The 271,289-nt window shown below is 30.6% G+C and overlaps 14 protein-coding genes and 1 long non-coding RNA gene across 46 annotated transcripts; 8 read left to right on the top strand and 7 right to left on the bottom strand.

The window, feature by feature from the left end:
* Positions 1-7,166: 7,166 nt before the first annotated feature.
* LOC126845652 (uncharacterized) lies at positions 7,167-22,138 on the bottom strand. 2 transcript variants are annotated; one of them, XM_050584444.1, is made up of 19 exons: positions 21,634-22,138; positions 21,451-21,536; positions 19,628-19,889; positions 16,226-16,507; positions 16,011-16,143; positions 15,792-15,934; positions 15,380-15,679; positions 15,004-15,108; positions 14,512-14,930; positions 13,629-13,753; positions 13,259-13,419; positions 12,415-12,593; positions 11,460-11,599; positions 11,164-11,400; positions 10,944-11,094; positions 10,303-10,452; positions 10,067-10,233; positions 9,483-9,653; positions 7,167-7,722 (listed from the first exon to the last, which is right to left on the bottom strand). In XM_050584444.1, the coding sequence occupies exons 1-19, from the start codon at positions 21,722-21,724 to the stop codon at positions 7,524-7,526; spliced, it is 3,501 nt and encodes a 1,166-aa protein (XP_050440401.1). In that variant the 5' UTR covers positions 21,725-22,138; the 3' UTR covers positions 7,167-7,523. The 2 variants fall into 2 exon arrangements, with proteins under 2 accessions (XP_050440401.1, XP_050440400.1); XM_050584443.1 differs by having other exon boundaries at positions 15,380-15,697.
* Positions 22,139-25,128: 2,990 nt separating this feature from the next.
* LOC126845827 (protein zyg-11 homolog B-like) lies at positions 25,129-31,952 on the top strand. Its single transcript, XM_050584759.1, has 13 exons — positions 25,129-25,785; positions 27,524-27,718; positions 28,690-28,909; positions 28,998-29,178; positions 29,390-29,535; positions 29,627-29,767; positions 29,824-30,048; positions 30,310-30,418; positions 30,483-30,632; positions 30,720-30,906; positions 30,977-31,254; positions 31,345-31,477; positions 31,550-31,952. Exons 1-13 carry the CDS (start codon positions 25,535-25,537, stop codon positions 31,593-31,595), a joined length of 2,262 nt encoding a protein of 753 aa, XP_050440716.1. The 5' UTR covers positions 25,129-25,534; the 3' UTR covers positions 31,596-31,952.
* A 1,920-nt stretch (positions 31,953-33,872) lies between these two features.
* On the top strand, positions 33,873-37,432 carry LOC126845744 (uncharacterized). Its single transcript, XM_050584617.1, has 11 exons — positions 33,873-34,034; positions 34,254-34,280; positions 34,525-34,578; positions 34,701-34,727; positions 34,822-34,854; positions 35,178-35,249; positions 35,797-35,844; positions 36,134-36,159; positions 36,647-36,673; positions 37,064-37,089; positions 37,182-37,432. Exons 1-10 carry the CDS (start codon positions 33,977-33,979, stop codon positions 37,082-37,084), a joined length of 393 nt encoding a protein of 130 aa, XP_050440574.1. The 5' UTR covers positions 33,873-33,976; the 3' UTR covers positions 37,085-37,089; positions 37,182-37,432.
* A 3,257-nt stretch (positions 37,433-40,689) lies between these two features.
* LOC126845817 (uncharacterized) lies at positions 40,690-70,866 on the top strand. 4 transcript variants are annotated; one of them, XM_050584741.1, is made up of 12 exons: positions 40,690-40,860; positions 48,129-48,312; positions 67,935-68,087; positions 68,166-68,310; positions 68,392-68,490; positions 68,635-68,711; positions 68,773-68,944; positions 69,018-69,073; positions 69,154-69,322; positions 69,393-69,463; positions 70,301-70,469; positions 70,771-70,866. In XM_050584741.1, exons 3-12 carry the CDS (start codon positions 68,031-68,033, stop codon positions 70,830-70,832), a joined length of 1,077 nt encoding a protein of 358 aa, XP_050440698.1. In that variant the 5' UTR covers positions 40,690-40,860; positions 48,129-48,312; positions 67,935-68,030; the 3' UTR covers positions 70,833-70,866. The 4 variants fall into 4 exon arrangements, with proteins under 4 accessions (XP_050440698.1, XP_050440697.1, XP_050440702.1 ...); XM_050584740.1 differs by lacking the exon at positions 40,690-40,860 and having other exon boundaries at positions 47,888-48,312; XM_050584745.1 differs by lacking the exons at positions 40,690-40,860; positions 70,301-70,469; positions 70,771-70,866 and adding an exon at positions 70,074-70,149 and having other exon boundaries at positions 47,888-48,312.
* LOC126845880 (arrestin domain-containing protein 17-like) lies at positions 44,688-45,978 on the bottom strand (the record flags this gene model as incomplete). Its single annotated transcript, XM_050584869.1, is given in 5 exon segments — positions 44,688-45,136; positions 45,216-45,416; positions 45,496-45,681; positions 45,749-45,810; positions 45,813-45,978. Coding segments are annotated over 5 exon segments (957 nt in total), but the record flags the coding sequence as incomplete, so codon positions are not given.
* Positions 70,867-84,159: 13,293 nt separating the features above from the next.
* LOC126845753 (uncharacterized) lies at positions 84,160-108,534 on the bottom strand. Of its 3 annotated transcripts, none has more exons than XM_050584628.1 (7): positions 108,212-108,534; positions 94,859-95,075; positions 93,986-94,199; positions 93,583-93,734; positions 91,039-91,634; positions 88,507-88,996; positions 84,160-84,998 (listed from the first exon to the last, which is right to left on the bottom strand). In XM_050584628.1, exons 2-7 carry the CDS (start codon positions 95,012-95,014, stop codon positions 84,936-84,938), a joined length of 1,671 nt encoding a protein of 556 aa, XP_050440585.1. In that variant the 5' UTR covers positions 95,015-95,075; positions 108,212-108,534; the 3' UTR covers positions 84,160-84,935. The 3 variants fall into 3 exon arrangements, with proteins under 3 accessions (XP_050440585.1, XP_050440587.1, XP_050440586.1); XM_050584630.1 differs by lacking the exon at positions 108,212-108,534 and adding an exon at positions 99,624-99,675; XM_050584629.1 differs by lacking the exon at positions 108,212-108,534 and adding an exon at positions 99,339-99,602.
* A 910-nt stretch (positions 108,535-109,444) lies between these two features.
* On the bottom strand, positions 109,445-118,579 carry LOC126845713 (ABC transporter G family member 23-like). The gene is made up of 15 exons (XM_050584556.1): positions 118,408-118,579; positions 114,923-115,055; positions 114,283-114,440; positions 113,884-113,991; positions 113,716-113,809; positions 113,392-113,517; positions 112,977-113,116; positions 112,683-112,905; positions 112,433-112,601; positions 111,609-111,721; positions 111,404-111,474; positions 111,013-111,101; positions 110,733-110,915; positions 110,271-110,357; positions 109,445-109,979 (listed from the first exon to the last, which is right to left on the bottom strand). Exons 1-15 carry the CDS (start codon positions 118,521-118,523, stop codon positions 109,747-109,749), a joined length of 2,043 nt encoding a protein of 680 aa, XP_050440513.1. The 5' UTR covers positions 118,524-118,579; the 3' UTR covers positions 109,445-109,746.
* A 3,570-nt stretch (positions 118,580-122,149) lies between these two features.
* Positions 122,150-175,454, top strand: LOC126845549 (F-actin-monooxygenase MICAL3). Of its 13 annotated transcripts, none has more exons than XR_007686795.1 (19): positions 122,150-122,449; positions 144,721-145,523; positions 149,872-150,024; positions 152,237-152,362; positions 157,313-157,402; positions 159,574-159,639; positions 162,034-162,123; positions 163,788-163,927; positions 164,020-164,117; positions 165,180-165,251; positions 166,696-166,855; positions 166,951-167,209; positions 167,315-167,540; positions 167,630-167,742; positions 168,747-168,929; positions 170,174-170,506; positions 170,928-171,131; positions 173,285-173,407; positions 173,826-174,208. XR_007686795.1 is itself a non-coding variant. In XM_050584232.1 (19 exons), exons 2-19 carry the CDS (start codon positions 144,765-144,767, stop codon positions 174,924-174,926), a joined length of 3,381 nt encoding a protein of 1,126 aa, XP_050440189.1. In that variant the 5' UTR covers positions 122,151-122,449; positions 144,721-144,764; the 3' UTR covers positions 174,927-175,454. The 13 variants fall into 13 exon arrangements, 11 of the variants coding, with proteins under 11 accessions (XP_050440194.1, XP_050440189.1, XP_050440192.1 ...); XR_007686794.1 differs by lacking the exon at positions 173,285-173,407 and adding an exon at positions 171,302-171,422 and having other exon boundaries at positions 122,151-122,449; positions 173,826-174,205; XM_050584232.1 differs by lacking the exons at positions 173,285-173,407; positions 173,826-174,208 and adding exons at positions 174,542-174,672; positions 174,749-175,454 and having other exon boundaries at positions 122,151-122,449.
* Positions 175,455-182,219: 6,765 nt separating this feature from the next.
* On the top strand, positions 182,220-191,521 carry LOC126845556 (uncharacterized). 7 transcript variants are annotated; one of them, XR_007686797.1, is made up of 7 exons: positions 182,220-182,334; positions 183,168-183,334; positions 183,730-183,978; positions 184,145-184,328; positions 184,414-184,586; positions 185,302-187,225; positions 188,558-188,671. XR_007686797.1 is itself a non-coding variant. In XM_050584259.1 (7 exons), the coding sequence occupies exons 1-7, from the start codon at positions 182,292-182,294 to the stop codon at positions 191,352-191,354; spliced, it is 849 nt and encodes a 282-aa protein (XP_050440216.1). In that variant the 5' UTR covers positions 182,220-182,291; the 3' UTR covers positions 191,355-191,521. The 7 variants fall into 7 exon arrangements, 5 of the variants coding, with proteins under 5 accessions (XP_050440216.1, XP_050440214.1, XP_050440212.1 ...); XR_007686798.1 differs by having other exon boundaries at positions 185,302-186,378; positions 188,558-188,643; XM_050584259.1 differs by lacking the exons at positions 183,730-183,978; positions 184,145-184,328; positions 184,414-184,586; positions 185,302-187,225 and adding exons at positions 189,715-189,963; positions 190,756-190,939; positions 191,025-191,197; positions 191,322-191,521 and having other exon boundaries at positions 183,168-183,253; positions 188,644-188,724.
* A 4,616-nt stretch (positions 191,522-196,137) lies between these two features.
* Positions 196,138-201,628, bottom strand: LOC126845559 (uncharacterized). 4 transcript variants are annotated; one of them, XM_050584262.1, is made up of 13 exons: positions 201,555-201,628; positions 201,426-201,498; positions 201,304-201,321; positions 200,361-200,390; positions 200,166-200,183; positions 199,816-199,836; positions 199,645-199,662; positions 199,138-199,176; positions 198,546-198,581; positions 198,111-198,191; positions 197,725-197,789; positions 197,047-197,073; positions 196,138-196,388 (listed from the first exon to the last, which is right to left on the bottom strand). In XM_050584262.1, exons 2-11 carry the CDS (start codon positions 201,487-201,489, stop codon positions 197,767-197,769), a joined length of 348 nt encoding a protein of 115 aa, XP_050440219.1. In that variant the 5' UTR covers positions 201,490-201,498; positions 201,555-201,628; the 3' UTR covers positions 196,138-196,388; positions 197,047-197,073; positions 197,725-197,766. The 4 variants fall into 4 exon arrangements, with proteins under 4 accessions (XP_050440219.1, XP_050440221.1, XP_050440220.1 ...); XM_050584264.1 differs by lacking the exon at positions 201,304-201,321 and having other exon boundaries at positions 201,555-201,624; XM_050584263.1 differs by lacking the exon at positions 199,645-199,662 and having other exon boundaries at positions 201,426-201,616.
* A 2,902-nt stretch (positions 201,629-204,530) lies between these two features.
* Positions 204,531-212,302, bottom strand: LOC126845558 (uncharacterized). The gene is made up of 13 exons (XM_050584260.1): positions 212,131-212,302; positions 212,008-212,025; positions 210,391-210,420; positions 210,220-210,237; positions 208,767-208,787; positions 208,605-208,622; positions 207,585-207,632; positions 207,352-207,408; positions 206,543-206,626; positions 205,880-205,939; positions 205,470-205,490; positions 204,734-204,773; positions 204,531-204,641 (listed from the first exon to the last, which is right to left on the bottom strand). The coding sequence occupies exons 1-12, from the start codon at positions 212,192-212,194 to the stop codon at positions 204,754-204,756; spliced, it is 459 nt and encodes a 152-aa protein (XP_050440217.1). The 5' UTR covers positions 212,195-212,302; the 3' UTR covers positions 204,531-204,641; positions 204,734-204,753.
* A 10,995-nt stretch (positions 212,303-223,297) lies between these two features.
* Positions 223,298-224,198, top strand: LOC126845560 (uncharacterized). Its single transcript, XR_007686799.1, has 3 exons — positions 223,298-223,453; positions 223,715-223,779; positions 224,062-224,198. It is a non-coding gene; the product is annotated as an uncharacterized LOC126845560 (long non-coding RNA).
* A 6,954-nt stretch (positions 224,199-231,152) lies between these two features.
* LOC126845554 (nose resistant to fluoxetine protein 6-like) lies at positions 231,153-239,831 on the bottom strand. Its single transcript, XM_050584252.1, has 13 exons — positions 239,446-239,831; positions 236,707-236,918; positions 236,152-236,369; positions 235,774-235,862; positions 235,072-235,262; positions 234,769-234,935; positions 234,522-234,690; positions 234,247-234,440; positions 233,223-233,379; positions 232,969-233,158; positions 231,967-232,109; positions 231,627-231,736; positions 231,153-231,541 (listed from the first exon to the last, which is right to left on the bottom strand). The coding sequence occupies exons 1-13, from the start codon at positions 239,753-239,755 to the stop codon at positions 231,511-231,513; spliced, it is 2,181 nt and encodes a 726-aa protein (XP_050440209.1). The 5' UTR covers positions 239,756-239,831; the 3' UTR covers positions 231,153-231,510.
* A 6,315-nt stretch (positions 239,832-246,146) lies between these two features.
* LOC126845552 (nose resistant to fluoxetine protein 6-like) lies at positions 246,147-257,263 on the top strand. Of its 4 annotated transcripts, none has more exons than XR_007686796.1 (13): positions 246,147-246,493; positions 251,244-251,458; positions 251,854-252,071; positions 252,366-252,454; positions 252,996-253,201; positions 253,388-253,554; positions 253,621-253,789; positions 253,867-254,060; positions 254,671-254,827; positions 254,894-255,083; positions 255,699-255,841; positions 256,365-256,434; positions 256,521-256,573. XR_007686796.1 is itself a non-coding variant. In XM_050584246.1 (13 exons), exons 1-13 carry the CDS (start codon positions 246,184-246,186, stop codon positions 256,549-256,551), a joined length of 2,199 nt encoding a protein of 732 aa, XP_050440203.1. In that variant the 5' UTR covers positions 246,147-246,183; the 3' UTR covers positions 256,552-257,263. The 4 variants fall into 4 exon arrangements, 3 of the variants coding, with proteins under 3 accessions (XP_050440203.1, XP_050440204.1, XP_050440205.1); XM_050584246.1 differs by having other exon boundaries at positions 256,325-256,434; positions 256,521-257,263; XM_050584247.1 differs by having other exon boundaries at positions 253,011-253,201; positions 256,325-256,434; positions 256,521-257,262.
* Positions 257,264-260,801: 3,538 nt separating this feature from the next.
* On the top strand, positions 260,802-268,868 carry LOC126845550 (nose resistant to fluoxetine protein 6-like). Of its 2 annotated transcripts, none has more exons than XM_050584244.1 (14): positions 260,802-260,820; positions 261,421-261,784; positions 263,232-263,446; positions 263,842-264,059; positions 264,354-264,442; positions 264,984-265,189; positions 265,377-265,543; positions 265,610-265,778; positions 265,856-266,049; positions 266,660-266,816; positions 266,883-267,072; positions 267,677-267,819; positions 268,049-268,158; positions 268,247-268,868. In XM_050584244.1, the coding sequence occupies exons 2-14, from the start codon at positions 261,475-261,477 to the stop codon at positions 268,272-268,274; spliced, it is 2,196 nt and encodes a 731-aa protein (XP_050440201.1). In that variant the 5' UTR covers positions 260,802-260,820; positions 261,421-261,474; the 3' UTR covers positions 268,275-268,868. The 2 variants fall into 2 exon arrangements, with proteins under 2 accessions (XP_050440201.1, XP_050440202.1); XM_050584245.1 differs by having other exon boundaries at positions 260,803-260,820; positions 264,999-265,189.
* Positions 268,869-271,289: the final 2,421 nt, after the last annotated feature.

Raw genomic sequence — 271,289 nt, forward strand, 5'->3', positions numbered from 1 at the left:
AACTGAAATTTATCATAAAATACCAAATCAAAAACTATCATTACTTTAATACCAGTATTAAAACACTTTTATAATTACAAACCGAGATACCTAAAGGCAAATGCAAACGGGAAATGTCCTTATAACCTAATAATGCTAATAAAATTGCGACCCATAAGATTTTCTTAATTTAAGGTTTTAAACATAGAAAAATAACATCACACACAATATTATTACCGACAAAATGTCGGGATATAGCATCAATACTAATTACAACATTAAATATACTACCAATAATTAATATAAGCATTATATCGCAAAGTTAATTTACATAAGAATAATATTAATAATCCTTGTATAATAAGTGATATTAATAATGATAATATTAAAAAATATATACATAAAATATGCTAATAAATATTACATAAATAATACAGACCAAATACCAAATATATAATAAAAAAAAATTTTTTTTTTTAAAAAAAACACAGGCTATTTTCATAAAGAATGTTAATATAGGCTACATACATAATAAGAAAGCCAAATAAACAATAAAAAATATTGAATAATGATACAAGAAATGCTATTGATCATTTATTTACAATACAAATATAAACATACATAAATGAGATATCATATATAAAGTCTAAACATATAAACAAGATGCTGATAAATACTCTATTACACAAATAATAAAAATACACACAGGCCAAAAAAATACATAAATGATGCCAAGTAGGACCAATTGCATAACGCTAAGATCAGACAAAACATACATACTGGGAAAAATATATAAAAAAATTCTAATTTGGTATAAAAGTATGATATTTTTCATACAACTCATACATTACACATATAATTAATATATTCACAATAGATTATAAAACTACTTTTAATGTTATGCATTGAGTCAAATGCGTTACAGCAAAATTAAAACACAATTTTGATACATAAATCATCTAAAAGGGAGATAGATAACACAAATTAACAAGAATATAAATACTTTATTAAGATAAATTACCACTTATATTAAACAAAACTAAATCATTTCAATAAAATTGCCCATCACAATAAAATTCATTTAAGCCAAGAATAAATTACACTATACAATTTTCTTATAATTATCATATAACTTTAATGACACAAAATACAAATTTAATCAACTTTTCTTAAATCTAGAATAACGTAATAAAAACATATATACAACAAAAATTCTTTTATACATATTATCATTAAGCATACACGAGTATATCTACTCAATGAAATCATCCTTAGTTATATTAGATCTAATCTAAGTAATAAAAAAAAAAACAAATTTAAAGTTTTCTAAAATATTTCAAAACCTTTTTTACAAAAAACTATATTTTCAAGAAACAAAAAATACATTAGTTAAATTAACACATACATTTCTATTTCAATCACACAATGTGATGACATTTATTCCATAGTTAATATTTCTACACCACTATGACCACTTTGTTCATAATTTTATATAACAAATGCATCAATAAATATGCAATAATCAACGCTTTTATACTTTATATACATCACATATACAATAATATATACTAATCTAGAATAAGGCTTATTACTAAACATAATATAATTCACTAACACAATTTTAAAACAAAAATATATATAACTTATATAAAAAAAACAAAAAATATTACATAATTAATACTATCATAAATCATGTATTTAGCATTTAAATATTAGATCTTAATAAATATCACTTAACTCAAAATATTCTCTAAATTATATATTATAATCATTAATTTATGTAAAAAAAAAAACATAAAATATAAAAGTATAAAAAAAAAAAAAAAAACCTTTTTATTATATACAATCTCATATATCCCCAATTATTAAATAATATTATTATCAAATGTAATCATGTCATAATTGTTATTATGTGTCTAAAACATTTGTATTTCAATATAACCTAGCACTTAAGTCATTATCACATTATATACAACTTAAACATATATATATAATGAATCATTACATATATAAAATCGATACATGCCTCATTTTCACCAAAACCATTTATTGTATAAAAAACACAACACTAATTTGTAAACAAACATACACACCTATGCTCACACATAATCGATCCTTCTTTATCTACAATCTATCAATGTGTACAACAACAGGATCTATTCCATTACATACAGTCATCGGCAACCAATCATCGGACCGCCCACATCTATACGGAAACGAATCACGAAGGACACGCAAACCAAACCGGATTGTCAAATCCTCAATACAGCCTGGTAATAGAAGGGATGACCATACTATTGTCACCCCAACAATACAATCCTGAAATCCTATTACAAACAGTAATTCGTTCGACCTTCGCAACGGTTCACGTGTTTAACTTCAGTAGTTCAACCAATCTTACTGTCATGTCGACATTTTCTAAAAGAAATGCTTGGTATTCAAACTTCATTATTGACGACTACATGAGACTTCTCGTGAATTATTCCAAGTCAAACGTTTATGCATTTAATACGGATTTCATTAATCAACTCCTCACACATGGCTTTGAAAACGTCAAGAAAAATTTAATCGAACACAACATATTTTCTAAACAATATTTGTTTTTACCAACAATTGTGAGCGGTTGCCATTGGATTCTAAACACAGTACACATCCCATCACATACTATAACACAGTATGATAGCTTATACACATATTTTCCGCAAGTAACCAATACCATTGCAACCATGTTGAAACAATACACAGATCTTATGAACATTGATCCAATTAATTGGACAATCGTTCAAGGTGATTCTCCCTATCAAGAAAACGGGTATGACTGTGGAGCTTTTGTTCTCGAAATGACCAAACATATCACTATGGAAACACCATTCAATTTCAATCAGAAACATATGTCTCTTATTCGTATTCGACATGAGAAGGAATTACGACTTCAAACAATACTACCAATACTTTTACGACATGGCATGGATGGTAGCAATAATCAATCATCTCAAACTTCTAAAAATACAACATTATCACCCAACTCAGTATCAGGTGAGTCCACTGAGTTAATAAACTATAAAGCCATAAAGAACAAGCGTAGACTCAAACGTATGGGTTATAAAAGACCACAAAATCACAAGAAAAAGAACAAAGCAAAACACATGATCACACATTATCACAATAATACACACACCTAAATTTTTTAGACAAAAAATATAATATATTCATAATAAAAAAAAGGGGAAACAACATGTATCACATTTCATTATATTCTCATAGTTTAAGATAACTAACCATTATTATTATCATAATTACTATTATTATTTTATCCATTATTATACACCTTATCATGTTACGAGGGCGTAACATAAAAAAATTAGCCCGCACTTTGTAGTAACATAAAGCATATGTCTAAGTTTTAACTATATTTATTAAACTATCATTTTGTAATAACATATTATATATTCAAATTTATACTATATGTGACATTTTTATATAACTATCATGTTATTATTATTCAATATACAACGCGCGTAGTGTGATATAGAACCTCTTTGAATAATTTCAATAAACTTAAAATACTCTAATAGATAGCGTACATACTCATTTTAGGCGTAACATTTACATAACAATAGGTTCATTAAAGAAGGAGTTAAACACACGACTCGACACGAACTTATCCGAGACGAACTTAACCAACACAGAAACGCACTATTTAACCCAGCCCACAGCGCAGCGAAGCGCAGTTGCTCTCTCACATCTCTCATACAACCTTCTTCTCCTTATTGTGTGGACGCCAAAGTCGGGTAGCTGTTATCAGTCCGCCGCGGCCACCAATGTCCTTCCTTTCCTTATTGTGTGGACGCCAAAGTCGGGTAGCTGTTATCAGTCCGCCGCGGCCACCAATATCCTTTCTTTCCTTATTGTGTGGACGCCAAAGTCGGGTAGCTGTTATCAGTCCGCCGCGGCCACCAATATCTTTCCTTTCCTTATTGTGTGGACGCCAAAGTCGGGTAGCTGTTATCAGTCCGCCGCGGCCACCAATAACATAATCCTTCCTTATTATCCTTACACATACATACGCCGAGTCCGTAGCGATATATAAAAATACTATATTCATTACAGTTCAATTACTTAAATACTTTAAACCGTACGAGTTTCTTATCACACACGTGTCATTATTAACCAACAAAAAAACACTGTTGTTCTTTCGTTCATTATATACATATACCTATACCTAATTACTTTCCTCTTAAAGGTATCGTTAAAGGACATTAATTCTAGCGGTCGAACAATCCTATTACACCCATGTGACTATTTTTGGTCAGCAAGGAATGTAGTCGGCTTATAATAACTCAGTAGACGTGGTTATTTCTGACAAGCGCACTGATTATTATAATATCATTGGTAGACCGTGTACTGAATTACACTTTAACGAGAAACAGATGGTCATAAGATAACGTTAAAACGCCAGTGTTTGAAATATTTTATGAATGAAAACATTCGTGTTAAAACAACGTTCACTTCGGCATATCAAGATCACATACTCAAGGAATATCGACAAGGTCATAAAGCTTCGAGTGACTCCACGACAAGGTATGTACTGCATACAATATTATAACACTGTGTAATAATAAGTCTAGAGGCAGGAAGTGAGCCCTTGTAGTAAACATACACATATGCACACCCCGATTAAGAGTCGTTTTCATACTTATTTAAAATATCCATTCACCGCCGCTTCCCCGTCCTTTTCTTTTATTACAATATCACTTATTGATATTTTGAGTTATTCTTGTCACAATTATTATATTATAAATTGTTTATTTAGTAGTGAAAATTATATTTGTATTTTTTTTCTATGATTTTTTGTAGGTAACGTTATTGTTTATTAAGTTCATATTTGTTATTAATGAAGTATAATCAAAATTATATAATTTGTTATTTATGATAAACATTTTATTATATATGACATAAAAGCTGGAATTTTGTAATTATTTACTCAGGTTTTTTTACTGAAATTAAAATGATATTGAATGATTAAATTATGTTATATAATATAAGTATTATTTACAGTTTAATTTTTATAGACTCACACTTTATTCAAAAAAATTAGTTAAAAAATAAGACCCTGTAAATTATAAAAAAAATATATACATAATACATATGTATTTAATAAGGCTAAATCAAAGACAACCTACATATATAATCAATTCTATATTAAATAAGTGTACTCGGAATTTATAAAACAATAATAAGTAAATGGCGATTAAGTTACAAATATACAATTACACGAATATACTAACACACTAATATACGAAAACACGAATATACGAATGTACAAATACACGAATACACGAAAACACGAAAACACGAATATACGAAAACGCGAATGTACATATACACGAATACACGAAAACACGAAAACACGAATACACGAACTATATGAACTTAAACACGAACTATTCAAAAGTTCGAATACACGTATTTTCGTGTACACGTGAAATAAGAAGCTCTAGTATAGAGTCACACTCAAGAGTTGTGCAAATTCTTATTCGAATAAAACGTTATTTAAAAATAATTATTCGAATGAATAATAATAACTATACGTACATAATATATAATATATTTATACTAAATTGTGTTAAAATAAAAATTGTTTGAATAATGTGTTTTACATAGATGTTTATTTAGAAAACGTTTAATTCGAATACAGGGAATACTGCACTTGTCACACTAGACTTAAGTTTTGTTCAATTTTCACTTTTTAAGTCCAAAAACTACACCTAAATAGGAGGAATAAAGAAAAAAATATTCTTTTCCTTCTGTGTACGATTTCTGATCCATACACTTGCTATATGATGTGGGGGAAAACATTAAAATCTCCACAGCTTCAAGTTGAAGCTAAAAATATATATATAAATTGTAGGTAGTATGTATTGACTAATATTTTATTGATAACTCTGTGACTATACAACAATATATTATATTATTATAAATAATTTTGTCCGGTAGATATATAATACTATATTGAATAGGTAATAGGTTATAGGTTATATTTTTCACAATACGTTTATAATTATAAAAACACAATAATTAAATAATTCGGGTGTCCTGGGGAAAAATGCAGATCGTGATTTGTATACAAATATTGTAGTCCAGTAAATCTAAAAAATTCAATAAAAAACAAAAAATAACAACAAAAAGTATCTTTTTTTACGACGCTCTTATTTTCTAATCGCCCAACTATATTATTTTGACAGTGTTAATAATTTGTATTCTTTGTAAATGAAAACATATAATTTTTGTAAAACTGTGTAGAAATCAATAAAAAATAGTTTACAAGATACATGCATAAATGGGCTTAAGTATGTTTTACGACACAATCCGTTTTTGACCGGGACACCCGACGCCGTTAACGGCCTAAAATATAAAATATGTTAATACTTAAACCGATATTTAAAAATTACTATATTCAACGTGAGTAGTAAAAAATCATCGACAAAAATAAAATAAAAAAACTCTAGGTATATAATTTCTAAATTAGGTACGTGTCAAGACATAAATAAGTAGGTACCGACCATATAGTATAAATAGTAACGTTTAAGTAAGATATGGTGCCCCGTCGAATGGAATATTATCGCTTTACGGTTTTCTAAAATAAGTTGAATCGTTTATAAAACTGTATAAAAAATTCTAGAGAAAAAATATAATAATCAAGTAAACCGTTTAAACTATACAATATAATAATAATAGTAATAATATAAGAGATAGTCGAAGAAGATTAAATAATATGGTATTGCATGTTTATTAGTAAATGGCCCATAACTATAGTCTACAATTATTGGACTAAAATTTTCACTGTAATAATGATTATAATTGAGTAGCTAATACTTCCAAAACTAATAAGCTGCCGACCAATATAGTATACATAATATATACATATATATATTATAATAAATAAAAAAATATATTTTATACGTATGTTGCATTTGTTGTCTTGATGTGAAAATTTCCTAGCCTTAAATCCAAAAGTTATGATAAAAAAAAAGGTATTTTTTTATATATTAAGTAAGGTAAGGTAACCCAATTATAAATTAAATGTTATTGTAAAAGAGAAAAAAATAAGAACACAAATTTGTTACGAATAAAATCGTTAACATTAAAAAAAAAAAACTTTTTCAAAACTAAAATTGTCCCAAATCATTTTTCTTAAATATTTCCCTTAGGTTTAACCGTATTGACGTAGGGAAAAAAATTCAAAATATAGAGCAATTAAAATTAAAACCGTTTGTAATATATTGTATAGTTGTTTTAAACTGTTCAGACAATTTTGTTGATTTCCTTATTTTTCCTAACATTTTCTCAAAATATAGTCTAGACAATTAGTTTTGGAAATATGCTACTCGATTGTCGCGCAATAAAAAAAAAATTTATATTATGTATTTTGTGTACCAAAACGGTTATTGCATGCAATTATATAGACAGCATGTAACCCGTATGCCATGGAAACCATGTAGTTTTTTAACTTTTGTGTCGCACACCTAACCTAACCACGTGTGTCAGTGGTACAGAGCTTCGTTATTGTAAACGTTATCGGTCGAATAAACTATGCTTCGCAGACTTCGGGATCGTTCGAAAAGCGACGGGTCGGTGTAAATCGGTTCGCTTGGGTCTCCGAAACGTTTCGTCTTCGGTCCTTCCATTATCAAAGTCGTGTCATTGTTTGTCGTCGGTTCGGCCATTGTTTCGGCGGGAGGTCTAAATCAAAATTGTCGTTATAGCACAGACACGGATAAAAGCCGTGGGGGTCACTTTCAATGTAGACAAAAAAGTGACGACCGTTTTGTTGAGACCTATTTATGCCGGGTTGCGCCAAATATTTACACTTGTTTAACTGGAATTAAAAAATCCATTCTGTCGCGGAAACCATGTTTTTAAATTGTATCTGTTGTTAAAAAATATGTACTCAATCACGAGTTAAATTACAGGGTCATCTATTGAAAATATTAATTTATAGTTAAATTTTGTTATCAATGTTTTATCATTGATTAGACCTTGTATGATAATAATATTAACTTCTACTGCTGATCCCATTTATTCGATAACTAGTATACTGGTAATAACTGGTAAAACTTGTAATTACCTCAACAGAAAACAACGATTGAGCAACATTCGTAAATTTAACACATGTTAATTTAACAAAAGACAAAGTTTAACAAAAGTTAGTGTTTATTACGGTGGTAAATAATTTACCAATAGATAAGTTTGGTGCAACCGGGCATTAGTATTATATATTTATATGTGTTATAACTATACACAAAACTAAAAACATCAACACAGAATAAATAGAAAAGAAACTATAACATATTTACATGGGCTCTTATAGGACGAGATAAAAATATCATTTCCGACATCTTGAAAATGATCGAAAAATAGACAGTGCCGGTAGGTGTAGGGAATTCTCTTTTTCGTTCATTACGGTTGAACTGTTTACTCGACAAACGTTGAAAATGGCGACGACATTCTGTTGTCGGCGTACGACATTTAACAAATGAACAGTGTAGCCACGAATCACAGAAAAATTAAAAAAAAAGGAAATATCTGAGTTCTGGCGTCACTGGCTAAATCTCAATATGTCTGATCGTTTTTTAATAAACTAAAGATTCCCTTTTATTTATTCTGTGATAATAATGTATAGATATAACATTACAATTGTTTAGTAAATTTTATTTGTTAACTTTGTTATTATATGCAATTGTTGAGCCGTCATATTGTTTAATAAAAGCTAATAAAAAAAAAAACATTACATATTTTTAAAATATAAAGCTGTGTACATAAGTAAAATATTTTTGATAAATATGTAATGTGAAAACACATTGCCAAAAAAATAAATTTCTTTGGGATTTCGGATTTGTTGAAACTCCTCCTAACCGAAAGCAATTTATAAGGAAAGTTAAGCGTTTATATAAAAATTGTCATCAAAACATTCTACTTAAGTACACAGCTTTATATTGTAATAATATTTAACACTTAAAAGATTTTCATATGGTTTAAATAGAGTTTTTTTTTAAAAATTCCTACTATGCACACCCAGTAAAGTCCTAACCAGGTACAGTATAATTTTGTATAGCGAGAAATTAGCAACTAGTGGAGTAAAAGCAATTATTAAATCACAAAAGCGATTCTACGACGGTCAAACGCTTTGATGTGAATCTGCAAATTATAAGAATCAAGCACAGTCTAAACCAGCAGAAATTCCCAAAGCGCAGTAACGTATCAATATATTCGCATCTAAGCGTTTTCTTGAATGTGATTTTATTACTACTTCCAAATAACTGGTCTAGGAGAAATATGCACGAATAAAAACGTGAATTTATTGAACGCCAGGAAAAATGTGTCGAGGACGTATTTGGACGTAACTGAAACTGATGTGAGCATAGTCCATGCGTGCGAAAGGTGTGACAGGTATCATAATAACATATTATTGATCTATACAAGTGACGAAAACTAACACCAACCGGATGTTCAGGAACGGTCTGCGGTTGCTGAACGACATGTTTGAGAAGAAGCTGCGCCCGGAAAACGACCTTAACTGATTCGTTGATTTATTGCTGCGCTTGGAACAAACGTCGCCCAGCCCGGAATTGCTATTGGCCATCTCTTCTTTAGCAATTAAAAGCCAGTAACGCCTGTGACAATATTTACTTATTCAAATTCCGTACGCCATAACGACAATTGCGTTGTATAAATAAAATAACAATAGCTCATGGCAAAAAAGTGACTACAAAATGATGCCAAACCGATTAACTCCATAAAATGAAATTTTTCAGGACAGGCGGTTAAAGTTATTTGAAACAATGTAAGTACAATTACCAATATTCTTAGCGCACTCTAGTGGTGAAAAATTCAACTACAGAGTTATTTATCTTGGCCACTGAAAATTATACACTTTTTTAATCTAACCAGGCTGTTATTCGCAATTTGAAAAAAAGTTAAGTTAATCGGTTTGGCATCGAATAGACTCTACGCGAAAATAAGTCTCTACTGATTTGCGAATACCGCGTGTAACTAATTTCTATCGATTCGAATGGGTTTAACGTACTTGTAGTAGATGCCGGCAGACATGGAAGCCGTTATCAGTAACGTCAAGAACATGAAGAGCGAGAAAATCATGCTATAATATTCCCTGCTCGTCAAACACACACTCTCTGGAGCTGGTTCGGACGTCATGGTTTGTTCCAGAGGCATGTCGTACCGGCTTTCGTACACCTACGAAGCAGTAACAATATCGATTACATCATATTTCATTTTTCCTCCACCAAATATTATGGCACTTACTTCAATGACTTGTCTGACTTTCTCTTCTTCCGTTAGAACGGCTCCATTGGGTTCTTCCACAGTCGTTTCGTTTTGATCTTGATCGTCCACATTTCTACGTCTTCTGCCCAATGACGGTTCCGTTCTTCCGGCTTGTAGGGTACAGTAAGCCTGTGTCACAGTAAAACAAATGTTATTTATACTCATTCCTATTTTTGTCTACATTCTCATCTCGGCTACATCAGTTTTAAAAAACACCTGTAAATAGCAAATTTATATTACAATACACCAACCCCCGTTGTCCCTCTTTATCTCACTCAAACAAACTCGTTTTTCTAAGCTTAGACTTCAGTTTAACACCAATCCTCAATAGATCTTATAAAATGCATTGCTCACCTTCGATGAACTCCTATCACTGAACATATCGTACTACAGTAAAATCTATTTTGTTCTGACTTTAAACCTTATCGAAATCCCTTTCCAATCCTCACCCCATTCACACCTGATCACTATCCCATTCCATCGCCTCATCATCCTTTCCTCGTACTCTCTCCATCTTCTCCTCAAGATGATGTTACCGAAATACTTTTTCGATTGGACACATTTTACCAGTTTACACCCTCCGAAGTAACCGGTTTCAGGTTAATATTTATTTTAATTACCGGTTGACATCCATCTCGACAAGTCTTCACAGTAGCTTCGAACACCAAGAAATTGGACTCTGGTATTTTGAACGCGTTGAATCTGGCTTCAAGGCCGTCTCCTTCTCGAGACTTGTCCAAACTGGGAAATACATAATTGTCTACGGGACATCTATAAACGACGACCAAGTTAGAACGCGTGGTAGCTATGCCACATAGCACCTCCGCTAAACGGTCTTACCCGTAACGGTCAATCAATTGTACACTTCTGCCACTGTATGGATCTCTAGCTATAACGTTGGTCGCGAAAATGTCGCTGGCATAGCTGTGCCCGTCTTGAGCGTCCAAACGGAACGTCAGCGGATCTCCAACAGCGATTGTCTGCGTGGGACGACCTTGGAACAAAATGCTCAGACGAACGCGTGAGCTCAATGAATTCTCGGCCGGCAAATATTCAATAGGCATTGGACTTCCGGAACTGAAAAAGATGATTTCAATAAAAAAAAAATGTATCCACATTTGTTAAAAAAAACCCACTTTGCAGTCATGTAACTCGATGTGACGACAGCCTCACCTGGGCCTCGAAATAAACAAGTCAAATTGTACCGTTTGTCTCGGTTGGTCTGCACGTAATCGCTGAACTGCACCACAACTATATTAGTCATGGTGTCCCCGTACTGGCCATACAAAATAACACATTTTTAATAATATATTATGTACAAATTATTTGTGAAAAACGGTACTATTGTCGGTTAACAACACTACTAGAAAGGACTGACGATAGGACAGGTTAGATCAGGTCAGTGAACAGGTCAATGAGTCCCAAAAAATAATTTAACAAAGTCATGACTCAGATTTGGCCAGCAGATTTAGAGTTAAATTTGGCAAAACATATACGAGGTCATCTTTTTCAAAAGGATGTCCTTTTTCCAAAGCTGTACAACGCACTATAACAAACCTAATAGATTTTATAAAGCTGGATAGAATCCGAGATTACTATAGGAATGAAAAATTACAAAGAGGTAGCTTTAAATAGAAATAATAAGGAAAAAGAGATTTGGTCTTGAATAGCCTTTGAAGCTGAATGAAGATTTAAAAAAACAAATCAGAAAAATTATACTTAATCGTTTTGATTGCTTTATAGTACACTTTTAAACAAATATAATCAAATTATAGCTGTTATTCTGTTTGCGCGAAATTGAAACGAATAATATTCAGATTATAGGGTGCATATTTAAGCAGGTTTTTACTACTATCATATTCGCTACAATTCTGTTAGATTAAAATAAAAAATACGGAAAATATTACATATTATAATAACTGCCGGGTTCATTGTAACGTGGAAATTGGAATTCGTGTGACCACCGGTCGTTTTACATTATCCGGCGACCGACATGGTTGCCGATTTTGCATTCATTTATATAAATATTATGGTAAATGCGTATATTTGAAAATGTTATTTAACAAAATAATTTTATTTAATGATTCGTACCCGCAATGTTCCGCAGTCCGGATATCCCTGAGCGCCACTGATCCGCAAAACATTCACCGTACCACCGTTGCCCCTATAGAAACATCTGTCATAGAATCCATGAGTGTATATGCGTCCCAAAAAACCTTCGGGAGTGCGTAAAGTGAATTCCATTCCATCTTCGTTGCACACTTGAGTAACTACAATAATATCGATTAGACGTTGAAAATCCGTAACTAGTGTATTGTTTCAGATCCGAACAATGTTGGGTTTGATCCAATATCGGTCACCTATCTTATTTTCTATTTTTAGTGTTCATAAATGATCTAAATACAAGCATTAAGCAGTGGAAAAACGTTTATTATTTTTTGATGACCTCAAGATGTTTATTACAATTAACCATGTGGACGATAGTCTAAAATTACAACAAGATATAAACAGATTTTCGCCTTGACACTCAGTTAATGGAACACAAACGTTCGCCCATTTCCTATCACCATAAACTTAATGATTCTGATGTCACTGTTCTTAATGGAGCCGAATTTATTCTTTAATCGTCGTCTAGAAATGTCCCGTGTAAAATCTTCGAGCAAATTAAGTTTTAATAACCGTAACTTTACAGTTATCAGTATACGTATCTCGAAACTCTTTTTATTTGGCAAAATTGACAAAGTTCGAAGAGAATTAATTATTAGGACGATAACTTTCAAACTCAACTTGTCTAACCCTACCTATTGTTGACATAGAGTGTCATTGTAAATTATCAACCCCTGTGTAGGAAACTTGAAAATACTTTAGACTCCCAATTTTGATTTAACCTATTTAACGGAACATTGTCAGCTATTGTTATTGTTATTATTGTTACCATCCAGACACTCCTGACTGATTCGACTTCCCATGGCGGCCTTTTCGTAGAAATCGTAATCCGGAGCGTTCTCGAAAAATGCCGGGTTGCCCATGTCAACTAATCGAGATTCCTGGTCACTTAATTCACAGTTTTCCCTCTGGGCTCCGTACGGTGCCGTCCTGTTAACAAAATTACTATATCAATAAATCCCTGTCGCGGGCGACGCCTATATTTGTCGCGGTCCAATGATTTCCGTGAATAGAATTTATGATTCGTAAATTAATTAGCAAATATACGTACGTCTCGTAATGATAAAAAAAAAATTTATATATATATATATATATATATATTAAAAACCAATTGAAATAAAAAAATGAACGTTACTGACCTGTAATTGAACGACCGACAGTTGATGTCTCTCGCCATAGAACATTCCCGTTCACAATGCGATAGCGTAGGCGCGGTAATGAAACGCTTGATCAGTCCTCTCGTCATCCGCATCCGTACACCCATCTATTGCAATAGTTACATGTATGTTATATTAATTTTGGTATTAATAGTACCTATGTGTGGCAATTATTATTAGATTTAAAAAGCGTTATGATCTACAGAGAGAGCCTCTATAGCATAATGTTTGAATTTCGATTTTCGACGAAATTAATTGCGCTAAAAAAAATGAACTTAAAAGACACGAACATTCAGAGTGAGAATAAAAAATGTAACGACCGGTACAAAAAGTAGTAGAGCAGTAAATCGTTGAAAATCAATCAATCCGAAGACCATACGGCTTCTAGTTAGACATCGCTAATGCGTTCTGAGTGTTGGAAGAAGCAGCGAAGAAAATAGGGTTAAAAATCAATACTGATAAAACGAAAAGGATGAATCTCTGCGCTAGTCACAAGCTTCATTATGAGGCAAACTATACAATGGTTAGGTCTCATAGTAATGAGAGGAGTAAATTGAATAGCAATGGCTAATGTAATGGAACTCTCAAGGTAGAAGTCCTCGGGCAGACCTAGGAAAAGATGGATGGACGTGGTGGAAGAAGATTTAGGACTGAAGAGAGATAGTTCAGGATAGTAACAGGAAACGAAGTGATGTTATGCAGTTATACAAAAACTCTTGGTGAGTACCTTTACCAACGGAATAAGAAGAAGATAATACATTATATATTATGTCTTACATACGTGGTCTGTATTTAATTAAAAAAGTATCAAATAAATTTGCACATTTAATATTTTGTTCTCTGGACTTGAAAAATGTCATAATACCTGTTTGAAGCCGTCGTCGTCACATCTTATGTTGAATGGTCTATTCCCGTCTACTCCACCGCCGATACCGTTGCCTCCGCCAAAATATCCAGGTATTCCCAACGGTGGGCCTATAGAAGGTGCTCCCCCGAAAGGTGGTAATCCACTGGGAATAGCCGAAGGGGCATACGGCGGTATTGCGGATCCCAGAATGGCAGGTGTCGATCCGTATCCGTAACTACCACCGCTCAACCCGCCACCACCGCCTTGTCCCAAAAATCCAGGCGCATCGCCCGTTCCGTGACCCCAATATCCCGCAGGACTATCACTCGGGTACTGTTGTGGTCCGATACCCGCGTTTAAGCCTCCCAACGGTAGTCCACCGCCACTCGCGTATCCCGGATACGATCCTCCTCCGTAAATGCCGCCAAATCCAGTGCCTATATTTTATTAAACGCCTGGTGTTAGACGATTCATTTGACAATAATATTAGCGTTTCAATGTCGAAATTACCAATTGGTTTTCCCGGTGTAGGATACGGTGGTTTACCACTGCCCAGGAAGTTTGAACCCGATCCTACGGTGTCGGGTTTGACAAATGGCTGCGATCCAACACCGTCTAAAAACGGTTAAAATTACTACCGACGTTATTAATTTAACATGGATAATATATGTTATTGGGTTGGATACAACAAAATTTCATGTCGCCATTTTCGCGTTACACTTTCACTTTCAGTCAGTGATAAGATATCGGTGATAAAATATAAGAGCAAAATACAAGTGATAAGGAATTAGAGATAAGAAACAAATGAAAAGAGATAACACATCCATGATTTAATGTTTTTCCGCGGAGAGCAAAAAATAAATAATTTTTTCGTTTTTTATCTTACTTATCAGATTTTCATAATAATCGTAGTCAGCGTCGTAGATCACTCTGTGCCCGTCTCTCTGATTGAAACGGCTGAGCCTGCATATTCGAAATCGATCGCTGTACACGGCCGACCGACACTGGAAGCTCACCTGTCGCAGACATTCGTCCAGACACTCGCTCAACGATCGTCCCGTGATTTCCGAATGGAATTCCCCGCCGAGCCTGCTGTTCCTGTAGCGCTGAAACGCCGTGTCCGGTCTACGGCCGTCGGCAAACAGATGCGAAGTGACCGCGTTGTCCGAGAACTCGTTGCCCTTTGCTATAAGCGAATCACCACCTGATTTTTCGTTAGAGATTTGCAAACACACGTTGGGCAGGTGATGGTTGTGAAGGGCGGGGGAAAAAATTAAAAAAACACCCGTGGTACTTACGGTTGTCTAAACAGACCAAGTCGTAGAGGTCGTGCGTCGGACTGCTGCTCACTCTCAGGTCGTCCTTCTGAGACATAGAGTCTTCTTCGAATATTATACATCTACGGATTTGTTCGTCGTACTCGATTGCGCGGCAAAAGTATCTGAAATAAAATCACGGTCAGTCAACGTAGTATTGGCCAGATATATGTCAATTTTTTTAGTGTAATTGGTACTGACTTTTCGGCCCTCAAGCACTGGGCTTGGCACTCGATCAACGATAGGTTAGCGTAAATGTCCACTTCGAAAGGTCCGCCCAATCTCTTGTTTTCTTCTTTGATGAAGATGACCGAGCCGTCACAACGTCTCTCCACTAAAAAAAAAAAAACACCACAGAAATTATTCAAAATACCGGTACGAAATTATCTTCGGTAAATAATTAGTGTTGTACTCACTGTTTAAGCAAGTATTTTCTAAGTAATCCGAATTCGGATCATCTTCGAGCATCTCCGGATGAGATCTCCTTGTAAATCTGGATAACCAACACGTTTTGGCTACCGAGTCATACGTAGCCGAACGGCAGACAAACGTGAATTCGTTCAAGCATTTATCTTCACAATCGGTTCGGTTGGCCGCTATCATCTCCTTGTAGTCTGTGTTTGGCAACTTAAGTTTTTTTCTGGTGTGTCTTTCAAAAACATAGTGCCTACTGACGCACTCTCTTTCAATTCGGCTAGCTAAAAATGTAGTAATGCCATTATTTTTTTACGGATTATAATTATTTTGCAGACAGACGACCACTACGTTGTATTATTATTATTTAGCTTCATCCAAAAATACGTGCAATTTATTTCATTGTTGTAGAGGTAAATTTTAATAACAATACATATTATAAGTCAACAATAATATTACAGTGTTCATTATTTAATTGGACACACTCGGGCTATGATTAATTACGATTAACCGTAAAGTTGACAAACATAATACACTCGCGAAAAATGTCGACAGAACCAGATGAACCAAAATTTGAATAAAATCTAACTAATATACCAAAATATTAATCAAACATATGTTTTACAGCGAACACTTTAAAAGAATTATTCAAAGAGTTCAGAAAATATGGTGAAATATATTGTATTAACCGATTGCTATAAAAACCATTTAAGGTCAACTAAAAATAATTACATTTTTCAATTTTAAAAGTATATTAGTGTCAAGTTTCAACGCCAAGCTTATTAAAGTCTAAAATATTTTGAATTTATGGCTTTTGATTAAATGTTGTTAAATTTTCTGAGAGTATCAGCCGTGTTGTATTAAACGATTTGCAATGTTATTAGTGAAAATCACTAACCTTATACCTTACTGCATATAAAAGAAATCCACTACATGATCATTTTTTTTTTATCAAGTATACCAAAATGCAAGTTTACCATCATAATAATGATGTTATTCGCGTCGTATTGGTACTTTTTTCTAATGCATACACGATTTCAGGCTCTAATTATTAGTTGGACCTTTTTATTCGTATATGATATTATAATTGTGCGGTTTTGATATTTGTCGAAATCATAATAGTTATAATATAGTTTAGGGACATTGGTCTCGGCGTATTTTTTGATGGTATGATGGTTTTTTATAATGTCAGAGTGATTCAAACAATACGGTAGAGGAGAGGATGGGTCGAGTAGATTTTTGTTTCGTCGAAATTATGAACGTATGGAAAATAATATTGGAATGAGCCAAATTGGATTCAATTTTAATCACGTGTTCACAACTACATTTGCGATAGTTATCGCAAAAGGTTGTTCACCTGTATGTCGATCGCATTTCGTAGTACGGTCGGTTGCACACTGTGTGTTTGTTTCCGGAAGTCCGGAAATGATTATCAACCTAACCGAACAAAGATAGCCGGCACAGTAATCGAGGACGGATGAGGAGACAAATTTTTTATAGAACTTTCCATATTAAAAATTGAATTTGCACGATTAGTATTCATTTTTTGCACGCCATCTGCTTTGTCGAACAACAACAAAAAAAAAAAAAATCATATTTTAAAAAGCCAGCACAGTGGGGTCGGAGAGGTCAATTAATGTGTTTAGGAATTATTATCATAAAAAGAAAATACAAAATCTATAATGATTAATAATCATTTGGTTTTTGTTATACAACCTTTTTATACTCGCCAAACTTATATTACATGTTATAGTAATACCTCGCATACTTGACACCATGTTATCACCTATAGGAAATCTATTGAATTAACAAAAGCAGCTTTAGTTTTAAAGTACATTGAAGTGTTCATATTTATCGTTAAGACGTTATTACAAGTATAGATCTCCAACAAAGTAATAGCAATAAACAATAAAAACTTGGCTTCCCGCGATTAGCACGATTGCTTAGCAGTATGATAAAGCAGTGATATATTTACCAAAATTATCAATATAATAATACCGAATATTATTACATAAAAAAAAATAATCTTACAATAGTCGATAAACTTATTAATACGGTCAAAGCGAAAAATAATAATTATCTTTGCATCAACAACTCATTAGTTGTTATAAATTATATGTATACAATACTCAATAGTCAATATATACATAATATAAAAAAAAATCACCGTTTAGTCTCGTTAGGTAATAGCACACATTCTAGTTTTTAATCTATATTATTAATAATTAACTCTTGGGTACCTTTTAGAAACATTAGTTGTTCAAATACTTCATCGCATAATTTAGATCTGGTAGGAATCTGTACAAAACAAGCAAATGAAAAAAGTCCTTCAGCAGAAGCGGACAATGTACAATCTATTTTGTGTCTTAAAATTAAGATGAAAAATACAAGATACTTGCATCTTGAAAATCATAATACATGATACAAAATACAAAAAGTATTTTAAATACCTGTTTTTTAGTTATTGTCCCTCCCTGGTTGTGCTATTAGTGTAGGACTCACAACCCCAATTATCATTTTAGTACTTAAGGTACATACGATTAGGGTCTGTATTTTCTGATAATCCGTATGGAAGAATGCTGTAAAACTAATCTTAGGGTTGATTACAAGAGAAGAAGAAGGGAAGTTTTTAAGGAATTATTTGTTTAAAAGAATTTTAATGGCAACATACACACTTTGGTTACCTATTAAAAGCAAAATATTGTGACGAAAATAATGATAGGTTGATAACCAGTTTCACAAACTAAAAAAAAACTTTAATGTCTTAACTCAAGTGGATTCTACTATCATAAATCTTCAACTAAAAACTTAATCAACTTTAAAGAATATAATATTTTAAACTCCTTCTTCGGTGGTGATCAAACTGATGTATGTGTATTAGCAGATTTCTAGACCATAATTTACTAATTCAAATTTTTTTTTAAAATAATGGTCTTAGAAATGTTTATCTTAATAGAATTAATTAAAGCCACCATAGTCGGATTTTGAAAGTTTTTCGGTTTCTTAGACATCAAACCATGTATAACATTTACCTGGGGATTACCAAAAAAAAAACCCACATAACCAAATGACTGTGAACATAGATGGCGCAGAAATGGAATCAACCAACAGCCAGACATATCGTCGGCTATAACAGATAGACAGACTCGAAGGAACACGCAGACATCACAGTGGCGAAAGCTAGCACAGTTAAAAAGGCACTATCAAGATTTGTGCTCAACCTAAGAGTATATAGACCGCAAACATGGAAGGTTAGGTTGGGTTAGGTCACTGGACTGTTAGGTTCAGACAGTCTGGCGACATCGCCAGATTCATCAGACTCTATTGGTAATTGTCATTCATAATAAACTCGACGAAAGACTTAATCTTTAAGATTGCGATAAGTACAAAAAATTGCTACTTACACGATAAGCAAACTTCGGTGTAGTGGACACTATTGGGGACCAGGACCAGCACACCAATACCTTCTGGGTGCGCTTGTTCTCTTGTCAGGTAACAAGTCGATTCTTCATATTCCACGGTACCGCTAAACGACGCTATACGACTTCCCGGTTGGAAGTCAAAAGAAGTGCAAGTCCGCACAAGATTGTTAGTGGCCGTTCGGTCGCGCAAACACAGCTCTTGACATTTTTCCAGTACTCGAAATGGCGGTGCCGTGTCTCTTACCTACACAAAAGAGAGTACTGTTAATAATAATGAATTCAATGGCCAACATATGTTTAATATGTTTCTGATATATACGAATTAATGTGGTCATTGTTTTGGGCGGAATTTCATTTTGGAACGACCCCTAAATTAATTATTCTAAATGGATATATAAAGGCATCTAAAAATGGCAGACCTTAATTTTGATGTTAACACGTGCCCATTCGTTTATTAAAAAATAAAAATGTTCTATCTCAAAATTGTTCGTTTTTTTTTTTATTTAGGGTAAATAAAAAATATATTGCTTACACGATATTTACTGCTGCTAAGTTCTCTAACAAATTTATATGTGACTAAAAATGTTAAAAAATATAATTTTTCCAAAAAAAGTTTGCGTTATTAAAAATTTGAATAAAACATTAAGTTATAAGAGAACTTTCCAGGACATTTTGTAAAAAAGTTTTATTTTTGTTAACATTATTATGAAGAAAAAAAAATTGTTAAACACAATTTTGATTAGACAAGTGCCGTTAGCACGTGTTTACGTTGAAATGAAGATCTGAAAAATTAGGTGCTTTTTTAAAATTCATTTTTATAACCAATAATTGGTATTGAAGTTTCACCAAAACTAAAATAAGAACCACCCTAATACGCATACATAATAATGAAATTACACTTTGGAGGTAAATTTTAATTAATTTTTTTTAATCATCTCCAAAGTTGTAAAAACACTGTTTTGTGTCATCTTCAGTGTGCTCTGTACGTTTTATATATTTTTAAATGGATTTTATTTGTTGAACTCAAAACTAATCTCAAAAGTCGTGTAGCAAAAGAAAATGCTAATTTTTTTGTTTTTTTTTTAACTCTCTTTACTTTTCTATTACTAGTTTAAAAAATAACCATAAATGATAGAAAAACTTTTGAAGCTAAAAAAAATGTAATTTTTGCGTATAGTATATTTTAAGTATTAATACAAATTTAATAACTCTGTACAATACAGTTTTACATCGTGCTTAGATGTAAAATAGAATAAAAACAAAAGATACATTTTATATGTAGGCTTTTTGCTAAATTTTAATCTGGTCTGAGACTTTGTCCAACACGTCTGGAATCGCCACCAAAGTTGTGAAAAATTTACAAAATAAAAATCAGAATTTTCGCATTTTCTTTGACATTAGCGAGATTTTAAACGAATTTAATTTGTAATTACTTGTAAATGAATTATGTAACTTTTAACACATTACATAAGATCCTCATCTTTGCCGACAAGCCAAATCTACCCCACGAACCTTCAAGTATTTTTTATAATTCCTTTTTTCTTGGGTCCACCTCTACCTTTTAATCTCACTTGGCCTTCTCCGGTTTCTTCATTTTCTTCCTTTCTATTAACTATGTTCTATCAACATGGCCAACCCGTCTCAATCTGTCATCCATTTTCTTGTTTGCATTTGGCACAACTTTCAAACAGAACTACTATTTCACTAATCTTTCTTACACTCCATTTCCATACATCTTTGTCGTCTGAGTTAGTGAGAATATTGTGTTGTACATAAACTAGTTTTATGGTTTCAATAAATCTCACCACATCGTCGTCGAATCCTTGTAACTGATGGTCTGGAAGTCTTTCGTACACAATTCGACCGTTTCCTTGATTGCAAGTGGTTTGTGCTGGAACCGGACAAGAAAATTAGACAATTCAAGTTTATAAAAAATGCAATATCGAACAGAACAAAATATGGAAAACGCTTAAAGTGCCGATACTCACCGACGGAAGGCAATGGGATTGCCAGTAAACTAGCCAATGCAACTAGTAGAAACGAATCGAAAAACGATTTTTTTGTTTCTGCGACACTCATGGTGTACAATATATAATATTGTGAGTATTAATTTTCAATATATTTTTAATGCGATCCGACTGAATGTTGTACGCAACGCGCACGAATGGATGGAAAACGAATAGAATTATTCGCAGAACGTTGTGTTGTAATTTTTATTTACATTTCCACACAAGCTCTGCAGTGGACTATCATAATGGATGTGAAAAAATGTATAGTTTAATTTGATTACAAGTCGTCCGTCGGGCACGATGTTACCTTTAATAATCGAAAACAGAAATAATACATTTAAAACTAGTTAGTTATCCACGGACGGCAGCAACGGTGATGGCAGGATTAATGTTTCACATGAACTAGTTATGGTTTAACGTGTGTATGGACAGGATGCCACCTACCCTTCCACCAGGCGTGCTAAAGCGAATCATCCATATTGGTTATGGTACAGGATTTTCAAAAAGTGGAGGGGAATTAATTTGTGTCAAGTACATTTTCCCATTGTGATTTTCCCGTAGACTTTACAAACAAAGGTTGATTAACGAATACAACTGTACAATTTATCACGAGTTATGACTTGGAGGTTTGTGTTCTAGTTTTATTGGTTTTGGTTAATCGCCACCGGTGATAATAGGTATTTTGTATTTCCAATATACGTACCTATAAAAAATAACCATTAACTGCAATTACTGGTGTCGCTTTGAAATACATTAAAATATAATATTTCCTGACTGACCGAGCTTTGCGAAAAATAGTACAACATATTATATTACCCATGAGACATTTTAAAGGAGGCTATTTAATTCACATCATACTCGAATAAAAAGGCCATGTTAAATAAAAACTATAGCCAATTATGTTGGTACATCAGTATAATAGTTTAAAGCTGGGCCACATAAAACTTTATTGATTCCATTAACACGGTTTGGATCAGTTACAATATAACAAAAAGGTTTATCCATCCAAAAGTTGCAAAAATATATATTTTATACTAGTGAAGGGATGTAGAGTTTAAATACTCTGGATTCGAATGGTATACCTGTATACAGTCTGCTTTTAAGGAGTTTTGTTTAAGGAATGTTTAAGAAAAAAGTGGTTTTAATAAATTTCGACCATGTCAATTAATTATCCGGTTAATTTATTATTTTTCTTTCTATTTGTTTTTTTTTCCTGTATTAAAATTATTGTAGAAGGTGTCTGGGCCATCTTCTTTTTAGCTTTCTGGGAACAACGATTTTTTTTACATAAGCAGAAAATCAATAATTCCTACTTAACCTAATAAAGTAGTCAAAGTACTCGTATATCTTTACAGAATTGAAATCTAAGTACTCGAAATGTTGTCTGGCTTTCTGGTATTAACATAAACAAAACAGACCGCTTTCAATCCTCTTATTATTGTATTTTATAGTTTTATACATTAATAATGTATAAAATATATATATGGAGGTAGATTTGAATGCGGTGTACATTTGAATAATGCTGATAGAATTGTTTTCACTGTGCTGAAAATATAAAAAAAATAATAAAATAGCTAAAGGTTTTGATAATATATTGTGTTCTGTTATCTATGGATTCTGACTATTTATGTGATAAAGAAAATATATAAACATATCATAGACTTAAGTTTTTTTGTTTTATTTTCCTAGGAATTATTTTACTTGCAACTTCATTATTGATAATTCGTAAGTAGAAAATAATAATTTATACAGATCCAAAATGTTGTTTTCTATAATTCCATCAACGTATTAACCTATCTAACGTTGGTTTATTAGAATTATTTTATCTGATTTAATAGTAAATAATATTAACATTTATGCAATAGGTTAGATATGAATTTCAGTAATAAATTACTTTGTTCTTAACTGTTATGTAAAGTTAAGGTTGTATAATAGTTTGAGTTAAGAACCACAACAAAATTAATGTAATATAATGTACATAACTAAGTTGAGTGTTAAAAATTGCTTAAATTTTAAGAAAAATTAGTTAATAACCAAATAGGTAACCATTATATAATATTGTAGGTAATAGGTATATTATATTTTTAAGTTTTATATTTACTTATAAAAAAAAATAGTTTTTTATAACATAAATCAGTTGTATTGTACATATTAATTAGATACATTAAAATCTGTCCCTTTTAGATTCAAATGTTGCCCATAGTTGGGGTAGATTTGAACTAAAACGAAGTTTTATTTAAAAATTGATAGATTATATAAAATTACTTAATTGGCGAGGTTTAATTATAGGTTGTAACTCTTGAACTTGAAATTTGCAATAATATAAAACTGTGGAATATAATAGGTAATATGATTTTCATTTAAATGCTTAATTTCATATCAAATAAATATCACTTACTGCTGACTTTATATCACTTATTCCATAAAAAAAACTAAATCTAATTTAACTAAATTCGCAACAGACATTATAGTATTTACAGGGGAGGCCAAAGCATATAGTTAGTACCTTATTATCAAAGCAAATATAATAATAAAGCTACTTATATCATCTGAAAGTGAAGAACTTTATCTGTGTCGCCTCGACGAGTGTTTTTTAGTAGGTAATAGTTTTTTATTAAAACAAAGGTAAAAAGAGTTTTAAAAAAAAAATTGTTAAGAACTCATTTTTGGTTTTTTGTAATCAAGAAGTTATTATAAAAATTCCGTCGAGGCGACACACATAAAGTTCTTAATTTTCAGACGATTTAAGTAACTTTATTGTAAGACAATTTTTGGAAAATCTGTACCAAGGAAACCGTTTTTTCTCAACTTTTTTTTCAGATCTCTGTCGAGGTTGCTGCGATAATCATGAAAAGAGTCCTGACTTCTGAATTAACTAAATAACACATCACAGTTAAACGTTTAAGGTAAGATTTTGTAAAAAATTGCCTATACTTTACTCCTTAAAAATGGGCGGAGTGAAGTAAGAATATTAAAAAATCCCGATACCACCTACTCCTTGGCAATCGGAATGAGAAATTCTTTTGTCTCTGCATAATATTAAAAAAAAAATGAAACGCTGAGAGGAGTTTTGAATCGAATCAAGAGTTCGGTTCGGAAGTGAGGAATTTGCAGAGCAAATAAGTAAACAGCATATTATTATTATTATTATTTGGTCTGTGATCGAACAATAGAAAAATAGACTTTGTGAAGTGATAAAACTGCGGAGGGGGGAAGGGCGAAGGCTTATGAGGAAAATAGTAGCTCCCCCCCTATAATTTTCAATAGATTTCCGCTTATGAGTGTACCTACATACTATTATATATTATTATATATACCTACACGGAAAAAAAACTGAAAAAAGGTAGGCATAAAATATATGGTTTAGTAAAATAAACACACACAAAACGGGAAAATTGTGCGCGCCAACGACTTTTACGTTTTGGACTCACTGCGGGTCGTTATCTTCTAATATTATGGCATTGTGTTATCAGTAGTGAGTTGCGACACAAGTGAGAAAAATTGTCAATAAATGCAGTAAATAAAAATAAAAATAAAACGCCGTAAAAAAATAATAATATTATTGCAGTTGTTGTTCCGCTTCGTATCTACGAAAAATCAGCTGACCTCTCTCGCTCGAGAGAATAATAATAAAGTGACTTTAGCTTTCCAATACACAGGACGAGACGCGCTGTTGAACTTTATTTGTATTTCAATTGAAAATCGAGAATCGACCATTTTTGTTTTGTTTTTTCCGTCCAACTTTTTTCAATAAACGATATAGTAGCAGCTATTTGCTTTTTTTTTTTGGTCCGCGTTGGTTGTACGGTTTTTATTCTTTTTGAAAAGCATTCCCAAATTGTTCAGACAACAGTGTAAGTACATACTCCACTCGACCACCATGTACGACAACCCGGGGACGCTCAGAGACCTGTGCATCGACTATGTGTGCGACAACATCGAAAAACTCTACATGGCCGAACAGATTAGCGTGACCGACTCTCAGCCGTCCGAATTGGAATACATGTTTATCGACAGTAACGTGTATCTGCCGATGGAAATATCCGAGGTCCTATTGACCAAACTCAGCGAACGCAATAAACTCAACGACGAGACGTTGTCTCTGTTCAGCCATAAAAACGTTTATCTAAGGTTGGTTCAATTTGTTTTTTGATCGAAACAACTCTTTACTTACTTATTTTAATCTACTTGAATAGCAGAGATGGACACTAAAAGTTATTGTATTTTTGTTACAATGTATTTGTAATGGAGAAATACAAAACAGTTATTACATAACCATTGATTACATTCGTGGTCAAACTTGCATACATAACTTAATAAGTAAGTATGTATGCAGTACGGTTTTACTTGTTCCACAATAGATTTGAACCAAAAACACCTGTGTTAAAATCAAAAGTTGATGACATTTCGGAAGGAATGTTGTGAACTTTTTTCAAAATATTCCCTAGGTAAAAAAGTTATGACCATGATAAAAAAAAAAAAATGTAGGATATTTCTTTTTTAAACCGTACACAACATTACTAAGCCAAAAATAAGTATAAGGAAACCCAATATAACAATTAATAATGGGTTTACAACTGTTTGTCACTTTTATTTTTGACACTAGGTATCTTTACTTTTTTATTATATTGTACATTATTGTACACTTAATCCTCTAAAAAAAAAAAATTCAAAACAATTATCATATCTGCCCTTTTGATTTTAGCGTCAATGAGTTATCAAAAAAGTATTGATAGACAGGAAACTTTTATTTCTTTAATCAACAGACCGATTTCTTCATAAAGTTAGTCCTTTAAAATAAAAAAAATATATAAAAAACATACATTTTTTAAATGTATATATATATATTTATTTTTCACAGCCTTATCAGCTTAATATATTGACTAATCAACATTTTCAGTATATTAGTCATAACTTAAGTGGCTAGCGCTCTAGAAAATATGAAAAATACCATTTTTTTTTTTTTTAATTTAATAGCATTTTAATAATAAAATGTTCTTTGATTCAAATTTTCTTACACTGAACAGATTTCCTCCCAGATTAGCATCGAAGAGATTTCAATTTTAAGTAATTAAATAAAAGTAAAATTTGTACATTTTCAACCAGGGATTAAAGGAATTTTGCCCAATTCAACATTTACATTATTTGTTATTACTATCACAAAATGATTATTATTTTTTTTTTAATTAATCTATTTAAAATAGTAAATTGCTTATCATAATAGTATAATATCTTCTAAAAATTAAACAAATTTAGAATTTCATAGATTTTTATTAAAATATTATACTATTATTCATTTTGATTAACATTGGTTTTAAATAAAACAAATTATGTAAATTTTGACTTGGTAACATTTTTAATAAACAGTTGCCCAAGAAGGTATACATTTTTTTTTTTTTGGCGCTTATACATTAAATAAAGTCACATTATTAAAAAACAAATTGTCACTTTAATTTATTTTTTTAGTGGCAGCCATATAATAACCATATTAGTTAATAGCCACTTAATTATACCATTTATTTTTTAATAAGAGGATCACCTTTTTTACGATGATAAAGTCGTTTTTTCTGTATTCATATTTAATTATAAAAAATTTCAAATGCCAGATATTAAAACAGTTTAGCCCTATGTATTTGACTTACATTTATTTAAGATAAATGTATTGTATTTTTCTAAAAACCATCATATGATGACAGCGTTTAGCCATCAAGGGCCATTAAGCTACGTGATATGGTAAATGTGTTTTAAATTTGGCCATCTCTGTCGAGTAGTTTAGAGTGAATAATCATATTTAAACAGCACGTCAGTTTTTTTCTGACTTTTTTAGTTAAAAAAGTTATGTGTTTAAATTGTGTCATGTTTTTTTCAGGAACGTCGTTTTACCAAAAACCAAAAATTTGACCACTAAAGGCTTGAGGACGTTGAAAAAGCATAAAATCAAAAAGCTTAAAGCGCGTGGATTAAAGTGTACCGTCAATGAGCTGGTCGGTTCATTGGGCGAATGGACGACACATAATTTGGAAATGCTTTGTGTGTCCAACAGTTCGTTTCTTAGTGATTCATAGTAAGTTTATATAATGTTCGACTAACAACCATACTAGGTTGGTAAATAATTCGACGAACCTTAAAGAGTATGTTGATTAAGGTTATTTAACACGGTGTACTTGCCTTTTGTTTTTCAAACAGTCTGTATTTTTGTGTTACTATTCTTATCATAAATTAAACGTTGTGATTATTCAAAGGCAATTAATACCTAGATACCAATTTCCTATAGGTTGCTTAAAAATTAAAACACTTTTTGAAATGATAGTTCAGTGTACATTTTTATGTATTATTATTATGATTGCTGGAGAGTGCAATGAAACTAACATCAAAATAAACAATTAGTAAATAATTAAACATTTTTTGTTTTGAATTCAGATAAAAGTAAACAGTCAAAACTCTATAACAAACAGATTTCCTTGTTATATGATTTTTATTATTTTTGTGAAATGTCATTTGTGTTATTAATTATTACGACAAAATATGAGTATTTATAATTCTTATGATTACATTTTAACTGCTCGTTTAAAGGTCAGGGAGGTTACAGATTTTTAGAAATTTTTACTATAGTGTTATTATGGATTTTCCTCGATGAAAAACACAATTTACTACAAATTATTGACTTATTGATTAAATGTTTTATTTGTTTGACTACAGATCCATATTTTTTGGAAATTTTTAAAAACTTGTAAATTTGTATTACTATTCGAAACATTAAGATGAACTATTTAAATTTTGATCTTACGAAATATCCTTGACGTATGCGTTTTTCTATCCTGTAAACTAACTACTAAAGCAATCGGTCTTGTATTTAAAAAAATTTCGTTAGTCCAGATGAAATTTTTTTTTAAAAAACCTTGTTGTAAAACCAATACTTGACACAAAACTTGGCTCAAAAAATGAAATCTGTTTATTAATATGTTGTATGGTAAAACAAAATTATTTGTATTAACGTGCGTCGTGTTAACAACATTACTTATTTTTTTGTTCTAGTGAAATGAAATTTTGTGTCACCGTATCGTTATCGAAATTAAAAAATTTGCGCTCTTTGGACGTGAGCAACACGGAATTCAGTACAAACAATTTGATAGCCGTGGTCGAAGATCTCCCACACTTGGAGTCGTTGGATATTTCCAACACCAAAGTGGACACACTATTGCCGTTGGGAAAGAGAAAAAATCAACTAAAAAAATTAAGCGTTTACAACTTGAAGGTACGGACGGAAATCATATAATCATACCGACATTTACTGTGTTATTTTATTTTTGCAATTTATATAAAATTACCGTTATAATTTTCAGGAAGCTACAATGCATCTTATTGCTTTTAGCCCGCTAAAATGTATGACATCGTTGACACATTTGGACTTGTCCAGCGAAAAATATTCTAATCCCTTCGAACCGTTCACTTGTGACACGCCTTGGATTCAATTTCTTACCGATCCCGATTGGTTACCCAATTTAGTTTCACTAGACATTTCAGGTAAAACAATCAATGTCCATTATTTTTTTTTATAAGGGTATTAATACCTAGTTAAATTTTAAGTGTTGAGGACATTCACATCAATCATCATCATTCATCATTGTCTAATCGTCTTTGGCCTTGACAATAAAAAAAACATAATTAAATTAAAAAATAAAGTTTATAACTTTTCATAATAAAACTATACTGAATACCGTTTTTTTTTTTGCAGGAAGTAACAACGTCGGACCTAAAATTATGCAAGACTTTCTCGCTACTCACCAAAAGTTACGATTTTTAGGATTAATGCACATGGACGACTGCGGGTTGGCCATGTTCACGATGCCTACTCATCCGTTTTACAATTCAGACTTAGTGGTAAAATTTAAAAAATTATTTTCAATCTAATTGTATTCTGAGTTTGCGTAATAGTATTACTCAATATTTAATTTTAACAAAAACAAAATAGGTCACCGGCGTCGTTACGCAAGAACAATTGTTGGCGGGTTTGAGACGCTACACGAAGAGACAGACTTACATACAAAAGTGTTTATATCACTTGTTCAAATGGACAGAAAAATACGACTCTCCTAAAGTGGAAATAATCGAAGTAATTCAATTTTTATTTGCCAATTATTCAACTCTCATTTTATCATTTTTTTCCAGTTGATTTTAAACGCAATGAACAGTTTGTACGATCATTTTTCCGTCCAAATGGCAGCTACCGCTTGTTTGTATAATTTGACAAAAAGCGATCTAGCTTCAAAAATACATCCCAGTGTTTTGGCAAAAGTCGTAGAAGCCACTTTGGACGCTATGGAACGCTTTCCGAATCATAATCAGTTACAAAAAAATACTTTGTTAACATTATGTAGCGATCGCATATTACAGGTAAAAAAAAAAATTATTGTCGTTTTATTGTTTTGATAAATGCAGATTTTTCATTTCGAGAACCACTCAAATTTTATGAACTGAATAAAACAGAAAACTACAAAACTAAAATTTTATACAACTAACTAAGACTTAAAAACATACAACGGACCACAATTTATACAATACATTTTGCGACAAATTGTAGAATTTAAAATTTCTTCATGAATATTATTTTCAAACCAAACTATTTAATAGCTGTTTTTTTAAAATATTTTTCAGGATGTGAAAATGGATAAATTCAGATGTGCAAAGTTGGTGTTGGACTCGTTGCATACGTTCAACGATGTCGTCATGAACCGCATGAGTGTCGCTATATGCAGTATACTCGGTAATATTTCATTGACAATATTTCAATGTCGACTTGCAATTTTAATGACCGTCCTCTGTTTTAGCCGCAAAGATATCGACGTCCGAAACGTCCCAGTTGGGATCCAACCCAAGATATATGTCTAAACTATTGTTGATAGTGCGTGAAAAATTGTCCACCAAAACTGTAGACGTGACCATGAAATTCACATTAAGCGCACTATGGAATTTGACTGGTAAACGTTCTACCTTTAGAAAAAAAAAAAAGTTATTAACTTGTAATAAGCCTAACATATTTTTTTGTCTAAAAAATATGTTTACAGATGAATCACCGACAACGTGCAAAGTATTCATCAACGAAGGTGGCTTGCAACTGTATATGGAAATATTAAATACATTTATCGATGACAGTACCGTAGAAACAAAAGTACTCGGCTTAGTAAATAACATTGCCGAAGTGCCACACTTGCGACCTAATCTATTTAGTAACGATATTATTCCCACATTAAGGTACGCGGTGCATTAGAGACGAATAATTAGAAACACTAAAAAAATAAACGATGTATTAATTATTTTACAGACGTTTGCTCATGTCTCAACAAATCGATGTAAGCTACTTTGCGGCCGGAATCATTGCACATTTAGCTTGTGAAGACGGTTGGGAGACGTACAGTATGAACGGTAAAACCAGAGTGTTGGAAGAACTCCGATTTGCTGTAAAGCAATGGGTACCGCCCGAAGGTGAAATGGTCGCTTATAGGTCGTTTCAACCTTTTATCGGTCTGCTCAACTCCAACGACATGCCGCAAGTCCAACTGTGGGCCGCGTGGGCTATACTCCACGTCTGCACTAAAAACGGTAAGTCTTGTAGCCGACGTAACAATAAAGGTGTTGTTCTGAATAATTATTGCGCATTGATGATTTGATTATTGTTGTCTTATGTTTCAGGCAAGAAATACTGTGCGATGTTGGAAAAAGAAAATGGAATTGTGATACTTCAAAACATAGCGTGTAACAAGTCTGTCGACGCCGAGGTGTGCGAGTTGTGCTACCGAATATTACAATTGATGTTTGAATACAGGTAATGTCTGTAAAAGGTCGATATGTCCAACGCCCTACGCGAGTGTGATTGTATACCGATATTGTGTTATAGGAACGTGACTAATCCGGTTGTACACGTCGTAAACGCGGTTTACTAGTATATGTAATACATACAGTCTTCTTATTTCTTTAAACTCGAGTTAAACTATTATTTTTCTACTAAACTTAATTTAATTTTGTAAGCCAAAATGTTAAAAATCTACGTAATATTGGTTTCCAGTATCGTTTGTTTATTCTTGTAAATATTGTATATTAAAAAACAATTAAAATAATTATGTCGACCGTTGATGAGATTCAAAATAGTTTTTAACTTTTAAGTGTATTTTATGTTTTTAGTTTTAGAATGTATTATTATTAAACTTATTTATTACTCATCAAATATACCTATTCGACAATATTGTTATTTTTAATAAAATATTTCCGTGTTTCTAAAAAGTTATTTTAGAAATTAGACTATTGAAAAATGTTTTATTAAAAATAATTAATATAATAATATACACACTGAACTTGTATAAATAACAACATTAATTTTAAAGAAACATACAACACATTAGTTAATTTAATCAAATTAAATCTTTATTTCATTTTTATCATTGTTCTATGCTAAAATACAATTTTACCCAATTGTATTCAATTTATCCATCAATAAATTTAAATCTGTACTAATCGTAGACCTTAACTTACTCTTGCACTAGCTTTTATCTTATTCATTAATACAATTTTATAGGGAAAAAAACATGGTTTTAACTATAAAAAATATCAATGTACATTTAATAAAAAAAAAAAAGTTTTACAAAATTTGACTACAGTAAATAAAATAATGGATTTTTTAGTAGAATATATTATATTTGTTCAAATAACCGTGATCTCTATAATTTAATATTTTATTTATGTACAAAATGTAATTCACATCAGTATTTATTGTTAATAATTAGTTATTTTATTGTGTATTATACAAAAATACAATTATTACGATATAATCATGCCGACTGGCCGGCTCTTTTCATCAGTGTTGTGATAATTAACGCGGATAAAATTCTGTAATCGTTTTAGCTTTACTAATTTTAATTATTTTACTATATTCTACCATTGCCGTGTATAAAAAAAAAGCTACGGCTATCCGATAACTGTTTCTATAATCGAGCACTGCTATTTAATTATTACTGTCGATTACGACATTACTGCGCTATATCGATATGTTCGCCAGCATACCTTATGTTTATCGCTTTTACTACTTACATATAATTATGTGTGTATAATTTAATCAAATGATTGACGTCAATGTCGATTCGTGTTTTAACTTTTATCGTTGTAATTAAGTGCTCAATATTGATAACGTATACTTCTTGTTGCTGTTTTTTTTTATTATTTAGTTTAATATATTTTTTGCGTACTTAATACAATGGTTATTTTTTAATAACACTACGATGTATAGAAAATAGTACGTCGATAAAAAAAATAATTTTTAAAAAATACTACCTATTAAATATAATAATATATCTAGCCCGTTTAAATATAATATGTTTGTAAATATTTTATGTTTTTTCAACGTACTTTTAGTGGTTTTTTTTTTTAAATGTAAAATATTATACTGTTTGTATAGAGTTTTCGTTGATGTTCAGTTAATTCAATTTTCAGTTAATCTTAAGCATAACATATAATACAATAGTGTTGCGCCAATGTTGTACCTAACTGATATAGTCGTCTGTGAACGATATTGTGCTGGTCATGTTTGGAATAATAAAGAAGCTTATTGTTATTTCGACGTCGAACATTGTGTGTATTATTTGAAATTATACTATTAACAATGCAGTTATTGCAGTTACTATTGTTACCTTGTGGTTACTGGTTTTGGATAGCCTGAGTGGTTTACGAAGGAACGCAAACAGCCGATGTTGCTTCAACGCAGTGATAATTCGTAAGTTTACAACTACCTCTTGCGTGGCCTCAGCAGCTCATAGGGTTTAATAAGAAATACAATTTTTATGAAATATATATATATAGTTTTCACAATTTTTTTTTGTTTTTTCCCCCCACCTAACTTAGTTTTTTTGATAGCAACTTTTGAAACTTAAATGGTAACGCATGCATTTCATAAACTTTTAAAAATTATGAATAATGTACTAAAAATCCTAACTTTTAAACTATTATTTTCAATGTTGACCAAAAATTGTTTATTGCAAATGAATAATGTGTTATATTTCACAGGTTTTTTTTAGAAACATGAACCTCTTTGTTATTTTACAAATAACATACATATACCTAGTCATACTTGCGTCACATTTTAATAAAAAAACTGTTAGTACACAGCCGGTAAAACACTTGCTAATTAATAATCTAAGTCATTGTGTTTATTTCAATTTTGCTAAATAATCTAAGTCATTGTATTTATTTCAATTTTGCACTGTACATTTTAAAATTGCCTATCGTAAAATTTACTGTGTTTTTCAGAATAAAAAAAAATTTATACTCATAAATTATGCGAAAAATCACCATTTTTTTTATAGCTGTCATTGTCGTCGAAACGTCGTCTTTGGGTAATTTTTATTTGTATTTTTTTTGTCTCAGAATGACTATCCGAAATGAATCGAACGTTATAATTATTATTATGGTTTTATGAAAATATCGTTTCGAATAAATATAGTATATTCTACATTAAAAAAAATAAATAAATCCAGTAAATATAGGAGGACAATTTTTATACACGCGAGTATGAATTTATATTGATACCGAATTTCGTTGTTTACATATTTTAGTCACACAAGGTCTGCCACATCCACCGGGTAAGTACCTCACAAATAAATTAACGGCACGTTATAATATATTTTAATATCCGTTTTATCTAATTATCTTGCACATATTTTGTACTTATTTATTGTATAATATTATCGTGAAATAATATAGGCCTGAAAGTAGCTATAGTAGTACAGAAACTAATAAAAAACAAGAAATGTGATAAAAACAATGATTTATTTATTTTTCAATTTAAAGTTGGCAAACATTAATTTGATTTTTAATAATCTGTAGGACTAGGCGACGATAATGTGGATAAGACGCCGCCACGGAACGCAGAAGGAGTTGGTAAGTATTCGATGAAGACTCGAATAAATTATTATAAGTTTAAAATTTCATTCTTTTTTACTTGCCATTATGTAAGATTTTTTAGCAAACATTAATTTGATCTGGATGATTTGTTGGATTAGGTAAAACGGTATCATGGGACGCAGAAGGTCAGTATGTAGACAATAGACCAGACCCACTCACTAAAAAGTCAGCAAAATAAGTAACCACTAATGAAATACATATTTGTATATTTTTTTTTAGCAACACCACCAACCACTCCTAAATCAATAAAAGGTATGACCGCTTTTTACCAGTACAACGTGGATTGTAGACTGTTGACTATTATTATTACACTATTAATTTACAAGTACAATGACATAACCTAGAAGGTAGAGCGTTTAAACAATTTTTTTTAGAAATTAACGATAATTATTTGGTCGAACCGTACTGTGGATTCTTACCATTTCCAGATTCACGTTCAGATTTAATAATAATTGCTTTGACCCGATTTTGGTTGCTTTATCTATACCGATTTGTACTGTACTCGGTTTAGACTATGCTGGTTTTTAATTTTATTACTTTTTAACAAAACACGGCAGTTAATTAATTTTATCTAGAAAGTTTGATCAGTCTTTTCGAAGAGAGGCAAATTCCAAAAGATTTAACAGATATAATCATCCGTGCATCAGGTAAGTGTTGGTATAGATTTGTAATGGTTTTTTGAACTTTTTGAAATATTTTACAGGGGTGGCTACAGTAGTTATAATGTGTTGCAAAAAGTAGGACTAAAGTCAGTCTGCCAAGAAAGGAAAAAATAATTATCGTTCAATATATTGTGGTGATAAGATATCAATGATAACAGTATTATGAAAAAATATTGTTTTTAAATTCGATAAAATATATTAAATTTATTATTATTAATTTGTATATAAGTTTTAGCTATTTATTTTTATTAATTAACAACAATGCCTAGTTGTTTTATTTGTTCAACAATAAAGAATTTTTTTTCCTTTATGTGGTCATACTGGTTTTAGTCCTACTTTTTACTTCGCTCTTGCATACAAGCTAGTATATGTTAGTTCATCTCTTTATATTATTACTCTATGATATTTTATACTTTACGAAAAAAACGGAGTAGTTATATCTATTTTGATCGTGATAAATTATAATAAATTTATAAAGTTTTAAGAAAAGTTAAAAAAAAAACCAGAATATTATATTTTTTTGTTTTTTTAGAAATCGAGGAACCCGTTTGTCCTCCAGCTCCATCTAAGCCTAAGCGAGGTATGAGCGTACAAATTTTGTAGAATATTATTACACTGTTCATTTTCAAATACAACGCATAACTAAATAGCATTTATCCAAATATTTCAGAGTTGAACAATGCTATTAATATTACTTTTAATAACATATATAATTGGAATCACATTAGCCAAAAATAGTACACATCTTAATTATTGTGTACTATAATAATATAATGGTTGAATATTTGTAAACAGATATCCTACATAATAAGTATATAATAGCACATAGTTAATGTGACACAAGTAATATTTTGCTTATGATATTTCAGTCTACAAAGAAACTAAGCCGCGGCGTGTGAGTTATTTTTTGAATAAACATTATATAAAGTGGGGATTATATTTTTGTTTTAATGAAAAAAAATATCAGAGTCTTAATTCTTTTTATATTAACTACCTAAGTGATAAACATGCATTCAAGGGGGGTTGAACGCGAGTTAAACCTCAAAGTATAATTAAAGTTTGACACTAGATTGATAATTAGTTAACTTTAAACTTAGTTGCAGTGTTAAAACTTAATACAGTGTACAAAACTTAAGTTATTTAAATTTGAGTTAGACAGTTTTAGAACAACACTGACTATACTAACTTTTGTGAAATCTTAATAATACCTATTCGTTTGGGGTCGTGTGTTTAAAATATAATATCATACTTCTGTGGGTTATAATGGTTTCCGTTTAACTGTAATTTCTTGATTTATTATAAAATCAAGAAATTTTATATTTATATAAAAAACAAGACTGTAAAAATATAACAAAAGTCATTTGTTTTTTACTATATTTCAGACAAAAAAAAGTAAAACCCTGCAGATAGTGAGTTATTTATTTAGTAATAATCATTACATTAAGTTGGTACTATTTTTGTTTATTGATAAAAAATATCAAAGTCTTATCTCTATATTAGAGATAATAATTTAAATCTGCGAAATATGCAGATTCATGAAAAAGAATATCATCAATATTACTGAGATTAATCGATATGTTCTCTGAGAATATTATTTATGTACATTATTGTTTAAAAAACATGAATATACTGAAAGTGTTAAACTCTTAGCTACAATTTGTATGTATGTGTAAACTAATATTTTAATACGACGGTACCTAGTTTTTTGCAATACCTCAAGTAAGGTATTATTTATTTAGGCTTTTCCATATTAATCTAGAACAGGTCATATTAAAGCTGATTAAATTTTACGTTTATAGGATTTTGATTTATGTTGGTAAAAAACGTAAGTAACATTATTAGTAATTGTGACATGTTGATAAGTTAACATATTATATTTTTTATATCATACTATTCTGTTGAATTTTTAAATCGCAGATCCAAAGAATATTTTCAATCACAGCTAAAAACACTTCGAACTACAATTCTGAATTTTCATAACTCGATGTTTTATTCTTAAAATTCTCATATTTTGTGTATTCTTGGTTTTTTTTTTATGTTTAATTTAATATTATGTTTCTTCACCATTGTGTTTGTATGTTTAGATTTTCCCTAACTAACTTATTTCACATAACAATATGTTTTACCAATTATATTGTATAGCATGCTGGTTTGAAATTTATTTTTATCTGAACTTTATTTTTATTTGTAAATATATTTAATAATCGTTATTAATAATAATTAGTTATTAACCATTGACAACAACCAATTACAAGTACAAATAACTGGTACAGTTTAAACAAGCTCAACTGTAAATTAGCATAGTCGTTCAAGAGGGGTATATATAATTTGAAAGTGATTGAATCACTTTCGAAAGCTTCGATACGAAGCAGTATGCGTATCTGAATAGTATAACATAGTACAGTCTAAACCAGTACAGTACAAACCAATATTAAAACAAAAAATTAACTTATTGGTAATCTTAAAAATTGTCCATATATTTTCCATATAATATTGTCTATGATTATCAATTTCCACTGGTATTCGTATGCCATTAAACATCTTTGGCGACGCCAACAGACAAAAGGTTATTATAATTATTCTGGCGAAAACGCTCATACTGAAAAACACAAAAAAATCCCTCAATACAGTTATAATTGTTATTCTGCGGTGATGGTTTTACTAGTCGCAATAAGTAATTTTTTTATACCGTTACAATATCGACACTGCGCTTGGCTATAGTCGATGAGATATCCAATTGAAACTTCAGAACATCATACATTTAAGTGTGTATAAATATATATATATATATAACACACATTTTCTATAATAAATGTTGACATTATTACGTTTACACAGTTCTATACAGTGTTGTAATTGTTAAAAGAAAAAGAAAAAAAAGAGTTAGTAATTGTGTAATAAAACATAAATGACATACAATTTATTCAAAATTATTGAAACGTTGTTTACACCGATGGTTAAATTTAATTTTTCATAAACAAAATAATATTTTAATATTTTCTACGTTTTTTTTTGAGGTCAAACATATTGTAAAACGTTAAACTTTATAAATTCCCATTAAATCTTTAATAAAATACATAATAATGAGCGAAAAAATAAATTGTAATTAATTAATTCTAATATAATGTGAAATTATGATAAATCCTTGGAGGATGTAGCTATTGTTCTTGATGTGTCGCCCAAAGTGATAGGAATAAAATAATTATCGACGTTCGTCTTTATGAATGTTAATTGAACCTTCAAATACTCTTCTATAGTGTTAGTTATTGGGTTAAAAACGGCCAGGTCAATGTTTCCTATGTCCACGAAGCCAATTAAGTAACTATACGTGTCCATAAATCGAATACACTCGTTTCCGAAATTTGCCACGTCTGCGGATGTAATAGCAACTGCATAGGTGTATGGCTGAACGATCCGTCTTAGGTGTTCGACCGGCGTACAAGGTATGGAAAGCTGATAGAATTTGTCGGAGATTTTATCCAAATAGGGTATTAGCATGGTTTTGAACAGCATCTGGGGTTCTTGCTGCAAGCCCACGACGAAATGGGCGAGCATAATTATTTTGACAAGCAGGAACACGCCAACGCTCTCCACGACATTTATTGTTCTTAACGATATTTCCGTTGACACAGGTCCAACCGGCGTGTCGTTCCATAATTCGAACACAGACTTATCTGCAACCGGCAGGTTGTATTTAATGAACTTGGCAGTGCCTTTGTAGAGTATGTTCGCACCTGACTTGCTGTTCGTCTCGTCTCGGTGTAGATAGTTGTATCGGTCATTTTTAAATCCACAAAATTACAGCATAGCAAGAGTAACTCCATCACGTCACGTGCATCGTGTAGGTTTTTGATTTGCACCGGTATTTCTATATTGCTATAGAATCAGCTTTGGCGACGCACACAGACAAAACGTTATCATAATGATTTCGGTGAAAACACTCCTCATATTGAAAACTAACAAAGTTAGCCGACGGCCGATAGACAAAAAGCGTTGAAAACGAAACAATATCACAATACAGTTATAATTGTCTTCTGCGCAGATGGTTTACCTGGTCGCAATAAGTATGCTTTTATACCGTTATAATATCGACACTGTTGCGATTGGGTAGTCGATGGGATTTTCAATCAAAATTTCACAATATTATAATGTTGTAATAAAAAAAAAAATGTATTTTAAAAATAGTAACAAGCCGTATCAAAAAAAACCAATCCGCTTATACATCTCTGTGTCTGTGTTTACAGACACTAAAATAATAACAAAAACAACATCATTGAAAACCAACACGGTCTCGCCGTTGCATCGAAGCTAAAATATTTTTTAAACGCGTATTTGACATCAGTTTCAGATTTTAACCTTTACTTTTGGGAGTGGGTAGGTCAATTAATTGGCTAAACAACGGGAAAAAGCCAGTAAAGTTTGGTGGGGGTGGGGCACAGTGGTTTCGGGAAGGTCACAGGTTTACACTGTAATTAATTGTAAAATCACTTTTTAAAAATTTTAACAAGCTGCACAAAAAAAAAAAACCAATCACTTTCAAACGCTTCGATGCGAATCGGTATGTAATAGTATGAATAGTATGTGTATACCAATACAGTCCAAAACAAGCACAGTAAAAACCAGCACACAGTAAACCTTTGTGATCTAAACATAATGTAGGTACCTACTATCTTAACAGTCAACTACTATTTTGAGTTTCAAACAACTGAAATGATACAACAAGTAAAATATCTGAATTTCATATCTTATACCTTATGGTTACTAAATTTGTTGAAAAATCTTATTATATCAAGATTGGAATTTCGATAGAAAAAAACTGACACTTGATTACCTACATTTGTTGACTATTAGCAGAAATCTTAGAGTGTTGTTACATTTAATCTAAATTTTTTATTGCATACTTTCTAGAAATATTGTAAAAGCATCGAGTGAAAAGAGTCATGATAATTTATACAATATAAACGTATAGCGACGTCAGCCGTGTAAAATTTTACCTAAGTTCTTCAATTTGTTCGTCAATACGACTAAAATATGTTCAATTGCAAAGCACATTGCAATGTATTAAGTATTATTTACTCAGTGCACATTTTGTAATAATATGTAATGGATACATATTATAGTTCTAACTCTTGATAAAATGTTCAACTTTAATAGGCCAACAAATGCTATAACAGCAAAAAATATAAAGAGCTAGTAAAGCCTATGTGGAAACATTCGAAATCCCAAATTGCTAATGGCCAACAAAATGCAAAAGCAGATAATATTTCTAAAGTGTCTACCGAACCGATTTCAAAAAAAAAAAACACTTGACACGACTGATCATGTGCTTAGCAACGGATAGAAGCAAAATCGCCAAGTCGATAAATAAACAATAATCATCGTTGTAAAATGGTGCTTTACTTTTATTCCAGCAATTTTTTTCGTGATCAAATTCAGTGATTTCTTCAGCAACGTTCTTTTGTCGTTGGTTTTCTGTGACTCTTTAAATGGATCTTTAACAGTGATCGAATGGATCGCTTCCAAACCGAGACGACAGAATTTTTGAAACCGGTACGGCGGCTGTTGGAAAACCTGTTGTCGCCCAATTTCATTACAGGTATGTTTATATTAGTACCTATTAGCAATACTATTTTTTTAGATAGTATTTAAATAATAATATTTGTAACACTACAAAAATGTTCTTTTATTTGTCCATCTTACCATTAATTTCATAACGGAACATTAATGCTAATTGAAATTTGTTAAAGATATCAACTATTTTTTTTATAAAAATCTATAATTTATGAAAAAATGTACACATGAATTTTTAAGTTTTCGACGTGTAGTTACCTAACTACTTACATTTTAACTTAGACTCTTATTTCATATATATAAAAAAAAAAAAAATTGGAAAAATAATTAAACGATAAATAGTAACTCTTTTGTTATCATTTTATGAATTAGGTTGTTATACTGAAAATAAGTAACATCTTTATTGCGCATAAAAAAACGACGTACAATTTATTCAAAACTATTGTAACAGTAGCTTACACGTATGGTTAAATGTAATTTGTAATAAACAAAACATTAAAATACAAATTTACTTATTGCATATTTTCAAAAGTTTACTATATAATATCTTCTATGGTTTTTTGGCGGTCAAACGTATTGAAGAACATTTACTTTTATGAAATCACGTTAAATCTTTAATAAAATACATAATAATAAGCGAAAAAATAAATTGTAATTAATTGATTCTAATATAATATGAAATTTATGATAAATCCTTGGAGAATAGAGCTATTGCTCTTGAAATGTCGTCCAAAGTAATAGGAATGAAATAGCTATCGACGTTCGTCTTTATGAATTTTAGTTGAACCTTCAGATACTCTTCTATAGTGTAAGTTTTTGGGTTAAAAACGGCCATGTCAATGTTTCCTATGTCCACGAAGCCAATTAAGTAACTATACGTGTCCATAAATCGAATACACTCGTTTCCGAAATTTGCCACGTCTGCGGATGTAATAGCAACTGCATAGGTGTATGGCTGAACGATCCGTCTTAGGTGTTCGACCGGCGTACAAGGTATGGAAAGCTGATAGAATTTGTCGGAGATTTTATCCAAATAGGGTATTAGCATGGTTTTGAACAGCATCTGGGGTTCTTGCTGCAAGCCCACGACGAAATGGGCGAGCATAATTATTTTGACAAGCAGGAACACGCCAACGCTCTCCACGACATTTATTGTTCTTAACGATATTTCCGTTGACACAGGTCCAACCGGCGTGTCGTTCCATAATTCGAACACAGACTTATCTGCAACCGGCAGGTTGTATTTAATGAACTTGGCAGTGCCTTTGTAGAGTATGTTCGCACTGACTTGCTGTTCGTCTGTCTCGGTGTAGATAGTTGTATCGGTCATTTTTAAATCCACAAAATTACAGCATAGCAAGAGTAACTCCATCACGTCACGTGCATCGTGTAGGTTTTTGATTTGCACCGGTATTTCTATATTGCTATAAATCAGCTTTGGCGACGCACACAGACAAAACGTTATCATAATGATTTCGGTGAAAACACTCCTCATATTGAAAACTAACAAAGTTAGCCGACGGCCGATAGACAAAAAGCGTTGAAAACGAAACAATATCACAATACAGTTATAGTTTTATTGTGCGGTTAGGTTAGTCGATGGGATTTTTAATCAAACTTTCAGAACATTAGTTATTTTTAGTTTGCTTAAACCAAAATCAGTGATAAACACATTTTCTTTTTTAAATTTTGGACGTTATTATAACCATCGAGTTTTCGTTGTATTAAAAGAAATTGTATTTAAAAAAATTGTAACGAGCCGCGCATGAAAAAAAAAAATACCAATCACTTTCGGATAAACGCTTCGATACACACAATTTACTAACAGTCTAAAACAGGCACAGTACAAGTTAGAAATAATGCGTGGTAAGAAGTATTACAATTTGTAAAATATGTAAATTTATCGGGCGTTTTTCTAGATTTCAAAAATCGAGGTATAACATATTTTGTGTGTACAAGTGTCCCGCAATCTATTATGTTCTGAATGGTAACTCATACCAACTATGAGCACCTGTCCTATTTTAAAACACTCCGTCAGAGAAAGTAATCTCAACGGGAAGTTTATTTAACAAAGTTTGCAGTGGTTTAAATACTTTTGGAAATAGCTAAATATCATTAATCATTTTGTACCCCGGTCAAAGATACAAAATAATTAATGTGGTAAAACTATTATCGAATATGTGTAATAGTTTTTTTTTTAAGCTATAGAAACATTTAGGCTAAGTGACTTTAAAACGTTTGCAGCACATTTAAGTTATTTTTTAATTCAATTTTTAAATATTTTAAACATTACACTAAACATTTGAACCAGATCGACAGCCAGACAATACTAAATCATAATTAGATCGTCGACGGTTCTACATTTCTGTAGTAATTAGATATTCTTAGGATCATTCTTTAATGTTGGTTGACACTCGGTTTGCTTTACTTGGTCCCTTGACAAACAGCAAATTGTGCTGAAAACAATAATTGTGTACATTTTATACATATGATTATTTTGGCGAAAACACTCATATTGAAAACTAATAAAATTGGCCGACGACTGATGGCCAAAAAGCGTTGAAAACAAAAAAAATTAACTGGTCGCAATAAGTGTTATTTTATACAGTTATAATTTTATTGTGCGGTTAGGTTAGTCGATGGGATTAATAATTACATTTTCTGATCATCATAAATTTAAGTTTGTTTAAACGAAAATACATATTCTAAAACAAAGATAGACGTTATTATGTTTACCCAGTTTTAGACAGTGTTGAAATTGTTTCAAAAAATTAAATGTAAAGGAAATCTCAACCAAAAGTTTTGTTAAATGAAATCATTCCTTATTAGTAGTATGTTTGTTGTTTCTGTATTTTAGAATGTATTAGTATTAATACACGCCAAGATGTTTTTTATATCTTTCATAAACGATACATTTATTTTCACTTTGTGTACAACATAAAAACAAAAATAAACTGCAAATAACTGAACATTTAGGCGTTGAATCGTATTTATATCTACTGTGTAAGTACAGATAAATGTTAACTAATTAATTAGAAATATAAAAACAAAATTTACAAACTATAAAGTGACTGTTTGTAATTGAACATGTTTCATTACAATATAACATTTAAACCTGAGGATAACTTTATATAAAAGTTAATCGTTAACATTATTAATATCTATATACATAAGCACGACATTTTTGAAGTAATATTCTTAAAAATGTAAAATATGTATATATATATTTTTTGTACAAACAGTGTACAAATAATATTTTAAAAAACCTAAGTTCAAACAATGCATATTCAGCAAAGTAAAAAATTGCCAAACTGGGGTCCAGTATAAATTTTTTTAATTTTGTATAGGTTCTTTTATAGTATTCATATAATAGACTGTATACTAAATTTATTATAAACGTTTATAAGCCCAAAATAGTCTTCAAAATCCACATTTTAATAGTTTTTGAGTTTTTTCATAATTATATTTTTTTTACCTATCTTAGTCTAATTTAAATTTTTTTGAACTTAAAATTGTGCTGTAATAAATATGTTACAATAAGTATGTTGGAAAATACGTCCCATACAGTGTCTTGCCATCCTCAATAATGCCAATACTGCCCTTGAAATGCCACTAGATTACTTAACTACACGGCTCCAATCAAGATTCCTTGGCGAGCCATGGTAATCTTTGTAAGAAATAAAATAAAATAATCAAACCACATATTTTTATTTTTATTCTTATGAATTAAATAAACCTATTTATATCAAGCAGTTGAAAATATATAAAAATAATATAATTTATTATAGTTAAAATAATTAATAATCAAAGTAATTAATTTTAACAAACCTATATAACTAAATTAACGACGTTAATGTATTAAAAATACATTTTATACAGTTATCTAAAGTACAATAGAAATAAATAATCGCAGAAAACCTTAACGGACTTGGTAATAACCAGAATTGTTTTAGTAATAACTAGGCTATTGTGGAAAAGACTGTGAATTCAATCACAAAATGCTTCTCCATTTGAACCACGTGCAGTTGGCATGATGTGGATGTGGCTATTGAAAAGTTGGAATGATCGGTGGCTGTTGCATGTTTACGTTTGGATAAGGCGGTTGAGTTTGATGGTATGCAGACGGTGGATGAACCAATTGTATGAGTTGGATCAGGCTGATATCGATCAAGCGGCACTGTTCCTTGACCGGGATGATTGGACTGAGGTGCATCTTGAGCTGTTGTTAACGGAACGTTGCCCATTGTGATATTTACATACAATCTAGTGTTTTCGTGCATGCCACCAACACAAGATTCAATCTGTAATTAAAGATGTCGTTACACAAAGTACATATATACCCATCATAAAACAAAAAATATATTTTAAATTCGGAATTACTTTTAAAAAATATTTTTCTTTTATAATGTCACAATATTTTAGATTTGACAAAATCAACGAATTAGGAATTGACAATTGTTCCGTCCAAGTTTTAGAACCCCGTTTTTCTACACCATCTAAACTTAATTTTGTCAGCTCAACCGTTTCATATTTTGTTTTCTCCATTGATCCGTACGGACGGGTTGGTATAAAAGCTATTTCCTAACAAAATAACACATCAATATATTTTTTTTAATCAGATTACGAACAGATTAAATACGTATAAAGTCGACATTTTTACTTTTTCTAATTTCACTTTAACAGTTTCGACTCTAACATTGCTATTGTTATCCAACTCTATAGTGATTGGTATATTCTGTCCAGGCACATAACCGGAATAGGGCAAACAAACAGCAAGAGTCATTGGACCAGACTTGCAACAACAACAATAAGAATAGTAATTTTTTTTTTCTTCTTTAATTGGTTCCTAAAATATTGAGCAAATACCCTTATTATTTATCTATACAAAATATTTCTGCTAACAAATTTTTTACCGATACATTTGGTTCTTCATTTAAATTAACAGGGGAAATCACTTGAAATGCGCTTTTTGTTTTTTATCTATTCCCCGTGGTATATGAATTGTAACTTTGGCTTCATAGTATATATTGCCATGTTCACCATTGTAGGTAGAAGGCAATTGACGTGGTAACGTGATATTAAACGGATAAACGTGTTCACCTTTTTCTAAATGTGATTCTTCTAAATGTATTACATTTACAATTCAAAATTTGTATATTTCAAGTGATAATTTATTTTTAAATAGTTTCAGTAATGTTACATACAATAGTAGTTAAAAAAGTAATACATTTATTGGTTAATTTCAATTTTTAAATAGTTTAATTTATGTTTATGACTGAGCATAGTTATTATAATAGTATGTTAACAGTATTTTCGAATCCAAAATAATAGATGACGACCGTAACAAAAAAATAATGTTGAAATTGTTTACAAAAATTGTACAAAACGAGTTTTAATTTTTTTTTAAATCCCATTAACATCAACATCACCTTGAATCAAATTATATTTTTTTTTTGTAAATTTTATCTGTTTTTTGGATAACTTTTAGCTGTTGCTTTTTTAATTAATATATTTTATTATAATCTATAATATATCAAAACAGGTTAGTTAAAGGTTCAAACTTCAAATCGCTTTTAAATTTATACCTATTTTATTATTAAGAGGACGCCACACCGGCCATTTCTAAGGAGTAAAGTATAGGCAATTTTTCGAAAAATCTTAATTTAGAGTTTGAACTATAATGTATACTTATTAATACAGTAATGAGGATACTTTATTAGTTGCCATTTTTTTTGTCAGACTACCACAGTCATTTTTATAGGACTAAATACAATTTGTTTGCCATCAAAACTGCTTAGCGCGGATTAATTTTTCTCAGGCTTCATACATAGTTAAGGAAAGAAATTCATACAAATTATTTATGACAAAATTATCTGTGTTCCATCATCCGTATTTGATTTCTTAGTTTTGATTATAGCTTTTGTAAAATTAATCCGCGCAAGGTGGGATTTTTGAAAAAAAATAACGGGAGTGTCACACCCTCTTAAGTAATTTTTTTTTTTGAATGCAAATAATAAACTTAAATTCTAGTTTGAAAAAGTTACATATCTATCCCGTAGAAAACTAAATCCCAACAACAACACAAAAAAAAGTTAATAAAAACAAGATTGACTTCAGTGCTCTACTTGTCATGTACATAAAAAGTAATTATTGTAGTAAAAATAAGTCATTATGGCGCACGTACCTCCTGTTAATGTAAATTTATTTTCAAAATATTCTTCTTCCGAGTGATGACGTTCTTAGTAATTTTCAGTTTTACCATTGATTTTTCTGCGAGACTTTTGTTTGACCCAATTTACATGAGCTTTGCCGTTTATTTTCATCTTTATGCCTTAAACAGTAAAAAGACGAACAAATGGAATTTTTAGAAAATTGTCGATGACAATCAAAAACATCAATAAGTAGAAAATAATTGTTATTATTAATGGTTGGTACTTACTACTGATTTTTACAGACTCGTCAGTTACAACAGCTAAAACTCTACCACTAACGGCTTGTCCGGGCATGAACACAGTAGTTGGGTTATCATAAATAATTTCTAAAGTTTTCACACCCATACCTATTTGTTTAAATACCGTTAAACACGTATAAGTTGTTAAATAATATTGTAAAAGCGAAATAGTTTAACTTCCCGAAGAGACACACCGAAACGATGCCAACCAAATAATATTCACAACTTTAATGGTGATCAGTTTATCAACAAATTCGCACTGTCTGTCTTTACGGTCTACACTACATAGAATAGAGGCACTCTACGATTTTTAAAAAAAATTAAGTGGGTTCCGGCACGCATTAGATAAAAGTTTTATCTAATCTGTGCTTCAGCGTTGAGTCACGGTTGTAAACGCTTTCTTAACCACTTAACAGATACACTACAAATATATCTAGATACTACAAAATTACAATTTATATTCGACATAGTGTTGCAAGTTTATATAATTGTCGAATGCCAATTTAGCTCTCCCCCCCTCACTTATTTTGAAAAATGTTTGTTCGAGTTGAGCACCATGGGCTTTGGTAATGCATTTCACAATGTCCTGTCTATCCTTTACTCTTAATAAATAGCGCTTTCCGTGGCCCTCGACCGACTCTTTTTAGTTTTAGTGTTTTTTTTTCAACTGAAATAGTTATCACGTTTAATTATTTGTGTTGGCCAAAAACAGTTATAATGTGCTAATAATGTATCAATACTTGACACGACTGATGTGCTTAGCAACGGATAAAAGCAAAATCGCCAAGTCAATAAATAAACAATACTCATCATAGTAAAATAGTATTTTACTTTTATTCCAGCAATTTTCTTCCTGATCAAATTCAGTGATTTCTTTAGAAAATGTATTTTTGTCGTTTGGTTTCTGTGACTCTTTAAATGAATCTTTAACGGTGATCATGGATCGCTTTCAAACAGAGACGACAGAATTTTTGAAAACGGCACGGCGGCTGTTGGAAAACCATTTGTCGACCAATTACAATACAGGTATGTTTATATTATTATTAGTATTTACCATTTAGTGTAAATTAGGAAAATATTCAAACGGACATACATACAACTTTCTTTTATTATTTTATAATAATTAACAGCTCTAATAGTTATATTATGAACATTAAGAACAATTTTTAAACAATTTTGTTATGTTGCGTTCATTTATATATACTGTTTTATTTGTATTAAATTTCATAATTAATTTTTATACTGGATAAATAAATCAATCATACACACGAATAGATTATTTATGTAATATAATAGTTAGCATAATTTTCAAAACCTTTTTAAAGTTACATATTTTGTTACCTATTTCGTTTACCGGCTGTACGGAATTAGTGAAAGTCTGTTTGTGGGTTGGATTTGTATATAAAAGGTAATTATTTATTAACAATAAAACAATCACAAAAATAATTTGAAAAAATCAAACGAATGTGTGACTCGAAGGGTTAAATTTAAAACTAGTCGAATTAGTTCCAAAATGGGTAACGATAAAAAAAAACAATCGACATGCCTTCTGCTGCTGTAATTATTAGCTCATTTTTTATCAATCTCTCGGCCGAAATTATTGGATCAAAAAAGTTTGAGAGGCCATCGCTTTATTTCAAGACGGTCAAGCAAGCACACACTATTATTGTCGGCTAATATTGATCATTTAATTTTCTCATTAGGAATAACATATGTGTTTTTTTTAATTCAATTAATGACAGTCGAAACATACAATAACATAAATAGTTTGAAAATATATTGCTCGATAGATCAAAATCGTTGCCCTTAAATTATATGTTTTTTGAATTTTTATGAGCTGAACTCGTTATTATAATTGACATATTAAAGTTGGAAAGTTATAATAAATCATAGTTTGACAATATCCTCGCATCAGGCATACTATTTTAGGATTTTGTCCACGAATATTTTAATATATATTTTTTGCAAATTCCGTTTTGAATATTTATAAGACATAATATATTGTATTAATTTTATAAAATAACGTGGAAAAAATGTTCGGTGATTTTTAACGTGCACCGGTGTCTAATTTGTACACGTTGTCCTTTTATTTGAATATATTTTGTTTTATGTGAGTATTAAAACTTAAACTTTGGTAGCTGAATGCGCGTTTAAAAGGTTTTAAAACTAAAATAAAATTAGAAAAGCCAGTATAGACTGTAGTATGAACGGGGCAGAGTGGTGGCGGATCATATTAGGGAGGGGAATTACAGGTCTATAAGAATATCATTACAAAATGAAAAATGTGTAAATTTATCGGTTGTTTTTCTCGATTTCAAAAATCAAGGTATATCGTTTTTCGTGTATACAAGTGTCCCACAATCTATGAACTTTTAAAATGTAACGACTTAAGTTGAAATTTTCAAGAAAATCAAAAACCGTCGTGCTTACAAAAAATAGAAAAACACGTTTGCACTAAATAGAAATATTAAAAATAATTGCTAGAATCTCCTTAACGGAATTTATTAGTACTATGACTAAATGTGAAAATTCCAAAAGAAATTTGGAACTAACTCGACTATATGAAAAATTGTATAGAGCGTTGTTATGTTTAAGTTGTATATAAAAGATATTTATGTTGGTGTATACAACCTATATACATACATTTTATAAATTCACATTAAATCTTTAATCAAATATATGATAAATGCGAAAAAATAATTTCTGATTAATGAATACTTTTATAACATTAAAATTATAATAAATCCTTGGACGATGTAGCTATTGCATTTTATTGGCGGCGAGGCTATTCAATAGGCATAAAATAATTATAAACGTTTGTTTGTATGAATTCCGTTTGGGCATTTATAAGCTCTTCTATAGTGTTAGTATTTAAGTAAAAGCTGTCCAGGTCAATGTTTCTCCTATGTTTACAAACCCAATACAATACGAATTCAATTAGCTTTTTTATTTTAGGTTGAATGCTTTTTTTCCGAAAATCTTTTATCATTTAAAAACCAATGTTATCATGTCAGAAATATCAATGGCGTTGAGAATGAGCTATACCAATTACTATGGCAATGTCTTTCCAATTGGACCCAAAACTTTACAATTATATATTAAGGTGTAAATTATAAGTATAAAACATTTATTTCTAATGTGACATTTTTTCATGTGAATGTATAATATAAATACTAAGCAATTTGAACGAAAAGTGTGTTGTGTTGTGATTGACTTAAAATAATTATTAATGCATGTATTTGTGTATGTGGGTTGATAATACTCACATGCCTGTTTCATTTATTTTTAAAAATATCAGTAATAAATTTATGAATTTCATATTACTACATACAAGGAATCACTTCTTGATAATACCAATATCGTTTTTTATTTTATTTTAAGCCTATGTAAGTATATTATTTTTATTTGATTAAACTTATCTAAGGTAGTTTAGTTATTTCTTACAATGATTTAACCCATATATTGTGTGTCTTACATATATTACGGATATTTGATCATACAATTTTAGCTATAACTGACACAGGTATTTGGCTAGCAAAGTTAAATCTTATATCAAATTTATTAACATACAATAATTCTCTCTTTGAAAAGTTGTAATTCACTTTATTGCATTATTTTATTAATAAAGTTGTTTATATAAAAAAAAAAGTTAGTCATAAATGTAAAATAGGCAACACTTTAAATATTTACTGTAGAATTAAAATAGTAAGCAATTTAATCCAAAATTCCTTATTTAGTGTAAATTGTTTAAAAAAATTATTTGAGCACAGAACATATTTTGAATTAATTGAACATAACTAAACAAATAATAGTAACGCTTCGCGACGCTTGTTCATTCAATGTAGGTATGCACTTATGAGGTTGTAAGCCAAATTTTAAAGCTATTGTTTACTACCTATAAAAACTATGAAAATTATATCTTTCTTAATAGCATAATATTAATCTGTTGTACTGGGTTGTACGAGTGAGAAGTTAGCCATAAACGAGCCAGTAATATTTAAACAGAAAGTGTCATGGCGTTGGTGTATGCTGTGTTGCCTATACTCTAATTATTCTAAGGGGCCGTCCATATATCCCCATACACCGACGATTATTATTATACGAAATCGACTTAATTAATCGACACTAATTATCGACAAAACAGTAAGAGTATATTATTAAACTTAAAAAAAAATGGCCCTTGGGGTTTTGCGGCCATCAGGAGCCGCCAAACCCGTGCACAAAAATATAGCCAACCGACCGAAACCGACAGCAGTTATGTCAATTTTTGACAATGTTCCGGAAGAGGTCCCCTCAATTTGATTAAACCAATCGAAAGCTTACTAAAATGTCTAAAAATTCGTCTCTGTGAAAACAGTTGGCACCGGGGGTCTTGCGCCCAACAGGAGCCGCCGAACCCGAACCAACGGGTCGGCTTTTTGAAACAATAAACGACGATTACAGTAGATACACGATTTAGCAGTCTGTGATATCATCTAATAAACACAATATTATGATACTTACCGTTTCGGTTCGATTAAAATTTATCTTACACACCACACACGGGTCTACGTTACCAACCGGTAGTTATTAGCGTCTTTTCGTTTCGACATCTGGTTGAAAATGGGTATAACTTGAATTTGAGGCTATTAACGTATAAGGGCATACAAAATAAATATTCCTTATAAATTTCAACTCGATTCGACTCATTTTCTCGAAATTACAGTCAATAAAAGTTCTAACTTGAAAATTCGTATGGTTTTTTTTTGTTTTTTCAAATTTTAATTGGGTTGTAACAAATTGTAACAATTCTTACACGGATGGTTAAATATAATTTGTAATAATCAAAACAATTTTAAAACTTTACTTATAATATTTACTGTATAATAATATTTTCTACGGTGTTTTACGACGCCAAACATATTGACGAACGTTAAATTATATAAATTCACATTAAATCTTTGATTAAATACATAATAATAAGCTACAAAATAATTTGTATTTAAATAATACTATTATAAAAAACCCTCGGAGAATCTATCAATTCCATTTCATGGGCAGGGGGCAATGTACTAGTTTTAAAATAATTACGGACGTTCGTGTCTATGAAATCCAGTTGACTATTCAAAAACCTATTTAAAGTGTTTGGGTTAATGTTGGTCAAGTCAACATTTCCTATGTCTACGAACCTATCCAAGTGTCTATACATATCCACAAATATAATACACAAGTTGTCCAAGTATGCGACAAATATAGGAGTAAAATCAGTTGTGTAGGTGCATGGTTGAATGATTTCTCTTAGGTCTTCGGCCGGCGTACGAGGAATGGATAATTCAAAGAATTTTTCATCGATTTTTTCCAAAAAGTATAGTAGACTGGTCGCATACAGCCTACGGAGTATTTGAGGTAAGTTCACAATGTCTCGGACTATTGTACTTATTTTAATAAGGAGGTATACGCCAACACTCTCCACAACATTTATTATTCTTAACGACAATTCCGGTAACAGATGTGGTAACCGTCATGTCTTCGAATATTTCCAACAAAGTCCTATCTACAACCTGTAGTCTGTAGTCAATAAAAATCGCAGTATCTTTATGGAACCTACCCGTACGCAGTTGGCTTTGGGCTGTCTCGGTGTAAACAGTTCCACGGCGCATTTTCAAATCCATAAACTTGCAGCATAGCATGAGCAAATCCGACACGTCACGTACGTCATGTAAGTTATCAATTTCCACTGGTATCGTTATACTATCAAACAGCTTTGGCGACACACATAGACAAAACGTTATTATAATTATTCTGATGGAAATACACATGTTGAGAACTAACAAAAATGGGTCGACAACTAATGGACTAAAAACGGTCAAGTAAAAAGGTTTTTAAAAATCTTACAATAAATTATAGTTTTCTTCTGCGGTGGTGGTGTAGTTTAAATTGTAGTTTAAAAAAAAAAATGAAACAAAATCACTTTATTTCGTGTTTTTTAGTTATGATCCTAACTTTAAGGGTAACAGCTATTAAAGTCTGATAAAAAAATACTAACCGAAAAAGTATTATCATTATATAATGACATAAAATTATTTGTCGTTTTATTGAAAGAACTCGATAAAGAGTACCCATTTTTCTTGTGGAGGCGAAAAACAAAATAATAATGTATTCATGTCAATCGATAAACCGATATTTATTACTGTAGTTATTTTCTGGAAAGGAATTTACTTTAATTAACGTTAACTCGAAAACACAATTAAACACTAGCGTGAGTTGATGTGCGTTTTTGTCATACAATGATGTTTTATGGGCATTGCAATTTTTTAGTTAGATAAATTGGTTTATTATTGTTATTTTTTTTTTAAATAAATATCTACGTTTGAATTAATAGGTTTTAGTAAATGTTGAGTTTGTTGATATCTCTAATAGCTTTTAGATTTTATGAACTGTTATAAATTTCTGTTTTTATTTATTTTAATAGAAAACGTAATTAGCTAAAGTAGAAAAAAAACCCGAAAATGTAAATTGTATAATAATTGTTTTTCATTCCATCGAACGGCAGTGTCCAATTTAGACATAAATACTGTATAATATTATATTGTTTTTTATATTTAATTTGTAAACTTTCATTTTATTTTAAATTAACCATGAAGTTTATAGAAAATACGGTACATTTTTTTATATTGCCTTTGAGCTATTCTAGATACTAAAGGTGCTAAGCCCTCTTGCCCAAGCTACGCCTATGGATTTGTATAGAAAATATCGCCTCCGATGATGTGCCTAACTTATATTTTAGGCTTTTGAATTTTCAAACGTGGTTTTGAACCGAATTTAAACTTGAGTATCGGTTGAAGTTTTCAAAACTCTTAAAATATTTTCTATGAAGTATAAACAGATATTTTATCGGCGCGTAGGTTTGAACTAAAAATCTATTCATATACCGTTAAAACGAAATTGTTTTTGTGTTTTAATGTTTTAAAACGTGTTTTCAATACGTTTTCCCGTTTAAGAAAGTGAATATACAAATATTTAGAAAAGTAATGATAAAGGTTTTAAATTTTGAATGTAAAAATAATATTATAGTTTTATTATTTATGACCGGATGTAGTCAATTTTAGGTGTTCTAAGACCAATTGTAGGAATATGGATAAAAATAAAATACAATACAATACAAAAAATGTATGTATTCATGATAATTTATAGTTTTTTTTAATATTATATAAATAATAATATATTATAAATATATTTACAATTTTCTCATTTCTGTAAATTCTACCCAAAGGTATATAACACATTTGTGTCTATATCGAATAAGTTTAACATAATAAAACTCCAAGGCCTTTTATATAGTGACGCATTTAATAGTACGAAAAATCTGAGTACATCTACCACTAAGAAGTTTTTTTATATGTATTATTATGACTCGTATGTTTTTGCATACCGATAAGAATTTAAGGTAAATAAAACGCAAAAAAAAATATTACTAACAGTGTGTTGTTTACGCATTTACCACGTACAACGAAAATTCAGAACATAAAATAAAACCTTACATATTATGGTTTGGAAACCCAAAATTGGGGCTCAAAGAGCAATCCAGTGATCACAGATAAAAAACAAATATCGATAAGAGTACCTAATGACAAATATGTGCTTAAAAATGAATTTTTAGTTTAAGGGTGGATATGATTTGGGTTACATTTGTTACATTTTTGTTTTGAATGTATTCACTGTTTGTTATCTCTGGTAAAACCAGTTGACATTGACTATTTAATAAAAAAAATGTCAATTAAACAATTTTTAGTCGTTAGATAAAAAACCACTCTTCTATATTGGAATCTATAATGTAAGAGTGACTAAAGAATTAAATGGTTCATTTATCAACGAAAAACAAGTGAATGCTCTCAGTTTGTTGGTTGTACATTCACTGATTGCATACTAAACATACTACAATACATTTAAATGACAATTACACTCGAGGCTTTACACATTTAAGGACTTGCTTCCACAAGGTGTTGAACAAAAGTAAAAAAGAAAGCAGAGTTTAAACATTATGTTATCTTTATAAATTGGTCACACTTATAAAATAGTTTCTCTCTATATAAAATATGTATTGTTATAATAACCCATATATCGTTGTTAACAATATAATGAAATATTTTCATTGTCTATTTACTCACTCACACATAGCAACCTAGAAATTGACTACGGTAAAAGTGTAATTTTCCCCCTTTTTTTTTGGGGGGGGGGGGGTTCATCAATATAAAATAAGTTTGATCACAGTTTTTTTTTTTTTTGAGAAAATTGTATATGTTATAGTTCTATTTTAGATAATATACCTTCGGTCTAATTTTCCCGACCTAAATCCCTAACACTTTGCTTCGAAAAGTGAAATAAAGAAAAAAATTCTATATTTTCTTTTGGAAACTGTTTAAATTCCACACAAATTCGGAATTAATTTGACTTGTTAGTTGTTAAATCTTAAAACTGCGCCAACCAAATTTTTTAAAACTTTCAGCCTTCTTCTCAGGAGGGGGGAGGGTTGTTGAAATTTCGGGGTTATCCTTGTGCGATTTTGTTGATGAAACTTTTCATATATATATATATATATATTGCTAAGTTTATAAGAAGCCGAAAATATTTTCGAAAAACATACACTTGTGCACACATGAGAATGTTTTAGTCTTTTTTTTTGCAATCGATAAATTTTCATAAATTTTAAGCAGAAAAATACGTCGACCGAACGACAAAAACAATGTATAAAATTGTCGAAGTTCGAATTAAAAATTTTTTTGTTTTGTGCACATCTTGGTATTACTTTTTACGTCGAAAATTCGAAGGTCATAGCAAATAGTCAAAACTTGAAAATGTTATCTAATCGGATGTACTATTTACATACGATTTGCGCACATAAATATTTTTTTCGTTTACAACTACCAACTGCCTTTATTTGATCACCCTGTATTCAAATTCAATTAATACAAAAAATATATATATATATAATTATCGCTTCGTAATTATCACGTATAATTACACGTGTAATTACGATTACATTTTGATAATTAAGCGCTGACTTATATTATATATTAAATTAACTTTTAAGCAAAGCATATTTGTTTTGAAAAATAGTTGGGATTAATTAATCTTTTTTCTTTATTTGTAGTTTTAGGAATTAAAATTATACTTAAAGTAGAGGTTACCAAGGTATACTGTATTGTGTAAATCTATTTGATATATGAAAATTGCTTTTATATGTATTATTCGAACAGAGAAATAATATGCAGGGTCAAAAAATACTGTGGAATATTGAAAACAACAATTCACATAAAGTTATAAAAACTATTAGTATCGACCTGTATGGAACAAAAAAAAAAAATAAGTTGTTTTTCAGTGAAATATTGGTATAAATAAGAACAGTTACAACGACAACAACTGCAAAAAACACAATAACAATTTCGTTTTAACAGCAAACGAATAGATTTTCAATTGAAACGCTCGATAAATCATCTGTTTATATTTTACATTGCCAATTGAGAACAATTTGAAAAACAACCGGCTAGGTTAGGTTAGGGGCTGATGGTTGAAATTATTATCATACTTGCTGGAACTCGAAAAAGAACATACATATAGTTTTTATACTGAAGATTACAAAAATATTGACACATTTCCTAGCGTAGGTATAATACATTGTATGGCTGTTTATATACATGCACATTTTAAAGCGGTTAACGTCGTGTTGGTAAATTGTTCAATTGACTCGTAATCGGTTTTAAAAACTATTATTGTGAAGTTCAAATACAAATTGGACTCAAAATCCTGTTTGAAAACATAGGTTAAATACATCATCGAAGGCGATTTTTCCCATACAAATCCATAGGTGCAATTAAATGAGGGAGAGCCCATCTCTAGAATACCCTCCCTAGTAGCACAAAGGCTACATAAAACAATGTAACATATTTTTTATAAATTTCAAAGTTGGTTTAAAAAAAAACGTTTTACTTTTTAAAGGTTTTGGTATGTCACAAAAAAGGGTTATGATACAAATAGATATTTTGAAGTGAAAATAATACATTGACAATGTTGATTAAACGTGTATTGGGAACAGCATGCTTACTTATTAGACATTGAAGAAAATGCTCTTAATTCAGAATTTATCATAGCCAAAAAGTGTTGTAAAACTTATAAGTTTGATTCCAGTGAATATGTTTTGACCCGTCTTAAGGGGGTTGAATTGGCCTGTTTGTTGGACATTTTAGGTCAACTCAGAATGGTTAGATATCAATAATGTAAAAATATTTGACTAAATCGGCCACTTTTCTAGGTTAATGTAGAAATCGACTAATGATATTTCATTTAAAATTGGGTTTAAGTCCTATTTTATTTGCTCAAATTTTTCTTTTCGAAATAAATGAATCAGTAATTCAACAACCGACTTCCATAATAACATGCATTTCTGCATTCAATCCTTTTAATATAATCGTTGAGCAATTGATTTATTCATTGTATTTTTAAACGGGTTAATACCCAATTACAAATAAGAGAAGAATAGGAACATAAACATAGAACTTACACAAAAATTGAAGTATACAGATTAACAGTTGACAAATACAATGGATTTCAACAACACAAAATAATAGATAAAGATAAACAATATTTACACAATTGGATTATTAAATAATAAATATAAATAATATAAATAATTAACAAGAGCTTCTAACGAATTTTTAACAAATAAATCAATATTGTTTTTATTTACTAGTCGTATTATGCGTTTTAAAAGGGCATCACGACACTAGTTTGAGAAAGGTCAACAATCTTTCCTTTGTCATCTATTATTTCACTAAATTTTTTTCTATTTTTCTATAGTATAATATAATATTGGATTAGATTCCAAACTATTTTAAAATGATTTCGTGAATTAATAATTTTAGTACCATAACACATGTTTTTTGCCATATATATTAGCTTATTCAATAAATCCCTATACTTTATAAACTGCTTTATTACATATTACAATGAATTGTTGCATTTTCGTTTTATTAAAAATTGTCCTCTTAGTTCTGATTGAATAAAGCCACGTCGTGTAATCCATGTATTTAGTTTACTTTTTTTCTTATTACTAAAATGTTTGTACATTTTACTTATTATATGATGATAAGAGTAAGTCTCATAATGATGAACCTACGAAGTCCGGCGATGTACGGTTTTCATTTTATGGACAACGTATAAAGGTAGATGGGGTTGGGAAAAATGCTCTAAAAATGTATGAATAATCCATTCAAGACGCTAATAATTACCCAACATTTAATATTAAACAATTTAAGTCTAACCGTTTTCTGTTGTATGCAATATGAAATATGATTAAAATGAACTAATGAATGAATAAGTGTGAATTTTGGACGGCTATGGCTGTATTAGCAGTTAAATTTAGGATTTAGTGAGTGCCGAAGCTTTAAAGCCCACGGTGAGGAGCGTACATCCGCCCTCATGTTTATGACTATGAATTCGTAAAAAATGATTTCAAAATGAAACTAAACACGAGATGAGTAATCCAAGAAAGCAGTAACTTATTTAAATAGAAAAAACGACAATAGATAAATTGTTATAAAAGTTATATTAGGTACTAATTATCTAATTTTCCAAAGTATGAAAATATCCAAAATTACACATAAGCCATATTTTCTATAGGATATTTTGAAATTGGGAAATATTGTTGTAAGTGTAAAAACTAACGACCCAATAACCGCTTTTTCCAATCTATTATTTTTTCAGTTTGGAACAAGGGGTTAACAGAACAAATGGTCCCTGGAAAATAATGTCGATTAGGAAAAGTGTACCATGGATAATAACATGGTTTTTGGTAAAAGTGGTGTCATCCCACCCTGATGTGTATTACATTTATATGAATGACAATATATTTCAAGATATAAATTATAAGGGATGACAAAAGGAGACAAGTGATAACAGGTAAGTGATAAGTGATAAGAGATAGGTGATAATTAAGAATAATAATATAATATCCATTCAAACGTTTTTATTGAATAGTTAGTTACGATATATATCTGAATATCTATGGCGATAAATCAGTTTAGACAGACGATCAGCCCTAATCGTATCCACTTCATAATATCGAAAAGTACATTTTTAAGCACATTACTGTCATTAGGCAGACACAACGTTTTATCGTTAATGGTATTTCTACCGTTACAGAATTTTGTTTTTCTTTGTTAACACAATATGTGACGTATATTTGATACGAATAAACCCACACGCTGTTGTCTTATATTTCAAGATAATTTTATATTTTATTTTGAGCTTATTTTTTTTCTGTCCCGATATTAAGTTAAATATCTGAACTCTGTTATAAAAATGTACATAGGTACAATGATTTTAATATGTACCCTCTGTCTGTTATGCCAAATAATTTTGTCTTTTTAGAAATATTTTCAATGTATAAAAACGTTGGCATCGAAAATTGTATTTTGTTTGCATTTTTGTGAGCTGCACTTGTAACATTACAACTCAAAGGTTACAATAAATCATAGGCTGACAGTATTCTCGCACTGGCAAACTGTTTTAGGATTTTTGCACACATGTATTTCAATAAATTTTTTTTTCAACTGCCGTTTTGAATATTCACAAGACGAAATATTTTACATTTTTAATAAAATAACGTGTGAAAAATGACATAGGTCCGATGGTTCTCAATGTGTACCGTGTCTGTAATTTGTACTCTTTTTTTTGCATACAGTTTTAATATATTTTGTTATGTCACTTATGACGTGTAACTACTGAAATTTTATACATATGTATGAAAAAAAATGCATGTGAACAATATTTTAAAACCAAGGCGAGAAAAGAAAAGAAAGTATAAAAATCAGGTTTTATAGAAATCAAACTAACCGAAGGGTGTTTACACTGAGCATCAGTTTCTTCGCTTAGAAGAAATCGATTCTTTTATAATTGTATAAAATATAAGTAGTTGAAAATATGATTCAACGATAAATAATAAATCCTATTGTTCTTTAGTTTATAAACTAGGTGGTTATATTGTTAATAATTCACAAATATATAATAATAAATATGGCGTTAACAAGGAATATGATACTTATGTTAGGTGTGCAGAAAAAAAAAATATATATATATATAGATATACATACAATTTATTCAAAATTAATGTAACAGCTCTTACACGGATGGTTAAATATAATTTTATATTAGCAAAACAATAAAATAAATATCAACTTACAACTGTATATTTAAACAAATTTTCATATAATTTTTTTTGTATAATATTTTTTACGGGGTGTAATAATAATTGAAGTGAAAAAATAATTTGTAAATAAAAAAAATACTATTATAATAAATCCATTGAGAATGTAGCTATCGACCTGTACCCAAAGCAAGTTGAACAAAATAATTATCGACCTTCGTGCGTATGAATTCTAGCTGGATATTCAAATACTCTTCTGCGGTGTGACGGTTTGCGTCAAATTCGCCCAGGCCATTATTTCCAATGTCTACGAACCGATTTAGGTAACTATACGTGTCCATGAATTTAATATTCTCGTGTTGAAAATTCACCACTACTTCGGGTGCAACAGCATCAGTCCTGTACAATTGAAGGATTCCTCTTAGATGTTCGATCGGCATACGAGGAATGGATAATTGTCTAAATATGATAGATATTTGATCCAAAGCTGGTAGAATGAGCCCCAACCGCGCCCGGGGTGTTGGCGATAACACCACAGCGCTAAAGGAGTACATACTCATATTGATAAGGAGGGATATGCCAACGCTCTCCACGACGTTTTTTAATCTTAACGGTATTTCCGGGAGATTACGTCGATCCGACAACTCGTTCCACAATTGGAACAAATTCTTATTTTCGGTCTGTATACGGTAGATCATAAACTTGGCAGTACCGTCGTAGATCATATCCGTGTTCGTGATATGGCCGGTCAACGGAAGAAGGCGTTTATATGGCGCAGCGTAAATAGTTCCACCGTTCATTTTTAAAACACTAAACTTGAAGCACACTATGAGCAACTCGCTCACTTGGTTTCCGTTTAAATTATCTATGTCCAACGGTAATGGTATAGTGCTGTCAAACATCTTAAGCGAAGCACAAAGACAAAACATCATTATAATTATTCTGACGGAAACACACATGTCGAAAACTAACAAAATTAGTCTGCGGCCGATAAAACGTTTGAATAAAAAATAAAAAAAACTTAGAAATTCTCACAACACAATTTTCTTCTGCGCCGATGGTCGCAATAAGTGTTTTTTATACCGTTCCAATATCGACACTGCACTTTGTCGATAGGATTTTCATTCGAAATTTCAGAACGCTAGAAATTCGAACTTCTTTAAACGAAAACAACATATTCCATATTAAATATTGACATTATTATACAAAGAAAATTGTACTTTTATCAAATTTGAAGAAGTCGCATGAAAAAAAAAAACAATCCGCTTATACGGCGTTGTGTATACCTATTGTGTTTACAGACAGCTAAAACATTTTTGAACGCGTATTTTGTTTTTAGCTTCGATAGTTTATCAAAGACAACATAATATGTTTGTGGGGTTGCTGATTCCGAAATTGGCATTAGTTTTTCAATTTTACGATTTACTTTTGGAAGGGGTGATGGCAAGGTGTCAATTTATTAATTAAACAATGAAAAAAAAAATACATTATAGAAAAAAAATTTATGGAATTTGTTTTTTTTTGTGCTTGGTTCTATAGTTCTCATTTATTCGTCCTTAAACAACAATATATAGGGTGTCTCAAAAAGAACGCCAGATTTAAATTTGCTATAAATTAAACTGATTTTAAAAAAACATAACAAATATATTATTCTCTTCAGGAGAAGTTTAAGTTTAACAGTGAAAAACAATATCGGGCATATGACCCCCCCCCTCCTACTAGCCCCACAGGCGATTATTCTTTCCATAAAATTTACCATCACTCGATCACACATTGCCCCATCAAGTTCGTTGAGGACACGACGAATTTCTTGCTTAAGTTCCAAGACATTTCGGACTTTGTTCTGGTAAACTCGTGACTTAGTGTATCCCCATAAGAAAAAATCTACGGCCAAATCAGAGGCCAAAGAAAATTACTGACCATAGCACGGTAACGAACCCTATTCACTGTAACAGCATTTCCTTTTGTTTTCGAAAAAGTAAGGACCGATCAAACACCCACTCCAAATTCCACACCAAACCGTAACTCTTTGAGGTTGCATTTCTTTTTCTTGGATCACTCTTGGGTTCTCAGATCCCCATATTCGACAATTCTGCTAACAACCCGTTTAAATGGAAATGGGCTTCGTTAAAAATAATGCGCTTTGCATCGGGTGATGGTAAATTTTATGGAAAGAATAATCGCATGTAGGGCTAGTAGGGCGGTCATATGCCCGATATTGTTTTTCACTGTTAAACCTAAACTTCTCCTGAAGAGAATGATATATTTGTTATGTTTTTTTAAGAGAAATCAATTTAATTTATAACAGATTTAAATCCGGCGTTCTTTTTGAGACACCCTATACAACAATTCTGCGTTTGGAGACAAATTACTTCTTTAAATCACTTGTTATACCTAAGGAAGCTGGGCACTGAGGGCGTTTCTGTTAGATTATCTAGGAGTGGGTATAAATATAAAAACTAGTAAAGAATCAGGATCAGTTTGAATGAGAATGTTTTTATAGAAATAAACCCATCCGAATAGTGTGTATACTGAACATCAGTTAAGCTTGGAAGAATTCGATTCTCGTTTTATTGCATAAAATGTAAGTAGGTAAAATGATTTAACGATAAATAATAAATCCTATTGTTCTTTATTTTATTAGTTGGGTGGTTTTATTATTAATAATTATCACTTTTAATGCTAAAAAATTCAGTTAAGAGTGTCCACACTTCATGCAAATACATCAATACATGGATATGTCCTAATAATTATATGACTATTTCTGATCTGTAATCTCCTCGCGATATATGATGGTAGTAGAGTCTTAATTATAATATGTTCTGACCAAACGTTTTTTAGTAGTTTTATAATATCTGACCTTAATCGATTTACAGGCAACATTTATCAATATTTAACATTTCTCATAAATCAATTTCCGTGGTTCGCCAGTAAGTAAGTGTAGGCACAAATGAATATGACTATCCTTATATATCTAATCTATTTATGTAAAATAATATCTTATCTCTAATCTCTTATATCTTATCACCACATACAGGACTGGAAACGACACTCATATCAATGGAACCAAAGTACAACGCTTGCTAGTACAAAGACGCTCTTAACGCCATCTATAGATCAGTCAGTAATTGCACACAAAAATACTAAACAAAACAAGTTTAATACAATATAATATTCACTATTATACATTATATTTAAAGTAACTAATTTTGCTAATTTTTTCTTCTTCGAATTAATTTTGTTTAGGTTTTTATTTTGTATGTTTGTCAACTGTCTCATCCTTGTAGTAATAGGTATAATATTTACGAATGAACATCAGTACTTCATTCTTATGTTCTTCACAAGGACATGTAAGTACACTGGCGTTATTGTTTAACACATCATCAAATGTGTCTTGAAAGACACCTCTAGCCTCCGTACAATGTTTTAAAAAAGAGTTTTCTATTGTAGTTATTAATTTATGAAAATGTTCATTTATTAATTGCCTCTGGATTTTAAATTGGTAAACGCAGATTCGGATTTGCTTGAATGAGTCTTTCCTAAAAATATTAATTTACACTAAATCGTCAGGTAAAAAATGATTTTGACACACAAAATTTGCCACTGAACTTTTGCCATTCGCCTTTGAAATGGTTTGATTTGGAAAACATTTTTTCCTTGGGGCATTTAAATAGAGTTCATTTTATTGTATTGTTTAAAACACTTTTACATAAATGCACGCTACATTTGCGAGGCATTTTCAAAAATGTATAAAAATATTACTAAATTTTCTCATTTTTGTCGGCCTTATTCCCGCCAATTCCGTATTAGGTTAGGTTAATCCACGGATCTTAATATTCTATTAAATATTTATCAGTTCTTTCATTCAAAAAAACAACCGCTAGATCGCGCCACACGCACAAATGTTCTTCGATAACGTTCAGCGTGATCCACAGATTTTTTTTATTGACCCCGAGCCAAAAGACATAATATCCTTGTCGAAAAAAAAAATGGCAGTTAAGTACGCAGTCCATTTTTATAGTTGCCTCCAATGAGTCACATCAAAATCCTTTTAGTAAACATAAACAAATATGGTATTATCAAGGAATATAATAGGGAGAGAAGCAACTTTATTTTAAAAAAATCAAGCGGGCTGCCTAAAACATAGGTTGCCATATAAGACAGCATACTAGATCAATACAATAGTACATAACACAATTTTTCTTTTAACATTGATGGAATAAGTATATTAAATGACATGCAATTAATTAAAAAATGATTGTAACAGTGCTTACATGTGGTTAAATGTAATGTCTAATAAACAAAACATTTACTATATATATGTGTGCTTGCTGTTTAATATTTTCTACAGTTTTTTAAAGATCAATCATATTGACAAACGTTAAGCTATTATAAATTCATATTTAATTAACTACATAATAATAAGCTATAAAATAATTTGCATTTAAATAATACTATTATAAAAAGTCCTCGGAGACTGTTGAAATTGCACTTCACCGAAAGCAATAAGAACAAAATAATGATTGACGTTCGTCTGTACGAATTCTCTTTGAAGATTCAAAAACTCTTCTGGGGTGTTTGTGTCTGGGTCAAAGTTTTCCAGGTCAATATCACCGATGTCCACGAACCCATTTAAGTAACTATACGTGTCCATAAATCTATTACTCGCGTGTTGAAATTTGCCACAACCGTAGAAGTAATAATAAATGTACGCACGTACGATCGAATTATTCCGCTTAGTTCTTCGATCGGTATACGAGGTATGGAAAGTTGATAGAATTTTAGATAGATTTTATTCATAGCCGGCAGAATGAGCCCTAGCATTTTCCGGGGTGTTGGCGATAACTCCACAATGTCACGGGCGTACAGAAATATTTTGGTAAGGAGGAATGCGCCAACGCTCTCCACGACGTTTACTACTCTTAACAATAACTCCGGTAACAGATGTCGTCCCAAATTTCGAACAAAGTCCTATCGACAACCTGCAGGTGGTAGTCCACAAATTTCGCAGTACCTTATGCCCGACTAACAGAGCTTGGCTTTTGTTTGTCAAAGTGTAAATAGTTCCATTGCGCATTTTTAAATCCATAAACCTGCAGCATAACATGAGCAGCTGCATCACATCACGTACTTGTAAATGGTCAATTTCCACTGGTATTGTGATACTGTTAACAAACAGCTTTGGCGACGCACACAGACAAAACGTTATTATAATTATTTTAACGAAAACACACATATTGAAAACTTGCAAAATTTCCCGATGACTGACGAACAAAAAACGTTTAAATAAATAAACAACTGTTTAACTGGTCGCAATAAGTAGGTACTTATTTATTTATACCGTTTCAATATATATATATACTGCGCTTGGGTAGTCGATGAGATTTACTTCAGAACATTAAAATTTTAAGTTTGTCGAAACGAAAATAATAATTTTCTAAAATAAATATTGACATAATTTATAACCATACAATTTTCGTAGAAAATGCAACAAAAAACCCAATTCGCTTTTACGGAAACTTTAACAAATAAGCGATTGAGCTATAAAACAAATATCATATAAAATTACAAAAGATAAATAATTCATCAAATTAAACCTAACCATGCTTTGAACGACTTTATGTGTGCTGTTAGTAAATTGTAGAGACTGACAGCGGCGGCTTGTTTTCCATGTTTCAGCCAGATACTTGAGCTTACCTGAAGACGGTAAGTACATGCAAATTGTATTATTGATAAACTTCACATTAGATATAATATGTAATTAGAATTTAATAGTATGGCGTAATATGTTAGTTCATTAGAGTAATTGAATGCAATTGAATGGAAACAAATTTGAGGCTCCATCTGAGATAATATAAATCCCGAATAAGTATATAGGATAAAAAGTGTATTATTTAAAAACAAAAAAGAACTACATCATTATTTCATATGCCACATAAAAAACTGTACAAAACTGGAAAACAACCCATAACCACTCTATTAACTCTACCTGACTCTGAAAATTAAAGATAAATAGAAAAGTCGATACAATTTTTATAAAACAGCGACTCTTAAAACGTATAAGTCAGTGTGTAAACTATTTTTTAAGCAGCTTTCGGAAAACGTATCTCGTTCGAGGGGAGGTGAAAATGTTTGCTCTGGTAGTATAATATTTAGTCAAATTTACTGTGATATAATATTGTGGTTGGCCCCGTTGGTATAGTCGATACCGACAAAACAATACACACCTGCGCCAAGGTTTGTCACACATAATTATCTATGGATCTTCTATTATAAAATAAGAATTTGAAAATACCGTTACAATCGTTTTTCTTCCAAGGAACTCAATCGGCTAGAGCTATTATATTGTGAAAAGTAAACGGTTTTCTCCGTCTTCTGGCCGTTTTTTTTATTTATTAATTTCCCTTTTTAAATATTTGACTTCTATAGATCCGTTGGACGGGGCAAAGATCTAAACCGGTCTACCCCGTTACTGACTTGGGTGAGTCTTATATAAATTACAAGCGTGGCAGGTGAATTACGTTACCCCCATGTCTAATATAACCATACGCTAGTGACAGTAGTGGGACTATCGGTTGTAAATGGGCTGGATACGAGAAATTTCGCGTTACACCACAGATTAAATAAAACCAGATAGTGCACTCCATTGTAAAACAAAAGATTTTTGATTTGTTTAAGCTTAATGCAGTAGGGCTGAATTATAGTGCCGAAACTATTGTAAACGCTATTTATAATAATAACGTACACTGATAAGAAGTACTGATAACAAGTATTTAGGTAGGCGAAGGTATTGAAAGCAAACGGTTTTCTGATAACCGTTTTGGCGATGTTTTAATGTGAAAATTGTTAAATGTTCAATAAAATATTTGCTCGTATCAGTAAACAGCATTTTCAGCAGTTTGGAATGTTTGGTACCTTTGGATAATGCAAATCATTTTAGCGGTAAGCTAACAATCCGTATCAGTCTAAACATTATCAGCACATATCAGTAAACATGTTTGCTTTTGGTACCACCGCGAATATAACATAACACGTAGAATATTTATTTTCATATATTTTGATTCAGATCTATGGATCTCAGTTGTTTGGATAGCTTATTGGTGACATAATTAAGAAGGATTTTCTCATCCCTCGAATAAATACAATAGCATAGTATAGTGTAGGAAAATTATTTTTTTTCTCTTTAAAAAATAATATTATTATGTGAAGATTTAACAACACTTATCGTTCGCTATATTGTTCTTGTTCTGTGCGATTTATAGCGTATAAAAATATATCGTTATTTTATTTCACATAAGTAAATTGTATGCAGTATTTTTCTGGATCACACTGTGTTTACAACTGTGCATTTGGGTCAAAGAACATATTTTCTTAAGTACCTGTATAATATGTGAATCAAATAAAACGAAAAACAACTACCTACCAATATTTTATATGTGTTGTTTTTGTCAATCGCACCATATGAAAGATACCTCGAGTCGAATCAAATTTCACTGTTCATCCGAATTTGGTATCGAAGACTTACTTTTGGTTCCACAAAGTGTTTGACAAAAAAACTACCATCATGCATTTCAAAACTGCTGTTATCCTTTTCGCGTTGTACTTTGTGACCGCGACACAGGTAAAACCACATGAAAAAAAAAAAAAGTTGGTCGTTAATAGTGTGTATTAATATTATTGTACTTATTATGATTTATAGAGTGTCGGACTCAATATGAGACAAATAGAAATTATTGATTATCTATTCACAATACACTGTGTAGGAAACATTTTCAAGGGAGAAAACGTGGAAATAGAACTAAGAAATTGCATGAAAAATTTTTCACATTCCGAAAACGAAGAAGGTAATAAAGTGTCTTTAAAACAGTTATTAAACTTTTCGGTTGTAATCGAATGTTTTAAACAGATTTGTATTGTATTCACAGAGCACGAAAATTGTATAGACGACAGTTCAATGGAAGATATCGTGAAAATGGGACTAGAAATTAGCATGAATAGTATTTTAGATTTTGAATACAAAGAAGGTAAAAAAGTATCTTTTAAACAGGGCTTAAACTTTTCGATTGTAGTAAAACGATACTTAAAAAAAAATAGTCTGTAAAAAATAATATCCGTCTTTCCAGTATTTAACAACTGGTCATTGTTTTCCATTTTATTGTTAACTATAGGCAGGACTGACGCTCAACAAGTACAAGATCTTTTGGTATTTCTGGCCAATACCGAAAAGAAATTTGATGACTTCACGGTAATAACGAACCATTTTTTTCGAAATACTCTGATTTTCTTATGTCAATTCACGTTTTTAGTCACAAAGTTTTTCGTCTTACGAAATAACAGTTTTCGTGGGCTTGTTCAACAAATGCGACCAAAGCGGCAAACACGATGGTCTACTTGACTACAAAGAAGTAATACAAGTCATTGACGCTTTAAACCTAGAAAAATGCGTCAAAGAAAATTTAGAAGGCGCATTTGAAGAAGGTATTATCGAGTTAACGAAACGGTCTACTTATTTTGCCAAGGTTGATAATTAAAATTTTTATTTTTATACAAGATGAAACATTTAACGCCGCCGAGTTCTTGTATGAATTTTTGAAAGTAAAACCAGAAGTAAGGATTCATGGTTTCGTTAAAGGCTTGACGAAATACACACATTTAATGGTTTACATGATTTGAATACTTGTACTCAGGGCAGAGGTCTAGAAATGTATCAGGTTCAGGAGATGATCGATTTGCACAAGAATCACAAAATAAAAGGCGATCACATTGACCCGGTTGAAATAAAAAATATGTTCACGAAGTTGTCTATAGTTAATGATGACTACGAAGGCCTGTTGGTTTTCCATCCCAATCCCACTCGTAAGAATATATTTTTTAACTTGTCTCGTTTGTTATTAATATTGGTCTTGTTATTAATGTTTTGTTTTAGGAAAGGGCCCTTTGGAGTTGCAAGAGCTGTTGATTGTTTTAGCAGAATACAACAAAGTGGCCGACATAAATGTAATTATTTACAATTTTATTAACATTGGCTTTTTTACGCTTTTATGAGGACGCACCCACCCGTTTATTAAAAGAGTACAGACTAGTGCCCGTGAATCTTAAACGTGTAATTTAAATACACGTGTACAAGAAACCCGTGTAATTTACATACACGTGTATTTATAAATACACGTGTATTTAAAAAAATGTATTTTGTCAAAAATTTTAGTTTGAGTTAACGTACTTAAACAATTATACTTGTGTTTGAGTTCGTATAATTAAATAGACGTGATATTAAACGTAAAACTAAAATTAATAACAAAAATATTTTTTTTTGAATACACGTGTACTTATAATTACACGTGTATATACACGTGTACGTTAAGTACACGGGTTTCACGTGTGATCGAATACACGTGTAATAGGGACCTCTAGTACATACGTATGGGAATATTTTTTTTTATAAAATCTTAATTTAGAGCTTAAACTATCCATTATACACTTTTCCATACCAATAGATAGCAAAATTAAATGCGCTTAGTTTTGTTTTTATTAATGTTGTTTAATTATCAAATTTATACATTTCGTTGCATAAATAGTGGTATTTACATTTACAATGAAAACTTTATAGTACAATCCTATTGAAAGTAAAAAATGTGATTTGTATTCCTGAACAATTTCAATTCTGTGACTTACAACAATTGTGCACTTAGTAGCCACCGATGTGTGCCCCCTTTGATTTTTCTATGAAAATTCGGTGAACTCAATACTCCACAGCCATGAAGAGCGAACGGGTAGCGTTCTCTTTAGCACTACATAATCTAAAAAGGTACTTAAATTACTTTGTTGATTTCTCAGGCTAAAGCCGTATGTCCTACAATTATAGTTAGAAGTGTTGTATGGGATTTCTCTGAGCACGACGTCGACCAAAACGGTGAACTCGATAAAAAAGAATTTGAGGAAATGGCGAAACATCTAACCACAAACAAAGACGTCGACTCTCTCATTAGAGACAACGATACCGACAGTAATTATTCCGAATCAGTCTTAATTTTTGATAACCATCATAGGTAGGTAGGACTAGCATAGAGTAGGATTTAAGAGGTTTTGTGTGTGTGTAGATATTTTTACAGCTAAAACTAGTATATGCCTAAAAAACGGCGGAGAAAGGAGTGATTTTAAAATAATAATTATACAAACTATTCTCGTCGGAAAACGATTGCTGATGTTTCCATACTAAATATTATATCATAGTGGTTAAAATGTTTAAGTAGATCTAGAGACAAAAAAAAACTGAACTTGTTTACTAAACATTATGCACTTTTTAGAAGACGGACATTTGGATATTACGGAGTTCTTCATGTTGATATTTACGGAATTGGTGAAATGAAAGCCGATTACCCATGATTTTCCTTAAGCATAATCAGTTTTAAATTTGATGTTTTATGATTCTTTTTTAAGCTGTATAACTGTACATGTATATTTGAATTTAATGCTTTTATTGAATACATAACAATAATAATTCATATTGATAAAATACGATTTGTTGTTAAATATACAATGTAATACCGTTAAAATGATGTTTTTACTTAGAAATCATTATAATTTTTCATTGTCGGCGAGCTTTAGGTTATTAGTGTGCTTGATCAATATTCGAATAAGAATGTGCTCTCTTCGTGATTTTACTAAGCATATACATTTAATACTTTGTAGGTTAATACGGATGTGCCTATACACTTTAATAATAATATATTTATCCAAGAGTATTAATAATTCCATTTTATTTTCTTCTGTAATATAAACAACTGAATTCGAAGTAAATACGATCGATTTTTTTATTTATAGTGTTGTTTTATTTGTGCATTGGTACAATGTTATCGTTGTACTTAACTTATGACATATAATCAGAAAACATTTGAACCTTCAATTACATACAGTGAAAACTACGTTTTGAGTGCAGTAGTCAGAAAAAACGGTATATAAATTAATTCATTCATATAAGTCAATAATAGGAACATTAAAAATATCCATGTAAAACAATTTTTGAAGTAAAAAAGAAACATGTATATAATAATAATAATGGTCGGCGCTTAGACTACTAGAAAATGAGCCTTATCTCTATTACGCCTGGTCTTTATATAAATATCAAACAAATAAAAACGTATACCTAAAATGATAGGCACAGTGTCAGTTTGGTTCTACCTACGTAATCAACCTGATTTTAACCGTAGTTTTTGGAATTAAAATTAGACTTAAAGTAGCTGCAACCAAAGCACACTGTATAGTGTAAAGCTGCTACATGTAAAAATGGTTATATATTTATTCTATCAGAAAAACAATTTGCAGGGACAAAAAATACTGCGAAAACTTGAAAACCAATAAAATGCATAATACTATAACAACTAATGGGAGTATATCGAAAGAAATATACACTGTTTTTCAGTGAAATGATTTAACATTCGAAACATTTGTACAAATAAGAACAATTACAGCAACTGCAGAAAACACAAAAACAATTTCATTTTAACGGTATATGAATAGATTTTTAGTTCAAACCTACGCGCCGATAAAATATCTGTTTATACTTCATAGAAAATATTTTAAGAGTTTTGAAAACTTCAACCGATACTCAAGTATATATTCGGTTCAAAACCAGGTTTGAAAATTCAAAAGCCTAAAATATAGGTTAGACACATCATCGGAGGCGATATTTTCTATACAAATCCATAGGCGTAGCTTGGGCAAGAGGGCTAGCCCTTTAGCTTAGCACCTTTAGTATCTAGAATAGCTCAAAGGCAATATAAAAAAATGTACCGTATTTTCTATAAACTTCATTGTTAATTTAAAATAAAACGAAAGTTTACTAAATAAAATATAAAAACAATATAATATTATATATTATTTATGTCTAAATTGGACACTGCCGTTCGATGGAATGAAAATAAACTAATACTAAATAACAGTCTTAACGTTTTGATGGAATTTAAAAACAATTATTATACAATTTACATTGTCGTTTTTTTCTATACTTTAACTAAAAACGTTTTCTATTAAAATATATTTAAAAAAAAGTTTATAACAGTTCATAAAATCTAAAAGCTATATTAGAGATATCAACAAACTCAACATTTACTAAAACCTATTAATTCAAACGTAGATATTTATTTAAAAAAAACTAACAATAATAAACCAATTTATCTACCTAAAAAATTGCAATGCCCATAAAACATCATTGTATGACAAAAACACAAAATTATTCACATAGGTCGTTTTTTTCGTAATTTTAGAAAATCGCCAATAAGTGAAATGGGCAATGCAATTCTATAGACCCTGTATTTGTCGACGTTAGGTGTACATTATTTTAACGCAAGCTCAATATGGGTATCCGAATAATGTTCTCAGTCTTTTAAACGTGCAAAGAAATTGTATATGAACTATTTTTTCGTTTATGTAAACAGTGGAAATGGAAACACACATCAACTCACGCTAGTGTTTTCCTAAGGTAAAAAATTGTATTTTCGGGTTAAGTAAATTCCTTGTGCTTTTCCAGAAAATAACTAAAGTAAAAAATATCCGTTTATCGATTGACATGAATACATTATTATTTTGTTTTTCGCCTCCACAAGAAAATGGGTACTCTTAATCGAGTTTTTTCAATAAAACAACAAATAGTTTTATGTCATTATATAATGATAATACTTTTTCGGTTAGTATTTTTTTATCAGACTTTAATAGCTGTTACCCTTAAAGTTAGGATCATAACTAAAAAACACGAAATAAATGATTTTGTTTAATTTTTTTTAAAAGTACAATTTTTTTTATCACAACCGAAATTTCACGGTTATGAAAATGTCAAGATTTATTATAGAAAATGTGTTTTACATATTTTCGCTTAAACAAACTAACCATTTATGATGTTCTGAAGTTTTAATTAAAAATCTACTATCCAAGCGCAGTATCGAAATTGAGAAACGGTAAAAAAAAATACTTATTGCCATCAGTTACACCACCACCGCAGAAGAAAACTATAATTTATTGTAAGATTTTTAGAAACCTTTTTACTTGACCGTTTTTTGTCCATTAGTTGTCGGCCCATTTTTGTTAGTTTTCAACATGTGTGTTTCCATCAGAATAATTATAATAACGTTTTGTCTATGTGTGTCGCCAAAGCTGTTTGATAGTATAACGATACCAGTGGAAATTGATACCTTACATGACGTACGTGACGTGTCGGATTTGCTCATGCTATGCTGCAAGTTTATGGATTTGAAAATGCGCCGTGGAACTGTTTACACCGAGACAGCCCAAAGCCAACTGCGTACGGGTAGGTTCCATAAAGGTACTGCGATTTTTATTGACTACAGACTGCAGGTTGTAGATAGGACTTTGTTGGAAATATTCGAAGACATGACGGTTCCACATATGTTACCGGAATTGTCGTTAAGAATAATAAATGTTGTGGAGAGTGTTGGCGTATACCTCCTTATTAAAATAAGTACGGTAGTCCGTAACATTGTGAACTTACCTCAAATACTCCGTAGGCTGTATGCGACCAGTCTACTATCCATTTTGGAAAAAATCAATGCAAAATTCTTCATACTGTCCATTTCTCGTACGCCGATCGAAGAGCTAAGAGGAATCATTCGAAAATGCACCTACACTACTGATTTTACTCCTACATACGCCGCATACTTGGAAAACGTGTCTATTATGTTTAAGAACATGTATAGACACTTGGATAGGTTCGTAGACATAGGAGATGTTGACTTGACCAACATTAACCCAAACAATCTAGATAAGTATTTAGATGTTCAAATGGAATTCATACAGACCAACGTCGCTAATTATTTTAAGCCTATTCCATTGCCTCTACGCCAATGAAGTGCAGTAGCTACATCTTCCAAGGATTATTATAATTTTCATATAATAACAGTATTTATTAATTACAAATTATGTTTTCGCTTATTATTATGTATTTGATTAAAGATTTACTATTAATTTTAAAAATTTAACGTTGGTCAATATGTTAGAACTCTAAAAACTGTAGAAAATATTACATAGCACATAATATATGTAAAGTTTTTAAAATATACAATAAGTTAATTTTTATTTATTAAAAATCACATTTAGCCATCCGTGTAAGCGCTATTACAATAGTTTCGAATAAATTGTATGTCGTTTAATATGTCTTTTTTTTTTGGGGCAATAAAGATGTTACTTACTTCATTATAACAACCTAATTCATGAAATAATCAACAAAAGAGTTATTATTTATCGTTGAATCGTTTTTCCAAATTTTTTTTTTTATATATAATAAGAGTCTAAGTTAAAATGTAAGTAGTTAAGTAACTACACGTCGAAAACTGAAAAATTCGAGTGCACATTTTTTCATAAATTATAGATTTTTATATTTTAGAATATTAGTTAAACACTCCTTTTTCAACTCTTTCCTCGTCAATAGGATGAACCCAAAATGTGCGGCTACTTATGGATTCATTTAAAAATGCTGCCACAGCCATGTCTTCCAAGTGCTCTTCAAAATCACTATCAGAAGGACTCGAGTAACCCATAATTATTAATAGTATGGGTATAGGTTCTCCAATTGAAATGCAAAACGGTACTGACGTATAACTGGGTGTTTTCTCCTCTCAAGCCTCCAAGCGAAATTCTATTGTCTAAATAATGTTATCAATTACGCCTATTGTACGTACAAACTGTATAGGTTGTGCAATGTTCTGAATAAAAGATAAAAAGGTATTATACGTGATCGGTTGCGTTGTATTTGTGTGCACAACATCATCACACGGCGTGACGTGTAAGGGCGTGTTAACAAGTGTCGTGTTATTCGTGTAATGCGCCATCTTCAAATGCAATCTTATCAATATACAACTATTGAAGTACATTTAAATAGATACGAGAAGATCAAAACAAAATGTTTGTCAATGTGTAAATTTGACTTTTACGGAATCGAGCCGATCGTTAATGGTAAACATGTTTAGTGCACGAAAAATAACGATAGAACCATTAATTTTCTTGTACTTTATGGCTACTACTTTGTCGTCTAATCTGGCCACTGACTTGCTTTTGTCCAAAGCGCGCGTGCCAAACACAGCCGAAGGTATGTCGTATATTTGGAAAACGTGTGTATTATGTTTATAAACAAGTATAGATACTTGGATAGGTTCGTAGTCGTAACTCTACCGATTTGCATCAAAGCATTTTTTCGAAATTGATTTAAAAATTTCTGTAAACCTGTGACTCTGCGTCCCCACTATGCTCCGCAACTATTATGCACCGACCCCACTGTACTGGTTTTTTTTCTTTTATTACATCCATAAAAAAATATATATAATTTCATGATTATAGAAATGTCAATATTTATTATAGAAAATGGGTTTTAAATATTTTCGCTTGAACAAACTTACATTTTTTATGTTCTAAAGTTTTAATTACAAATTGACTATCCAAGCGCAGTATCAAAATTAAGAAATGGTATAAAAAACCATATTGCCACCAGTTACACCATCACCGCAGAAGAAAACTATAATTTATTGTAAGATTTTTAAAAAATTGTTTACTTGAACGTTTTTTGTCCATTAGTTGTCGGCCCATTTTTGTTAGTTTTCAACATGTGTGTTTCCATCAAAATAATTTTTATAACATTTTGTCTATGTGTGTCGCCAAAGCTGTTTGATAGTATAACAATACCAGTGCGACTTGATACCTTACATGACGTAAGTGACGTGATGGAGTTGCTCATGCTATGCTGCAAGTTTATGGATTTGAAAATGCGCCGCGGAACTGTTTACACCGAGACAGGTTTTTTAAAATGGTTTTGTTTATTACAAATTATATTTAACCATCCGTGTAAGAATTGTTACAATAGTTTTGAATAAATTGTATGTATATCTTTATATATCTATATATATCTAATTATATATTTATTCTGCACACCTAACAGTATCATATTCCATGGTAATGCCATATTTATTATTATATATTTGTTAACTATTAACAACCTAGTTCATAAAATAAAGAATAATAGAATTTTATATTTATCGTTGAATCATTTTACCTACTTAAATGTTATGCAATAAAATGAGAATCGAATACGTCCAAGCGTAACTGATGCTCAGCGTAAACATTCTTCAGTTGGGGTAACTTCCATAAAACATTGTCATACAAATTGATCGTAATTCTTCACTAGTTTTTATATTTTTATCCTCTCCCAGATAGATAATCTAGATATCAACAAAAACGCCCTCAGTGCCAGCTTCCTTAGGTATATAAAATACTTTTTGAAATACAAATTGATTTCTGCTAAGCGTATCTGATTGATGCTCAGTGTAAGCCTGTTCCAGTTGGTTTGATTTCTAAAATAACCTGATAATGGACGAAAACGAAAAATATTCAACCTTCATTATTCCAAGAGTTATTTTAATAGTTTTAAAATTAATATCATATCTTCATTCTTAAAAACACGGGAACAGTGATATTATGTTCGGTTTTTTAATCTATTATCCAGACTTTGAGCATAGCTCATTATCTCTAAAAGAGATAAGAAGAAAAAGTTCCTTCTGGGGTAAATGGTTTTTCATATTTCTTTGGTTTGCTAATAATAATATGACCTGGTAGTATAGTCTATATTTTTAAATTATTACAAATTTATAAAATAGTTTATTGGTTTTTTGTTTTGTCTGTATATAATACGTAGGCACGCTTTATTGGTTTTACTTTATTTGATTTTTGCCCATGAAGACAATTTTATATTATATTAAACGCAATGATGTATTACCTTATGTCACCCGCACCTGGCAAAAACCCTTAGCCACTGTAATGTATGTATATACATATATATATATATATTTATATGTGTGAATACCGGTTTAAAAAAAGTTACTTTATTAAAAGGTACAACAGGGTTTTCAGAAAAACGACTGTAACGAACTAGCATCTAGCAGCTTATCGCTTTATCTATCTTTAAAGATACCAGTGTGTGAAATCAACTTTTAAAACAAAACACTTTATACATATTGATGGCCGTACAGTTAGATCTTTATTTTACTTCTAAGCAGATCCTTTGGCCAATTTCGGTGAAGACCAAAATGTCTTGGAATGTCTGCTAGATATCTAGCGGGGTGAGCTTATCAAAGAGTTGGTTCGGATGACCATCGAGGTTAGAGTGGAGTCTTGATTGAGTAGATTATGGCAATTTCGTGAAGTGTTTTGACGTTTAAGCCTGAACAATTATTTATGAACAATTTAAACTTTTTTGTAAAAAAAAGGAGCACAGTGGATAAGGGCATTGTAGGGACTGAAAGGCCACATTTTTAACACACGCGGTTCTAATTACTGGCGTTTAAAAGCCTATGAATATACCTTCAAAATTGATTATAACTATAGTTAAGTTTTTACTTATATTACAAAATGTTTTTTTTGTTCAGTATTAATAATAGTAGTTTAGTAGTCATTGTCTGCCTGTTATCGCTCGCTATAAAGCATAACAAATAATTATTACTTCTCGCTGTTGTACATCATAAATACAGAAATCTGTTTTTGTAAATTTTTTAAATAATACAAAATGTTTTAAATGTAGAATAGCATAACCAAAAATAAAAAACTGGTTGGACCAATATTATAATTTAAAAACAATTATTACTATGAACACAATTAAAATTAAATTGTGTTCAATTAATTCAAAATAAATTAAACACAATTTCAAATAATATAATTGATTGGTCCGACCCAGTCCATGGCTCGGAAATTATTCAAGACCTAACGTTGCCCTAACAAAAAAAAAATGTTATTTAATTGAAATTTTAGGCGGAATTCATGTACACTTGTTTAAAACAGTAAATTTGAAATTTCGAAAAAATCGTCAAATTTTTTGTATGAACAAAATAATAATTTCTATAGTTTAAAAGGGTTTATAGAAATGTAATTGTAATACGCTGTCCATTTATTTAGATGCTTCCAAAAATACAACAAACTAATAAGTAAAATGATATTTTAAAAATATATAATAATAAATAAGTATTACCAATGAATATGACATCCAATTTATTCAAAATTATTGTAATAGTGCTTACGCGGATGGTTATATGTAATTTCTATTAAACAAAACATTAAAACTTTCCATATATTTGCTATAATAATATATTATTTTCTACGGTTTTTATTAGAGAACAAACATATTGACTAACATTGAATCTTTAATCAAACACATAGTAATAAGCAATAAAAACATTTGGAATTAATTAATACTATAATAATATTAAAATATAATAAATCTTTGAACGAGGTAGCTATTGCACTTCATCGGCGGGGAGGCAATTCAATATGAACAAAATATTTTTTGACGTTCGTGTTTATGAATTCTATTTGAATTTTAAAGAACTCTCCTTCCGTTGGAATGTTAAACACGTCGATATCTCCTATGTCTACGAGCCTAATTAGGTGACTATACTTGTTCATAAATTCAACACACTCAGCTTGAAATGCTGCTATATCTTCATTAGTAATATCCACTTTTTTTTTAAAGGTTTTAATGATAACTTTCAGCTTTCTGATCGGATCTAAACCTATGGAAAGTTGACTGAATATGCTATAGATTATACTTATAGCTCTTTGAATCCTTTTGAACAGCTCCAATGGTGTTAGCGATAAGCCGGCAATGTGATTGGCCAGCATACTTATTTTAATAAGGAGGAATACGCCAACACTCTCCACAACATTTATTATTCTTAACGATATTTCATATAACATATGTCGAGTCTCAGCACCGTAACATATATCGTGCAAGGTCTTATTTTCAACCGCTATGTTGTAATAGGGTGGATACCTGGCAGTACCATTGTAAAGCAAATGTGGTTTCGTGACACCCGCAACTCCAGTTATTAGTGTCGCAGTGTAAAAAGATCCAGTGTTCATTTTTAATTTCTGAAAAGGTTTGCATATCGCAAGCAACTCTTTCACTTCATGAGCATCCAAATTACCAATTTTCACCGGTATTTCTAGACTATCAAACAGCTTCGGCGACGCACACAGACACAACGTTATTATAATTATTCTGTCGAAAACACACATATTGAAAAGTGAAAAAATTGACCGACGAATGATGGACGAAAGGCGTTTGAAAAAAAAAATTAACAGTAAAATTAGAATTTCTTCTGTGGTGATGGTTTAACTAATGCGAAGAAGTAGGTGTTTTGTATACCGTTATAATATCAATACTGCGCTTGGGTAGGCGATGAGATTTTCATTTAAAACTTCAGAACATTATTAACTTATGTTTGCTTAAACGAAAATATTTTAAACACATTTTCTATGTTAATTAATATTGACATTATTAAAACCATTGCATTTTATGTGTAACAAAAAAGAAAGTTGTAACAAGCGGCTACAAAAAAAATAATGCCTCTTAATACATCCTAGTTTGAATATTAAAGACATCTTAAAATAAGATTTTGGGCTCCCTGATTTTGCATTTGGGATCAGTTTTTCTATTTTTTCCTTACTTTTGGAGGTTGAAGAGTGAGCTATCAATTTATTGAATAAACAAAAGAAAATATAAATATTGAAAAAAAAACATCCATTTTTTACAAAGGAAACATTTGGAATTGTAACAATACTATTGAAATATAAAATTATAAGACTCCGTGGAGGATGTAGCTATTGCAGTTCATTGGTGGTGAGGCAATTCAATAGGTTAAAGGAATAAAATATTTATTGACGATCGTGCTTATGAATTCTATTTGAACATTGAAGAAGTCTTCTTCCGTTGTAATCAAAACTTCAGGCCATTAGAAATTTGAGTTTGTTCAAACGAAAATATTTAAAATACATTTTTCTATAGCAAATATTGATATTATTATAATCGTTAAGTTTTATTTGTAACAAGCGGCTATAAAAAAAACAAAGCCGCTTAATACAGCTCAGTGTCTGTGTTTACAGACAGCTAAAATATTCTTAATCGCGCACTTTCTTTTAACTTTAATATAAAAGACATCCCAACATGTTTAAATAAGGGGGTGCAGGGTTATTTAATGTTAAATTCGAGGTTTGCAAATCCAATTTGAAGTTGAAAAATTGGCATTTTTTTCTGGTTTTCCCGGTTTTGAGGGTGAAGGAGTTGGCTTTTTCGATTTTGGATCTATGGAGGTACTACTTGAGTAAATCTCATTTTGGAAAATAATAATTTTGAACTGATAGTTAATTATCAATACTTACATTTAATAACAAACTGTATCATTCCGGTTTTTCTAAAAGAAGCGTGACACATTACCTACTTCACATTTTCTTCATAATTGGTATACTATTATTTTCAGTTAAATAGTAGATATATATGTTTTTAATAATAACAACCTACGACTAGGGGAATTCTTTTGGGTTTTTTTTTTATTAGTATCAAAACAGACTGATGAATTACGTTGAATGCAGGTATAGTTTCAAAAACAAAAAATGTACAATTGTAATAAAATATAGAAAAGAAAAGCTTATTAAAGAATGGTATGTCATGCGACTGTTTTCCATTGAGACTCCATACAATTCCCCTGACAACCGGTAATGAAAATGTCACTGTCGTCTACTCAAGTAAAAAAAATAATAATAATAATATTACAGACAGTGGATGAAAATATAATAATAATATCTATACGAAGGTAAATCATAAGTTTATTCAATTACAGTAAATCCTTTTATCCAGAATAATATGTATGGCCTCAAAAATTCAGTAGTATAGTTTAACAGTGCACTTTAGCATCAAAGTTAAAGTTATGTAAAATACAAATTCTCAAATAAAAAAATTCCTCTAACATTTGTGATTGTTAAATTTTGGTGAAAAGTGTTTTAGACAGAATGGTCGTTATATAAAAATATATTTTTATTTAAACAAAATACTTATATCTTAATAATTATTGAACATTTTTTCATAGAAATTAACCGGAAATTTATTAAAACAGCAACTTTTCTTAAATATTGCCTATACAGAACTCCTTAAAAACAGACATCGTTTTATTTATCTAGTATACAAATTAATTATGAAATTTAAGACAAATAAAACAGTATAATACATAATACATATGTATGTATTATATATATATATAATACATATATCAACAGAACAGAACATAATAGTTGAAGAGTAAAAATTGTTTTTAATGTTCATAATATAACTATTATAACTGTAAATTATTATAAAATATTATAAGAAAGTTGTATGTATTTCCGTTTGAATATTTTTCTACTTTACACTAAATAATAAATACTATTTAAATAATAATAATAATATAAACATACCTGTATTAAAATTGGTCGACAAATGGTTTTCCAACAGCCGCCGTGTCTTTTTCAAAAATGATGTCGTCTTTCAGTTTGAAAGCAATCCATTCGATCACTGTTGAGTCACAGAAAACAAACGACAAAGAAATCACTGAATTTTATTAGGAAGAAAATTGCTCGAGTAAAAGTAAACGACTACCATGATTATTGTTTATTTATCAACTTGGCGATTTTGCTTTTATACGTTGCTAAGCACGTTATCGGTCGTGTCAAGTATTTATATATTATTACTAAGTTATAACTTTTTTTGGCCAATACAAATAATTAAAAGTAGTAATTATATAAAATGAAAATTATGTAAAAAAGTCGGTCAAGGCGAACGGAAAGCGTTATTATTAAGAGGGCCGCTATCCATTAAATGGCTACCATGCCATTTCTAAGGAGTAAAGTATAGGCAATTTTTTTTAAATATCTAGTATACAACAATGACGATACTTTGTCGAGTGCCATTTTTTTTTTTTTGGTTAGACTATCACAGTCATTTCTGTAGGATAAATTACAATTTTTTCCCATCAAAACTGCTTTGCGCGGGACAAGTATGCGTGAGGACAGTATTAACAGTAAATTTACCAAATTTTCACAATGCATAGAGAAGAACTTTATCCACGGGGTAGCGTTTTAATTTTTTAGATATCTATACTACATAGCGTCCACTTAAGTAATAATTAAAAAACAAAGTGTTGCTCACTGTGTTGGACCGTCTTTTTTCGGATTTCTCAACAGAAATAAAAAGAAACGGTGAAATTGTCTTAAGATTTTTCAATTGGTTAAATGGGTTTTGAAAATGATAAATAAAATGGCCAGAGAGTTGACCAAAATTTAGGTATCCCAATTTTGTTAACATAACCATGTTTGCGGTACTAGACAGGTTTTTTATTACACGGTCCGTGGCGCGATTTTTAACGGTTTGGGCAGCTAAAATAATATGGACCAGCTACCAGCCCATACCGTTCAACAACCATAGGCGGTATACACGGTACGCCTTAAAATAATAGTACAGTTATCTTAACGCCGCAGAAGACCCTATTGTTGTGCTGTGTGTATTCTTTAAGAAAATATAACATATTAAACCAATATAATGTACGTGTTATACAAACTAATAATTATTATATCCATAGACAATGATATTATAATGAATGAAAATTACAATAATAACGGTCGAAATTTAATAATTGGGTACTCACATTGTTTTTACATATTTTAGAAAACAATATATTAAACGGTCATATTATCTCACGTTGGTTTACACCGATAATGGCCGACGGATTTTGGAAACGTTTTTACCCATTTGGTTGTTGAAGATAATGCCAGACTATTTTGGGAAACGTTTTATTTTTTTTACAACTATCGCGTGTGTGTATGCATTATGAACTGAATAATTGGAAAGTTACTCGGTTTCGCGATAAATTCAAGGTAAAATAATAATCTATAATATTATACAATTTATGTGTTTGAATTCGACCAAGGCCGTGATGGTTTACAGCGTACCCACTTCAAAGTTCATATCAGTATACATAATATAGGTGGTATTAGGTACACATAATTTGCCTTTGTTACACAAGAGCTACGATATTGCAATAGTGGTAATTTTTTTAATTAATTTATCGCGTACGGTCGTTTTTTTTTAGACGTTTGTTCAGTGTAAACGAATATTGCATACTATGAAAACCGAAAAAACCCACATATAATAATTAAAAAATGTATTTTTTCATACGCACACAATCGAGACCCGTCGAATATCTTAGAAGATAAAGACAATAATAATTGAAATTATATAAAAGAAGTACCTACCTATTTTTTTTACTTACAATTCGACATGTTCTAAGAATAATAAATTGTCTTGTACGCATTATTAATGATAAGTCTGTTTCGGTTATTTGTTTTCATTTTTCCCAATCCAACTAATGGAATTAGACCAAAAACAAGTGTAAAGCTTAAAGAGGAAAACGTTGACACATTTGAAGATTACACAATACCCTTTCCTCCGAAAAGGGTTAACGATTTTTTTTTTTAAATCTTGAACGAACTGAACTATTTCTTTTTTTCATTAGAGTACATTTTTTTCACCGCACATGTAAAATAGATATAGGCACTATGCAAGTATACAATCTTCAGTGTTTTTTTTTTCAAATTTTAATTTTGTTCTTTAATTTTTCTATTAGTACACATCTAACATTACAAATAATTTAATATAATAATTTATATAGATAAACATCAAAATCACAGTCAAAAATAAATAACGAGTATTTCATAGTATACTTAATAATATATATATATATATATATATATATATATATATATATATATATATATATATATATATATATATATTATAAAGTATATAAATATGTATATAATAAACGAGAGATAAAATTTGTTTAATAATAAATGTTACTTACTTAGTCTATATAGTGATAGTGAATAATAATAATGACAATTTCTAGTCTATATTTAATATATAATTATTATCTTAAATAATTTTTTAGAACACATTTTTTTTTTTGAAAATTGAACAACATTATCGTGTAACTTCTTCACGCTACGTAATACGTATTATAATAATATATATATAAGATAATACAGTTAAGACAAAGATATTATAACAAACAGCAGGAAAACAATAAAATATGTATTATAACGTATATAATATAATAATATAGGTAAACTATAACCTTGTGTATATTGCATTAAACGGTAGGGATTAACAAAAAACAAAAAAAACGAATCGTTTACTGTTATTATTACCTATTATTATCATTATAGGAATATAAATCAGATATATATATATATTGTTAAACATTTATGCGTGATCTGTAGGTATATATATATATATTTATACGTACTATGTAAAATAATATTATGGTAAACCCGGTTCGACCATTGTACAACCTAAAGATAGAACTGAAGATATCTAAAAGGGCTCTGTTAGGGGAGGAATAGGGAAAAATCTAAAGAATAATAACACTTTTAAATATGGCGGGTATACGAGGGGTTAAAAAAAATATATGTATATATAAATCAAAATAAAATAAATATAGACATTTTTTTTTTTGGAAACGAAAAAGAATAATAGTAATAATAAAAAAAAACAAAAGCTTGTGTGAAGTAGGTGAGGTATAGGTACGCGATTCCTTATGGACGACGGCTTCACTGGTTAACAAGGAGAATCCGTCTCCGAAGCGCCGTTAATTTTTTTCCAGACTCTTTCTTCGATTTGCTGTGAACAAAAAAAACCAAATACATTCACGTCACGGCGAGATAGTCAATAATAATGTTATACATTGCTTAACACGATCAAATTACACATCCACCAGTTCCCGTTTTCAGCGGTGTTAAATTACAGTGGCGCCAAAACAATATGTAGAGAGGGGGCAGAGAGGCTGGGTTTAGTAGGTTTTAAGCAATACAAAACGAGAACCGTGTTACACATAGAACAAGTTATTATGCTTTTTAAAACGAATGTTAAACAAACATTAAAAAAAAATATATTTCAAACCCAAAAAGCGCAAAACTCCCTTATCGGTTGTCCCTTATCAGCGAAACAGTATACCTTATCACAAATCTCTTATCAGTGATAAAAACGCGATTGACATGAAGTGAGTGTCGTCACTATTTGAACGGTATTTTTTTTAAACTTTCAACTTTATAATGTTTAAACATATTTTAGAATAATATGTAGAATGAAAAAATGTTTTCTTTATCGTTTTAAAATATACAACAAGTTTTGAACATAATACTGGCTTGGCGGTGTCTCGCTTTACTACCGAGATGAAGATTATAAAGACACGACCGAGGTAATATTAATATGCCTGGCCATGTTAGACATGTGATGGGTATGTTATAAGCAATTAATGTTTGTGAAAAACAAAAACGATTGTAGTTATAATGACACTAGATGTTGTTTTTTTTAAATATTATTATGATGTTCACATACACTTATTCAACTTAAACATAAGGTTTCAATCCCCTGTTTGGGTATTTTCCTCTAGTCAAACATATAATACGTGCATCAATTCACCGTAAGCTAACAGTATATTATACATTTTGAACTGTTAACGCCGGCGACTCGATTTCTGACAAGTACCAATTACCAATGCCTATCGCTGGCAATAATTAATTAGCACCACGTAGTTTATTCGATTTGCATCCTCGGCCTTGGCCCAAAACAATGTGTTTTCAACGAGTTCGTTCGTTACGGTCACCTCCTAATTAGCATCTGATAGTGCTCATTATTTTCTTTGCAACGGCCGTCGAAAACAACAAAATTTCAACACCGAGGTAAAGGTAAATTTCTGGTTTAGTTCTGACATCTTCAGACGATAGCCGATGGAACAGGAAAAAATATATATCCTCCACGTTTTGTTTTTCTCAAGTACAAGAACGGTTAGAAGATTCTCTAGACCGCACGATGGCCGTCAAAACGTCAAAATAGCGTTTTAATGGAAAACTCATTTTTTAACATAGTAATTTATGTCTACAGACAATAAATACAGTACAACGTTGCTTGAAGGAAACGTCATGCTCGACTTCCATCGGTAGGTAAGGTAATAATTATTGTTATTGAAAAGCTACAGTTCACAAATAGCGATAATTTCTCATCAGCAATAAGAGAATATGCGGTGTAGCATTATTTATTTATATTGATAAAACTTATAACCGTCATCGCAACGAGAATAAAACCATCATCAATTACTGTGCAAATGCTCAGCCAGCGACCCAATGTTTGTAAGCGTCATAGCACAATGTATGTTATTTTGAATCCGATGCAAATCGGTAGAGACAGTACCAATAACTACTGGGATAAATTAACGGATTACAGGAGGTAGTCCAAGAAAAATGATCATTTTCTTTTTAGCTTATTTTAAAGAAATCGTCCTCGGGTCTGGGTGTTCTTTACACACGCCCAAACCATCTCAATACACTCTCATTAGCACACCTACCAAATTGCTTCTTAAACACCGCTCTCCACACTGACATTTCAGTTCCGTCCATTTCCCTTTCGTCTCTTTCTCATTCATCGCCAAACGATCACTTCCATACAACATTGCAGTGACTTCACTACAGTTGTTGTATACACAATAGTCCTTTCACTCTAAACGGCATATTTCTGCCACAGGTAGTATTCTTCTTGCACGGTTGATTCCAAACATTTTTATCCATCACTACAGTCTGGCCGTCAAGCTTGACAGACAACACATCACGTCTATTCGTTATAATTAAATAAATATAACCGGTTTTATAATTGGCGAAAATAGGATAGGTCTATTTTGCGTGGGATCTATTGATAAATCTCGATTTGACGATCAGTGGTGTAGTTCGTTATCGTTATGAAACTTTTTAAAAGTCCAAAAGTCATCAGTAGTAGATGCACTATTAGTCAGCAGGGTTTTTCTCGTTATCTATTTCCACGTGGCTCATATAACTGTTTAGTTTTAGTTTTTAATGACCAAACTCAGGAAATAAATGCATCTATGAGAGTGCAACGTAAATGGTCTGAATTTGCTAGGTCATGTATTTTGAAATGCAAATAAATATGTCTTACACTAAAAAAAAAATAACAGAAAATCTTATAAAACTAATCAAAATAATAATACTTTTCGATTGGATTGATTGTCATTAAACCGTATTTTTAACTATTGAAAAAAAATGGCATTTTGTTTAAATGTATAATTTGTTAATAGATTAATCGCTTTGGACATTGTCATTAATGTGACCGTTGATCAGCCACAAGCCAAACAGCAGGTTATGTACTACGTTTACATGTACATTTTAAGAATTTTTCATTCTGATATCACGTGTAAACAAATGAGGTAATTCAGGTCGACTCGTTGTGAAGTGGGTTTAATTTAAGAATGGCTTAACTCGTATCATGTAAACTTAGTAATGTATTAATAGTATTCATGGGGCCGGCATTTCAATGTCTACTTAAGCTTATGACTAAGTAAAGTTTGATTATAGTTTTCTTTATTTCAATCGAAGTTTAAGAGATAAGCTCCACTTAGCTTTAGTTTATCTTAAGCAATGCTCGGGGTATGGTTTAACGAGTTTATCTGTGGTTTTTAAACCATAAATGATGATAATTACAGTGTTATAAAATTATAGATGAATAATTATTATTTATAGTGTCTTACGATTAACACATAAATCAGTTGTGGTTTTGTAATCTTTTATACTATAATTATGGATACCTCTTCATCAACGTACAGGTTAATTGTAGAACAAAAAAACAAATATAGTTTTTTTGAAGCTTTGCCGAGTGGAAAATTGAAATAAAATGAACTACTCGTTCACTTTTGAAGGTTCACCTTAATCTAGTTAACATGGATATGTTATTGGACTGGGTACAAGAAATGCGATGTGATGTCACCATTTTCGAGTCACACTTCCACTTTCAGTTGGAGATAAGAGATAATTTACAATAGATAAAGATATAAGAGATGAGAGTTAAGAGTTAAGAAGAAAATTACTAGGTTTATCTTTTTTGGTTTAACTTAAGCCTAAGATAAACCACATTTGAAATACCGGCCCACAGTGTTGGGTAGAAACCATAAATAAAAAAGATTCACCACACGACACGTGTACAACTTATCGGACACCACGACGCATGCAATAATATTATGTTTTAATGTCAGAGGGGGGGGAAGCACCATCACCAATCACCGCATTCACCATGTCCACCGGCGACACCAGCACCTCTGTTGTCCGGATCGCGGATCCGGTCTTACCCTGTGCACCATTTTGTTGCGGTCGTACCGTTCGACCAGCTCCTTTTCGGACAGGTACGCCAGACACTCGGACTTGACGATGGACGCCTCGATTTCGGGCGTCAGCGTGAGCACGGCCCGGTGCTTGCGTTTCAACATGGTCGACAACGCTTTCCAGCCCTTGCAGGACGGCCTGTCCGCGGTCACGTCCAGCCCGATGGTGTTGTTGTTGGTCTCTTCGGGGTACGGCGGCACGTTCGCGCCGCCCCCGTCGATCCGGCGGCAGTCCACCTGTTCGTACACGCTCAACAGGTGCGCGCAATCCTGTCGCATCGACACGTACCCTAGATCGTCCAGATGTTGCTTACCGTTCAGTATCACCGTCCTGGTGGTCTTCATGCTGGCCGCGTCGCTGTCGCTGCTCTCGTCCGTCCGCTCGGCGCTGCGCTCGCCCGTCGGCGACTCCAGCTCTTGGATGTCCTTGAGCACGTCGTCCAGCTCGGCGCTGAACCTGAATCGTCAATCAATAATGTCACTATTACAATCGCAACTTATTACCGTAACCGCGGTTACAGTTAATTACTTTTGCATTAACAGCTAACAATAGCTCTTATCATTATTATTATTCTTTTTTTTTTTAATATTCAACTGTTTTAAACTAAATTATTTTGTATGTTTTAACAAGATCATTAAGATCAAATGAAATATTTGTTTAAGAAATATAATAATTTAATTTCAGTTGTCACCTCCTTCTTAACCTCGGCCATCGTACACTTTTTGTTATTATGTCCTTAGTAAGTTCATCCATTACCGAGGAAAACAAGTACGGACTAGGGCAATATTGTTATCGTCGTTTTAAAAAATACCAATGTCGGCAATAATTATGTAAGGTTAGTCGGTTGCAATTATTATGTGAGCGATAAAAATATAATTTAAATGAACGCATTGTTATTTATTGTTTTATGCGAACCAACGAGGAAATTATGAAAATTCAAGGTTAAAAAATAAACCTGGCCACTATATTTAATAATATTATAACACAGCCGAGTCTAGAATACAATGGACAGAAAAAACAAAAAATAGCCAACAAAACAGTTGGCCAATGGAAAAATGTTTTCTTATCACCTAATTCTCTTATCAATAGTCTGTCTCGTCTGTTATCTAATAGTAAAATAATTTACTCCATCCCAAATAATATGTCATCAATTACTAATAAGTGGCTAGTATAGCCTTGGCCAATATTTTTACTGGCCATTTTTACCGTGGCCATTATTCACTCATTATCATAATATTAGCTATAATTAGTACACCGTTAAAACAAAACTCGCTCGCCGTGTGGTTTTAATTGCCAGTTGCGTGACTTTAGTGGTGTTCGGAAACGTCTAATTTGCCACAAACGACGTTATTGCCAGCCAATAATAAAAAAAAAAAACATAAATAACAATGCGACCCGTTCAGGCAGCTCGTGTCATAAAAATCCATACGGTTGTCGGTATTTGCTAAGAACTACCGCAATAATATAATATAATATATATTTTTTTTTGTTGCAAAGTGTGTCCAGAAAAAACAAGCTTAACCTATAAAAAATGTAAATTCAAACTTACAACACAATCCAAAAAAAAAAAAATTAATCAGAATAGAAGCAATCTAATAGATTGGAACTATGACGCTATTACCGCCCATGTCTGAGTAGAACAAAACGTGTCATATTATCAAATATTTATAAACACACACTCGAATCAATTTTTTTAAAAGCCGTTACTCGTGTTAAACTTGGCCATTTCAAACGTTTTATAACTGAAAAGCAGCACATATAATTACCACATATTTTTAAGGATAAACACGTGAATAACGAATATGTTTTACAGCACCCAACCAGTCTTCAATCTTAACCGAACATTACACTCGAGTAAGTAAACTAGTAAATAATTCGAGTAAACGAGTAATTAAATGAGTAAACAAATCTAGTAAATTAGTAAAAAATCGAGTTAGGTGAATAAATATATAGAATTAACGAAATTAATAATCGAGTAAATAAAAGTGCACTAAATCGAGTAAACTAGTTGACAAATTGAGTTAACGAATTAAGAAATCGAATAAGTGAATTAATAAATTTAGTGAAGTGGCAATTAAATAGAGATAATGAATAAATAGAATAAACGACTAAATAATCGAGTAAACGAGTAAATAAATAAATCGAGTAAACTAATCTAGTTAACGAATAAATGATTAAACAAATCTAGCAAACTAGTCAGAAAATCAAATAAACGTGTAAACAAATCTAGTAAGTAAATCGAGTAAACGAGTAAAATGAACTAGTAAAAACTGAGCAAACGAGTAAAAACTGAGTAAACTAGTAAATACATTGAGTAAACGAGTAAAAAAATTGAGTAAAGCGCGAAACAATGTTTGAACGGGACCGTTTTTTATACATATCGCTGAACACGTGTATCCGTGTTAAACAAGTAGCGCTTAGTGCTTACAGAGTTTCGGTTTTTTTTTTTAATTAGCTCAAACGAAATTAGACGAAAAATAAATTGACACTTTTCCCACCTCTCGTCCGACGATTCCACGTGTTTGGACAACCGGTTGCCTATGGTCTTCTGCAGCTCTTCCATCAGCGAGGCGTACTGTACAGGCTCGGCGGCCGGCGGCGGTTTCGGCGACAGGCTGCGCGGCGGCGGCCGGTCCACCGGCGAGTCGGGTGTGCCCACCGACAGGGCCGTGTTCAGGCGGGACCGGTAGACCGAGGGTTCGGTTAGTTTCTCCAGGCACTCGTAGATGGGAGCGGCCGCCACGCCGCAGCCGCCGGCGGTTATCATCGAGTCCTGCGACGAGCTCTCCGACAACCCGACGGGCGACGGCGTCCGCGAGAAACTGGTCATCAGCTGCGCCGGGCGACTGCCGGTGCCGTCCACCTCGACGATCACCACGGGCGTCACCGGTTTGGCTTTGCGCTTGAGCGTCACCGTGCGGCTACCGCACACGGCGGCCGGCCGCCGCGCGTTGTCGCTAAGCGATTCGGTCGAAGCGTAAGCGTTGCCCGCGCCAGTGGCGTCCGCTTCGAACACCCACGAACGGCCGTAATCGGCGTCCGCCGCTTTGATGCCGGCGCCGCTGTCCTGTCTGATTATCCCTTCGGATTTCACCTTGAACAACAAAACAACGCTTGTTCAATATTTATGTTTATAATTATATTAATTATAATTCATATTATACAGCGTGATCATGCTATCGTCAACCACTCGATGTCTCATAGGGTTTAATAAAAAAATTGAATTTTTGTTTTTCATAATGTTTTTGTACAATGTGATCGCAATTTTTTACAATTTTTATTTTGTATTTACCCACTTTCTAACACAAGGGAATGGGAGAGGTCGATATCACAATTTTTAGTTTGACTGGAGGGTGGGAACATACAATTTTTTTAAAAAATTGAGATCACATTATACAAAACACTAGAAAAAGAAAAGAAATTTAATTATTTATTATTATACCCAATGAGATATTGAGTGGTTCATGATAAAAATATGATCACTCTGTAAATATATATGTTAGGGTGGTCTAAAAATTGAATTTGCCCACCTTCATTGTTTTTTGCAAGTAAGTTTGGCCTATCCCATAGCCCTAAATTGTTTTACATTTTTTTTTTTACTCAAGCCATTTTATTGAGAATAATTTGCTGAACATTTTGACTGGTCGACAACTAGTTTTGGATAATAACTTTTAAAGTTATTTAAATTTAAATCGGTTTTAGCGGTTAAGAAGACATTGCTGGTCTAGATACAAACAAATATTATAAAGAAGCTCAGCGTCGAAGCTAATAAATGTTCAAAAAGTAGTTGTGTAAAAAAAAAAGGATTCAAGAATAGCTTTAACAAATGTATTGCTTTGATTCTAAACTGATGTTTTCCATGCAGTTTTTAACAAATCGGCCAGTGCGGTTTCAATTTCCGTTGGATAAAATTTGATTTCCTGACTTGTTTCCCGTCAGAACTGTATAGTAACACAGTAGTTTGGTTTAGTCGGCATGTTAACACGATTCGACAGTGATGGGAGAGCCGTGGTAGGTACTAATTTTTGTGTGAACCACTCGTGTAGAAAACATTTATTTATTTAAATTATTTTTCGCAACGTTCAACGAAAAATCGGCGTGGGAAAACAACAGCTGGTCGATAAACCCAAAGTACATGATATAATATTACAGTCCCGTCTAAATTCTAAACTATGCTGATGGTGTAGGTTAATTACGGGGCCACACCGGAAAGTAAACGACTCTTGGCATCCAACTACAATATTAATCGACAGTTTCCGGTAGAATAGAACGCATACCACTTAAAAATAATAATGTGATGACGTTTAAATATTACACTAGTCTTGTGATATTATAATATCATTATTATGTTTTCCGTTGGCATACGGTTATTAGGTTACGGAATTTGGCAAAAACAAACTCGTGTTTGTACAATGGTTACACGGTATAAACAAATAAATCATCGAGGTCACGACCACACTTCTGTTCTTCTGGACCGATTTAGCATAATAATATGTCTATTGATAGATAATCGTTTACCAAAGGTGTTTTCGACGGACAATAATTCATACGATTTTACCCTTTTCGCTTTGAAATCGCGAAAAACGCTCTAATACATCACCCTTCCTTATCTCTTATCACACTTCCTTATCACTTATTATCAGCTATCGACAATGAGACAGAATTTGATCTTGGCGAAAAGTATTGCACTCGTTTTTTTGAACGAACCTTCATCGTTTCACGTTAAAAAAAATGAGGAAATATTGCCGCCGTTTTGTATTTATTTAAATTTTATGTAGGTAATTAAACGTTGAACACAGATTGTGTTTCGCCAGCTCTGATCGTCGCGCAGTCTTTAGGTTTATATTTCGGTAAACATTTAAACGAAAAAAACCCGTTTCAGAGTTTTATTAAAGTGACAATGTGAAATATCAATATAATTATACACCTACTCGAAGTGATGAAAACCAAAAAGGGTAACAGAAACTTTTCTAAAAAAATTCACAAAAGTGTAAAACTGCCCATTTTTTCTATACTTAACTCTATGATTTCCATGCACTCACCCTTGGTATGATGTAATCGACGTCGGAATTGTTTTCTGGCTCGATGTGTTGCTTTGTTTTATCTTTGCGCTGCATGCAGCAGAAAGTTATTTGCGAATCGAGAAACGACCCTATTATGCCGGCTAATGTGCTCAAGCTGGTCGTGTAACGAGCTGTAAAAAAATAACAAACAAAAAACCGATTCAATAAAAACTCATTAAATATCATATTACAATAGAGTATCGCGTTACACAATAACGTTGGCCGCGGCCGATGGGTATAATATAATAACACACTGAAGACACATTAGATAATAATAAAACAACTATCCATTATATTAACCTAGCCAGGGTGGTAGTCGCGTTGTCGTGTAAAAAACTACTAAATCAACGTTGGAGAATATTGCTATTGACTAATGATTTACCGTATGCAACTAGTGTTTCCATTCCCCGTTTGGACATGATTTGTTTGGCCGATTCGGGTGTCAAGTACCTCCATTCTGCGATTTCCAAAATGATAAGGTTTATGATGTTCACAATCAGAATGGTAACGGTCAAAGACAAAAGACCCCGTTGTTTGGCAGTGGTCCAGTCGCCCACACACGAGAAGACGGCTCCGCCGACGCCGAAGAAAACGTTCTTCGAAAACAAACACAAGACATACATAAATTAATTATTATTTCAATATTAACAAAACCAACATTTTATCAAAGAAAAAGCGCACGAAGGGATGTTATTTTCATATTATTATTATTGGGGGGAAAACATTTGATCTCAAACTGTTAGAACTGTGGATATAAGGGTTGAGCTATGGGGCTGAAGCCCCTCCCTTGTGTCCTTAAATTGTATGCATTACAATTGTCTGATTTTAACATCCACAGTAACTTTAAGAAAAAAAAGACACTCAATTTTTTTATCGAAAGAAAGACATTGATCGTGAACATGTCTTATGATAAGCTGATTTTCTTTTTCTTATCAACCATCTGTTATCAGCTGATTCTCTAATCAATCATCTGTTATCAGTCATACAAGAATCGTTCATTTCCCCCAATGGATTCCTAGATGATAACACGTTTTCAAGTGACCACAATGGTTAAGACGGTTAATAAATCGTTATGTCCCGCATTCACCCGCCCTTTGTGGTCTTATTTTTTTTGCCAGGTTATACTTGGTAACAACTTGGTTATTATCAAGATAAAATATAACGTAGAATGGCTTGGGAAACTAGGAATTTCGAAAATGTTTTTTTAACTCTTTTAACTACAATATGGAAGTGTGCATATTTTCTTTGGACTTACCCACGACCCTGTCCATATGTTTGATCCTATTTTCAGCACAGGCACAGTGACCAAGAAGAATATGCCCGCCACTATTTGAACAGCGCCGACGCTTATGTACAGCGCACTCCACAGCAGGTGTATGGCGGTGCATGCTTGAATCCAGCTTAAGCACATCAAGTCATCTATGTGATTTTACCGTTTCGCGATTTCCTATTCGTGCCGGTTGGAAGGATACCTGCAAACAAGAAAAACGAAAAAAATTTAAATAACTTTCTTGTCAAATGTAATATTGCTTAGTTACACACCGTGACAGATTAAACGTTTTAATTAGAATCCTACCTAACCTGACCGGACCGGCATGACTTGTAACAGTACGATAGGTCACGGATCACAGACTGGTAACATATTTAAGAAAAAAACTTTTCTTGTAGAACTTGTTAAAAAAAAAATAGGAGCAATAACTTATTTAATACAATTTTTATTTTAAACGTTTACGAATTAAGAAGGGCTATTAATAAGTTGGAAAATATTTATGTGGAAATATTACTATTCGGAATGGTATTCAATAGTTATTTTCTAAGAACATTGTTTTTTTTTAAGAAACTATATTTATAAGGAAGACATTTTTTTTTTATGGTAATAGATTTAGAAAAAAAATTACTTGAAATGACAAAATGTCATTTAATTATTCTAAAAACATTATCAGGTAGGAAATTGCCCAATGTTTAGACAATATTTATAATTAGAAGACATCTACTCAAGAGTAATACTATTTCCTTAGTAAAAATGAAAAACATAATAATTAAAATACCGTTTAATTGGAGTGGTTAATTTTTATATTTTTCTCCGACGCGAAGGACGTTATGGCTAATTGTAATAACACATTATTGAAAATGCAGTAATTTTTTTCTATAAATTCCATATTATTCCAATTACACGAGCTCAACCGAAATGTTTTCCACATATTACCATTATAATTATTCCAAATTACATAATATTGTACTATGTGGTAATTATTGTTATTTCATCAAGACCCAAATTCTAGTCCAAAAATGGTGTATTGTTCAAATTAATAGTGTGCTAACGAAAATGTATACAGAAAACATACAAGTACCTAACAGTGAAAATTTTGTTTTAGTTTAAACGTGGCGTTATTAATTGAAGCCCCGAAGCAAATAATATATTTTTTTGAAGGCTACTGATAATAATGCAAATGGGACCACCTGACATTGAGAGATAGGTGGACTCGTGCACTTTTTTATTACATTCCTATTTGTCGGTTCCATTCAACAATAGACTTTCCGTCACGGTTAGTGGTTCAATTTCGTTTCCGGTTATGGTTTTTCGATCGAAAAAAAAAAATATTTGTTTTTAATATGGAAATATTATTACATTATTACAATGCTCGTGCTCGCGTTATTAGTTGCTGCGTTATTGAGACGTTAAGCATGCCCGATTTATTTGATTTTTTTCAAGATAGCCATAAAATATAAATCTATGTGTTAGCCGTTCCATGACGAACATTATGGACATTTTTTTTTTTTTTTTTTTAAACTGTTAATAACTTCACAGGATCGGTCGATTAGGGGAAAAACAATATTTTTGTTTTATTATACTCGACACTGGTAATAATGGTATTGCAATTATTTTATTTTATAAATTGTATCTTAATTAATTCTATAGTTTAAACTTGCTACTTTCGGGAAAATTGTAATTAAAACTGAGAACATTTTAACATGAATATGTTATTGGGTTGGATAGAACAAAATTTTTGTGATAAGAGATAAGAGATTATTGATAAGAACTAAACGATAAGAGATAAATGTTTTTCCGTTGAACGGAGAAAATAACTAGATTTTTTTCTTCGTCTAATATAATATATGAGAACAAAAAATACTAATAATTATTCTTTACGACTTATTTTTAAACTATTACACAATATCAAAGGACATTTTTAAAATTGGTTAATAAAATTATAACGAAAATAAAAATCAAAATATCACTTGCAACCAATTTCACTAATGGACAAGTCAACTCGGCTCGTTTTGCACAGACTCACAATGTTATGTGTGCCTTACGGATTAAGTGAGTTATGACTCTTTTGAGCAAACTAGATCAATTCAGTAAATCGTCCAATGTTATTTTTTACATAATATGGATATTAAGATTTAAAAACCATCCCACATGTCCCCAAACGTACACAGTTTTTCATTTAAAAAATATATTTTAAACCTGAAAATTGTTTTTTTCCACTTATCCCTAAGTCTTCGGCCAGATTCTCTTAGCCAGGTCTTCAAACAAACATCACAGAATTGTGCCGTTTAAACCGGACACGGTTTTCGGTAGTACAATCAATAATGATCTATTATTATTATTATTATTATTATTATTATTATTATTATTATTATTATTATTATTATATCGTTAAACGATGAGTACATTGAACGGTCGTTACACGTTAGTGTATAATACCTAACATAATATATTAGTATAATATAGGTAAAAATTAAAACACAAAACAGGTACTACACCGAAACGAATTATTTGTTCCAAGGTCCTAAACTTATACAATTTGAGAATTGTCACGAATCTGTTATTGTTGTAATTTATGCGTTTTTTTAAAAAAAAGTTGCATAACAGATAACTGTATTATTGTTTTACAGTACCGCGGCGATTAGGTAATACTAAACCAATATTAAGATGTTTTTTTAATCGTTGCTTTCGAGTAAGTCATATTAAAACCACAATTTTTTTTTTTATGATTTAACAATACGAATACCAAAAAAAATTGGATAGCTGATATTTAAATGTGTGCAATATTTATTTGCACGGCCCGACGGCCATAAAAATATATTGTATACATTTTAATCTGAGTAATCCCTAATGAATGTACAGATAAGTGCATATCAAAGGTATTTGTTTTTGTTTTTTTATCGTTAATAATATTTAAAACATCAGCTAATCGATTTACGACTATTTGTCTTCAAAGCATAATCCGTGACCGTGTAAATTTATACAACATGTTAGTTTGACGATGGAAAATAATGTAAAAATGTAATAATAATAATAATGGAATTGTTGACTTTGAAAAATGTATAACAGTGGTTGAAGTGTTTTTTAGTTAGTATTTTCCAGCCCATTCATTTTTTATAACTCTTAACTTGGCACTGGCACCTTTACTTGGCACCTGATACATAATATTATATTTTCTATACAATTTTTATTGATCAAACTAAAAAGTACATATTTTATTTGACTTATTTTTGTTATTTGAAAACGAGCCCTTGTCAAGTTAAGGGTTAAAATCATAATTTTTTAATAGCTATTCGTTTAAAAAATGTGTAGTTTTTATCAACTATGTTGTTTATAAGAAATAATATATGCATTAAGAGCTGATGTGGTTAACTCGTTTTTTTTTTTTTAGAATAATTTCTCTTTTTAAAAGTGGAATATTATCATCGTTAAGTAACATAATATTTTATGTAGAACCAAGTGACTAAAATTGTATACTTTACATTTATTTCAAAAGAAGTTAAATATTATCAAATTTTATGTTTGTTTATTTTATTTTTATCAAGCCACGACCAAATCGGTTTTAAAAGTAAAAAACACATCCATTTCATTTTTTTTTTTTTTAATAAAAACTCAAATTTTAGGTATACAAACAACTGTAATCATCATTAGAATTCACGCCCGTTTAAAAATGATATATTTTGCTATTACAAAAAACACCACAAGAGTAGATGAATTATTCTATTAATTATTTTTGCATACAATGGCAAATTTTTGTCACGGCAGAATGTACTGAACGAACAAAACAGATTATAAATTCAAATTGCTGACCTCCGGCAAAGAGCAAAAAATAATTATGTATGTTATCAGTCAGTTACATATTTTTATTAGTCAGTTATAATATTATCATTGCATAATGCAGGTAGAATATCGTACAAGACGTTTTGATATTTTAGATCAAACGCCAAGAATGAACGGAATTTACAGTGTTGTTTTTTTTTTCTCAATAGTTTTGTCGGTCTACACGAATCGTTTGGTTAAGTGTGAATAAAAATAGATGTAATTAATATTGACTTTTTAGGTTTTTAGATAAACAGATACTGCAATGTAAAAATTTTTTATTTCAAACTACATAATATAAACGTTGCCCTATGAACCGTGTGTAATTATCGTTATTGATTTCGTGTCAACATAGTATTTTAAAAGTAACAAAACACATTAGCCACAGACAGTGCATCTACTGTTGAAATCATAATTACTATTATGCAGATAATAAAAATAAGTTAAAGAAAAAAAAAAGAACGCAAAATGTCGTGTGTTTTACAATAATTATTGGCTTTGTAATCAAATGAGTAGATAAAATATCGACCTGGGTCAACGCGATTCTTTTAGGTTAAGAGTTACCTGCATTAAAGTATTGAAAAAATACAAGTATTTTTTTTTTTTTTTAATAATTATTGTTTTATTAATAATATCCGGTACGTACTTGAATGAGAATTTGGTGTTGCAATACGGAGACAATTATTATTATTAGTGTATTCGAAGGCGACTCGAGTTTTTTTTTTTGGTTATAAACAAACTATAAGTTTTTTTTTTTATCGTTATTGTGTATTTTATATTATATTTTTTTCCGACACTAGATTGTTGTAAAATATTAATGTTATATTTGAGTAAACCGAGAACACTGGACAAGACTGATAGCAATAGAGATTGCAGCCATGTTGGAAAATCGATTACCGGGCAATATAATAAAAAAAAAAGTGGTACCTACCCGGTTATGAATTCTAAACACACACACAGCTGCAGCTGTCGTTGGACTAATGTGTATACTAATAATATAAGGTGTGTTACTTCGGTGGACAACGGTTAAATAACAATGTTATTATTATAAGCTGATAAACTTTATCTCTTCGGTCCGGGATTTTATCGTCGATATTGGTATATTCTTTCAATGTATAATAATTCTAAGTATACTAAGTGTTGTATACAGAGTGATTCGTTAAGCATTCCAGACGCTCTCCGAGATAGTTATGATAATACCGATTGATTGTGTAGTTGTACTTTTTTGAGAGAGACATATTCATGATTGAAAAATATATGCAAAGTTATACTTGACAAAATGAACTATTTTTTTAAATTTTCGTTACAATACCCGTCCTTTGTTGTTCTATCAGTACAATTTTTTTTAATTTTACCAACACTCAAACTAAAAAAAATATGGGAGCTAATAAAATTATTGAATTCCGTCAAAAATACATTCATACGATTTTATTAGTTCGGTTTTTATGGAAATAAATGTGTGACAAGGTGTAACCACGATTACTTTTTCTTCGTCAAGTATGTCTGCTTAAAGGGAGCCAAAATAAAGTGCATAATATATGTAAAGTATATTGTATTATGGTAAAATTTATATCCCCCTACGCGGCCATTTTGTTTCTGAAGATAACGATTCGACAACATGTGCAATAATAACCCGAGTCTGTAATAGATACAATTTTCTCAAAAAAGAGTGTCATATTATAATCTCAAACAAATGTTATGAAATTAATAATAAAAATATTTACCTTTTTTTAGTATTTTCCAGAGCTACATCAACTTGTACAACTCGAATGGTAACGTTATATTATGTTAAATAAACTTGAAAAACAAAAATAATTATTTGACTTGATTAGATATCTGGTCAATGGCCAATGTCCTACGTTAAATGGATCACCCTGTATTGTTTACTTGATCGTTTTCGTTATAAATATGACTATTTTTACCTTTTGCCACCATCATAAAACCCAGTCCGTTTGCCCGGATTAATAATATTTATAATACACAACACACAATAATATTATTATGTACCTGTAAACGTCTTGCACATTAAATTTTTAGAAAAATTCATATTATTTGAACTTAAACTTTACACTGTAATTTTTGTAATAAAGTATTTAGTTATGAATTTCTAGTCCATTTTAAATATATTTGTATAACAAGTTAACACGTATACACGAAAAGTATATGTATTAGTTGTAAAAAAATTGAAAACAAATTAGGTAAACTACATGGTGATTCAATAAGGATAAGACGCTGATTTTTTTCTTAAAATAACTGCAATTTTGTAGTTTTTTTTTAACCATTTATTGTTAGTATTTTTTTTTTTCAGAGCTCTATAAATTGTTTGAAACTTAAAATATGATAACGTGTACTACTAATGTGTATACAATAATAATAACGTATAATTTAAATAATAAATATCTTTAATTAACTCTATGAATTGAGATTAATTTGTCGGAAATGTTGACTGGTATGTGTACAAAATTAAGTTGCCAAAAATTATAAGGACATTTTTTGAATAGATAGTAATAAGACATAATCCAATTTCTTAACCATAGATTAATAGTACATACAATATGTATACCTACATGTGACCAGTGGAATAATTTTTTAATGTAGTCGAAACTTGTTTTAAAATTGTTTACAAAGTAAAATATAAAATTATGTTTCTTTTTGTTACTAATATTAAAAAAAAAGAAAACAATTTTGCCAGTTTGTTGAAAGCCACCACCCCACTCTAGTGTGATAATTATAATATGTACAAATATGACTACCTAACTACAACAGCTAACTTATAAAATATCTTAAAAATTATGTCTTATCTACGTCTATCTAACCTTGACTGTGCGACTTGTGGCTGATGATTTTAATAAATAAACAATTTTCGCGTTTGTTTGTCTGCTGGAAGTAATACTTTTGATTGTAATATTCGGTTAGACAATACCGCTTTGTGTCGAGCATAGTGGTTTAATGAAATACGTCATAGGAATAGTTTACACGTAACGCGTTCAATAGCTCAGTTGCATGTTGACTTATTAACATTAAATTGAAAGGGGAAGTCAATTCACACATTTTGAATGGGAAAAATCTAGGCGGGGAACTTTTGGAACGGATTCGCACACCATTCATGTGAAATAGTAATAATAGTAATAATAATAATAACGGATAGAATAATCGTTACGTTGTTGTGTTGGGAAATTATTAGGGTTCAAAATGAGTGTCATCCGCAATGAAAAGAAATCGCACTCACGCTGTTTTGTTATTATCTAAAGTTGAACGCGAGCAATACTACTGATAATAGTACAAATAATAAACAAAATTCAATTAACATTTACCTAAGCAAATAAGTGTTGCTAGCGCGTCGCTACCGAAGTCCATAATGATTAAACCATTTATCAACATGCATAACAGGTGAAATTTACCGGACAATAGCTGTATTTGTCTAACCTTTTTTTTGTTTGTCTCTAACCGAGTCAAAAACAAACACAACGCGTAACGAAAATAATGATTAATCCAACCATTAAAAGAAATTAATTTGTTGAGGAACATACATATTATTATATTGTATTATGATCAGCTGTCTTTCTATCTCTTATCAGCCGATTCTATTATCGATAATCTCTTATCAGCAAATAAAATAAACCTTATCTAGCAATTCAGAAAATTAAATAAAAGTTTAATAATATTTAACTAGGGAAAAAATGAGTTCAGTATCAAAAGAATAATTACAATAGTTAGATGTAAGTATTAAAATGTAAATAATTGTAATTATAAATAAATATTCATTTTTTTTTTAGTTTCTGTAGGTATATAAAAATATAAAAAAAAAAAAAAAAAACACCTTAACAAATTTAAATTTATAAGGCTCTTTGGATTTCAAATTATTTGGTAACATCTATCTATCTAATTAAGAATATTAATAAGTAATGATTATTTTTTTTTTGTATTTATCATAATTTAAGTTAATGTCAAGACAACACATATGGTAATTGTTGAGCCATAATAATGTTGTTCATTAAAGGCTACTACTATTTAAAAAAAATATATATATATCAGTTTTTTTTCTTAGATATTTCTTAAAAAAAACAATACCCATTTGTATTTGGTCAACTATGCATGGACTCTCTACATCGGTCAAGTGGTTTGTAAATATTCAAGTATCTTTTAATCCTTATTAGGCTACCAAATTAATCCGAACAAGGAATTCGTTATTCGTATGTTTATAGAAACATACGATAGTGTTGTATAGTACAACACTACTTTGGGAGGTCCTTACAAAAACAACAGCTATTAAAATTAATTTATCTGGATGTTGTTTCAAGCCCTTCAATTAGATCAAATAGATAATAGAAATTCTAAAAATTTACTAAGGTATTTAATTTTTTAAATACCTGTTTTTTAATTTATTGTAAACAAATTATTGAAAAATAAATAAATAAATATATTTTGCATATTTTTCTTCTTAATTAAAACGTGTTAACTTTACTTGAAATCTGGGATTGATGGATTATTTAATTTTTAAGTCCGAATAAAAATTAAAGCTTCATTATGTTAACGAAAAAGTTTCTAAACGTGAGACTGCCTTAGAGTTTTATGCCACGAAGGTATCTCTATAGATTTAGACATGTTTTATTCTTCTTTGAATGTTTTCAAAGTGGTCGTTTAGTACCTGACCTAACCTTTGTAGTGTTCTCGTATATTTTGTATTGGTTTGTTATTTTTTGTCGTTGTTTTACTTATTGTATTACTGCAACTTCATTGTTATTGGCAAGATAGTAATAGTATGTTGTGTAAGAAAAAAATGTACACTGCCATATTGTTATGGACGTATCCCTCTTTTAATTTAGGTTGGTCTGAGGATATTCTACTTGATGAACGAGATCTTCGGGGAAGTATGGAATCAAGTCGTTTTGTTGCTGAACAAGTTTACAAAATGGAAACGTTATAATATTTTGTGGGAAACTATTTGAGTTCACCTATAAATAAAACTCGTTTTGTTTACATATGTATATATTTTTTTGTTTGCACAGCTCTAGAAGAGTTTACACAGCAGTTGATAGAAGTATAGAAGTGTTAATTTTTTTTTTCTAATCCGAAAATCAATAATATAAATCTATTTTACACTAACCTAACATAACTCTAATTATACATTAAATAGCTGTTATCTTTTATGACACGGACTGATAGTCATGTCCAAAAAATACCCTTTAAATAATTTAAAAGTTTCCACCCTTTTCTAGGATAGAATTTGTAGTGCTTGAAAAAATAATCATAACATTACTTTTTTTTAGTTATATCAAAAGTCATAGTACCTAACACATCCAACAGTGTTCCAAGCATTCCAATTGCTTCGTTTATTTTTCAAACATACCAGCATAGATTAAAATAACGTATTTCAGGATATCACCACGTGAAGGCTATTAAGGAACAAAAAATACTATTAATATCTACATCGTATATTTTAATCTACGACAGTAATTTGTTATTTATTTTGTAGTTATGTGTTTGGAAAACTAAGGTTACATTAAGTTCACCGTCTAATCTCCTATATAGATAATAACATAGACAATAAAATATTTGTATAATCTGACTGTTGTCAATTCCTAAATGAAATTATATTAGGAATACAACAATGCCTATGGCAATGTCTATTGTTAAAAATAGGAATTATTGGCCGATTTGTCGGTACATTTGTTATCGTTGTATGACGTTGTATTATTTATAAATCATAGCAATATTATAGCACAAGCAAACTATGCAGATTGTATTCAACATTGTGTTATTGAAAAAGGGTATTTTTAATTTAGATAGGCCAAAAATCCTCCTGGAGTAGTTCAGCCACTCACCCATTGAAATGAATCCGGATTCAAATTCAAGTCAATTCAGCAATTCAGGACGATTTAAGCCGTCACATAGAAGTTTCTAAAGTAATGCCATATCTTGCAACCCATTCTAGACTGTCAAGCACTGAGAATGCATTCATGTTTGGGTAGCTCAATTCTGATTGCCAGAAATGTACGCTGTAACCACTCCCTAGCAGAGCAGAGTCTGGAGCAATGACTGGATCCATAATCATTCTCTAGGATAGATCTAACCATCGAGCAGGGTAGGATACGTTTAATTAGTCCAAAGATCTCTGGTGTGACCTTTGGAGATCTTGATGATCTCAATGTGTTCGTGAAAGCAAAGATTGTCGTTGCACTATGTCTGTATAGGAAGGACTATTTGGATTCGAATTTTGACACAATTAGCTCTAGGCCTGAGTATATTTTGCTAATTGTGCAGAGAGACAATCTTGGACCGATGCAGGATGTTATATGACCGAGAATGACTCGATGGGTTCAGCATGTTACACACTAAAGAAACAACGTTTGCTAAGAGCAGATGACCTCTAAAAAGGACTCAAGAGGGGATTTCTTTTAATTGCCACTTGGTTATAACCAAAAAAACATAACATCCGCTTGAAATCTTGACAAAGCGTGGATTTAATCTGAAATGTTGTATATTAGTTTTTTTTGCCAGATTTGTGAAGAGGTGTAACAGAGCTAATTGTCCATATTGAATTCCCTCGTTGGGCGATAGTGTACACCAAGGCAATAAAATGTAAAGGAGATGACGGATTTTATGCCATATTAAAAACCATCAGATAAGCCATGTGGCCACAACCAAGCTGTTAGCTTTTAGAACAGCTGCTGAACCGTGGTCAATGTCATTTACATAATAATATGTTGCATAATAACCTATAATTGTTGTACGTATGATGTTTGAACTTTTTATGACCTTTGACTGTAAGACTCTCTGTAGTCTGGTCTCGAATAACGACTAGTAAAAATGCTTATGACTCATGTGCATAACTGACAATGATAATATGTAACGTTTCAGTACAGATTAGATAAAATCAGACGGTGCACTTGGTTACCGTTTACTGAAATCTCAATCAATCAAATTCGGATCAATTCTCCATACCAGCGGTTGTTACTCTGATTCGAGGAGGCGATGAGTTTGCTTACTAACTGTCACCACTGACCACTTAGACCGACTGGTTTTATCTAATCTGCGGTTTTAATAGAAAAATGTAAGATAAGGTCACACCGATTAATCTTATGACTAATGGACTACCGAACTGAATTATTATAAAACCTACATTGAGTAACGGGTGTCATCGCGGTTTCCGTTTCAACTAGAAATTATAAACACATTTGGGTGTGTCGGAAAAAAGAAATAATTAATCGGTCGCGTTTTTTCTTAGCCCTAGTGATAATTAACATAAATAATATTATTCGTTGTATTTTAACCTCCCAAATGCCATATCAGTGTACCTGCCGTGTGGAACACGGCAAACGGGTTTTTCAAAAAACATTTAACCATAATATCTTACTACCGTTGGTTAACGGATTTTGATAACAGAATGGCAAAAATAGTTCAAATGCAAACAACGTTTTTGTTTTGTACAATATTTTTCAATTACTCGGTGCTTAACTTTACAAAGATTTGATTTACCTTATAAATTCATCTGGAGTTTATTTTTAAACATACACTACCTACCCTCTCAATGCCATCACAAATTCCTATTACTCTTTTTTTTTTTAATTTCTATTCCGTACATAATTTTATTTTTTTCCCGCTTCGTACAAATTCTACAAAAAAAAAAGAAATATTGTTATTCGCATCCGATTAGATCCGATTCCTTTTTTGTTTTTTTAAACTTCCCAAACGATCTGCACGCGTTTACCTTGAATTACTTGCCATATTATAATATTTCAGTTCCACCTGTATGGTGTATTTTCGATATTGTCTAACAACTTGCACGTCATATTGAAGATTTTTTGTTTTTTTTTTGTTTAGCAAATGTTGCGTATTTTCTTCTAGTCGGTTGTATCAGTTTATCCTGATAATTGACAATTAAAGTATTTATTAAAACGATTACTGTGGGGGAAAAATTAGCTATAATTACCGTAGTAACATACATCAAGTCAATTGCTAAGCTTTGCCCATTATATATTATAATGACAAAACAAAAATTGTTTCGGATTACCCGTTACCACTACCACGGTGACTACCAACGGCCAATGGCCAAGGAAATTCCTAAGTATAAAATGTATAAACAATAGTAGCTGGTGTATTTTTACATTTTGCGAAACAATGTTAATCGCTCAACCGAGATGTGACAACATATGCATTTACTTTTTTTTTTAAATACCAAATATGCAAAACCGCACACACGTTTTGCGTTGTGCGCACTTAAACGGCAAATTTTATGCGTTTTGGTAAATTTTTCATTGCCAATAAAACTTATAGATTTCAACGGAATACAATGGCAACAATTTGTTGTATTTGTGACTATTCTCTGTTAAGTTTATCTCGGACACTAGCGTGCGAGTGTGTTACTAGTAAATTAGTATTATTTTTAGATTTTTTAAATTTAATTTTTAGCACGACTCAAATCCAATAAGCTATTAAAAAAAACCTGTAGTTTGTTGGAGAAAAACGAAATTTTGTTGTACTGCTAACTTTATGAAGGTATAACGAATTCGATGTTAAATTATTCATGTTAGCCAATAAACAACAAGAGATTTAATTTTTTTGGAAATTGTGTATCTAATTTTTTATAGCTTTAATAAAATGTCAACATTGATAATTCAGAAAATATTGGCTCGTTGTCTATTGGATTAGTAAAGCGATTGAGTACTGCAGAATACTGGATGATCCATTTATTATTTAGCTATTAAACTTGAGAATGATTCGCTGAAAACTGTCGACTGTTCGAACACCAGTTTTGAGTAGTGGCACTTAAAGTTTAAAATCTAAGACGGTAGGTGAAATGTGCCTTTTGGTCGCATTAAATTTTTAATTTTCATTACTCTAAGTGTAATTATATTCCAAACCGGTTATTGATCAGGTAAATTGTTTTTGTAAAAATTATTCTTAATTCAAATAAAATTAGTTTAACGGTATTAAGTTGAAACATGTTTACAAAAAAAAAACCCCGATAAAAGTACCTTTCAGAGGTATTTTAGCGATAAAACACCTGAAATAAAAAAAAAGATAGAGAACAAGATTACAAATAGTAACCTGAAATGCGTTTTTCAAAAATATCAAGATTTAAAAAAAGTGTTTTCCCCATTTTTTATATTGACTTATGCGTGGATCTCTCGTTGGAAATCTTGTCCTGTATCCTTTTTTATCTCACGTGTTTTATCTCTAAAATCACATTGAAAGGTACCGTTTTCTTGTTTAAACATGTTTAAATGAAAACAATTATCGCATAAATTGCTGTTATAGTCCAAAAAATTAATAAACTACCAAAAAAAAAACAGACTTTTTATTCCTGAACTAATAATTACACGTCACAGTTTACCCTTTAAATTAAGATTTTGCAAAACTGCCTATACCTAACTCTTTAACAATTAATAGGGGGGGGGGGGTGACGCCCTCTTAAGTTTCAAAAATCTATAAGGACAAACGGTTTACAAACCCGAGTGTCATGAGTTAAATGGATCACCGTGTATAGAGTCGGGTGTATTGCATTTTTTTTTTTACCTATTGTTTTGCGTATCATCGACCGCTACGTGGTAAGGCGTCGTCGGGATCGCTTATCAATCCGACGACTGACGGTTATTCCGTCCGGTAGATGTTCGCCCGTCGTCCGGCACGCACACCCGCACACACACCTGCACACGGCGCATACAACACCCGCGAACGAAATACGCGGACGTTGTCTGTTTATTATAATACGGTCAACACATAAGCGGCGACGATACCTATTTGGTGTGTTCGCGGCACTGTTCGGCGGAACTGCGACGGCGGCACGTCTCTCGTCGGTCGGTGCACGTCGTACGTTTGGCGCGCTCGATCGGCGGCGATTACTACGCGTTACGGCGGCGGCGGCGGCTATGGTGGGACGCGCCGGGCCCGGGGACGCATCGATAGCGAAACGACGCGACGGAGGCGGCACGACGCTCACGGGCCATGCGCCACCGTGCCGTGGTGGCACGGTCACCCCTTGCCGTCGTCGCGTCGTCCCTCGTTACCTACCAGACACCACCGCGAGCAGGCCAACGGCCGCCGATTTAGGCCAACGAAGCGTTCGATTTTTGAGTTTGTTTTTTTTTCCTTTAAAAAAAATTTACCCTCCCCATTAAGTTTTGCCCGTACACACCGAACTGTGCGGGTTTTCCAATATGGAAATGTTTTTGGGCTGGATACTACAAGACATTTCACATGTCGCCATTTTCGCGTTACACTTGCACTTTCAGTTAAAGATAAGTGATAAGAGATCAGAAATAAGATACAAAAGATAAGTGATATAAGATAAATGATAAGAGATCACAGATATATATATATATATATAATAAACTAGATTGCTAACTGTACATGCCACCAATGGAGAAGATTCTTCTTCGCCACTTTCCGCCATCTTGGTGGGAATTAGAACCTTATCACGAGAATAATATATGTTTATAACAATCACAGATATATATATATATATATATATATATATAATATTGATATAATAATATATACAGATATAATATGCATTGATAACACACATAAATCCCACCAGAATGGCGGACCGTCGGCTTCAATTCTTATCGCTAGTTAGCAATCTAGTTTATTATATATATCTGTGTAAGAGATTTGAAATAAGAGACAAATGATAAGAGATAAATGATTAGATATTAATGATAAGAGATAACGTCATATCCATGATTCAATGTTCTTACGTGAAGCAGAAAAAACAACTAGGGTTATTTTTCAAGAGGACTCCTCCACACCAGCATTTATTTAGAAATCAACGTAAAGCTAAGTTAACATTAAGCGCGTGGTAGTAACAGAAATACGCTGAAGCTAATATTATACTATTTGCTGAATTTTTTTTTTTTTTACAAATCAAACTCCAGTAACGGTTGAAACGCATACTTAAAACAAATGTGTCTGTTATATTCTGTTGTAGTATTATATTTATATACCAATATCGTGTAAATAATTAAAAATCGAAACATAATACTTACAAAATTACAATTTGTTTTTTTTTTACAGAACCAGTAGAAAAAAATCATATTACAATAAAATTATTATTTATCTAAAAACCATGTATTTGTTTTCACAAATTTCAAACAGTATATACCAGCTGAGTGAAGAAGTACATGGCCAATTAGTTTTGCGTAGTCAGTCAACATGACGAGATGAAATGTCGACAACGTTTTATTAGCGAAGTTGTTTATCAGTCTTCCTGCCACACTCATCGGTAGGTTATAGGAGATTTCTCCCATTATCGGATGTTGAGCTTCCACTGGCCACAAAAAACCTAAATAACAATAATTATTACCAAAAATTGCAACACTAAATATTAGCTACATTAGCATAAGATGTCCCGATAAACATACAATATTTAATAAGTTTGATTATAGAACAATAAAATGGACGAGAGAAATCAAAATAATGTGTTTCATACTATGCTTCTCGCCTTATTCATTTTGATTGCTCTTTCTCGTCATTTAGTTCACTGTAATCTCAACTTATAATACACATAATAATAAACAAAAAAATTATAAATTAAATAGCTAGTAAACAATATAATATGTATATATATATCTACCTCCTATGACTACGGCTAAAAGACCGTATCCAAACGTCAAAAACATAACTTCAGTACTGTTTCTAGATAATCCAGCGACAATAACACCTGTTGGGAAAATAAAAAGGTCCATTTTATAAATCTTTTACATTACATTAGATATTTTAACATGGATACGTCGTTGGGATGGATACAAGGTATTTCTTGTCGCCATTTTCGCGTTACACTTTCACTTTCAGTTAGAGAAAAGAGATGAGATATAAGCGATAAGAAATAAGATATAAATGATAAGAGATAAGAGCCAAAATATAAGTGATAAGAAATAAGTTTTAGAGATAAGAGATAGGTTTTTATAGTATCAATAGTTCTGCTCTCAAAACTTTTGAAAATACAAATTTTACAATTAACAAATTACTTAACATACTATTATTGATTGTATTGTACATCAGCTTTATATTACAATAATATCCATGTATTATTTACCGTATAGCAATCCATTCCAGAAAGTGAATATTAGCACTATAATCATTAAATAAATATTACTCGGTGTCTCTATGGCGTTTGGAAAAACGTAGTACGACACAAACATCATTATGCCCAATTGAACTAAATAAACAACTGTCTGGGTAACTACCAATGCTACAATGACTTCTAGTATCGTGACCCCTATAAAAAAAAGTCGGCACAATTGTCATTATAATTTCATTATTAGTTGCAAACCGTTTTTCAGCTATAGTTCTTTTTTTTTTTTGGTAGATTTTACCGGATAATTTTGTTCTACTAAGTAGACCATCTTGTTTTTCCGTTAGCATAAAACTTGCTGAGCACACACTAGCAAAGTGGAATGTAGATCTAAAAATAAAATATCATTGTATTAGCATAATAAAACAGTTTTAAAAAATAATTCATAACACATTCTCTTATTAGAGCTTCTAATAACACGCTCAACCCTAAAATCCCAAGAAGAAGTAGAAACTTTTTTCTTTATGCTAGCTATAAAATTTGACTATTGTTGTATAGATGATCCACTTTCGAAAATATATATTTTTTATTAATATTATATTGCTAGAAAATAGTAAAGCTGAATAGTTTTATTCTTAACAGCGCCCAACTACTATTATTTTTCTTACTAAAAGAGAATAAAATATACTTACATAACTATGATAAATCCAATAAATGTATTCCTTAACGATTCAACTTTAATACCAAATTCTCTTTTTATATCCTGTAAATAATAAATAAAAATAAATTCAATTAACAGGAAGTTGTGATACTACACTGTGGAGTTCTCAGTGTGATGAAAATTAAGGATAACAATATTATATTTATACATCATGTTTAAAATTTTTATCATCTCACCATAGGTATTTTAACAGCTCTTTTATTAGCCGAACATCGAGTCATTGCATTATCCAAAACATGGTTGAAAACATTATGCATATCATTATAAATTTGATTTTTAAATACATAATCTAGAACAAAATGTTTGCAAATTTCGATAAGCTGTAATTTAGTTCACGGTTTACGTAGAATAGATATATTAATCTTTGAACTGTGTATAAAAGTTTGGTTATTTGTATTAATTAAGAAAAATTGTTTTTGGGAAATTTTTTAAAAAGAAAATGTCGTGTTAAAAATGGATCTGCGTTTAAAAAATAGGCATTTTATTTGCCGTAATAAAACAACTATTAGAATAAAAGATAAATAAAAAACTAACTAATTATTTGTTATTTTTTATATAAAATTAAATATATAAAAGTAAAAGTTTTATATAAAAGTATTTTACTAGGTATTAGGGCATTGTATCTTTTTGGATACAATAAGGGAAATGCAATCCGAACTCCAGACTGAAATGCGATGAACGTTATAAAATAACTAAATAAGTGTTTGGCTTGCTTTTAAACTGCAAATGAAATGCGTTGATTGTCAGTCAGGAAATACAAATAAACGATAACAGCAAAATGTATAAAACGGCGGGAAAACCGCCGTGTAAATTGTTAACAATAACCACAAAATGCAAAGAACATAAATTGAAACAGTTCGTATGTATAATTTATATTATCACTGGAATAATTATATCAGTTTTGTGTAACTCTAAAGATACATCGCCGAGTCAAGGGTTAAAGGTCGCATTTAGCACAAGTGAAATGAAAATTCATCCGCGACTTCATGCATGTACTTACTTCCATTGTACATATACACAAGTGCCTTTGAGTCGTCCACATAGCTGGCATTTCTAATAACATGTTGTCGAATTTCTTTAGTGTAATTATGGGGGAAACGTACAAACGCAATGGCTCGACCTTGGTGCACTGTTTCGAATGCTTCGTCATTGTTGTCGTGGATTTCGACCTGCCACCGAATATCAAATCGTAAGTCTACAGAGCAGACGGCCTTTGGCGTATGAAATTTATCGAAATGGCGTACACTTACAACGTCGTAATTGAGTGATTTCAAATAGTTGAACATTTCACAACTCAGAGTGCCGTTGTAGCTATCGTCGAACAAACACCCTTCGAAATTAGCAGATGCACATCTGGAGATGTCCATTTCGTCGTTTGAAATGACTATGTCGACTCGTTCGATCCGATTGCCCATAGTGAAATTCGAGTTGAATATTTGAATTGTCGGCAATATTATCATGAAAAAGGCATACCTTTGGATGATATGCAATCGAGTTTAATATTCCTGATTATAAAATATAGTAGTGGATGATAATAAAATTACAAGAAATCTCTGGAGACCACCGAACAATTTTTTCTCAACAACGCCCGGATACGATGTGAAGTCAGATAACTACCGTTGTTTACTTGAATCCAATTGGACACTTTTGGAGTTTCATGTGAGTTATCCGGAACTTCTTCAATCTAAACAAAACAATTACTGTCAATAAATATGTGTTTTTGTTCTCTTCAATAAAGTATAAACACACACTATTATTGTGTTTGGAAATGGACAGTTTTCGGCAAAATGTTCATTTAAAACTAAATGTATATAGTCTACATTTGTTAAATAACACTTTGACCAAAATTCAAATAGAAAATAGTTAAGTCACTTAAAAAAAAAAAGAAAACCAAAACTGTAGCCTCTCAAATAATTGTTTTTGAAATGTATGTAAGTCTAAATGTATGTTTTCGTTTACTGTTGTTTCCTCTTTTGATTGGCAAAGTTTCAAGAACGCCGTTTCCAGAGAAGTTGTATTTTGTTGGATCAACAGATTTTGAGGTGACGTTTCTTCAAGTATTCTGCCGTTTCTCATTAAACCAATCTATAAAATAAAAAAAAAAAACGTTTTGAGTATATTCTAGTGTTGAGCTCTAACTTTTAACGACTGTCCATTGGACAAGCAGATTTCAGGGTCATTTTTGACAATTAAACAGAATCCATAACAGGTTTTTTTTTATCGATAAAGCAAATAATTTTATACAAATATCTATACATTATATTATACAAATAAAATACACACCGTGTCAGCTTGAGTAGCCTCTTGAATATAATGGGTCGTTATGATAATTGTTTTGTTATGATTTTTTACTAAACTTACAAAATATTTCCAAATACTGAAAATGAAATATACTAGCTATAAAATGTTCGCATTATATATTTGTGTTATTTATTAAACTCTAATTGTTACTTGAAACTGATTACGAGATCAATTCCGACCGTAGGTTCGTCTAATACAATTATTTTTGGATCGTGCAACAATGAAATTGATAATGAAACTCTCCGGCACTCTCCTCCGCTATTAAAAATAATTTTATATTATGACACATAGTTGGGTTAACAAGTTCTATTAATATTATTATTATTATTATATGCACACGAATTGTACTTGCAACTCTTTAGTAGTGTGTTTTGCCGGAGTACCTCCTGTAATCAACTCCCGCAACACCTTTATCACTGATGAGCTTCGTTATCAGTGAAAATGGAGGCTTATCACTGATAACACTGTGTTATCAGTGATAAGGAAGGTAGGGAGTAGATAACAGGATGTATTCAGGTGAATACACACTACTCTCTTGGTTTTATTTACCTTAAGTTTTTAATAAAGGATTTCTTCAAGTTTATAATATCAAATGCGCTACAGAGTTCAGTCGATCTTTTTGTAATATTTTCTTCCGACATGTTGTACAACGTTCCGTAATACATCAGTGATTCGTCCACAGTAAGATATTTGTCTAAACATAAAGCCTGCAAACAAAAGGTTTCCATTATCATTTGGCAACGTTCAAGACATTTCGATTCCTTTTAAACAGGTCGTTTAGTATTTTGACCGTGATCACTTTTGCTATTACTCAAAGTTGACTAGTCACCATAAACCAAAGAATCCAAACGGGCATTAAGCGAAATTATGCCCCGTTACGTCTGTAGTAATTTATGGGTCAAGATGAAGGGCTTTAAGGAATACTGAGACGCTAAGGTTGAGGGTTTTCGTAAAGATGATATATGGACCATACCTCGATCCGCAAAAGGGGGAAATGACGAAAGAGACATAACAGAGAACTAAGAGACCTCTATAATAGACCGGATAAAGTAATGGAGAATAAAAGAAAAAAATACTGGAATGGGCAGGTCATGTGTGTAGAAGCTCCGGTGAAGACAGTCTTATGAGACAATCCACCTTTGTTGCAAGCAACTTGTTTAATAGAAAACATGCATGCTTATCGACTTACTTGGGGCATGTATCCAATATCCGTGATGGACTCCACTCGTACATCAATGACTCCTGAATCCAAAACTTGTGTTCCCATAATAGAATTCAGTAACGTGGTTTTTCCACAACCACTAGGGCCCAGAAGACCGTAGCTGAAACCCAATAGTATTATGCAACAAATTTAAAGCCGACTCGGCTTTTGTACAGATCAAACGTTTAGCTTCAATCGAGTTCAAAAGGACAAACACACTCTTAGTTTCTATACAAAATCAAACAGTCAGCACTCCTAAGTATACCTACAGTTGAGAAAAATAATTTCCAATCATCATTCAATAGCTATGCTTTGCACTGATCGCACCTTCGCGATAAAATGATCACTTTGTATATAAATCCTGGGCCTATTCATAGATAATTTATGAATAACAAGAAGTAGATACATCAAACGAGAAATATGAAATGAAGTCTAAAATTAGTCGTTTAATTATTTCACGCGTGCTTATTTATTTTTGTATTACACAGTTGAAATGATTCAAAGATTATAAAACGTGATTTATTTGTTTATGTGTCAAAAAAAAGAACATAGAAGTTTAATAACCAGTTTTTCAATTATTTTCATATCATATTAAAAAAATAAATATATTATTACTGCGTAGAGCGTTAACTCTGACACCGATGCAAATATGCGAAGCCGAAGAGGTTCATAATTGGGTTAAAGTTATCTACATTTTGCAGCTTTTGTCCACGAATACAGTATATTGTCGATCGTAGATGTAAAAGTCTTAAGATTTATCACGCATAGAAGATACATAACTAACGCTTAGAATGCTTCAAAAAGTGTCTTGCCCAAAGAGGTGGTTGACCTTTCAAATTATTACCAAGGCAATTAGGCCAACCACCAAAAAAGAATATACTAAATCTTATAAAAACAAACAAATTAAATTAAAAGCTTTAACGACCCAACATAAAAATAGTAAAGTTCAAAAGAACATTTTTTAACGAGCGTTAGTACTATAATAATACATTTTTTCACATATTATGTAGATATAACTAGAAAGGACTAGAAAGGGGTTAATTCTCACGGTAAATTATTTTAGCCCCATCTCAAAAAAAAAAAAATTTAATTATTGAGTTACAATTTTAGTTTTTTCCTATTTTCAGCAAACCTCCTCTTATTGAAAATACCTAGTCACTCTTAATAGTAAAGAAAAATAAATGCGTTATAAACGGTAAAAAGGTGTTTTGAAAGAATGTTTAAAATATTATTTAAGGGTCTATTTGTAAGGAGTTTTGTATAGGCAATATTTAAAGAAAAAATAGGGTTTTCAATCATTTTCGACCATGTCAAATTAATTTACCGGTTAATTTGTAAAATGATTAAGGTATTATTTTAGTACAAATAATTTTTTCTATAAGTAAATATGGCATTTTGGTTTATTTTAGACAAAAAAAAGCCAGACAAAATGTCTACTACATAGGATTGTCCAATTTAAATTCTGCAATTTTTATTGATTTAATGTAAAAATAAACACCATTGATGTTGATTGCACTATATAAACGGTCAAATATCCAACGAAAAATTACCATTTTTAAGGGGAACGAAAAGCGCCATTATGTTAAGGGGCAAAGAATAGGCAACATGTGATACAAATTGGTCTAGTAGCCATTTTTAATATGTCGACTATTATTAAGTTTTTCTAGTTATGATACTTGCATGACACATGCTTTAGCCTTGGCCCCTAGAACATATAATTAAGACTACACTATCATCATAAACCGCAAGGACATTATAGATCATAAATAATCACTATTCAGCAACCAGCAGACCAGAGCACGACGTTCCATGTTTTATCATTTTAGCCGTTAGGCTTTAAGTAGACTGTAACTATTTTGAAGTTTTTTTTTTTTTTTTATGTAAAGCTTACAATTTTTCTATGCAAGCTAATAGGTGGATTTTTGATTTAGCGATTAAAAAATTAAAATAGATTTATTTTAAAAAAAAATACTATAAGCAAAAACTCAAACGCTTATAAAATCGGTTTGAGAACAAAAACAAAAAATTGACCCTTCAGAAAGTGACTAATGTAAAACATAATATTTTATTCGGTTACCTAATCCAACAGTAAGAATAACGGACAACCGGAAACAGTTTCATGGATAACTAGTAAAATATAATATTATATTGTGTTATCACAATATTGTAGATCTTCTATTTTTGTATACATTTAGTAATGTAGTGGGAGCGAGAAATAATTATACAACAGCTATTATTATGAAACTAAGCAATAAATCCAGGCCGAATGGCAAACGGTAAAATTGTAAAATATACAGCTAAGTGATAATTATTTCTTTGTTAAAATCCGCTACCGAGTTGATTCTGCCTCGGGGTTTGGTCCGTCAGGCCTTCGATTATAATTAGAAAATAAATAGTAAAAAAAAAAATTAAATAAATAGTAAATAATATGCGCTATCTTAATTGTACCACACTGGTATATCATAGCAGACCTTGAAGGCTCATCGTTGCTATAATTAGATAATTATCATAGATAATATAGATCTGCTATTTTTGTACATCAAGTAACTGAATCGATACGAGCGTACAGTTATAATGTTGACTAGTATAATAACTTTTTATTAACAAAAAGTCCAGTAAAATCTTAAGTAAAGATAAACCGAGAAACTAGAGTGATACAAATATCGTTTACTATTAAAAGTATACTTTTTTTAAAGTTTTCATAAGGATTGCATAAGGAAGTAAAACAAAAATCTCTTCTAAAGCATAATATACTCTACCCATTTGTACATCCCATCACAAGTCACTAGTACTTTCATACTTACCAAGAGACTTTATTATATATAAAGGGGGAGGGGAGGGGGTCGTTGATACTATATTTTCTCTTTATTAATAAACTGAAACATAAGCAATATTTGTATTTTGGTAATAAATGTATCAAAGAAATAAAAACATAAAATTAATTTCGATCAATTAATGTACTTCCATAAACTAATTCCAACAAATATGCGTTTCATATTAACCGTTATCGATTGTACTTTTGTATTTAAATGAAAATCAGCTTGCATAAAACTAAATATGTAAAAAAAAAAAAAAAAACAATATTAATCGCAATATCAGCTTAGTGAACCCAACAAGGACTCTGCGGCGGACGTGGGACTTTTTTTTAAAAAAAAAACGTTCTCTTTATTAATATACTATATAATGTTATTTTTAATCAAACAGGTAAGTCAAAACGGTCTATAGGAAGTGCTAGATAAGTGGCTTTAGGTTTTGTCGGAGGGCACTTGCTGGTTATTATTTCTGTCCAAGTACAATGTTGTATCATACGTTTTGGCTCTGGTACCTTTGTTTAAACCGACCCGCTGCCCCCTGGTGTAATAAAGTCCCTTGGTTTGGCTGCGAAAGGCCCTTGTTACCCGTTTTAGGTAGAAATTGACTTGGAAATTTATCAAAAAAAAGTAAACTAAGTTTAAGTATATATATATACGTACATACATCCTTTGGGTACGGTCATGTTCAACCCGTTGATTATGTTTGTTTTGCCGTTAAACGACTTGTATGCGTTTGTCACCCGCAGGGCTATGTCGGTACGACCACTGAGTTCCATGTCTGCTGGGAAGACTTCTTTGCTTCTTACTTGGCGACGGCTATTTGCGACTGAACCGAAATCTGCACTAAAAGTATATGTTTTAGTATTGCCAATATCATCGTTGTCAAGGTCTGCCGAAACACGGGTTTCGCGTACCGCTTGTAAACCGGTTTTTTACTGAAAACCATAGCTTTTTTGCATTAACATTATATTCATTGGCCGGTAGGCTAAAAATAATAAAAAAAAATCCAGTACATTCCCAGCCAGGGCAACGATGACGGAACGGGACAAAGCGAGAAGGGTGTACAGTGTCGGGAAACAAATACAAGAACAGGTTGGTGTAAGGTTATATTTAGCATTAATGACTTATACATAAATGACTTTTTTGTAATTCTTCGCGACGAGGGGCAAGTGATAGGTCGGGTCGCACCAACAACAACAGGTAAGTTTTACAAATTTTTGGAGTTTATACATTTTATTTTGTGCAAGTTTTCAGATTATGTATAAGATTAACTTATTTGCGCACCGAGTGAGTCACAAATTATTGTTGCAATTTTGATTTTTATTATTTTTCAGAGCTTGCAAGATGGCCCCATTGCTTGGGCTGTGAACGTTGATATTGTGGACACTGTAGGTAGGACTGGACTTGAATGCACTTAAGGCCAATCGAAGACCTGTACTGTGAATCGGGTTGATGTTCAAGAACATTCAAACGAGGTATGGTATCATTTCTAAGTATCACATTGTAAGACAATGCCGATATCAAACTTGCTTGTAAGTGTGATTTCAGTGACCTCTGTATTTAATTAGGGCTACTGATATGCACCCGAATTCGACCAAGGTTTTGCATTAGTTCATTTTTGTGGGACAAGAGCATACATAATAAAATAGTATGTTATCTTTTCTGTCTCTTCGGACGTATTCCATTCGGCCAAGCCATACACAACGTCGGTTATTACTGAATATACTCCTTAAATAATATTAGATACTGTACATTGTACAGAAAAAATATTTATATTACATACCGTAGCTCCTTTATAGTTATAGTACATTTTTGCAACTTTTAGGTTGGGGGGGGGGGATATTTTTCAATAAAAAAAAAATTGTGTGACAAAACAAATGATTTAAATAAATAAAAACAACATGAACGCATGCGTGTCATTACCTTTCTAAGTTGAGAATAGTTTATAAAAATAACTATTTTACTAAATAATGTGTGTAATAAAAGACACTTAAAAAATAAATTAAAAAAATAAAGTATTTTCATAAAACAAAGTAAAAAAATGTCCTTAATAATTTATTCCCACAGTTGGCCATTATATGATACTAACATTATATAATGAAAGCATCCAAGAAATTAAACAAGTTTAAAATGTAATTTTTCTGCGAATTTTGGTCGAAACCAACACATTCTGCTTCAAACGTGCTGTTCCTAAGAATACTCAAATTTAAGTTTTGAAAAAAAAAAAAAATTTGAATTCTTCATAATATTTTCAAATCATTGGTTGTGGCATAATTTTAAAATTATTTAAATTAATTGTTTCAGTTTAAAATAGTTAAGTATTGCAGTTTTTCCCATTGAAATTATTTTTAAATTGTGGCACGATCGATGCCTTAAGAAAATGTTATGAAGAATTCAAACGTTTTTTTTAAACTTAAATCTGAGTATATTTAAGTAAGTCCTGTTTGAAGTAGAAACATATGTTTTTGTACAAAAATAGATCCTATATGCGTTGTAAAAATTGAAAAAAAAATGTCAAAACAGATCATTCTTTTCTGTGGTAATATGTAGGTTTATAAATTTTAGCTTAAAGTTAAGTTTTAATGAAAAGTTGCCTACACAATGCGCCTTAATACAACAATGCTAGTGTAGTGGTTCCTTATGAGGTTTGCTTACGGTCTGTTGTTTAAGGAGTTTTGTATAGGCAATATCTAAGAAAAAAAGAGGTTTTTAATAAATTTCGACCATGTCAATTAATTTACTGGCTCCAATTTTATTCCACCCTCCTAGTCGAAAGGTTCTACGATATTTGTTTTTTTGTGTGTCACCGTTTACGGGTAGTACTATTTTTTGAAAAATTTTAGAGCGCAGTTGATAAACTTGTATGGTTTTTGGGACTTTTCAAAATGTTCGACCTAACAAGGGCATTTCGGGTACTTAGGGTTTCTGATCTATAGAGTTGCTACACGACCTAATAAAAACACTAAATGAATAAATTGCTTTTAAACGTGTTTTTTTTATTCGTTATCGAAATAAACGAATTCGGCAAAAAATCACATTTCCTAAATAACAAACGATTCATTTGTGAAATCTTCCACAATTATTCTGGCCGTTGCACAATGCTATTAAATATTTTAAATACAACAACAAAGCTGTAATATTCTTCTCGTTTCCAAAATTGTTTCTTGTTATTTATTGTAAACAATAATAATATGATTAGTGACTTGCTGACGTTGAAGTCCGTTTGGCGGTCTATTTTTTTTTTTTTTATTGAATAATATATTAGTTTTTAGAATACTGTTATTATGTTTATCGACGTTGGTTCAAAATCAATAATACTTGGCCAAAACTACATAATTAATTTTCTTTCTTTACGTTATTTAGGTCTATTCAATTTCATATGGTTTTTTTTTCTTCAAATTAATTAATTATTATTTATTTATAGGCTTCAAATACAAGTAATTTAGTCCACAGCGGATTTTAGACAAAATAACATAATAAATACATCACAATAGTAAAATAAAGGTTACATTTGAGTGTGTGGGATTATATCAGTGTTGTGGGTACTGCTGTCTAGATAAAATTTTAGGCAGATCTAAGACCTAAATGATTGTACAATAAGAAAACAGCAAGAAATTGTAAAAAAATGCAAAAAGTCGGTTGTCAGAAGTGGGACAAGAACCCACGCCCTTTGAATGGACCTTACACTGCTCGACCGTCCTGGCGATACTTAGGCATTGTTGTTTATACATTATTAATGTACATATAATGCATTATATCAAGGGGGGGGGTTGGGTATAATTTAAAGGTGTTAGAAATAAATGTATTGTAAGCAATAGTCATAAGGTTAACGTTTACATAGTAAAACATTCTATAATATTCTAATATATTATATTATAATAAAAGAATATACACTTATAATGTATACGATTTAGTCCCCCCCACTCCCCTTGTATCTACCCCTGAAATAATTGTTCCAGTATTAAACATTTTTTTACAGTGTATACTGGCACAAAAGCCCACATCATAGTAAAATCATATTACTATTGTTGTAATCATATTCCAGCTACAAAGCTATAATAATACGGTACGGTACCATAACTAGAGCTTGACCTATAAGTTAACATTATAAGTCGATGAACATACTTTCATCGCCCAACGTCGAACAGAGAACCTCCTTCTTGTTTTAATTCGAAGTCTAAGATTTAATATAAATTTTCACCAAATGTTTTTTGAATTTCAACCACTGAGCGCGGGCGGCCGTCCAGAGTCGATCGCGACGACGTGCTTAAGTGGTCTTTGGAATGCGTTACACACACATAAACACACGGCTGGCTACACTGCGCGGTTTTGGATATACAAAGTCCTTGGCGCGGATCGCGGCCGCTATCATTTTTCACCGCCGCGTTGTAAATTCCACTCTGCCCAGTCGAGCGCCGCGGCAGCCGGTTAGTCTTGTTGTCGCGTCCGATCAATCGTGTGTGCGTGTGTTTGTAATAATCGCTCCGTTTGTGTGTGATAATTTATTTTTGTTTTTATTTTTTCCTTTAAACCGTTTTGTTTCAAAAAAAAAAAACAAAAAAGTATCATAGTTCTGCACGCACGCATAGGTACAAAGTAAATATTATTATACCTAAATACCCAATACTTACACAATCGAGTGCGGTGTGTGACGGTTTTTTTTTTACAACAAGTTTCGTTGACGACCGGTCGAGAAGTTTTGGTGAGTGAAATCAAAATTGAATCACGATAATTACAATAATAATAATAATAATAATATTTTAAATATTATACTATTTGTATAAAAAAAAACTTGTTATCGCAACATTCGTTATCGTACGGATGTTCAATCGAATCGTCTCGCGCGTTTTGCAATTTTACATAATACTGTTAATTTTTGTTGGCGTTGGGTTTTCCTAGCAATAATAATTAAATGTTAAAAAAATAACCTCGGTTAACCGTTTATTAATTGTAATGGATTTGTATTATTCAAATGTTGTTGTTCAAACCGGCAACCGATTTATACCAAATTTTTTTTCTGTTATTACCACTTACCGGGTTACCTACAATTTTGATGGCAGTTTTTCAACCGACCAATTAATTTGATTTTCTCGGCCGAGTTCCTAAAACGATTTAATTGTAAGTGATTAAAAACTACCTTAAGTAAAAAAAAAATGTACTATAAGTGATTTCTATAGATGATTTTTATGAGAAACAGATGTATTGTTATGAATAAATATAAACTTAACGGCCGCTTGAATAATATTATCGGCCTTTGTCTAAAAATAAAAATATGTTTATATTCCATTTCGTGTTGCAAATCGTGTTTCGGATTATTTTATTACAGTGTCGTTAATAGTTTCGCTATAAACCGTGTCTATTTTTGGCTTGTTTTGTTGGTTAAAATCTACGAAAAAAAAAAATTACCAATTGACATAAAATTTAAAAACACTGTTGCGAAACTATCCCATTGCTTATGAGTTTTTGAGAGATAACAAACGCTACTTGGCTCTATTGGTGCACAACACAAGAGAAGATTATTGTAAATATTGGCGAGGGGAACAAAATATGTTTTTATAAACAAAAACAACAAAAACACAAAATAAAATTCTATTATTTTATAACCATTCGTAAATAATACATTAATTAGACAGTAAGAAATTGTACTAGAAGTGCTTTAAGCGAGTTTACCGCAGAATTTACAAAATACAGGATTAATATTAGATAAAGGTTAATAGTGAATTAGTTTAATTTAATTTGTCGTGTCTGCTCTGCTTTAAATAACGTTTGAATTTCAAAATAAACGAATTGTAGAATTAATCTTGTTGTAACAATTTCTAGTCCACAACTGAAACTTAACTTACAAATTTCGCTAAAATTCGGTAAGTCTATTATTTTTCTTAAGACATTTTTGGATAGTTATTTCAAAATTATAATTTATTTGTAAAATAAAAAAAAATGGTGAAAACGTAAATGCATTTGTTTTGATAAAATAACGTTTACTATAATTATAAACATTTAATTGTAAGATAAAAAAAAAATTATTATTATAATATGTTTCCCCCATTTGTTTACACTCGCTCAAAACAATAAAACGCTTAGGTGGGTACAAATTTAACTTTTTTTTTTTTAATTTAATACACTTTTTTTATAATATAAATTATGGTAAAAGACGAGAATTTGCCTATTCATTTCATTTTTTGTCCTTTGTGTTGAATACAAACAATTTTTTTATTTTTATTCATTTTTGAATAAAATATACGATTCATCTTGTCAACAGTGAACTAGTGAAAATTACTTTTTAATTACTCGTGTTATTTTCACTATTGTTGTGTATGAATTTCTATGTAGGATTCTCTTAGAAATTCGTTCTATTCAACATTTTAAAAATAAGTAAATGGGTTTTTTCGCCTTTTCCGCCGAGAATATTAGCTGTAATATGTGTTAAAATTATTAGTTTGGATTTGATGCCAAGCTATTTAATTAGTGAATATACTACAATTCACAGTACAACTTGAAATGATAATTTGTATTACAATTCCCAAGAACTCATAAGACATTTACCGGTTTTAAATTTAACAACAAAAATCTTTCAAAAGACAAAATTAAAAGTAATTTTGTCTAAAAAAAACCAGCCGGATTTTTAGGATTTTTTCGCCTATTTTGGCAAAATCTGTGTCCATAATAATTCGATTCAGTCGATTCAGATGATATTAATTAAAATGTGTTCAGTGTATACAACTGTGTAAATTATATTTTCTTCAATAAACCTAATAATTTCTTATTCCGGTTGCCGATTTTCTACTCATATTTTTATAATTAAGCAGTTAAAAAAATGTGTACACTTTTCTGTTTTTTTTTGTACTTACACGAATTGGTATGCTTCAGATTTCATTAATATTTTTTAAAGGTTAAAAGAAAATCGAAAAAAAACGCGGATACGTGTATTTATATGAGACCATGTAATATAAATAACAAAACATGTTTGGTTTAATGCATATTTATGGGACATATATAGCTCGCTTGCTCTGGACGACTGTAGGATAATTTTCTTTTTTCGTTGTATAGTTTCAGTATATGATGTACCTAATTAAGGTTAAATTAAAAACCAATTGATAACAAAAAATCGAATTGACGTAAACGCGAATAATTATTCATGTCATGTCGTGTCGTCATAGTTGACAGTCATGGTCATAGCCATGTCGTTGGTAAAGTGATTAACAACTAAATTAATTCATTTTACATAGAAATGTAAATTTGTTTGTATTTGCATTGGAAAAACAGCGTGGACAGTTTTATTGGTAAACACTATGATGTTAAAATATTTAGATGCCGATCCGGGAAGGTATTGTTTTTTACTATGATGTGTTTTAATTTTTCTAAAAATTAAAATAGAAAACCATTTTTTGGCGCTCTAATGATTTGGTGAAAACTCATTAAACTCATGATAACATTTTAATCGACCGGATGCTTCTGTTTTCCACCAAAATGAATTAAAATTTGTCTCGGCCGTACATTTTTATACTTTTTTTTAAAAAATCAACTAGAATGGTAACTTAAATGTAAATAAATTTGTCAATAACTTTAAGAGCTTGTTGTGAATTGGAAATAAAAAACAAAATGCTTTACACTAATTGTGAGAAGAGAGATATTTCCCTTGGCTTTGATATATAATATACAAGTATATCGGATTTCATACTTTGCGGTATAATGATTTGAATTTGAAAAACAGTCTGTGATACATCTTATAAATGCTTATTTTCTTCAATTTCCTCTTAAACTATAAGTAACAAAAAATTGTTCCTAAGCATTAATTCTATCTAATATGAATTAGAAAAATTAAAAATAAATGATTTTAGTTGAAAAAAAGCTGATGAACTTTTAATCGTTTAATGGCCGTTCTTATCGGTAGGTTAATAGTAGGTCGGTATTACTTAATCGAGCACTGTTCAATCTATTATTTTTATGAAAGGGATTTAGTGAAAAAGTGAAAACTTTTGGGAAATTGAAAATAACTGTTATTCACATACAATTTTACTTGAAAACGTATTTTTAATTCTTATGCACTGCACTTATTTAAATTTGTGAATAGCAATTTTTCAAATTTATTTTTTAACAAAAGTAAGATTCTTAATTGAACGAATTAGACCCTTTTCGTTAACAAATGAGTTACTTCACTCCTTTCATAAATAAATTACAAAATCATAAACGGGAGGATTGTATGCAATAAAATAGTGGTGTAAACCAAAAGCAATTTACCAATATATATTTTATTATGACATTAAAAATATATTATAAATCATTAATAGGAACGTTTTTCTCGACTTGACAATTTAATTTAACCAAATGTTCGAATCGACATATTTAAAATAAACTATAATACGAATTTGATGTCTCTTGAAAGCAAAAGATCCGTCTATAGCCACAGAACATATTATATTTATTAGAAAATGGCATATTCAACAAAATCGTGACTTATCACCTTTCATAAATAATCGATTGTGTTTAGCCTTTATTAAAGTATATAGTTGGTTTGTGTAAACTAAACCGGCGGAAACGGCCATAATTGCGTTTGTTATGTGAATTCGTTTTGTGTTTTAAGTGTGCGAAATTGCAATTTTGTTCGTCGTGCAGCGCAGCTGATAGGAAATAAATTACTCTGTACACCGTTTGTCCAGTTACTAACATTGACCCCGAGTGGTGAAGAAGAAGAAGTAGAAAGAAAACCGGTTCGCCATGTTCACGTTTCGTGTCTGTAAAGTATATTGTGACTTGTGAGCTGTTTCTGGTTAAAAAAAAAAAAAAAAATGTTGTATGCTGTGGCACACATAATACTACCGTGGTGTGTGTGTTGCACTCGAGAACCGAATTTGTATTTTACACACAGATATCATTTTTCCTAAACGATTCACGTTGGTAAATCCGCCCCTTAAATTGGCTCACGATGTACACACGATAATACACTCGGGCCGATTGTAGTTTCAGTTTTGACACGTCGGTATGAAGGTTTACAATATTGAAGTTAAACAAAAAAAAAAATCAAATGCAGTTTTTTTTTTAATATCTTTACCTTGGGCAACCATATCAGCGTCCTTCCATTAGGCTTTTGTCTATGAAAAACCGTATGGAATTATTTGCGCTCTGTGGCCTTGTACAAATCCTCCCGAAGAGAGGCGGTAATCGATATTGTGATATTCATATTTACTGGAAAAAACTAACGATGTATTAAAAGAAATGCTAAAAAGATTGACCAAAGCTATACTTAGTAGCAAACGGGATTGACTAAAGGGAGACTTCTCCCTTCGCCACACATCTCCTTTTATACCTTATACAAACTGTGTTCCTTTGTATTTTTCTTATCATGCGAGTTAAATACATTTTTTTTTTTAATTTAAATTTAAATCTAACGATTTTTTTGTTTTTGTCGAACCTTGGAAAATATTATCAATATTAAAATATAAGTACAAAAAGTGTAAATCCTTTGCTTATAAATATTCATTTTTGAGAATAATATCAAGGGGTGGACATTCTTAAAATAATTTAACATGGTAGATATACTTATCACTTAAAACCGTAGCGGCCATCTTCTCATTTATCAATCAGTATATATTAATGGTATCTCTATAAGAAGATGGCGGCGTCCATTCGAAATTCATTGTTTACAATAAGTGATTTAATCTACTCTGTGATTATATGCTAATAATAAGAAATATTAATGATTCGTAGGCTATTGTTGTTTTTCTTTCACTTCCTATTGTATTTTGAGTTGGGTAGGGGGGGTATTTAAAATGATTATTTATTAGCTTGTATTACAATTGGTTGGCCCCTTGATACAGGGTATTTTTTTCATTGTGAAAGGTGAGTAATAGGCGATTAGAAATCCATAGGGCACCCGCAAATGAGCCCCCGGTTTTCTTTCTTTATGATAGTAAAAAATTAAAGACTTCTTTATTTAACTAAGAAAAAAAATGTTTTTCTTGTTTTACCCCAAAAAGGGTTCGGTATGTCGGTGGGCCTTTGGGCATTTTGTTTGGGTTTTTTTTCTTTTTTGTTTGTGATTTAATCGGCGTTTGGGAAAGTGATAATAATATTATGTCGGTAAAAAAAAAGTAAATAAATTCGACAAAACGCTCTGTTAACATTGACTTCTTGAACAAACCAAGACACACGACCGACGTGCCGCTCGGTCGACGTTGACCGTTAATGCACTTGACGTACCCGAAGGTCAGCTCATTCTTGTTTCTTTATAATAACCCGTACACGATTGCTACCAGTTATTGTTAATCACTGCTCGACTGCTGTGATCAATATTTAAAAAAAAACAAATCAAAAATCTTATTAAAGATAGTCTATTATGAAAAAAAAGCGTCTATTTGTTTTGAAATTTGGCGTTTGAATGTCTGTCACCGTTGTATAGTATTATGTATTTATGATTGGACTAATCAAATCAGATTGAGTTTATCTGATAGGATCACAGATATATTGGATACACTAGATTGCTAACTAATGATAAGAATTAAAGTCGACAGTCGGCCATTTTTGTGGGATTATGTGTGTTATCATGAACCACAGCGGATTTACATAATATTATTTATAGGTACAGAAATATAATGTATACATATATATCGACGGCTTATAATTGTTTTATGATAAGCTCCAAATTCCCACAAAGATGGCGGAAAGTGGCAACTTCAGTTTTCTCTATTGGCGGCATATATAGTTAGCAATCTAGTTTATTATATATTTCTGTGGATAGAAAAGGTGTGGATGAGATGGAGATGCGATGGTTTCAAATCGATAGTTTCGGCATAACTGATAAGAGATTGGGAGTTGATAGGAGACTCGGTTGATAACAGATGATTGATAAGAAGTAGAAAACCAGCCGATCGTATTAATTAGACATGTTTTGAATATTTTACTTCATTTTTTTTTTTAAATAAGATTTTATTAGCGGGAAATCTATCGTTTGTCATGATATTAATTTACATGTTATTAGTAGGACTACGTAAGTCCTTTCCTGTAAATTAGCTCTAAAATATCAACAAATTCCAACGCTGGACGACGACAGAAATACACTGTGCGGAAAGACAAATACCGGGTTCATGCACTCACAAACGATGGCTGATGCCAGAAGTGAATTAACAGTTTTTTTTTGTATCGAAAAATGTGGGAGGTATAATATTATGCCGAGAGAACCGAACTACTCTAGCCTTGCTATTTAATGCCTTGACATTTCGGTAGAACCAAAAGAAAAACTAATGCCTACATAACTGTGCGATAGTATACTAATAATTATTTTCATCTCGACTACTCACGAATAAATTATATCTGTGGTCGATACCCTATATAAATTGAATTTCAAATAATACTACGGACTCTTTGTACTAGCAATAATATGTACAAGTGAGGATGGGAAAAAAACAGTAGCTTTCAACTATAAACACAAATACATGACAAAAAGTTTGGGAAACTAAATACAAATTGCCCAAACGTTAATAACGTTAATATAACTATTGACGTTAATTTATAATGTAAATATAGTATTTTATTAAGTAGTATTTTGTATTTTGTTTCTTAAAATGAAAATAATATATTTTTAGCAAACAAACCACAAAATCCACGTGTTGTAAACCTCACTTTAATTTGAATAGGTTTTAATTTTGACAAATAATATATAAAATTATTTTTTCAACATTAAATATTAAGCCAAATACTGACAAAAATGACATCATTTTCAATTTATTATTAAGTGTTTTGTTGTGAAGCTATCATCAACCGAGTAAAACGCAATCTTAAATCTCTATAGCTACGTTGTGTTAAGAAAAATTTTAATTGAACTATTTAATTAAATAAATTAAGTTGTTTAGAAATGTTACATAATGTTGTTAAAATATGAATGAAATGTTTCTAGTTATTTGATAACATTTTATAAGAATTTAAAAATATATTATGTATTTATTTTGTTGTTTTTAATAAAAACTTTTAAAAAATGTATTATAGTTCAAACATGTTCTCCTATTATTAATTTGGAATAATTTAAAAACTATTATAATTTTCCAATTGCCGTGTACAAGTTTAATGTTCATATAATAAACGAAAAAAGATTTTTGTAAAATATCAAATTTATCAAAAGTAATGTACCTTTATACAACGATTTGAGTCATTTGGGGTAATATCTTAATGTCGGTATTAATTGTTATTCTAAACCCCCAACTGCGTTTGCTGCAGTAGTTGTATATGGGAAAACATAAATGCTTAATTGTTATTATTATTCCTACACAGACAACTCAGTCTGTGGACACAGATGGGTAGCAACTAACACAGGATTGCCTATGCACATAACATGTGTATGAGTTTTTTTTTAAAAACAATTTTAGCTTTGATGCGTATCTGAGATGGTATTGTTTTTACAACGATGTGATTTTATTTTACAATATATTTTTCTAAAAAATTCAAAAAGTCCATTATTTTTCTTCAAATATTTGTGGAAGAACATTAAAAATTAGTCGAATTAGTTGCAAATGTGTCAAGCAGTTTTTTAGATTAGTACTACAGATAAACAAAACAAAAATAATATGTAAAACCCATTTCCCTAGAATAGCTTAGAGTTAGTTTTTAGACTTAGTAACTTATATAACTTAACATTTATAACGTGTATAAATTTCTGGAATATCTAAAGTAAAACCAATTTTTTTTAAGATGAAAATCATTAAAAGGGAGGAAATTACACTTTGACCTTGTTAAATTTCTAGGTTGCTGTTTGTGAGTTAACATGTATTTGAAACTATTTTCATTATAATTTTAATTAAGATACATGGGTAATATTATCATCTTCAAGCTTAACGGGTCTTTAAGGCTAAACGCTGCCACCATGTGATGATTGTTTCTAGACGGATTAACATGGGTAATATTATATATTATGTAAATAAATTATTATAATCAGACGATCAACCTAATCATTTCTCCACCCTAATACAAAAAATACATTTTTAAACACATTATTGTCGTACGGTATTTAAAAGTGATTTTTTATCTTTTTCAAGTGTCAAGTAATTCTCAAAGACCTATGACCTCCAATATTGTCCATTCCCACTATGCCATGACGGTTTCTTAATTCCCATAAGATGTATTATTACCGGTAGGTATAGCGGTTTGTCTGAAACAAATGTTTCATTACCGCTCAAAGTTAGGAGCATTCCAGTCATTCAAACTAATTCTGGCTTGTATTTTTAGCCGAAACGAGACAGGTGATCATTATAGCTATTATTATTATTGTTGTTTCATGCACGTTATGCAGGAGTCGCAGATATGACGTATACGCAGAGTGAAGGTACGCCATTAGAAGCAGCAGCTACTTGATGTTCTCATAGTTCCCTCTCTGATTTCTAAACGGGTTCATCGTTCTGGAACTACCCTAGATCGTTGTGATACGTACCGTGCACACTTATTGTTTTTCTAAGAGTTCTTGTCGAAAACAGAACAATTATTTTAAAACGAACACACATTATGATATGTTAACTGTTGTTTGTTAGGTATTGCGAAATGTCGATTAATTTGCTCTAGTTTTAATAATTTAATATCTACAATTCGTTGCGGTTGTTATTTTGTTGTTGTTGTCTAACTACTGCTTCAATACTATAGTAGTAGGTGCACAATAAATTTGACTAAATTGGGAAATTGTCATAAATTGTTTCAATTAATTGGAAAAAAAAAAAAATCACGGAATGCGTTCTGAGCGCAATTTCGTTGGAAGTGTTGATTGTTTTCAGTGCTGCCATTTTGGAAAAGTATATTTATTTGCAAGTGATTTGTGACGGAATACTATTAATTTGGACAACATAAATGTATTTTAATAAAAAAATAACTAGAATGAATAATGAAATATCATAATAACGGTATATATAATATTCAATTGGAATGATTTATTATAACGTCGCGATTTGTATAAATCAGCAACAAAATGTTTTCGGTAAAATTTACATGTATTTGAAAAAAATAATTTGAAGAAAAAAAAATCTGAATAAGTTAATATTGTTTGAAATGTTCTATTAAAATTGACAACATGTCGGACGAATATTTAAAAATGATCAAAGTTAGAGTTACCAAATCGGTGTACTATTTTTTCCGAACCATAGTGAGTTGGAACATGTTATGTTACTTACAGTAAATTATCTTGATTCCAATTGAAGTTTATCCTAAGAACAGACCGATTAAAATGTTCAATACTCATATTTTTTGAAAATAATTACAACTATGTATTTTTTTTTAACACACTTTATTTTAGCTATATAGTCTCAAATTCAAATTTTAGTTTTCGTTAGATTCCACAGCTCTAATGTTTTTTAAAACTTAAATAGTATTACCTATTTGGCTAATGGTAATTTTTAAAAGTCGATAGCGCTCTGGTAATTATTTAAAAGGGTAGATATTCTTGTTAATTTTTTTATATTGTTAAATAAGGTAGGTATACAAATGTTATTTAAAAGATAAACTATTAAAAAAAGATTCAATTATTTTAATATGGGAAATGTAGTGTCTTACGTTGAATCGATCACCCTGTACATACATTTTAAAATTTCCATTCAAGTTTATTCTTTTTTTTTATTGGTTAATTATATATTATTATGTAATCACATTCCAATAAAATAATGTGTTTACTAATGAAATTTAAACACAACACACACAAATATATATTTATATGTGTGGGTGTGTTTGTACATATATCAAAATTTTACATTGCAATCGATAATTATTTTCTTATGTAATAACTTTTATTTTATGACGATATTTTCAACTATTGTCATTCTAAAGATTCTTTTACAAACGTATTACCATCTTAAGATATATTAGTGATCTATTATGATGTATAGTCCTATTACCTAATATAATACTATATCCAGTTATATATTTTCCAACTTTTATAGCTCTCCAAAAGCTATCGGTACTCGTCATGTAGATAGGACATTCGGACGAGGTCGTTTGTTTGGAAACAAATTATGCGTGAAGATTTATTTAAAAAAATGATAATAATAAGAAAGAGGATACGAGTGTATTAGCACTAAGTTGAACAATGATAAACATGTCCAATAAATTACAACTATTTGAGTGGAATCTCCTTGTTGCTTTTTCTCTGAACGCTTGCACGGTTGTTAATCTCGTGCAATAGTGCCGTGTCCACGGGCTAAACCGAGTTCAAGGTTATGCTGACGTTTGTTGTTTCCAGGACATTTGTGCATAAGACAATATATTATTATTTTTAACGTGTTTTGCACAAAGCGAGCGAAGGTGAAATTTTGCCTTTATTACTTTATTAGGCGAAACGGACCGTGTTAACATTTGAGCAGCAAGAAATATCAGAAAAATTAAAAACTCTTTCTAAGAAATTATTTTTGTCAGAATTGAGCATCACTGAATTTATTGTTGCTGTCACCGATATAGTATACAAATTATTTGACAACATATTATAATACATGTTTTGTACATTAATTTAATTACTATGATGTGGAAACACTTAAGTTGAGGCGGGTTTCAGCTATCAGTAACGAAGTGCATCGTCTGGTTTTATCTAATCAGCGATACAAGCTCAGGCTATATGAAAGTATAACTACACATACACTCAGCATGTAAACAAAAATCATGACGTTACATGAATCAAAATGAAATCGGTGCTATCACAGATTCAAGTATAAAATTTCATGATAATATCGCAGATTAGATAAAAAAGTATTATCTAATCTGTGATAATATTGTCTGCTATCATTTACATCTTATGATTAATAAGGAGTTAATACAATAATATTGTAAAATATCTGCACAATATTTTGTACTAATTCATGCGGTTACACTGATATCTTCGCGAGTCTCTAATCAGTATTTTTAAAAATCTGCATTATTGTTTTCGGCCTAGTGATACAAGCAAGAATGCAAAGTAACCGCAATGGTGTGTTAACTAGTTGACTATTTTATGTGATCATCACTTTTAACCAACGCCAAAAAAAAATGTATACATCTATAAGTGCCAAGTGGTTATCTACATTAACCACCAGTCACCACCCCTTACAGGGTCATAACAAAAGTGGTTATGATACTAACCACCTCCCCTTAAAGAGTTAAATAATACAATATAATATGACGTGGAAATCGATGCAAAATAATATTATTCGAATTATCACGGATTCAATTAGGTACTATACTACTTATTTCTGCTTGACTGCGCCCAACAAGACGCTGGTGGCGCATACTAATAAAATATCTGGGCCTGTACGATATTATGTTTTCCGGTACGTGTCACGAGTAAGTAGTGAAAGCTAATTACTGTTCTTGAAAATAGAAAAAAGAAACACAATATATCATCAACTAAAATTGATTGTCGTTATTTTGGAAACCCAAATAAAAATGCAAATTTTTGTTAAAAACCATATTGTGTTCAGGGTTGAGCAGTGTTTGACTGGTCAATAGCCAGTTTTGAATAATTACTTTTCAAGTTTATTTTCAGTTCAGAAGGAAGGGCGGAGTAAAGTATTTGTTTTTATTTGCACTCAACAAAACAGTAATTGAATTACTTTGTAATTGCAAAACACAGTCATCAAGTTGATAATAAAACAAAAGGTATTTTTTCTCCTAAAGGAAAAACATTGGATCATGCAAATGTCTTATGGTACCTATAGAATAAGGTTCATAAGCTATTATCATGGGTCTCTCGGGGAACTTTTACAACATTAATTGAGAACAATATATTTTTAACGTAACTAAATTTTAATAATTATTAAGTATATTAAGAAAACAATTAGTAATAATTGTTTAAAAATAAATTTTGTTTATAGTTTATTACATTGGTTTTTGTAATTTTTATTTGGTATTTAAATACTTTTTTTTCTTATCAATTTGTTCATATCTGATTGTTTTACTTGAAAGTTGAACTCCATAATAAAAGTATATACCGTTCGACGTGATACTATTCAATAAAAATATTTTTTAATATTCCACTACTGTTGTGGTAAGTAGCGTTAAGCAATTAAACTGTAATCGGTAACGTTTAATCGAATTGTCTTTTATGGTATTCTACGTCTGTATATATAAATATAATACAGTTATCAATCAACAAACATGTTTTTTTTTTAAAAAGGACTAAACGTTTAAATCAAATAAGTTACGCTCGGTTATTATGTCTGAATTACTTTTTAATAGGTTGTACGTTTAAAAAAAACAAGGCTAATAAATAAATGGTACAAATGGATTTTGCCACAACTTAACAGATTTGAATTAGTAGTAACTTAAGGTCCACTATGAGTACACTAACGTTGTGAACATTTTAATATTATCGTTGTAAACATATTGAGGTATAACAAGTGTAAATAATTGAATGTTAGTGTACCGTTTTTACTTAATGTATTTTCATTATGAAAAAAAGTGAAAGAAAAAAGTTCGGTGAGTCATATCTATCGAATGTACTGTTTATTGTATTTGTACAGATGTAGATATGTATATTAGATATTGTGTACTACTGCAACCCAATTCGTATGTTTCTAGATGGCCGGGAATAGTATACACATTATATTTAATTTTACCATTGTTGGAAATAAGGAAAAAAATCTAGTATGTACTTGTTTTCGGGCGATGTGATTCATAAAACCCGGTTGGCACTGCTCCACTGTATTATATTTTAGTTTTCGTGCGTTTAATTCTGGACTATGCATAACATAATACCACGAATTATTAAATTTCTCGGCGTGTTCGTACTTTGAAAATAATAATTATTTTCTTTATAAACACGATGACGTAACGTGGCGGTGAAGATGTATATAGGATATGACAGATGAAAGATTTAAGTTTTAAACCAGCATTCTCTGCGGTATTTGGCCAGCCAGTGTGATTAAAATAACTCGGTTGCATAGGTGTGTGCCAACTTAAAAAGTTGTTTCGTTTAAAACAAACGCAATTAATAGACTGCGTAAAATTACTTTTTCAATGGATTCGTTAACGGTGTAAATTATTATTATTTTTCCATCCTAGACTTTAAGATAAACGTTTTGGCTGCAAATTTAACAATTTACACCGTTTATTAGTATAATGTACAAGCTAAACGCGTGACCGTAAAAATCACTAAATAAATTTGCTTACCTATTGCCAGAGGGTAAACCGCTTTTGTGTAACTTGTACACCAGATTTTAGACTTCCTAAGATTTTCAAAGATTGTCAGTGGTTTTCAAAGATAACCCGAGATTTCCAAAGTATATTCCAGAGATTTTAAAAGTATATGAAACATTTGTACTTACATTGATTTCCATGAGTAGTTTACCTTCTGCCTTTTAATTAAATTAAATTCAATTTTGTTATTAGGTAAATTGTAAATGTTTAAGTAGTATAGCTGTACATATAATAACATGATATGGGATCGATTTCTAAATAATCCTTTCCCTGTAATAATAAGTACAACATGCGTGTTAATTGTTATCATCATAGTTATTGGTTATAATTATTATTATTTGGCATGGTTATATCGTTCAATGGAACGATTGGCGCATAACAATATGGTGTTAGTTACATGTATTTTATTGTTATAAAATCAAATAAAATATAATGTATTAAACATAGTAATATTAAAATGTTAATATTTCGTATTCGGTAGCTAGTAGATAACATCGTGCTAGTAGTTACTGTTTTTTTTTACACTAAATATTTTTACATATTTAAAAAAATAATTATTGTAGATATGTTTTTATTATTTGGTATTTTATGGGTTCCTATTTGTGATATTGATTTAAAATACATAACAACACTCAGGAAGTGCCTGCTGGTCTAAGAGATAATGTTTGATTACTATGTCTCTATTTGACCATTCGTTACGGATAGATAAGGATTCCACTTTATCCGTACCAAGTATATTTTGCTTTTTCAATTTTAACAATAACAATGAGATATGAGAAAATGTCGAGTACATTTATTTTTAATCGTATAATTAATATACAAAATGGTATTTTCTGTTTTGTATCATAAATACACTAGTCCAAGTTAGTTTATTTCATCTTGTATTTGAAATACTATTATTTTATTCACGATATCATTACCGCGAAAGGGTTGATACCGTTTTTGTTGTTTACATTTAAATTGTGTTAAAAAACCTGAGAAAGTAAAAAATGAGTTCAACGTCTTGTTTTTTTTTTATTCCTAAGATATTTTATCGTTAGTTGAAATTGTTTTAATACAAAATATCAATTAAAAATGAAAAAATCCGATATCCAGATTTAATGACTGACTGAAAGTGTTAACGAATGGATTTATCATCAGTTAAATTTTGCAGACCCTAAGCACCTTTTCTTGAGAAAAGGATTGATAATATTTTCTTGTTTTTTTTTTTTACTTCAAAATGGCGGGGTTTTATTACATTAATGGATTTAATTTTACTTTTTCGGATAGTTATAGCATGTGTCTTATTGTTTTGAGTTAACAAATATCGTTTTTATATGGTGTTTTATTTTTCAATTTTTATGTGCAAGTAATGAATATTGTTCATATTTTAACCTTGTAAATTACACGAGCCAATAATACTTAATCGAGTTCTCATCGTAGCTAAAGGTATCGACTAGCTTCTTACAAATATTATTGTTCCAAGTCAAAAGAAGAGGAGACGGTGTTATTTCTATCCGCTATTGTTAATTGTCGGAAATGCTTTTGTCTTAAAAAATAATTAGTCGAAACTGGTTAACGGCCATTCGTTTGTTTTCATTAGTACATTTTTATTCTGTTGAATGGATCACTCTGTATACACTACACTTGGTGGGTCACGTTCGAAAAGTTTGCGTTTTTAAAAAAAAAATTTATATATTTGTTTAATAATAATTTAAATATTTGTTTTAAACGAGTTATCGTGTATGTGTAAATTAATACTTTTTTTATTTCCAAAGAAAAACATTCGATCGTTAACAACGCTCGGCACGATGACGTATTAAGTTTGTCGTTTGACTAAACCTGTATAATATTACTGTGTATAATGGGCGGTGATATCACGGTTGTTTATTGTAGCTAAAAAATCACGTACAACACCGAGAAACTCGATACCGGCCGACTAATAATACCGCTCGTTTTTTATGGGTTTCGTTGGATGTCCAAAAGTAAAAAAAAAACATTTTATACATACGCTGTGTGTAGGAAACACAGTAGTACAGGAATTAGGGTACTAATACAAGGTGATCCATTTAACGTGTAACACATTCATTTTCTTTAAAAATAAATACTACAATTTTGTTTTACTTTACCACAACGTGAACTCACTAAATATTCACCTTTGTTAGCAGTTCACTGCTCAACCAAATTTTGAAACTCGAACGGTTATATTATTATATTTGATTTAATCTTTTATGTTTTAGAAAAAAAAAAAGTATTTTGTTAAGTAAAAAAAAAAAAAAAACATTTTGGTTCTATCATAAAAATCAATGTTTCGATTTGGTCGTGTTGGCTATTTGTAATAAATTTTACTTTTTTGAGTGAGATAGTAATTGAAATCATAAAAAAAAATTTGATGTCGAGGACTCTAAAAGCTCGCTGTGCGTAGGAAATAAAACAGAATTTTACGCACTAACAGTGAGAACATTGATATTTGTCTTGGCATTGGTGTACAAGTAGATCAGATTTCATAACCATGAGGTATAATGATTTGAATTAAAAAAAAACCCTCGATTTTCAGTTTTCATTTTGAAGAATATATCTGCTTGCAGGTGACCTTTCGGTAAAAACTAGGTTAGCAAAATAATTTCTATTAATAATACATTTATTAGACATTATTCCCATCAATCGAATAGTGTTGGTCAACATGAATTTACATTGATAGAATGCTTAAACGGTTTATAAAAAACTTTTTATTTCCTTGTTATTTAAAAAATCAAATAAGTATGGTAATTGAAATAAAAAAAAAAATGATGTTGATAACTTTTAAGGGCATGTTGTGAATAGAAAAAAACAAAATGACTAATAGTGAGATGTCTTAGCTTTAATATAAGATAATATATAGGTAGAACGGTTGTTATGCCCATTAGGTATAATTATTTGAATTTGAAAAAAAAGTCTGTGTGTTAAATCTTTTAAACGCCTAATTTTCTCTTGAACTATAAGAGACAGAAAGTTAATTCTAAGCTCATTAATAAAGCTTGCCACGAAGATACTAATTTTAGTTACATTATTCTTTAGCCACTTGAATCTCTGAAACCGATGAACGGATTTTTTTATTTTCTTATCAAAATCAGTTTAGCATGTAGTAGTGCAGTGAAGAGTTTCAGAACTTTATTTGGTATAGTTTATTCATTACAGAGCTGTAAAGGTGTATATCATAAAAACACATTTTTATTTAACTAAATTGTCATACTTTTAAAATTAAATTGGTTAATAATAAAGTATATATTTCAAATAATTCCCTGAAAATAAAAAATAAAAAAAGTTATCATGCCGACCCGACTTGACAAGCATTTTATTTTGACCAAAGTAATTATAGTATTATTATAATATTAAACAATTCGACTGATAAACGACATAGAATTACTTTTAAAGTTAATGATGTTTGAAGTGCTGACTCAGACTATTTTCTGACTAAATGGGTGTCTACGTTAAATGGATCACTCTGTATGTTATGTTATAAATACTGTAAAAATGGACCATTAAACTGTCTTATATATTATATATTTAGAAATAACTCGATACAAACAAAGGCGATACGATGGAGGAGGGCTTTTTTTACACATAAAACGTCGTTTTAATACTTAAGAATATAGTAAAAATAATTCACCGTAAATGTATTTTGGTCAAGTATGGGCCCGCGAGTCCTTTTTGTCAAATACCCGTTGAATTATAGATACATTTATATATAGACGTATATGAATAAAACCAATTGACCTTTGCCGCCGAAGATTATTGTAAAAATTAATAGTCTACTTAAATATGTGCGCGCACGTACCGTTCTTTAATACGGTTCGTGTGTATTTCAGATCAAATTCTTTCTTCGCACACACGCACACACACAGACACGCACAAATTTAGGAATGTCGCGTCGACTGTGCCAAAACGAAAATATCTCCGGTAGAGGATTACATAAAGAAAATGTTCCACGGTAGAAAAATATCTTGGCCCCTTTGGTTGTCGCTTAGAAACTGCTAAAAAACAAAAAAATATTACATTATTATACGGAAGTCGGCGACGCACGAGATAACTAAATAAATATAGGGCATCAGCAATTTCACGGACCAGCTAATTTTAGCTTAGATGCGGAGCTGAGAAGGTGTTGTTTTTACAAAGATGTGTTGTTGTTTTTTATTTTTGTGTCTGGACTCGCGAGCCACAATTCTACAGATCAAAAACCGTACCTAAAAGGTACTTTATTGGACTAAAAATTAAAAAACTCACCTCTCTTCCTTCAAAAACACCTAAAAAATGTACATAGTTTTCAACTTAACATAACGATGCTCTATGACTTTTTTAAAAATAGACCAATTAGTTCCAAATTTGTGTGGAATACTAGTACTACTGATGAAACCAATAAAAAAGAAAAATCACCTCTTACACACCTCATACAACCTTTCCCTATAAGGCATAGAAATATTTTTGGGATTTAGGTCTAAAAATTAGACCTAGAGTGGGACATATACAATTTTCTCAAATTTTTTTTTTAAGGAAAACTCAAAAAACAGGGGAAAATTACACTTTGACCGTAGTCAATTTCCAGATTGCTATGTGTGATTGAAACAACAGTCAACAGGTAATGAAAATATTTTCATTCTATTGATGATTACCGTATATGAGTAACTCACTGTACTGGATTTTTTTTATGGTGACATAATAATACCATTAAAAAAATGACTCGTGGAAAACTTTGTTGGTTTTTATCGTACAAAATACAATTTTAAGGTCATTGTTTTTTCCCCCTTTGATAACAACATTATATGGGGTTGGTTAGGTTACTACTCTGAACTTTTGAAATTTAAATGCTAAAGTATACAATGTACTTTGTTTTTTTTTTAAAGAAACAATAATATGCAGAACATTTTTACTGGTCGATAACTGGTTGTAAACAATAATACTTTAAAAATGATTTAAGTTTATAATTTAGGACGGACAAAGGGACGGGTGGGGTGTAGTATAATTTTTATCTTTGTGCATTACTCAACAAAATAATAATTATCTTTTTACTTTAAACTCAAAAATAACTTCAAATGTAATTATTATTATTTATTAAAAACCGGTTACCGACCAGTCAACCTTTTCGGTATATTATTATTAATATAAAATACTTATTAAATGTATTGAGGGTTTAAAAGAAAACCCTTCCACGTTAAAAAAAGGTCGTCATACCACAGTTATTCTACCAATCCTTAAACGTGTGTATTTTTTTTTACAAAATAGTATAAAATCCATTTATTAGTGGGTATAATTCCAGAATTGCAGACTATGAGTCTGGAATATTTATATTAAAAAAAAATTTAAAAACTGAATAACTTTTATAAATACAATTATAAACAATTTAGTGTTCTATCTTATTAACAAAAACAAATTTAATAATAATACATATTGTTTTGGTGGATTCCACGATAATTGCAATTTGTTGTGGTTGGTTTAAAAAAAAAAATTAAATTTTAGTTTGGCAAATGTAAATGTTTACCTAAAAGACATTTATAAATTTGACAAAGAGTCATTTTTGCCAAAACATAATGACTTGTGTCGTTTTTGAAATGAATGACTAAATATTGTAAAAAGGTAAAAACGAGTTAGGCAAGTTGCTATTAGTAGATAGCCCATGGCGTTATGAGTAATAGTAACCGATAACCAAAAATGGAAAATTGGTTGCCAAAAATGTTTACAGCGTGGTTTATCTTTGTGTGTACGTTTGATCTATGGCTGTACCGTATCGTTTGAAGTTCTTAATAAGTCTAAATATTATAACTATCAACAGTCGAGTGAGTAAGTAGTTGTTTGTTAAAACTTGTGATAATTATAAAGCGTTAAATTTTGTTGTTAATATTTGTAAAAAAATATTGAATTTTATTTGCCCAAATTGGTTGAAAATTTCCCCGTTTGAGCCTAATTATTTTAACACAAGAGGAAGTCATATGACTAACAGTTACCTCTTATTGATTATGTATATAAAAAAACAATCATTATAATTTACTACTGTAATTTCAGGCAAACAAATCAATATCTTTTACAAAACTGATATTGGACCAGCTAAAGCGTTTTTTAACACCAAAATGGCTATGGCTCCTAAGAAAATGTATACGTTAAAAATAATACTCTGAATCTTGTACAATTTAACTTTAATTATAAATTGACATAGTTCTCATGATTCTCATTTTAGTTTTCATTAATCTTTATTTATCTACCGCATTGAACATCATTCGCTTGTATAATATATTAGGTCTAGTATTTTCTCGGTTGAAATTTCAAACTAGATTCATATTAATATGTTTTTTTTTATTGTTTGACGGTGAAACTTGTTTTTTCTGGAAATAATTTGTCGTCCGTTCCTAATTACCCACCGTTCCTCTCAGTTATTTTAATCATAGCGATTCCACATGCCTGGCAACAACTGGCAATGGACCATGTGATACATTTCGAATCTGTGTAGGGTCATCGAACTTAAAATTACATGTCCTTAACCCTTTACGGCCTTAAGCTGTTTAATACAAAATTTATCGATCGTAAATGTCCTGGGTGGCCGATAGGTTAAATTTTCGTTATAAATTGCAATTTTAATGGTAAACACATAAAAAACGCGTGTCTGGCTAAAATATATAATCCATTCGCCGCAAAAAAAAAAATGAAACAATAACTCTGTCTAACAAAATGTTTAATGGTAAAAAGATATTTTCCTTGGCTTTGATATAAGATAATATACAGGTAGACCAGATTTCATTTGAATTCGAAAAAAAATCTGTGTGTGTTAAATGTTATAAATGCTTAATTTTCAATTTTCTCTCAAACTATAAGAGACAGAAAGTTAATTCCAAGCTCATTAAAAAAAGCTTGTCAACAAGATACAGAATATGAATTATAAATATTTAAAAATAAATGATTTAAGTTTGTTGCAATTACAAAAAATTGTCAGTTTTAGCTAAATTTAGCTTTTTTCTCTGAAACCGATAAACGGATTTTGTTATTTAGCATCTTATTAGAATCACATTGGCATGTAGAAGTGCAGTGAAGAGTTTCAGAACTTTATCTGATATATTACATTCAGACCTTTGAAGGCGTACATCATAAAAACACATTTTTTCACCTAAATTTTCATACTTTTCTAATTAATTGCTTAACTATAATTCATGTATTTTATATGTCTCGGGAAATTAAAAATCAATAAGTCTACATGCCGTACTCGACTTGACAAGCATTTTATTTTGAAGAAAGTACTTATTGTCGAATACTCACGAGTTACTGTGTCGAGTAATGACTTTCTTAAACAATTCGACGTTAACCTTTCCTTGCTTTAAATAGGGGTTTAGCCAGTTTTACAACTTGTTTATTTACCTATATATATATAAGGATATGGTAGCGATGATTTAAGTGTGTTATTGTTAATGCGTTGACGTCGGAAACCTGTTCTACTCCATTTACGGGCTTTGTCCTTCTAAATGCTCTCTTACAAATCTCATACTAATACAATATTACAACTAGGTATGTCATACTTTAACGGTATTTAACGGTGTGGACGGTACTTAACCGTCGATAGAGACTATATAGGTACGTTATGACGGAATCCATTTGCATTACGTTTGGGAAAAGTTGTTTTTTTTTTCATAAAGCAAATGGTTGTTATCACTTTTGTAACATACCAATGCCAGTAAAAAAATTACAGTGGGTACAATCACAAAATTGGAACACACCTTTGTAAATTTTTAATTATGTCATTTTTTTAGTGGGCTATTTATGTTTGATTTTAGTTGTGCTTCTTTATCTCTTAGTGTGGCCGGCCAATTATTTTTGATAGCTGAACCACATAACCGTTTATTACTTAGTGCTTTATTAACAATTGATGAAAATATATTTATTTAAAGGTTGTTAATTAAGAAGTACCGAAACAAAGGCAAACTAATCGACGATAGTTCAGAAAAAAAATACAAAATGACTAATTACAATATTTCTGTTTTTATAATATTATGTTAATTTATAATTTTTTTTTACTATATCTAGACTCTAGAGTATGTAAAAACAGTATTCGAGTATATTGTAAAGTTATTTTTAAACGATATTGGTAACCACTGGTACTATTATGTTGCCGTATGGCACTTGACAAAAGGACTAAATTAGTGTAGACCTTAGATGGATAGAAATGTTCTGTACAAAGCCTCGTGTTTACCATCTATGTAGTCAATATGGCCGAGCAAACTTATAGCAAGTCATTTTTAACTAATGTGAAATACTAAACGTTATTTTCTTCTCCTAAAAAATTTACCAGTTTGGTAATAATACAAAATGCATTCATTAATAATACCAGAATTGCAGACTATGAGTCCGGAATAGTAACTATGACAAAATGTGTTAAAACTTAATAACTTTTATACATATAACATAATAAAATCGCATCGAGAAATTAGTGATTTAATCACTTTCAATTGTAATAATTCATATATTATCAATTTGTAGCCCAAGATGGTAAAAATTGTAAATGGATAGAAAATATAGACAAAAATCAATAGGTTACACCATCTATGATTTTTCATATGTACTAATTTGTTCAGCAGTGTGTTATTGTAGTAGTATTACATTGATTTGAATGGACCAAATACACTTAGTGCGCCTGTCTGGATGTTTAAGTTTGTAACAGAATTGTCCCATGATGCTATTGTAGGGTCAAATCTGTGACCTCCCCTGCCGCCACGAGCCCACTGTCTTTGGCTTTTTGTTATGGTTATTCGAGAAATCAATGTCGATGAATTTTTTCCGAATAGAACACTTCATGTTCAGTTGACCATTGTTTTAGTACGTCTCTAATTATTATTTGCGTTTTTATTTTTCCAGGTAAACGTTGCAGGTCGTCGTCGTTACCTTCACCGGTGGTACATATGATGGCGGGCGTAAACAGCGTAAGTACTTATGACGATAACGAACCGGACAGTTTGAGTGATTCGCCCGAGCGCACTAACAAAGCTGACGATGATTCGGACGACAAAGACAGCGGCGACGACGGTTCGTTGCAGGGCGACATCGACACCGAGCTGTCGAGACGTTTGCACCAGAGCGAAACGTTGTTGGCCGCAGAGTCCGTCCACGGTGCCACGCTCGACGCTGCGGAGGACGGCCATTTCGCGGACCTCGAACAGTTGAGCAACAGCAACAGCGGGTACCAAATGCAAAGAGACTCTACCGAGCTGTTGCTGTTGTCGGAGAAACACCACGCCGGAGAGACCGGCAGCGACAGGGGATCGGGCTCGGAGGCGGCGGCGCCGGTGGACAAGTCCGACCTGGACAACGACGGACCGTTGTCGGACAACACGAGCAGCGGTTTCGAGGACGGTCCGACCGGTGGGTTGGTGGCCGTCGACGGCAGCGATGCCGATCGACCGTGTACAGAACCGTCGCTGGAACAACCGCCCCGTGTGTTCACCAGGCCCGTCCCTGCCGACGAAACGGACAACGTAACCGAACTGGTGTTCGACACGTGGACCACCGTTGACGAGCCGACGACACAACTCCATGATCAAAAAGATCCTGCTGATTTACAACAAGAGTCTGCCGAGCTGCTGGACATCAGCGCCGCTGCTGCTTCCGATAACCAAGAGTGTTTTGAAATTAACGCGCCAGCCATAACTAACAGTGTTGTTGTGAGTGTTTTTCGTTTTTCCAATGCTAACATCATTGATCGTTTATCGTTGTGTGTTCGACATGGGCGCAATTTCACTTAAAACGCCTCGTTGGGATTTTCCCCTCGAAGGGAATTATGCATATGTCTATATTTTAATAAAACCAGACAAACCTCCCTTTCCCTCTCTACTATTCACTCTGGTCATCTTCTCCATCCCAGTCAGCACTTCTCCCCTTCTCACGTTTTCTTTCTCCTACACTCAATTTTCTCTAACCTAACATTACCTTAATTCATTTCTCTTATTCTCTCACCACACTTTCTATTTCCTCTGCCCACTTGACGCTCTTCTCTAGTTGGGGGCGGTGCAAAAACACGAACAAAGTTGAATTCCTCTTTCTATATTACTTAAGTCACAACGATGTTAGGGTTGCTAAGCTCACCCCCCTCCCCTTTTAATTTAATCCCCTCCCGAATTGCGCCTGTGTGGTTCAGACGTTTAAACAGGACTAAATCGTGCGAGGTCCGGTTTATCAGTAGTATATTTAACTGACGGTTCAAATAAACTCCCCGTTAAACCGTTTATCAGCACTAGAACCAACGCTAACCGATAAACCGGTGGTTTATCCACTGAATAACGACTTTAACGACATCTATAAAATAACAAGGAAATCTTTCCCTTGGAAGAAGGACGTAAGATCATGAATATGTCTTATGATCAGCTGATTTTCCTTCTCTTTTCAACTGATCCTCTTATCCGTTATCCATAAAATTATAGTTTTTTTCCGTATCACCAATCTATTGCACTTCAGCCACACTTTAAACCTGAATTTAAACACAAATAAATATAGTTATGAAAAGTAAAAATGTATTTTAGTAAAGAAAAATGTAATTAACAATTAAAAAAATTTTTTAAATAAAATTGTGTAACTATCAACGATAGAATTGTTTATAAAACTATTGTGATTTAATCTAACAGTTTGGTAAACTACAACTGATAAACCTGGCCTTAAAATTAAAATGCATGAAATAAAAAGAGAAATATTAGGGCAAACAATTAATTAGCGTTAATCGTTAATTTATTTATAACGTCTATTAAAACTTATGAAAAGAACGTCGAATTTTTCTTTTTAGTATCACATCATTATAGTTTTTAGTCATAACCAGGTAATAATAATTGCTATGATACGTTGCGTGGGTGTGCATGACTAAAATGCATGTTTATTTTATGACTGCTATTTGTGCAATTATTGTGTGTGTGTGTGTTCGTTTTGTGGTTAACCGTTGTAAAAAAAAAAAAAAAAATGATAATATTTTTATGTATGTGTAATATTGTTTATTATGTCAGTTTGGAAACGTCGAAAATAGAGTATTGATACACTACTCAAGTCAACAAGGACGATGGTCGAGTAGCGTAAAAAATGATTGGGACCGGATATATGGCCCTCCAAATACTATCAAATAGGTTGCATTGTTCTCCTACCACTGATAACTGTGCGTTCGTTACGTTCAGCTTGGTGCAATAATTGTTGACATTTCAAAATCCGTTTGTTGCTTTAACTGTCGGTGGTTGGATAAAACTAGACACTTACATTATCATCAATATTTCTGTTGGCTAAGTCTCTACAATGGGCTTGCTACACTCCTTCGACAACGACAAGTCAGTCGGGCCTGATTGGTTTGCCCGTTGGCTTTTTGTACTACTTCGGGGAAGTATTATTATCCTTTCGTCTATTTATTCCGTTTCGGAAGTCACTATAAATGAAGACGCTTTTCCTAGCCTTCTGTGGAAAATGATCATCATTAAAATTAAAAAAAATATATATTTAAAAATTCTACTGTATTGCGAAATACATATTATTTGAAAACTTTTTCAAGAACAGCTACAAAAACAGTAGAACTGTTCTTGAGAGAAATTAAGTGTCTCGCTCAACTCGGTGGCCGTTTCAGTCTTTGGTGTGTCGTTTTTTTTTTTAGGAATCTTTATTTTTTTTTTCCAACCGGCGATTACTACGGTTTTAATTAAACTCGACGACTACCGTCGTTGTTGTACTTAGTGCATATTATATTTTAGTGTAAATCCGTTAACGCCATTCCACGAAGACAATAATTATTGTCTACGGCGTTTGGACATTTTAATTGGAATCCCGGTTAAAAGAGTCGTAATTGTATGTAATTATTATTATTGTTTTTGCTACCATGGAATGGTTAATGCGTTTTTTTAGCTGTCGTTGCGTTTTTCATATTATCCACCCTATGCTAGGGTTTCGCGTCGTCCGTTTTAATTTAGAGCTTCAACAACTGGGCAGGGGGGGGGGAGTGATTCGTTAAGAATAAGACCGCTCATTTTCTCTTAAAATGATTGCAACGTGCAAGAAATGTTTTCAAAAAGAAACACTACAAAATTGCAATTATTTTAAGAGCTATTGAGTGTCTTATCCAAAATGGACCACCCTGTAGAGTGAATACTCGTTAATGCAGTAATGAGGATTTTTTTATTGGTTGTTTTTTTTTATCACATTCGATTCTATAGAAAAAGAGAACCATTTGTGAACAAAAAGAAGGCATTGAATTTTTTTTATCTTACAAAAAATGAAGAGTTAAATGGTGTTTTGTTAGAATCCGATTTTGAAAATAGTACCAAAAACCGAGCATTACCGGCTTAGCAAAAAAAACATAGTATAGTGCCTATTATACATTTGCATAAACGGTAGAAAATAATTACAATTATTGTTAAACTATAATTCCAACAATGCGCGGTAGTACTTATCATCAAACTCTCCACTTGGACCAATCTTATTTTTATTGGTTTTTTCAACACAACGATCTCCCTTTGGGGCCGACCGTCGATTGTATAATATTATTGTGTGTACGATTTTCTTATGCATCGTTGTTTTATACACATACAATATAATAATAATAATATGTACACTGTGGAAACCACCGGCAGTGTAATATACTCGACGACACGACGATGTATGCTTGTCCGAATCCACACAGACACACACGGCTGTCGTCACGGTGTTCTTCCCCTATTGTCCTTAATACGCGCCATTGTGCTTCTCGTACCTCTTCTAGCAACACGGCAGACTCGACAAATTCTAGTATACAATAATAACATACATTATTATGATACGGCTGCTTGTCCCGCGACCAGGTTTACCCGTTGAAATTCATGTATGGCTCGTGCATTTCATTTTTTTTTCCACACATGCGTTCGCGCAGGAAGTGCCGGCAAACGACAATTAATGTTTGTTATCAGATGTGTAGTTGTATGCGATTATGAATGGGATGGGTTCAAATAACCTGGGAGTACCTACTGGAAAGGTAGGGGCGTCTTTGAATGGAAATTTTTCGAAAACATTGTGCAACATCTAAAAGTGTCTTCTTCAGTTTGCTAAAAAGAAACGTTTCAGCTACAATAGTATCGCTGGGATACTAGTCTAGTTTTTTTATCCGACGGGTACACATGTATACATTTCTTGAATTTTAACTTCGGTTCATTGGTCTGCTTAGAACCGCTGTGCCTTGAAATTTTTTCTTGGAACTATACTTGGAACATCTCGAAATTGGCCACTTTGTATTGCTGCCCAATCGTCAACATAAGGCTAGTTATTTGTACCTTGATACATCTTGGCTTTCGTTAGAAAGAACGGAAAAGAAACCTGCATTTGTATAACAATCCCACATAGTTCAATCGGTTCGACTTGAATAGACAGTGACGTGTACATTGCTATCAAAAGTTTGAAACGAAAGATGTCCCCGACTCAACTCAAAGCTTGGATTACTTTTGTCAATTTTCTCCCTTCCCCCATACCTCTTAGTTTCTAATTATTCATTGACACCAGAGTAATTTATTAGGTAATAAAATTGATGAACATAAAAAAAACGCTCTGGCATCGTGGGCCACTAGCAGTTGAGAACCTCAACTCTGACCTATAACGTCCTTTTTTTACTTTTGCCTGGGAAAGAAAGAAAGTCTTTAGTCACTTACCTGAAACTAGTACGTCTTGGAAGAGATCCACGGTTCTTGGAATACTTTAATCGTAACACCTAATAAAACTATTGGAAAAAACCTATTGGAACCTGAAAGTTTTAGTATCAACTGAGTCTCACTCCAAAAGAGAAGGAAGAAGAAGTAGGCTGGTTATTTTGGTGACAAAAAAAAAACCGAAACTAGTTTTTAAGAGTGATATAAATTTATAATATTCGACAATATAACGTTTTGGAAATAAGTCAATGTTATCTAGGGAAAAGGGTACACTCCTCCCCCATCCCTCTTTGTCACTAGGTACTCCTGTGTTTGTCGTATACCGAACGACCACCGATATCGTCGTGTCTTGATTTAATATAACATGTGTTTTTGGCAGGCCGAAGTAGTGTCGGAGAGGACTACGGAACAGCGCAAGACCGTGAAGAAAAAGTCTTCTACCGTCAACGGCGAGTCGGCCGCGACCGCGGTGGTCAAGTCGAAAAAAACGAAAAAATCGAAAAAGTCCGACGAGAAAGAAAACATATCAGTCGTGAGTTCAAAATGATATAAAAAAAAAATACACCTAGTGTGTTTGTGTGTGTGTGTGTGTTTTATCCAATTAACCGTTTCCTCTACCTGTTGAATATAACAACAATGCGCACATAATATTACCATGTTGCTCAATTAAACATAACAGTTTATTGTCTATCCTCGCTGTCTCCGTGTGAAAGTCAAATCCCGTTGTTCGTCTGCAAAGTATGTAACGCTCTGTGATGTTTTACCGTTCGGTTTGGACAGAACGTTTTATATTTCGTTGAAATTATACCGAGAAACAAACGACCGTCGTTTATATTAGTGTTGATTATAGCGGGTCGAACCGGAGTGGACAAACGACACAGTAGGATCATAACGCAATCCTAGGAACATTTTGACAGTAATCGAACCAAAGCCGGCCGTGTAAACACTAACTCAGCATGGAAGATAGTCGGGATCATTGGCGCAACTAGAGAGGCCGTTTAGACTTTAAAAAGAAGTCTGAAAGCTCCTTCAGAATTTCGGTAAAAATTATAACCTTACACCTTACTCGTGGGGACTGTGTCTGATTGGTCGCTGACATTTTTTTAGCGCCTGAACAAAATTAGAAGGATTGGAACTTCCCTAGCCCCCCTTTAGTTGCGCCAGTGATCAAGATTTGGCACATGTTTTTGCGGTTAAAAGCCCTTTGGTCTCTGCGGTAGTGGTGTTCTTGTGGCGATCAATGTCTCGGATCGTTTAAGTCCGTAAACACCGCTGATTAGATGCTATTTAAAAGAGCAAAATACGTGCCTATACAGAGTGTGTGTAGTAGTGTGTAGAACCGACGACGACGACCTACAGACGGTTTACGCAATCCTAGGCGCTTCGCTGGACCTCCCACACGCACAACTGTCTATTTATGGCATAACGCAGACCTTCTTTATGCATATCCAGTCGCCGTGTGTTATTAACGTGTATTGTTGTACAAACTGACCTTTCACGTCCTGAAAAACTCCTAATTGGCATAATAGTTTGTAACGAGCTGACACGAAAATACTCGTATCCGAATGTTTGAACGGTTCGTACATTTTGTGTGAACTATTCGTGAATTTGTGTACCATTTGCCACGAGCCGTTGTCGTTATATTTGGCACGTCTAAAAAATTGTTCATTTAGAGTGTATTCTGGTCAACAAAATGTGTCAATCGGGCAATCATTAATATGCTTCAGTAACAAAGGTAAACGCATGAATATCAATAGCCGTTACCTCACACACCGTGGCTTTTACCGAGGAGTATAGCTTAACCTTTTGCAAAGCCGCTCCTGATGTAGTAACGGGTCGTTTGAAAAAAACATCCTAATACTCTATACGGTAGCGGTGTCTATTAAATGATGATTTTTGAAGAAATACCTTATTTGATCCACAGTTGAAATTATTGGGGGGTCATATTTTAGATGTTTTCACATGACATTGATACCTTCTCAGCCCTGTCAATTTTTTTGAATTTACCGGCCGTGCATGCGGTTGTTTGTCACTCTCCTGTCAATCATAAATCATACCACGAAAGGAATTTCATCCTGTAACCCTTTAGTGATGATTGTAACAGAAATGCCAAATGTTTATTACATAATCATTTTATTTTGTAAGAAAAAATACATTCTTGTGGCTTGGGTCTAGAAGGGCCAATCTGAAATTTTGGTCGAAATAAGTTAGAAACATAGTATATGTTTATATACATCATTAAACGCTATATCCAGTCCAACAAAAATTGTAGTTCTTAATTTATTATTTAAAAAGTTGTAATTATTAAGAGTGTATAAAACTTGACATTGGACATCACAGGCCATTCGGATACGTGTATTCGCGTACTCGTCAACAGCGTATATCTAGTTTAATCTACCCCCCCCCCCCAGGCCGCATTGTGTGTTGTACATTGTATAATATCGCACCGTCGGTGCATGACTGCCACAACTCAAGTTTTGGATTTTATTATAGTTAAGGCCACAAACCTCGATTTCCGGCGTCTGGTTGAGATTTAACTGAATGTAGCTTAAAATTAAAACAACAGGCTGCGAGCAACGGTTTAATAATAATTGCAGTTTCAATCTGAAAAATAGAATTTTCTCGAAACCGTGTTTTTTGATTTGTGGCGATCTTGCACCGAGGGTAAGACGATATGGTTTTTTTTTTTTTTTGTTGCAATTTTTGTGTATTTGTGTGTGTGCGTGTGTGTGGCTTTTGTGTAGCACGTGAACGGTCATGCCGAGACCGATAATAATCGCGTGGCGGTGCTCCAGAAAAGCACGGGACAACTTTGCGACGAGTGTAAAGTCGAAGAGGACGACCTGTCCAACGTTTGCGTCCGAGATCTCGTAAGTATATAATATGACGTGTACCACCTTTGTGTGTGTGCGCAACACCTACTTGGCAAAAAGCATAATAACGATTTGCAAAAAAAAAATAACGCTTAAACGATCAGCCACCCTCCCACCCCACCTTTACACGTCTAGTTGTGGTGTTTGTTTTTGTCAATTAGCAGAGGTGTACCCTCTTCGCGGCGGCACAATGAAATATTATTTTTTCCCATCTCGTGTACCACATCAGCTCCACAATAATGGGGTCCGTTTGGGCGCGAGCATTTACATTGTCCGAGAATTAATTGGACGCCGTCCTTGAAATTCTCGTATATTTTCTATTGTATCTACTCTTCTAGTATAGTATTCTGAAATTAGTTTCCGAGTATATTATATACTTAATATATATATATATATATATATATACATGACGATGGACAAATACGTGTCGTCATATGTCGAGTCTTACTCTGTTTCCGAGAGAGAGAAAGAGAACTCTACAGCTGTTGCAGGTAGTAGCGACATCTCCACGTTCTTTCTCCCTTCGAGTCCACACTCTCGATAACCAAAAAAAAAAAAAAATTGAACGATAAAATCACAGAATAGTCGAAAGCGAAAGCACAGATTAAATAAAACCAGATTTTATAAACTTAACGCAGTAGGGCCGAATTATAATGCGGAAAATATTTTACTCGCACAATAATAACTTAAACTGATAAGAATTGCTGATAACAAGTAGTTGATTAACGAAGGTTGATGGTGATAGCTTTACAGATGCTTGATAACATTTCTTTGACCACACTGTGATTATTTTTTGTTGGTCACACTGGCCTGAGATTATTAGAGTTTGCTTACAATTTTCGAATTTTTTTAGAGTGCACTTATTTGGTTTTATTCAATCTGCTGCAGAAGGGTCACTTGCAATGTAAACAAAAAAATGTTGTAAAATCGATTTAATATTATGTGTTAAATTATCTATACACAACCGATAATAACTTTCTTGATTTTTAAATGGTAATTGAAATGAAAAAAAAATCGATGCTGATGTTTGATGTTGATGTTTTTTTAAAACTTTTTTTTAATAATAAACCTATTACACTATATTATTAATATAATAAAGTTAATAACGATAATAGTTTCATATATAAGGCCCGTTCTACTTGCGAACCCGTTTCACTCGGTCACGAGATACTACCATTGCGTCATCTCGGAAATATTACAATATTATCAGTATACTCTGAATGGAAAAAAAATATAAAACTGTATGTCACTTAACGCCAACATTGTTCTCGACGATTACTCATTTCATACGCAGTACTCGGTAGCAATTATTATCATTATAACACCTTTTAATTTATTGTAATTTCAATTGAAAAACACTTGAATAGCATTTTGTCCAATTCTATAAAAAAATGTTTTATCGATTTTATAAACATCCGTGTATAGTGTTTTAACATTTTTTTTAGATTTTTAAAACCATTTCTAGAGGTAGTTCTATATATTTTTTTTTTGTTCAATAAAAAATGTTTAAAAACAAAATCTTATATATGAAAATTATCAACATAAAAATATAAATAAATTTCGATACTCACTTGAACACACTGTATATATAAAAAAAAAAAATAAACCTCTCGTTTGGTAATCATAAACACAGAGATTAGAGGTTTATATTATTATTACAATTCAGCTTTCATCCAGACTCCGGGCGCCGGCCGCACACTTGTTCAAGACATTAAATGGATACAACCATATGTTTTTTTTTCTATCGACATTAAAAAAAAAAAACAATGCATTAGCCGTGACGGAAATTATGTGCCCAAAACGGAAGTCTATTAGTATTAGAAGCATTTATTATTATTATTATTGGCTACCGCTCCTTTGAACCGAATTTTGTGATCGAATTTCTTTGTGTACAGGGTGAACCAAACCATATTTACTTTTTATTGTTTTTCCGTACAACGCACCGCGGTACGTTGCGCTTAGGGTTAAAAAATGATTTGCTTGTTTTTTTCAGATTTTTTAAACGATAGTGATTTTAGTTTGTTAGTTTTTAACAAACAAATACACTACTATCTATTCTTGTTATAGTTTATTTTAAAAGGTTGAAAGTATTTTAAACTTATTTCTCTCAATAAACTTATTGCAAAGAAAACTGATATACTTTAGTGATAAATTATTCCTAAAATAGATTATATATAAAATAGATAGACTGTTTTTGATTTGAAAAAATAAGAAAAAACAAAAATCAAAAGTCTAATTTATTTTTATAAAAGTAATTATTTTTCTGATATTTCGAATTAATTTTTTTTCCAGAGATTTGGTTGCTTGTGTTTTTTGTGCACCTCTACAGCCTGGGCTGAGTACTGTTTTTGTACTTCTTTTTTGGTCAAAACTGGGTTGCTATAATTTTCTGTCAAAGTATTGTCGACCGTCCAACTTTAAACAGTCACTCTAGCTTTGATGAACACCTAATTGTCTCTATCTAAACGTACTGGGATTATTTTTCTCTGGAATATTCAAACATATATTCCTATTCACACAAAATGTCAATTTTTGACTTTTACTTTACTAATTACTATATTATGTATTTCATACTTAATTATCATGGCAATCGTGGAGCGGAGAAAATAACTAGTTTTTATTTTTTTTATATTTCTATGTATTTTATACTGTTTATCCGAGATTATTAATAGACGTGTCCCCTAAACCGTTACGTTTACTATTACTATTTATTATTTATTTATTACCTACATGTTTTTAATCTAATTGTACTTAACATCTATACAATTGACACCAGAAAGGTATACTGTATAGGCAACCGGATAAACAGGCAGTCAGCTTTGTTTTTTTTAATCTGTTTTAATACTAATTTATCACGCGAGCGCAGCAGTATTTTGTTCGCAATTAAATGAGGAATAAGTTTTAAAATATTTTCAACTCTTTAATCAAATATTTTCAGATATTGTTATAAGTATTAACTCAGTCAATAGCCATACTCTTGACGAAACGAAACAAGAGTAAGAATAACGTACTTACCTGTATCGTTTCTTGTCCGTGAATATTATGTTACTGTTGGAGACTTTAACGCTTAGAGCGTATATACGGTTATATATATACGACAATAATTGTCTATAATATTAAAATACCACGTTTGTACCTACGTACCTAGGTACAATACACAGACACTGCCGCTTGTTAATTGTGAATTCTGTTAGTTAAACGTTTATTGTATTTTTCGGGCTTGAGTGTAGTGTGTTTCGCACGGACATTCCTGTATTATAATATAAATATATATATATATATATTATATTAAAGCGAAATAATTAGTCAAGTTGAAAAATAAAATACTTATACATGACGTATCAACCGTGTGAAAACACACCAGGCTGGATTTTTAACTGGGTTTTTCAATTATATACATACGACCGTTTGTTGTTCACGTGAGAACACGAGATGGAATGCGCTGCTTGTGTCCGTCCAAAGGATAAATAATTAGCTTTTTAACCGTTTCGGGAATTGTTTTATTATTTTTTTTTAAGCTTTTGTCGTCAACACAGTGTGTTCATAGCGTTAGTTTTGTCCGCCATTGCGATTCCCAAAGGATTTCTCGACAATTACAATTTTTCCACTTGTTTTTTCACATTTTGTTTTGACACGAAGCCGTCTTAGTTTATTATTCTTTTTCAACCAGTATCAGAGTCTTGAACGACACACTTTGAGTGTTATTTTTTTATCAATACAAGTACTATGTTAAAATGTAAACAAAAATAATAGCCAGGACAGTTGTTAAAACTAAAAGTGATAAAATCATTTTCAAGGTAAATAGCAAATAGATATGATTTTCAATTAAGTCTAAGATACTCAATTTCTTTTAGGAAAATTGCATTATGGTAATTTCTCTTTTTGGAGATACTCCACCCTTCCTACCGCCACAAACTTTAATCTCTAATAACTTTGAAAGTAATTTTCAAAGACCTGGTTATCGACTAGCAAATTATTATTATTATTTTTTTTTTTTTAATAGCCTTTATTGGGAAATATGATCGCTTGACAATTACAAACGGCAAATTATTCGTAATTTAAAAAGTTAGTTAAATAAATACGTTATCATTTAAGTTTCAAAAAATTATAGAGCTCTGGTAAATATTTAGTAATTTTAAAATAACATAAACAAAAATGTTTTCAAATAGAAAAACTACAAAATTGCAATCGTTCTAAGAGAAAATTGAATGTAAAAACTTTCCCATTTATGGCACACTAGTACTGAATACACACTATTAGATTAATCATCAATTAAATTTTCAAACCCTAAACACCCTTTCTGGAGAATACAAAAATATTATAATAATCGATTAAATTCTACTTTTTCGGATAGTCATAGCGTGTGCCTTATTGTTTTGAGTTAACAAATATCATATTTTAATTTAACCTTGTAAACTAACGAGCCAATAATACTTGATCTGATTCGCATCATAGCTAAACATATCGACTAGTTCCGAACAATTATTGTTGGAAGTCAAAAGAAGAGGCGATGTCATTTCTAACTTGTATTGTTAATTGGAAATGCTTTTGTCTTGAAAAATAATTAGTCGAAACTGGTTAACGGCCGTTCATTGTTTTCATTGGAACATTATCATAGCAATGAAACATACACAAGCCATTTGATAATCAAAAGTCACCGGTAAAGGGGAAAGGCGAATTTCGCTGTAAATTATTGGGAAATTTAGGTGACTTCGTGTACATAAGAAAAACAAAAAAGGAATACTAATGAAATTGTAAGGGAAATCTACCAGGTCGTAGTTGGCCAATCGCCGCCCTATGTGAATGATCGCCCTGCTTTGTTGCTTTTGTATATTATTATTATCTTTACTATTTTTTTTTTTTAATATTACTATTGAGAACATGATTTGTTCACGCATATGTGTGTTATTGTGTTTGTATATTATTGTGTGTGTATGCTTTTGGCAGAAAAAAACCTACTGCGACGAAGCTAACCGAAAATCGTCTACCGTTATACCAGAAGAACCCGTGCCCGCTTCCGTTCCCATCGACGAACTGGTGAGTGAGAAACATTGCCAGCGCTTAGAATAAAAAAAAAAAAAAAATTAACTTATATAATACACACGGCCGTTTAAAAAGATTATACACTTACTAGTTATTTTTATTTTGTAATACTAAATTTTTGTTCAAAAAGACCGAATAAAAATATAGTGGGTTGCATTGACAATGATAATATAGTAGGTGAAAATCGCATTGCTCCGTCTACACCTCCCCCCCCTCTAACCAATTTGACCTAACTTAACTTTTTTTAAAATTAAAATTTAATTTTGTACTAGAATTCCTTGAACTCAATACCGGCTCTCCCGTTAGCCCTTAGACCCTTTCAGCCTCGTTACCCGGTTAGGTTCACACATATACAGGGTGATCTATCTGATGAAAGATTAATTTTCAATATATTCCCAAGATAATGCACACATAGAGTGAACCGCCGCCTAACGTTAGACAGTCATAAAATGTTAAAATTGTCTTTTAGAAAGTTAATTAAATGTATACGTTCCCGTTTAAGTTTCAAAAGTCGATAAGAGCTCTGGAAAATGATAAAACAAAAAGTTAAATAGTTGATCATTTTATAATATTGTAAAACAACATAATATAGACGATCCGTCCGCCAACTCACAAATACAAAACACAATAAAATGTATTCGGGTTAAATTATAATTTTAGAAGGATTTACCAGTCTTTTCCTTTATACTATTTTTGTGTATAATTAATTGTTTTTTTTTCGTTTTATCACAACGAGAACGGTTTACAGAAAACAATTGACTAGATGATAGAATTAGTTGCTTAATAATGTAAATTATACCAATTTTAAGAAACAGGGCACGTCGCAAATATGCTTGTCGTATACCTTCTGCGTGTAATGAGCTTAATTTGTTGTGAAGTAATTAGTAAAATATATATTCATCATCATTATTATTTTCCACGCACTATGTGTTTTAAATATGTATTTTAACACTGTTTCATTGAATTAAATACGATAATATTCAATTACATAATTGTCATAAAAGTATTCATTTCCCCAAAAAATGGCATCATGTTTCGAGGAAATCAATTTTTTTTTTAATTACAAAAATGTATAACTTATGTAACAAAATGACAAAAGCCGAATAATTTAAGCCGGAAAAGTATTTGTAACTGACAAATTACTAAATTTATTTATTCTAATATAATTTGTTTAAATGACTTATTCATCTTGCAATAAATAACTACATTATGTACATTAAGTTCATATTATTATTAGTATATTTTTATTGTTGTAAACGATAAATTATTTACACAGAAAAAAAATCCTAAAATTATAACTTTCAGGAAATGTATTTACAAGAGACTTAAACGTATTAAAAATACACACATAATTCGTTTTATAAAAAAAACTCCATGAATAAACACCAAAATTACTTAATACCGTCACTAGAAATAATATTATTTCAATAGCCACTCACTCACATCGATATAATTATTGAATTTATTTTTATTTGGTTTCTATTTTGAGAAACAAAAAAGTCTTTAAAATACTTCATAATTTATCTTGAGGGATTAAGGGTACTCAGATTTTTTAAAAATTTTATTTTCTTGAAGTATATTTATTTTTAAAGTAAAAAAAATTGTATTTTATTGGACGGATTCCAATGAAATGTCTACAGCACATTCTAGACACGAAAGACTAATGTGTTTAGTCAAAGGATTTTTTTTTTTGGGGATCAGTACTTTTTTTTATAAACAATAAACAAGCGCTTTTTTCCTTAAAATGCATACATTAACTTTCAGTAGCTACCAATTTGCTTAGTTTAGAAAAAAAAAACTTAAATTAAGCACTAGAATGAAGTGTTCAACTAAATTTTGTAAGAAAGCGTTCAAAAATCAATCGGATAACTTGATGCAGACTATTGTTTCGATATGAAATTTGTTGGAAAATTTTCTTGAAACGCATAGTTGTAAAAAGTTGGTATTTTATGTCAAACAAATAACACTATACAACATTTGAAAAAAAAAAAATTGTTTTAAATACCTACCTATTTTTCAACCCTCTGATTACCTCTCAAGTAAGGAACTATATAGGCGCACCGTGATACGGATTAGACTTTTTAGCATGGCGTACGATTTTTTTTGTGGCTATTTTGTTTTCAACGCTTTGATTTGCTGATTGTTTTTCTCTTTTATTTGTAAAGAAGCGGAATTTCGTGGGTGCCATCGACAGACAACCGTCGGAAAGCGCATTGACTAACGGTTGCTCGGTAAGTTCAATAATAATAATAATAATGTAAAATATATGTCAAACATGTCATGTCGCCGCTTTAGCTTCGCGCCAAATATGCACTTTACACATTATGTGCAACAAACATAACGCTTTCGGTCGTTGTATGGTCTATTTTTTTTAATTTTTTTTTTTATGTATATACATTTATTTTTTCTTGTACGTTGCTTAACACGCTGACACCAGACCCGGGGAAAGGCTATTATTAGACCGCCAACGCCATTGCCGATACACCAGTAAGTATATACTAATATGGGTCGGATGTTATATGACGTGCGATGGTTTAGGATTTGTCCAGATCGAATTACCGCCGGGTTTTTTTTATTTACCATCAAACGAACGTCCTAGTTTTGGAACTATTGCTGGACGTCCACTCCTCCCCCCCCCAAAAAAAAATAGCTAAACCAACCCGCAACTCGTGTGACCGTTTAAAGCCTAGGTATTCTGCCTAACCCGGGAAAACAATACGGGATGTTTAAAAATTCTCTTATCAGCTGATTCTCTTATCAATAATCTCTTATCTTTTGATATCGGTCGTCTCTTATCAGCTGATTCTTTTATCAGTTATCCGGGAATTGTGTAGATTTTCCCTTGTCACCATGACAAAGTAAATTAAATCACAGATGACGCTCTATGTAAGCAATGATTTTCGAATGGATGCCGCCATCTTCTCATTTGTCCTAAAATTACAATATCTATTACACGTCTAGTGTATGGAAATGACGTTATACGGTTTGATAAATGAGATAAGTGTTAAATGCACCGTGTTAAATTTTGAGAGTGTCCACCCCGTGTCGCCATTCCACCCCCACCTCAGCCGTGCTTATTGTTATCTCCTCCCCTCGCCCCAGAGGGGACATTCCCCTTTCCATGTGAAATTGAATTATATTTTATCCGTTTTCACCTTGTTTTTTTATTTGTTCATTACAATGTATGTAACAGTAAGCTGTATCTCTAAAACTGGAGCCGATCTCCAAACGAATTGATAAAAATATAATAAAAACACTGTACCAAATATGTCCTATATTGGGTCTAATTTGTGTCGCAACAAATAAAAAAAAAAATGTTGCCCTGTATAATAATTGGTAGATAGAGAGGAGGTGGTTGAGTAACATAATATTAAAAATGCTTTTCTATGTAACCATATATTACATATTTTGTACTTACCGTTGCCAGCAATACATAAAACGAGGTTGGATCTTATAATAATAATAATTAATACTTTAAAATTGCATTAAAATTAGAAAACGCGAGTCTAGATGGATAAGACAAGAGGGTGCTACTATCATATATGTATGTAAACGTATACTTGAACGTACATCACTTGTTGAGGTTATGTTGTTTAGATCATGTACAGTGTAAAATAGCCACACCACAATTACTGGTTAAATAATAAAATACAATCAAAAGACAAACCCACCTAACGTGATTTCATTGGCAAATCTCTCATAAGAATTGATCGCCAACATTTTTGACAACGATTACATAAAATTTAAACGATTTGGTGAACGATTAATTTCTGATTTTTTTTTTTTTAAATTATACAAACATAAATAATATAAATTTTACAAATTTATTGTAATTTTGTAATTAATTAAATCAACAACTTACTTATGTAGGTGATATGTATTTTAGATTTTATTCAGTAGAGATACTACGACCCCTCGATTTGTATGAGAATTTTTCAAAATATCAAGTGGCATGATGTGTTATTAATTTTGACAACTAAAAAAACCCAAATTATATTGTATAGATGGAAAAAAAAAATGCTACTTGAACACGTTATAGAATTCAAACAACGCAGAAGTGACATACGTTTAAGATACATCCCGCAGAGATTATTAAATCCAACCTCGTGACCGATTTTATGGTTTTCAATTGGTACGCTGTCAATTTTATCTTCTTCCGCAATGCATTTCTTGGTATTATTTTTTTTTAAATACGACCAGCTGGAATGTGCTCAAAAAAAAAAAAATATATATAACATTTCCAACTGCCCGGGGCTCGGCTTTTGGCTGTTTATTAATCTTAATTATATTCAAAGTCTTAGTCTTAAGTCAACAACTCGGTATTGGAATAACAAAAAAAAAAAAAATTGGTGGCAACCGTGGTCGACTGGAGCATGATTTACAACAAGGACCTCTATCTATCGTTAACACTATTGTTATATTGTAATAACCAAATAACATCATTATCTTCTGTAGATCAAATAAAATTAAACGAAAAAAAAACACTAATACTAATTCGTTCTTTCGCGGTATTCATTTCAGTGTGGAGGTCCTCGGTGAACGGTTAACACACATTAAAACCTCGAACGACCATTTACACGGTTATAGTAGTTAATTTTGTATTTTTTTTTTTTTTTTATATATAGAAATCAAGTTTTGGCAAATTCGATCAGTTGGAAAAAAAAGCCATCCTTCAACAGAGGTCTTTGGATTCCGACAAGAGCGACGTCAAACAGGTAACGGTTGTTGATTATAAAAAATCTGGGTTGAAAAAAAAAATCCTCTAAACGAAAGACGTATTGGATATTGGATAACATGATTAGCTGATCTCTGAGTCTCTTGTCAGTTGCACAGGAGTTATTCATTTCTCCTTATCACCAACCCATCCCCACCTCATCCTCATCTATCATTTCCCCTCCTATAGAATTATTTGATTTTGGGTATCCGGTCAATTGGAATTTGAAGCCCTGTAATGCGAATAACGTTGGGAAATTTATTTTTCCAAACTTAACTGAATTTTACATTTTTAGTATCTGGAAAAACCAGAAATAACTTTCTGGCGTTTTCACATTAGTATTTATTAGCAAAACTACAGTAAGAAACTTGTTATTTTCTCCGTTTCACGGAAAAACATTGCATCTTGAATATGTTATCTCTTACCACGGAATTACAATTCTTGTGTTACCACAGAATAAACATAAGGGAGTCTTAGAGTTTATCAAAAAACGATAAGACATATTAAGAAATGAACAGTAACGCCAGAATTCAGATATTTTTATTTTTCTGCGATTCATGGTTACACTGTCCATTTCTTAAATGTCCTACACCGACTACAGTGTCGTTGCCATTTTCCGCGTTTGTGGAGTGAACAGTTTAGCCGGAATGAACGAAAAATGAGAATTTCCCTACGCCTACCAGCACTGTTCGCTTCTCAAGATGCCGGACACGGATTTCATCTAGTCCCATTAGAGCCCATGTAAAAATTATATAGTTTCACTTCTGTTTGTTTTGCGGTGTAACGCGAAAATGGCGACATGAAATTTCTTGTATCCAGCCCAATAAGATGGATCCATGTTCTTCTTTTTCTTCTTTATCTTCGCCTTACATTCCCAGCTACATGGGGTCGGTCATCCTAGTCCTACACCTCCATTGAGCTCGGTCTTATACATCTCGTTCAATCATCCCAGCTATCCTCATATCATTCTGTATTCCATCCATCCATCTTTTCTTTGGTCTTCCTCTTCCTTTTTTCCCCTTTACATTTATCTTTATAACACCCCTCACTGCCTTTACTCTTCTCATAACATGATCGAACCATTTCAGCTTATTCTCTCTCATTTTCTCGACAATTGGTGCAACCTAGGAGTTGCATCAATTGTTGCATCGCTCCCCCTTATGTATTAATTTCTTATTCTATCTTCCTTAGTCACTCCACTCATCCACCTTAACATTCTCACCTCCGCTACACTCATTCTCTGTTCAGTTTTCTTATCTACTGTCCAACATTCCGACCCATATAACATTGCTGGCTTCACTACCGACCTATACAATTCACCTTTCAATCTTTCGCTCCCCGCCATTTTTTTGTACCACCGATCATAAGTACTTAAACCTATCAACCTCACACACTTCATCATCACCCATCTGCATTACCTGTCTTACCCTATAACTTCATCCAAATGCAAACATGATTGTCTTCGTTTTACTCCTACTAATCCTCCTCAGTCCTTTCCCTTCAAGCTCTTTTCTGCACTCTTCAAGTCTCTCACCCAATTCTTCAGGACTTTCCCCCACCATTCTTTTTGAGACACCCTGTATGATAATGATTTGAATAAAAATAAAAAAATCAATAATCAATGTTATAACAATGATAAAGTGAATTTTGATTTTGATTTTTCAGAATGGTGTGGCGCGTCCGGAAGTCAATTCCGTGTGCAAGTCGTGTGATAAAACCGTATACGCCATGGAGCAAATCAAAGCGGAACGTCAAGTTTGGCATAAAAACTGTTTCCGGTGCACCACGTGCAATAAACAACTGACGTGAGTACACAACTATAATATAATATAGGTCTATGCATTTGTTGAGCATCTTTTTAAAAAAGAAAAACCGTTTGGCATATCATGTGTTATAGACTCGACATTTATAGCAGTCACGAAGGTCTGTTGTACTGTAAACCGCATTTCAAGGAACTCTTCCAGCCCAAAGCTGTGGTCGAAGAAGACGAGCCAAGTAATTTTTACAGTTTTCGCTATTATACTATCATTACACCAAACGAAGAGGCGTTCTCCGGACAAACGGCCTATAAATTATTTGGTTTTGAGAAAAACTCGAGTGAAATTGTTTAACACTTATATTTTATGACGTTTTTGGCTTTAAAAATATGTTTCTTGCAAATGTATTTAAATAGCAAAAACATTAATGTAATAATTAGTTGGATTTATGTGATATGGGTTTTTTCAAATTATTTCCCTAACAAAAAATGTATTTAACGAATAACAAATAAGCTGTTAAAAACAAATTGGTTATAAAAGTATAAAATACAACATATAAACATTTTACCAGGTATATTTTATTATGGAGGTTAATTATTTAAAATGGACCCTTTGTCAAGAGAACGCCACGATTATTACAATAATATATTATATTATTACAATATAATATAAAAAAATCGCAAAACGTATACTTACATGTATTTAAAGTCGTGTTTTCGGTTCTTCTAATAAAAAAAAAATAGTTTGACTATTAAATTCAACAATTTCATCCCTTCTACTTTGGAATGGAGAAAAACAAACGATAATAATATCGATGGTAGCACTTGTTGTGAATCCACTTTTTTTCCAAAATAAACTTTTTAATACCAATAGATAGAAAATTGAATGCTCTTTATTTATTTTTTTTTTTTTTATAAAAGTTCTTTATATTTGTTGCGGTATTTACACATTTACAATAAGAACGTCATTTACTTAGAAAACATTAGACACTCTTTTTGTTATTATCATCGAAAACCCATAATAAATTATTTATAAAAACGCATTAATAATAATTGACGTTTTAAAAAAATATGATTTACATATTGATATTTAACCGCAATTATTACTCTTTACAGTTTCTCATCGAATCGTCCACATAAAAGCTGGTTTTCCCAACTTTGGACGCATATTTTTTTTTTAACAAACTGTTTCTGCTTAACGTCGGGGGGAGGTGTTACTGAGCCCCCCCTTGTCCCACACATATATATATGATATTATTTTTACATGATCTATTATTGTCACGATAAATATTATATTGTAGTCAAACGCAAGAAACCGGAATTGATTATACGCGAAAATCAGCCCACAGAATTGCCACCAGACGTGGTCAGAGGTATATTTTGGTGATGCAATGTATCCTGTAAACAGTTTTTTTGTGTCCGTTTGTGTCTGTCGGTTTTGTATTTCTTTAATATTCACCTAATACGTCCAATATTTACACGACACGACGACCGTTTCGGCGTTGTTACCCGTTAACACACAAACCCGTTGGCTTTATTGTTATTTAAATAATTATGTTTGTAGTTACCACCGTAGACCATAGCTGTTGTGCCTCATTATTCGAATAAAACGTTATCTAAAAAAAAAATATACATTATATAATCTAAAAAAGTCATCTAGATAACACGTTATTCAAGCGAAAATTATTCGGTTGAATAATATCCTACTTAATTAATAATCACATTGTATTTGAATAATTTCAAACGCAATTATTTAAATTAATTTGCAAGTGCGATTTTCAAGTAGTTTTTTTTGTTTTTATAAGAGGTTATCCACCTGTAAATTGTAGTATGAAAACAAGATCTTATTCGGGTCTACTACAGAGGCTCGGTTGTACACTAAATTCACTAAATTTCCATAGAAAAAAAAAGATGGACATTTTTATTAAAAATCAAATAACTTTTTTCCTGTACATTTTAAAACTGAATTTTTCTTAGTATTTTTTAAAAAACTATTAAAAAATAGCTATTTTAGAAAAAGTTCTTCTCTATTTACTGTGAAAATTCGTTGTTTTTTTTTTTACAACAATGCCAAGACTGGTGGTTTCGATGTGGAAAAAATTGTAGTTTTTTCTACAATAAAGACTGTGATAGTGAAATAATCAATTAAGAATCCTCATTATTGTATTAATAAGTATTGAGTATACACGATGTATAATAGCTTTATGTTTAAGATTTAATTTAAGATTTTGCACGAAAATTGCCTATACTTTACACCTTATCGAATAGGTTGGTGGCCGTCCTCTTAAACATAATTTTGTATAAATGTAATATAATACGTTTTATAATATTATAACATTTAAGTAAAATTGTATGTTTATTTATTTTTTATTTTAATTTACTATTTTTTATTCGAATAAGAATTTGCACAACTCTGCCACCACTAACTCGATGAACGATAAAACGATACAGATGTGATTTTTAGAGTGTTGTGATTAATAACAATAACACTTTTTATGGTTTTTTTTCCTATTATAATATAATATTTAAATTTTTTTCTATTTCGACAAATTTGTACCGGTGTTTATTTTTGTGGTGCGCTGTAAGCTGTAACGCAAAAATGAACATAGGTTGAAAATTTGTAAAATAAAAAAATATTAAAAAATAGCTATTTTAGAAAAAGTTCTTCTCTGTTTACTGTGAAAATTCGTTGTTTTTTTTTTTTTACAACAATACCAAGACTTTGGTGGTTTCGATGGGGGATTTCATAACCAGTACAACCAATAGTGTGTAAATATTTGTATGTGATTATTATTGGAAATTATCAATTATTTGCAGCCAGCGACAAACCGGATTTGGGCTTGGAAGAACTGAGTTCGTTGAACGTCAAGTCGCGTTACCAAGCTTTCGAAAACGCTTCGGTCAACGGCAACGGACCCGTTGAAAAGTCGCCGGTCAGCGTCAAGCGGTCGCCGAGTATTCTGAGCAAAATGGCCAAGTCGGTTTTCACATATTATCTCATTTTATATATATAAACAATTACACGTGGATAGTGTGCGATAATAATTTCTCGAACCATTGCTCTCCGGACAGGTTCAAGTCCAAAGGTATGGACGTCGGCGTGCCCAACGAAGCGTTGAACGGAGCTTTCTTCGAACCGTCTTCCAGCAGCGACGGCGAGAACGACGAAGACGACGACGGCGGCGAAGTGACCAAGAACTGTATCTCCAAAGAGAAGCCGATGAGCTTCGACAAAATGGAGTCAGTCAAACGCAACTGGGAAATGCGCCGCGAAGAAATGAAAGAGGAACACAAACAGGAAATACAAAATATAAGATCGAAATTGTTTTTGGTCAGTGATTATATTTTATTATATGGAATATATTGTTGTTAAAAAAATTTTTTTTTTTAAAACGATGCTGGTGTTTCGAACTAATCGAATTTTATATCTGTTCAGGGCAAACAAGGCAAGATGAAACAGATGTACGAACAAGCGGTGGCCGAGAGCGAACGCACCGGAGTCAAGCGCGACGTGAACATCAACAAATCGGAAAAAGCCAAAGTCATCAAGGAGAAGTTCGAAAGGGGCGAGACTCTGAACGACGACAACGAAAACGGAGAACCGGACGAGGCCAACAAAACGACAAATCAAGACGAAGACGAAATGAGTGTTTTCGAGGCCGGTCAGCGATTATACGTCATTTTCTTTTTTTTTTAAACAAGCTTAAGATTTTTTGTTTTTAGTTTTGAGTATTTTTTTTTTCTAATTCAGGTATTTCCAAGAAATCCAGAAGCCATTTTATGGAATTGGACGCCAACGCGGCAAAGACTTTGCAATCGCCGCCCATTTCCGTGGCCAAAAAAGAATTCACTCCTAGCAAACCGGTACGTTAAGTCGATTATAACAGTGTACATACAGGGTGTTCCTGTATGAAAGGTAAGTAATAGGTGATTGGAGATCTAGGGGACCCCTATATAAGCCCCCCTTTTTCATTTTTTCGATAAGTAAAAAATTGAAGATTTCGACAGTTAAGTAAAAAAATAATGACTTAAAAAAAAAAAACTATTCCCTGTTATTCATTGCAAAAACCTCATCTTAAAAGAGGGGCCACATCATTTTCAGTCCTTTTCGGCCCCTAACTCAAAAAATGATAAGAGAAAAATGATTAGAAACCTGAAATAAATGATAAGTGATAAAAGATAAATGCTAAGATATAATTGATAAGAGATAATTGGTAAGAGATAAGTTATGAGAGATTAGAGATAAATGATAAGAGATAGGTGCTAAATGATAAAAGATTAGAGATAAATAATTAGAAACAAGAGATAAGAAATAAATTATAAGATATTAGTGATAAGAGATAAATTATTAGAGACTAAAGGTAAGAACAAAATGATAAGATTAGTGATAAGAGAAGAGTTAGGGGCTGAAAAAGACTGAAAACGATGTGCCCCCCTTTTAAGGTGAGCTTTTTTCATTGAATTACATGGAATAATTTTTTGTTTTTTTAGGTCATTATTTTTTTTACTTAACTGTCGAAACCTTCAATTTTTTACTTATCGAAAAAATTAAAAATGGGGGCTAATTTAGGGATCCCCAAATGTTCAATCACCTGCTACTTACCTTTCATGCTGGAACACCCTAGATATACAACGTGATCATTGTTGGTTTGTAAATTATTTTACAAAAAAAAAACATTATAATATATATATATATACAAATATGAATATTTAAAATCATTCCTACGTGTACGGCATCGTCAGGTCAATCGAATATCGTAGCGTTAACAATAAGGCGTCCCGTGTATCGTGTGAACTCATTTTGACTGGTTCAAATTCTACCTTTTTTCTTTTTTTAATAAACGTCTTTGCCAATTTATGTCTCTTAGATAACGCCAATGTACAATCGGCAAGTATCCGAAGATGTGGTCAAAAGCAGTGACCGCATTGAGGACGTTACCGTAGAAACGGCCGATGTTTGTTCAAAGTTTAAATTCTTTGAAACCTATAAGCCGCCTCCGGCTCCTAAGAGACAATTCAGGATCACACCGCCGCGAGAAGGCCAAACTAAGGTTTTTTGTCTGATAAAATCTGATGATTGTTTTCCTTCTAACACTCTTGACGAAATTATTAAACCACTAAAACTAATTGTATAGTGATTTTTTTGTTTTGTGTACCGTTCACAACTTTTTAGCGTTGATATTTTGTATTTGAAGTATTTGATTTCTTTCTTTTATTCTACTAATAGAATGTATTGATAACGAATTAACAATATCGACTCTAATAGAAAAACCGAGACCTGTGTAACGACCCTTGTTTTTTTTGACAATGATGTATACAGATTTTTTTATTCATTATTAATCGATTTCTCTTATGAAAATACCGATAAAATCTAAAAGCACATTTACAAGTTACAACTAATAAAATAGTTTTTATCAAATGTACTGTCACCCGTCGACTGGTTTCGAAATACTGGGCCCAACCCATTAAACCCAAATAGGTTTTAATGGATTAACCCTATTAAAAAAAAAAAACATTGTGCAAAAAAAATAGCATATTTCAACTGCATTTTTATTAACCAATAAATTACAGCTCTAATAATAAATAACAATATTAACAAAGAATATTTATGATAAAATAATTTTTTTTATTTACCCAGGCTTAACTTTTTTTTTTAATTCATCACTTACAACTTAATACACAACTGTATTAAATTTTAATGGAAAAATTAAAAATTTCAATTAAAAACACCAATAATTTATTTAATTCTCACTGAGTTTAATTATTAAATAACTTAACAAATATAAACTCACTATCTTAGATAAACTCATATTAATTCTAAATTGTTTGAATATCAATAAGTAGTTGTTGAAAAAAATACTTAAACAGCTATTTAAATGCAAAACCTGGCGGTTTGGATTGGACACTTTGTGTGATTTTTAATTTTTTTTTTTTTACAACATAAAATTAAAGTGCTTTATTTTATTTTTTTAGTAGACACCCTCAAAAAATCAAACCACATTTTTTAACACATTTACAGTGTAAAAAACAAAATTATTTATAATTAAATACAATAGTTTGTACCATAATATGAAGTTTCGCATCGTAGCGTTGATTCGACGCTCAATCCTTAACATCCGTGACCTCACCGGCTAATATTGTAGAATAGGTTTTGTTTAGAAATTGAAATAGTCTGATTTTAACAAGTATTAACCTTTTATTAGACTTGTTATTTTTAATAACCTTGGTTTTTTTTTTTTAAACTATATTTACATAATATTGTATTTGAGTATTAATTTCGCTTGTTTGCGTTCAGGGAGAATCTCCGGAACGTGACATCTACCGTGATCCCAACGTGGTGAGGAGCGAAGATCCGGTAGACGAGACGGCTGAGCTGGTCAAGAGTAACACAACGTCGAAAATGTTGTCGCTGTTCCGGCAAATGGAAGTCGCCAAGCAGGACGTGCCAGAGGGTCCGAAACCGATGAAACGCTTTACGCCTCCGCCGGATTACAAGGAATCTTCAGGAACCGAGTCTGAGTCCGACGACGAAGTCAGCGACAGCGAGGAAGAAGAATCTACCGGTAGCGAGGCAAACGGCGACGTAGTAAAATCATCGATGAAAGTAGAAGACGAGTTTTTGAAAAATGTAATAATTAATTCCACAACTACAATTATTCGATGGGGTTAAAACCACAGTGGAGTAGGTCACATTAACCTTGTTTAGAGAAAAACAGAAAAACTCTTGTATTGTGCTGTCATCTGGTGGTAGAGGTTATGAAATGCCACTTACTCCACTTTTGCGTCTCGATAAACTGACCATTTAAGATATGCTTACAACACATAACTTTTAAGGGTAGTATTACTTACAGAGCACTATGGTTTTCACCCAGTCGTTAGCACATGGTACACATTTTTAGAATATACAACAATATATTATTCAAAATAAGCCATAAGGGATGCTAAGATATATATATATATATATCTGTTTGTTTCCTTGTTGCTGTATTTATTAATTTTTTTTTTAACGCATCAATGATGATTAATTTAATAATATATTATTTTGACAGGCTCAAAACGCTGTGAAGGCGAAATCGTTAAAAGAAAAGTTCGAGCATTGGGAACCCGAGAAACACTCCATAAACAATGCCGTAACCATGTTGGACTCGGAACAAGAAAGTATTGAATCGACGAAATCGCTTCTTGCCCGTTTCGAGTCTTTAAAAGCCGAACGACCGGCCGAAAAGCCAAAACCAAAAGTCAACAGATTTGTGGTAATTTAATAAAACAACATTTTTTATTTTTATTTAAATATTATGCATTATTGAAATTATTATTATTACTATGATGAATTTTAAATGCTTCTTCTATCTATATTAATCTTCTTCTTCTGTTGTGGCCTGTCCGTTTTTTTTTTTTTTGTTATAATTTTCTATTTTTGTAGGCCAACGGTAATATGTCGACGGTCGGACGCAAAAAAGACATATATTGGGACTTTTTTAATTAACGTCTGACGTGTGACGACATAGATATCAAATTTATTATTCTTAAACGATACATTTTAGGTAAATAACCAGCGTTCTTCTGCAAATCCAGTACGTCATGTGATAATATTATTAATTTTTTGATTGGCTCGATTTATGTGATACATAGTGCATTAACATCGGACAAAGCGAAGAATAAAAATAATACTATTCTATTCCTATTGCCATTTGAACCTTTGAATGTTATACGATTAATATAATATTACATGTTATACTAAATTATTATAGATACAATTCTGAACACTCGATTGATGCCACAGATTTTTACCACGTTCTATTAAATAGTCAAATTTGAACTTACTAATTTCATTTATCAATAATCAAAAGCTATCATTTCTTCGGCACTAAAAATAATTGAAGAAACACCATAGGCATATATATATATATTTTTTAAACGAATAAATTTGTAACAGTTTTATTAATTAATTTAGCATTTCAATGGGTTCTTCTTTTTTTTTTATCTAAAAATTGTCGGAACTGTTTGTCGCAGTGCTCAACTTGGGAAAACCTTTTATAAAATCATAATTTTGAAAATTCAACTTAAAACTTTGTTCAATCCGAATTTAGATTGTACAATAGTCCGATCAGATATTTACATTTAATTATATTTATAAACAAATACCGACGAGGTAGTTAAATTATATTTTATTGTAAAAAAAAAAAAACTCTTATAATTTTGCCAATGTTGTATAATATTTTATTTATATATATTTTTTTTTTTTGAGATTTATTAAATCATTATAACTTGTATGGATTTCTTAACCGGTCGTAGGCTGTTTTAAGGCCTAGTTTGGTGGTCACCTCTGGGAGTTTGTTTTACTGCTTAGAGAGAGTGCTCGATGTGACGGTGAGCGCTAACGCAATGCCGTCTCACCTCTGCCCACGTATCCATTATACATAGCAGCAACATCTATCGATTTTGCTTTTTGTATTTTTGAGGTTACTTTTAAATATTGGAGGAACACAATGTTTCCTATGTTAGTTTTTTTGATCAGCCTACGGTAAATATTATTTTTTTTCAATACCTCAAATAGTAAATTTCCTTAGCAATGGTCAAAAATATTTTTATTTTTTTTACTATAAAGAATAATCGAGAGGGTTAAGAAGGCGTCGCACCGCCCATTTTTAAGGAATAAAGTATAGGCAATTTTTTACAAAATCTTAATTTAAAGATAAAACTGTGATGTGTAATTATTAGTTCAATAACTAGGACTCTATTTTGGTAGTTAATTTATTTTTTGGACTATCACAGCATCCTTAAAAGCGATTTAAAAATGTTTATTTATCTCTACTTGTTTAAGCAGACTGAAAATAACTCGCTTAATTTTGGATTTAGAGTAAAAGCACCCATTATAAAATTAAAAGAGAACAATATTCCAGAGGACAAGACGGTGCGTTTTTTTCAATATTCTAAGTATAGCGCTCAGTACATTGTTTAGAAATAACGACTATTTTAACATTTTTAAATGACTGTAACTTTTCAAAAAAATTAACTTTAAAAAAAAAACGCACCGTCTTGTCCTCCGGAATATTGTTTTCTTTTAATTTTATAATAGGTGCTTTTACTCTAAAACCAAAATTAAGCGAGTTATTTTCAGTCTGCTTAACATGTTTTACCACTGAAAATCACCGGTGCGACGCCCTCTTAAGAGCAAGTCTAAAAATGTTTTTGAATACCTACATAATATAAAATAATTTTCAGGAAATCTAAATTATTAAATCTGACACATTGTTGTTTTACCCTATTTTATTTTACCGTTTTTTTTTTTGTGTGTGTTTTTAATAAATGTTGAAAAAATAATAAAACTTAAACGAATAATAAATGGTTTGTGTTTTTTTTTTGTTTTGTGTTTTGTTAAATAATATTTTTGCTTTACGTACAGTGCTGCTATCGTTTGACAGACAACTATTAACTATTTTAATTATTTTGAGAAGTCAATTTTTTTGAATAACCATTAACCCCAACTGGCGTGCTGTGTGTGTGACGTTTGATGTTTGCGACTAAGGTGAGTTTGTTTAACTTGTTTTATTAGAAGTAAAAAAATTAATATTTTAATCAAATATTAAATTACTTGACTTAAACAACATAATATTAGATTGAACTATTGAAATGTGGCAAAATATATTATTTTTAAACGTCACCGTTATTGTCGACAAAATTAAATCATCGCAACCTTAATTTTAAACAATCAACGTTTGCTATTTTGCCATTTTTCTAACTAGTGATTTTTTTTTTTTTACGGTTTATCAACAGAAATTAATTAGTTCTAACTAATATTGAGGTGTAAAATTTTAATAATTTATATTTATGTATTTTTACATAATTAAAAAAAAAAACTCAAAATTCGTTTAATATACTGCGTTTAGTCGTGTCGTACTCGACTGTACTAATAATTGTTTGTAAATATTATTTTTTTGTTTCAGTAAAAAGAAAAGTTCTTTTCAAAAGGTGGATTTACGTGTACATACGCAACATTTATTTACTCAACACTACAAGACGGATCTAACACGGTGGCTGTTGTATTTTTTTTTTTTTTTTACTTCTAAAACAAAATGAAAATTTATTTATTAATCTCACAATATACAATTAAGTCGGAATATTATGAAACAAACTTTTTTTTTTTTGCAACGTCTATTAAATGAATTTATTTACGTTTGTTCGTTATTGAAAAAATACTCGTCTCAACGATGTTAATATACTATTATTTGATAACATTAAAATTATATTATGAAACCAAAATTTGTGTCAAAATTTATTGTAGCCTAATTTTTGTTGTTGATTATTTTTTTTCACGGTAAACGTTTGCTTTGTATTACAAATTTATATTTACAGTTGAATAAATTTTTTTTTTATCGTGTTATAACACCAATTATTTTGTTATTAAAAATAAGTATAATATTATATTATTGGTTAATGAACACTTTTTAAAAATAAAGTGATAATAAAAATATATCATAAAGATAATAAACATTTTTTTTTATCTACATTTTTTTTATACTTATGTCGTTTGCTCGATATGCGATATGTGATTTTAATTTCTCTCTTAAATTAGTTTTTCAAACTTACGCTGATATTATATTATAACCGTTTATGTGTAAACCGTTAACAGCTAACAATGTTTGTTTTATGTTTACGACAGCAACAATCGGAGAGCATCGTGCTGTGCGAATCGTGCGAGAAGAAGGTTTACCCATTGGAAAAAGTGGAAATCGAAGGCAGACCGTTTCACCGGACGTGTTTTAAATGCACTCAATGTCAATGTGTTCTACGGTAAGAGTTTATTTCAATTTCTATTATTCGACTTTTATGATTTTTTTGATTTTATCCCTCCCCCCCCCTTTTACAGTATGGACACGTTCACATGGAATAATAACAAGCTGTATTGTCTGCCACATTTCAAACGGCTGTTCATATCAAAAGGAAATTACGATGAAGGTTTTGGCGGCAATCAACACAAAAAGAAATGGGAAACCAACGGACACCACGCACCGCAGCCGCAAGTCGTAGACAGACCATCCAATTAATATTAATGTTATAAATGACAATTATTATATAAATGTAAAGAAAAACAATTTAATAATTATTATAATAATATTAAAAAAAAAAGAATTAGAACCAATCTTAAACGATAATTGATGTTATTATAAAGAGAAAAAAAATTAAAATGTGATCGTGAAATGTTGAATTTCAAAGTATAAAACTGAATATTATTATTAAATGATGTGTATGCTTTTCGTATTGCTACTGCGAACTATTTATTTTTTTATTCGTCCAATTGGTCAATATTACCGAAATTATTAATGAATTATACTTACATATATGTATTTTTTTTTTTTTTTGTATAATTTATTATTTTTTATTATTTTTAGTATTTTATTTAATTGTGTATGCATAAAAATGTGGAAATAAAAATATAACGATACAATCGTTCTATTTATTTTGTGTTTGTTGTTTATATAAGTACATAATTTAATAGTCGTAACCCGATATGAATCAGCTAGTTTCTAGCAAAACAACATTAAATCGATTGCAACTTAAGCGTCATAGTTAAATCTCGTTTGTTATTAACATATTTTTATACTATTTTTGATTAAACTAAAATTAAAAATAAATGTAATCAATGGTTTACCTCATTTACCGTTGTTTTCAGTTGAAGAAAATTAATAATCCGAAAATATAATCTCATGTTTATTTTTCCAGTGTTCAAAAAAAAAAAAAAAGAAACTTAAAATGAAATGGAACCATACATTGGTTGATATTTTTCAAGTAAAATAACAAAAAGGTTTCAATAGTTATAGCTTTAAAATGTATGAACTAAATACTACTTATTTGTCTACCAATGTACTTTAACTTGAGTATAATTAAATCACTTTCAATCATTATTGTTTGCCTTCGCCTTAAACGTTGAAAACCAAATTTTAAAACAATGGAAGTTGTAGCTAACATTAAATTAAATTTGCATAACTCATACCACGGTTGTGGTATAAAACGAAATTACCTACAACCGTGGTTCATACTTGCTATTGTTTACATTATTGTTGAGATTAATTGTAGTGGAACACAAAAGAAATAACAAACAAACACTTTGAGTAATAATAGAGTTAATATTATAGACACAAGTTAAACCAATAATAACAATACAATATAGATATATGTATAAGTCAGAAGTAACAAGCACATTAACAAAATAGTAGCTGTGGAACGAGTGTGTCCCCTTGTCCACATACAAAGGTATTTATATCATAAATCTAGGTTAAATCAATTCATACAAAATACTTTCTAAGATTTCACATACAATAGTGTCTTCCTCGACATACTAAACTAATCACATTAAAACTACCTTAGAATATTAATTACATTTCAACACTCTCCCTTAATTAATATTTTCCTTAATTAACTATTGTCCCAACACACTTGAAACCAGTTGTGGATATTCATAGCTGATCTGATCATCTCGAATCGTTCCTTTGGCAATGGTTTGGTGAAGATATCTGCCAACTGATCCTTTGTCTCCTTGTATTGAAGTTGAAACACTCCATCTTCATACTTCTCACGAATGAAGTGATGTCTGACATCAATATGTTTAGTTCGTTTGTGAAACTCTGCATTCTTAACTAAACGAATAGCACTTTGATTATCTATATATAATATTGGTTGAATACATTCATTATTAGTGATTTCCTGTAATAAACGTTTAAACCAAATGATCCCTTTTACTGATTCTGCCGCAGAAATGTATTCAGCCTCACATGAACTTAAACTTACTGTTGATTGCCTTTGAGATTGCCATGCTATTGTAGAAGAACCTAGCATAAAAAGGTTGCCTGACGTTGACCTTCTTGTCTGGACATCTCCAGCAAAATCTGCATCTGTATAGACACTAAAATCTGAGTTATTTTCAGGTTTATAGTACAATCCAAAATCAATCGTTTTGTTTATGTAACGAATAATTCGTTTTACCATAATCCAGTGAGCTACCGTTGGATTGGATAAATATCTACTCACGTAGCTGACAGCATAACTCAAGTCCGGTCTGGTTACTTGTGATAAGAATAATAAACATCCGACCGCTTGTCGATATGGCACATCCTTACCAATTGGTTTTGATTCTGTTTCTAATGCCGTTGCCCTGTCGAATGGAATCGCCAACTCTTTTGCGTCTTGCATATTAAAACGTCTAACTATGTTAAAAGCATAATTTGATTGATGAATTATTAACGATCCATCGTTCAATTTTCTTATTTGTATCCCAAGAAAATAATCTAAATCATTACTTTTGACCTCAAATTCCTGTTGTAAAGTTGATAATAAAGACTGAATCTTAGATGAACTATTTGACATAACTAATCCGTCATCTACATATATACCCAATATTATCTTATCATTACCGTCATGATTTATAAATACACAAGGGTCTGCTGTGCTTTGTGTTAGATTAAAGCGCAATAAAAATTCTGTAAATTTTTGATTCCAACATCGTGAACTTTGTTTCAATCCATAAAGACTCTTGTTTAATTTACATACTCGGCCTGATTTATCATCATACCCCACTGGTTGAGACATGTAAATTAGTTCCTCAAGAACCCCATTCAAAAATGCTGTCTTTATGTCAAATTGTTTTAATTTCAATTTTTCTTTGGCTGCGACTGCTAAAAGTGCCCTAATAGACTCAAAACGAACTACAGGTGAGAATGTCTCATTATAATCTATACCGTATTGCTGCCTCGATCCATTTATTACTAGCCTAGCTTTATAACGTTCAACATCTCCGTTGCTCGCATATTTAACTTTGTATACCCAAGAATTATTTAAAATATTTTTGTCTGTCGGTCTGTCTACTAACTGCCAAGTATTATTCACAGCTAGTGAATTTAACTCGTCATTCATGGCTTCTGTCCATTCATGACTGTTTTCACCATTGATCGCATCATAATAATTTATTGGTTCCATACCTTTCGCTGTACATGCGGCGTATCTGTCAGGTTTTCGTAGTTGACCCCGGTCACGTAAGTCGTAACGTGGTTCTTCACGTTCTGACTCGTCCGCTACTGGTCGTTGTGAAGTATCGTGTTGAATATCTAAATCACTTTCATATAATGATACATCAACAGTATTGTGACATTCGTTTTTAAATATGACATCCCTAGAATCAATTATAATTCGTTTTTGTTCTAAATATACACGATATCCTTTCTTGTCAATTGAGTACCCTACGAAAATACCTGATTCACTTCTAGGATCCAATTTTTGACGTTTCTCTTTGGGAATATGTGTGTACACTTTTGTCCCAAATACTCTCAGATGTTTTATATCTGGCATTTTATTATAAAATAATTCATATGGACACTTACCTTCCACAGAACTTTTACCAGTTAGATTTATCGTGTATACTGCCGTATTAACTGCTTCAGCCCAAAATGATAAATCCATTTTATTAGCATGAATCATTGTTCTCGCAGAATCCATAATTGTTCTGTTTTCTCTCTCGATTTTTCCATTTTGAGGAGAAGAGTAAATTTGAGTCTTCCGATGTTGTATCCCAAATGTCTGAAATATTCTAGTTACATCATCATTTAAAAATTCAGTACCATTATCTGTCTGAATCGCCTTTATCTTAAAACCTGAACCTGTTTTAAAACTTTTTATAAATAACTTAAGTTTATTTTTCACTTCACTTTTATGTTTCAAAAAATATACCGTACGAAATCTACAGTAATCGTCTTTACATAGTAGAAAATACCTTGACCCGCCTTTCGATTTCTTTTGGATCGGCCCGCACAGGTCTGCATAAATTAAATCACCTATATTTTGTGATATACTTGTCCTGGTTTTAAATGACTTTCTCGATTGTTTGCCAATGATACAGTCATCGCATTGAAAAGTGTCGTCTTTGTCTGGTACCTGTATATTATGTTTTAACAAACACGTTCTTACATACCCGATATTTGATGAGCTAATCTTTTATGCCAAACACGTATTGAATCAGCCATTACTGCTGTTGCATTCGCTTCAATATTTTTAATTGAATCATTTGTATTGCCTGTCAATGTCACGTCTGTAGAAACCTGCAATACTTTTATTTTTAAATGATATAAACCGTTGTTGCGTTTACCTTCGCAAACAACTTTGTTATTCTTCAAGAAAACGCACATTTTACTGTCAGACTTCATCATTAATCCCTTATCTAGTGCTGCACCACAACTAAATAAATTAAACTTTAAGTCTTTTACATACAACACATTTGATAAATAATTTTTGTACGTTTTGTTTTTAACTTGACAAGATATATTAATTCTCCCAGAACCTTCTGCCAACAAAACTGATCCATCCCCGATTGTTACTTTTGCTGGTGAATCAAATTGTTTGTACTCACAAAACCATTCCATATGTCCTGTCATATGGTCAGTTGCTCCACTGTCGAGAAACCATTGATCCTCTTCTTTTTCCGTGAATAATAATTCACTATAGAAGGCTTGCCCTGTTGAACTTGAATTTGAAGAATCGGATTTCGCACCCTCTTGATCCTTTTTGTACTTTCTGCAGTCTCTTTTAAAATGACCTGGTTTTTGACAATAAAAACAGGGACCTACCTTTTTAGTACCAGTATTTTGTTTACTGAATTTTTGTTCAACTGACTTCTCACCACTCGGCTTCTTAGAAAATTTCTTTTGAAACTTTCTGGCAGTCAAAGCATTATTTTCTTCTGCTTCAACCCTCGAACTTACCTGTTGCATTCTGGATTCTTCTATAAGTAACCTAGATGTTAGAACATTTAGATTTTTACTCGCCTCAGGAACACTATCCCAAGCGCTGTAAAAATGTTTGTAAGTCGATGGTAGAGTCATTAAAATTTTGGTTATTAACATCCCTTCCGAGATATTTTCTCCTAGTGAGTTGAGTTGGTTCCGTAAATTTTGAAGTTTACTTATGTGGGTCGATATATCATCACAGGAATTTTTACTGTAACTAAAAAATTTATTTTGTAGTAAATGTACACTTGCCTCTGTTTTTTGCTCGTAGACACTCAGCAACTTATTCCACATTTCATTGGCGGTTTGACAATTAATTAAACATTGTAACGGTCCATCATCCACTGACGTTACAATTATCTTTTGGCATTTTCCGTCTGCCCATCGCCATGCAGATATTTCATTAGCACACCTCGCCCGTGCTTGTTCTTCTGTTTCAGTGGATGTTTTGACTAACCTTGGTTTTGGTATTTCTCCGCTAAGTATTCCTTCCAGGTCAAAACTGTTCACAATGACCCTTATTTGGAATTTCCATAACAGCCATCCTTCTGCACTGGACAACTTAGTAATCTTGACCGAATCTTCCATGACGTCGATCGAACTGTACAATTGTCTGTACCAAGAAATATTACCTTTAGTCAGTAAGTATGTATTGGTCAGTATTCGATGTTTGACTTTTGAGTATCGTGGTCTGGGCCCATAACCTGTTGAGATTAATTGTAGTGGAACACAAAAGAAATAACAAACAAACACTTTGAGTAATAATAGAGTTAATATTATAGACACAAGTTAAACCAATAATAACAATACAATATAGATATATGTATAAGTCAGAAGTAACAAGCACATTAACAAAATAGTAGCTGTGGAACGAGTGTGTCCCCTTGTCCACATACAAAGGTATTTATATCATAAATCTAGGTTAAATCAATTCATACAAAATACTTTCTAAGATTTCACATACAATAGTGTCTTCCTCGACATACTAAACTAATCACATTAAAACTACCTTAGAATATTAATTACATTTCAACAATTATTATTTATACTACCCTTTTCTTTTTTTTTAATTATAAGCTTCTTTTCCATATATAAACTATTAATATAATATTAGGTATTACATGTTGTTACAAACTGCGGTACTTATTTATTTGACTGCTGCTAAAATCATATAAGGTAAGCCTAACCTTTAAGTGATTACTATTTCAATAATTAGGTTTACAAAGTAGAAAGGTAAAAAGATAAATACATCAGCATAAGGACATGGGCTGAGCAAAGTTACTTATCATTTCTCTAACAATCAGTTTAAGTATACTTATTTTATAAAAATCCAACTGGGTTAATTTTAAAATTTACTCTTTTAAAACGTTAAAACAAAATACTAACTAAGCAAGTTTAGAAAAAAATTATTGATTTAAATAACCGAATGATTTTAAACACAGACGGGTCAAAGGACATAAGTAGTAAGTCCCAAACACTTATTTTTACAGGAGAGCAGTTTGTAGTTTTTCAAGTTTATGATAAAAATAAGAAATCCCGAGTTGTTGTATTTGTCCGTTTAATATTTAAGTCACTATAAAATATTAATTGTAAGTCGCATTGATTTAGGAATTGTTACAATATAAGTAGGTATAATAATGCTATCTTGATTTTTCTCATCACTAAAAAAAATTACAAGAATTTACTCATTTTTTGATGCGATGCAAAATTGAGAACGTAGCAAACTTGTTGGAATATTTTTTAGATTTATTAGAATTAACCCCTTTTGTCTATATGGGGTGAAAGCTTTTTATTATTTGGTTTTTTTACCGTAGTTTTAGGTATGAAAGTTAGACCGAAATTAGATATAGTGTTGCTCAAAAAAAACGTACAGTTTGATCAAAAATTTGTATAAACAATTTGTTTTATTTAGGAAAACCCGAACGAAAAAATCTAGAAACACGGTTAAAATAATTAATATTATAATTATATATTCTTGAAAAATTTAATATTTCCACCTGTTGAGATTTTTCCATTGTGAATTTTGTCACCTATTTTTTGATATTTTTTTTATGTGGGGGGGGGGAGTGGTCCAAAGTATGGTTTTTAGGTAGTATAAGGTCTATGTGTAATATAAGAAAATGACAATATGTGATAACGATTTGTTATCTGCCGCAAGCAAGCCAAAACAAAATTATTATATTGCCAAAATGAATAAATATTGTTTACTGTAAAATATAATTAGACAATCACTAAAATCACCTTACCCAATTTTTCACTTTAGAAATACTCAAGGGGGGTCTGGACCCAGGACATTCTTAATAGTTTAACCCGTCAAAACAGAGAACAACACACAAACGTATTTAGCTTATATTTTATAATGTACATATTTTTTACTTAATAGATATGTAACATGTTTACTAGATAATTTTATTTTGTTAGCAAAATATTATACATTTAATTTCCATAATCGATACCGTGTTTTCGAGTGTGTAGAAATAATTCTAGTTTTGAGTGTTTTTAAAAAATAAGTAGGTGTGCAATTATCTAATAAAATAGATTACATGCAATTTTCTTCTATATTTTAGTTAAATAACATCAGCTCAGTGTTCATCTGCATTGTGTTCTATATTAACGTTTCTACATAATCGTGACTAACAAATGGATCGTTCGTTAATATTTCTCCTTGGCACTTTCATTAGCGGTAAATCTACCCGGATTTTATCTGTTTAATTAGTTTTGCTTCGAAAATGCCGATTTGATAAGGTATTCGTTCTATAATAATTGTAAAACCGTTTATAAAATTGGGTATGATTTTTATAATATTTTTCTTGTTTTCGCAGTGTCGTCTACCTAGAAACAAAACCGATAAAAACATTTTAAGCTTAAACATAAAATATGTAATTAACTCTTTGATGGTGGTTTGGTTCAGTACATTAACCACTTTTGTTATAGCCTCTCAGGGTTTCAAGGTTAAAGTAAATAACCACATATATATACATTTTTTTTTTTGCCTTAAATACAAGCTATTATCACATTTAATAGTCAACTTAATTTGATTTCTCACTTGTATGATTGTACACTTTAGTTTTTTTTATCTATTGTTGATTTTATTATTTTTAGCTTACCCTTCATGACCCTATTTTATGAGTAATATTTCCGACACATTTTAATATTACCTAGCTAAAAATGTTTGATTATCATTTTGCTTTAGTTGACCGATATTTTTCTTTTAGCCTAAGTTCGGAAAGCCAAATTGGCAAAGTTGATAAATCGCTGTCTGCGAAACGATACGTTATTGGTTTTGAAACGTACTTGCGTTTTAATTTTAATGTATGAACAATGGTTTATACACAAGACTTTAAAACCACTTGTCTGATTTCTTTCTGAAATTAATAATGTTGTCATAACTTGAACTTTCGAAGCTCTCGAAGGGCTCTAGCTACTCTTAAAAAGGTTCCTGATAGCATTACCAGTATTATTATTATACTGATAACGTTAACATTAATTTTGGTTTCTTGGTTGATATTTATGCAGGGGATTGGCTGGTTGTGTTGGCGCATGTAAAGAACTATGCGAGTCTATCTAGCAATGAACCAAAACAAGATCAGTGTTCTTCAATCCTACGTGAATTTTCCATCCAATTCTTTTGGTCTAATGCCGTCGGATATGTCATATACTTTGGTGTCTGTGGATATTTAGAAGTCAGTATTTCAATATAATAAGTTTGCCTTTGTGACATGTGATCTCCCCCACTCCAACACACTTTTTCCATACTATTTTTGATATTAATATATTTTATAGTTGTGGGCAATCCAAAATTTGTGTGGACATTATCTTGGCACTTTAGGTTAAGCCCATACTATTATAGATCAGTGACAAGAGATGAGTTATAATTGACCAAGTTTTATAAAAATTCGATGATTTTATTGATTTTATCCGTTTTACCACTAATTTCTAGTGAAATTGAAGGAGATGAGAGGAGATAAGCGAACGGAAAGTCAGCTGATCATAAGGCATACTCACGGTCCAATACGTTACCCTCAAAGAAAAGATTGAATTGACTCTTTACAGAAAAAGTTGTTTGTGTCTTTTTTAGTGGTCATACTACACGTGCCGGCGGGAAAGAGCCACCGAATGGAAATGTCAGCCTCGCAAATGGTCGAACCGAGACTCGCGCCTGGATCAGATCAAATGGGGTGTTCTCGGGCTTTTCTGCACAAGCTCTTTGTCGGCAGTGTTAGCTACTAACGTCGCCTGTGGTGGTTACAGTACAGTCTACTTGGAATTTGGACAGTACTCCTGGCAGTGGTGGATACTACAGTGGCCTGCGATTTTCATTTTACAGGTTTATGTATATTATGTCTAAAATTTCGAGTATCCACACTACAAGCGGATACATAGGCACATGTACATGTCTCATACCTATGCCCTCTTACCTTATAGAGGAAAAATAGGTTTATTACATTATAAGCATATGAACTAGCAAGTAACGTGTGTGTGGTCTGTTTCAGGATTACACCACTTACTGGATCCACCGTATGTACCACACTCCTTTCTTGTACAAACGTTTCCATTGTGTTCACCATCGGTACTATCAACCTACACCGTGGTCCGTGACGGCCATTCATCCGGTTGAAATTATCACAGTACATCTAGGTTTGGTAGCACCAATGTTTACCTTTCCCGTACACTGGTGTAAGTGAAGCACGCCCTGACGAGAAACAACACAGTTGTTACTATTACTATACTATAATAATACTGGCATTCCCGTGAATTCTAGTTCCTTTTTCCGTCATTATGCTGTACTTATACTACCACGGTATCATCCAACATTCGGGTATCAATTTGAAAGCGCGTTGGTGGCAGCCTTGGCAACCGGATGTGATGTTCCACGATATCCACCATCAGTTTGTAGACGTTAACTTTGGATTTAACTGCTACATCTGGGATCAGGTACTCGCCAAACGAATGTATTTGACCATCATGAGTCGATTTAAAAAAAATAACATATTTCCCAGTTCGTGGAGGATCATTGAACCATAAATGTGTTCTCGGACAGTCACATTTGTCCATTTGTTGCTAAATCGTAACACGGTAATGTGTCCAACCACATTAAAAATTACATTTGTTCCCTATCTGTGAAAAACATTAACTGATCATGATTATGTCTTTTGGCATTATTCAGTTAGTTGTCCCTTAGCACCTGATTCACGTATCAATAATTTTTTTATCAGTTATACAGGGATTATCAATATTCCCTTATGATCATATGTACCATCCGCACCCTTTTTCTTTCTCTATTCTCTGCCTTTTACCTTTCCATCCACTCCACCTTCTCCTCAAAAACAACGAATATGCTGTAACACATATTATCATGTCAAAATGAAGATATTTAAATATTAACTTGTATCCCTTCATTCATACGTGTATTAACTTGACTGAAATTGTTTACATTTAAGTATATAATTCTTAACAGAAAGCTTTAAAGGCCTGAGTTGTGGTGTTAAAACCTGAGCCCTGGATTTAATCACATAGTTTAATGTTAGATTGTAAAGTATAAAATAAATTTCTATTTGATTGATAAAACAAAATATTAGTGTCTGAACTGGCTGTATTTAAGACTTGACAATAACTTGTATTTTGAAAAATTAATTCATTTTATGTATAGATTCACGGCTCTACTAGGAAAGTACCTCAATGAGACGTACTCGAACTCTTTAAGATAGAAGGACGGACAAGGAGGCCTTTTCGCGGCTACGCATGCATTGCTACACAATAATCTAATAAAGATATTTATGCAAAAAAGTGCATTTAAATGCCAGGTGTATACCTACTATTGGAAATAATGTTTTTTTATTTGTAAGATAAAAAAAAATTGATATAAGGTCATTAAAAGCTTAAATAATTATAACCAAATCGAATACTTACCATAAAATTGGTTTTTTCTTTATTTTTCAATATGCTATGTATTTGATCGAATGACCTACTTTTTAAAACTCAATTATTGTCAAAATAAATATTGAAGGTCTTTTCAAAATATTGTAAACAGAGTCTACCGAAAGTAGTGTTACTGGAGTAGTTAAGTTAGGCGGAATAACCAATCCTAACAAAATGTGCTAGTTCAATTTTTTAAATCAAACCAATAATTACTTACAATATTATAATAACGTCTGTTTTCTGTTTTAAAAATGATTTGAATGCATTTAAGACATTATTTTTTACATACGGGTTCTATAAGTTTTTTACCATTAGTTCTTTACTTAACTTAATTCTTTATTCTCATCTCGCGTTGAACCTCCTTGAATGTATGTTTATCACGTAGGTAGTTAAGATAAAAAGAAGCTAAACTCTGATATTTTCTTTTTTATCAAAATACAAAAATATAATACCCACTTTATGTAATGTTTATTAAAAAAAATAACTCATATTCCGCGGCTTGTTATCTATGAAGACTGGAGTATCATGAAAAAAAAAATACTTTTGTTAGGAATACTGAAACCATTATAAGCGATAAAAGCACAAGACTGTTGGTTAAATTGATTAATTCATAAAAAATTCGATTGTCCCAAAGTTCTAGATAATATCCCTCCTTTTAATGTTGCCTCTGTGCATTTACAATCCATAGCATTGTTTTATACTTCACTTGTTCGGCAGAACTGTACATAGCTTTTTCGCTCCAGTCAACCGAATGCTATATTCAAAGCAGTACAGTCCAAACCAAGCACAGTATAAACCAGCACACTAAGTAAGTATTATAACAATGAAAATGTTTCCATTGCCTGTTGACTGTTGATTCATTCACACAGGCTGCCAAGCTAGCGAGTCTCTGTTGATCAGAAAACGCACCCACCTGAAATGTACCTAATTTGGCCAGACATTCTTGATGGTTTAACCCGCCAAAACAGAGAGCAATAGACAAAAACGTATTTTGCTTATTTTTTATAATGTACATATTTTTTACTTAACATGTTTGTTAGACAATTGTATTTTGTTAGCAAAATATACATTTAATTAAAATGGCGCCTTATGGTGATTAAAGAAAGCGCTAACTACCAGATGCTATATGTGTATTATGTGAGTTGGTTAGATCTCCAAATATTTTTTTACATATTGGGCATTAAAGGGTCAGTACTCGCTCCTTTTGCAGTGTATTATATTATTAATGACACATACATTTTAATCATTGCTTTTTTCTCAAGTAGTTATCAAGCATATTATACAGTTTATACAATATATGTACAGCATAATACTATACCGTTTGAAACATATATCGACAATTACCTGCATAATCGATACCGTCTTTTCGAGTGTGTAGGAATAATTACAGTTTTGAGTGTTTTAAACAGTTAGTAGGTGGGGAATTATCTAATAAAATAGATAACATGTAATTTTTTTCTATACTTCAGTAAAATATCATCAGCTCAGTGTTCATCTGCATTGTGTTCTATATTAACGTTTCTACATGCCTACATAATCGTGACAAACAAATGGATCGTTCGTTAATATTTCTTATTGGCACTTTCAGTAGCGGTAAACCTACCCGGATTTGATCTATTTAATTATTTTTGCTTCGAAAATGCCGATTTCATAAGGTATTGGTTTTACAACAATTGTAAAACCGTTTAAACAATTAAGTACACTCAAAAATAATTGTATAATAGTATTGTTCTTTTTCGTAGTGTCGTTTACACAGAAATGTAACCGATAAAATCGTTTTAAGCTAAAACATTGTTTAAATATTTAGGACATTGGGTTGTTATTGGTTAATAAATAATCAGTTTTTTTTGACAGAAAAAAATAACAAAAATATGTAATGAACTCTTTGATGGTGGTTTGGTCCAGTACATTAACCACTTTTGTTATGGCCTCTTAGGGTTTTACGGTTAAAATAAATAACTCCTTATATATATATATTTTTTTTTTTTTTTGCGTCAATTGGAAGCTGTAATCGCACAAAATAGTCAACTAAACACACCAAAAGAGCATGTGGTTACTTATTAATTTGATTTCTCACTTGTATGGTTGTATACTAGAGTTTTTTTTATAACTATTCATTTTGGTGATTTTATCATTTTTAGTTTATCCTCTAGGGTCTTTTTTTTTGGTGACATTCTTTGCCCTTTAAAGAGATAAAATAATAAATTGAATATGCTTAAAAATGATTGTTTCGCTATAACAGAGTATGTATAGATATGATATTTGATTATTTAAATATATACCAGTGGATTTGAGACATGAACAAAATGTATATATTTTTTTAATTAACTAAAAACTAAAATAATAAGTACAATTTAATTTGTACTTAAATTTAGATAAATTTAAATAAAAAACAATTTATATCATTTTTCTATTTTAATTCTAAGTAAATATTAAATTATTTATGATAGTAAATTTAATAATAATGTAAATAATAATTCAATTTTAAAAAATGTATCTATTAAACAAACAGATTATTTAAAAAAGTCAAATAAAAATCGATTAAAAATACGTTTAAAGTTATAAACTTGTAATTAAATACATTTTATAATATTTAAGTGGTATTGGCTTTAAACCCTTCATTTGTTATTTAAATCAAAAAATGTTTATAGTTGACTTTTTTTATACAATTGCGTAAAATAAGGCACCGATTTAAAAAAAAACAAGGTTTAGTTTAAACAAATTGTTTTGTAAAATAGTACAATGTGAGTTTTGTCTGTATATTTCTCTGGAGTTCGGTTAATGAATAAAACTAAATATTACCTATTGTGGCCTTAGGAAACTTTCAGCGAATGAACTATTCAAGTCAAAAGTTGTAAATGTTATCATGACTTGAACATTCTTAGCTCACCTAGTCTCTAGCTAATGTTAGGAAGGTTCCTGTTAACAATACCATTATACTGATAATGTTAACATTAATTTTGGTTTCTTGGTTGATATTTCTGCAGGTGATTGGCTGGTTGTGTTGGCGCATGTAAAGAACTATGCGAGTCTATCTAGCAATGAACCAAAACAAGATCAGTGTGCTTCAAACCTACGTGAATTTTCCATTCAATTCTTTTGGTCCAATGCCGTGGGATATGCCATATACATCGGTGTCTGTGGATATTTAGAAGTCAGTATTCAAATAAAATTAATTTGCCTTTTCGACATGAATAGCAAAGTAATTGTAAGGGGCAATCGATAATTCGCGGATAACTGATCATTTATTATTGATAAGCAATTAATGATAAGAGAATCAGCTGATAAGAGACAGAAAATTTGTAATCATAAAATAGCACGGTCACAATCCAATGTCTTTTATTCCAATAAAAAATGTTGTTTTTTTTAGCTTCGATGTGGAGCTGCCAAGTTTAAGTTCTTACAATGATATGTTTTTTTTTTTTAAATGTTGTTTTTTGTCTGGAGATACGGTATCTTTTAAGTTGCTGAACCGATTTTTTTAAGTAGAAAGTTTATAAATAGATAGATAAAAAAAATGTACATCTTTTTCAACTTAAAATTACGGCTATAACTTTTTAAAAATAATCAAATAAGTTCTAAATTTATAGATATTATTCTTTCGACATTATATTATTATATTAAAAATATTCGTATGAACAAATTGTTTTGTTGTGTTGTTGATTGGCCTATTATTGTATCGACGGTAGCGATTTATTTAGTGGTTCTTATCGCATCAACTCAAATACTCAAAATATTATCATTTTAAGCAAACTATAGCTTAAACAATGCTTTTAATGTTTTTTTGTATTCCTACCATCTACAGATTCGCATCGAAGCGTTCATTGAAAGTTATTCTATGGCATTCAGTTGTAATTATACCTAAAGACATGTGATGTCCCCCACTCTAACACAATTTGTCCATACTATAAGAGATTGGTGATTAGAGATCAGTGACAAAAGATGAGCGATAATAGATAAAATGTAATACAAATTTGACGGTTCGGTTGATTTCATCCGTTTCACTACTAATTGAAGGAGATGAGAGGAGATAAGCGAACGGAAAGTCAGCTGATCATAAGGCATACTCACGGTCCAATATGTTACCCTCAAAGAAAATATTGAATTGACTCTTTACAGAAAAAGTTTTTTGTGTCTTTTTTAGTGGTCATACTACACGTGCCGGCGGGAAATAGCCACCGAATGGAAATGTCAGCCTCGCAAATGGTCGAACCGAGACTCGCGCCTGGATCAGATCAAATGGGGTGTTCTCGGGCTTTTCTGCACAAGCTCTTTGTCGGCAGTGTTAGCTACTAACGTCGCCTGTGGTGGTTACAGTACAGTCTACTTGGAATTTGGACAGTACTCCTGGCAGTGGTGGATACTACAGTGGCCTGTGATTTTCGTTATACAGGTTTGTGTACATTACGCCTAAATAATATGGCAAGCTGAATGGGATTCCTTTTTTTTTATTCGCGTGCGGAAGCGTTATGATCCGCTCAAAAAGTCAATGACACGGCGAATCAATTAAATATTGATCAAGCCAACGGTAAAGTTAGAATAATTGTAAACTACACTATCGATTTTTGTATATTGTTCGAGGTTCTCGAGTTATTGGCAATTTTTATATTTTTTTCGGTAGTTAGGTGTTAAGTCTAAAATGCAATCGGTCATTTTGGTCAGATAAAAATATCAAGACGAGTTCATAGCGAAAAGGAAATGGAGTACTTCCGTTAAGATTCAATTTAAAGCGTGAGTCTTATCTGTGCCAGCGGACAATATTAAACAGCTTTTTGTTGTTTCAGTAGTCGGTAACGAACAATTCTTTTAGGTGAACTTTATATCGATAAATATCTATGACTCAATCCACTTAGATTATTAATTTATAGATTTTTGATAAAGTTTAAAAATACGCCTAATTCGTTTAAATTTGTATTATAATTAGTTTTCTCTTTTAATTCTTTATATTATCTGTTTCTCTATTTCTTATTCCAATAATCTCCCCTAGACTCCATTCGTCCGCCTTTTTTAATCTGTTTGTAATAACTTTTAAATATTTGAATAACGCTAGTTTTGTGACAATTGCTTATAATGACTGACAGAAATCATGCTAGTCAAGATGCCCTCTTACTATATAGAAGAAAAATAGTTTTATTACATCATAAGCATATGAACTAGCAAGTAACGTGTGTGTGGTCTGTTTCAGGATTACACCACTTACTGGATCCACCGTATGTACCACACTCCTTTCTTGTACAAACGTTTCCATTGTGTTCACCATCGATACTATCAACCTACACCGTGGTCCGTGACGGCCATTCATCCTGTTGAAATTATCACAGTACATCTAGGTTTGGTAGCACCAATGTTTACCTTTCCCGTACACTGGTGTAAGTGAAGCACGCCCTGACGAGAAACAACACAGTTGTTACTATTACTATACTATAATAATACTGGCATTCCTGTGGATTCTAGTTCCTTTTTCCGTCATTATGCTGTACTTATACTACCACGGTATCATCCAACATTCGGGTATCAATTTGAAAGCGCGTTGGTGGCAGCCTTGGCAACCGGATGTGATGTTCCACGATATCCACCATCAGTTTGTTCACGTTAATTTTGGATTTAACTGCTACATCTGGGATCAGGTACTTGCCAGACGATGATTGATTGATTAAAAACCTCACCCTTTACGGAATAGTGTCTTAATTAGCTGTACCTCAGACTTGACAATAACTTGTATTTTGAAAAAATTATTCATTTTATGTATAGATTCACGGCACTAATAGGAACGTACCTCAATAAGACCTACTCGAACCCTTTAAAAAATAAAGATGGACAAGGATGCTTTTTCACGGCTACGCATGGATAACGACCATTATTGTTATACCTACAATAATCTAAAAAAGTATTTCTGTAAAAAAGTACATTAAAAAAAATTCTCTATATTAATTTCAAGTAGAAAATGTGGATACTATGTGTATACTATTAAAAATAATGTTTTTTATTTGTAATATTAAAAAAAAATTGTGATCAAGTATCATTCACTCAATCAGGTATCATTTGTTTATAACCATTTTTTTTTTTATATTTATATATATATATATATATATATATATATATATATTTATATGAAATACCAGGTGATTCCTTTAACGCCTTACACTAGTTTACTCTTAAAATAATTACAATTTTTTAGTTTTTCTTTTTGAAAACATTTTTTTTTTACAATATTAGACAACACTCAAATTTTTATCTTTTTTAGTATTTTCTAGGACTTGTGAAACTTTCGAAACTCAAACGGTAACGTATATATTTTATTAAAATATAAAAGTAAGAATGATTTGCTGAACATGTTGACTGGTCAATAACTAGTTTTGAATGAATAGTTTTAAAGTTTTAAATTTAGGACAGGAGGAAGGATGATGTGTAGAGTTATTTTTATCTGCGCGCGTTTCTCAGCTGCACTCCACATGCCGTCTTAAATTTTAAACCTAAACAACTTGAAAAATAATTATTCGAAGACTGGTGTTCGACCAATCAATTTATTGGTAAGTTATTCTTAATTTAAAAATTCAATATACTATATATATGTTACCATTTATGTTCTAAAAGTTGATAAAGCTCTAGCAAATAATAAACAAGGTGCAAATTTTAATATTGTCCAGTAATGTACTATAACATTAATAAAAATGTTTAAAAAAAAAAAACACTACAATGATTATATTTTATGTAACGTTTTATTCGAATGATGCACAAATCTGCACGTGATCAATTTATTTCAACACAATATGTCATTTAATTAGACATCATAAAACCATAATTGTGGTATTTGATTAACTTCGGATAATCATCCTGAGAATGAACTATTGTAAAAAAAAAATAAAAATTACACATAGATGTTTCCAAGATAATGACAGCTAGAACAAAAGATCAAAAGCTAGATCAAATGTGTTATTCTTTATTAGTGGACACAAATTGTAATGCATATGATATACATTATTTAGCAAGTGTTATTCAGACTGTGTAGACAATTTGTTTTATTAAAGTGTGACGCAAATGAGTGTGTGTTCGTAAAATATATAAAAAAAGATAAAATATGTTTCTAAAAAAAACTTGTTAAACGAAACACACAATTCGTTTGCATTAAGCAATTTTGTTAGCGTCGAAAATAATAATTGCCTAACACATCAGACACTTTTCGAACAGAATAAGTAGAAAAATCGAATATAATATTATATAATATATCAGAAAATCATTGTTGTTAAGTTTCGTATCAAATGCAAACCGTCAAATAAAATAACAATGTCGTAAGAGTCTTAATGCTAAACTATTGATAGTTATATTTAGTTCTCAAAATGTTGATGTACATGATTCTTAATTTAGTTGACTGTAGCTTTTATTTATAACAGGCGAATGAGTGATGACTGTTGGTTTAAATTTAGCCACACTATTGACTAAAATTGACTATCAAAGAATAGTAATTACATCATCATACATCTACAAAATTTTAAGTAAAAAGTCTATTTCGTGGTAATTTAAAATAAAAACGTTTTAAATTATATGTATTTATTTGTTCATTAGCTATGACTTTGTTAAGATACTACATTTTCTCTTAATAATTATAATGTTTCTTCGGTTTTCCAAAATCGGTAGCACATGAAGTTCATATTTATGTTCGCATTGTCCATTTGGCGATAACACTCCAACAAAAAAAAGTCACTGGTATAAAAGACTTTGAAAAAATGGTAGACAAACGATTCTTATCTACAGATTACCACCTATTCCAACAAAGGTACACAGGTTGGTTTTACAAACCCACTTTGTCAAATTATTTTTGTGCGTGTAATAAAACTACTCGTCTTTGTAGTAACGATTGAAAATATTAAGAAATACAGTAAAAAAATCAAATCTTTATAAAGTCATAACAAATGAACAAATAAATAAAAAGTCAAACGCTAAAATATTTTTTTATTTTTCGTCTACAAATGTATGTAATTAAAAACATATGTTGCCAATAAAAAAACTAAAATCCCCCTTTTTGGCCTGCAAGGATTGGTGATATAAATTTTCAAAATATTGAAAAATATACTACAATGTGTACCAAAAAATCTTGGAAAAAAATATTGTTCAAAATATAAATATATTCCGAGAAAATGAGTGTCTTATCCTTAATGAATCACCCTGTTTATATGTAGCGCATACGTGTTCGTTTATTATTCGTAGGAATGGCAATTTTCTTTCTTATACATTTAACTTATGTCGTTACATTTTCAAACGTTCTAGACCGTGGGACACTTGTGTACACAACAAATTGATAAACCTAGAAATTAAAAATCGAGAAAAACGCCCAATAAATTTACAATTTTTTCAATTTGTACGTGCAATAATTCTTATAGGCGTATGATCCCACGCCAATAAATTTAAAAAAAACATTGAACATAAATCAAGAGCGTGTCGCGAATATTATTGGCAAATAGTGTTGGCGCGTGTACCGAGAAAAGGTAATAAAATCAATACAAATTTTAATACAACATTTTCGAGCACCGTATTCTTTAGTTGGATTTTTCAATCGAATAGTACTACTGCTGTGTTTTAGTTTATACTTTTTGGACGTATTTTTTCCATAATGCATTGGCAAAAGTTGGTTTCCACACTGGTTTGGGCGGCTGTACTTTGTTGCTGTACAAGCATTGTGTCGGGCATGATGGACGGAGCGCAAAGAACGGAAGTGGCTAACACACTAAACATGATGATGCGTCATCGGGGATGGAGGTACATGGAGCACTTAATAAAGACACCCGAAAAAGAAGAAGAAGAAGAAAAAGAAGAAGAAGAAGACGCGGATCCCATTGCGGCAATACTCAGAGCCGTAGGGTCCGGCCGGGAGGTAGTGGACGAATTAAACGTGCGGGAAAAACATAACCAAATCTGGACCGCACTCATGTGCAAGTACGGTGAGATAATATTCAATTACAAGTGTCTGGTGAATCATTTACTAGGTGTTTGCCAAAGCGAAGAACGCACGTCGGTCGAGTCGTTCCAAAGGTATTACTATTGCGTGGACTCGCTGTTGACCAAAATGCACATGGTGGCGCCTATTTTCATGTGCATGAAGGACGCGTTGGGGTACATATACTCGCTGGTGCCGCAGCCGGATTCCTCCACGCCCAAGCCCGGTGTAATGACCGCCATGGGAAGTTTAGCCGAGTACACTAGGACTATAAGGCCGACTTGCTTGGCGAAATTTTCAGAACGTGGCCAGAGTACCGCTGAAACGGTCGAGCTGGAAATAAAAACCATCGGCGAATACATCTCGCAAGTATACGACGACCACGTACAACCTTTCGCCCAACACCAGTGCAACGAACTATCAGAAAACAGAAAATGGACTGCACCCACATTGGTAGAAGATTTCGAGCACAAAAAAAGAACCGGCCAGATACCGGAGGACACCACCATGTTGGAGTATGTCAAAGAGGAAATCGATACTTACCTCAACGAGTTCTTGGGCAAATGGTTCTTCGACCTGGGCTTCGCGTATGGCGTGGGCAACGAAATCTCAATCGGTACTCCCCGAACTACCGGTTTATAATATTTTATAGGGATATTTTTCGATTAAAACAATAATTATCAATGCCTATCGACGAAATGTGTCAACGTGGCATTTTATCTTACAACCTTATTCGTGTACACGTAGTCTAAAATAGTTTAAGTAAACAGTAATAAACATAAAAAAAGTTTTGTGCGTCTGATATAATAGATGTTAAGAAAATATGTATTTTAAAATTAATAAATTCGTCGTACGCAATAAACGGTTGTAATCAAATATGTTTTATAAATAATTTTTAAACCGCGTTTATGGAAAAGTGTGTAAGTTATAGAAAAAAAATCTGAAAAAAGACAAGAGTTTTAACTGGGTTCTCTTGTCGGTTTTTTTCAGAAAACTTAAATTTTACCTTGAATATTTGCACTTGGAAAAGTAAACAAATACCAGAATTAAAATATAATTTGTGAATGTTAGGTTAATAATACAAAAAAAAAAAAGCCGACAAGAAAACATATATGAAGTTCTTATTTTTTTAAATAGAAAAAGGGGAAAATTATAATTTTACCGTATTCAATATCTAGGGTGCTATGTGAGAGCGAATACGTGAAATATATATCCATGTGTGTATAAATTGTAATCAACTGGATAATTAAAATATTTTCAAAAAAACATTTTGGCTGATGACTTCTCAAGATTTTAAAAGAACTGTTATTGCATTTTACTTGTACAATTTTTATATTTTTACTATTATTTTTTTTATGACATACAAGGGTTTTTTTGGGTATATCTTGTAATTTTTTCGTTTGTTTGCTAAGACTTTACAAACACATTACATTTCTCCTTATAATTGTTATAAAATATCTACGGTTTTTTTTTTAAATTTCAGTAGCCTTCTAGAGCCAACAGATAATTTTCTTACATAACATTTTTTATAATGACGGTTCTAAAAATTCAAAATTTAAAAAAAAACAAGGGGTGAACCTAAATGTAGAAACAAATAATAGAAATATACATGATAATAAATAACAACTTAAAATATACGGTAAATATGGATTTTTTATTGGTAATAAAACGATATTGGACATATAATATAATTTATAAGACATATTGTTGTGGAAAATAAGTTGTTGGGAAAATCTGAACATGTAAACATAATGGAAAAGAAACATATACATTAAAAAAAAAAAATACACATAATAATATGAATTTTAAAAATATAACACGGAGCTATGGTGATTCAGCATTATGATTTGAAGTGGTTTTAGCTGTGATTGAACTCAACTTTGAATCTGTGATTTAAAAATTCAATAGAATAGTTTTATATAATAAATATATGTTAACTTATCAATTATGTGTTATAATTACTAATAATGTTATTTACGTTTTCTACAAACATAAATCAAAATCCTAAAAAAGTAAATTTGTAATATAACTTATTCTAGTAACTAGTATGAAACAGCCAAAAAATAAAAAAAATTCCTCATTTGAGGAGTTATTGTAAACAATTATGGTATAATTAAACCTAGTTCACATATAAATTGTCGCTAAGATTAGGTTAAACGTGTGCAGTACGTTCATGTTTTGAATAGAATAATGTAAATAATTCATTGAAGAGCATTGATAAATCTCAGTAATTGTTTTAATTCTTTCACATACACTTGCATCTCTTACAATAATGTTCATTACAAATATTCCACCGTTTTACTATAGAACTACAAACTCAGAATTGTTACCAAAAGAGTGATTAAAAATACGATTTTTAGATAATGTGAATCCATTTATGTTTGTAGGTTTCTAAATTGCTACAAACAATTATTATTATTATTGATGGTTTTTAGACTTTCTTAAAACTTCTTAAAAAATGTATTATAGTATAATATAAGACTTCGGTGTTTATTTATCAAAACAAAAATTAATACCCGTTTGATGTAATGACAAATAACTCACTTGTTTCAGGTTTTTGGGGGTTTTTGGCTGAAAAATGTAAAAAAAAAAATTACTTTTGATACTTTTATGCAAACCAATATGAGTGAAAATATCAGGGGCGTTTACAAAAGGGGGTTGTGGGGTGATCATTGGATCATTGGATATTTACTTGTTTATATACCTATGTTTACTGACTGATCAGAAAACAGTATTCGTTTATATGAGGATAGATAAATGTCCACGGCTGTGTGAAAAGGGTTTTATGACGATTATGTTTTTACAAATACACGACACAAACTGGTAGTAAGTGTCGGTCTAAAATAAGTTAACATAAAATTAAACAATATCAATTTTAATAATACATTAAAACGAAACACAGCCCATTTACAAAGCGTAAAGTATAGGCATTTTTTTACTAAACCTCAATTTAGTACAGTAACGAGGACACTCCATTGATTGCCATTTGTTTGGCCAGACATCACAGTCATTTTCTCCCATCAAACCGGTTATGAGTACGATTTTTAGATAATGCGATTCCAATTATATTTGTTACAAGTATAAATAAAAAATAATTATGTTAAACATTGAAATATTCGGATAAATTATATTCCTGTTGAGTTATGCGTTGTATTTGAAAATTAATAGTGTAATAATAAACAATATTCTACTAAATATTTGAACAGTAAAAAGCGCTCTTACCTTGCTTAGATAAAGCTGGAGGACACATATGAACCTGTGCTGTTACGGCATCCATGGATTACGCACTGGAAAAAATAAAAAAACAACAATTGATATGTTGCTTTACATTGTTGGATAAAACAAACCGAAGTACCCCAAAAAATATTATTGCTAATTTTTATACAACCTGCCATTTATAATTAAAAGTTACTACATTGGACAAAAAAATTAAAATATAAACTCCTCTTCCTTTAAAACTGAAATAAACAACTAAAAAGATAATATACAATAAGGATGTTTGTTAAAAACATATATTAGTAGTATCCTTGGTCTATATTGTTGTGAATTGTACCTATTCAACACCTTGTAAGATAATTGGCGTTAAAACACAACTTTTCGACACCTACCTGCTGCTTGGATGATTTTTTTTGTCGTAGTTTCTGATGTAGTAATTTTTCTCTCTTCTAAAAGACTGGTTATATTATTGCCTGAGAAAAATTAATAAATTACCGTGTTACTCATAAGCAATAAGAATAAAAACCAGCTCAGTCAAAACCAAGCACAGTCCAAACCAAGTACGGTATAAATCAGTATAGAAGAAGTAAGCAACGTTGGGTCAAAGAAATGATTGAATCTGAATGTGATTTTGTCACAATCGATCGCTTCGATGCGACTTTAGAAATAGTAAGTATAAACCATCACATTTCAACCAAAAGAAATTTGTTAATTTCGAAAAATGTTGTTTATATGGTTACCTTCTAGGTTATGCGTTGTATTTGGAAATACTAGTGTAATAATAATCAATATTCTAAAAACTGGTAAAAAGCTTAAAGCGATCATACCTTTCGTTGTTTTTGGTTTAGGTGTTGATATTGGAGCTAAAAAAAAAATATTACATTTTTTTTTAGGTGGTTTCAAAACTTTTGTTTTAAACTATATATATTTACATATTATAAGTTATTAAAATAAAAATATGTATCCAGTATCTAACACTTGGCTGGCTTACAAATGAGGCATAAAACAGACTTGGCCACAATCACTTCTTTGATAGGCTGGCTTTTTTGGGAGGGAGTCTAGAAATGTGTTCTATTTTTCTAAGTTTTCCTATTTCCATTATGTAACTCCTATTTGAGTACGCCTGACACTGATGTTTTATGTCTTATTCAGAAACCGGCCAAGTACTGAGCAATAAAAATAAAAGAACAGTATTGTTCAGGAAAGTAGGAGTGGAAGAAATTGTAAGAAATATAATGTATTTCAATAATACATGTGTTAAGATTGTTCTAAAATTTGTCATGGCGTTATTATTGTTCAGTTCTAAAAAAATTTGGATAAATGCTATTCTTGTTGGGTTATGCTTTGAATTTGAAAATGAATAGTGTAATTATAATTAATATTCTACAAAATATGTGTACTGATAAAAACCGCCCATACCTGCTTTAGGCTTTGATGTAATTGGAGGTGGCTTAGGTGCTACAAAAACATATATGTATATTATCAACAGTTTCTAAACTTTTCCTAAAACTATTTTAATGTATTATTATTATTATTATTATTATTACAAGTTATTACAATTAAAGATACATAATAACACAAATGTTTTGTTTTAGCAATAAGTTTATTCGTAATATAAAAATTAAAGATAAAATGTTATAGTACTCTGAAAAAAATTAAAAAGATACAAATTTAATGTTGTCTTAAACTGTTTAATAATTAATCCACGTGTCTCAAAAAAAAACTACAAAATTACATTATTATAAAAAAAAAAATGCGTCTTACGTTAAATTTATAACGCTATATGTATCACTTTTAGAAAATATGTTTCCAAAAATATTTGTTTTAAAACAAAAAAAAAGTTGCTATGTGTTTTACTTGTAAATGAATAGTGCAATAATAATCAATATTTTACAAACTATGTGTACTGGTAAAAAACGATCATACCTTGTATCTCTTCAGTAGCTGGTCGAGGTACACAAAAAAAAAAATTACTAGTGGTTTTAAAAATTTTGTTTAAAAAAAGTTATGACACTTAATAGTATGTATCAAACATGACTATATATGATACAAATATGTAAAACAAATAATTTATTCAATACAATGTAATATACATACGAGTAGTGTAACCATCGTCTTCTACAACAATTAAAAAATAAAAACATATTAAACTTCCATCGTTTATTGTATCATAATTAACCCACCAAAACCCTAACCGTTAAAAAAGGGCCAACTTTTGACCTCTCCCAAAAGGTATCGAAGTGGTGATGTTTACATTGTGGCTAAGTCTGATTTTTCTTTAGTCGATAACCTCACCTTACTCCTTCTTTCATGAGCAACACCAGTGTTTTATTTCTATTGCCACTAGGCCGTTTTCCGAATGATACATAAGACTGACTTGACCATTTTGTAGACATACATCACTCATATTTTACAAACTATTTGTACTAATTAAAAAACGCTCATACCTGGTTTATCTTCAGGAGCTGGTCGAGGAACAAACAGATGTATTATTAGTAAGTTGTTTAACTGTCGTTTAAAATTATCTTTATTTATTATAATTTATTAAAATTAAAAGTATGTATCAAACATGGCTTATAATAAATGGAAATATATATATATATATATATATAAATATAATAATTTAAATGCAGTTTACATACGTGTACTATAACTACTCTCCGCGACGTTTCCTACAACATATTTTGTTACAAAAAAAAAAATCATTAGCAGATTTATAAAGATTTGATTTTTTGACCGTATTTCTTACTATTTTCAATCGTTACTACAAAGGCTAGTAGTATTATTACACGCATAAAAACAATTTGATAAAGTGGGTTTGTAAAACCAACCTGTGTAAATCGCCAAATTGACAATGCGAACATAAATATGAACTTTATGTGCTACCGGTTTTGGAAAACCGAAGAAACATGATAGTTTTTAAGAGAAAATGTAGTATCTTAACAAAGTCATAGCTAATGAGCAAATAAATGAAAATTCAAACGCTAAAATATTTTTTTATGTTTTGTCTACAAATGTATGTAATTGAAAACATATGGTGCCATTAAAAAAAACTAAAATCCCCCTTTTTGGACTTCGATGATTGGTGATAAAAATTGTTAAAATATTGAAAAATATAGTACTATGTGTACGAAAAAATCTTGGAAAAAAATATTGTTCAAAATATTAATTTATATTCCGAGAAAATTAGTGTCTTATTCTTAATGAATCACCCTGTATAGGCCTCGAGTATATTATGTTTTAAAATAAATAAAAACCAACAATTTTAATATAAGTAATATTCTAATTGATAGTACCTGTTTTTTATATTAAAAACAAAAAAAAAATAATAATAGTTATACCGCTACATTTATCGTTTTCAAATTTTTATTCTAAATTTAGATTTGCTTAAAAATAATATAGTTACAATTTTTTTGTTTTTTTAAATATATATATAAATTAAAGTTCTGAATTTTTTTAACAACTGGTGGAAAAAATAACTCTAAGAGTTTAAAAAAAATCTAAGACCACACTGGCGTTCAGAAATTAATTTATTTTCGTATTAAGATTTCTTTTTTTTTTAATTAGAAAAAATAATTAATTTACCTTCCATTCCATTAACAGCTGAAAAATACATTTTAATATAATATTGACAAGTATTAGTAGTTTTGTAATATTATAATATTTATTTTAGACATTAAAAAAAAAACAGTTTTCATACTAATTACCTGAATTTATTGCCAAAATAACAAAAGCTATTGTCGAAAGAAAAAGGGTTCTTTTGAAATCCATACTTCAAATCTATAATTATTCAAATGGATATACTTAATGAAACTAAATGAGCTTTAAAGCCAGACCTTAGTTTTTAGATTGAAAGTGAATACCACCGTGCAAAGTATAAAGAGAGTCGAATACTATTATAAAGCGATATGCTTAGCTAGGTACCCCGATGTATACTTTTTATGTTTACACTGTACAGCCGAGTTGAAAAAAACCACAGTATTTACACTGGTTGCATCTATATGTAATATTATAACGTACAACAACTCGTTTGAAACCGACGACTTTATTATTGTGGGTAAACATTTTTAATAAAAAATCTAAACGTAGTACAATATTTTTTTTGTCTGACGACAATTACAACCAGGCCCCTAACACTAATAACGATTAACACGGGGAAGATACCTATCACACAAAAACGCAGCGGCTATTTTTATAAGGCTTCACCGCCAGTTATATCTACTATACTCTATAGTCAATGTTTAAGTATTCCGTCTTAATGGTTTTTCTTAAAAAAAAAAAAAATGACTATATAAGGCATTTCGAGGTGTTTATTTATGTTTTTAAAAGTATTGTAACAAGTACGAATCTGTACACGGTAGGAATACAGATGCCGATAAAAGCACTGTCATGACAATAATGTGCTGAAAATTATAATTTCAATAAAAGCAATGTCACAGGAAAAGGACAATTCATTGTCCTGGGCTGAAATATTTTTTTAAATCCGTATAAAACTACACGAAAATGCAATTTTTTAATTTAAAAGATATATACGAGTATAGACTATACAGTTTTTTTTTTGGTTATTAAGGTAGTGGTTTTATAATGATTTTTTTAAACGTGTATCGTTTGGCTTCACTACAAATACCATTGTCTTGTGCGTCATACTTTCATAAAGCTGTTTCTACATTGTCTGAATAATACTTACTAAATATTGTATGTGATCGGTTATTTTTCCACACACACATACATTTATTTATATATATTTATAGATTTTAATATAAGATAAAATATTATTTCATTGGTAAACGACCCCTATATTCTGTATAATTTTATTAAAAATGTATTGAAATTTTAAACAGTATATAAGTACCTATGTGCAATATGTTCTATGACAATAAATAGTTTAACTATAAAAAAAAAAAAAAAACCCATATACAATAATATCAATTTCAACTTTATTGATTAAAAAATAATTAAAACGCGTATAACAGTAGATTTTGTACTTAAAAGAACGATAAAATGTAGATTTTTAAGAAATTTGGGTACTTTTACAAACATAACTTGCACTTAAAAACATATCTGCACACAATTATTAAATGCAACAAAATTCATAACTATAAAATGTCTCATAAGACTGTATGCACACAAAAATACTTGCAGCCGATTATAAGATGCAATATGTAAATTATAAAACGCAGCCCTTGGAAACTCATCGTTTACGTTGGGCGTACTCGATACTAATGGATAGTTAGAATAACTTGAAGTCTGGTGTTCACTAATAGTTCAATAGGAGTCATTGTGTTGTGTTTCTACGGGAAGCCATAAGGGCAACTCCGAGCACACTGGATACTGTTGGATAATTTATGACACTTAAGTAATTATAGTAGTGTCTATAAGGATAGCTTATCTGCGGAGTCCTCCCGGAGCGGGGTAATGATCGATCCTTAAGACCAGTAACCTGGTGTGGGATCAAAGCGTGAATAACTTTGTTTGTAGATGAGTTATAGATAGTAGCCAAAAGTTGCTATCAAAAAAACTAAGTTGGGAGGGGAGTAAAAACAAAACAAATTGTGAAAAATTGAAATCACATTGTATAACAACAATATGAAAAAAAACAATTTTAATTTCTTATTAAAATTCTATGAGATATTGAGTGGTTCATGATAAAAAAATCACCCTGTACACATACATATGCTGAGTATGACTTCATCTAAAGATACATAATTTGTATCATCATATTCAGTACCTTAAAATAGACGACTGATTTATAGTAAGCATGACTGTATTTCTCTAGAAAAATTAACTTAATCTACAAAAACTACTACTCCAAGATTGTCGATAGACCAGAAACAACTAACAAGGTATGTGGAAAAAAACTTATCACAATAGTATTAGAGTAATAGTATAGATGAAAAAAATTAGGGTAGCTTAGAACACATCCGCACAGTTGACAGCCAAAGATTGACACAAGATAAATAGAAGACAACGTTAATATCACAAGCAGGTTTAAAAAATGTATGTGATTTTTATTTGTATTATACGATGCTATATATATATATATATATATATATATATTCTTAAATCGCCAGAGTAAACCGTTCAGTCTTGATCATTGATACGATTTTTTAACCTACTATAATACCATTTTTTGAAAACAATTTATATACTGATTTATTATTATACAATTTAAAAAGCGAAAACATAATAAATTTTGTAGAAAAATCGAAAAGCATATTAATTTTATGATTTAAAAGCAGATGACAACTGCCATTTTTATTATTTAATTTTGATACTACATCTACAATAGCTTCCAATTTCAATTACTCTACACTGATGATTGGTGACCACAACCTTAAATAAATTAATTTGATTCGTCTAATATAAATAAAAGAATATTTTGTGTCATTTCTTTGTGTAGTTTATATTTATATAAACTAGACAACAAAAACTCATATTTTTTTAAATAAAAAAAAACACATACACCCATTACACTACGAACTTGGGTGAACATAACTTACAATGTTATATTCAGCCAGAAATAATAATATGGTCTACAAAGCCAAAGGTTATATTGTTATATAAAATACATTTTTTTTCATAGTCTATATAAATCCGAAATTGTATAAGAAAGAAAGAACATTAATGGGTGAATCTAGATTAATAAATAAATAGTTGAAGTATGCTACATAATAAATAACAACTTTAAATATTCGGAAATATGGATTTTATTATTACACGGTATTGTACATATAATATAATCGATAAAATTATATTATTTTGAACACAATCTAAATAATGACAATTAAAAATCTACATTTAAAAAAAAAGTCCAAAAAAACACAAAATATTATGAATTTTAATAATATTGTAACACGGAGATGTGGTAATTCAGCATTGTAGTTTGAAGTGGTTTTAGCTGTGATTGGAAATAAACTTTGAATCTGTGATTTAAAAATGTAACACAATTGTATTATATAAGAAATGCATGTTAATTTATCAATTATACGACATAATAACTAATAATGTTACTTACGTTTTTTAGTAGAACTTATTCTAGTTTGATGTGGAACCGCCTAAAACAAAATAAATACCTCATATTAATTATTGTAAAAAATTATGGTCTCATTAAAACTAGTTTACATATGAATTATTGCTAAGATTAGGTTAAACATGTGCAGTATGTTCATGTTTTGAACACAATAATGTAAATAATTTCCCCAAAGAGCATTGATAAATCTCATAAATTCTTCAAATTCTCTTACACAAACTTGCATCTTTTACAATAATGTTCAATCTAATTAGTTTCTCGAGATTATTGAAAATGTTAAATTATAAATTGTTTTATCAATGGTGTTTTCTATCAATCTTGTGCCAACCTTCAGAATTTTTTGTAATGTTTCCTTTTTATTTAATCATTAGGTCGTTATTTTACTACCTTGGCCTCGAAACCAATATTCTTCTCAAATGACTTCTAATCCAAACTTTTTTCTCTTTTTTATATAATTTTCTTTGACTTAATAATAATACCTGTGAATGACTCCTGAACTGACCGTTCGCTGCTATATAAATTATTCGAACGAACCATTTTTTTGTCTACGTGAGTTCTATAGATTTGTTTATTATTATTTAGTTCATTCTTAACTCGCGTTTAACTCCCATTGAATACATGTTTATCACGTAAATAGTTTAAGTATAGAAAGATAATACTTTGGTGTTTCTTTATCAAAACAAAAATTAATACCCATTTTATGTAATGACAAATAACTTACTTGTTTCAGCTTTGTCTTTGGCTGAAATAACGAAAAAATAATAATTTATGTCCACGGCTAAGTGAAAAGTGTTTAATGACGATTATGTTTTTACAAAGACACGACACAAACTGATAGTCAGTGTCCATCTAAAATTAGTTAACATCATTTTAAACAATATCAATTTTAACAACATATTTAGAGGAAGCAACTCAGCCTATTTCTTAGGAGTAAAGTATAGGCAATTTTTTACTAATATTAATTTAGTAAAGTAACGAGGATACTATATTGGTTGCCATTTGTTTAGTCCGAAATCACAGTAATTTTTTCCTATCAAAACTACTTCGCCCGTGACAAGTATGTGAGGTCAGTATTAATATAATATTTAAATACATAAATAAGAATATTGTTATTTCTCTTTTTTATATTACCCTTTTTTAATTGCGCTTCTTTATTACAAAGATCTAACTCCATCATTAACCTATCACTCTCTGAAAAAAAAAAATTTTAATGTTGTCTTATACTGTTGAATAAAACAAACCCAAGTATCTCAACCGGTCATTTACAATTAAACGGTAATATATTAAACCTAACATTTAAAATATAAGCTCCTCTCTCTTTAAATTAAAAAAAAAAAAATACCAAAAAAGATACTATACAATAAGGATAATTGTTAAAAGAAGAGATTAGTTGTATCCTTTATATATTGTTTTGATGTTCCCTGTTGAACATTTGAGGGATAATTGACGTTAAAATAGATCCCATAAAAAAGATTCTAACCATAATGCAGCTAATGGTTGGTACAAGATAATAAGATAATGAGACATCTTAATGAACATATATTAATTATTATTATTATTATTGAAACAAAATTATTTTTATAAATCAATTGTTTTTAATGATATAACATTTTATTATATATATATATATATATATATATATATATTATATATATATATATATATATATATATATATATATATATATATATATATATATATATATATATATATATATATATATATATATATATATATATATATATGTATAAAATATATATTGGTTTAACACTATTAAAACTCTTTACCACATACCTGTTGCACGAATAATTCTTTTTTTTAATTCTTGTTCAGTTTTAATTTCTCTCTCTTTTAAAAGATTGATCACATTTTTACTTTCTGCAAAAATTAAATAAATTACCGTGTTGCTAATAAGTGATAAAAATAAAAAATATCACAGCCCAAGCCAAGTATAGTATAAATCAGTATCGACGAAGTAGCAAATAAGGGTCAAAGAAATTATTATAACTGCATGTGATGTTGTCACAGTCAAGCGCTTCGAGGACAATCATTAGGTAAGCATCCAGCATAGTAAAACCAAATAAATAACATTCATTTCTGAATAATTTGTATACACGCTCTACCATTTAGGTTGTGCGTTGTAGCTAGTGATGGAAATCCGAAATTCGGATTTGTCAAAAAAACGCTTTTTAAGTCATTTGAAAATCATATAATTGTTAAATACTATTACAATATAAAGACGTGTACCTAAGTAAAATTTGTTGATAAAAATTTTAAAAAAAACTCTTAACTTTGTCTATAAAATGCTTTCGGATTTCGGATTCCAGATTTTCGGATTTCAACAAATCCGAAATTCAAAAGCAGTTTATCTCTTTGGTGTTTTGTTTTATTTTCACATATTTATCAAAAAAATGTTACTTAGATACAGAGCTTTATATGGTAAAATTATTTAACATTTATATGATTTTTAAGTAGCTTAAATAGCGTTTTTTTGTGAAAATCCGGATTTTCCGATTCCCATCACTAGTTGTAGCTGTAAATTTATAGTGTAATAATAATCAATATTCTATAAAACTATGTGTACTGGTAAAAAGTGCTTATACCACGTTTTATTTCCGGTACTCCCGTTTGAACGACGGGGGGTGTTGTTAATGTTTGGCCTAAAGAAAAAAATATTATTAGTGGTGTTTAAACTTTTATTTTAAACTATATTGGTTTACCTAAGTTCTAAAATTAAAAATATGTATCAAACATGATTTTATACATATATATGTGTAAATTTAGTAAATAACAAATTTAACAGTGATAATCAATAAGTACAAATGGTGTGTCATACCTGGCCTATGTGGAGTAGGAGGAGGACCGGTATGTCTTTTATTAGCTCCTACAAAATGTTTTTATTATTAACGGTTTTCTTTTCTTAAAACTATATAAATAAACACTATTAAGCTTTATTATTATTATTGAAACAGATATGTTTTCTTTCATTTTAGTTAATATAATTCACGGTCATAATGTTGTCTCTACCCAGAACCCAGAATTATCTTATGTACAAATATTTTGCTATTTTACAATGATTAGTTAATTATGTCCTGTTATATTTTACATTACAGGTTAACCGTTTACAAATATTCAACCATGATATAATAGAACAAAAATATGTAGAACTCCTACGAAAAGTATGATTACATCTGTATACAGGCGGTTCAATTTAGGAAGTCATTTTTTGGTGTGTGCATCTATTGGATGGATTTCAATGATTCTTTTTCTTATTTGAAGCTTACTATTTTTTCTATAGATGCTAAAAGGCCGATTTTTAATATTGTAATTAGAAAATTAGTGAGATTTTTTAGAAAAAACTTAAAAAAAGTAAAAATATAAATGCTTTTACAGTTTTTTTGAAAACAAAAATAAACAATCGGCCGTTTGCTAAAAGGCCAAAAAAAAATGTTACTAAAAAAAATAATTGTTGAAATCTGTTCGGTAAACACTAGAAAGTAAATTCGTGTTAAGGTCTTTATTTGGAAAACATTTTATGCTTTTCGTTCTCTTTAATATAAAAAATGAAATGAAAATTCAATTAAGTTTTAAAATTGTATAGCGCTCTGGAAAAAATTTAATTTTAAATTTTGCCTTATTTTGTTAAGTAAAACTTAAAAGAAACCCATGTCTACAAAAAAAAAAAAAAAAAACAACAATTATTTTAAAAGAGAATACGTGTCTTAGTTAAATTGATCACACTGTTACATTGTATACAATCTCAATATTTTAGGTTATGTATTGTATTTGTAAATTAATAGTGTAATAATAATCAATATTTTACAAACTATGTGTACTGGTAAAAAAACGATCATACCTTGTATCTCTTCAGTAGCTGGTTGAGGTACCAAAAAAAATTATTAGTGTTTTTACAAATTTTGTTCAAAAAAAGTTATGACATAGTATGTATCAAACATGACTATATATGATACATATATGTAAAAAAAATAATTTATACAATACAATGTAGTATACATACGAGTAGTGTAACCATCGTCTTCTACAACAATTAAAAAATAAAAACATATTAAACTTCCATCGTTTATTGTATCATAATTAACCCAACAAAACCCTAACCGTGAAAAAAGGGCCAACTTTTAACCTCTCCCAAAAAGTTCAGCATATCGAAGTGGTGATGTTTACATTATGGCTAAGTCTGATCTTTCTTTAGTCCATAACCCAGTGGTGGTTCTGGCATTAAATTGTTGAGGAGGCAACAACTTTCTACCCTTATTGATAAAAAAAAGCGCAAAACCCCCCAGACCTAAAATTTCTTCATACTGGTATACTTCCCTTTTTATCTGTAAGAGAAGAATTTTGCTTATTATCCTAGTTATTAGTTATAATCGCATTACCGGTCATCTATTTAAATAATTATCATTAAAATGTACGAACTTAAGATAAATGTATAATCATAAAAACATATGTAAATACAATTTACAAAAGATGAAATTATAATCGCAAACGATTTCCTGTATGGATGCTGCTTAATAACCACTATACTGTCATATACAGGATTCATTTTGAAAAAAAAAATAAAGCTAATAAGTATAATAATATATTAACTAATAACTTAAGAAAACTAAATAAAACGCCAAATAGTAAACCGGTATCAGAATTAAGTAAAAAATATAGTGATATCAAAATTCAAATTGGGACTGCTGATAAATAATTTAGTGATAATGGGAAATGGCGTTTTGTTGTTGGCAATGTCGGTGCTGATGTACATGCTGAATGTCTATGTCCCATTTCTTCCCCAAGATAAGAACGATCATCGGTCAGTTGCCCACAAAGGCAATATTTTTGTGTCGCCTCTCGCAGAGAATTGCGCATGCGCTATTCGTATTATTTTATTCATGTGTGTGTGTGTATGTTGTGAACACAACAACATAACGTGAGACATTAGCGGCAGCCGCCTCCGCCGGCTGCCCTTATTCCACGTGAGTAACAACAGGCAGCGGCCGGCGGACGGCGGCCGTTGCTTTCAGACGGTCACCACTGATACGGAGAGACGTTATTTCAAATTCTTAAATTTTTTTTTTCGCTTTCAAAAATTATTGTTCATATACATTTTTTCCAATATTTTCAATTGAAAATATTTAATGTAAACCAAAATATCTCATCATAATAACAATATTAAGTACATAGTTTCCTCAATTTTCAAGGGAGGCACCGCCTCCCTTGCCTCCCCGGGAAAACCGCCCCTGCCATAACCTCACCTTACTCCTTATTTCATGAGCAACACCAGTCTTTCATTTCTATTGCCACTAGGCTATTTTCCGAATGATACATAAAACAGACTTGACCATTATGTTGGCATACATCACTTCGATTTGTATAAATGCTCTTATAGTTTATGCGTTGTATTTGTAAATTTGTAGTTTATATCAATATTTAACAAACTATGTGTATTAATTAAAAAACGCTCATACCTGGTATATCTTCAGGAGCTGGTCGAGGAACAAAAAAATGTATTATTAGTAGGTTTTTGAACTGTTGTTTAAAATTATCTTTATTTATTATAATTTATTACTTTTAAAAGTATGTATCAAACATGGCATATAATATATGTAAATATAATAACTTAAATGCAGTTTACATACGTGTACTATAATTACTCTCCGCGACGTTTCCTACAACAATATTTTGTTACAAAAAAAAATGATTTTAAACTTTAGTTTTAAACTATATTGATTTACCTGAGTTATAAAATTAAAAATATGTATCAAACATGACATTTTTATATACATGTATAAAAAATAATAATCAAAAATCTACAATTGTTGTGTAACGGTAAAAAGGGAACCCTTTCCCGACCCCTAACCTAAAAAATTCAGTTCGTCAAAGCAGTGATATTCATATTGTGGCTAATTTGGCCGTTACTTTAGTGCTCATAATCTGACTACACCCCTACTTTTATTACCAACACTGGGACATTCAGGATGGTCTATGGGCACTGTTTCGACTGAAGGTGTAAGTGTAGGTTTTAATAACGCTACAAAATGAGTTGTCGCAATGTCAAGATAATGTTCATTGAACATGAACTAGTAATGACAATATGTATAGAATTTTAGCATACACTTTGATTTTAAATATAGTATAAATTACAATTAAGGAAGAAAGCACGTAACAAAATAAACAAAGACCGTTCGACGAGCTCCCGGAGAGTTAGGGAGATTTCTATTGCCTTGCAAATCCGTAAGTCTGCCCTGGGAGGGTTTTACTACAACACCAAGTAAAAGACTTGAATTAACAATTTTATTTTTTAATTCAGTGGTGTCCTTAGAATTATTTTATATTAAATATTCAGCATCCTAAATGTCTCATTGAAGCTCGATAGAACTTAACTTTACACCCACTATATTTCTAATTTTAATAATTAACAAATGTAAGAGTAATTATTATTATATTATTAATAATATAAGATGTAAAATAAAACAGCGGTTTTATAACCGCTAGTGTATTTATTTGTGTCGAATATAAAATTGATATTATTATTCAACTTATTACTTATCGGATTCGGGAGCGGTTAAAAACATATAAGTGTTCAATATTATTAAATAGTTGTTTGAATAAGATTTCAGTAAAAAAAAAAAAAAATAGTTCTAAGACAAAGCAAACGGAAAGTCAATTAAAAAAAAATTATATAGTATTTATTAGATAATATAATCAAACCAGGGAGAGTAAATTAAAAACTAAATTTAATTTAGAAGTTTTTGGATTTTTTTAAATTTCATAGATTTTTGCGTAACGAAAATGCTTTTTAAAACTAAAAATGAAAGTTGTCACTTAAGTTATAGCCGTTAAGTATTCACATTTATAGTGTGAATGACAAAAATTATTAATTTGATATTATACATAGGCCTCGAGTATATTATGTTTAAAAATAAATAAAAACAAACAATTTTAATATAAGTAATATTCTAAGTGATAGTACCTGTTTTTTATATCAAAAACAAAAAATAAAAATAATAATTATACTGCTACATTTAATCGTTTTAAAATTTTTATTCTAAATGTAGTTTTTCTTAAAAATAATATAGTTACAAATTTTTTTTTTTATATAAATTAAAGTTCTTAATTTGTTTAATAACTGGTGGAAGAGTTTTGAAAAAATCTAAGACCACACTGGCGTTCAGAAATTAATTTATTTTCGTATTAAGTTTTCTTTTTTTTTAATTAGAAAAAAGAATTAATTTTAATGTTAATTTAAAACTTACCTTCCATTCCATTAACAGCTGAAAAATACATTTTAATATAATATTTACAAGTATCAGTAGTTTTATAATATTATAATATTTATTTTAGACATTAAAAAAAAAAACAATTTTCACACTAATTACCTGAATTTATTGCCAAAATAACAAAAGATATTGACGAAAGAAAAAGGGTTCTTTTAAAATCCATACTTCAAATCTATAATTTTTCAAATGGATATACTAAATAAGTTTTTAGGTTGTACCTTAACTGTTCGATTAAAAGTGGAAATTAACACCAACGTTAAGTACTAAGAGAGTCCACTCTGTAAGAAAGCGATATGCTTAGATAGGTACTCTGTTACTGATACTTATAGGTACAGTATACTTGAGAATGGAGCCCATTTCTGTGTTTGTGTAGCAAACAAACGTTTTCGAATTGCAAACATACCGTATTTTGTTGTTAAGATTTCAAAGTAAAATTTTAAATAGACGGCCGGGTTTTGGGTGACGCAAAACCGATGTTATCCACTTTTTATGTTTACACTTTACAACCGAGTTGAAAAAAAACGAAAATAGGTGCACAGGTTGCATCTATATATAATATCATAATATACAAGTACAAATCGTTTGAAATCGACGACTTTATGGTGAATAGAAATTTTTATAAAAATTCTAAGCGTAGTATGATATTTTTGGTTTTTGACAAAAATTACAACCAGGCCCCTAACGCTGATATCAATTAACACGGGGAAGATATACACTGGTTATAAACTATTGAAAGAAAAAATAGAGGAAAACAAAATTAATCAATTAAAAAATAAATAGGGTGGTTATAATTTTCCTTTGCCACAAAGATTGGGTAGTATTGTTATTACTAGAGGGAGAACACTGATATCTGGCGGCCGGCCTTTTGGTTGGCTTTGGTCCCTTAGTATCTCGGATCTTTTGAGAACTTTGAAGGGGCATCCCTCTAAAATGGGACCAACGGTCGCGACCGTGATGCTTAGCAAATGGTCCACCCTGTCGTCGCTCTTTTGACGAGCTCGGGGCTAATTTGAATTACCACTGATGTTCTCAAAGTCCTCTAAAAGATAGTAGTGTTGTATGGTATACAGGGTAATTTTTTATCATGGGCCACTCAATATGTCACTGAGTTTATATAATAATTGAATTTTTTTTTTCATAGTGTTTTTATATAATGTGATCTCAATTTTCCACAAATTATTATGTTTCTACCCCCTCCCAAATTAGTTTATTTTAATGATAAATTTTGAAACTTAAATGGTAACGTATATATATTTTTCATTGTCACGTTATATTATTACTGTGGCATAGGTAACGGGAACGTGCCTCCAGAAAATGTTATTTCGAGAAAAATTAGTTTTATTAATTTGTTATTATAATATGTAATTTATTTTACCCTAATGGTTACATACAATTAAATACGATGTGTTTTCAAAGTTAATGATGCATGGATAAGAATTTTGAAAATTAAGTTAAAGTTTATACTAAAGTTAAAATCTAACTATAGTAATATTGGACCAGGATTTTCCGCGATAAAAAAAATGTATACAATTTTAAGACATCAACATTTTTGCTGTTGGCTAACTTGCGCCTTATAGCATCACATGTGTCGTGTAAATAATGGCTTTATACTAAATATATTTGTAATTTCTAAAAACACAACAACTAAAAAAAATTTAATACATTAGACAAGCTGTCGTGAAAACGTACATTTTATCCGGCTAATTGGTCCTATCCTGATAATTATTTGATTGATTTCAAGTACATAAAAGCGAAAAGCCAGTGCAGTGAGATCAGGAGGTAAGGATTTGGACGATTTAATAATATATTTTATTAATTAACCTAACCTAACCTAGAAATCGACTATGGTCAATGTTGAGTATTCCTTTTTATGGTTTTTTTTAATAAAAAATAAACAATTTGACAACTGATTTTCGATAAAACGACTCGTGCGGGTGATCCGAAGCCAAGTTAAAATTATTACAAGTCGAATGAAAAACCTGAAAAAGATCAAATTTTCTTTTGGCTATTCAATCGACAAAACAATATATGGATTTATCGGATTGTATTTTTAAGTTTTTGTGTGTGCGCGCTTACTAGAAAAAAAATTTATATTGAAATTGTATAAAATAATATTTCATAAGTCGACAACTTTCACTAAACAGACATTTTTCTTTTTAACGCATTTCAAGGTGTTTGTTTTTGTTTTAAAAAGTATTGCAACAAATACGAATCTGTACACGGTAGGAATACAAATATCGATAAAAGCACTGTCATGACAATAATGTGCTAAACATTTGAATTTTAATAAAATCAATGTTACATTTAAAAGGGGCCCGAAATTTTTATGTTTACACTGTACAGCCGAGTTGAAAAAAAACCATAGTAATTCCACAGATTGCATCTATATATTATAAAATTATAACATACAAAAACTCGTTTGAAACCGACGACTTTATTATTGTAGGTAAAATTGTTTAAAAAAAATTCTAAGCATAGTACAATATTTTTTTTTTTGTCTGACGAAAATTACAACCGGGCCCCTAACACTGATAACGATTAACATTAACATGTAACGATAGCAACAATGTGCTGAAAATTGTAATTTCAATAAAAGCAATGTCATATTAAAAGGATAGGAAACGGACAATTCATTGGCCTGGGCTGAAATATTTTTCTAAATCCGTATACAACTATATGGAAACGAAATTTTTCAATTTAAAAGAAATATTATACGAGTACAGACTATACAGTATTTTTTTTTTTTTTGTTAGTTTTATCGAAATGCATAAGTCGAACGTTGAATTTTACAAGTCAACATACAATTTGGCGTAGAATACCACATGTGTTTCGGGTGTATTCGTTTGAGCCGAGGTTAAATGACAAAAATGTGTCAACACCAACAGTGAAAATAATATTTAATAGTATACAAAAACGACACATACCTAGCCGAGCATATTATTCTCACTGATATGCGACCAAATAGCCGCAGATTATGGGGGTAATAAGAATTAAAAAAAATCTATATATATATATACATATAGTTTGTAGTAAAGCTGAGCGCCTCCTTTAAAAATCTTGACAGCGTTTGCTCGAAAAACAAAATACATATTAACCGTGTTGATAATTTATTGAAACATTTTTTATTTATATAAATGATTTATGAATTTATAGAAACTTCTAATTATTATAAAGTTCTAATTATACTGATTTTCCAGTACCTACGTTGATAAACAAAAAGAAAATAAACTCGATCACATTTTTCTTTTTTCATACTTTTATAAATGAAAGTTAGTCCAAAATTGATGTATTTTTGTATCAATACAATGCCATCCATTGTGTGTTAAACCCCAATAAATTAAGTAATATTTTGTTGTAACAGTCTCGGTCGAATATTCTCATTATTTTCTCAAACGACCTTTAGAATCGAATATCGATGCTATAGCTGAACAGGTATTGGTTTTATAATGATGTGTTTTTCAACATGGATATGTTATTGGGGGGGGGGGTCAATCGGAGAAGGAGAAATCTTTTGGGTAATCCGACACCGGGAATCGATAGTGGCGGTAGGGTTACCGGTTAGATAGGGTTTTGAGGCCCTAGGACCACTCCAAGACCGATTTATCGACGAAAACGACTATTTTACTCAAATAGTAGTAGTTTATGTTCATACTCCTCCTCTTCGACGGACTCAACAGTAGTTAATAAGAAGTCAAAGACCACGAGGGCCGACACTTATCGCAAGATTATCAGCCAGACTCGACTGGTTTATGGAGTCGGCCAAGGCGAACCAAATTCAGAAGAAGAACTTCAGTAAGGTGATTATCAAGAAGAGCATAACGGACAAAGCGACGGCTCCGGAGAGTCTGTTCCAGGACGAGGCTTAAGCCAACCTGCTGAAAAACAGGAGAGCGTCCATTTTTCAATGTTTTTCCGAGGGGCAGAGAATATAAAATTTGTTTTTGGTGTTTGTAGACACGATCATTTTTTCCTTTGGCTTTTTGAAACGTGTGTCGTTTTGCTGCATTTACAAACACAATTGTCTTTTGCGTCATACTTTATTAAAGCTGTTTCTACATTGCCCGAAAACACTTGCTAAATAAAACGCTATAGACTTAATATGAGAAGTTACGTCAAATTTGTCTTAGCTTAAAACAAGACAATAATATTATATAGATGGATCAGATTTTATACGAATGCGGTATAATGATTTGAATTTGAAAAAAGTCAAAAACTACCTCAAAACATATATTTTTCAATTTTTTTTCAATTTTCCTGCGATAAACAAACGAATCTCTGATGGCCTCTTTATTTGATCATATATTAACCTACTATAATACCATTAGTTGAAAACAATTTATGTACTGATTTTTTTTATACAATTTAAAAAGCAAAAACATAATTAATTTTGTAGAAAAATCGAGTAGCCTATCAATTTTGTGATTTAAAAGCAGACGATAACTGCGATTTTCATTATTTTATTTTAAATTATGATACTGCATCAACAACACCTTCCAATTTCGACTACTCTACACTCATTGGTGACCACAATCTAAAATTAATTAATTTGATTCGTCTAAAGGAAAAATAAAATATGTTGTGTCATTTCTTTGTGTAGTTTATATATATACATATAAACTAGACAACAAAAAATCATATTTATACAAAAGCCAACGGTTGATTTTTTTACAAAAACTAAACTAAAATACGTACTTTTCAAATAGAAAATAAAAGGGTTGAGTCAATATGTAGAAACAAATAGTCGGAATATACTAGATAATAAATAACAATTTTATATAGTCAGTAAATATGTATTTTATTAGGTTATATATAATGATACGTTATTGGTCTTACAGTATAATAGATAAGACATATTGTATTTTGCAACAAATTATTAGGAAAATCTGAACATACAAACATACAATAATTTACATTAAAAAAAAAAAAAATACAAAAACACATTAAATATTTTGAATTTTAAGAATACAAGGAGCTGTGGTAATTCATCAAAGTAGTTTGAAGTGGTTTTAGCTGTGGTTGAAACTCAAATTTGAATCTAAGATTTAAAAATGTTTTTAAATATAGATTTTTAATATATAATATTATAAATAAAGTATTACACTAAACTCAATAGTAACAGCTAATAGTAGCATTAAGTGAGTACGTAAGGGAGGTCTAATGTTCTCAGATAAAAATACAAACATCAAAAAAGCATTGTAACTTATTTTATCTATACAAATGTATTGCCATAATTACAAATACATCGTAATTAACAATATAATGAAAACATTTTCAGTTACCGGTTGGCTGTTGATTCTCTCAAACAGAGCAACCTGGAAATTGATTAAGATCATAGTTTAATTTTTCCTATTTTTTTGGTCTTTTCCTTAATAAAAAAACTTTAATCCATGTACTTTTTAAAAATGAGTATTAAATTGGATAGTTATAAAAAAAATCGCGAAATCTATTTTATAAATATTTTTAGCTTCGATAAAGTAATTAAACAAAAAAAAATTAATTGTTAACTTCAATTTAAAACGATTTCTTTGATTTAACCGAGAAAAAATGCTAGTATAGTATTTATTAAGTATTTTGTTCAGCTTCGGTGCGAGCTAAGGTAATACTGTTTTTACACGATGAGTTTTTATTATTCAGTTTGTTTGTGTGTGTTCAAGCTCATCATTTTTTTTCAACCTAGTAAACTGAATTTTGTCAAAAGTCTATAGATGAGATGTTGAACCTGTAAAGTACTAAGTTGGACCAAAAAAAGGTAAGCCTATCCCCTTTCAAATCGAGAAAAATCAATCAAAAAATTACATATTATAAATTTAATTAGTTGAAATGTATAAAACTTTTTTCAAGTAGGCACAATCGATAAACGTTGACAATATATGTATATATATTTTGCAGGTTTGCAGGTGGTAACGAATTGTAAAAGCGAATGTAGCAAGTATTTCTAAAAAATAACGGGCACAGAGCGCGTGTATTAAAGTGACACACAACACAAATAAAAACGTTTTTCAATATCTGTGGTTTACAGAAAATTGCAATGCTGAATAGTTACAAGCTTGAAAGTGTTTTCATTCCTCAAGTTTTGTTTCTTATAGAAAGTACTGCAGCAAATAAAAAATAAAAAATCTTAATAATACAATATTTCCGTCACACTACAAAATCGTCATAGGTACAACATTATCGAATAATTCCAAAACTGTTTTTACTCATAAAATAAATAATTAAACATTTTTGAATCCAAATTTATTGTTTGAAAATTTAAAATGTATTCGAAAAACATCATACTATATTTTTGCGTCGCATTGTACTTTTTGCAATGTCAGGGTAATGAAGTTCATCGTGTAAGTAAAACGAGCACTTATTATTTATGAATAATAGGAAATACTAGGAGTCTAGCTAAACTATGTGCAAAATGTAATATTTTATAAAAAAATGTATTTAATGTTTTATGCTTCCTCATTATCGCATCGAAGAGTACTTTAAGTGATATTTTCACTAATAATCAATTATTGATAGCAATAATAAAAAAGGTTTTTTTATTGTAGTAAAAATTTTAATAACTTATTCTTATTCTCATCACAATAGCAAAAAATACAAGAAATAGTCAGTAAACATTACAAAGAAGGTAGCTTTGGCTACAAAAAGTTCATATTTGTTATTAACGAAGTAAAGAAGGCAACGGGCGCATCGGGAGAATTTCCCAGCCGTGACGTAGTGGAAAAATTATTTGAAGGTAATAACTAATAAACAATAGGATAATATACGATAAATGTGTTTAGTAAAACGTTACAAAATTAATGAAAAGTCATTTTAATAATCAAGTATATCAATTGTATAGCAGTACATTTTTTTTTTGTTTCTTAGTTGTTAAAATAAGAAATCATAACTTTTAAACTATATAAAAATTGATAAAATAGCCGGTACTTAACCGAAAAAAAGCGTAACGAAAAAAGCGTTATCAAAGAAGCGTTACCACACGGAGATGGGTTGAAGGTAGAAATAGGGGTAGGAGATAAGGGGGGGATAGGGTTGGGGTTGGGGACTGGAGATAGGGGTGGGAGATATGGGTGGGAGATAAGGGTGAGAGATAGGTGAGAGTGATAGGGTGGTATATAGGGGGGGGGGGTTGAGAGATAGGGGTGAGAGATTAGGGAGTAGGGATAGGGTGGGAGATAGGGGTGAGTGATAGGGACAGGAGATAGTGGGTAGGGGATAGGGGTAAGATATAGTAGATAAGAGATATGTTGTACGTTCAACGTTCAAATTAGAACTAAATAATAAATTCAAAATAGTTTAATTCTCTATAATAAGTTACTTTTGGCCAGATAATAAACACTACAATTTTAGCCAGAAACTTGATTGTACTTAATTTTTTAATCTCCTTGGCCTTATGCTGTAACTGGAAGCTCCATATAATTTTTTTTTTTTAATTATTATTCCACACCTAATCTAAATTTATTCGGTACTTCAACGAGACATGAAAATGCTCTTTCGTGGTTGCAGACTCGGCTGAAAAACTTTTTACACAATATTGTTCACAATTATTTTGGTTTTAAATTTGCCTAATGTTATTTTTTTAAAAGTATATTTAATATTTTGTTCTTTCAGGACATGTTTTTCTAGCCCAAGTTTTAAGCATCACCCAAGTAATGAACAGTGACTATGAAATAATGGTAAATAACAAACTATAATACTATTTGGAGTTTAGAAGTTAGTTAAGGGGTTTTTGAGGGGTTATTCAAAATATTCAACCTTTCCATTATTCTATGTAAAATAATTGGTTTAATTTATTCTTGTAAGTGTAACAAGTACTTCATAATTATAATTATTAAAATTTCTGAGATTATTGTGGTTACATAATAAATGTTACTTATAGCTTAGAAAATTAATCTTATTGTTTACCGTGTTTATTATTTGGCTAAAAAGAACTTATTTGTATTCTAATTCTGATAACTATAGAAATTGGTATGTGATGCATTTAAAACAAAGGAATTGATACCATATGGCCTGAACTTTGGCGATGTACATGATATTATCATCAAAACAAGAAAAGCAAAGCGTTTAAATACATCCATTGATGAAAAGATTGAATTGCAAAAGGAAATATTAGGTAATAAACAATAGAAAAATATTCAATAAATATGTTTAAAAACTATTGAAAATATATTTTAATAAGTCTAAAATGAATTGCATAAGTTTAAATTATTTGTTTATTTTTAAAACTAAGAAGCCATAACTTGTAAACCAGAAAATAAATTTAAAAAACAGAAGACCATTTTCTAGTAGTGTACAAAATAATTTTTAAATAATTTGAGTTATATGATCAGTTTATTTTTGAAAAATGTATATATTTTACTAACAATGTATAGGCTAATTTTACATTATCATTCTTCTGTTACAATAATTTGAAATGCAAGTCGTTTGCATGTGAATCACATTAATATTCTCAACTTATATGATATGTTGCATTTACCTGAATCGAACGATTAAAAAATGTATCATATACTTTGTACTTTCAGAACACATGTTTAATGCTTTGAACAAAGATCAAATCATTGACATCATCTATAAAAATATTGTTTTTTAATTGTATTGTTAACTGTTATTAAATGAATGATTGTATGTAGTGTGTCACACACAAATGTAGTTTTGATTGATTAATAAATCATTTTGCTCATGTATTTCGTTATTATTTATTTTATTATTTGAAGTTTTAATACCCGATCTTAGCTATTTTTAACATGGTTATGTTTGAATTTAAGTATTTCATGAAACACTTTATAAAAAAAAATTTGCAATTGTATGCTAGATAAAATTTGTAAACACTATGTTTAAATCTAATCTGTAAATTGCTTGCTATAAATAAGTTTTTTTAAATTGTAATAACTCTAAACCAAATTCTAACGGGATTTTCAAAGGTATTTTTCAAGGCATTACCGTCGACAATGTTTCGAAGGAAAGCCATTTTAGTGACACTATATCTAAATAAGCCAATAGCATTTTCTGACAAAAATGAGCAATAGTAATGTAAAACAGGAATCCGGCGCAACGGGAGAATTCATGAGAGGCGATGAACTGAAAACGACATTCGAAAGTAATAAATTATAATCAGACATTTCATAGGGTCGAATTCGATTTGTATTAAACATATTACGGATTCATATTAAGTGTAATTAAACAAGTTGTTTTCAAGCCAATATATTTTTATATGAGTAACCTAAATATTTTGTTGTGTTCAGTATAGAACCATATTTTTTTATAAATTGTAATACTTAAAAACAATACTTATGCACATTATTTTTCTACTTATTTTCTACGCCTTAGATCTGTAATAGGCCTTATAAAATGCGTACTAGTAACATAATATGTGTTGCTTTATGTTTTTTTCAAACCGATAAATTCGTATTTACGTAACCTGCATATTTTTTTAGTGTTATATGTAAATATGAAATTTTTTAAACAATACACGTGCAAAATATTTTTTCGCTTATGCACATGTTATAAAAGCGATACCGAATTATCTGATTTAATATACAAATGGTTGTTGATAGGCTAAAAACAAATAAAATGTTTTATTAACCAAAGAACAAAATTACAGTTATTTTAAAATAATAATTCGGTTGTTGTTTATTTAAGACACGAGTGTTCACATCTAAAATATTATTTCGAGAATTAAAAACTATGTCATTATCAAAGTGGAAGTTGTGTAATTATTTTAAATAGACTTCGTCAGTAATTGGAATCCTATTAAGGATAGCGGTCTATTAAAGATCTAAAGGTGTAGGAAAAAAATGTGCACAAGTATTGTTCAAATAATAAAAAACATAGTTTTGTATTAAACACAAAACAATATTAAGGTTACTCATATACAAATATGGCGGTTTTTTTTATTTATGGCAATGAGAATTAAAAACTATGTGATTATCATATTTTTGTGTAAGATTTTAGAAAAACTAAATGTTTAAACAAAGAAATCACTATCTGCTTACTTTAATAATAAAAATTAATATGGTTTTATTACTTTACACATTTTTATAATATTCTCCATATCAAATTATAAATTATCCCGAAAGCGTTTATTTGAAAGTGGTTTTATCACTTTTGTTAATCATAATTTCTATAAAACTGTGACCTCTTCGTCCCCACTATGCTTTGATCTCATTATGCCTGGATCCTACTGAACTGGCTTACTCGGATAAAATAACTTTCAAATAAACGCTTTGATGTTAATCTGTGAACACTGCGTCTTACTTTAAGACTTTCGTACTGTGCTTAGTTTAAACTTCACTGGTTTGAAAATACTAACTACTGATTCGCATCGAAGCGTTTATTTCAAAATGATTTTATCACTTTCAGTTGTAATAATTCCTTTAAACCAGTGACCTCCCCGTCCCCACTATGCCCCGACCTTACTGTACTGGCTTTTATATGAATTAGATTGGATACCTAATCATAATAATAAAGCAGAATCTATTAACGTTGTCAATATATGTATATATTTTGCAGGTGGTAAACAGTTCTAAAAGCTAGTGTAGTAGGTATTTAAAAAAAATAAATAAAAAAGTGCTTGTATTGTATTGGCATACAACGCAAATAAAAACGTTCTTAAATATCTATTGTTTATAGCAAATCGCATAGCTCAATAGTTACAAACTTGAAATTGTTTTCATTCCTGAAGTATATTCCCTTATAGTAAGTACTGCGGAAATTCCAAAAACTTGCTGCAAAAAGCTGCTTATCTTTATTTCTTACAACACCATTTGAATCACAGTCATCAATCAATAATACAATATTCCCATTACATTATAAAATCGTCATAGGTACTATTATCAAATCATTTTAAAACGTTTTTACTTCCAAAATAAATTACTCTGAAACCAAGTTTATTGTTTGACTTTTTAAAATGTTTTTAAAAACCATCATACTGTTCTTTTGCGTGGCTCTGTGCTTTTTGCAATGTCAAGGTAAGGGCCCTGATGGAGACCAACTTGTAAGTATAACGAGTACTTATTATTTATGATTAATAGAAAATACCGGGAGTCTTGCTAAACTATGTACAAAAATGTAATATATTGTTTAGATAAGGTATTTAACGTATTAACCTTCCTCATTTTCGCACCGAAGAGTTTTTAAGCGATATTTACACTAATAACCAATTATTGACAACAATAATAAAACATGATTTAACAGCTATGAAATGCATGTTATTATGATGAAAATATCGGCAAATATGCAAAATTTAATATACAATTGAATGACTAATTCTTATTCTTACAACAATAGCGAATAATAAAACAAATATTCAATAAACATTACGGGCTAAATGGCTTAAGCTACGAAGATGTAATTCGTGTAGTTGACGAAGTAAAAGAAGTAACGGGAGCAAAAGGCGGATTTCCCAGCCTCGTTGAAATGGAAACGGCATTAGAAAGTAATAAATAATAGGATAATATGACTAATTGTATAGCTGTAAATTCTTATTTGTTTTTAAAACTAAGAAGTCGTAACATGTAAATTGGATAAAAAATTATGAAATTTAGGCCCTTTTTTTATGTAATTCTTTCATTACAATAGTTAAAAATAAAAATATTTTGCAACTGTAACACAATATTATTCTCAATGTCTTTTGCAGTTTAATCTGCCTAATGTGTTTTTAGAAAAAATATATTTAAATAAAAATGTTTTCTTTCAGGGCATACATTTCTAGGCAAAGTCTTACGCATCACCCAAGGAGCTGATGCTGACGATAAAATAATGGTAAATAAAAAACTATAATACTATTATGGTGTTTAGAGGTTAGTTAGGGTGTTTTTGCGGGGTCATTCGTAATATTCAAGCTTTCAATTATTCTATGGAAAAATGGTTTAATTTATTCTTGTAAATATAACAAGTATTTCATAATTATTAAAATTTCTGAGATTTTTTTGTTACATACATAATAGATGTTACTTATTGTTTAGAATATTAATCTTATGTTTTTACCGCGTTTATTATATGGCTAAAAAAGTCTTATTTGTATTCTTATTTTGATAACAATAGGGATTGGTAAGAAAAAAAATCGAATTATGTGAACTAAAACCATATGGCATAAACTTTGACAATTTACGTGATATTATTATCAAAGCAAGACTGGCAAAGCGTATAGATAAATCCACTGATGTAAAGGCTCAATTAAAAACGGATTTATTCAGTAATAAACAATATAAAAATATTCAATAAATATGTTTTAAAAACTTTTAATCAACAGTGTTGTTACTTATTGGCTGTTGTTTTTTTGATAAGTACACTTGTATTTTGTTGGTCATATCATTAACCATTTTTATAAATGAATGAATATAAGCGAAAATAGATCCATACTGTTCTTTCAATTTCTTTATGAAATCTGTTATCAAATCCATTACACCCCAATGTGTTGTTCTAGAACATGACGTGAATAGTTCAGTTTCAGTAGGATATTCCCAAGCTGTTGTCATGGTATCAATCTCATACTTAATTTTTTCGATTAAAACTTGCCGATTTTTAGAGTTTTTTAAATAGTCATTATTTAAAGAGTTTGTAATATATACGAAGAAATAGTCGTCCGCTAAAGCCATGGCATCAATAAAATCTGTTAAAACTGGTATAAAGTCATCTTGTATTGTTGAATTGAAGTCATAGTCGAGTTTAAATGTTAATATGAGGTAACGCCTAACTTTGTTCAAAAAGTTTAATTTAAACAAATCAATTACCATTTGCTGGTATTTTCCAGTTGCTAGTATTCCCGGTAATCCTAAGCCAAACGCTATGACCTTAGCTCTATTTATCAATGGGAACAGAGAATACTCTATTCCTTGCACTAAAAAATTTAAACAAAATTTTTCAAATTAAAATGAACTGTAACCTCTGAAGTATAGCTGAATTATATCATTAAACTCAACACCGTTTTTATTAGCGTCGTCATTTTTCTTTAAATAAATATTGAGTAATTTATTCAACAGTGTTTTGTTAGCATTTATTACAGTTTTTTTGTAGCTGTACCGAGTTGTATGATTGTGACGTGGAAAGATAATGTCGTATTTATAACACTCACAATCTTCATTATCGGAATCAAAATATTGATCATACGTGCAATTTAGTCTTAAATAGTTTTCTATTTCTTCAAATACAAAATCGTGCTGCTCCAAGATCGTAGTTAAGCTACGCCCGTTGTTTTTGTCTTTGAAATCAAAATGTTCGTAATAGTCTTTCATTTGTTGCGCATACTTGTAAACCAGCCACACCTCATTCATTTGGACATGTTTTTTTATCAAACAATATGTTAATTATCTTATATGATTCGGCAACGAAGAAAAATTGTTTTATTATCTCCGGATTATTGGCCGCGTCCAATGCATGTGGAAATGGGCACTGTAAATGAACCCGCATTTTACACCATTATATTTCACGTTCGAATCGTCACTGCTACTAAGTATAGTTTCGTATGATATTGCCGTTAGTTCGTCGAGCAGTTTGCTAACACAATAGCGCTGTTTCTGCGGTAGTTCCGGCGCACAAAACATGGTAACGCACTCGATCGTTATACAAAAAAGGACTCTCCACAATTTCAATGAAACCATTTTTACGTTTGTTTAGGAAACACCGAAGTATTCTACACAGTTTTTTTCAATTCTCTATTAACTTTAAACGTTAAAGATATTATGTTCCAAGAATTTTCTACTTACTTCTAAATTACAATACAATTATTGACGGTGACAACACAATTCTTTTGTGCAATGCTAAATTTTTTTATTCAGTAAGAACATGAATTTTATTTAAACACATTTACTACGTACGCTGAATAACATATCTATCTATATACTAAAGATATTTTATACTAACGTTAAGTGAAATGTTTTATAGAAAAATATTTTTGTTTGGTAGGGACACAATTTTTTGTAAAATATGTTTTTTTGTGTGTTTGTTGTTTACGCGTACCTTTTTATGACCTAAAGTTTATTTAGTTTTTATTTCAACGCTATACATTATGTATATGTATAAGATATATGAAGAATAAGTGAATTGTAGAATATCGTACTTACGTGTTGTTCGAAAAAAATAATGGTTTCAGTAGATAATGATAACCTGCAGGCAGTTTTGCATAAACTACTAGCAGTTTTAGTTAAAACGTCCGGACCCTCAAGCCATATTCTCATCTAATTCCGTTATATCTACGACCACAATAAACCCTATCGACAGTATGAACCCCAAAATTAAAAAATCTCCAAAAAAAGTACTTAAAATAGAAAATCCACTATAAGCCAAAGACAAAGCTTAAGCCTTCTTTTCACTCCAAACTAACAAATAAACAAAACCAAAATTTATGATTGCTAATAATTTCGTTCAATGAGACCTCAATGGTCTTACAAATAAACGATGGGCATAATATTTTAAATCAAGACTATTCCTCTTGGTTTATCTGTTTGTAAGAATGTCTTTCCCCCTCTCCACTTTTTCACAATTATTAATGCTTCTATAAAAAAATAATTAATGGCGGGGTCGCAATTTTCATTGACTCTACACCACCAAACGAACAAATTCCTTTTAATATTAATTACTAAAGTTGTCGATAATTCTGTCTCGATTTCGAAAAGAACAACTACATTAAATTTTTACAAAAACACATGCTAATGCTAAAAAAAAATATGTAAATAAACCATTCGCGCCGTCACCGTGACACAAAAAAGTTTTTTGGCGAACACAGTATTTCATACTACATTTAAACGTTGTAAAAACGTATCTCGGTTGACTTCTAAAGTTTTACACTGCAAACAAAAATTATTTTACTTTGTTATAATTTTAAAGTCAATAAAAAATGCATGTCACCGGTTTCCTCGGTTTTATGATTATTTACATGCAAATATTTCTGTTGAATGCAAAAACCGAGTATCGCGTTAAAGTGATGAACGATATGTTAACTCACGTCGGATGGCTTGAGTGGTACCAAAACGACAACGTGCATATAATATACCACCCAATAAACGATGAAAAATTTGATGCAAATAATTTACTCGACCCTAGTTATGACGGACGGATAGTTACAGCCGAAAATGTAGATGATAAAATTCGACAAGCACACCAGTTATTGAGCTGTAAGTATGCCAGGGTGTTGGATGAATTTTGTGAATACGAAAGTGGTTTAGGTCCTGAATGTACGAAAATGACCAATCCGTCCGAGTCTTTGGATTGTTTAGGAGATTTTCTGGAAATGCTCAAATTATCGGATTCATTAGTTATGCGCATGCAAGGTTCGCTTTCGTGTTTACACCAGTTATCTCCACAAACTCCCGTCGACAAAGAGCTGTTCGAAATCCTAGAGGATTTCAAAAATTATTACAAAAACATAACTTTCGACAGGAACTCAATCGCTAGCGGGGGTGACAAAACCATTATCTATACCGTAGTCACGCAGATTGCATCCGTCGAAAAACGAATGGCGGACACCTTAGAACAATTAGGCGCATTCTATCGCAGTTTTTGTTGGCCGAGTCAAAAAGATGGCAAGATATCCAAACATGCAAGTGCCGTTGAAAACATTAGCAAAGCCACCGATCCTAATTTAGTGGTGCCAAAGTTCAAGCAACACATAAAGGAGATAATCGAAGTGTTCGAAGTGTCTTTTGACGAGGGTTTCGGTTTTGAATATAACAAGGAGTCGAAAACGACTACTTTAACGTACGATCCAGACTTGTTGCGACGAGTAAAACTAATGAACAAGCTTCTTGCGAACCCCGGATGGTTGGCGCTGAACGGTGTAGAAATTAGAACGCCTCCGGATGACCACGGAACCGTCCACGAGTTCCTTATGGCTAGCCCCAATCAAAAAGTTGTCACCAAAGCAAATGTGGACGAAAAAGTTCAACGAGCCCATCATTTTTTGACCTGCAAATATGCTGTAACGTTGAAGAGATGTTGTGACTACGCGAGACTCGTGTGGAAACATTGTTTGTTGTTGTCCGGTTCACCGACCTACCGGGAAGATTTCGTAAGTACAATGACGACGATCACACCGTTGGTTTCGAGCATGCAAGATGCGCTTTGGCATTTCTATCGGTTATCTTCGCACGTTAAATACGACAGAACCGTTTCCGACTTATTAGAACACTTCAAAAACTACTTCGAGTCTGAAATTTATGAAAAAAAAAATGTGCTGGTGAAATTGCTTGGCGAAACAAGTGAAAACAAAATTATGAAAAAAATTTTAGATATCGAAACCGAAATGACTGATGTTATCTTAAAAGGTTTAATCAAATTCTACGAGCCAAATTGTTCTCCATATCATTTGATCCACGAGAAATCTTTTGAGAAAAAAGCTGATGTAGTCAAGTCGCGCATTCTGGGTGAACGTTTCAAACAAGATATAGGCGAGTTAATAGTATCTCATTACAACGCATTTGGATTTCCATTTGATACCAGTAAAGTGAAAAATAAAGGCATCGCCAAGTAGTCTACAATTCAAAACAATAGACACAAATTACACGAAAAGTATATCATTTTTAATTTGTATTATTTAACGATTTAATTTCTGTGGACAAACTATACAGGTCTTTCTATTTAATTACATTATACATAGGTTTTTATTTGTCTAAAATCAATATAATATTTTTTACCCTCACTGCAAGTATATTGCGTTGATTACAATTATATTTGTTTGATCGTAATAAATGATTAGACTGTTTTAATTAATTTGTTATCGAAATATATATTTTTAAACACCAAAGCATCTATATTTACTTAACCACAATAAATAATCAGAGTATATTTAACTACTTTAATAGGTGATAAAAATGTGGCCAAGTTAATTACATTAGTCGCCTGGTGAATAATATTTTTCATATCTCGGTAACATTGACTTTAGTTAATAATTATAAAAAAAAAATCATATTATGACTTTTAGAAATTATTATGTACTATAAATAAAATGTATGAAAATAACCTCAAACAATAACAAAGTAATTAAGATGTTCAGCAAAATTATCATGTCGTCAAACCCAAAGACCCACAGCACAATGGATAATAACTTATAAATAGAACCCTTATCGATTTTAGAGTCTAGACTAAATAATAATTCATAAAACATTTCACCCTATGTCAAATTTTTCCTACGTTATTTAATCATGAATATTCACAAAGATTTCGTCGCCAGAACGTATAATATTAAGACTATACTATCATCATAAATCGCAGAAGATTATAAATCAGAAATATTCATTATTCAGGAGCCAGCTACACATACTATAGATTTCCTGAACATCTCAGTAACTTAAGTGAATCAGTTTGAAAAAATTTAAATGTAGCGAGAACACACTGGACTTGAATTTATTTGGAGCTACACTCAAATGAGACTTAAAAAGCCACAGCTAAAGTTTTTTTAAATTTATGGAAGGAAGGCGGCGATCAAGAGTATTACACCGTGTAAATGCTAGACTTAATTCACCACTTTGAAAACTTACACAAATAATGTCAAAAGTCTATGACCACTTAGTGTGACATCGAAACTATGAAAAAAAATAGTACTAGCATGATTGAATATGATGGAATCTGATTATTAGAAGAGAGGAGGAAGTATTTAAAAACAGGTTAAATGAAATGGACCTTGAAGAAGAAGATGATAAGAGAATTTATAGATTGGTTTACTTAAGTCAATAATACACGAACGACTTTTACTTCGAGTGAGTTAAAGTTTAATTACGGTTAGGTTAGTATTGTAAATTGTAGAAAGGAAATGTGAAAAAGAACATATTGTGTATTTGTTAAAATATTTTGGTAGTACCTCTTAATCGTTACAATTTTGCGTGACTTTTTAAATATTTTTTTGCATAACAGTTGCAAAAACCGAACAGTTTATCGCCGTATAATTTTATAAAAATTACTACCATATTTTAATTTGTCATCATATGCTAATTCCAAATTATTAAAAACTCATTTCATGTGACACTTTTATTTATTTAAGAACACAATTTTTTTTTGTGACAAATTCAAATTGAGCGTCTGAAACACATTTACTGGGCTTATAATAATTTATCTACTACCACCGAATGTTGTTCTAAGTAAATGGCAAAGTAATTATTTGCCCACAACATTATTATGGCTTAATAATTATAAATACGGTAAGGGGTAGAGGCCTTGAGAGCTATTGTTCTTTAGCTTCGCCAATTCAATACGAGTACATGAAAAGTAACGAGGTAGAAAATTATATGCGTGAATACTTTTGATAAACTGGAGAAATTTTACATTTGCTTCACCAGGTCTTGTGATCAAGATTCAAGTATAAAAGATTGTTCAAAGAGTTTGTTTTATTGTTAACAACAATAGTATCAAGTCAAAATTAGACTCGGAGAACTATATACACAAGGTGCTAATTTTCTCGGAAAGTGTGAATATTTTGGTATTAAGTTTTTTCCTGTTCTTTTAGATACATTATTGCTGATAATAGATAATTATTTTCTTTTACAAAATATTTTTTTACTTTTAATTACCTAGAAATAATAGGATATTTTTGTTATCCTAATAAATTGTACCCTAAATTTTTCCTTTTAATCCTATATATATATATATATATATTTATTTAATAAACAACAGTTAACTTATTTACTTTTACTTCTTCATTGAACCAAATAATATTTTGTTTACGTTTATTAAATAAAATACTATTATGCTTGACATTTTTTTTATCCAACTTCAATACTCAATATTAACTTGATAAAACAATAAGAAAAGCATATTTTTATGACATATAGTTATTTTATTCTAATTAAAAAATTATAATATCAAATTTATTGTTTATATTCTAAAATATTGACTAAGACCATTTGACAGTATAAATTTTATTTTATTTTATTACATACCTATCTACATATTTGGAATAGGTATAAGATTAAAAATAAAATTTTAGTTTAGATTTGTTATATCGACTAATATGCAGAGATCTCCACAGAAACTTCAAAACATTTTTTATTTAAAAAAAGTAGGGGTTGCCAATTGAAAATCGAAAGTTGGTGTAGAGTTTTCAAGGAAGGGAATAAGATACAAAAAAAAAAAAGTAGTGTATATTAAGTTAGTTTTTTACACACAAACCAATTATTAAAAATTTTCTTTATAAAAATCTAAGTTTTTCAGTAAACTAGTGTAGGACGCTAAAATAATAACCCTACATTGGAAAGTGCGAAAATGCATATTTTTATAATACAAGTAGTATAAGAGATAAAAGAAGGGCTATATAACTAGTCAATTTGCATCAAGTCATTTGTGCTATTTATTCATTCTTTGTATTAGTTTTTAGTTATTATTCCTGTACTCTTGCCCCTGTGGGCGTAAACAATTTTATAAAAATAAATAAATAACTAAAAAACACATCTTTTATAGAATTGACCTTACAATTAGAGATAAGTTGTACTTATAGTAGTACTTAGTGTTTACGAATAAGTTTGTCGTGTTATGCAGTACTGTTTCACATTTTGAATTCGTTCCGTGTCAATTTTTTTTTTCTTTTGTGCTAGGTCTTCTATAACCAACAAGTTTAATTTTAATTACTGGCATATTATAAAACTACATGCTTTGAATGTAGACATAAGTTTGACATAGTTTACCTTCCCAAAAGAACTCTGTTTATCAATAAACCAAACGGCGCGTCAACAAACAAATGCATTATTAGAGCCGCTAAATATGACGTTAATATTATATAAATAAATTTCATAATCTAAAATTAAAAAATATACATATTACTAAAATGTTTATCAATATACGCACAATAAGTGACTTAGTTATGTCTACTGTATGGTCCATGGAGCATAGTAAACGTAGATAAAAATTAAATAGATGAGACTTTTCATAAATTATTATTGCACATTCGTGTTAAATGATTTCAATAACATATGATTTTTTTTGTCATTTATAATTACTATTAAATATTAATTAAAAATCACTTACGATCATTCCGGATGTCAGTACTTCGGATGTCCGTGCTGAGAATACTATCATTATTATTATGGGAAAATTGACTTGGCTTACTGAATAAGAGAGTTTGTGTAGTAAATTATGGAATCGACTGTTCAGGTACTTTTCGGGAAAACCTATGAATAATTGGTAACATTAATATAAAAGTTACATAGTGCTTTCGTCTACGAGAGGAAACATATGTTAACGTAAGACGCTCAATAACACTTATATAATGTATTATACATATATTTTGTATAATTTTTTTTTTGGAAAAATGTTTCTTAAGTTCTATTATAACGTTTTAAATTTATTAATTATTCACTCATATTTAGCATTTTCTAGAGCTCTATTAATTTTTGATACTCAAATATAACGTACATATTTAATTGATTTTTTAAACTGAGAATAATTACTTTTGAGGTTAATTAATTAAGTTTAATACTCGTGGAGAGAAGAAGGCTAGAGTGTAGTATCATCGTTATCAACGCGCATTACTCAACCAAAATTTTAAACTTAAATAGTTTTTAAAGGAAATATCTAATTACGATTGATTTAAAAAATTAATTAAATAAAATATACATTCAAGTATACTATTTAGGTTTCAACATTAAAAAAAAAAGATTTAACATAAAGATATGAATTTGGGTATTGCTTAATTGTGCAAAATTAACATTTTCTTGATTGTACCCATAAAAAAATACAAATGATTTTCACAGAAAACGAGCGGCTTACATTAAATACAGTAAATGATATTTTGTACTTGTTTTTCACCAACATCTCAACATAATATTTGTAATAATGATAATAATGATATATATATATATATATATATATATATATATATATATATATATATATATATATATAGAATCAAGTGTTAGGTGTATTGCAGAAGAAAGACGAAGGAGAAGTTAATGAATTAGTAAACGTGGAAAAATAAATTTATAAACTTGATTACTATTATGGAAATAAGATTGCATCGATATTACGTACCATCACTAGTAGTCGTGTAACAGATAGCATACCACAGGACGAATAAGGGCATGTTTAAATGGCAAATGGCTGCATAAGTAGATGACTCGATCACATTGTAATCCCTGTGCCTATGATAGAATACATTGCTGTAAAATTGGATATACAAGCAAAGACCCCAGGCTATCAGAATAGTTATAAGAGAAGTTATCTGAAAAATAATCTTTAGTTGAACGAAAGCAATTAAATTGTAATCTGTATTGTTTTACAATTACCTTAGACATTTTGATATCCTTTTTTTTTAAAACTTCGACAATGACACCCGCTAACAGTCCAATATAAAATGGTAAGCCCCGTACATAAGGCTTGCTGTATAGATGCGTGAAATCATATGAGTTTGAACTAGTTGATTCACTTAAGTTTAACAAAGCTCTATCAAAAAAATAATAAACAATGTAAACATTTTAATAACGTTCACGTTACTTTATCGGTAAAAGTACACGCTATGCGCAATACAGGTGTATTTTTAATGCAGTACTGATAGAATCCAAAGATTTCGAGGTAAACCTACATTAATAATTGTGTAAAATTAAGTTTTTGGTGGTCACGAAAACAGGTTTGATTGTTATTAATAGAATTTACGATTCAAGCAGTTTTCGAAGGGTACTGAAATGAATTAATCACACGACATTTTGTTCAGAGATGTTTTTCAGTTCATTTTGGGCATCTTTAATATAATATTATGCCACTTTTTAAGCTCAGCCCCAGAAAAGGCACATTTTATGACTACTTCTAGATTTATTAATTGGTCGTAATACACAACTGGCCAATAAGACATCCTATATGTCCCTAAATTCTGAATCTCGAATCTTTCATAAATTCAGAAGATTATGATATCGACAAGATATGTTTCAAATTATGTCATTTCATAATAGCGGTTTTATTTCTGAATAAAAGCAATAAATTGATTCGATTTTAAGAGTTATGTATATATCAGGTTTTTAATTGGCTCAGATGTAATAAACATTACCTTCTGCGTACCATTAGCTACGTGGTTCACTTTTGGTCAGGATTTGAGGAAAGCTCATACGAAGATAAATTTCTAATCAACAATTTTTTTCTTTAATTACAGCCTATCGCTTGAACATAAAATGGTTACACGCTCACCTGCTTAAGAGTTTTTATTTTTCAATAGAATTTTAAGCCACCATATTTATTCTGTATAAACAACTAGCATTTTTCATCGTATGATAAAGACATAGTTTTTTTATAAAGGAGAAAATATTCAAAAATACTTACGATATATTTAATTTGGAAAGTCCATCTAATTTTGAATAGTAAGTTAAAGCAAATGGAATTATTAACGACGCGGAAATCAGCAAGGCTAATACAACGGTACCGATTTTACGGTTTTTTCCATAAATGTAAACGACGATCATTCCAATAACCATCAACTGTAGTAGTAACGAAATGTAATAACCAGCGAAGAGACACTAAAATTTCAAAAAGCATAATAATTATACCTAACTAAATATAAACTATCAAATCAGAAGTATTCAGATTATACTACTTACTTGATTTCCTCCTTCATTGAAATTATTAATAACCAATAGGTTAGTCCACCAATATTGTTTGCATTTGTTTGCTTCCAAACCCATTTGGTTTGCCCACAAAGGTCCATTTCCCAAATGAGGGATAATAAATATCGTAAGAAGTATCATTATGATGTGAACCGGAAGAGATCTAAAATAAAAAGCATACAATTTTAGCTCCAGTTGTAAATTGTAGCGAATACATCACCACAAAAAGAGCTGCGTTTACTTTAGATACTTGTAGATAATTATCTTTGGGATTTCAAACCAATTAAATCCGGGTTTTCTGAATTTAGTAATCATAATCGCGTATAAGAGGTAACCAGAAACAAACAGGAAATGGTCAACTCCATTATTTATACTCAAAAATATATTATAGTGGGCATCTTGATAAAACTAAGATAAAGAAAATATTATTATTTTATTAGTATATTTTTAACAATGGTTGATAAAAAGGATGAGATCAGGTATATTGGAATTTATTGGATTTACAATAAACAAGTAATAAAGAACAGTAATAACTTATTATAACCTCTTCTATTTGTCTTGGGTACAAATGTGGACCAGTGACAGTACTCATCCACCCATGTGATATTATCACCACCATCATTAAAGTTGATGACAATCCGTTAAAAACATTGAGCTCATTATTCTTTTCGAACTTAAGGAGCTCTTTTCCACTTGTTATTATGGAAAATATATTTGTAATTTCCGAAAATTGCGCTGTAAAAAAATCATGGACAAAGCAATTGTGTTCAATAAATAATAGGTAGATATAAAAAAGTAATATTTTTTTTTCTTCTTATGGAAAATGATACGATTTTGGGTAGGTATGTATTATGGCTTTGGTTTTATTGAATCATTAAGCATGTCACGTTACACTTTTTTGTCCATGCCATAAGAAATGTACATTTAATATTATTTATGCGACTGTGATAGTGATAAAACAGTTTTATTAGTCTCTCATAGTTTATTAAATATGTTGTTCTAATTTTACACCATATTTTTACATATTAATTTGAACATCTTAAAACGTTTAAATTTGTATTTGGATTATTTTGAATGCATGATGTATAACTTCAAAATTATAATAATAAAATTGTACACGGGTTTTAAAAAAGAGAAACCAGAATTAGTTAACAATAATAATTGTAAGCCAAACAATATGTGAATTTAATATAATAGTAATTTTAATACAAATAACTAGCTATTTTTTTAATTATTGTATACTTACACGTTTTGTTTTCTCGTCCGTTGCGTAGAGCAACTAAATGGTAAACCGTAGAAAAAGAAACGACCAAAATCAGCAAGCCAATAAAAATGCTAAACGAAAAGTATACCGAGCATTCATTATATTTACTAATTAAAAATCTGCTTAAATAAATATTCGGATAAACTAGAGTTTAAATTCTGTATTCTAAAATAATATAATACGTAAAAAACTTTTTTAAAATAATCGCATAATAAACTACAAGGGTCCAGTTTCCTAAGGTGCAATGTAAAATCTTAAATAACTTTTTGAACCAATTCCCAATCAACATTCATTAGAGATTTTTTTATTTTGTCTGGAATACCGATGGAAGCACCTTCTTTACTTTTCTAACATGCTTACCAAGTTACATAATATCCTGTATCGTACGGGAAAAAACTTATGTTGGTGCTACAAAATTCTGGTTTAACTTTGACTTGGGTTGTTAGTTGATGTGCTTGGAATATACGATCCAGTTCTCTTTGTAATGAAACTTCAAGATCTTCGGATGTACACGCCTCTGGTATACAGACGCCGAGTTTGATAACATTTCTTTTATACCGATCACCATAATCGATAAACTGTTAAATTAAACAAGGAAAATGTAGAAGGACATAATAAGAAAAAATATGTTTGTTAATATTTAATATATAAGCGAATTGTTCTCCTCTAGCATTCCATCAAATTTACTTTTTTGTTCAGGCTGTAAAATTAATGGATAGTGTTGAAATCAAAACCTATACCTATGTTTTCTATGCTAATTCTTAGCATACGTATATAATTCATGGTCACTTACAAAAGATAACTAGGAACAAACATATGAGCGTAGAAAGGAAAGTTTTAACACCAGTTTTAAAAAAAAGTTTTAAATCATAAAAAATTAAATGTACAAATACAAAAATAAATGAATTAAATTACCCCGAGTATTTCTTGCCAAGCATTATCATCAGTGTATTCATCTTTACTGTACTGGGTGAAGTTTTCGTTTGTTGAAGTTTGAAGTTTGATGGTTGACATACAATATTTTCCTTGAATAGGCTGGTGCACACTAATGCACTCGTCATAAACGCCCATGTGATGTGTATTGCCTATTAATAGTCCGTTTAAGTATCTAGGCCATGAATCTGACACTATAAAATGCAATGTAACTGATAAATGTATTTCAATGAAAAATAAAAAATGTAATTTGTTTTCACCATTGATATTGTATTTAATAAACAATTCTACCTTCGTCGGGTAACTAATAATATTCTGTTGTACAATGATTTGTATTTTTTTTGTTTTTTTGTTTCTGGATATCTCCAAAATTGGTGAACCGATTTCTTTATGAAGAATGTTTATAGATCATTAATTGTATCTGAAATGTTACCTTCAGAACCATGAAAATATGATTTAAATTCTACATTTTAATGTTGATAAATTATACTTCGTATTTCTACAATTAAAAATTAAAATATTGTTGTCTACCCAGTTAAAAAGTTTTTTTTTTCTATATTAACAAAACAATCTGTACAATGTTTGTAATAAGTTTTTTTTTGGCTAGGTTATGTATATAGCATGAATACGTAACATGCGAGGAAGCCACCCATTGTTCCTACAATGGGTGGCACTTGGCACCTCAGTTTCTACAATTTAGAATAAAAGTATTGCTGTCGACCCAGATTAAAACTGTACGGGACTTTTATTTGGAATATGCCTATCAATTTTAAAAAACCTATTAAAACTCTTTTTTAAGAGATGAAATAAGAAAAAAATATAGGTAAGGCTTTATGTTATTTTGCCAATGTTTATCCACAGTACTAGGTACAAATAAAGTATATTCCAATCATCATCATGTAGCTTAACGGGCCATGAAGGCTCAACGCTGCCATCATGAGATGGTTTCTTGACGAATTCGCTTCCGGGCAAGGTCGTCAATCCGTCGCCGGAGAGGGGGATAGCGGTTCCTTTTCACCGAACGATTGCTCACCCAGCAAACGGAGCGCCTGTGACCGATAGTGAGCGCCAACACACTGCCGCCTTACCCACTCGGCCACTCCTCCTCATATTCCAATAACATTTTGAATTAATTCGACTTATATTAAAATATTTTACGAGACACCGTAATTTAATGTTGAAAAATTCGTAAATAGTTTTTGGTGTTTTTCCCAATTTTGATGGAGAAATAAATTTTTGTTTTTTTTTAATACGTTTCCGCTTGAATTTCTGATCCATAGACATGCTACACAATATCTTGGTATCACAAGAAATCGGTTCAGCGGTCTTAAAGATTTCGTAGATCCATACAAAAATAAATAATAATAATAATAAAAAAAACATCATCAAAATCATTGCAAATAATATAATGTTGTCTCAGTTATGCATCGCATTCGCATCTAGTAAAATAAAACATAGCATCTTAAAACCTTTTATAAAACTTAAAAACTGATAATTAATAAAATAATATTAATTTTAATCTATAATATGATTCAGTGATGTAGTTTAGACTTCAGACTAGTTTATCTTCACGCAAGGGGAAGCCACTAGGGTTGGGCCTATCCAGATATTCGGATATCCGAATTATCCGGATAATTCGGATACGGATATCCGAAATCCGGATAGTTTCGGATATCCGGATAATTGATCAACTATTCGGATATCCGAAACTATCCGGATAGTTAAAAATTATCCGGATAGTTTCGGATATTCAATTCATTTTTATAAGACAAATATACCATAATAATTTACAGTGTTTTTAAACATACCGAATAATAAAATAATGACACCCAATTAAATTTTACTATCACATGAATGATTTTTAGATATATCCGTGTTAGTGGTTGTTAACCGACTATTCGGACTCTTTGCAGAGTCCATCCTCAGGGTTGTCACGACTGTTCCGCTGCCGGTTAATAACCGCTGACACGGATATATCTGAAAATCATCCATGTGATATTTTAATCCGTGAAAGTTTCAAAAAATACATAAATTTGAGTACTCAAAAAAATATATTCGGCTGGTTAAAAATTAAATGAATATCCGAAACTATCCGGATAATTTTTTAACTATTCGGATAGTTTTGGTTCTACGGATAATTGAAATATTATTTGATATCCGAAACTATCCGGATAGTTTCGGATATCCGGATAGTTGATCAATTATCCGGATATCCGAAATTATACGGATTTCGGATATCCGTATCCGAATTATCCGGATATCAAATGATCCGGATATCCGCAAAATCCGAATATTAGTCCCAACCCTAGAAGCCACTGCCTTTTTGTAGTAATCTTATACATTTTTTTTTTTTTATAAATGTTAATACTTTTTTAAAATAAATCCGTTAAATAGTAAAAAATTTAAAAGTTTAAATGGTATAAATGGATAACAGATGTTTAGAAAATATCAACTGGGCAATTTTTCTTAGTACACAAAAATACATAGTTTGTAAACTAATTTTTTTAAATGTAAAAACGCACGGTTTGAGAATATTGGGCGAACTTGTATTGCAAAAGACAAAGAAGAAAGTATCGGGAGAAAGAAGTAAGAAGTAAGAAAGTAGAGGTTGTATATGTGTAGTTTGGTTTTGCCTGGTCAGTTTATTATTATAGACATCAACATGATTTAAACGATAACATAGACATATAGTTAGTTACTTGGTCAGTGACCAACGCTTACTTTTTACTGCCCAGTAGGAATTGTTTTTTAAATGGCTCAAGTACAACTCTGACTGTAGTCGACAAGCCGAATTTCCAACATCAGTGACTGAGAACCCCACTAACGATTGATAGAAGAGATTGGCTAACCAGCTCTCAGGATAAACCGGCTCGAGTCCCGTGGCATTACTGTCGTCCAATTTTGAATTAATCGTGTTCGGTAAAACTATGTTTTTTGTTTCGGTAGAAACGTTTTGACTATCAAAAGCGATTTCATTAGAAAAAATTGCAACCGGAAAAATAAATGCTAATAAAGCCCACGCTCGGAACATTTTGAATATTTCTGCTAACTACACTGATTTTTGTAAATTAATGGCTACAACCACCTTTAACTTCTGGGTATATTTTATGACCATGGTATTTTTGTGGATATCCCACTACTTTTTTTTTTTTTTTGCTCGAATTTACGTAAGTAATTTTTTCCATTTTATTTTTGGAATAAAAAATATGAACAATACTATTATAATATTAAAAGTTTTTTCCCATCATTGCCATTTATTTAATATATCAATTTCCATTTGCTGGGAAACTGACATAGCGTTGTTTTTACATTGATATGCATTTTTTTTATGCAAATTTATTATTCAACACATATGTAATTATTTTTTAATTATTTATTATAATAATGATGCCCCTTGGGGTAAAAGTGCAAACACGTTTTTAATCAAGTTAATTAATAAATATGAATAAATACTAGGAAACTAAAAAAATCACTTACTGATTCAAACCGAGTAATTCCCGCTGGCGTTGTTAAAATTACAAAAACTCTGCATTGTATCCACTGGTTTCTTACAACATTATTTCTGGCGGTGGAAAGGGACGTGGAGGGTTCACGTATCCTACTATTAAAGCTAGTTACTGTAAGTCCTATTCTTATAAGTAACTCGGAACAAACAAGAAATCTATTTAATAATTAAAAAATACATTCTGTATTATTATATATTCACCTAGTGGCAAGAGAATTTATAATGTATACCAATGAAACGTCATTCTGGGAATTTTCAGCCGACCTTTTGCACATCATTTTGATTCCAAGCAAAACCTAAATTACCTAAACAATTAAATTTCACCACTACATATAAGACGATTCAAATATTTAAGTTATTTCATCATTGCCATTCTATTTAATATTATATAATTTTGCATTGGCTAGGAAACTGAGATTGTATTAATTTTCCCATATATTATTTACATTAATTTTTTATTTTTAATAATTTTTTTTTTATTTAACACTTACTTTTTACTGTTCAGTATGAATTATTGTTTAAATTGTCTATTGAATAAAACACATGATTCTTTTAATGTTCGTTTCTTTTCACCAGAACCGATTTAAATTAAAATTTTGATACGTTTAAATTATATTAATCGAACCATAATAACACAGCAAGAAACTAGATGTAACGAAAACAAATATCATTAATTGTATTTTACTAATTATAATCAATGTTATGTATCTGGACTTGGAATTCAGCAGTATTAACAAAAAGAATTGCATGTGAAATTATGTATGTAAATATGTAAATAAGTATATAAATATAGTCTGTAAATCAAATATGCAACAACTTTAAACACATCAATAAACCAAAGGACATTACAAGAGAAAAAAACACAAAACAATTGTTATTTATAGTTTAATATTATGGTTACTTAATTTAATTACTTATAGTTATTGTAATTGTTAATGCTTATGTGTCAAATGTGTCTCATTATATATAACTGTACTCAATGCCCTAGGGCGTGTGTTTCAATAAATAAATAAATAAAACAGAACTATGCAGAACTTTATGTTTGATATTATCATTTATTTTGTTATCATAAATTTTGCCAAAAATTTTACATAAACTTATAATACAATTTATATAACTTTTGCAATATATTTAAAAATAAAATTAAAAATTGTACATTGTTTTTCAGAAAAATTAAGTATTTTTTATTTATAATAATACAATTTTAGTTTTAATTAAAAAAAGAAATGCGAACGAAAAATTAAAACAAAATGCACAAATGTTCACACTTAACTAAAATTAGCAACATTTTCCCCACTGGCACTTGTTAATATCAAAAACAATAATTTTACCAGAACATTGATTTAAGCTTATATTCATAAAATCATCTACTATTTAAGTTGCTAAAACTTAAATAGTAAAAGTCGCAAAGTCGATTCCCTTGAGCAAAAAACCAAAGGATCAGAAAAAATAAATAAAGAAGAAAAATATATAGAATTAGTTGAAGTAAAATTAAATAAATGTATTTTAACAAATTTACTTTTGTAATTTTTTTTTATATAGTGTACGGAATGGTGGTGCCCAATCCACACCAATTTCAACGTGTTAATAAAATCATTTAAAGCCACAACCATAAACGATGTACAAACAATTAAAAAAGATGTTTCGCGTAACAATTATTGGGAAAAATATGACGTTTGTATCTGTTAATTAATGAGTAGTTTAATCTAAAAATGAATGTTTGTCTGTTTGTTTATCCTTTATACAGCATTAGTACACCATTCATCCGATCGCCATGAAGCTTTGGGAAATTGTTGTGTACACTCCCGCGAACCTAACTGGCATAGTACTTTTCGGAAATTTCACGCTTAATGATGACCTCAAATACGAAATTTGTACTTTAAATACGAAATGTAAGAAATTAAATGTTTGTAACCATAGTAACCCAAAATAAACTAGCTAGTTAAAATAAAATATATGTTCAATTATTACTGTTCATTGTTAGTTGTGTTTAATTATATACAAAGCACCTTCTTTATTTTGGGTAAAACACATAGTTTCACAAGATATTAATATATCGGAAAAAAAAAATTCCTTTTCTCTTTTGACAAAAAATATATAAAATAGGTAATTTTATACAATACAAATTCAACTAGCGTTTTTAATTTATGTTAAAAGTTTTTTTTCCGAAAACATTTCATCATTTGAAAACCAATGTTACCATGTCAGAATTATCAACGGCTTAGTAGTTTTAAGAATGAGCCATATCAATTACTATGGAAATGTATTTTCAATTGGACCCATGACCTTGCAATTATATTATGTCAAGGTGTAATTTATAAATATAATGCATTTAATTGTGTAATATCAATATTAAGCAGTTTCAATAAAAAGTGTGTTATGTTGTAATTAACTTCGAATAATTATTAATGCCTGTATTTGCATATGTGAGTTGATAATACTCAATACATCTGTTGAAAATATGAGTAATAATAGTTTGCAATATTCATATAACTACATACAAGTAATCAGTTATCACTTCTTGATAATACCAATATTGTTTTTAATTTTACTTAATGCCTATGTAAGTATATTATATCTATTTGATTAAATAAATCTAGGGTAGTTCAAAGTCTGCTTTCAGTTTTGTTATTTCTTATAATGCTCTTACCTAAATTTTGTGTGTCCAACATACATTACGGAAATTTGATCATAAAGTTTTAGGTATAACTAAACCTATTATATACAATTATATTCTCAAGTTGTAAAAACGTTGTAATGGTATTAATTTGTATTTAATGAATTCAGTAAGTCACGTAAGTAGATTTTTTGAACTTTTCTAAGATAATAATTATTATTAATTTTATTTATTGAAATTTATTACATCGTTAAAGTTGTTTAATTACAGCATCTGTTAAAAAAAAAATTAACTTAAATCAGTTTTATATAGGTTGAAATTTTTTTAATTTATTATAATTATTGTTTTTGTTTTATATTTTTGATTGAGTATTTTCAAAAACAAGTAACATTTGTAATTATTAATTTATTAATATTTTATTAGCTAAATACTTTTATCGTCTGTCAAAAGGGTAGTATTGTACTATACATGTAATCCTTTACTATCTATCCGCAGTTGAAATTTAGAGTTAGTTAGGCTTATGTCTTGGATAAACAAAAATAATAATTATAATAATCACTTGAATTATTTAATTAAATTTAATCTAATTTAATCATATAAGGTTATCACGTTACACTTTTTTGTCTGACCACCAATTAAGAGAATTGTCTATGTCAATATTTTTTATGTGAGAAAATATTATTATTTCAAGAAAAATGTATTTAGTTGAAATTATTAAACTAAACCAAAAAATGTACATGTATGATATTTTTTGTTACGTATCAGCAGTTTATATAAATACATATGGTGGGAATTGTCTATTATACGCGAGTGCTACACCGGCACAACTTGTCATTCGTAATTATTGTACTTACACTGTTTGCTTTTTCGTCCATTGCGTAGAGCAATTAAATAGTAAGCCGTAGAAAATGAAACGACCAAAATCAGCAGGCCAATAAAAATGATAATCGAAAAATATACCAACCATGATGGAAGCATCTTCCTTGCTTTTCTAACATGCTTACCAAGTTACATAATATCCTGTATCGTATAGGAAAACATGTTTATTGGTGTTACAAAAGTCTGGTTTAACATTGACTTTGTTTTTAGTTGATGTTCTATGAATACACAATCCAGTTGTCTTAGTAATGAAACTTCAAGATCTGCGGTATACACACTTTCGGTATATAAACACCGAGATTGATAACATTTCTTTTATACTGATCACCATAATCGATAAACTGTTAAATTAAACAAGGAAATATATCAGCACATATTAAGAAAAAAAATGTTTATTATTTTTTAATATATAAGCGATTGTTTTCTTAAATCCAATTGTTTTCCTCTAGCATTCCATCAAATTTACTTTTTTGTTCAGGCTGCAAAATTAATGGAAAATGTTGAAATCAAAACCTATACTTTCGTTTTCTATGCTAATTCATAGAACACGACGTATATGATTTATGGCCACTAACAAAAGGTGGCTAATATTTGATCCAGTAATAATATCACTATTGGAAATCTGTGGCGTTTCATCTCATTTTTCCCATTCTTCCAGCCAACAGATAATTAAAAAAAAAATGTTTTGATTTTTCTGGCGATGTTCAAATACAAAAATAAATGTATTAAATTTACCCCGAGTATCTATTGCCAAGCATTATCGAAACTGGTGTATTCATCTTTACTGTACTGGGTGAAGTTTTCGTTTGTTGAAGTTTGAAGTTCGATGGTTGACAAACAATATTTTCCTTGAATAGGCTGGTGCACACTAATGCACTAGTCATAAACGCCCATGTGGTGTGTGTTGCTTATTAATAATTCATTTAGGTATCTAGGCCATGATTCTGACACTATGAAATCCACTGTTAGCTATTAATGTTATTATTATTATGTTAACATTAGACAATAAAATATAATTAAATAAATTGTGTAGTATTATTTTTATCTGCGTGCATTTCTCAACTGCACTTCCCCTCCCATGCTAGCTTTTCAACTCTTATAACTTTATAAGAGTTATCCAAAACTGGTTATCGACCAGTCAATATTTTTAGTACATTATTTTCCATCTATAAAGTTACCGAAATGTATGCGTTATCAATTAAGTTTCAAAATTTGCTATCAAATAAACTAAGTAAAGGGGGGGGGGGGGTAAAAACAAAAACAAATCATGAGAAATTGAGATTACGTTGTTTAAAAATACTATGGAAAAATAATATTCAATTATTAATTAAACCCAGTAAGATATTGAGTGGTTCACAATAAGTTGATGTTTAATTTCTGTTGTTACCAAAATGTATACATGTGGTATACATGAGGTATTTCAATGATCGAATACTTAGATACTTCTTATCGTGCACTATCTTATTTATCAATCCGATGAGTTTATCAGAGTTCAATTTTAGACCATACCGTTAAGTGGGAAACAAACCACATGAAGCAAAACAAGGCACAGTAACAAGTGTGGAAACCCGTCAAATGTATTCCCCGATTTACAGGTGTTCAAAAAACTTCTTGATTTTCAGAGCTCCTTTTGATTTTTTTAAATTTAAACTTTTGTATGTTATTAGGTGTAACTTTATGCATAAATATATCATTTTACCTTAAGTGGCTTGCGTATGAGTGATATCAACTTGTAAAATTTAAATGGGAATCCCAATATTCGGTTTGATTAGTATATTTTTTTTAAATGGTGGTAAAATTTTGAATCTTTGCCCATTAGTTATTACAATATTCTCGCTAAAATGTCGACAATTTGGTGACTACGTTGGCAGGAAAAAATACATTTGCAACAATAATGACTGATGTTATCGATCATAAATTATCGTTGTTATAAGATGGCCGACGGCTGGCAGGTAAATTACAGGACAAACAGATCAATTTATTAGTAAATAATACATAATTTAATACATTTTTTTAAACTAAAAAAATGTAATTTTTTTTTCAGGTTAACAATTTTTTTTCTGATACGGATTACCCATATTTCGAACAAAACCCCTTTCATAAACGATTATATTATATAACTATTTTTAAATAATTTAATATCCATATGTAACTTGATTTATTCTATTCTAGTAATGAATTTATATTAAAAATCAAAGAACACAATTAATTGTAATAACAATAATGATGATTATAATTAGATATTATAATTGCCTTATACATACTTGTTGAATAACAATGAGAATGTAGATAATTACCCCAACTTTAAATAATTAAGCATATAATTACGCGTAAAATTAAAAAAAAAAAGTAGTGGGATATCCACAAAAATACCATGGTCATAAAATATACCCAGAAGTTAAAGGTGGTTGTAGCCATTCATTTACAAAAATCAGTGTAGTTAGCAGAAATATTCAAAATGTTCCGAGCGTGGGCTTTATTAGCATTTATTTTTCCGGTTGTAGTTTTTTCTAATGAAATCGCTTTTGATAGTCAAAACGTTTCTACCGATACAAAAAACATAGTTTTACCGAACACGATTAATTCAAAATTGGACGACAGTATTGCCACGGGAATCGAGCCGATTTATCCTGAGAGCTGGTTAGCCAATCTCTTCTATCAATCGTTAGTGGGGTTCTCAGTCACAGATGTTGGAAATTCGGCTTGTCAACTACAGTCAAAGTTGTACTTGAGCCATTTAAAAAACAATTCCTACTGGGCAGTAAAAAGTAAGCGTTGGTCACTGACCAAGTAACTGTAAGTCTATGTTGTTGTATATAATGGTGACGTTAATAATTATTAGCTTCGATGTGGAGCTCAGAAGGTAGTGCATGTACAATGACTTTTTTTTTTTTTTTTTATATTTTAAGAGGCTTCAACATCTGTGGTTATTAGCCATTGTGTAAGTTACATTAATAATTAAATATCAAAGGTTACAATATTTTTTAAATAAGAATAATGAAAAACAAAAGTGTTAATTAGATATTGTTTACAACGTTAATTTTTGTAAGGAAATTTAAAATTGTTATGGTATTGTCTTCATGGAGAGCTTCTTCTAAGTTGTTGGGTATTGATAAAGTACTTCGGATGTTTTGTAGGTCTGGGCAGTCTAGGATGATGTGTTGGATGGTTAGGTCTTCTTGGCATTTATTACATATGGGTGGTGCATCTTTGCTGATTAAGAAAGTATGTGTCAAAGAGGAATGTCCGATTCTCACTCGGGTTAGAGTTACTTCTTGTCGTCTGTTTAAATTGTGAAGATAACGCCACTTTTTAGTGCATCTTTTGATTTTTTTTAATTTGTTGGAAGGCGGAACGGAATCCCAGTAACCTTGCCATTTCATATTTATTTTATTCCTAATAGATTTATTTATGTCTTTAGCCGGTATGTCAGTGATTGTTGGATGCAGGATGGTTTTAGTCGCTATGTCTGCTGACTTATCGGCCATCTCGTTGCCGGAAATTCCGATATGAGATGGTACCCACATAAATTCTATATTTTTTTTTGTAGAATATAGTTCTGTTTGTATGTTCTGGGTTATTTCGTTTGTCGAGAAGGGGTTTTGGAGTGCTTGGAGAGCGCTAAATGAGTCGCTTACTATTAAAATATTATTATTTGAACTGGTCAGATTTGTAGATCTGATTGCTTCTAATATGGCGTAGTTTTCTGCAGTGAAAATACTGCTCTCCGGAGGAAGTTTGTGAAGGATTTTAGTTTCGTCTCTAATGATCGCAAAGCCAGTTCCATGTTGAGATTTAGATGCGTCGGTATAAATTTGTAAAAAATTTGAGTATTTATTTTGGATGATTTCTTTGAAGTGGCAAATGATAATTGTGGGATTTGTTTCATGCTTATTATACTGGGTTAATTCGGTATTGAGTTGGATTTTCCAAAGCCAATGTGGAAATTTTTGGAATGTTATTTTATTTTTAATCGATGTGTGGATTTTGAACTTTGTGCACAAATGGGAGAAGGTATCGTGTAGAGGTGGTATTTGTTTCCTGATTATGTTAGTTGGATTTATATTTTGGTTTTGGAAAATACTGTTGTATCCTATATGGTTAGGAGTGCTTTTTCTTTTTATGCCGTAGATGAGTATATCTTTTTCTCTTTGAAGTTTAAGGGGTAGTTCTCCAGCGTAGCACAAAATGCTATCGATAGGGCTGGTTCTGAAAGCTCCTATTGAAATGCGAATACCTTCATTATGTAAGGGATCTAATATTTTGAGCAGATTTTCTTTGGCTGTGTTATAAATAATTGATCCATAGTTTATTCGTGACAAAATTAATGACTTATATATATTTAGAAGGCTCTTGGTGTCAGCCCCCAGGTGTGATGTGAAAGTGTTTTCATTATGTTCATTTTCATTTTACAAGAGCTTTTAAGTTTTTTTAGGTGTTGGGTCCATTTTAATTCATTATCAAAGATCATTCCTAATATACGTAAAGATTTGCAGAAGGGTATTTCAGAGTTATTAAGGAATAATTTAAGGTTCTCTGTCGTGCGAACATGGAAACAAATACATTGACTTTTCCCTGGGGAAAATTTGAAACCAGTCTTGTTTGACCAATTTTGGAGAATATTGAGTGCTTGTTGTAGTATTTCAATCGTGGTTTTAATATTTTGTCCACTACAATAAATGTGGCAGTCGTCGGCAAAAAGTAGGTGTTTTGTAGGTTTTGGTATTTCTTTAAATATATTGTTAATAGCTAGTAAAAACATTGTTACGCTGATCACTGAACCTTGGGGGAGGCCGTTTTCGGTTAGGTAGGTGTTTGATAATTCATTGTGAGCTTTAACTTGTATTGTACGGTTTTTTAAGAAGTTTTGGAGGAATACAAACATTTTACCATTTATGCCACATTCTTGAATGATTTTAAGGACTCTGTTTCGCCATACCATATCGTATGCTTTTTCTAGGTCTAAGGCTATTAATATTAAATGTTGTTTCTGATTTTTTGCGTTACAAATTTCATTGTGTAAAGAAGAGAGGGAATCGAGAGTTGAATGATTTCTTCGAAAACCACATTGTTCATTTGTTAGTATATTTGATGTCTCCAAGTGCCAAACAAAGCGCTTGTTTACTATTTTTTCTAATGTTTTTCCTAGTGTATTGATAAGTGAAATAGGTCTATAGTTAGCGGTATCGAATTTGTTCTTGTTTGGTTTAGGGATAGGTATAACAATTGCGTTGCGCCATTGGTCAGGATATATGCCTTTTTCCCAAATTATATTATAAATCTGAAGAAGTATTTCGAGTCCTAGCTTTGGTAAATTTTGAATAAAAGAGTATGGTATCCCATCTGGGCCTGGGCTTTTGCTTTTGCATCCAGATAATGCATTGCGTAATTCGGTTATATTGAAGGGTTGATTAATTGTGTTTTCTTGATGGTAAAAATTGAGCTCTAGGTCCCTTTTAATGTTTTCTTCTGTCTTGTGTTTGAAATTTAAGAATGCATGTTCGTAGTTTGAATTACAGTTATTTTTTTTGAAGTGCTGTGCAAAAGCTTCGGCTATATCTGTAGGGGATGAGAGTGAATTACCATTATGGTTTATATTTAAAGGTAATGGTTGGTGGGTTATTCCTTTAATGGATTTAATTTTGTTCCACATATCGGTTGAAGATGTGTTTGAGTTTATTGAATTTGTATATTTTTGCCATGATTCAGTTTTGCTTTTTTTTGTTATAAATTTTGCTTGAGCGCGCAATTTCTTTAGTGCTATGTGGTCGTCTATAGATTTGGTCTTTTTGAATTTTTTTAAAGATTTTTTATAGGCTTTAATTGCCATATTGCATTCCTTGTTCCACCATGGGACTGTTTTCTTTTTATTTTTGATATTAATTTTGCCGATAGTCAGATTGGCGGCATCTAATGTTATGTTAGAAAAATTGTTAATGATTGAATTTATTTCGGTTTGGGTGATTTCGTTTTTTAGATTGATTGGGTGATTATTAAGTTCTTGATTTATGATGTCTTGGTAGAGTTCCCAAGAGGGATTTTTTAAGTTCCAACGGACTGGTGGGGATATTGGGACTGTCTGATCTTTGATTTTTATAGAAATTGGCCAATGGTCACTGCTGCTATATTCGCTAAGTACGTTCCATTCGGTTTTTGGCGCAAATGTGCTATTTGTTATTGTAAGATCAATGGCTGATAGAGAATTATGAGTTGCGTTATGACGAGTGTATTCTCCAGTATTTAATAATATTAATTGTTCATTTTCTAGAAATTTTTCCATAATTTTGCCTCTTTGATCCGTATGATGGGATCCCCAGATTTGATTACGACTGTTGAAGTCGCCAAGAAAAATAAAAGGTTTGGGTAATTGTTTTATGATGTCATTGAGGTCATTAAGTGTTAAATTGGTGCTATCCGGTAGGTAAATGTTACAAATACATAATGAGGTTTTAAGACGTATGGAGACAGCTATTACTTCAAGTGGAGATTGGATATGGATTTCAGAGCTTTCAATGAGATTATTGACAAAAATAGCAACTCCGCCTCTTGCGCGGAGGCATGTTTGGCGATTTTTGAAGAATCCGTTGTATCCTTTTATGGGAAAAGTGGTGTTGGGTTTTAAATTAGTTTCTTGGAAGCATAGGGCGATTGGTTGGATGTGAGTTTTTGCTCTGTGGATATCGGTATTGTGTTTGTGTAGACCGTTTATGTTCCATTGAATAATAGAGTCCATGGTTAGAAAATTAAGAGGTTATGTGTTAAGCTTAATGACTTTTTTTGTATATATATTAGTGTTGTAATTTGGATTCGAATACCTAATTTTTAAACATTCGAATATTCTAATATTCCAATAATTATTCGAATATTCGTATAGTTGAAAAAAAACTATTTGTAAAATAATTATTATTACCATTTGAATATTCGAATATTTGAATATTTCCCATCACTAGTATGTACCCATGAAATCGTTTAAACCGCTGAACTTATTTCTTCGTGTAGTAAATCTATAAAACAAAAACTATACCTAAAAGGTAATTTTATAAACCAAAAACTTATGAAGTCACCCCTTCCCCATTAAAATTCAGAAAAAAATCATATTTTTAAACAAAACATTCTCCCATCACTTTTTTAAATGAGTCTAATTAACTCCAAATTGTATTTAAATATACTTTATTCACTGACGATAAACATTTTAAACTAAAAAAAATCCTATATCCATTAGCCTAGGAGAAAGAGTTATTTAATTTTTTTTTCACTACTTCAAAAAAAGTTATATAACTAAACATGTATATTTCAATTTCAATTTTATATTTTTTATTGGTATACATTTAAATATTTTATTTTTCTTCAAAATTTAAACCTAAAAGCTTGTTGTAAGAATAAAAAAAATGTTATACGTACCTAATATATAATTTAATTAAATTTTTTTATTTTTCATTAGAATTTATTTAAATATATTTTATTGTATAATGTTAAAATAGTATTAATAACATTAATGGATTACTTTGAACTGTATAGTGGCAGATTCATGGCCTAGATACCTAAACGGATTATTGATAGGCAATACACATCACATTGGCGTTTATGACGAGTGCATTAGTGTGCATCAGCCTATTCAAGGAAAATATTGTTTGTCAAACATCGAACTTCGAACTTCAACTGACCAAAACTTCACACAGTACAGTAAAGATAAATATACCAGTTTCGATAATGCTTGGCAAGAAATACTCGGGGTAATTTAATTCATTCATTTTTGTATTTGTACATTTCATTTTAAAAAAAATTGTTGGTTGAAAAAATGTTAGGATTGAAAAAAAACTATAAATAGTGATTTTATAGTTGGATCTTATAATATACATTTGGTATTAAAACTTTCCTTTCTACGCTCATATGTTTTTTCCTAGTCATCTTTTGTATGTGACCATAAACCATATACGTATGCTAAGAATTAGCAAAGAAATCACAGGTATAGGTTTTGATTTGAAATTTTTCCATTAATTTTACAGCCTGAACAAAAAAGTAAATTTGATGGAATGCTAGAGGAGAACAATTCGCTTATATATTAAATATTAACAAACATATTTTTTCTTATTATGTCCTTCTACATTTTCCTTGTTTAATTTAACAGTTTATCGATTATGGTGATCGGTATAAAAGAAATGTTATCAAACTCGGCGTCTGTATACCAGAGGCGTGTACATCCGAAGATCTTGAAGTTTCATTACAAAGAGAACTGGATCGTATATTCCAAGCACATCAACTAACAACCCAAGTCAAAGTTAAACCAGAATTTTGTAGCACCAACATAAGTTTTTTCCCGTACGATACAGGATATTATGTAACTTGGTAAGCATGTTAGAAAAGTAAAGAAGGTGCTTGCATCGGAATTTTAAATATTTTAAAAACATTTTTAATGATGTTGATACCTACACTATTTTTGGGAATGGGTTCAAAAAGTTATTTAGTATTTTACGTAGGAGACTGAGAATTTCTAAATAGTTATATCACTATTTTAAGAATCTTATTACGTATTATGTTAACTTTAAGTATATACATTGAAACCTATTTTATTCAAATATTTATTCTAAACAGGTTTTCAATTAGTACATATATTGTATGCTTTGTATACTTTTTGTTTAGCATTATTATTGGATTGCTGATTTTGGTCGTTTCTTTTTCGACGGTTTACCATTTAGTTGCTTGCTGCAATGGACGAGAAAACAAACCGTGTAAGTACAATAATTAAAAACAATAACTAGTTATTTTCTATATAAATTACTATTATTTTAAATTTATATATTAATTGGTTCGTAATTTTTATTTATAACTAAATCTGTTTTTTTTTTTTTTTATAAAAATTAAATTTATTGTCATATAATTATAAAATTATACAACATTCATTAATAATAATCCAAATACGAACTTTAACGTTTTACATTTTTTATATTAATATATAAAAATGTTGTTCTATAATGAGTACAAAATATTTAATTACTATGAATGACTAGTAAAAGTGGTGTATCATTATTTATTGTCACCATCGCAATACTGAAATTGGTATGCAAAATTCTACCTTAGACGACTTAAGAAGATGATTTAATAAAATTGTAGCCAATAACATACCTATCCATAATCGTATCACATTCCCATAAAAAATATATGACTTTTTAAAGCTATGAATGCGTCAAAACTTTTGTGGAATGGTATATCCGAAACTTACTCAATTGATTTTTTAAAGCTATCTACTATCTATTTAAAATAATTTTTTAGGGCATGTTTTTTCAGCGCAAATTTTAGAAATTACAAATATATTTTCTGTAATAACAAACGGAAAAGATCTCTATGAGTTTGATAAGAATAATGAACTCAGTATATTTAACGGTGTGTCATCGTTATTAATGATGATGACGATAATAACACATGAATGGATAATTAGTATCACTGGTCCGTATTTGTATCCGAAACCAATAGAAGAGGTGAATGTGTATTTTATTTTTTTTATACATCACATACAACATATTATAAACACTTAAAATAAGTTATAACTGTTCTTTATTACTTTTTTTTGTAAAACCAATAAATTCCAATATACCTGATCTCATCCTTTTCATCGACCAATGATAAAAATGTACTAATGAAATAATTATATTTTCTTATCTTAGTTTTATCAAGATGCCCACTATAATTTATTTTTAAGTGTAAATAATGGAATTGACTATTTCCTATTTATTTCTGGTTACATCTTATACACAATTATGATTACCAAATTCAGAAAACCCGAATGCAATTGGTTTCAAATCCCAAAGATAATTATCTACAAATATCTAAAGTAAGCCAAGCCCTTCTTACAGTGATTTAATCTTCACAATTTACAAACATATGCCTATTATTTCAGATCTCTCCCGGTTCACGTCACAATGATACTTCTTACGATATTTATTATCCCTCATTTGGGAAATGGTCCTTTTTGGGCAAACCAAATAGGTCTAGATGCAAACAAATGCAAACAATATTGGTGGACTAACCTATTGGTTATTAATAATTTCATTGAAGGTGGAAAACAGGTAAGTAGTATAATCTGAATACTTCTGATTTGATAGTTTATATTTTGTTATAATAATTATGCCTACTGGAATTTTAGTGTCTCTTCGCTGGTTATTACACTTCATTACAACTACAGCTGATAGTTATTGGAATGATCGTTGTTTACATTTATGGAAAAAACCGTAAAATCGGTACTGGTGTATTAGCCTTGATGATTTCCGCGTCGTTAATCATTCCATTTGCTTTAACTTACTATTCAAAATCAGAAGGAATTACCAAATTCAATATATCGTATGTATTTTTGAATTCTTCTTATTTTATAAAAAAACAAAGTCTGTGTCATACGATAATTACACCCTAGTAGTTAATGCAGATTAAATCCAGTAGTTTAAAATTTATTGAAATATAAAATCACTTAAGCAAGTGAACCTAAAAAATGAGATAATAATATATTAAAGATGCCCAAAAAAATGTCGTGTAAATATTGGAGTACTCTTCGAAGTTTTTTTTTAAGCGAATATTCCATTTATATCCATCAAAAGCTTATTCTTTATGGCAGTGTACAAAACTAACAAAAACTTAGTTTTATCTCTAAATCAATTTCTTTAGATTCTATTAATATTCAATTAAAAATACATCTGTATCTTAATACCCTTATCAGTAAAAGAACGTTAACAATATTAATGTGTTAACTTTTTTTTTTTTTAATAGATTTTTGTTAAATGTAAGTGAATCAACTAATTCAAACTCATATTATTTCACAATTTATTGGCTTCTCTCAGTATTTTAGAAAAAGTACATCTGAATTATGCTTAGCGTGTACTTAGTAGAGTAATAGTAGTAGTATAGGCAATGCAACGTTAACGTTTTTAAGATGCTTACAATATATTTTTTTCGATAGGTTTTTGTTAAACTTAAGTGAATCAACTACGTCAAACTCATATCATTACACGCATCTATACAGCCAGCTCTATGTACGGGGTTTACCATTTTATATTGGGCTGTTAGCAGGTATTATTGTCGAAGTTTTAAAAAAAAAGGATATCAAAATGTCTAAGGTAATTGTATAACACTACAAATTACAATTATTTTTGTCATTTAAAAATAAATAATTTATTTTTTAGACAACTACTCTTATAACTACTATGGTCGCTTTTGGTCTTTACATGTATGTCCAATTGTACAGTAATGTATTTTATCAGAGACACAGGGATTACAATGCAATCGAGTCTTCTATTTATGCAGCCATTGGTCATTTAAATACGCCCTTATTCCTTATGTGGTGTGCTATCTGTTATACGACATCTAGTTATGGTACGCAATATCGACGCATTTATATTTCCATAATAATAAGTAATCAAGTGTATAAACTTATTTTCCACGCATATTTAATCATTGAAATATCTCCGTTTTCTGATTGTTTCATTTCTCCTTCATCTTTCTTGAAAAATTCATCCGAAAATAATTGATTCGTTGTGTATCGAATGAATTTGAGTACGAGATGTTTTTAGCAAGTTTACAGGATGATGTCATATGTAACGGAAAAAGCTCACTTTTTTCTAAAAACTTTTTTTTTATATATATGGCTACAATCTAGTGAATGTTAGTTTTACAGAAACATTATCCAAATTATTATCTTTACGCTAATATATTATTTTTTAACTTTGTAACTTACCTACTAAGTTATGTTTAAATGTATGTTATATTTTATTTTTCAAATCAAGAATAATTTACCAAAAAGATTTACTGGTTGGTTATCTGTCTTGATTTCCAAAATTTAGGAAGGACCAATCGTCCTGTTTGATTCGCGGTTGAGTTACGCGCGTTTTTTGAAGTTTTACCGAGCGTCTTACTTTCAAATATGTATCATCATGTAGAGGAAAGAACAATGTAACCTATTTATTTATTAATGTTATCAATTTCTCGTAGGTTTTCTAGAAAAATTACTGAACAATCGATTCAGTAATTCATTACACAAACTATCTTATTCAGTATACCTGGTCAATTGTACCGTAATACGTATGGTGGTATCCTCTGTACGGGCATCGGAAGTACTGACAACCCAAATGATCGTAAGTGATTTTTAATTAATATTTAATAGTTATAAATGACATAAAAAAAAATATGTTATTCAAATAATTTAACAAGAATGTTCAATAATAATTTATGACAAGTCTCATGCATTGAATTTTTATCTACGTTTACTATACTCTTTGGACCGTACAGTTGACATAACTTAGTCACTTATTGAGTGTGTATTGATAAACATTTTAATAATATATACATTTTTTAATTTTAGATTATGAAATGTATTTATAAAATATTAACGTCATATTTAGCGGCTAAAATAATGCATTTGTTACACCGAGTTGAATGATTTTCCTCGCTCTCTTTTTATTAGTTCCACTCGGGATATTAGCAAAGTTCTCGTTAAATGCTTATGCTGAATGAAATGTACCAATCTGGGATTTGTTATCTCGATAAAAAATATGTTATAATCTAGTGTGTGTACATCGATAAACATTTTGATATATAAATATATTTTTTAATTTTAGTTTATGAAATTTATTTACACAATATTGACGTCATATTTAGCTGGTCTAATAATGCATTTGCTTGTTGACGCGCCGTTTGGTTTACTAATAAACCGAGTTATTTTGGGAAGGTAAACTATACCAAACTTATTACTATAATCAAAAGCATGTATTTCTATAACATACGAGTAATTAAAATTAAACTTGTTGGTTATAGAAGATCTAGCAGAAAAGTAAAAGACGATTAACACGGAACAAATTCGAAATGTGAAAAAATCCACTGCAAAACAAAATAACACGACTAACCTCTAAATGTTTACTAACCTATATGTTTTTTACTATATTATATTGTTATCTGTTATAATTTATGTATTGTATACGTTTTGTTTTATTTTGAATTGTAAATTTCTATTTTTAATTATCATTTTTATGTGTTTATATATATTATTTGTGAAGGGTAAATGTAATTAGATAGGATCAGTGCGATGAGTGCAAGATTTTATAAAAAATAACCTTTCTTTTAAATTGATTTGGCCTATTACAACACCGTAACATCAGCTAGTTAAAATAAAATATGTTCAATTATTACTGTTCAGTGTTAGTTGTGTTTAATTATACACAGAGTGCCTACTTCATTTTGGGTAAAACACATGGTTTCTCGGAAGATATTAATATATCGGAAAAAAAAATTTCTTTTTCTCTTTTGACAAAAACTATATAAAAGGTAATTTTATACAATACAAATTCAACTAGCGTTTTTAATTTATGTTAAAAGTTTTTTTTCCGAAAACATTTCATCATTTGAAAACCAATGTTACCATGTCAGAATTATCAACGGCTTAGTAGTTTTAAGAACGAGCCATATCAATTACTATGGAAATGTATTTTCAATTGGACCCATGACCTTGCAATTATATTATGTCAAGGTGTAATTTATAAATATAATGCATTTAATTGTGTAATATCAATATTAAGCAGTTTCAATAAAAAGTGTGTTATGTTGTAATTAACTTCGAATAATTATTAATGCTTGTATTTGCATATGTGAGTTGATAATACTCAATACATCTGTTGAAAATATGAGTAATAATAGTTTGCAATATTCATATAACTACATACAAGTAATCAGTTATCACTTCTTGATAATACCAATATTGTTTTTAATTTTACTTAATGCCTATGTAAGTATATTATATCTATTTGATTAAATAAATCTAGGGTAGTTCAAAGTCTGCTTTCAGTTTTGTTATTTCTTATAATGCTCTTACCTAAATTTTGTGTGTCCAACATACATTACGGAAATTTGATCATAAAGTTTTAGGTATAACTAAACCTATTATATACAATTATATTCTCAAGTTGTAAAAACGTTGTAATGGTATTAATTTGTATTTAATGAATTCAGTAAGTCACGTAAATAGATTTTTTGAACTTTTCTAAGATAATAATTATTGTTAATTGTATTTATTGAATTTTATTATATCGTTAAAGTTGTTTAATTACAGCATCTGTTAAAAAAAAATTAACTTAAATCAGTTTTATATAGGTTGAAATTTTTTTAATTTATTATAATTATTGTTTTTGTTTTATATTTTTGATTGAGTATTTTCAAAAACAAGTAACATTTGTAATTATTAATTTATTAATATTTTGTTAGCTAAATACTTTTATCGTCTTTCAAAAGGGTAGTATTGTACTATATATGTAATCCTTTACTATCTATCCGCAGTTGAAATTTAGAGTTAGTTAGGCTTATGTCTTGGATAAACAAAAATAATAATTATAATAATCACTTGAATTATTTAATTAAATTTAATCTAATTTAATCATATAAGGTTATCACGTTACACTTTTTTGACTGACCACCAATTAAGAGAACTGTCTATGTCAATATTTTTTATGTGAGAAAATATTATTATTTCAAGAAAAATGTGTTTAGTTGAAATTATTAAACTAAACCAAAAAATGTACATGTATGATATTTTTTGTTACGTATCAGCAGTTTATATAAATACATATGGTGGGAATTGTCTATTATACGCGAGTGCTACACCGGCACAACTTGTCATTCGTAATTATTGTACTTACACTGTTTGCTTTTTCGTCCATTGCGTAGAGCAATTAAATAGTAAGCCGTAGAAAATGAAACGACCAAAATCAGCAGGCCAATAAAAATGATAATCGAAAAATATACCAACCATGATGGAAGCATCTTCCTTGCTTTTCTAACATGCTTACCAAGTTACATAATATCCTGTATCGTATAGGAAAACATGTTTATTGGTGTTACAAAAGTCTGGTTTAACATTGACTTTGTTTTTAGTTGATGTTCTATGAATACACAATCCAGTTGTCTTAGTAATGAAACTTCAAGATCTGCGGTATACACACTTTCGGTATATAAACACCGAGATTGATAACATTTCTTTTATACTGATCACCATAATCGATAAACTGTTAAATTAAACAAGGAAATATATCAGCACATATTAAGAAAAAAAATGTTTATTATTTTTTAATATATAAGCGATTGTTTTCTTAAATCCAATTGTTTTCCTCTAGCATTCCATCAAATTTACTTTTTTGTTCAGGCTGCAAAATAAATGGAAAATGTTGAAATCAAAACCTATACTTTCGTTTTCTATGCTAATTCATAGAACACGACGTATATGATTTATGGCCACTAACAAAAGGTGGCTAATATTTGATCCAGTAATAATATCACTATTGGAAATCTGTGGCGTTTCATCTCATTTTTCCCATTCTTCCAGCCAACAGATAATTAAAAAAAAAATGTTTTGATTTTTCTGGCGATGTTCAAATACAAAAATAAATGTATTAAATTTACCCCGAGTATCTATTGCCAAGCATTATCGAAACTGGTGTATTCATCTTTACTGTACTGGGTGAAGTTTTCGTTTGTTGAAGTTTGAAGTTCGATGGTTGACAAACAATATTTTCCTTGAATAGGCTGGTGCACACTAATGCACTAGTCATAAACGCCCATGTGGTGTGTGTTGCTTATTAATAATTCATTTAGGTATCTAGGCCATGATTCTGACACTATGAAATCCACTGTTAGCTATTAATGTTATTATTATTATGTTAACATTAGACAATAAAATATAATTAAATAAATTGTGTAGTATTATTTTTATCTGCGTGCATTTCTCAACTGCACTTCCCCTCCCATGCTAGCTTTTCAACTCTTATAACTTTATAAGAGTTATCCAAAACTGGTTATCGACCAGTCAATATTTTTAGTACATTATTTTCCATCTATAAAGTTACCGAAATGTATGCGTTGTCAATTAAGTTTCAAAATTTGCTATCAAATAAACTAAGTAAAGGGGGGGGGGGGGTAAAAACAAAAACAAATCATGAGAAATTGAGATTACGTTGTTTAAAAATACTATGGAAAAATAATATTCAATTATTAATTAAACCCAGTAAGATATTGAGTGGTTCACAATAAGTTGATGTTTAATTTCTGTTGTTACCAAAATGTATACATGTGGTATACATGAGGTATTTCAATGATCGAATACTTAGATACTTCTTATCGTGCACTATCTTATTTATCAATCCGATGAGTTTATCAGAGTTCAATTTTAGACCATACCGTTAAGTGGGAAACAAACCACATGAAGCAAAACAAGGCACAGTAACAAGTGTGGAAACCCGTCAAATGTATTCCCCGATTTACAGGTGTTCAAAAAACTTCTTGATTTTCAGAGCTCCTTTTGATTTTTTTAAATTTAAACTTTTGTATGTTATTAGGTGTAACTTTATGCATAAATATATCATTTTACCTTAAGTGGCTTGCGTATGAGTGATATCAACTTGTAAAATTTAAATGGGAATCCCAATATTCGGTTTGATTAGTATATTTTTTTTAAATGGTGGTAAAATTTTGAATCTTTGCCCATTAGTTATTACAATATTCTCGCTAAAATGTCGACAATTTGGTGACTACGTTGGCAGGAAAAAATACATTTGCAACAATAATGACTGATGTTATCGATCATAAATTATCGTTGTTATAAGATGGCCGACGGCTGGCAGGTAAATTACAGGACAAACAGATCAATTTATTAGTAAATAATACATAATTTAATACATTTTTTTAAACAAAAAAAATGTAATTTTTTTTTCAGGTTAACAATTTTTTTTCTGATACGGATTACCCATATTTCGAACAAAACCCCTTTCATAAACGATTATATTATATAACTATTTTTAAATAATTTAATATCCATATGTAACTTGATTTATTCTATTCTAATAATGAATTTATATTAAAAATCAAAGAACACAATTTATTGTAATAACAATAATGATGATAATAATTAGATATTATAATTGCCTTATACATACTTGTTGAATAACAATGAGAATGTAGATAACTACCCAAACTTTAAATAATGAAGCATATAATTACGCGTAAAATTAAAAAAAAAAAGTAGTGGAATATCCACAAAAATACCATGTACATAAAATATACCCAGAAGTTAAAGGTGTAGGTTATACCTACTTCATTTTGGGTAAAACACATGGTTTCACAAGATATTAATATATCGGAAAAAAAAATTCCTTTTCTCTTTTGACAAAAATAATATAATAGGTAATTATAGTATAATAGGTAATTTAATACAATTCGAGTTCAACTGGCGTTTTTAAATTATGTTTAATTTTGAAAAATTAGTATTACAATAAATACAATTAAAAAGATATTTCACAATTTTCAGTAATAAAATTTAATATGTTTTGTTGTATAATTATTTTTTAGTAAATTTTTGTACAATAATGAATTTAAATTAAAATAAAAACACAATTCATTGTAAAAACAATACAATGTCCCATTCCCAGCCAATGCAAATTTATAACTATAAATATAATGGCAATGATGAAGTGAATTAGATATTAGAATTGTCTTATAAATAGTTGTTACATAACAGTGAGAATTTAGACAATTACCCAAGTTTTAAATAATTAAGCAAATAATTACGCGTAAAATAAAAAAAAAAAGGAGTGTATACCTTAAATAGTAGTACAGTATGTATGGTATTTATGTAGTGTACACATAAATAGCAGTCATAAATACCCAGGAGTTTAAGGTGGTTGTAGCCATTAATTTACAAAAAACAGTGTGGTTAGCACAAATATTCAAAATGTTCCGAGCGTGGGCTTTATTAGCGTTTATTTTTCCGGTTGTAATTTTTTCTAATGAAATCGCTTTTAATAGTCAAAACGTTTCTACCGATACAAAAAACATAATTTTACCGAACACGATTAATTCAAAATTGGACGACAGTATTGCCACGGGACTCGAGCCGGTTTATCCTGAGAGCTGGTTAGCCAATCTCTTCTATCAATCGTTAGTGGGGTTCTCAGTCACTGATGTTGGAAATTCGGCTTGTCGACTACAGTCAGAGTTGTACTTGAGCCATTTAAAAAACAATTCCTACTGGGCAGTAAAAAGTAAGCGTTGGTCACTGACCAAGTAACTGTAAGTCTATGTTGTTGTATATTATGGTGACGTTAATAATTATTAGCTTCGATGTGGAGCTCAGAAGGTAGTGCATGTACAATGACTTTTTTTGTGTATATATTAGTGTTGTAATTCGGATTCGAATACCTAATTTTTAAACATTCGAATATTCTAATATTCCAATAATTATTCGAATATTCGTATAGTTGAAAAAAAACTATTTGTAAAATAATTATTATTACCATTTGAATATTCGAATATTTGAATATTTCCCATCACTAGTATGTACCCATGAAATCGTTTAAACCGCTGAACTTATTTCTTCGTGTAGTAAATCTATAAAACAAAAACTATACCTAAAAGGTAATTTTATAAACCAAAAACTTATGAAGTCACCCCTTCCCCATTAAAATTCAGAAAAAAATCATATTTTTAAACAAAACATTCTCCCATCACTTTTTTAAATGAGTCTAATTAACTCCAAATTGTATTTAAATATACTTTATTCACTGACGATAAACATTTTAAACTAAAAAAAATCCTATATCCTTTAGCCTTGAAGAAAGAGTTATTTAATTTTTATTTCACTACTTCAAAAAAAGTTATTTAACTAAACATGTACATTTCAATTTCAATTTTATATTTTTTATTGGTATACATTTAAATATTTTATTTTTCTTTAAAATTTAAATAATTGTGAAATGTAAATCATGGTCAGTAATTAAAACACACCAGTACAATTGTCTAGCACAATAATTTGATGGAATTGTAAATGTACGTTTCATATACAGAAGCCATTCGGTTTCCGTTCAGCTTATTTAAACTATATGGGAAAAATATGTTATTACCATTTTATCGCAAATTAACACTAATTAAAATAATCATCCGATGTGCGTCCGCTGTGGCGTCCGCCCATCAATAAGCTAAATCCTACACAAATTCCCACAATAACACATAACACAAATTATCATGTCCATATAAATAGAAGTGGGATCCATTGCTAAACCAGACGAATTACCAGACTCAACTAGTATACTACTCTGAGACAGATTGCCCATTTTTTATGTTTTACAAGTGTTAATAAAAATCAAACTTATGTTTAAAAAGTCTTTAATTATTTAAAAAACATCTTCCTGAATTGGTTTCGACGACGAACAACAAATAAATTTCTTAATAGTTCTGGTACCAGTAATCAGAACTATTACAATATTTCAATTTCAATTTCATATTTTTTATTGATATACATTTAAATATTCTATTTTTCTTCAAAAATTTAAACCTAAAAGCTTGTTGTAAGAATAAAAAAAATGTTAAACGTACCTAATATATAATTTAATTTAATTTTTTTATTTTTCATCAGAATTTATTTAAATATATTTTATTGTATAATGTTAAAATAGTATTAATAACATTAATGGATTACTTTGAACTGTATAGTGGCAGATTCATGGCCTAGATACCTAAACGGATTATTGATAGGCAATACACATCACATTGGCGTTTATGACGAGTGCATTAGTGTGCATCAGCCTATTCAAGGAAAATATTGTTTGTCAAACATCGAACTTCGAACTTCAACTGACCAAAACTTCACACAGTACAGTAAAGATAAATACACCAGTTTCGATAATGCTTGGCAAGAAATACTCGGGGTAATTTAATTCATTCATTTTTGTATTTGTACATTTCATTTTAAAAAAAATTGTTGGTTGAAAAAATGTTAGGATTGAAAAAAAACTATAAATAGTGATTTTATAGTTGGATCTTATAATATACATTTGGTATTAAAACTTTCCTTTCTACGCTCATATGTTTTTTCCTAGTCATCTTTTGTATGTGACCATAAACCATATACGTATGCTAAGAATTAGCAAAGAAATCACAGGTATAGGTTTTGATTTGAAATTTTTCCATTAATTTTACAGCCTGAACAAAAAAGTAAATTTGATGGAATGCTAGAGGAGAACAATTCGCTTATATATTAAATATTAACAAACATATTTTTTCTTATTATGTCCTTCTACATTTTCCTTGTTTAATTTAACAGTTTATCGATTATGGTGATCGGTATAAAAGAAATGTTATCAAACTCGGCGTCTGTATACCAGAGGCGTGTACATCCGAAGATCTTGAAGTTTCATTACAAAGAGAACTGGATCGTATATTCCAAGCACATCAACTAACAACCCAAGTCAAAGTTAAACCAGAATTTTGTAGCACCAACATAAGTTTTTTCCCGTACGATACAGGATATTATGTAACTTGGTAAGCATGTTAGAAAAGTAAAGAAGGTGCTTGCATCGGAATTTTAAATATTTTAAAAACATTTTTAATGATGTTGATACCTACACTATTTTTGGGAATGGGTTCAAAAAGTTATTTAGTATTTTACGTAGGAGACTGAGAATTTCTAAATAGTTATATCACTATTTTAAGAATCTTATTACGTATTATGTTAACTTTAAGTATATACATTGAAACCTATTTTATTCAAATATTTATTCTAAACAGGTTTTCAATTAGTACATATATTGTATGCTTTGTATACTTTTTGTTTAGCATTATTATTGGATTGCTGATTTTGGTCGTTTCTTTTTCGACGGTTTACCATTTAGTTGCTTGCTGCAATGGACGAGAAAACAAACCGTGTAAGTACAATAATTAAAAACAATAACTAGTTATTTTCTATATAAATTACTATTATTTTAAATTTATATATTAATTGGTTCGTAATTTTTATTTATAACTAAATCTGTTTTTTTTTTTTTTTATAAAAATTAAATTTATTGTCATATAATTATAAAATTATACAACATTCATTAATAATAATCCAAATACGAACTTTAACGTTTTACATTTTTTATATTAATATATAAAAATGTTGTTCTATAATGAGTACAAAATATTTAATTACTATGAATGACTAGTAAAAGTGGTGTATCATTATTTATTGTCACCATCGCAATACTGAAATTGGTATGCAAAATTCTACCTTAGACGACTTAAGAAGATGATTTAATAAAATTGTAGCCAATAACATACCTATCCATAATCGTATCACATTCCCATAAAAAATATATGTCTTTTTAAAGCTATGAATGCGTCAAAACTTTTGTGGAATGGTATATCCGAAACTTACTCAATTGATTTTTTAAAGCTATCTACTATCTATTTAAAATAATTTTTTAGGGCATGTTTTTTCAGCGCAAATTTTAGAAATTACAAATATATTTTCTGTAATAACAAACGGAAAAGATCTCTATAAGTTTGATAAGAATAATGAACTCAGTATACTTAACGGTGTGTCATCGTTATTAATGATGATAACGATAATGTCCCATGAATGGATGATTAGTATCTTTGGTCCGTATTTGTATCCGAAACCAATAGAAGAGGTGAATGTGTATTTTTATTTTTTTTATACATCACATACAACATATTATAAACACTTAAAATAAGTTATAACTGTTCTTTATTACTTTTTTTTGTAAAACCAATAAATTCCAATATACCTGATCTCATCCTTTTCATCGACCAATGATAAAAATGTACTAATGAAATAATTATATTTTCTTATCTTAGTTTTATCAAGATGCCCACTATAATTTATTTTTAAGTGTAAATAATGGAATTGACTATTTCCTATTTATTTCTGGTTACATCTTATACACGATTATGATTACCAAATTCAGAAAACCCGAATGCAATTGGTTTCAAATCCCAAAGATAATTATCTACAAATATCTAAAGTAAGCCAAGCCTTTCTTACAGTGATTTAATCTTCACAATTTACAAACGTATGCTTATTATTTCAGATCTCTTCCGGGTCACGTCACAATGATACTTCTTACGATATTTATTATCCCTCATATGGGAAATGGTCCTTTTTGGGCAAACCAAATAGGTCTGGATGCAAACAAATGCAAACAATATTGGTGGACTAACCTATTGGTTATTAATAATTTCATTGAAGGTGGAAAACAGGTAAGTAGTATAATCTGAATACTTCTGATTTGATAGTTTATATTTTGTTATAATAATTATGCCTACTGGAATTTTAGTGTCTCTTCGCTGGTTATTACATTTCATTACAACTACAATTGATAGTTATTGGAATGATCGTTGTTTACATTTATGGAAAAAACCGTAAAATCGGTACTGGTGTATTAGCCTTGCTGATTTCCGCGTCGTTAATCATTCCATTTGCTTTAACTTACTATTCAAAATCAGAAGGAATTACCAAATTCAATATATCGTATGTATTTTTGAATTCTTCTTATTTTATAAAAAAACAAAGTCTGTGTCATACGATAATTACACCCTAGTAGTTAATGCAGATTAAATCCAGTAGTTTAAAATTTATTGAAATATAAACTCACTTAGGCAAGTGAACCTAAAAAATGAGATAGTAATATATTAAAGATGCCCAAAAAAATGTCGTGTAAATATTGAAGTACTCTTCGAAGTTTTTTTTCAAGCGAATATTCCATTAATATCCATCAAAAGCTTATTCTTTATGGCAGTGTACAAAACTACCAAAAACTTAGTTTTATCTCTAAATCAATTTCTTTAGATTCTATTAATATTCAATTAAAAATACATCTGTATCTTAATACCTTTATCAGTAAAAGAACGTTAACAATATTAATGTGTTAACTTTTTTTTTTTTTAATAGATTTTTGTTAAATGTAAGTGAATCAACTAATTCAAACTCATATTATTTCACAATTTATTGGCTTCTCTCAGTATTTTAGAAAAAGTACATCTGAATTATGCTTAGCGTGTACTTAGTAGAGTAATAGTAGTAGTATAGGCAATGCAACGTTAACGTTTTTAAGATGCTTACAATATATTTTTTTCGATAGGTTTTTCTTAAACTTAAGTGAATCAACTACGTCAAACTCATTTCATTTCACGCATCTATACACTCAGCTCTATGTACGGGGTTTACCATTTTATATTGGGCTGTTAGCAGGTATTATTGTCGAAGTTTTAAAAAAAAATGATATCAAAATGTCTAAGGTAATTGTATAACACTACAAATTACAATTATTTTTGTCATTTAAAAATAAATAATTTATTTTTTAGACAACTACTCTTATAACTACTATGGTCGCTTTTGGTCTTTACATGTATGTCCAATTGTACAGTAATGTATTTTATCAGAGACACAGGGATTACAATGCAATCGAGTCTTCTATTTATGCAGCCATTGGTCATTTAAATACGCCCTTATTCCTTATGTGGTGTGCTATCTGTCATACGACATCTAGTTATGGTACGCAAAATCGACGCATTTATATTCCCATAATAATAAGTAATCAAGTGTATAAACTTATTTTCCACGCATATTTAATCATTGAAATATCTCCGTTTTCTGATTGATTCATTTCTCCTTTATCTTTCTTGTACAATTCATCCGAAAATAATTGATTCGTTGTGTATCGAATGAATTTGAATACGAGATGTTTTTAGCAAGTTTACAGGATGATGTCATATGTAACGGAAAAAGCTCACTTTTTTCTGAAAACTTTTTTTTTATATATATGGCTACAATCTAGTGAATGTTAGTTTTACAGAAACATTATTTAAATTATTATCTTTACGCTAATATATTATTTTTTAACTTTGTAACTTACCTACTAAGTTATGTTTAAATGTATGTTATATTTTATTTTTCAAATCAAGAATAATTTACCAAAAAGATTTACTGGTTGGTTATCTGTCTTGATTTCCAAAATTTAGGAAGGACGATTGTTCGCGGTTGAGTTACGCGCGTTTTTTTAAGTTTTACCGAGCGTCTTACTTTCAAATATGTATCATCCTGTAGAGGAAAGAACAATGTAGCCTATTTATTTATTAATATTATCAAATTCTCGTAGGTTTTCTAGAAAAATTACTGAACAATCGATTCAGTAATTCATTACACAAACTATCTTATTCAATATACCTGGTCAATTTTCCCATAATAATAATGATAGTATTCTCAGCACGGACATCCGAAGTACTGACATCCGGAATGATCGTAAGTTATTTTTAATTAATATTTAATAGTAATTATAAATGACATAAAACACATATGTTCTTGAAATCATTTAACACGGATGTAAAATAATAATTTATGAACAGTCTTATCTATTTAGTTTTTATCGACGTTTACTATACTCTGTGGACCGTACAGTCGACATAACTTAGTCACTTATTGAGTGTGTATTGATAAACATTTTAATAATATATACCTTTTTCAATTTTAGATTATGAAATGTATTTATATAATATTAACGTCATTGTTAGCGGCTCTAATAATGCATTTGTTTGTTGACGCGCCGTTTGGTTTATTGATAAACAGAGTTCTTTTGGGAAGGTAAACTATACCATACTTATAACTATATTTCAAAATAATGTATTTTTATAGTAATATGACTAATGAAAATTAAACTTGTTGGTTATAGATCTAGCAGAAAAGTAAAAGACGATTAACACAGAAAAAATGCAAAAAGTCCACTCCAAAACAAAATCACACGACTAAACTATAAGTTTATGCACTTGCTCTAAGCTCAATAGTTATTATTCTAAAAGAGAGTGGTTTTAATTATATTAAATTGTCATCACTTATAATGCATGTATTGTATACTTTTTTTTTTAATTGTAAATTTCTAGTTTTAATTGTCATTTTTATGTGTTTATATATTTTATTTGTGAAGGGTAAATTTAATTAGATAGGATCAGTGCAATTAGAGCAAATATTTTACAGAAAAATAACCTTTCGTTTAAATTGATTTGGCCTATTACAACACTGTAACATCAGCTAGTTAAAATAAAATATGACGTTACATATTTAGCGGCTAAAATAATGCATTTGTTACACCGAGTTGAATGATTTTCCTCGCTCTCTTTTTATTAGTTTTTATTAGCAAAGTTCTCGTTAAATGCTTATGCTGAATGAAATGTACCAAGCTGGGATTTGTTATCTCGATAAAAAATATGTTATAATCTAGTGTGCGTACATCGATAAACATTTTGATATATAAATATATGTTAGCTTCGATGCAAAGCGAGAAGGTATTGGTTTTACTCTGATGTGTGTTTTTTTTTTATCTGTATACACTGTAACTTCTTTAATACTGGACCAATTCTTTCGAATAGCAACTCTATAAATCGCAATTTTCATCTAGTTGGTACTTTGGGGCGGTAAAAGTTGAAAAAGTTTAATTCTTCACAGACGAAAGTTGAAAAAACAAAATAAAAACCGTACGAGTTTTTAAGTTAGAACTTTTACTGGCTATAATTTCGAGAAAAAGAGTCGGATCGAGTTGAAATGTATAAGAAATAATTATTTGGTATGTCCGCACACGTCAGTTGTGTCAAACTTAAACTATACTCATTTCCCACCCCCCTAGGGGGGGTACAATTTTTTTTGTTTTTCCGGGTTTTTAGCGGTAATTTTAAAAATTTTGGGTTGAAAATTTGGCAGTAGTTGGAACTCATATGTACCCATAACATATTAAACGGGAAAAAAATTCGGCACTACAGTTTTTTTTTAATTGCTGGGAAACTGTGTTTTCGCAGATTTCGTATATTTTAACAAAAACACCTAAAATCTTTAAAAAAAAATTGATCAAATCATTAAAACAATTTTATTTATATCTATACAGAATGATACTATTAGGTTTTGTGCTCAAGTACCACTCTTGACTTAAAGTTTACTCAAAGTTCATTTTTTTTTTTTTTTTTTTTACTAAAAACCCTGTGTACCAGATGTGAGAAACGAACAGACACTAAAAACTATCAGTTGGTAACGTCTATCCGTGTTAGATTAGGTTTGGGCCCAATATTCGGTATCATAATATTGTGTTTATTACATGATATCACAGGCGACAAAAATCGTGTAACTGATTATAGTAGACACTCGATTTATTGGGAAAAAAACCTATCCGTGTACTTATTAAGACACTTAATGATTCTGATACGACAAAACCACTGTCGTTATCTCGTTATTTTATAGCCTGCGTTATATAACCTTACCGAAGGTCAACTATGAGTATATAAGGTCCAACTTCCTGCAAATAATCAAGAGGACTGTTGTTTTTTGGATTCAGATTAAGTGTTGGTTTTTATGCAGTATACCGCCTCAACATGTATTTTTTATTACACAATTTTTTTAAAGGAAAACTAATGTTTTGTATATTGTTATACTGTTATTCATTTAAAGAGATTCACGCTTGATTGTTTGAATTGTCTAATATTAGATAATCTGCTTCGTGCTAATTGTAATTTTTTAGTTTATCAACTTGTAGCTCTAATTTTGTATAAAATATTTCATTATTTTATTACTATGTACTATTACTATTAGGATAAATTTTAATAATAATTAAGTCATAAATGATAATATTTTATTTTATGGCTAGATCAAATCTCGTGAACATCATGATACTGCTCCTATGCTATTATTATAAAAACAAAATTTTTAAAATCTCCATGAAAGGTTATTGTTAAATAACAGGCAACAGCCGACCGCTAGTGGCTATACACGTTAGTAATATTTAACTAATAAGTAATATATGTAGGTAAAATTTATTGTTTTCTCCATCACATTACCAGTATACGATTTATTTTAATTTAAATGTAAGAAAATCGATTTTTCTTTAGAAAATAACAAGAAATTAATATACAGGATGAGGCAGTAAAACGGCGATTTTCTAATGTATTTAAATGGTAAAACTCGTTTCACTATCCCACCCTTTACATTTTAAGTATCTATGAAAAGGTTTTTTTAGTTGCATTTTATTTTGTACATTGTCAATCTAGTAAAATAGAAGTATAATATAGCTTTGAAATAATATAATCTATGAAGTATAAATAGTTTGTGTGAGATTGCTTTAATGGAAGTACATGATACATAAATATTAATTTTATTGAGAATAAGCGATTATAATTTAAACTATGGAGCACAAACGATTGGAACATGAATCGTCGACCATTCCAACAAAATATAACAAGACATTGTATATGTGTTATTTGGTCCACTAAGTTTTTGCAAAAAAAAAAAAACCAGTACAGTGGGGTCGGTGCATAGTGGGGACGGAACATAGTTGGGTCGGGGCATATTGGGGATGGGGAGGTCACAGGTTTACAGGAATTTTTAAATCTGAAAGTGATAAAATCACATTCGAAAAAACGCTTCGATGCAAATCGGTAGTTAGTATTTTCAAGCCAGTACAGTCCAAACCAAGCACCAGTATAAACCAGCAAAGTTAGAAAGTTTTAAATGAAGGTTCTGTATTTACAAATGAGCATCAAAGCGTTTATTTGAAAGCGATTTTATTCAATTTTATCACTTTTATTTATAATAATTCTTGTAGACCTGTGACCTCTCCGTTTCCTCATTGCTTTGATTACATTATGCCAATACTCTACTGTACTAGTCCTCTCGGATAAAATCACTTTCAAATTAACGCTTTGATGCTCATTTCCAATGCATCATTTTCATGACTA

Source organism: Adelges cooleyi, unplaced genomic scaffold (genome assembly GCF_023614345.1).
Source record: "Adelges cooleyi isolate 19-005CV unplaced genomic scaffold, UGA_ACOO_1.1 ACOO_flye_CR_arks_rails_tigmint_CR_PRNA_8, whole genome shotgun sequence".
NCBI lineage: Eukaryota > Metazoa > Arthropoda > Insecta > Hemiptera > Adelgidae > Adelges > Adelges cooleyi.

Excerpts from the sequence above, each read along its gene's own strand:
- LOC126845652 (XM_050584443.1), bottom strand. The coding sequence starts at position 21,724 with ATGAGTGTCGCAGAAACAAAAAAATCGTTTTTCGATTCGTTTCTACTA. Across the intron at positions 15,935-16,010 it reads CAGTGCTTGAGGGCCGAAAA|ATACTTTTGCCGCGCAATCG; the intron begins GTCAGTACCAAT and ends ATTTTATTTCAG. Across the intron at positions 15,109-15,379 it reads TTATTATGAAAATCTGATAA|ACGGTGTTGGATCGCAGCCA; the intron begins GTAAGATAAAAA and ends AACCGTTTTTAG.
- LOC126845827 (XM_050584759.1), top strand. The coding sequence starts at position 25,535 with ATGTACGACAACCCGGGGACGCTCAGAGACCTGTGCATCGACTATGTG. Across the intron at positions 29,768-29,823 it reads CTAAAGTGGAAATAATCGAA|TTGATTTTAAACGCAATGAA; the intron begins GTAATTCAATTT and ends ATTTTTTTCCAG. Across the intron at positions 30,049-30,309 it reads GTAGCGATCGCATATTACAG|GATGTGAAAATGGATAAATT; the intron begins GTAAAAAAAAAA and ends AATATTTTTCAG.
- LOC126845744 (XM_050584617.1), top strand. The coding sequence starts at position 33,977 with ATGCGAAAAATCACCATTTTTTTTATAGCTGTCATTGTCGTCGAAACG. Across the intron at positions 34,579-34,700 it reads ACGGAACGCAGAAGGAGTTG|GTAAAACGGTATCATGGGAC; the intron begins GTAAGTATTCGA and ends TTGTTGGATTAG. Across the intron at positions 34,855-35,177 it reads CACTCCTAAATCAATAAAAG|AAAGTTTGATCAGTCTTTTC; the intron begins GTATGACCGCTT and ends AATTTTATCTAG.
- LOC126845817 (XM_050584741.1), top strand. The coding sequence starts at position 68,031 with ATGCATTTCAAAACTGCTGTTATCCTTTTCGCGTTGTACTTTGTGACC. Across the intron at positions 68,088-68,165 it reads ACTTTGTGACCGCGACACAG|AGTGTCGGACTCAATATGAG; the intron begins GTAAAACCACAT and ends TATGATTTATAG. Across the intron at positions 69,074-69,153 it reads TTTTGAAAGTAAAACCAGAA|GGCAGAGGTCTAGAAATGTA; the intron begins GTAAGGATTCAT and ends ACTTGTACTCAG.
- LOC126845753 (XM_050584628.1), bottom strand. The coding sequence starts at position 95,014 with ATGTGCTTAAGCTGGATTCAAGCATGCACCGCCATACACCTGCTGTGG. Across the intron at positions 94,200-94,858 it reads ACATATGGACAGGGTCGTGG|AACGTTTTCTTCGGCGTCGG; the intron begins GTAAGTCCAAAG and ends TTGTTTTCGAAG. Across the intron at positions 84,999-88,506 it reads GCAACAAAATGGTGCACAGG|CAAATCGAAGAAAGAGTCTG; the intron begins GTAAGACCGGAT and ends TTTTGTTCACAG.
- LOC126845713 (XM_050584556.1), bottom strand. The coding sequence starts at position 118,523 with ATGGAACTCAGTGGTCGTACCGACATAGCCCTGCGGGTGACAAACGCA. Across the intron at positions 114,441-114,922 it reads ATATTGGATACATGCCCCAA|GCTTTATGTTTAGACAAATA; the intron begins GTAAGTCGATAA and ends TTTTGTTTGCAG. Across the intron at positions 110,358-110,732 it reads CTGGAATGGATTGCTATACG|GTGTTATTGTCGCTGGATTA; the intron begins GTAAATAATACA and ends TTTTCCCAACAG.
- LOC126845549 (XM_050584232.1), top strand. The coding sequence starts at position 144,765 with ATGATGGCGGGCGTAAACAGCGTAAGTACTTATGACGATAACGAACCG. Across the intron at positions 165,252-166,695 it reads GCCACCAGACGTGGTCAGAG|CCAGCGACAAACCGGATTTG; the intron begins GTATATTTTGGT and ends AATTATTTGCAG. Across the intron at positions 167,743-168,746 it reads AATTCACTCCTAGCAAACCG|ATAACGCCAATGTACAATCG; the intron begins GTACGTTAAGTC and ends TATGTCTCTTAG.
- LOC126845556 (XM_050584255.1), top strand. The coding sequence starts at position 182,292 with ATGGATCGTTCGTTAATATTTCTCCTTGGCACTTTCATTAGCG. Across the intron at positions 183,335-183,729 it reads GTGTCTGTGGATATTTAGAA|TGGTCATACTACACGTGCCG; the intron begins GTCAGTATTTCA and ends TGTCTTTTTTAG. Across the intron at positions 184,329-184,413 it reads TACCTTTCCCGTACACTGGT|TTCCTTTTTCCGTCATTATG; the intron begins GTAAGTGAAGCA and ends CGTGAATTCTAG.
- LOC126845559 (XM_050584262.1), bottom strand. The coding sequence starts at position 201,489 with ATGGATTTCAAAAGAACCCTTTTTCTTTCGACAATAGCTTTTGTTATT. Across the intron at positions 198,582-199,137 it reads TACATCAAAGCCTAAAGCAG|CTCCAATATCAACACCTAAA; the intron begins GTATGGGCGGTT and ends TTTTTTTTTTAG. Across the intron at positions 198,192-198,545 it reads TAAACCAAAAACAACGAAAG|GCAATAATATAACCAGTCTT; the intron begins GTATGATCGCTT and ends AATTTTTCTCAG.
- LOC126845558 (XM_050584260.1), bottom strand. The coding sequence starts at position 212,194 with ATGGATTTTAAAAGAACCCTTTTTCTTTCGTCAATATCTTTTGTTATT. Across the intron at positions 206,627-207,351 it reads AGTACCGGAAATAAAACGTG|AAAGTAAAAATGTGATCAAT; the intron begins GTATAAGCACTT and ends TAATTTTTGCAG. Across the intron at positions 205,491-205,879 it reads AGAAGCGCAATTAAAAAAGG|CCAAAGACAAAGCTGAAACA; the intron begins GTAATATAAAAA and ends TCGTTATTTCAG.
- LOC126845554 (XM_050584252.1), bottom strand. The coding sequence starts at position 239,755 with ATGTTCCGAGCGTGGGCTTTATTAGCATTTATTTTTCCGGTTGCAATT. Across the intron at positions 236,370-236,706 it reads CTTGGCAAGAAATACTCGGG|TTTATCGATTATGGTGATCG; the intron begins GTAATTTAATTC and ends TTAATTTAACAG. Across the intron at positions 234,936-235,071 it reads ACCCAAGACAAATAGAAGAG|TTTTATCAAGATGCCCACTA; the intron begins GTTATAATAAGT and ends TCTTTATCTTAG.
- LOC126845552 (XM_050584246.1), top strand. The coding sequence starts at position 246,184 with ATGTTCCGAGCGTGGGCTTTATTAGCATTTATTTTTCCGGTTGTAGTT. Across the intron at positions 253,790-253,866 it reads TCATTGAAGGTGGAAAACAG|TGTCTCTTCGCTGGTTATTA; the intron begins GTAAGTAGTATA and ends CTGGAATTTTAG. Across the intron at positions 255,084-255,698 it reads TTATACGACATCTAGTTATG|GTTTTCTAGAAAAATTACTG; the intron begins GTACGCAATATC and ends AATTTCTCGTAG.
- LOC126845550 (XM_050584244.1), top strand. The coding sequence starts at position 261,475 with ATGTTCCGAGCGTGGGCTTTATTAGCGTTTATTTTTCCGGTTGTAATT. Across the intron at positions 263,447-263,841 it reads CTTGGCAAGAAATACTCGGG|TTTATCGATTATGGTGATCG; the intron begins GTAATTTAATTC and ends TTAATTTAACAG. Across the intron at positions 267,820-268,048 it reads TACTGACATCCGGAATGATC|ATTATGAAATGTATTTATAT; the intron begins GTAAGTTATTTT and ends TTTCAATTTTAG.